This window comes from Mauremys mutica, chromosome 11 (genome assembly GCF_020497125.1).
Source record: "Mauremys mutica isolate MM-2020 ecotype Southern chromosome 11, ASM2049712v1, whole genome shotgun sequence".
NCBI classification, from domain to species: domain Eukaryota; kingdom Metazoa; phylum Chordata; order Testudines; family Geoemydidae; genus Mauremys; species Mauremys mutica.
The window spans coordinates 77,319,272-77,580,013 of record NC_059082.1 but is presented as its reverse complement, the minus strand read 5'-3'; the positions used below and the strand labels follow the sequence as shown (position 1 = coordinate 77,580,013).

The 260,742-nt window shown below is 49.1% G+C and overlaps 3 protein-coding genes across 7 annotated transcripts; 2 read left to right on the top strand and 1 right to left on the bottom strand.

The window, feature by feature from the left end:
• Nucleotides 1-13,383: 13,383 nt before the first annotated feature.
• Nucleotides 13,384-39,916, bottom strand: FSCN1 (fascin actin-bundling protein 1). Its single transcript, XM_044980291.1, has 5 exons — nucleotides 38,899-39,916; nucleotides 20,394-20,550; nucleotides 18,244-18,365; nucleotides 17,675-17,842; nucleotides 13,384-16,168 (listed from the first exon to the last, which is right to left on the bottom strand). Exons 1-5 carry the CDS (start codon nucleotides 39,719-39,721, stop codon nucleotides 15,966-15,968), a joined length of 1,473 nt encoding a protein of 490 aa, XP_044836226.1. The 5' UTR covers nucleotides 39,722-39,916; the 3' UTR covers nucleotides 13,384-15,965.
• Nucleotides 39,917-113,721: 73,805 nt separating this feature from the next.
• Nucleotides 113,722-119,747, top strand: ACTB (actin beta). Its single transcript, XM_044981261.1, has 6 exons — nucleotides 113,722-113,855; nucleotides 116,275-116,403; nucleotides 116,762-117,001; nucleotides 117,586-118,024; nucleotides 118,365-118,546; nucleotides 119,057-119,747. Exons 2-6 carry the CDS (start codon nucleotides 116,281-116,283, stop codon nucleotides 119,198-119,200), a joined length of 1,128 nt encoding a protein of 375 aa, XP_044837196.1. The 5' UTR covers nucleotides 113,722-113,855; nucleotides 116,275-116,280; the 3' UTR covers nucleotides 119,201-119,747.
• A 9,574-nt stretch (nucleotides 119,748-129,321) lies between these two features.
• Nucleotides 129,322-260,455, top strand: FBXL18 (F-box and leucine rich repeat protein 18). 5 transcript variants are annotated; one of them, XM_044980669.1, is made up of 6 exons: nucleotides 129,421-129,557; nucleotides 130,821-130,916; nucleotides 131,609-131,809; nucleotides 132,996-134,542; nucleotides 137,738-137,956; nucleotides 152,362-152,735. In XM_044980669.1, exons 2-6 carry the CDS (start codon nucleotides 130,899-130,901, stop codon nucleotides 152,516-152,518), a joined length of 2,142 nt encoding a protein of 713 aa, XP_044836604.1. In that variant the 5' UTR covers nucleotides 129,421-129,557; nucleotides 130,821-130,898; the 3' UTR covers nucleotides 152,519-152,735. The 5 variants fall into 5 exon arrangements, with proteins under 5 accessions (XP_044836606.1, XP_044836605.1, XP_044836602.1 ...); XM_044980671.1 differs by lacking the exons at nucleotides 130,821-130,916; nucleotides 152,362-152,735 and adding an exon at nucleotides 259,965-260,455 and having other exon boundaries at nucleotides 129,322-129,432; XM_044980670.1 differs by lacking the exons at nucleotides 130,821-130,916; nucleotides 152,362-152,735 and adding an exon at nucleotides 157,696-158,984 and having other exon boundaries at nucleotides 129,322-129,432.
• The last annotated feature ends 287 nt before the right edge of the window (nucleotides 260,456-260,742 follow it).

Here is a 260,742-nt window from a genome sequence, read left to right as displayed (position 1 = left end):
TGTGTAGACACATTCTAGCCCAGTGGTTCTCAAACTTTTGTACTGGTGACCCCTTTCACATAGCAAGCCTCGGAGTGCGACCCCTCCCCCATGAATTAGAAATGCTTTATTATATATTTAACACCATTGTAAATGCTGGAGGCGAAGCAGGGTTTGGGGTAAAGGCTGACAGCTCGTGACCCCCCCCCATGCAATAACCTCCCAACCCCCAGTTTGAGAACCCCTGCTCTAGCCTATCTGGATTTTCAGGGCCATATTGACCTGTATGCTCTGGCTGCTTTGTGATGTGAATGTTTTAAAATAGAAACAGGAAATGTCCATATTGGCAGCCCGGAGACAGACTGGGACAGGGAGAGCAGGGAGACGGTTGGAGGCAGGGAACTGGGAGACTTCCCCGACTCTCTTCTTTCAGCCCTTTTGCTGGGCATTTTTCATTTGGCTTCAGCCCCATAAATGTGGGGGGAAGGGTGCCTGAGCCCCAAAAAGCAAGTGAAGAATAGGGAAATGTGAACGCATCCTACTGGGGGGTGTGGAATTTACAAAAAACCACAACCAGCCTCATCGGCAGTGCTAGACTTGGCTCTCAAATCAGGGAAGGAACAGGCACTAATGGCTGTGGGATGAGGGGAGCAGGCACCAGAAAGCATTTACATTGGGACTCCACGTGCTCGTCAAGCCGTGGCTTTCCAAACCCTGCACTGCTGCAGTTCTTGGCACAGACCCTGGGCACAGGGGAGATACAGGTAACATAATCCCTGTACAGACAAGGCAAATGCTGCCTTAGCTCGGTGTAGCTGTCCTCCCCCCTCTCCCCCACCCGAGGTTTTTACCTCTACGGGCCATGCTGAGAGAAAACTGTCCCTTGCCTTGATTTGGCAGGGCTTTTACCACGTCGCTATAGGGGGGTTGTGGTGCAGCGTGCGGGCACATACATTAAAAAGAAATCGACCCCTAGTCGAGACGTGGCCTCGGTGACTAGCGTCAGTAACACGCTCCCTGGTGTCTGGTCTAAGCTACACAATGATCATAGCTGCTCTAAATCAAACCAAGACAACAGGGCCCAGCTGCTCTCTGTTTGTAGTGTTTGTGGATGGGAGCGGGAAGGGTTAGACTGACTTTTTGAGTTGAGGCGTTGTCACTGCACATCCCATCCTCCTATAGAGGGACTTGCTCCTGATGCCAGGTAAGTAGCTTTGTCTGGGTGGGGAGGTGACATTTATTTTCCCCTTCTCTGTTTCCTAGGGAGTGAGTTTTTTTTCCCCTCTCCAGGAGAAGAGAACTGTCCCTGGCCCCGTTAAGCAGACGTGCAGCTTTGTGTGGATAATTAACAGGCAAATCCAGAAAGATTAGCCGGGCGTTTCAAAGGCTCTGTGCCTCCAGCATCCCCCACTCTCCAGCTGTGCTGCTGGCTCTGTGGAAGCTGCAGGTTCAGGGCACTCTAGCATGCGCGCCCTCACAATGAGAGGCTTAGCAGTAATGCAGTAGACAGCTTGGTGCTGCTTGTGCAGAGACCGTGCGCTCTTGTCAGTACATTTAATTCCTCCCTCTCAGCTCAGCTCATTTTCTAGGCGGTAGAGTTAGAGAACCAAGTTTTATATCCACACACACAAACCGAGGTTAAAAAACAACGAAGGTTGCAGAAGACACAAGGTAGGCAAGGCCCGATTAAAGGTGCTTGTGCAGCCTTTATTCAGCACCCTTGTGCATAGCTGCATGATAAGTTTTTAATTCTGTGATCAGCTGCTGTTCCCCCCCCGGACCGATGGGTCTCAGCCAGTAAGCAGCTAATCAGTATTTGGTTTTCTCCTTGCACGGTATTCAAACCCTGCTCTGAAGACAGAATTATTAATTTCCTCATGGGCTCTTCTCTGGCCCACATCACTAGTATCTGAGTCTTCACCAACACTCCTTTCTTAATCTTTACAATGCTCCCGGGAGATGGTGGTGTTGGGATAGGCTAGCCCCCATTTTACAGGTGGGGGAGCTAATGCAGAGTTTAAGGTGAAAAGTATCCACTGATTTTAGGTACCCAGTTTGAGAAGCCTAGGACCTGGTTTTTCAGAGTACTCAGCGTTCTGTCACTCTGCATAGCACAGCTCCCACTGACTTCAGTTGCTGCTCCAAGGACTCTGCACTTCTACAAATCAGGCCCATGGGTCTCAAGCCAGGCCTCCAGAAAATGAGGCATGCACAGCCAGTGACCACCTGTGAAAAGTCTGTTTTAAGGGACTTGTGTAGCCACACATAGAAACTCTGTGGCAGAGACCAGGATAGAATCCAGTTCTCCCGGGCAACTTTCAACCGTCTTAACCATGAGACTTTCCTTTTTCTTCCTGCAATGGCCTGCCTCATCCATTGCTTCCCTGCCAACTTCTGCAGCAAACGAGGCAGCGATCCTATGGACAGTAGCCTAGGTCATCCACAGAGCAGGTCCGTCTTGGGCACTGAATGAGGCAGGGGTCCTGGGGAAAAACTGGGATGTGATTCCGTAATTGAAAACTTGTCATGCATCTGCACAAGGGGGCTGAATTAAGGGTGCCCAGACAACCGTAATTTTGGTATTACCTAATTTTTGAGTGCTTGACTTTGCAACTTGGGTGTTCTTTTAAGATGGGGTTTGTGAGAGACTTGGGAAAAAAAGCAAGCTGAAAAAAATTCCAGCACATGTTGGGACCCGCATGGGTCTTCAGCAGGATTGAAACATCTACCTCCACTGCACCAACCTCTGTGACTTGAGCTAACAGCGTAACCTGATAGCAATAGTAGCTTGTCGTTATCCAGGTGGACCAGAGCGAGGGGGGGATGGGAGACACTGTGCCAGGGGGGTTCGCAGGTATTTGCTGACAGCAGAGAGATGGTGAGGCTCAGGAGTGTGGGATTCCATGCCAGCCTCTGGAGGGGAGTGTGCTGGAAAAGGCACAGACGCTGCTGTCAGTTTCCTCCAAGCTTGACCCCTTTTCCAACCTGTCCCTGTCCTTTCACCCCTGGCTTCTATCCCAGTCCCATTCTCCACTCCACAGGCTCTTCACATGACTCAGTCTCCTTGCCCAGCCAGACCAGACTTCTTGCCCCAATTTGCCCTTCCTCTGCACCCATCTGCCTGTTTTCCTTTCCACACTTGAATTAAACGGCTTCCTCTCCCCTGCCTGGGGGCCAGCAGGGCTCATTGAGGGCACAGGAGAGACAGGCGTTCAGCTCTCAAATCCAGAGGCTGGCCCCACCCCAGTGTGGAGCCGTCATTCCTTCTGAGCCCCTGTAGCCCTGGGCTGGAGCAGGCTTGGTTGCTCTGTGGGGACAGTGCATGTGCAGACCATGAGTATTAGGAGCTGTGAGGAGGGAGCCTGCTCAGTGAGGATGGAATAATTATAGACTGTGGCTGTGACGCTTTAGCAGACCTCTACGAAGCATGAGCAATTTTTCAAAGACTTACAACCAGTCCAAATCTGGGTGGATTTTCCAAAAGGTCAATTTCTGCTCCAAAGGCCACTCACCTGTCAAATTTGAAGTCCTTGCTATAAACGATGGGGGTGCTAGAGCTTTTCAAGAATTTAACATGGGCAAAATGTATTTTTCCCTCGCCTTGTTCTCAGAAACAGCTACATGGTTTTGGCTGAAAGTTTTTTTGTTTTTTTGAAAGAGGCAGACTTGCCGCATGGGAAATTTCAGCCTGAACAGTTCAACTTTGGCAAAGTTACAAGCAACAGAATAAGAAGGGTTGTGCTACCAGCCCCATCTAGAAGTAAGTAAATTCTCGCTTACCTATTGAAGCATCTTCGCTATGAATGGTGCTGGCAATAATGAAGCTGGGCTCTTGGGTGCTTCTAGAGTACCAGTCACTGTAGTAAAGTACATACTCAAGGATCCCTATTACATAAAAGAGACAATCACGGCATTGGGCTTCAAGCATGAGTCCTGATTATTTTCAGAGATGCTGAGCAATTGCAACTCCTGGCGTTAGTTGGGGTTGTGGGCACCTGGTGGTGCTGAGAATCAGTCCCATGAAGCCAACGTTGAGACTCTGGCACAAAGCCATCTGAAATGCTAGTTGAGTCAGTGGCAAAAGTCAGCCCCAGCAGAAGTAGAAGAGAGGTTTATTGTAGCCGCGTTATAGTGCTGGAGAGCAAAATGCCAGTTGTGGATTTGTACAGCACCTTGCACATCAGGGCTCTGATCTTGTCAGGGTTTCCAGGAACTGCTGTAATACCAGTAATAGTGAGGGGATTGTTCAGATAGTACGACAACCGCACACGACTCTTTGGAAGGGCAGGCAGACTGTATTTGCGATTTTCACATGCGGAAAAGCAGTGGCTGCTTTAGCTAAGGCCTGAGATGCCTCAGCAGAGCTGAGTGGAGACCCGGGTGTGGAACGGAAGGAGATGCTTCGCAGAGCTGCCGAGGAAGCTTGTCTGGCTTTAGCACAGAGGGAGCAATCGTACTGTTTACCCATGACTCTCGGGGGTGGGGAGGTGGCTAATGAAAGATTGCAGCAGATGCACACGGTAGGGAAGCTGACCTTCAGGGAACGCGGCCTCGCAAGACACAACAACAGAGCCTGCCTCTTTTCAAAACAGCTGAGCAAACGCCTCAGAAAACACCATCAGGCCTTGGCTCCCAAGCTCAGAGAAAAGCCTACCCTAGTTGAAAGGGAATCTGCAGCGTGAACCACGCCTGTCCCTTCAACCACCCCCCCGGGGCAAGGGAGCATGGCCAGGAGCGGGATGAGGCCTCCTGCAGGAGCCTTACGCGTGGGCGAGTTGCTGCTTTTACTCTAGGGTGCGCTGTGACATGCAGCCCTAATGCTAGTGGTCTTAATGCACCAGGAAGCACCATAGACCCCAGAGCTGGAGAGCGCAAGGGAGTTCTGGCCTTGGTCTATGTCTCCCTGCCTGCTAGCTCCTCTCTGTAACTTGGTGCGTTCAGCAGCAGGGAGCAGGAGTTGGGATTTTTTCAAGATCATTTGTGGCACAAACGCAGCCCCCTCCTTTCACTCTGCTCTTTGCACCACTGCTGACCACAGCCACCTTCCTGACCAGCTGCCCCTCCTTGCTGGTTTAATTACACCAGGGAGAATGAGGGGTCAAGTGAAAGCAGCTGGGCTGGGGCTCAAAGCCCTGAGAAATCTGATGCTGCAGCTAATTGCTATTTAAAGCAATTATTTACCAAAGGAAAAAAAAGTCTTTCTGGTCCAAAGTTGCCTCCAAGGGCTGCTTCTCTGGGCCCCTGAGTGTGCAAAGTACAATAGCTGCCCCAAACCAGGCCTTCAGCTTCCGATCCGTGCGGTTCTGCTGCCGCTTTGCTAGAAGCCTCTCAGCACTGACGGCACAGTAGATGTCAAAGCTTCCCACCTTCTTTCCCTTCGAGTAGCAGCTACTGGGTGTAAGGATGCAACCGCTTAATAGTTACATCTAATGCAGTAGTGCCTCTGGGCCCCGCAGAACAGAGCCCCATTGTGTCAGGTGCTGTACGAACGTTAAGAGACAGCCCCTGCCTGGGGAGTGTACTCAAAATAGATGCTATGGTGATAGGCGCTGAGAGAAGGCAGAGGAAGTTTGCTGCTGCAGCCCACGCTGGATTCCTCCCCAGTGTCACCAAGTCTCTGAACTGCAGGGCACGGAGTGGCACATCCCCTCATGGGGGGGCCGGCCCAGCCTCCCTGCCCTGCAGGCCTGGGGCTGCCAGCCTGTAGCTCTGGAGCCCTCGCTCCATGGCGCAGAGAGATGCCCATGGCCAGGAACCTACAGGGCAGGGGATTTCAGATAGGGGAGGGCCAAGGAGGGAGGAAGCTGGGCTGACCCATTGTTTCCATGGAAGGGGGGGGGGGAGTGTGAGACCTGAGTGGCTGGTCTGGGCTCCCCTCTGGTGAAAATGGTACAGTTCCCTCACCTGAAAGCTCCTGCCTGGCTCCTGGCCCAGGTGCCTTCCTGAGTGGGGAGCAAGGAAGCCTAGAGCTGCAGCAGGCGTGGGGGGTGCCTAGGCCCCAGGAGGACAGCGTGGGGGCAGCAGCAAGGTAGGGAGGGGCCGGCCAGCCGGCAGTCATTGGGGTGGAGGAGGACAGGCGCTTTACCTGTGAGCTCCATTGTGTGTGTATGTGGGGGGACGTGCATTGCTTGAATTGCTCCCCCCGGGTGTTGTTGCATATGCTGCCGTAATTGATTGTAATGGTGTCAAACCTGTTTCTAGGGCCATTTTCTCAGCCAAGGAAACAAACAGCGGTTTTGCAACCTGTAATGGGTTAATGGGGGGAGGGGAGCCATTATTTTGATGGCACAGTGTCCCAGCTTGGAGGCCGAGAGGTGAGATCAGGCCACAGGCAGTTGCCAGCCAACCAGCTGTGGTAGCCGGAGGGCCCTGGGCATGGCAGGGCTGGTGATCTCTGCTGTGTTTGTGGCATGGAGCCTCTCCTTGTCCAAGGACCTTACGCCCGCCTGGCTTTGTGGTTGGGTCATACCTGTACTCTAGTTAACGCTGCCTCTTACTTTGCACTGAGCGCACCTGTTGGCCAGTAAGCCCCTGCTGAAGTGAGAGGTGTTTGGGGGACCTGGTGGTTGAAGGGACTGGGGCCTAGAGATGGAGCCTTGCAGCTCAGAGTCACTGAATGTGACCTACCCCACAATGAGCGTTGCCCATTATGTCTCCGTCATGGCCTCAGCCAAGTTCCCAGTAGGCACCACATGTGGTATTGTGTTTGCGCCCTTGCAACAGAGAGGCCAACCGTGAAATGGGCCATTGACGATGAGCTCATGCCCAGCTCTGGCCCCTCCAGGTCAGAGTGGAGGTTGTTGGTAGGACAGCTTGGGGAAGCTTAACGGCGCCGCTGATGGAAAAAAATCAAGCCCGCAAGGCGCCAGGGCTGCAGCTCCAGCACTAAATGCATCTTAAAGTGTTTCCAAAACCAGAGCCGAGGGAGTGGTACCAGCCAGAGAAAAGTGCTGCCTGAGCAAGGTGGCAAACCTCACAGCCCCTGAAGGTGCAGTGGGATGAACTCTAGAATGTTTTCAGGGCATTTGTCTGGTCCATCCGCTCCTAAACCCTCGTACATCCTTCTCCCTTCCTCAGTGCCTGCCCTTTTCCTTCACACGATGGTCAGGTTCCTGGCTGCCTGCGCCTACTGATTCTTTCTCTTCCCTTGCCCTCTTTCCTCTCTTACCTGAGACTCTGCTGCTCCAGAGATGCCCTGCCATGTGCTGAAACCTTACAACATATATTTGGGGTCCTGTTCCTGGCTTTGCTACTTGTCTGCTGTGCTAGCAAGTCACTTACGTGTCTCAGGTAATACGGCCCTCTTTTGGATGGCACTTTGAGACAGATGAGTGAAATGTGCTATGTAAGATCTAGGTGTTATTAGTATCTCGGTTCCTCCAGTGCTTGCTCAGAATGGGGGCAGAGCAGGGTTCATGGACAGCAGCTGAGCAGTGTTTGATTGATTAACTGAACAGCTCCAAGCTTTCTTTATAAAGGTGGGGCTGAGATTTGGGGCTGTCCTTATGGTGCCTGAATCGGGTCACTGGGCAAACTGGTACTGGTGCCTCGACCCAGCTGTTCCTCTCAGCGCAAACACAGGCAAATGGAAGGAGGAGAGGGTAAGAGAGAGGAGGAAACTCTGTGCTCTTCGGGCGTTGCTTGGCTTCCTGGCCAGGGGAACCAGGTCTGTCTAGTGATCTAGCTGAGCCCGTGCTGCTGGAATTGTGTTTTATTAAAGATGATGTGGCAAAGCAAGAGGCCAGGAAGGAAACAGCCCAGTGAAATGGAGTGTGCGTATCGGCCTGCTGGAACCCTATCCTCTGAGCTGCTCAAGTGCTGGCAGGGGGGGAGGCGCAGGAGGGGGGCCTCTTCCTGATGGGTTGGGAGCTAGTCATGGCCAGGGAGCATTCAGAAACCCTCCCAAGCGCCCCAAGGGGCAGCATCAAAGAGGCAGGTGACCCCAGGGAGGCCAGGCGCAGCCCCATTTGCTGTTCAGGGCAGGGCAGCGAGGTCAGTGCCCCCGAGTTCAGCTTGGCTGCTCTCAGAAAAAGACAGATGACCCTGGTGCAGGGGAGTGCGACTGAAGAGAGCAGGAGCGTCCCTCCCCCGTGTCTCAGCAGGGTCATCTCCAGGGGCTATTCGCTGTTTGGCTCGTCGTGGGGGAGTGAAGCGTATTTCAGGTCTCATTTACGAGGAGACTCGCGGGGTGCTGAAAGTGTTTCTGGAGAACGTGATCCGAGATGCCGTTACTTACACCGAGCATGCGAAGCGGAAGACTGTGACTGCTATGGACGTTGTTTATGCGTTGAAGCGCCAGGGTCGTACTCTGTACGGATTTGGAGGCTAAGCTGTGCTAGTAATTCTTTTCAAAATTTGGGTGGTGCTTGGGCTAATGCTGCATCTTTTGGCTTGGCCCAAGGAGGGCTTGCTTAGACTGAGTCCAGCATTCAATGCATTTCCTGAACTGGAGGTGGGGGGATCATTAAAGGGTACTGGGGGGGTCAAGCCATCAGGGAGGGGAGAAGAGGCAGGTGCCAGAGGTGCTATTTAGGTAGAGCAAGGGGAGGCAGGGAGGCAGTTCCTGGTTCTGTCCCAGGGTGAGGGAGCAGAGGCACACAGAGCTGGCTGGGGAGAGGTTGGCCCCTGATGCTGGCAGTAGAATCCAAGGGCTGAAAGGAGCCCCCCAGCCCGGCAGGGAGCTGCTGCACAGTGGAAGGGTGCGGGGAGGAGGCCCCAGTGCTGCTATTGAGGCAGGGCTGCCCTGTCTGTGCGGGTGGTAACTCCCTCCCAGGTATGCTGGGGAGCAGGGCTGGATGTGGGACAGAGGGTGACGGGCAGCAGGTCTGACAAATCTACTACCCCCACCTCCACAGCACTAGCAGAGCTGGCACCCCGGGGGGGGGGTCACCTTAACAGAGGTAATGCTTTGGTTTTGTAATGACAATGGCCTGTGCTGGAACCCAGCTTTGGTTGGTTCCTTTCACTACTTTCTGTCAGCGGGGGAAGCTGTGGGGTTTTGACATTAAAAATCACTGAAAATATTTTGTTTAAAGCAGGTGACGGGGGAGGGGCAATATTTGCAGTGAGGTTTATTTAGTGTCCCCTAAAAGAGTTTGGCAGCTGAACTGCGTTAGGGAGCACTAATGCAGTCAGACTGTTGTGACATTGCACTGGCTTCTACTCTAGAAGACTCTTAATACATTGCACTATTCTAGCATGTGTCATCTAGCCTCTGTGGGCTTATCAGCCCTGCTTTATAGATGGGGAAATGGAGGCACAGAGGTTAAGTGCACTGAAAACTCTGTGGCGGAGCCAGGAACAGAACCCAGGAGCAGAGCTGTGCCAATAACTGATCGTTTGCTTACAGGCCAGACTGGAGGGGGGAAAAAAAAAAGAATTGGTTTGGATCAACGCCACCTGAAATTTTTTTCAAATTTTCTGGCAAAAAGTTAAAGGCAAACACAACCTTCTGAGTCAAAGTTAGTTCAAAGTTTTTGTTTAAAAAAAATGGAATGAAATTTGAAACTGAAAAGTAGCTTCAAACTGAAATATTTTGAAAAGGTTGAAAGAAGACATTTAGATTTTTTTCCCCAGTATTTTGTTGTTTTGGTTGATAGGAATTTGCAGTGGGGGAAAAAAAGGTGGCTGAAAAATTTCACCCAGCTCTCCCCAAGAGTACTGATGTCATATCCCCCCCCCACTCTAACCACTAGTCCAAACTCCCTGCACCCACTGATGCACTTTTAAAAAATTATATATATAATTTGGCTTCTCTGATCTGGTAGTGTCCCATCCCATCCCATCCGGTCACAGAAGTGCTGAGGCTTCGTGGTCTCTTTGTAACAGAAGAACAGCCTTTGATCTGCTGCACAGCAAGGGGCCAGCACAGGGACCCTACTGACCCTCCTCAAAGGAAAACTAGCTGCCTGCTTCTCCCCATCCCCACACACTGGCAGGGCTACGCTCATCACCATAGAGACAGAAGGAATCTGCCACAGGGGATGTGGCTGGCCTCAGTGGAAGGCTGCACTGTGAACTGCTGGCTAATTGCTGAGTGGGACATGCTCAAACCCAGGCCTGAGTGGAGGCTGCAGTGGCCCAGCTGTTCTGCTTTCCCTTTGCATGGTGCATGACCTGCTGCAGGGCTGGAGCCAGCCCTCCTCTTTCTGCCTGGCCTCAGAGGTTCCCCAGGTGCTACCACCCTTACCTTTGAGAGCCTTAGGCCTCTGTTTCCATGGCAGCAGGACCTGCTGTGTAGAGCAGCTCTTTGCATCCTCCTTATGGCTGAGGGACTCTTTTTCTGCCCCTATCACTGAGCCAAGGAGCAGCCTTCCTGCCTCCCCAGCTGAGGCATTGAAGCTGAGATGCTATCCAACCAGTTCACACGTGCTCATGCCCACTCCGTGTTTATCTGTGCAGAGTCCTCTTGTTCCCAGGTGCATGGGGAGGGGGGAAGCTGCTTTCAGGAGTGCTGCAGGGGGAGACCACAGCTGAGCAGGGAGAAAAGTTTCAGGCCCTGAAACCCTACACCTACCTGCCAGCACTACTGCCTCAGGCTTTTCTCTCTGCAACGTCAGGCCCAAGCCGCAGAACGTAGCTTTTTAAAGCAACACTAGGGAACACCTATTTCCAGACTCTTTAACTGTCAGCCACTCTAAGTCTGCCTCTCCTGCCCTGGGAGCTGAGCACCAGTGTGCTCCCACTGGCCTCCTGGAGCTTATCGCTGCAGCTCAAAGGAACAGGGAAATACCTGGCTGAGCACAGCCTCACCCCTCTCCCCAGTCCCAGGGTGGGTGGGGGTCCATGGTACCAGAACAGGATCCTTTTGTGCAGAAGTCTCCACTGAGCAGGGCCAGCTTGGTGGCTGGTGCCCTGCATGGGGCAGCCCAGGGGTGAATAACTGACAGCTTCTGGCAGGAGCCAGTCACTCTAGTACGGCTATTGCTGCTTAGGACAAACCCAAGTCTCTGCTGTAAGTTGCCTGTATCTTAGTGGCAGGAGGCGTGAGAGGAAGAGTCAAAGGCTGCAGACTGGTGGGGGGAGATGAAGGGGGTGTGTGTACATACACAGGTTAAAAGCCATTTGAGTTGAGGCTTTTCCCCCCGAGGGCAGTGAGTGCTGACAGACAAAGGACCAATAGCATGAGGCCTAAGTAACAGGTACACAAGTGAGGTGCTGTGCCACAGCATGGGGGGGGTACTTGCTCCAGCCCCCCCTAAGCTATGTGGCTCTATGATCTAACCAGGCATGGGCAGGCCAGGAAGGTGTTTTGAACTCAAGCCCTCATTTGAATGGAGCTTTGCAGAGGTGAACAACAGCAGCACGAGGCTCTGCTCTGGCCAAGCATCTGCCGCTGCAGCTGCTCTAACAAGAGATTAGTCCCTCCAGGCTGCCAGCAGACACAGGATACTGCAGGATTAGAGCATGGAATGAAACCCCACCCCTCTTGTTTCACCCTTCCCTGACTGCTCTTACTGTAGTCTTGGTTCTTCACTTGACCTGGTGTCAAAAAGAAAAGCAGCCCCAGCAAGCAGCAGGGTCTCCAGCTTAAGGGGGAAGTCAGTGCACTGTCAGGAGTCCTGCAAACAGCCCTGCAACTTTGCAATAGTAGGTAGCACTGGGCCCCTGGTATGAAAGCTTCCCGCAAGTACCAGCTGTTAAAGAAAAGAGCTCCCTTGGCAAGCCCTTGAGAGGACCTTCTCTCTTCTGCAAAGGGAGAGCAGGGCTTGAATGGAGTAGTGCTACTACAGAACCATGAACCTTTAACATGAGCATTTTGTCCCCAGCTGGGTGTGTGCTCATCTCCTTAGCAGACAGTGCCTCATGAGCAGATAACTCATTCAGAACTGCAGAGCCAGGAGTTCACTGGACATGAGCCAAGTTTCAGATGCTTCCTTTAATCCCCTTTGCAGAGCTGCCAGAATCAGCTATTGGGGTGGGGGTGAGGATGTGGTTTTTCATTATGGATGGATGCTGGCCTTGAGCTACTGCTGTTGAGCATCTCCCCCCCCCATTAGGCATTAAGGGCAGGAAGCATAGCTGCAGGGATGGGAGTTGGCAGGCACCACCTGTCCATGCTGGGTAGAATGGTGGCCTTCCTGATGCTACATGCGGCTGAGTTGACACTTGTCTAGTGTCAATAGTAGTAGGAGCTGGTTTCAGAGCAGCAGCCATGCTAGTCTGTATCTGCAAAAAGATCAGGAGTACTTGTGGCACCTTAGACCAACAAATGTATTTGCACATAAGCTTTCATGGGCTACAGCCCACTTCATCAGATGCATGTAGTGGAAAATACAGTAGGAAGATATATGCACAGAACATGAAACAATGGGTGTTACCATACACACTGTAAGGAGAGCAATCAGTTAAGGTGAGCTATCAGCAGGAGAGAAAAAGGGGCCATTTTCATTACCACTACAAACAGTTCATTGCCAGCAATTGACAAGGAGATATAAGGAACTGTGGGGGGGAAGGGGGGCGGAAGAGAAGAGGGGGGGAAGGACTAAGCGTGGAGAAATAGTTTTCCTTTGTGTAATGGCCTATGCACTCCCAGTCTTCATTCAAGCCTGGTTTGATGGTGTCCAATTTGCAAATTAAGTAGGAGCATTTCCTTTCAGGTGACTTAGGCCTGGGCTGCACTAGCGGGGAGTGGTTTGAACTAAGATTCGCATAGCTGAAGTTGAGGTATCTTAGTCTGACTTACCTGGCCATCCTCATGGTGGTGAGTCGACTGCTGCAGCTCCCCCACTGACTCTGCTTGACACCCGTACTCCACCTCAGCAGGAGTACGGGTGTCAATTCACAGATCCATTCGTCTCATTGGCATGAGACACAATAAATCAATCCCGATGCATTGAACACTACCCGCCAGATTCGGCAGGTAGTACCTTACATAGTGGCCTTCCTACTCCTCTCCAGCCCCTAGTCTGCTTGCACAGGGAGTATAACTAAAACAAGGCTATGTTCTCCCCCACATGCACCCTATATTAGCTTCACAGTGCTTGAAAGTCACTTCTGGACTCCCAAATCCAAAAATTGAGGGTCTCAAGAAGGCTGGACAAAGCACAAGGATACAGTGGGGTTGAGTCTAGGCAGTTACTGGGATAATGCACAAGTAGAATCTAGCTCTGAGTCTCTGAGCTTCAAGGTCCTTCATATCCATATCTGTTCAGCTTTAGACCTGGTAGTTAAGTTTTAGTAAGTTTGCTATAGATTTTCACCCTCACCCTCCAGCAGCACATGGGAGGTGTTAGTGGTACAGGCCAGTCAAAACATTCTCTGAATCCTGCTTTTTCCTTATGCCAACCTCTCCCTCTGCCCTAAATGGTGGCAACGCCAGCTACCAGAGCCCAGCCCAACAGCATGTTGCAGAGAAACCACCATAGAATTGCAGGCACATAAATGAATCACACACCAGTTTCCTCATTTCCAAATGCAGGTTTTTATTTGTCTTTCTCCACTTGAAGCTATTTAAGTTATACAAATGGCACTTACCAAAAAAATAAAAAAAAACCATTAACAAAATTTCAGAGTGAGATGTTTTCAAAGCCACGACACCCGATAAAGGAGACTGAAAAATTCTTGACCTATTGTCACATGGAAGAAGCCAGAGCAGGAGTTACATGGTTCAAATTGCAGCTACGAGTGGGAAGAGGGCCACAGTGGATGCAAAAGCCAGCAAGCAGTATGTGCCAAGTCACAGGATTGTTCAGGATTTCAGCAGGCCACTTGTTTCTTTAGAGGCATCTTTGTCCCTAGAGTTGATTGTGGTTTAAAACACTTAAAAGACTGATAGACCATCACCCCTGAATTTGAAAGAAGGCAGATGAACCCAGAGGTAGAGTCCTGACATCACAATAGGAGCAGAGATGATAGGGAGCCCATTTCATCCCCACTCAGATTAGGGGTGCCAGTTGCTCTCTATTCAGAAAGTTTAGCACCAAGCTCCTATGGCAAGAACCCACATAATGGCAACATGGCTTTAAGGCTTATGAACCCCTCCCCCTACCTTGCCTTTGGCCACTGGTAGCAGCCATTTGTTTTGGCACAGATGTGAAGCCACAAGCACCATGCATGGTTTATAGCTTAGCAAGGCATGGAGATGTGGACTGACCCATGGGAGCCAGCTACTGGAACACAACCTATGCCTGTGATGCAGCACCTTATCTCTGGAATACATCCACCTACCTGTCCTCCCACCCCCAAAATCGGTACAGGCTCAAACTGGGACATCGGGTTGACCAAGTACAGATAGGCTATTTGGGTGGTCACAGGGAGTAGAACTCCACCCTTGGGAAGGCCTCAAAGGGCAAAGTGCCTACTGATACCCTGAAGAGAGGGCTAGCATCACCTATTACAAATGCACACATTGTTATAACTAATGCAGACAACAGCTGATAATAGTGCTATGGAGAGCATATATAAATAGACATTAAAATACTGTTTTGGTCCTTTCCGCTTCCAGTAATGTTGCTAAGTTTTCATGCCATCAATGCAGAGTTGGCACTTGGGTCAGACACTGACTAGTTGTTCTCCTCTCTGCCACCCCAGTGGGGAGAGGACATGAGAAATAGGCATTTTACACTTTGCCACCTCACCATTCTGTGGTGAGGATGAAGATTCCAGTAGGGTATGAGATAAGAACTGAACAAATACCACTGTGCAAAAGATGCTAATAAGTTTTCCATTCTAAACTGAGATCTATTTTTGCTTCCAGCCACTGTCCAGGGAATGAGAAATGTCAGCCCGTTTATACTGCTCCTCTCCTCCCAATTCTCCTGTAGCCCAGAAGACTTGGTTGTTGGGCAAAAAACCCACTGAGATACAGCAGCTGGTGGGGCACAGTCCTGCTGTGTGCCAGGCTCACTCAACTCCTCCTGAAGACACTGGGAGAGGAGGGTGTTCAGAGCCCTTGTAAGACCCAACCCTGGCTAACCAATAGGCAGGTATGCCCACCCTGTTCAAATTCCACTACTCCTTTTAAACAGCCACCGGGAAATCAAATTCCCAGCCTGGCTGGCAGGGAGAAGTTTTTTGGAGAGGAAATCTTCCCCAGTTGGGCACAGAGAGGCAAATCAGAGGGTTGCTACTAATTTCGCTCAATGGGTCCACCCACAGCATCTGTTGATATTCAAAAAAAGCCTGTCCTCTTCCAAAAGTCTAGGATTAGCACTAAGGCAGCTTCATTAGCCTGTCAGCTGAATATCTCAGTAAGATGGGCTAGAACCTGCTCGGGAGTCTGAAGCCTTTAGACTGACTGGCCTTAGAGTTTCTAGGTGAACCCCCTGCACGTCTTTCCAGTTCTGAGAGTTAAGCTTGCTAGTCCTGCAGCCGAGTTCTGTTTTGCTGGCTGAAACCAGCCCCTTGATGGGCTGGGTATGATATGCTAGAACACCTCTTCTGCCCCCCCACTAGGGACTGAAGGTATTTATCCATAAGCCAAGTGGGGAGAAGGAGAGAGTTTCTTCCCCAGTGCTGGGAAACTATGGAGAGCACGTTTAATCAGAGACAGGGATTTAACATAACCCATCTCACCTCCCTTGGTCTGAGCAAATACCAGGAGTGGGGGACGCTGGCACTCAGATTCTCCAGCTTTGTTCAAGCTAGCCCTTGCTTGACAGCAGCACAGGCATTGGCAGTGGAGATTGAGATATGGTGCCAGCACTCCAATATGGCACAAGAGAGCAGAGGTGATCTTATTCCCTTTAGTTTTAGAGGAAGAGGACAAAGGTGATGCTCAGAGCCAGGGTGGAGGATGGCAACTACAATTTCCAAGCCCAACATAAACCCAAGGAAAGACACCACTAGCTCTATAAACACAGGTTGCATTTTCCCTAGGTCATTATCCAGTTTTAAGAGATAAGGAAGACCAACCTCCAACAAATTGCATTGGATTCTATGGCAGGAGGGAGCAGCAAGCCAGTCTGAAAATCCTTTTACAGAGAGAGAAACCAAACAAAAAAAAAAACCAAAAAAATTGGCAAGGGGGAGAGCTAAAGTGCATTTTAATATTCCCAGAGGGTGGAGGGGTCGATTGCATCAGTGGAAGCCTTGAGGACACCAGCATGGTCACCCTTCAGGTATTTGCCGTTGGTTTTGATAGCCACTTTGTTATAGTCGCAGAACTCGAAGAAGAAGTCCACAGGCGTATTGCTGCTGCTGGTGACAGAGGACTCGCTTCCCACCATCCAGTATTTCCCAGTGGAATCTGCAGACAGGGTGTGAGGAAGGGGAGAAAAGCAGTGTCCTGAATGGAGGATATTTGGACTAGATGCCAGAGGCTAGAAAACACTGGCAGCCCCCCGCCCAGACTTGTTGGCTATAGTGCAGAGCCCATGATGCAAGTTTCCCCTTACTGCCAGCTACTAAGCTGAACTGAAGAAGGCAAAAAGAAGCGTTGTGAAATCCCAGTTAGGAGAGGTGGTGCCATTACAATCCCCATGAGTTGTGAGCCATAGTACCGGAGTGTGTGAGAGAGAGAGAGCAATGAGCTCAATAGAATCAAGCATTGAAGGGGAAGTATATGGCACAATTAATTGTTATAATATCCAAAGACCTTTGGACATTTGAAAGGAGAGCCAGTTTTGCAGCCTGAGCTGTTCAGTTTGCCTATGGGAAGACTGGAGAGGGCCATTCAAGGCCAGTCCACTCGTTTCAAAGTTTCCTGTGCCTCCTAAATGAACTTGGGTTCTGACAGCTTAGGGAGCCTGGAGTCCATGTGTCATAGCAATCACAGGGGGAAGGAGTAGCACCTATGCAACCCAACACTCAGTCTTGCTCTTAGGGACGCCAGACCAAGTTCAATGGCAGTGATAGGCTCACTCCCCATCCACTGACAAATGCTAAATTATGGTCCAAGATATCTGGTTGTTGGCAGCCTCCAGGACGCCAAGGGCTGAAGAGGTGCAGAGAGTCGTCCCTCTGCAACAGGACTGAGGATTCACAGTACAATAGCAAGGAGGTTTAGGTTTCATTGATATGCCAGCATTGCCTCGGATTGGGTTTGTTAGGCATGAAACCTGAATGAGGCAGAGGGCAGAAAGGAGGCCACTCCAGCCAAGTGGTAAGCCAATGGCCACACTCGAGAGCAGTGGCTCTCAGCCCTTCTAGACGACTGTACCCTTTTCAGGAACCTGATTTGTCTTGCGTACCCCAATGTTACATCTCAAAAACCTACTTGCTTACAAGACAAAAATACAAAACAAGTGTCACAGCTGAAAAGTTACCTGTCTCATTTTTAACCATACAATTATAAAATTGACTGAGCTATAGATTTTGTATTACATTTCAGTGTATATATAGCAAGAAACAATTCTCTATGAAATTTTAGTCTGTACTGATTTTGCTAGTGCTTTTTATGTAGCCTGTTGTAAAACTAGGCAAGTATTTAGATGAGTTGATGCACCCCCTGGAAGACCTCTGTATCCCCAAGGGTACGTGTACCCTGGTTGAGAACCACTGGGCTACCTTCTAGGGCAGATCAGACAAAGCCTCCCAGTCATTCCACTCTATGGAAGGGTGCCATACAGCCTTGCTCTGTGGTGTAGGAGATTAGAGTCATGTAGCCCTTAGGGGAGTATCACTGCTAATGATGCATAAAGGAGATCATTTGGTCACGTTACTGTATGAACAGCTGGGCTACTCATACAAATGCAGCCACAGGGGAAGATGTGGGTAGGTGGAACCCCCAAGGCTGCATACCAGCAGGACTGACCTTTGATATTGTAGGCACCATCATTGAACTCCAGTTGAAAGACATCGTAGGAGGAACGATTGCAGTCCAGGGTCCCTGTCACCTTGCGGCAGCCAATGAAGCCGTGTTCCCCACGAAGGACAATGATTGGCCTGTTAATCAGCTTCATCAGAAAGTGTTCTGTCTCACCTACCCAGCCAAAAGGAGAGAAGGGAGGTTAGGTGTCCAGCTTGTTACAACAGATCCAGATTCCCTGGGGGATAAGTACAAGAGATGTGCCATGGAGATCCCCCAAGGTGTCCCAAGCTATCCTCTCAGGGTTCTAGATTTGACTTGGGGTGGGTGAAAACAGCCAAGGGGATTCAAGTCAAACCCATCAACCTCCTCCAGTCTGGTCCATCAGAGCCGGGGAGAGGAGACTGTTCCCTTGCTCTTTGCCACCTTCACTCTGACACAGGCCAGGGGGTGGCAGAGCCATAGCCCAATCAGTGAGGTCAGAGCTTTATAGCTCCCCCAGTGTCATCCGAAGCCTTCCCCACCCTTACTTGCCCAGAAATCACTGGGCTATAGAGGCCAAGGCATCCCCTCACCTGCTGCCTCAACAGTGGCTGCAAGCTGTCCATTCTTCTTCGCCGTGACATACTTGCCATTCGCAGCCTTCAGGGTGATGCGCTTGTCGCACCATTCGATGTCGAAGTAGCAGCTGGCGTTCCTGCCACAGCAAAGAAACAGCAGACAAGCCATTGGGAAGGGAAGAGCTGTACTGGGGACCATTCTCCTCCAACAGTGAGGCCCATGGAGAAGAGCTCATTCTGCAAAGGTTTATGCAGCCAGCCAGGCCAGCTGATGTTTGAGATCCTGCAGAGGAGGGTTTGGTGGATTTATCTCAGCATCTCTTTTCTAAGGAGTTTTAGTGTTAACAAAATTCACCGTCTACTGGGCAAGTTTCAGGCTACAATTTAGGTCTGAACTGCCAGCAGTTAGTGGAGCAGACTATATTCTTGGCAATAATCTTTGGGCTAGGTTCCCCTTTGTTCAGCTGATAGTTGTGCCTGCCGTCCCCGAGGTTAAACTCCTAGGGCTGAACTTGTGTCCATGGTCTTCTTTAGGATATGTCAAGGCTTTTGCCCCACGTAAAGAGAAGTGATACAGGTTTTACCCGAGATAGGCCCAAGGAAGACATTCTGGGGTGGAGGAGAGGGAGGTCGTTGAGATCTACTTTAGAACTCCAGTCTAGATTTGAGAATCTGGAGTCTCGTTTCTCCATCAGGCCAGACTTGGGATATCCATTCATTGCGAGTTTCACAAGGACTATCCCCATATGCAGTTAAAGTCTGAGATCCAAGGGGATTCTTTGAGGCAGTGCCTAAGGACAAACGTGGCAATCTCCGTGCTAGGAGGGGTTTGGAGAGTGCTCAGTTACAGAAACAGGCTCACTTGGCACAGAGGTTTTGGGCAGAGGGACTGAAGAGTCACCTGGAGTCAAATGGACCCTCTTGCTAGGCTTTGCTTTGGGTGTGACAAGTTTCACAGCTCAGTGGAACCACATCCATCTGGTACTGGTTACACATGGCAAGGAGACTCTTAGGTAGGAATTCCATTGAGGAGGCAGGGACTCTGGACTGTATGCTTTCAGGGCAGTTGCTGTCATTCCCAAGTGATCAGAGTCCACCCAGCTTTGTGCATTGTTTTAACCAGTCTGGTTTGACTGGATAAAATAGTGAGAAGTCTCACTTGGTGCAACACCACTCAGCGTAGGCAAGGGAGGATCAGAAATAAATAGCGTCTCATTTTGCTTTGCCCGGCCTGCTGTCCCAAAGACACCAAGTAAGACAGCAGGAAGCACAGGATTCTGCAGCACCTTCATATATGGATGAAGCTTGCTGCATCTATTGTACTTCGGAGAAGCTGATGGGAGTCTTGGGGCAAAAGAAAAGAAAAGAAATTTGGTGTTGGGATCTCTGGTTGGAAAGATGGATCGCCTGATCTTGGAGGGCCGTACTCAAGGCACTGGAACAGGGCCCATGCAGATAGTTACTCTAACAGCCTTATAGTTCTCTTGTGTAGATAGTATTAAAGGGGATGGGTGGGTTCTAATCAAGGCTTTTTCATGAAGTTATTACACCCATTTCTGGCACAGCCTAATTTACATCAGAGGGTTCAGATAGGAACTGCAAAAAGATTATTCCTACTTGCTGCTAAAGGGCCTTCTGAAGTTTGGCAAGTTGGCTGCTCCAGATACCCAGTGGTCCCTAGCCAAGTGAGGCAGCGTAACAATTCACAACAGCTACTGTTTGCCCCCTCCCCCCGAAGAGGCCATTTAGCCCAAGGGGATGAGTGCTTGCAGAGGGCTGGGGCCTTATTACCAGGCATGGCATCACTACCCTTCTAGGGCCATGCATAGGAATGCCGCACACCTCCACTGAGCAGCAGATCTTGCCTGTATATCTACAGAGTGCATTTGTAGTTGGAAGTGAAGACATTGGCCTTTCAGCCTCCTGCGGGGAGGGACAACCTTGGTGGTGGACCAGTTGCTTTCAGTCAGACCCTGGACTCAGAGGCATTTCTACCCCAGTACTCGGGTATCAGAGCCACCTTAGAATAGCTGACATTCAGAGGGTAGAATAATTTTGTTCTACATGCAGATGAGACCCCTGGATACTCTGGCTCCAAAGACAACCACCAAGCAGAATGCCCTGCCCACAACAAACACTGGTCAGGAGATGCTCTAGAGACTTACTTTGTCGAGGCAGTAGACTGTATCCCACCATTGGAGGTGAGGGTCCAGTATTTCCCAGTATAGGTCCTGAAGGCACACTTCTTGGTGTCCTTGTTAATCTCCAGCTGGAAGGTTTCTTGGTCACTCTCCTCATCCTGATTGGCTGAAAGGTCCATCCCTATAGGAGAAAGTCAGGAAACTCATCTGGTGGCAAGAAGCCCCATCCTCATGATACTGGCCCCCCCAAACCAACCTAGTCCAGCTCAGACTGGACAGAGGCACAGAGAGTATTAGAGAACAGCCCCTAATACAGCCAACTTCCAACATGTTTGTTAGGGACCCCGTGAGTTAACTGAATCAGCAGCACAATAGCAACAGCAAGGTAGAAAGTGGGGCAAGTTTTGCAGAAAGATTCTGTGACTGTTTGCTTACTCTTAGTGAATCCCCCTTAGCCTCTGCACGGGGTACTAGTGCAGCTTTCTGCAAAAGCACCTATGCAAGCATCCAGGGAACAGTTTCCCTGACATTTAAGATTTTAATCTGGATGCTCAAGCAGTTGGAACAGAACATTTCAGCTAAATCTGCAATAATCACCACAAACAGCTAAGAGCGCTACTCAGCCCTATTCCTGATCAGCCCATCCAATGAAAATGAGAACGAGAGGAAGTTACAATTGGCTACTAGATGTTTTCATGTGCAAGAGATGCTAAACTATTCAATCTACACTAGTAAAACTTGTCTGCCAGCATGCGACTTTCCACCACATCTGTAGACTTTATGGCGTGCTTAAAACCAGGGCATGGGCTTGCAGGTGTTAATTGTCAAAGCCGCTTCTGCGTTTCCTAGTCATGCTGCAGCACTGGGAATCAGAGGCTGCAATATGGCTGAAACAATTTGTACCTCATTGGCTGTACAAAGGAAGAGAATTCAGGGTATGCCATATTGTGTCAGGTACCTGCACCCCAGAGCACTACAGATGCCTCTCTCCTCTTCCATGTCAGCCGGAAGAGATCAACAAGGATGTCAACTGGCCTAGACTAGGCTAGCATCCTGCACAGATCAAAGGCACTCCGTATTAAAACTGGAATCCTAGCACCTTAAAGACTCCCCCCTCCCCCGGGCCACTTTCACCCTAGAGCCTGCTTCTCTCCCTCCCATCCCAACACTGCCTGGCTCACGCACGCCTGCAGCTCCTTGTAGTTCCAACTGTCCTGTCTGGCTTATCATGGCACTCAGGCTAGTCTCCTTGCTGCTGCTCCTGTGCAAAACTGCACGGCTTTCCCTCCTGTATACTGCTACCTCAACACAGCTGTCATGGCACCCTAAGCCAGTCTGGCCCTGAGAGATACCGAGAGGCCACACTTGCATCTGACCACAGGCATTTATCGTCAAGAAAATGTGCTTAGTCAATACATGCTTGGGCCAAGTATCCCTGCAGGGAAAGGGAAACTCACCAAGCTTGGCAGCTTCTTCCTAAAAATACTTCTGGGATGTGAGTCACAAGCAGCATTTTGGAGCCAAGAAAGGCCCAGAGTAAGATTCCAGTGTCAGACTTCAGAGATCTTAGCAACCTACTACTTTTGCTTCTATTCCTGGAGCCTGCTGTTCTCCATGGGGCTTTGGAATCAGAACTGTGGGGGTAACTCTGCTGAAATGAACGCTAGGAATGGAGGGAACCATCTGGCTGCCCCAGATGGGAAGGGTTTTTCCAGGGAGAGTATGGAAATGGCGGGTTATTGAGAACAAGTTACTTGCCCATTAGCAAGAATGAAGTGCTGAATTTGACATGGATTCTGGAGCTGAATTAAAGTGGGAGCATTCAACATAATTTCTCTGTGGCATGTGTTTTAAAGGGCCATTGTCTACCAAAAGGACATTGCCATTAAATTCTGTTCACAGCATCCTTCAGTGGGATAAAATTGAATATTTTGTGAAGGGCTTCCCCCCCCCCCTTGATGTTGAGGATCCTCCCCCAGTATAAAACCGGCTTGTCACCTCTTCACTATTAACAGTAGTAGCAAAGCTGAGACTCACTTGCAGAGCTGGAAGGGAGAGACAGCAAAACCGCCTATACCAAGTGCCTTCAAACGCACAGGCCAACAACTAGTTTTCCCTCTAATCTTTCATCTCTTACAATCTTGAGGGTTACGCCTAGTAGTTGGCGCAGAATTTTCAGAGAGTCATTCAGATTGGCCACCACGTCCCTTTAATTAGGGCATTAAACTGCAAAAACAAAAAAGTCACTAGATTGGAAATGCAGCTTTGGGCCTATCTATAGAAGGGAACAGGCCTAGACAGAGGCAGGCTAGTTAGACATCGGTTATCTGGTCAGACATCAGGGTGAAGACTGGCCCGTTGTGAGAAGTTGATAGGGGCAGTGTTAGAGATGGGGGGGCGGGGGGGCTGGCTTCAAAAAGTTATAGATCCATCTCTAAACCTTCACATGCATTTAATAGCCAATACTGAGGCCACCTAGGTCTGGCCTATACTTTATTAGCTGGAAGGATAAGCAATTCAGCTTTGTTTACCTAGCTTTATCCATAATTGTATCTACCATGTCTAAACTGGCTTCTTGTCAGTACCACCAGTACTTCTCTTTTCATCCAGGCACCTGTCACTCACGCAGCTGCCCTCTTTGGTCAGTCCTAGTGCAAAATACTGCTGGTGCCCATCTTCACGTGTACCAGGCATTTTGGGGCCATTTGAGCCTGTCTTCTTCCCCCAGGAGAGATTAGACTTACCTCCCCATCCTCCGGCCCTGCTTCTAAGCTCAGTTCTGCACAGCTCAACATGTTGTGGGTCTCAGTGCACCTTTGCAGTTCCCTGGGTTCTGGAGCCACCTGGGAACCAGTCCAGTCCCTGGCTTAAGCTAACCAGCCTTGTGAGGCAGTTTTTGCAGCTCAGAATAGCCAGAGCACAGCAGTGCTCCAGCCACGTCTCCTTTGCCAGGGCTGAGAGCTGCTTCAGCAGCAATGCACTGTCCGAGAAGCCTCTAATGCTGGGGAAATCCTATGGGGTTAGATCCAGCTGGTTAGAATGCCTTTAACCTGGCTGAGCTGAGGTAAAGGGGCCAGAATCGGGGCCTTCACTCTGCTCAGGTCAGCCCTGTTGGTGAGCCTGCTATCAGAACCAGTTCCCCGCCCCCCAAAAGCGCCCCAGGAGAATTTTTACTGTTGTGCTTGTGCCTCTCCAACATGGCCTTAACTGAACAATTTGCTCATTCACCATGATTTTGGAATAGCCACATCCAGTCCTGCATGCTGCAGAACTCAATGCAAGACAAGCAGACAGCATATGCCAGGCATTCAGCATTGGCGTGTTGGAACACAACGGTTCCAAAAGGCAGCTGTGTGGCAATGTTTGGGACTGATGCATGTTAGTTATTTATGGTGCTGGCTGCAGTGACCTGTGTTTTGTCACCTGATTAGCTGAGACAGGTTTGAAAGCCAGGTGGGAACATCTCAGGTGCGTCAGCTACAGAGAATGAAGAGCTTGACCAGGTTACGGGATAGCATCTTCTGCTAGAGCCACCAAAGGCCCTGTCTACAAGGATGGTTTTAGGGAAGTCTCTGATCTGCAGCTCAATAGGCTGATCTGTGTAGATGGAAGGGGGGGCAGAATATTTCCCACAAGTTCTCTGTGCAGACACAGCCAGGAAGTCTCAGTCCAGCCCATTACATCCGATAGCTTATGGGAGGAGAGGGGCAGGGTCCTGACAGTAAGAGTTTTGGGTAAGGACTCTCAATCCCCAGCTTGTAGGCCTAACTTTGGAAGGGGCATCGAGCTTGCTACCCACCATGCTGCTACCCCCTTTGCCTGCAATTTCCCATGCCTGCCATTTGGCGTTTGCTCCTCTGTGCTCAGCGGTAGAAGCAGCAGCTGGGGCTCAACTCACATCTGGAAGTCTATTGAATAAGCCTTTACACAATGGCCATACACTGAGGAACACAGTCAGAGGCTGGCTCGGGCTGGTGTTCCCCTTGTAGGGAAGGAGGGGCAGAAAATAAGGCCTCAGAACCAATGAATGAATGTGACTGCATAAGATCTGAGTAACAGGAAAAGCTTGGCCCAGGCCAAGTCTTTTAAGACAATATCCTTTAGTTCTGACAGCTTGCAGTTTGGGGGAGGGGAGGGGGGGTTGCCGCCTTCACCCTGAGATCTCCCCTCCCCAAGCAAAGTGTGAAGGAAGCACAGAATGTTGCTTGGGTAAACAGGCAGAGGTGATGGACATTAAGGTGGCAGCTGGCAGGGAAAGCCACAGAAAGAGGAAGGAGTTTTGGTTTCCTGCTAAGTTTCACAGAATCTCAGTTCCATTTGATTAAAAATGGAAACATTTAAGATTTTAGTTTCTTTCATCCCTGCTCTCCCCACTAGAAAGGGACGTTTCCTCTCCCAAATCCAGTATTCAGTTATGAATAGAATTGTTTGGAATTTAAATTGTTTACAAGGAAGACTGAATACAACTACTGGGGAATTTTTCATTCAAAGATGTTTTGACCAAAACCCTTTGGTTGGTTCTGCTGGCAGGGATGATCCTATTCCAGCAAGGATTTGGGGTCCCTGTGTCTGTTTGACAAGCACTATCAGGCCAGGCATAGGGCAGCAGGTGGAGTAGTCAGAGGAAACTGCATAGAAGCACCTGATCTCTCACTAGGTCTAGCCCGATGTTCTAGCACTCCAAATTTGACCAGTTCTTCCTAGTCTAACAAGGTTCAAGACTAGTAGAACCACATGCTTCCAAACAAGGTGTCAACCTAGCTTAATTGGGGGGGAAGGGGAGGAGGTTGGGTATATCTAGTACTCCCTCAGACTCCATGGAATGGAGGAGTTGGGGGGGAAGCCAGCAGGAATTGCTCTCCCCTATTCTTTCCTTATGGACCACACTAAGTAGAATGCTGTGGACCAGGGGTTCTCAGGCTTTCCTTTGGGGCCGCCCCACCCAACATGCTATAAAAACTCCACAGCCCCCCTGTTCCACAACTGGTTTTCTGCATATAGAAGCCAGGGCCGGCATTAGAGGGTAGCAAGCAGGGCAACTACCTGGGGCCCCATGCAACAGGAGCCCCCGGAAGCTACACTGCTCAAGCTTCAGCCCTGGGTGCCGGGGCTCGAGGCCCCAGGCTTCAGCCCCATGCAGTGGGGCTTTGACTTTCTGCCCTGGGCCCCTGAGAGTCTAATGCTGGCCCTGCTTGGCAGACTGGACCCCCTTGAAACCTGTTCACACACCCAGGAAGCTCCAAAACCCTGGTTGAGAACCACTGCTGTAGACTATTTACCATTGGGAATGATAAACTGGAGATAAATCTGTTGATAGTCTGTGGGTTGCTCAGCTTCTAGAAAACTCACTGTCTGAACTGCCAACAGAAAAACCCACTTGATTATTGACAAAGGTGATTTAGAAATTCCTTGTAATCTGTTTTCTAGACCAGAACTATAAAATACTGCAGTGTTTTATCCAACTGCAGTTAGGTTATATTGTAATTTTTAACCCCAAAATTGGATTAGGTGCTACCTGCAGCAACTTGTATTCCAGCTTGGGACTTGGCTACATTTTGCCGAGCCCATAGTGGTTTCAGGCCCCTCAGACCTGCTGAATCAAAGCTCCTCTTGGTTAAGTTATACATGTTCTGTCAACTGTGGATTTCACCTATACATTGCATCACCCCAGAACCAGCGCTGAGGTCCTTTTAAGAGGACACTTTCCATGGTGAAAGCTGAGCACTCCAAATTTGCTCAGATTGAAGTTAGTCAGAAGGGTCAGAGTGATTCACCCAATAACGTAAAGAGTGGAAGTGTTTTATGACAGTCATTCAGCAGTGCACATGGACATGGACATGTTTGCCTAGCTAGTTGTAGAGTCTTGTGGATACACAATCCAATGCATATGCTAAATTCAGGGCTCCAAGGAATAAGCACCAGAGTTTAGGAGTTAATGGGCCAGCATATCCCAATTCCCAGTCACTCACTTGCTCCACAACCTTTGCCATCATTTGCCCCTCCAGAAGCAGGCAGCATACTTCACCAGGGGTTTGTGGGAGCACGGAGTAGTCCCTACACTGAGAGCAAAGGACATTAAAAACATGAGCAATGGCTTCACCAGCCCCACAATAGCTAAAAACAAAACAAACACAAAAACACCCAACAAGCTGAGCTTGTGCAGTGCAGCTGGGTTAGTCCCAGTCACACCAATTTGCCAGTAATTGGTGCTGCTCTGTAAATGTTAAGGGGCCATAAATAGGATGGTCACTGACGTCTCCTGAAGGTGGTTAGAGATTATGTCTATCTAGATAATCAGTGTTAGGAGAGTGCCCCCATGGCTCAGTGCTTTGAGCCTCCAACCCATTTCTCTCCCCTTCCCTGCTCCGACCTGGCAGGGCTAGTCTGTGGCTTCCATCATGTAAGCCAGTTTCCCCACCTAGACAGCAGGGGATCACCCGTCCATTTCCAAACAGACCTTGAGTACAAGTGCCAGGCTCCCCTCTCACATGCAGAATTCAGCTTGAATGGCTAGTGAGCTGCAGGAACAAGGACGGCAGCAGGAAGTAGTGTCCCAACTCCTGAACTAGATATGGCAATCCAATCCACGCCCCACTTCACACCTGCAGTAAGGTCAGCAGCAGCTGGCGACTACAAGACATCTTGCATTTGAAAGGCTAGAGAAGGGCACCTTCTTTAGAGAGCAGCCAGCATGAACACTTACAGCTTCTAAACAGGCACGAGCTTGCCTCTGAGCAGTGGAGCAGAGTACCCTGGGACAGTGCAGTGGTGGGGTCAACAGAGCCCCTCAGTCTCTTCTGCTCCCCAATGCTAGGTACATTTACACTGCAGCTGGAGGGGTCGTTCCCAGCTCAGGCAGACACTCCTCCACTAGCTTCGATCCAGCTAGCCTGCCCAATAGCACTGGTGCCACAGCAGCACCAGTAGTAACTTGGACTAGCTGAGCAAGTACAATCCCATCTGAGATCTAGGTGGGACAGGCAGCCTTTAAAAGCACATTAGCTCAGAGCTACCATGGGGATATCTACACCGGTTGGAAGTTACACCTCCAGTAGGAATGTACCCTTGGAGTCAACTCTGCATCCTCCTACCTTGCTGCTAGGGTTCTAGGCTTTGAAGGGGGCTATTGCCAGCTGGGGCAGAGAAGGAAAGGGAGCTGGTAAGAGCTGCCAGCGCAGGACAGACAGAATATGGCTGCCCAAAAGCCTCTCACATTTATTTTAGCAAGAAGCTGAAGGGGGACAGTATTCAGTGCACCGCATCTCTAGGTGCAGATACAGCTCCTTGAACTGCCAACTATAGCCTTGGTTTCTGATATGAAATGTTAGCATACATCACTGTGCTCCCAGGGAGTTCTGTTCTTGGCTACCCTTAATCTGAAACAAGTCATCGGGAGGGATGCTTTGCTCTGTATGAGGAAGCCAGTGCTGGGTTGTAGAGGGCAAAAAGCAGACATGCCATGCCAGGAGCTAGATTCTACCTTCCCAGGGTGCCTCCTTCTCCTTCCCACTTCTGTCCCTAAAAGTGGGGAGACTAGTAGTACTCTGTTCACTCAGGTATGGAGGGCAGTTCCACATGCCACTTCTTTAGATCTCTTCTCTTTCCCATCAGAGAACTAGGCCAGGCCTGTCTGGCTCCAGCTGTGCTACACCCATTAACCGGGGTTTTGCAGAATGTGGTCTCCATGTGACCCAGCCCTCCACATCAGGGTTTTAATTTGAAATTATGAGCCACTGTTCCCTGCAGATGCAGTCTCTGCTTAGGAGGAGGAGGGATGGGGGAACTGGAATGTAGGGGAAGCCAGCTGGTCCCATTTTCAGAGCCAACAGCTAGAAAGCTGCCATGAAATGGTACTGAATAGTAACCAGCTTCCCATATGCTATGGCTCAGCAGGAACCACCTGCTGGGGTACTTGGAATGTATCAAGAGTTAGCTAAGAAACAATTAGTAGCAGGAGAAGTCTAGTCTCCCACCTGGGGGCATGAGATGAAGTGGGAGTGATAAAGCAAATCTAGATAGAGAGAACTGCACTATTGTCTTTCTTCATTTTGTTAGTCTATAAGGTGCCACAGGATTCTTTGCTGCTTCTACAGAACCAGACTAACGCGGCTACCCCTCTGATACTTTCTTCATTTGCAGACCCTAAAATAAAATTCCAAATGGAGGTGTAGACCCCATTGGAAATCTTAGTCTGTGGATCACAAGGAGCTGCAGACCACAGGTTGAGAGCTAGTTGATCTAGTGCTAGACAAAGCACTGGCTGCCCAAAACCGATCCTCTTCCCCACTACCATTCAAGGGTCAGCTGTGCTCTCGATAGTCCCTTGAGACTCTCCAAGGGATACAGCGGGCACAAGTACCAGATGTGACACACTGGATCGTAGGCCATAGGTGGTCTCACTCACAGGGAAATAGATCAGGCATGGGAGAGGAGAGAAGGTTCCCTGAAGCCCCCTCCCCAAATGTCAGGCTGGAGTTGGGTTATATCGACTCAGCAGAAAGGAATGCAATTACACTCCAGCATAACAATGCTTCAAAGGGCTGTAACTGAAACAGAACAGGAGGTCTGGAGGGTCACAGCCATGCAAAATTAGGGAAATGTTGCATGGTAAAATATCCTGAGTACCAAACAGGCTATTGTCCTCTCAGCCAGCTGCTAAGCTGTGGGTAAGAAAACTCAACAAAAAGCCTCCTTTTCTGCATTAAGGATTGGCTAACTCTAGGGATAAAATCATTCACTTTGGCCAGCTGGACCTTCTCCACTGATCAAGGCTAGATAGGTTCATCCCCACCTCCCAGAGGCTCTGGAGCATAAGGAGAAGCTGCGAGTTCTTCCCCACAGCAGCTTCTCCCCCACACTGAGTGATTCCAGGGACATATGGCTGAGTCAGCGGTTACTAGTTAGAGGATTTTACTGTCAGAGGCTGTGCTGCAGGCAATTATAGTAACATTAGAAGCCTTGGGGCTCACATTCTAGTAATTCCCATCTCCCTGTCCATTGCTCTGGATAATGTATGCAGACAGCTTATAAATACCCCAGCCCTCCTGCATCACACACCACTTGGTGTCTAGCCCGTTGCTTTCGACTTCTCACACCAATCAGCAAGTTCCATGTTGCTATGGCTGCTTTCTGGACAATGGCTTTATGCACCCATATTAAGCATTGGGGGGGAAGACAGTGGACAGACAGGAAGCTAGAGCAAGCTGTTGCTTTCTGAGCCAGGTGTGATTAGGGGTGATGGTGAAAGATCAGAAGCCCAGCCACCAGGTTGTGTTGCCTAGTCGCCTCCCAACCCTTACCCCTCCAGAGAGGGTCTACGCCTGATAAGATGAAACGTCCGACATCCAAGCTGAGAGGCGGGCTTGCTGCTCACACCTTGAATTTGGCACTTTGCCTGATTCTAAAGCCAGAAGCACTCATTATATTTAAAGTTTTCGGTTATTTCAGAGCGCTCTGCAAATACCGTTACCGTCAAACTTTAATTACTGCTCTTGGTAGATTTCCAGTCTGAAATCAGCACTACTCCTCCCGACCTCGACAGAGCTGCTAATTAATGTTAGAGGCACAGAGGGAAATAGGACCAAGAACTAATCTTCAGGGAACTCCAGAGTGGATAGAAAGCCACTTCAGGAGGAAGTCTGAGTGGTTGGCGAGGCTCTTGCTTTTGGCCAGATGGATGCAGTAGTCCTGTGGTAGAGGCTACACTAGGCGTAAAGGAGAAGCCCTCATCGACAGAAAGGATGTAACTGACTATTGAATATGGTCAGACAAACCTGGAGAAAAATCCACCCACGATATGGAATGAGGAGAGCGGAGGCAAGGGAAGTTGGACTGTGGCAGGTTTCATAGTTAAGAATCTGGGGGCGGAAGTTGTCCAAAGCAATAGGAAGAGCAGTGGCAAAGGGAACAGGAACGAGAGGGGAGGGAAAGTCACTCCCTAGGGCAGTCTTTAGATGGAGAAGACGCCTCCTCACATTTGGCAAAGAAAGAAGTCTGGGAGGGCAAGAGGATTGCCAGCATCTTTGGAAACCAGGTGATGGGAGGAATTAAGTCTTTGCAGCTCTGGTGAGAGCTCCCAGACTTACCTTGCTGTAGGGGGATTAACATTGAGACATTTTGGAGCTAGAGGGAGAAGAGTGGTCTGTATTTTGTTGCTCTATTAAAATAAAGTTTTAAATGAGGAGAATTCATGCCAGTAGGGAGCATCTCTAAATTACAGCTCTCGTCCCCACCAAGGCATCTTGGTACAAGCATTCTTATGAGTTGGCTCCATTAACAATGAGCTGTATGTTCAATGGTCCCCTGCTTCAGGAATATTACATAACAAAAGAATCTTTCAGCCCCAGCCCCTCTTTGGATAAGCTCCCCCCAGGGAAGACAGCTGTGGAAACTGACAGGAAGAAAAGCCAGAGTTGGATCAGGAGAGGGATTCCTAATTCCCTAGCTGGAAAGCTTTCCAACTGCTGCCAGCACAACGGGCTGGGAGATTAACCTCTCAGTACCACAGGGAGGCACAGACTCTGCATGAAATAGGCTTGTACATTCAGAGTACAACAAGTCTTCCAACACCATTAGTCAGTGGTGAAGTATTCTAGCAGCAACACCCTTTCCTCTGCCCTGAGCCTACTACACATGGGGTGGTAAGTGACGGATTCAGTCTGTAGCTGCTGGAAAAATTCAGGACCATACATAAAGTCATCCCTAGACGAGATGAGGTAGATTACCTCTGAGGGATCCACTGAAGGCACCCATTTCACTGCTCTGGAAGTAGATTCCAGCTGTAGACCCTTATAGTGAGGCGCAAAAGGTAAACAGCATTCAGGCATGAGTCCCCTATATATAGACTGAAGCAACCTCAATTTCTGTAGCTTGTATTAGGGCAAGTTATTACAGGATGGCAACAAGAGGAAAGCTGAAATGTGTGTAAGGAGACCGCATGCAGAACAAAGGGACAATTACATGTGCACACCTGCCTTTTCAGTTCATGCCCATGGCTCAGACTCCAGCGACAGGCAGAAGCTTTAGTATGCTGGGAATTGGTACACAGCAGGCAATATTAGTTACTGCCCAGTGCTTGGAGACTTAAAGCTATAGATGCAAGTGCTAAGCTGCATCTTTTACTTCAAAATTCTCATGTATGTACTGAAGTTAGAGCTCTATGGTATATGTAACAAGTCACGTGACATTAACCCACTACAGAATCTGCAACTGCTGGTTATCTGTAGCACAATACACCTCTAAGCCCAACTAAGATGGAGGCCTCTGTACTAAGCACCATGCTCCGGAAGAGCTTGAAGCTTGCCTACATAGAGTTGCAAGGGTTTAAAACTAATGGGGTTATTTTAAGCTCTTGCTACAGCTTTTTGCACTGCTTACTGATTTAAAACCAGGCTTGTTTAATTAGATTAGGAACTAGTTTGAATTTAAACAAGTCACATAACTAAAATGAAGGTGTCCACACAGGGTTTTTACCTAAAATCACTTCAGTTTTACAAGCAGGCAAGACAGAGGGGGTGTGTTCTCAATCTTAACAATGGAGGGACTGAAGTAGAGCAGGAACTCGGTATAGCAGAGCCAGGAACTGCATTCACATCTCCCAAATCCTAGTCCAGTGTCTTAACCACAAGGCCATCAACCCTCCCTGAAGGGTTATTCATAGACTAAGTCTCTTCAGCATGTTAAACCCCCTCAGAGAAAGCAGCAGGTCTCTCTTTGTGGCGCTGTATGGTTACCAGCTGGTTTTCAGATGTTGCAGGTGCTTCAGTTCCAACTGGAGAATAAGCCACCTCAATAATGTTACAGTGCTAAGCAGGTCTGACCCATGGAGTTAGGTTTCATGTGACCATCTTGGGGCCAAATATGGCTAAAATTAAAACTACTTCATATATGGCCTGAAAGTCTTGAGGTAGAGATCAGAGGTGGAATGCTGGGACACGTGTGCCCTGCAGGAGCAGCAGGTCCAGCAGCATGAAGTGGGTCCTTCCAGGAGGGTAGGCACCACATTCCATTCAGATTCACCACTCAAAGGGTCAAGCCCGTTGAGTGTTGGCACATGGGGGCAAACATGAAGCCAGATGTCCCTTCATGCTATTAATGCAGATAATAGATGCATAGTTCCAATGCCCTGGCCTGCGCATAGAGGCTAGCCTAGTTGTTTGTGCACTCTAACCTTGAGGAGACCAAAACCACTTCCAGCATGAACATGTGCTACTTAACAGTGGCCACAATGTGTGCATGGCATTTATGCAGTGCTTTCCATATGCCAATTTCAGGGCACTTATGAACCCAGAGTAAGCTTCAGAAGGCATCAGTGAGGAGGAAATTGACTCAAGTTAGCGCACACACACACATCCACCCACCCAGGCTCATACTAGGGGATTAAAAATAGCAGCAAAGACATTCCCATTCAGGCTGGAGTCCAGGCTCTGAAACCCAGCAAGAGGGTTAGTTCTCCAAGCCCAGGCCCAAATGTCTACATTGCTATTTTTATTCCCATAGCACAAACCCAGTCAGTTGACCTAGACTCTGAGACTCTCTGCCATGGGCTTTGGTTTTTTGTGCTCTGTAGCTGCACCTTCGTGACAGAGCAGCAGACTGAACCTAGGTTTCTTGATTCCTATGCTGCAGCAATGAAGGGATGACTTTAAGGAGGTAGCCAGCAAGTCATTCTCCAAGCTATTAAAGGCCAGATCAAAAGAAATCCCGCAAGGGAGGGTTACAGCTGAAAGATGCATCCAAACCTGCCACCCAACACCCAAGTTGAAGGGCCCAGTTTGTGGCCAAAGGGCTCCTGTTTGAATTGAACAACTTGCTATGTTGTGGCGATTCTAGAGAGCTCCCATGTTGTGGCATTTTACCCAGCAACACAATTTCTGTGTTGAGGTCTGCATGACAGACCTTCTGTACTGCTACCTGCATGCTAGGGTAGGACTACGTGCTCCAGTGCTATTTAACCCAGATACACCACCTATTTCCCACCTGTGCCCAATTGCTTTAGGGAGTCATTGCCGTGGGTCTGCCAGCAGAACTACAAGCTCAGAAGCATACAAGAAAGAGCTGCCAATGCAGATGGAGGGAATTTGGCTAGACATGAACTCAGGATCCCAGAAATAGAACCAGTGTCTCACCTGGGCCAAGATCCAGGGCACTTGTGGGTTTGAAGGCATTTTAAGTTGGGTTCAACTTCCCTTTCATCTGAACTTCATTCCAGCTACACTCCTCACTTTCTGGCTGTAGGTACAGAAGCTCAGTTTAGAGGACTGGCCTGCACTCCCCATTGCTTAGCTCGGACACACGGAACCTGGTTGCTTAGTTGTTCTTGCAAGGGGACCATCCCCTCATACCTGCAGCACTGCCCCAGGCTACTTTTCAATAAAGCTTCTCTGGGTATCACACCTCAAGTCTCACACTTGGACTCCTAGTTAGGGAGAAAATCCTGTTTGTTGGGGTCAAGTCCGGACACAACCACTGGTAAACAGACAAAGCTACGCAGGCTCTGCAGGCAGAGCAGCGGCTAACGCAGCACCTGAAGAGGCAGGCAGTGGCCATTCTCCTAGAATTGTGCTCTGGTTAGAGTCCTGGATGCAGCAGCAATAAGGACTTTACTACTGCATGGATTTCCAATCCCTTCATGGCCCCCATTAGGCAGATTGGGATCTCCATATTAATGGCTGAACCAGTCATTTAACCTCTGGGTCCAGGAAAAGCTGGGAACAGAGATCAAGAGTCACCACCCTACTCCCCTGCTCTGAGCATTAGGCAGTACTGCCTCTGGCTCTCTGGCCAGGTGACTCCCAGAAGTAGGTTAAGATTAAGAGGGAAGGACAGTAGGAGCCCCATTTACATTTGGCATTTAGCTACCAGAGATCAGGCATTAAGCACACCTCTCTCTGCAGTCACCTATCCCCAGTGTACTGTGAAGGCCAGGAGTCAGAAATCCCTATGGAATTCCCCTTCCCCCCAAGCAGCAGAGCTATAGATATCACTTACACCGGTTGCTTATGCAGGCTAGCTTTGATCACTTTGCTCATTTCCTTCCTACCCTCCCCCACATGCTTCCTGCTTCTGGCACACAGCCTGTAAACTCGCTTGATGTTCCCTCAAGTCAAGCCATGGTAGAAAGTAGTTATGCTCTGACAACACTAGTAAACATATGGAGGGGATAGGGTGACCAGACTTTAAAAAGTGGCTGATTTTTCACACTTGCCTTTTTTTTTGGGGGGGGGGGGGGGAGGGAGAGAGAAGAGAGAAATAGTTATTCTTATATATGCATCAGGGCATCTGGTCACCTTAGGAGAGGGAGATCACCCACCCACTTAGGGAAGAGCTCCATCACTCCCCTATCCAATAATTAAACAGGGAAGGGGAGTCCTGTCTGAAGGAGCCTCCCACCAACAGAAGAAAAGAACATCTGGTAAAAGCTCAGCAGCAGTGGGGAGTGCTCCCGCCCCAGGGAACCTGACTCCCACACAGGAGGCTGTTACAGCAGACCCAACATCTCCAATCCCAGAAAGAGGGGGTTTGTTTCTGCTTATCTTATTTCTAACCTGAAATTACAGGCTGACCTTGATATTTGCATATGTGAGCACCCTATTAACATAACCCCACTCTCCCATTCCCTAGAAAGTACAATCTGTCTCCTAGATAAACCAGCTCCTTTTGTAGTCTTGGCAGGCTTCCCAGCTAACTGAGCATTTCTTTCCAAGTAGGCTAGTTGATTACACCTTTGGCTGATCTCATCTGCTCCCTAGGCAGACTCTGGGTTTCTAAAATAGCCTGCAAGCAGCTACCTGGGCATAATCTCTCTGGAGGCTTCGTAAATCAGAGAAGGAAGCAGACAAATCTAGATCATCCTCAAAAGAATTATACAGTCACTTCTTTTCCATGCTGCCTGCCTGATAGACCTGTTTGACTTAAGTTTCCAGCTGATCCAGCCATGACATCTTCAGCATCTAGGGCACATTCCTAAATCCTGACCTAAAAGAGGAGATTACCCTGTTCTGTGGCTCTCCAGGCAAGCCCCGAGGAAGTTTTAAATTTATCTCCAGGAAGGATCTGAAGCACCCAAAGAAGTGGTGAATCAGAGCTGCCTTCCAGTCATCAGGCTGAACTCCTGCCATCCCGCTTCCTGTCACACATCCCCACCCCTGGCAGACTTTTCCTTAGGTTAGTGAGGCATGAATCCCTGATGTTCTGGGCTTCATTCCAGGAGGGACTCAGTGGGGAGGGAGGGAGGGGGGGTGAAGAGCTCCTCCCATTTCCAAGTGTTCTCTACCTGAATACAGTGGCAACCAAAGCCAAGTGATCTCTGCTGACTAGGCACTTGGAATCAATGAACACAGGCTTAACAACTATCCCTGGGGCTGCATGTGCTCCAACTTCAGGAAAACAGACAAGCCTAGGCAGTAGCTATTATAGCTCTAGCTGCAAAAGTTATCTGAACCCAGGAGCTCCTCTGGACTTCCTGTGGGAGAGTCTTTCCTTCCCTCCAGATACCCAGACACAAGGATCCTTTTCTCAGAGGCCCGGTAAGTCTATCCACTGTGCATCTAGCTTCTAGTTAGGCCAGGCAGAGCCCAGTTAGTGGAGAGGTAGCACTAACAAGGGGCAGATGCTAGCTAATCTGTGTTCACACCAAACTCAGGGTTTTGGAGGAAGGGGGGAAAACAAAGGGTTTTCTCAACTGAGTTTGCCACCCATGTTCTTTGCAACCTCACTGATGGTGGCAGGAGACAAGTCAGACCAACATACTGCTGCCCTCCCCAGTGCAAGGGGAAGGAGAGCATGACCCCAATGAGTCAGTTCAAAATACAGACTTTTCAGGGCCAGTATCAAGTGTTCATTTAGGATGTGACTCCCTTAGTCTGTTAGCCAGGTCACTCAGAGCATCACCAATCTCCAGAGCATCCTCTCCTCTGCAGTATCAGACACTAGGGACAGGCTTATCAGCCCAGTAAGGGAAAGGGCTGCCTGGAAAGCCTCCCCTGGACATGTGTTTTTAGGTTTGTTTCTAATTAACCTTGGAACAGAGTGGTTCTACTGCAGGGGGAGGGAGAAACCAGCAAGGGACTGAAAGAACAAGCAAGTTGTGCCCCAGCTGAACCAAAAGAGAAGCAGCAGCTCCACAACTGTTCATTGCTGCTGCTGGCTAGGATTAACCAAGCAGAAACTGCTTCCCTGCCTGAAACATACTTAAAGGAGGGATCATATTGCAGCTAAATTGCTCCATTGCTACCCATGACAGTCCTGAGAGGTGTGCTATTTCTTTCCCCTTTAAGGAAGAGACTGAATGAAGCTAAAGCAAGAACCCAGACTGGAGTCCATCTGGGCCCATGAAGTAAATCCCTTCCCCCATCCCAAAAGTTTGCACTTTGGCTTTTAACATAAGTTTTCTGGCACATCATGGGAAAAGTCTCAGGGGAGCAAGGAACCCAAATTAACAGTGATAGTGTTTGGTCCTCCTGCTCCTGGGTCTTCCCACCCACCCTCTTCAAATTAAGGATCAGGCTGAGTAGAATGCCTCAGACTCACTAGTCCGGGTCATTTGACCAGTTCCCACCATGGGTGATGGAGCCCACAGCCCCTTTCACTTCTTCCAAAGTGGATGGAAGTATTTTGAGGGAGGGAACATGAAAACAGATTTCCCCCCCTCCCCCAAGACTCCTCAAGACAGCTCAGCCACATTGCTTGGGCTTCTCCACTCCTAGCCACATTCCACACCCTGAAAATGAGCAGTGTTCTTTCCACCAGTGCTGCAGGAGCCTTCCTCCACTTCCTTGGCTTGTAGGGAGGCATTCCCTCCGCAGCCTGCCTATCTGACCACTGCTGAATGCCTCCCCACCCCCACAGATACCACCCCTCCCGCCATCTGCTTTTCCAATCCCGCATACTCCAGCATGACAAAAGACTGGAGCAGCAGCTCCCCCTCCCCCAATGAGCTCAGCAATAGCTATTCTTTCTGAACCACAAGCCCGCCCTTGTTCTCCTACCAGCCTCCCCATCTCCCCCCCCTCCATTGACTGGACAAATATTAAATATCAACTGTTCCTTTGGCTGATATTTTTGGGAGTTGGGTTGGATGTGGTTAAGTCAGTGAATTCCCTGTAGCGGCCTGCGGAGTGAAGACAGAGCAGGCAGCCATCCAACCATTACAGACACTTCAAGACAGGGGAGGTAGGAATCCTTGTGGTTGCACATCCATTTTGGTGACTGTTCATAGAAGGGCTTAGACCAAATTCATTCCACAGCCTTCACACACACGGCAAGCCAAGCAGTTACCATGTATATCTGACCTGTATCACAAAGCCAGGCAGTTTGTAATGGACTGGCTCCCACCTACACAACTGAAGTATCTTAAGATAGCTTTGATTTCACACTGGGGGGGCCGCACCATTCTGTAGCTCTCGCTCTATGTTACCAGCCTCAAGCAACTGGTGGTTACACTTGTGGGTGCAGAAGGTGCAAGAGAGGCGTTTAATGCCAGTCCTAACAGCCCGCTGAACTCCCAGTTAACAGTGAGCACCCATGGAGTGCTATGGTCAAAGATACGACCATGAAATCCACACGGTTCTTTCCCCATCACACACAAAGCTGGTCCTCTGCACCACTGGAGAAAAACCTGGCTTCCAAAGGGAGCGGGAGCTCAGCAGGCCAAGGCAATGCTCCCTTTGTGTGAGCTGAATGTAGGTCATGTTTTCCCTGCACAACCCCAAATCAGCCGCTAAACACCCGAGTTTCAGCTAAAGCCGTTACATAAGCCTGCCAAGTTCTGCCCTGCAGCGAGCAGCCTGGATGCACAAGCCAACACGCGCCGGAGGGACACGGCTGTAGCCCAGCGTAAGCAGCAAAGCGGGCCTAGGCCAGCATGCACAAGCGTGCAGGGGAGCTGCTCGCCCCCGAACGGTAGGTCTGGGGCCGCCTAGCATGGCTTGTGCCTGCACAGAGCCCCGGGCTAGAGGCTGCCCGTGCAATCCTGCCCAGCTTCAGGAGTAAGCGGGGGAGGGGAGGTCTGGAGCAGCCCACTGGGTTAATCACAGCCGCTTTTCTGAAGCGGGGGAGAGGGGGCAAAGGGGAGGATTGGGGACAGGGCGTTTCGTTGCTGGTTTAAGTAGCTGCCTCGGATGGGTTAGATCCGTTGCAGCAGCTGGTCTGGCGGTCGGGCAGCCAGCAGCTCCAGTACAAGGCAGGCAGCGAGGAGCAGGATGAAGCACCGGTGCCAGTTCCTACCGCCAGCCACGAGGCGCACGCAAGGAGCTGGCACAAGGTGCATCCCGGGGAGGCGGAGAGCCACTGACCCAAGCCGCAAACCCCGAGTAGGCTGGGAACCGCTTCCAAGCCAGGGGGTGGGGCAGCCCCCGCCCCAGCACCTGCACCCATGGGCACATGCCCGTCCCAAGCGAGGTCCCCCAAGGTACAGAGGCCTGGCTGCGCAGCGCGACCCCCAGCCCCGCCGAGGCGGGCAGCTCGGGGGCAGGGAGCTCGCCCGAGGATGCTGCCGGCAGGGAGGGCAGCGGGGGGGGGGGGCGCTTACCTTGCCTGGTGGACACGTTCCTCTCGTTGCCGGCTCTCAGGACCACCTGGGGGCAGCTCTGCTCCAGCACGAAGAGCTCGTCCTTGCCCACCTTGGTGCTCTTGCCGGCCTTGAGGGTGCCGCTGGGCCCGGAGGGGGCCAGGTAGCGTCCCTCGCCGTCCCGGAAGGCCACCTTGCCGGACCTGAACTCCAGCGTGTAGCCGGTGCCCTTCTCGGGCTTCTCCACCAGCCGGCCGTCGTGGCGGAGGAAGCGGTGGTCGCAGGTCTGGACGCTGTAGCGCTGGTCCTGGAAGACCAGGGTGATGAGGGAGTCCACCCCCCAGGGCACGTCGCGGTCCACCGCCATCTCCTCCTGCTTGGCGCTCAGGTGGGCGTAGCGCTTCCTGGTGAGGCTGTAGATGTTCACCTGCGGGTGCATGGCGATGTGCACGCTCCACTTCTCGGCCGCCGACACGGCCTGGGCGAAGCAGGAGATGCGGTCCTCGGTGCCGCCGAAGTAGCGCTTGTGGGGCTCGGACTGCAGCGACCAGCGCCCGTCGTCGTGGGCCAGGATGACGAAGCGGCAGTCGGCGGCCGGCTGCTCCCGATCGCAGCTCACGTTGCCGTCCTTGTCGGCCGCCAGGTAGCGGCCCAGGTGGCTCTTCAGGAAGACCACGTTGGTGTCGTCGCCGTCCTGCTCCAGCGTCCAGATCTGCTTCTTCTTCATGCTGGGCGCCGAGGCGTTCACCTTGAAGCCGAAGGCCTCCGCGGTCAGGTACTTGTTGCCGCAGTTGATGAGCCCGAACTGGATCTGGAGCGGCGCCGAGGTCCCGTTGGCGGTCATGCTGGCGCAGCGACGGGGGGTGGTGGGGGGGAGCGGAGCCGCTGGGGCTGCAGGAGCCGGCTGGGCTGCAGCGAGAGAGAGCGAGCGACAACAGGGGGCGGCGGTGGCTGCTCGCCTGGGTTTTCTCCACGCCTCCCCCCGGCCTTTGTTCGGCTGGACCGCGCGTCCCCCCCGGCCCCCCTCTGCCTCTGCACAAAGCCCGATTCACAGGCAGCGCCCCCAGCTGCAGCCTATATAGAGGGGCGGATGTCGGGGCTGTGCTTGCGGCCACGCCTCCAATTGAGACACCGGGGAGAGGGGTGGGGGAGCGAGGGTTTTGCAGCCACTAAAAAGAGGGGGGAGGTATGTTCCTTGCAGCACCCTAAGTAAACGCACTGCAGGGAATGAACCCCCTCCTCCCCCCGGGAAACCAGCCTCCCCTCCCCCCGGGCGTTTTCCTCCAAACAAGCTCTTTAATTAACAAAAATACCAAATCTGTAATGTGCCTGGGTTGGGCTTTTTAATTATGGAGCTAGGATTAGTTGCTTGATGCAGATGGATATAAAATAGTAAAAATAGCCAAGCCAAAGGCAAAGCAGATCTATTGGATGCAAATAGGCGGCCAAGGAAAATGAGCCATGGATTTAATAGACCTTCAGGTCTCTTCGGGGTCTTCTGATATTTCTAGTGTTGCATTGAAACTGTAATCAAGCCCAAGCACTTGTTCATTTCTTCGATGTTTGGTGGTGGGGGAGTTGGTGGGTGGTTGTTAATAAAGTGAAAATGTCATCCCCCCATAAGCAATATTTAAGGTGCCCTGATCCTTCACATATGAATGCTCTATGCTGCCTGCACACCGAAGGCCCGGTCCTGATCTCACTTACACCAACTTTAAACCAGGGCCGTTCCAGTGGTTCACTGGAATTTCTTTGGGTTCTGAGCCCAGCATAATTCAGCACTCTATTTTCCACCAGTGCCTGGGCTCTGGGGATGCTGATGTTTGCCATTACTTCAAGAGAGATTTCTGGGGTCCATAGCTTGGAGAAAAATAAATACCACTCTGCCCAAGGATGAAGTTTACCACACATCCAAACAAAAACTATCAGCCTCAAAGAGTTTCAGCTTGTGGAGTTACCATGAATTTTTCCATTAGGCGTGGAGGGTGTGAGTTGCCTCTCTTGCCTTTGGGTTTGGCCCACAGAACCAACCATCTTCCCAGACCAGCTTGGATCTTGGAGGCTGCGCCACAGGCCAGCGGCTCTACACCAGCTCTGAACTCCCCTGTTTTGCCAGTCCAAGTGCCACAGATTCTCTGGGATCCTCCACAGGGAGGTTCATGCTAAAAGCAGGCAAAACTTCCCGTTCCTACGTGCAGGCTCCCATCTGCATCCTGAGGTGGAGGCAACCAGGGGGCCTTGGGAGAGTCATCAGAAGCCAGACTTCCCCAAATCTGAATGCACATTTCCAGGGAATGGGGGGAATTGAGTGGGAGGGTGTTGTGACTTTCCTGGCATCAGGAGTCCCTTGCTAGAATCCCCTGAGTTCCCTGGTGGCTCAGTGACACCTCAAAGCCCTCCTCCCTCCATGAATAAATGTTATAGCTCCACCCGGGGCATTCTGCTCATCACACCCTAGATCTAACCTAGGTGTGATTATGGCCGTAATCCTCCAAACGCTTGCTCAGGCCAATAGTCCCACTTATCTACCTTTGCCCCCCAACCCAAGCTATGCATCCTCACCTGTGTTTCCGGGGACTGATGCTCAGATATACTAAAGGCCCTTTGTGCTGCTCTGGCAGTGGAAAAAGGACCACAAAATGGGCATAAATGGCCCCTGAGAACACTTCTTGTGCAGGGGGACTTCCTGGCTGGTGCGGAGCCGGCATAAGGACTCTTCCCTGGCCCAGCTCCTAGCCCCTGGGGTGAGGCATGTCCAGGATGCATTGCACTGTGGCTATCCTCTGTTTCCCAGGCCCTGGAGGGGACCTTAAGGCTGTTCTAGCATGGGGGTGGGGTGGGGAATGAACAGATGTTGCCTGTCTCTCTGCGGTCAGACAACGACACAGACACTATGTGGCCCCAGAATACAAGAGGTGCAAAGGTCGCCTAAAGCCACCTATCCACTCCCTTCCCCCCACCTCCACATACCCATTGTTGCTGCCCTAAGCTCCAAGTCAGGGCCATTGGGTCAAATGCTGCTCTTGGGCGGGCTGCCCGTAGGGCACAGATCCTTCCAGTCAGTGCGGTGACCCAGCGGGTTCTGTTGGGGCAGGATGGTGCCAACTTACTAGTTATTCCAGATTTACCCTCCAAGTATCTCCAAGCAGAGATTGGCCCAAAATATAGATATATTTTTAATTTGGGTTCAAATAAGTGTTCTGAACCCATTAAAAAAATCCACCCACTGAGTAATAGCCAGTTTCATTTTATTTAGTGAACACCCTCCCCCCTTGTCTTAAAGTGGTAAAAATCTACGTGTCTTCTCACCAATCTGTTGTTTCTCACTGTCATTTGGACCCAGTGCTGGTCTATCAGTACAGGTCTAGGCCCGTAGCTGTTGGGAGCTGAGCTCTGAATGGCTCCGCTCGGCATGGACTGCTGGCTCCACGTGGAGTGCAGCAAAGCAAGGCCTTGCAGGCCGCAGACTAGTGTAGCTCGGTGTTAAAACTGAAAGCGACAGTGTCCAGTTAAAAATCATGGGCCAGACCATCCCTTCTGCCCTTTGATGATGGGAGATGAAAACCCATTCCTTCGGCCCAAACAATGGCAGAGGCCCCTCCCTCTGACACTGAGAAAATCACCATGTGCGTGTTGGCCCAGACCCTCCAAGGTACTTAGGCTCCTAACTTCCACTGATTTCAGGCAAAGTTAGGAGCTTATATACCTTTAAGAATCTGGGCTTCTGTGACTTGGGAGGCAGGGGAGTGCACAGTAGGTGGGAAGAGATGTGGGCCAAGGGATCCTCCTCTAAACCTGCCAGAATCTGGTACGGGCTCCTGCTCTGTGCTCTCAACCCCCTTGGCACAGGCAAGGAACCAATGAGAGTGTGTCTTCCGAGGGGAGTTGTGCTGCAGGGGGCACACAAAGGCACTGGGCCTCTATGTGTGTATTGGAGGTACCCCCTCAACTGAAGACATTGGCAGGTCAGAGGGGGGGGCCGAGCTGCCCACCACACAGGAGGCAATGCCCTACCCCTCATGAGGAGATGATTCTGAGGTAACTCGCTTTTCCCAGCCCTCCCATGGGTTTTCCTGCAAGAGCTTGGGCTTTAGAAAGAATTCCCTACAGGTGTCATTAATTGCTAGAGCTTTTCAAAGCATGGCTGGGTCACTTTATAAGCAGTTTGCTTAAAGCTGCTGTGTGAATCATGCTCCCAGAGTTTCCAGTGTGAATAAACTCCAGACCAGAAAGGTGTTTCATGAGTATTATGCAAAAACATTTGTTTTGCCTGGAATCAGTGCAGGAAACAACCGCTTGTCTCATGTTTACATGACTAAGAATTGTTGTTAATTACTGGTCCCCAATTCATTCAGAAAGTTCAGGAACTGTAGCCAACCCTGCAGCGAGCCTGGGATGGACTTTGAGGAAGTAACATCACCAGAAACCAGGTGAGTTTTGCATGGGGTCTGTTTTGTCTACAACATTGTGCACGGCTTGGTTGTTAACTCCAGGAATTATTTACATGGCTAGAATTATAAAAGTCTAATGTACTAGCCACTGTATATGCACATTGTTTATTTTTTGCATGTCACTCACCTTGGACAATTAAACTAGACTAGTCAGTTTAATTTTCTAGTTTCTGATCAGTGACATGGTTCTCAGTGGGTATCGAACTTGTGACCTTTGGCACCAAAAACTACAGGCCTCTTTCATTGTAGCTAAAGGAGATTCTTTTAACTGTAAGTAGCAGGCTTTTTTTCCCTCGCCAGGGCCAGCCAGTACAGGGAGACATGATCCGATTCACTAAGCTAGTCTGTTATCTATGCTGATGTCCCAATCCTCGTCAGCCATTTGTATCACTCATTCAATCCATGTGACTTAAATATATTTATATTAACATTAGTGCATAGCAATGTTCCCCCAGGAAGGGGCAAGCTCTGGGATGTGCACACGGGAGGGGACTGGAAGAGCCTTTTGCATGAGGAAGCAGTTGGCCCTCTTCTCCCATCCATGCTCTAGAGAGAAGTCACCAGAGCACAATCTCTCCTGGTGTCAGCATTCCAGCGTGTTGCCATGGTGCCAATGTGGGTGTGGAGTTAACTCAGCAGATACAAACCTAGGGCCTGCTCCTGTTCCCATCGAAGTGACTGACAAGACTCCGGGACCAGGCCACCAAGCAGTTTTCCCATCCCTATATGTCCCTTCTAGTGATCACTGCAGGCACGTGCTGTGGTCACTGTAAGAATTATACTGTATCCAATGTCAGCACTTTGATCGGCCGAGCAGGGCACTGAGAAAGCGAGAACCAGCCCAGTCCTTCTCTTCAGGCTGCAGGGAACCATACGGTCAAAAGCATTTGAAGCCCAATTTTGTCACCCTTCCTCCTTTAACTGTCCCAGAAAATCTCTTTCCTCCCTGGAATTTCCAAGGTGTAGTCTCTGTCCAGAGAAGGTTTGGGGAACTTTCTACTCGAGGTTTTTCTCTATATTTGGATCAGTTTGGAATATATTTTGCTGTATATAAAATGTCAGACATCAACCATGTTGATGGATTGTCATTCAAGTTAATAATGTTGCCCCACAATTGTATTTTTGTGAGCATGCTGTTCCTTTAACGCTGCTCTGTGTTGCAGGGCTCTGCTGCTCTGTGAAATGAAAGTTAGAGGGCGAAACCTGATAGAAAAGCCTGCAGCGCCAGGCATTAAGGGTCTTATCCTGCTCACAAAGGCAGTTTTGCTACTGGCCTCTATGGGTATGTCTACACTGCAGTTAAAAACCCGAGGCTGGCCTGTGCCAGCTGACCTGAGTGAGGCTTGGGCTAAGGGGCTGTTTAACTGCAGTGTAGACATTTATGCCCTCCCACCTCGCAGGGTCCTAGAGCCTGGTCTCCAGCCGGAGCCCAAAAGAGCTACGCTGCCATTAACAGCCCCTTATCCTGAGCCCCATGAGCCGGAGCCAGCTGACCCAGGCCAGCCACAGGTGTCTAACTGCAGTGTAGACATACCCCATTGGGCCAGTACTGGGCTCAGTATGTCTTCACTTTACAGTTTAGGGGCTAGAGATCCTGAATGCTGCTGAGCACCTCCTCAGTGCTAAGCACTTTCAATTCCCAGCAAAGCCAGTGGTAGCAACTAAGAGTGCTTCTCACCTTGCAGGATCTGGCCTGTCCTTTGATCCAGTCACTTCCCTATTCCATTTTACCTTCTGATGTGCCTCTGCTAGGTTTTTCTTTAACAAATGCGTTCCTGTCTCAGGCGCTCCTGTTAAAGTCTCCTGTGTCTTCACGTCCGTATTTCAGTGTAATGCGTGGGGAAACGGCTTCCTTGAGGTAGTCTGTTGGTGTCCCAGGTGCTGGACTAGCGGGCTCCTCTATTGCATTTCAACATTTTTTTTATTTCCTGTGAACTTCCATAGTAACATCTGGATAGTAAGTGCTGTGAGCCTCTGAGCCTCATCCCGGAGCCCCCGGATCCAATAACACTGCAGAAGCAAACCGCCCCCAAATGATTGTCCTGTAGCCTCCAGTCAAAAAGTGACGTGTTGCCAACCTTCTAACAAGGGCTCCCTGGAAAACGCTCTGCCTCCTTCAGTGTCACGTGTTATATGCCTGGGGTAAAATATTCTCCCTGCTCCTGGCAACCGCTGCATCATCTCCATACTCCCTTCCCCTTCTCCCACAAATCTATTTACTCTATATTTCTCCGGGGGTTGTGAGAACTCTGTGGCACATCCCACGGGAGCACCTCCAGGCCCTAGTGACCACGAACAGAGGTCCCCCTTGCTGCTGTCATTCCAGGCTCCCAGCAATAGTGCGCTTGCTCGGACAATGCCTCGACATTTGGACAAGCAGAAGTGGCCCAGTGTTTCAGGGAGGGTTAGAAGCAGTTTTGTGCCCCCTGCCCATCTAGATGATGCCAGTTCCTCTCCCTGGTCTGGAGCCCACTGTGCCCAGGGCTGGCCTAAGAATTGTGGTGTGGGGTCAGTGAGACGATTCCTCGGGGGTACACTGACCCATTTGATGTTCAGAGCATGTGTCCAGGGAGATCTTTAGCCTCCCACACTCCCCGACAGGTTGGTCTGTTTACATCAGTTGCATTTTCAAGGCTCTTTGCAAGAACCCGAAAAAAGCTGCTGTTACCAAGTGTTACCAACCCCATCCAGCTCACTGGTAGCAGCTGCATTTCCTCCATCTCACGTAGTATTTCTGCCTTTCTTCTGCAGAGCAATGCAGAGCAAGGGTTTTCTGTCATGCTACATTCCTGTGTAGCTGCTCACACAACTGTGTGAGGTTGCTTTGAAAGCTGACAGGTTTGGGGGGGAGGCGAGGAGCTGCAAGGTGTGAAGCTAATGCAATTTGAAACTCACAGAATTGCTGATTGCAAGGTCAGAGCCAGGGAGAGGACAGCAGGTGCCCTAGATTCTTCGGTCCAGTCCAGCACTAATGCTTCCCCCTGCCTCAGGCACAAAATGAGGCTCCCCTCCCATCCAGCCTGAGAACTGGGGGATACTGGGACTGAGTCTGACCAGGACTCCAGGGCCAAGTGTGCCAACTCTAATGAGACTAATCAATTAAGGTGGGCTAGAAATGGGCCATCCTGATTATCACTACAGAAGTTTTTTTTTCTCCTGCTGATAATAGCCCACCTTAATTGATTAGTCTTGTTATAGTTGGTATGGTAACACCCATTGTTTCATGTTCTCTGTGTATATATATATCTTCCTGCTGTATTTTCCACTCCATGCATCCGATGAAGTGGGTTTTAGCCCACAAAAGCTTATACCCAAATACACTTGTTAGTCTCTAAGGTGCCACAAGTACTCCTGTTCTTTTTGCTGATACAGACTAACAGGGCTACCACTCTGAAACGTTTCACAAAGCAGTCACTCCATCAGTCCTCATCCTCATAGGAAACCTGCACAGCACCCTCAAAAGATGAGCCTGGAAGCTTAAATTCATAACTTTACAAGACACTAAAAAGCATGGTCTTAATAAAGACACTGGATTTATGGCTTATAACAACAATCTGTAACCTATGAACCACCCCTTTTCTGTCCTATGCCTGAAAAGGTGTTAACGGGCCACTTCACCTCGAATGGTCTGGTGCAGTATGTGTTAACTACTCATGCTAAACAATCTGTTCCATCTTGTAGTAGCTGTGACACTGAGTACCTTTTGAAAGCTTGTCTCTCTCACCAACAGAAGTTGGTCCAAGAAAAGATATTACCTCACCTGCCTTGTCTCTCAGAGAAGATGTTTTTTAGGGGGATCTTTTTAATAGGCTCATTTCAAAGGCTATGAAATAAAGGAAAATGTGTTTCCTATCATGACCATCTCAATGATCAGTTAACATTGTATACAAGCAGAGAAGGGGAAGCGGTTAGCATATTTCCTTTAATTAACCTTGACAAAGGACAGTTTTAGCCACACCTGGAGGAAGTGTGTATGTACATATGGGAGACAGCAGCAGACAGAATACACATGGTTGGGGGTGGGTGGGTGAGTCTTCTTAGTCTTTAAGGTGCCACCCGACTCCTCATGCCATCTTTCAAACTATCCAATGAGAAATGGAGTAGCCAGGAGATCAATCTGTCTTACCAGGGAAGGGAGGGTGGGGGAGCTGGTATGTTTTTTGAGCTTTTCTTAAGAAAGAAGGGGGTGGAAGAGGGCTTCCTTATGGTCTCCTGTAGTGACTCAGATGGTCTAGTACTGATCTCATCCCAGTGCAATGGTGTTGGCTTCAGTGGTCAGTTATTCCTGTTCTACGCATGTGTTAGTCAGATCAGAAACAGCCCCACTGGTCTTGTCCACATTAAGAACAAACCAGAATTATTATGACCACATTTGAACACTTGTTACTATCAGGCTTCTAGGGCAGTGTTGACAGGGATATTTTTTCCTTGATTCCCAGTTTGCCAATTTTTAAACACCGACCAACGGTAATGTTTTACAGAAAGTGATAATACCTAGCTCTTATTTAGTGCTTTTCAGCCAGAGATTTCAAGGATTTTGATGATCATTATCCCCATTTTAAAGATGGGGAAACTCAGTCTCAGAGGCAAAATGGCTGGCCCAGGGTCATTTTGCAAGTCTGCGGCCATGCTGGGAATATAACCTATTTCTCCTCAGTTTCAGTCCTGTGCTGTAGCTCCTAGGCCATACTGACTCTCCATCCAGTCTCATGACACCCATGGGAGGTAGGGAAGTATTATTATCCCCCCTTTATAGATGAAAAAACTGAGGCACAGGTGCTTAAATGACTTACCCAAAGTCAGTGGCAGCTCTGATTGCCAGCTCAATCTGCTGGGCCACTGGAAACTGTGGGCTTGTCTTCATTAGGGATTATTGCTGCAGTGTAAGAAATGAGACCAAGGTAGATTTGCACTGGTACGGAGCATCTACACTCGGGGTTTGCACTAATGGGAATCCATCAGTGCCAGGTTCCCTAATGCAGTCTAGCGCTACAACTGCTCTGTGGCACACTCCTCTGCTGGCCACCCTAGAGACTTGCAATGCTTTCTTACCCCTGGTCTACACTAGGGGGCAAGTGGGGGGGGAAATCGATCTACGAGAATACGTTGACTTCAGCTACGCTATCTTAGATTGAATTAAAATTACTTACTTTGTGTCCTCGCAGCGCTGGATCGACGGCCCCATCGACTTTGCTTCTGCCTCTCGCACTGCTGGAGTTCAGCAGCGACAGGAGAGTGTTCGGGGATCAATTTATCACATCTACACTACATGCGATAAATCGATCCCCAATAGATCGATCGCTACCCGCCAATCCGGCGGGTAGTGTAGACGTACTCTTAGTCCCAGTTCTGCAGCCCATCGTTGCACTGCCTCATGCAAAATAACCAAGCTCCCACATCTCAGCCCATGGCTTCACTGATAGCCTTGGATGACCTCCTCTCACCCTCCTCCAGAGCATTTGCCAGGCAGTCGAGTTGGCCTTTCTGCCTAGTGCTTTGTGGGAATTTTTAACATACCAGTTCCCAAGATGCACTGAAGCTATTTGATTGATAATTGGCAGTTGCCCTGGTCTAATTATGACTGTATTAGCTGGAATAAAAAAGACATAAGCAGAAACACAAAAACCCAACAAAAGCTGACCTATTAATATGGGGGTGGAGCAGCAAGGCCTTTGAGATGCAAATTCTACCCCAGAGGGTTTTTCTTCTCTGAAGGTTTTTCTGTGGTGTAACCTCCAGGGCTGTTTAGGTTCTCACTGCACCAGCCAGCACACCATGATCAGGCAGCATGGGGAGGATGCAGAAGAATTCAGCCTGCCCTTATCCTTCTGCAGGGGTTAGGCCTGTCAGGCACTGGGTTCTGTTGCTGGCTTGGCCACAGGCTTCCTGTGTGACTTGCAAAGGCTGGTCTGCGCATAGGTTTTGTACCACTATCGCTATGTCAGTCGGGGGGTGATTCTGTACAAATATAGTTAGGTTCCTTGTCTCAGCTGCAGGGTGAGCTGCACCCCATCAGACCTTGGGCTTTTACCTTTCTTCCAGGGTGGAATTTAATAGTTCCCACTCTCAGAGCAGGCCCTGGTATTGCAAGGGTGCTTCCGAGTAGATCCGACTGAGTTTGGGTCCTGCAGTTTTTCCCCTCAGGATTCTGTGACCGGAGGGGAGTACAGTGACCAAACAGTCTTCTTAGAACCAAGGCATTGCTTATTTTAGCAATGGGAACACAGCAATTCGAGGGAAAGGATTTGAAACCAACAAAGGCCCCCCCCCTCACATCTTTCTTCCTCAAAGCCCTACCATCCTGTGATGGTGACCTAGCTTCTCCAGTCACCCCTACCAGGTTCCTGTGTCCTCCCCGCCCCAAATAACTGCTTTCTAGCTAAAAGTCACCCCCATCTCCATCTAAAGAGGGTCTATTTGATCCTGCCATAGCTCTTTTTTTTCTGTGTTTGAGGGCCTTTTCCAGTCCTGGTCCAAACCAGTTTTGTTGATTGGCTGGAGAGGAAGCAAAATCATCAAAACTAATAGCTCTGGCATTGTCCCTTAACAGCTCTTAAGTGTTCGCTGAGAGGTGGCTATCTGAAGCCATTCCTTTTTCATCATGCCTGAGAGCTCTCTGTTGAATTAATCCAATATATTCATACAGTAAACACCCAAATAACCCAGCCAACGTAGTCGTCATAAATTATCACAGGGCAGCTCCACATCTATCATACTGGTACAACACATCAGTGTCTTATACTGATCTAGTGTGTTCCCCTTCCAGGGCCGGCTCCAGGCACCAGCATTCCAAGCTGGTGCTTGGGGCGGCAATCTGCAAGGGGCGGCAGTCCCTGTTTTGCCCCCAAGCAGCAGCAATTCGGCGGCAGCGTCTATGTTTAGCTGTCCGCGGCGGCTTCAGCTAAACATAGACGCTGCTGCCGAATTGCCGCCACCACCGCGGAAACGTGCCTGCTGCCCTAAGGGCACACGGACTGCCCCCGCCATCCACGGCAGCAATTCGGCGCGCTTCTTCGGGGGGTGAAAACTGTAGAGCCGGCCCTGTCCCCTTCCCATAATGAAATAAGCTAGACAAGTATCACTGCATCCACACCGGGCGGGGGGGGGGGATAGGGGGTTGTTTGTCGTGCTTAACTGTACCACTACAGTTAAAGTGGCTGAGGGAGTGAAGCAGCTCTCCCAAGAAAGGCAGGGAGGTAGCGGGCAGGGTATTGCTGGCTGTTTGGTGGTGGTTTCATCCTGCCAAGCTGCCCACATGGAAAAGAATGACAGTTCTTGGGCCTGTGATGTGACTGCTTCGCCCTGCCCTACAGTTAAAGTGGTACAACCCTTTTGTGTAGACAAGCCCCAAGTGATCTACAAAAGAACAACACAGTTGCCCGCAAAGGAAATAAAAGGGCTTTGTGCCCCTCTGCGCGTCTCTCCGACATATAAACGTGACCTGAATGGTTTAGCGGGGGAGAGGAGGAGGAGGAGGGTTATGTTTTTGGTCAAGTTTCTTCTCCAGCTTGTTTTGTATATTAGAGGTTGTGGTCAGGTCTGCCCATTTTCTTGGAAGATGCTATGGCTGTCTGGAGAACAGGCAGGGTTAGGAGATTCCATGCGAGTGACATCTGATTAACGGAGATGGGGAGTGACCTTTAGTCAGTCTGCTTACAAGGCTTTTCTTTAACACTTATTAACTCCAAAGGGGTAGGAAACAATTGAAGAACAATCTTCACTGAGGATCCCGCAGCCCCATTCCTTCAGTTAAAGCACTAAGAAAGCTGTCCACACACAGCTGGGACATCCCAGGAGTCCTTCCGTAAAGCCTGGGAACATCAGACAAGGACACACCTGATAGTTCAAAGGAACAAATTATTGGGAGAGGGGGAGAACTTTCAGGCCTTTTAAAAATGATACACCCGTTGTGTTCGCTGCAGGCTCTCTCCATGCAGTATCCCTGACTCCAAAACGAGGGCAATGACACTTCCGCAGGTTAGCGTTTGCCTGGTGCTTTGGGATCCTCTGCTGGAAAGGGCTACAGAAATATGTTGCTAGGCCGAGCTGCATGCAACGAGCAGGAAACCTGCTGCCCTTGTCCTGAAGAAGCCTCCCCTGTTTACCTTGTTGCCCCTCTCTTCTCCTTTCCTCTCCCAGGGCAGGCTGAGGGAGTGAAGCAGCTCTCCCAAGAAAGGCAGGGAGGTAGCGGGCAGGGTATTGCTGGCTGTTTGGTGGTTTCATCCTGCCAAGCTGCCCACATGGAAAAGAATGACAGTTCTCGGGCCTGTGATATGGCTCCTTTGCTCTACCCTGCTGGTCCCAAACAGCCCTAACTGCAGGAAGCACATCTCAGCCTAAGGGGATCCGACCCTCTGGTCTTTCTGGCTGCTGGTGGAGAGAGCCAGAGGTTCCCTATCTGGCCATCTGTGGTTGCTGTATTGGGCCATTGGGGCCATTAGTATTTGGTGCAGTGGAGCAGCCTGAGAATATGAGGACGGGTTCAAAGGTGGCTTAGTCACATTCTCCCCCTCCTCATGAAATGTGCGGTGGGCTCCTGCGTGCAGTGTGTAATCCTGCCTGCGCACTAACGAGAGGGTCTCCTTGCCTGGTAGAGTGAACATCCCATCGCCTGCTGTGAGTTCTTTTACTGCTCAGCCTCCCTGGCCAGGGCGATTAGTGGGTGCAGGGGAACAACAGGCTTGGGTGGAAATGAAAATCCAGAATCCACAATTAGTTCTCTGCATTTGTCAGGAGGTGAGAGCAGCTGGTTCAGCCCCTAGGGCCATGACCTTCCTGGGCAAGGACATGGCTGGCCGTGAATCCCAGCCTGGGCAGACACCAGTGCTGGCTGGTGGATTGAGGAATGTGGCTATTCCAGCATTGTGCCAGGTTCCTCTGCTGGAGCTGGGCCTCCCAGCATGCTGGTCAATGGAGCCTGGCAGTGGAGGAGAGTGGGTTTTGCATTTGTATCAATCTCTGCCAGTCAGTGAAGGAGCAGAAGGGAGAGAGGTCCAGGCAGGTGCCATACAAGGAAATGTATTTTCACTCCTTCCCTCCTCCCTCAACTCTAGAATCCCTCAGCACCCTGGGGGTCCCTTTGCACCCCACTGTATGTGCTTCATTGTCCAGTCCCCCGCGCAATGCATTATAGTCATGACCCTTCCAGGCAAGGAGGAGTGGATTGGACTTCCACAGAAGCCTTGCAACACTCAGTTCTCCATAGGGGTCACTGTTGCGCATCACATGGCAACTTCCTCCCCACCAGGACCTGAAGATATTCCACCCGCCCAGCTCAGGGAGCCCGAGAGTGGCTGTGGGACTGGTGCCCGTGCAGTGGCTGGCGTTCCTATTAGACCGCTAGCTTTTTGCATTGCCTCTCCATGTCCACAGCCAGCTGGCTGTTTACACAGCTCCTGTCTTTGTGGCACGTTCGATACTGCCTCCATGGCCGAAGCAGCTAGCAGATCAGAGCCCCTCCTGCAGCACTGGGCTAGCACAGCCGCTCGGCTCTACCACACCCGGGGAGATGAACAAAAGGGGGAACCAGAGCTATAAAATATACATGGCTTTTTAGAAAGGGCTGCGCTGAAGGAAAAGGCAGCAGGTGGCTGAGATGAGAGAGCAACCAGCCCTTCTGCAGAGCAGTGTGCTTCGGCTCGCTTCGCTCCCACCCACCGCTGTGTCCCAAATATACCACACTCCCCTCAGAAGAACAGGGGATAATAATCTTAGCTGTCAGCCAAAAGCAGAAGCTAGAAACCTAACCCTTCACGTTCCAGATGGATTCAGATTCCAATCCCAGGCTTTGAACCGGCACCGGTGCCCTTGGTTCTGGGTCAGAGCTAATACTGGGTGGGAACGGTTTCCTTCTTCCTTTTGGAGTGAGCCTGAAATATTCCTAGAACTGGTGCAGTGTTGACCCAAAGTGTCAGAAATCTCCCCAGAACAGCTGATCTAATGAGACTGCAGCCTTATTGAATCCAACCCCCCCGCCTGAACCCTATCCCCAGTTCCCCCTTGAACCCAAACCCTCACATAAATCTAATAGGCAGCAAAACCCCACCATCTTGTCCTCTCAGTCTAGCTAATGTGTGGGAGTGTGTGTGGCACCAAAGGTGGCCAACGTTTCCATCACAAACCTTGGTATCTGGGAGTGACCCATCCACAGAACTTCAGTCTGAGCTAAAAGTTGGCGTGCGAAGCCTGAACAAGGAAGGAAGAAGTTACTTTAAAATGACTGATCCAATTTAAACATATACGAAGGCCAAATAAAACCCCAGCCTTGGAAATGCTGTGGTTTCACTGCTCTGTGTTCTTATAACTCAAAACCAGCTTTGATTTAAAACATGACACTTCCAGGACAGTGTGAGCCAAGCAGAGTGCTCCTTCCAGCTGAGAGAAGTTTATCAACGCTCCTACTGGCTCGGGCAAGGTGGAGCTGCTGTAGAGCTCCTGGCAGTGCAGCTGCTTGGGTCCTGATTCTGTCGTCGTGATGCAGGATGCACACAGAATATACCAAACTCTGTCCTTATTCACCTCCGTGTAACCCTGGAGTTCTTCTGCTCAGGCGTGTATAGAGTTTCTAGTGCGTCACGCCAATGCACTGAGAACCGAGTTTGGGCCAGAGAATCCAGCTGTTGGATGGTGGAATATGCTGTAGTGTCTGACCGATGCAGCAGGCCTCATATGGACCAGTTGGTCTGACATGCTGCCCTGTGTTTACAGATGGTCCAAAGAGATGTACCTAAGGCGTATGATTTCCCAGGGGGTGGTGTAGACTACAAATGTGTCCCAGTAGTCAAGGATTACACTGCTAACTTCCCACTTTGCTCATTGTATTATAGGATTATCCAAGAGATGGGTGTCACAGTTCAGGGCAAATGCACCAGTATTCCCCCTCTGTGGTCCAGTTAGGGCACCCTTTCTTAGGATCCCAGCTCCCCAGCTGTCACCTTTCTTGGGTGGATACCTGCATCTCTCTCCCCCCTGATCGGGGTATTTCCAGGTTGCTCGGTTCCCTACCTATACTGTGAATTCCCAGCAAGTCAAACTGCCTCCCCACTCCTGCTTGACCTTCCTTCCTCGGAGGCTATAAGCGGCATAATTGCCCACAGGTGAAAGTGACCACACAGCTCTTTCCAAGCAAGCACCTTTTTTCTTAAGGTGAAAGCATTAGAGAGAACACATTAAACCGAACAAAAGCACCTGCATGTATGCTAATAAGCTTACCAGAGATCACCCCAACTCCAGGAAGTGTCCTGGCAGGTGATCAGTCCTTCACACCCCTCCCAGGCGTTTTCCCAGGTTACAAGTTCATAACACCACGTTTGGCTGAGAACAAGAACCCCCCAGGAAGCTGTGAGGTGCTCCTTTCTACAGTTTGGGCCTTTGATCCTGGGAACAGGTAATTTGTAGACAAAGGCACCTTCTCAGGGTGAAGCGCCAAGGCTGAGTTCTTGCATAACTGGAGGGGTTACATCTGCTTACACCTGCCTTAGAGATTTCCTGAGAGATCCACTTACCTTCAAAAGTTCACATTGTTTCAACTAGGCCTTTGATGCTCATAACACTTTCCAGGGTTTATATTAGCCATGTCTCCCCCCTAGAGCCATTACATACAATCCCACAACAATGCCGTAGCTGTCACAATAGGGGTCAGATTCTCAGTAACAGCCATGTAAATCTGGAGTGACTCCACTAACTTTGGAGGATGAACTGCAGCTTTACACTGGCACAAATGAGATGAGAATCAGGTCCAAAAGCCCCTTAAGGAACCTGGCTCATTGATCTCACCTTCCCAGTACAAAGGTGTAAGGAGGGGTGCTTAGAATGAGGCCGTGCTGGGAAAGGACCAATCAGTCTCTGTTTGCAGTGGCTCATGTGACAGTTCTAGTCAGACTGTCACATCGCTCCCATCAAATGGACAAATCCGCAAGGTGAGCAGCTCAGAAGATGATTCCCTTGCAATAACTTCAGAGGGAAACATTCTCCAAGGTCACCTGTCAGTGTCAAATCCTAACTGCAGGGCCTGCTTTCAGTGCAGGCTTCGGCTCAGGCTTCATCAAACCCCTCCTGGTACCACCAGTGCAGTACAGCCGGAACAATGGCCACAGCTTCAAATGGAAATGTCCAGTGCTCGCGAATTTCTTCCAGGCCTGGGAGCAAAATATGGCTGGGGAAAAGCAAACTAAAGGAATCCACCCGTCAGCCAGTGGGGATGTGCTGCTCAAATAACAGCCTCAGGGAAGAGTGGGCCCTGCAGTGGATCCACGCTGTCTGGTTAGGAGCTGTAACGAATATGCTAGTGCTTAGCTCAAGACTCGCGGGTGAGGTAGTCTGGTTACAAATGAAGGACCCATCAGTATTCAGTACACTGGAAACTCTTTTCTTGGCCCGAGATGAGGATTCTGGTACTGAGCTAGCACTACTGCCTACCTGGGAAATGTCTCTGTTCCCAGTGGGCAAAAACCTGAAGCCTATAAACAATCAAAATTCTCACAGGGCCAGATCCCAAACCCATTTAGGTCAGCTGGAGCTTCGCATGAGGAGTAGGCCCCATATAGTTACTATACATTCCATAACAGGCCTTGCACCTATATGTAAAGTATAGGGGCCAATGAGAATATTTCAAAAGTAGCCATGGCAGGGGTTCAGTTGTGTATCTACCCTGTGCGCTTGGCGCAGGTGCCACTAACAAGGTAGCAGGGAATCAAGCCCAGAGAGACAAGCCGTGAAGAGGAAGAAATTGTCCTGGCAGCGGTCTCCCCACACACCTCTCTCCAAACTAACCTGGCCCATGCCAGTCAGCAGTGACAGACAGAGCTGGTGATGTGGCTTTCGACGGCATCCCCTTTCAGATCTGAATCTTGGATTAAATGGCGGCCAGTTTTAGCTGCCTGGAGTTTCATTTCCTTCTGCCACCTATGAGCTGCAGCGGGGCCAAATGCACGTAACAGTCTGTGATCCCTCAGGATTATGCATGAACAGGAGCGCACGGGCCATGTGGCTATGCAGAAGCTGAGTGAGGCATGCTTAGCACTGACCCTGCTGGCTCAGCAGGAGGGAGTCTGCCTTTCTGGCACATCTGGTCCATGTGCTGGCTGTGAACCAAGAGTGTCCCCACTCAGGTCTGCGCTAGGAACACAAACCTAGTGGGTCCAGCCACTGGGTGGGAGACTCCACTGAGTGGTTACGTATGCGCTTGTGTCTGGCCACCTGCTGGCAGACACAGCCATATGTTCTGGTGACACTGCTGACTGTGAGAGCTAAACTGGAGCATTGACTCGCCCCGGAGATCTGGAGACATGCAGATCCACCCAGGGCACACTGGATGTGGTGCAAAAATCAGAGGAAGGCACTTACTGCTGTGGCTACCTGTCCCCATCTGTCTGCTAGTGCAGCACCAGGCTACCACACACAGGTGTGATGGTGAAAATCCTAATTGTGATATGAAATCCTATGACCATAGGAACTCCCCTCCCAGATTGGGCCAGACATCCAGTATCCTGTCTCTGACAGTGGTCAGAACCAGATGCTTCAGAGGAATGTGCAAGGTGGCCTGTAGCGAACAGTTATGGAATAACCTGCCTATAGAGCTAGATTCTTCCTATCCCCCTTAGGTAGTGGTCATCTTATACCATAAAGGGGCTCTATCTCTTAAACTACATTGTGGCTGTGGATAGTCTCACTCTCATTATTACGTCTAATCCCTTTTGGAATTTTTGGCCTCAGTGATATCCTCTGGCAGTGAGTCCTGCAGGTTAATGGGGTGTATTTCTTTTTACCAGTTTTCACTTTGGTGCAATGTCCCCTTCTTCTTGTGTGCTGGAATAGGCTGGCTGGCCCTTGAAGGGAGGGCTCAGATCAACCTGTGATGGATGAGCTACCCCTGCCTAATCCTAGGCAGCGGGAGAAGAGTTGGTTGATTTCAGAAAGGGCTGGCAGAGCTCGGGTGGGGAAAATTGTGCTAGGAGAGGGCTGTAAATGCTCTTGTGGCAGGTGTGGGAAAAGGCTAATCTCCCCCTCTTCTTCCCCATGGCAGGTGGGCTGTACACTAGACCTAAGGAGACCATGTGGGGGATGGACTCCAGGGAAGAAGTCCTGATGGTCAGTGGCTTGGCAGAAGCTGAGACTTGAGGAAGAAAATCAGCTCTCTGAGTGAGGGGGGAGGGCAGCCCAGGCCAGGCCAGGCCAGCCCAGCTGGGGTACAATACCCTTTTTGGTTTATGCTACTCGATGGGGTCTCCCTGAGGGAAGGTCAGCCTGTTGCAGGACTAGCCTCACGCCTAAGACGGAAACTGAGGTGGTACTACTGTTGCACTAGGTTGCAGGAGGGCCTGGGGTGGGGGCATGCTGCCATGTGTTGTTTCTTATCATGCTGTCATGTCGCCTCTCTAAACTGAAAGGTGCTGATCCTTTCAGGCTCTCGCGCCATACAGGCTCCTACAGCTACCTGGAAAAATTCGGATCCAAACAAACCTACACAATTTGCTACTTTGTCAAGCTAGACGGTGCTGGTTTCACTCTGAAGTTCCAACACAACCCAGACAGGGTTTGGAAACCTGTCTGGTCTCTTGCCCACCTGGCTCCTTGGTAGCGCACCTGCCGGACTGCCTTGGAGCTGGGGCGAAGCTTCAAGGGTATGTGACTCAGGACAGCCTGCCAGGTGGATTGTCCCAGGGCTGGGGTTCCACTTCCTCTTGGGGAGAACTTCAACATTTTTTTGGGGGGGGGAGGGGGTGTTTCAAAAGAGGCTGAAACCAAACTTAGAAATATCAAAGTCCTCTGCAAAATGAAACTCCCTTTCTCAGCCCTTTGAAAATGGCCCCTCTGACTACTTCTTCAAGTGATGGTCCCTAGTGCGTTCCACTGAGGGTTTACACATGCGCACCTTGTGTTGGGAGCCGGAGATCTTGACAACAGTGTCTGTTGATCTGTGGAGGCACCCTGACTTGTCTTGTCTGGGGTGATAAACGGCGGGGCAGGGGTTTCCCATTCCTTCTCACCGCCGCGTGGTCCAGGTCAGAACTTTCAGCGTCCTCGTCTCTGACACCCCTTTAAATACGTAATTGTAAATAGCGCTAGAATTTTAGAGGGTCTCTAGCTGTTTTATCGTAGTTTCAGTGATTAACATAGATCGTTTGGGGGCTTTTCTCTTTGAAAATGCCCTCACGTACTGTGTGTGTGTGTGTGTGTGTCTTCATGAAGAAACAGCAAGGTTCAAATCCTGCCCTAAACTCTGTGATGCTGTTCATCTGGATTGGGGAATGGGGATGGGGGGAGAAGTAGAAGGGGCCTGTGCAGGGTGCATAATCCCCATTCACCTCTGTGTGATGGAGAACTCAGTTCTGTGGTAGCTTCCTGCTCACCAGCATGCAGAGAAGGAGAGGGCCAGGGCCAGAGCCCCAATGCTTCGATTCCCTTCTCTTCCCCCGGCTCTCCAGTTGAGAAGGTAAACTAGGGGCACAGGGCAGCCTCACTGGGTTGGCTTCATGGTGTGTGTGTGTGTGGGGGGAAGGACTGCTCCCCTCCACACCTCCTCTGGGCTTGTGCTCGGTGCTTGATCAGATTACAAGGCACCACATTTTAACACCATGTATAATTAACCTGTGAAACTCTCTGATGCAGGATGTAATGAAAACAAGTGCCTCGGAAATGTTGGCGAGTGGATAGACATTTATAAGAGTACAAATAATTAGTTAGGATACAGTTAAAAAGGCTGTTAACCCTCATGCTGCAGGGCATCTAGCAATCCCTAGCTGGGGTTGGGAAGAAATGTTCCTCCATGGCAGAGAGATGTATAGCCAAATTCAGGAGCATTATGGGTTTTGCTGCCGCTTTTGAAGCCCCGGGTACTGGCCCAAGTCTGATGTGGATACTTGACTAGAAAGATCACTGGTGTATTCTAGGGATGGGTTGGTACCTAGACTTGGATTTGCCTGTAATCCAGCCCTGGTCTGTTCTGGCAAGGCAGTGACACGGCGAGCCTGATTCTAACCGGAGATTGTCAGAGGAGAGAGGCTTGTTTGCTTTGCTGCTGAAAGGCGCCTGAGCGAGAACACAAGTTGGAGTGTCTTCCCCAAACAATGCCCTATTCAGCTCTTCTCCAGCTCCATGGCAGCAGCCTCGCAAGCTAAAAAAACCGCGCAGCTGCTCCAGCGACCGCAGGGCCTTCCAGATGCTGCGTTGCTCAGGGCAGGAGACAACAGCACAGATGGGCGTAGGAGCCTGTGGCTGCGGCACCTGCCAAGTCCCTCCACCACTTCAGGGCTCCTCCTCTCCATAAAATTCCTCTAGTTCTAACACCTTCCTCAGTCTCACTGCTGGTGTCTGATCCCAGGAGCTGGCTTGGGTAACAGGGGCAGATGCTCCTGGGCTGAAAGCACCGTCATGTGTAATTCGATTGCAGTATCTGTCAGTGAGCCAAAGGCCAAGGCAAAGTGTCCACTGATGTTCCAGCTGGGTGCAGTGAGCCTGGCCGAGTTGCTCTTGGATCCCAAATGGGATAAGGAGAAAGGTCTGGCTGAGTGGGACAAACAGAGCAGACATCTGACGAGACAGCCTGGCCGAGCCCCAGCCACTACGAGCTAGAATGGGGCAGTAACCAGGGAGTGGATTTCAGTATGACCAGCAGCTTCTCCACCCATTTTAAAAATGTCCCTTAAAGAACCAACTAGCTGGACTCTGCCCTGGAGAGGGGGGAAAAAGCCCTTTGCTCCAAAGCTGCTCTAGCAGTTGGTACAGCCCATGGAGCTGCACCAGGCTTTCTCCACAAGCTGCGGAAAGGATGGGGGAATCCATGACGGATCCACTGATGCCTCCCCAGCCTGCCTGGCCCACACGCTCTCCCTGCATGCAGGCCCAGCAGGGTTCTGGGAACTCACAAAATACTCTGCTGCAAGGCGTGTGGAATCCTGCTCCCACCCTGTGTCTGGCACCCCTGCATTAGTTCCTCTGCCTGGGGGAGGGGTAGACAGGATTGGGCCAAAAGCATGGAGTCTCTGGCTCGTCTCAAGTCCAGGAGAGACTTCGCTGTTGCTGATCTAGTTTCGCTGGGAGGTGGCCTGATACTAAGGTGATGGACGACAGGCTAAAGCCCTCAGAGAAATCTAGCTCCATGCATATTCGTTCCTGGGCTGTTACTTTATGAGAGGCTTAGCACTGAAAGTTGACTTGCTTCATCAAAAGGGGAACGTCAGGGGCTGCAGCTCCTCATTTATCCACGTGCTGGGGAGGGCAACCCACAGCCACCTCCTGATGCCAGCAGGTGGGCCCACTATGCCATGCACTGTGCAGCCAGCTAGAGAAACCCAGCCAGGTGTTAGTCGGCGTGCCGAAGAGCCCTGTCCTCCATAACCTAGAAGCTGCACCCCATGGTGGCAGAGGGTGTGTCCATCCATCAGCCTGAACCCTGCCCTGGGGCCCAGCACCCCCCTGCCCTTGCAGCTCTGCCCCTTACTTTCATGCCTATGTCTGATTCTAGAATGCTGGCGACAAGGGGAGATTTCCTACTTCATTGGCATGCAGATCCCTGCAGTACCTGGCTCCCCTTTATCTCAGGTTCCAGATGGATGGCTCCATTGTCACCAGTGAAAAGAGTCCATTGGTCAGAATTCAAAACACCTCCCCCGCCCCTTCCTCCATCCCAACCCAGCCCTCTGGACTCACTTCCAGCACAGAATCACAACTCTGCTAAGCCATGTCAATAGCCAAACTGGGCGGGGCAGGGAAGGGTGCGGGGGGGGGGGGACGACTCTCTGGTTCATTTCTCCTTCCTTTTTTATTTTTCTCTCCCCGTTGCTTTGTTGCAGTGGCATGTTTCTGGATGTGAAAGCGTGTGTCTGCATTGAGCACGTACCAGAAAACCACACACATGTACATAGACAAAGACCCCCTACAGAGAACATGTGTACACACATGCGCAGCATACACACGTACACTGAGAGAGATGTGACTCTTATACAAATACTTCCAAACCAAAACGGTGCACGTACTTCTGCAGGGATAAATGTAGGCAGAAAGATCAAAATACATATCCAGGTATACACAGGAGCACACGCCTGCTCAGACACAGATGTGGTTATTTATTTTTATTGAAAATGCACCCAGCCAAGGCAGAGACTCCTGCCATACACACACAGGCAGCCGTACAAGTGCACACACAGATAAACACCCACCAAGGGGTGCTTATGGGGAGAGGAAGGATGGTCTCACAGTCAAAGCACAGGAGCCAGGAGCTCTTGGTTCTGTTCCTGGCTCTGCATGGTGTCCGACACCATCAGGTGGTCCAGAGACATCTACATGGAACACATCACAGGACACCACCGGTACCAGCTTGAGTAATCGAGATCGCCAACCAGGGAAATAACCCACTTCCTTCCCTTATGAACCAAGGGACGCACCCCACCTAGGTACTTATTCACTACACTGATGTTGACTTGAACTCTTAATACATTCCATGGGTGGCGTACCCGAGCCTGCTTATCTACTGACGCTTTAAAAACGCCCCATCCCAATCTGGGTCTCGTTGGTTATGTGTTTATCTCGTGAACCTTGTAACTGATACCTGTAATCCCTCATAACTCGAGCCTGACCCCAGATGTACGGAACCTTCCCTCTGAACTTGTGTATATTTAATTTTAAACATTAACTTTAATAAAATTAATTTTTTAAGTCCTTCTCAATCACTTAACGACTCTGTGTCTCGTCTTCCCCAGCTGCACTAAAGCCGGTATGTTACGTGAATCCTGGCCATAAGCAGATAGGATGGGCTGGATACTGGGAGAGGATTTCTATGATAAATACAGTGTTAGCTGCAATGCAAGCCCAGCTGCTGCCATATAACAAAGGGCTTTTATAGTCAAATGCGAAGAGAGGTGAATTATGTCCTGAAGTGACTTGATATCCCCCGAAGAATTTCTGGCTGTTAATGTGCAGTGGTATTTTCATCATGTAAGCCTGTAAAACTCCCTGGTAGCAGCAATTGCCTTTCCAAGGAGCAGCTGTGTCACTACTGCCCTTGGTTGCCTCAGGCCCTGCTGGCTCCTTGTGCCTGGGAACTCAGCACATCTTTAGAGAGTGGTGTCAAAGGAAATAGGGCTGCCTCTCCCACAGGATACTCCAGTGCTTCCACTAACACTGCATTTCCTCTGCACGCACAGCCCCCGCCTTGCTTCTGTGCCTAGCCGGCAGGCAGACCGCTCAGGGCAGTCACGGATGTGCTGCTCCGTCACATGCAAAAACAGCCATGTGCACGTCCTAAGACCCTCGCTGGAGAGTCTGGTCTGAGCATCAATCAGTTGCTCCTTTGACTGTTGTGTACGTAATGTAGTAATCTACATTTCTACAGGGCCTTTTCTCCACTAGGATCTCAAAACTATATGGGGGCAGCGTGGTCTGGTGGCTAGGAGTTAGGAGAGTTGGGTTCTGGTTTTGGCTCTCCCACTGAGTTGCTGTGTAACCTTAGGTAAGTCATTTAACCTCTCCGGGACTCAGTTTTGCCCTCTGTCAAAAGGGCTGAGGCTGCATGCTCTCGTGAAGCCCGATGAGGTCTATGGATGGAAGCACAAAGAAGGAAAGAGCAGATAGGAGTTATCACTTGAGTATCAGGCAGTTTGTTGGGCTGGGTCTTTTGGATGAACCTTAAAATCCAAGGCCGAAGTTTTCAAAAGTGGGTGTCTAGAATTAGGCGGTGCTAGGCTTCCCAAGTACCCAGCGCTGGGAGGCACCACACTACCCCGTGCCCTTAGTGGGAAGAGGCCTTGTCTGTGCCTGCAGGGGGTCAGCTCCCTGACTCCACCAACCACAGGCCACACAAGCACTCCCCTCTCAGTCCATGAGGCCCTGTTGTGCATCTAGGTAAGCAACCGGCTCTCTTCTGAGCGTCCACCCAGGGCATATCCAGCCCCTGTTTCACCGGACACCCTCACCGTTCCCAAAAGAACAGTGCGCCACAGCTTACCAGTTACTCCTCAGGATCCCTGCTCCGCTCAGCCCACTGCACTTGGATTTGGTTATAGTGAAAACAAGAGCAGAGATTCAAATAATAGCAAGTAGGTCGAGGTATCGGAACCAGTAAGTTAAGATTTTGTGGTAGACATAACATGGCTTCTAGAGTCTAGGCTTAACTGGCAAGATGCTCCATGTCCATAAAGATTAGTTCACCCAAGGTCTTTCTCCTAGAGTTTAACCACCAGACCAGCATTGCTCCTCCAGCCATAAGACAAGCAGGCCGGTTGCCTGTCCCCATGGTCAGTAGGTCTCAACCAGGGCCCCAGGGCCCCCTGGGGAGTTGCGAGCAGGTCGGGGGGGGGCTGTCAAGCAGGGCCAGCATTAGACTTGCTGGGGTCCAGGGCAGGAAGCCGAAGCCCCACCACATGGGACTGAAGCCCGGGGCCCTGTGCCCCGCCACACAGGGTTGAAGCTGAAGCCTGAGCAACTTAGCTTCGGGGGGGCCCCGTGGCGTGGGGCCCAGGCAATTGTGCTGCTTGATCCCCCTCCCTGTAATGCTGGCCCTGGCTTTTATCAGGGCCGCCCAGAGGGGGGGCAATTTGCCCCAGGCCCCGAGCCCCACGGGGGCCCCCACCAGAGTTTTTTGGGGCCCCTGGAGCGGGGTCCTTCACTCGCTCCGGGGGGCCCGGAAAACTCTTGCGGGGCCGGGCGCAGGATCTTCTTCCGCTCCCGGTCTTCGCCGGCGGGGGGGGGGGTCCTTCCGCTCCGGGGCGGAAGGACCCCCCCGCCGGCGAATTACCGCCGAAGACGGAGCGGGACCCGCCGCCGAAGTTCAGCTCAGTCTTCGGCGGTAATTCGGCGGCGGGGGGCCCTTCCGTTCTGGGACCCGCCGCCAAAGTGCCCCGCAGAACCACGGCGGGGGCCCCCCCGCTGCAGAATTACCGCCGAAGACCCGGCTGCACTTCGGCGGCGGGTCCGGCTTCGGCGGTAATTCGGTGGCGGGGGGCCCTTCCGTTCTGGGACCCGCCGCCGAAGTGCCCCGCAGAACCACGGCGGGGGCCCCCCCCGCCGCAGAATTACCACCGAAGACCAGGCTGCACTTCGGCGGCGGGTCCGGCTTCGGCGGTAATTCGGCGGCGGGGGGGAGGGGCCGCCGCGGGTCTTCGGGGCACTTCGGCGGCGGGTCCCGGAATGGAAGGGCCCCCCGCCGCCGAAGACCCCCGGACCCCCGGAATCCTCTGGGCGGCCCTGGCTTTTATATGTAGAAAAACCATTGTTGCAGCACAGGTGGGTTGTGCAATTTTTATAGCCTGTTGTGGGGGGTGGGAAGCGGTCTCAGAAAGAAAAAGGTTGAGAACCCCTGCCTTAGGTGAAGGATACTCTGCGTTCACTGGCATGCTCCTGATACACCGGACTAATTCTTTGATCCTAGTCCTAAACAATACATCCCCTCCCCCCTGCTGCGTGTTCCTTCCTGTAGATTTTGTGATCTCTTGTGGACTTCGCAATCTTGATTAGCTGGCGGCTCCCTATGGAAAAAGACTTGATGGTAAGACTCACAATACACAATGGTTAGCCAGGGAGATAAGTGTCTCCTACCCCCTGCCTGAACAGAACCCTTTATTATCTTCTGGTGACTCCTCTTAACTTACCTACCTTAAGAACATAGTTATTAGCAGGGATGGGGATAAGTAACTCCTTAGATATCTATACATACACCTTGCAATGATTAGGATGAGGAGTGTGTTATTGGCTGTTGGTAGAGACCTCACACCCACCCTTTAGCACACTGTATGGAGACATCAGACCCAGGGGATGCCTGTAAGCCCCCATACACCTCTGCTGGTTGGCACCAACATATCCCTGGGTCACAGGTATCTAAAGCCATATTTAGTCACTAAGCACGCCACGTTTGCTTTTTCCAAAGGGCAATGACCAGGACCAGCTCTACAGTTTTCGCCACCCCAAGCAGCGCACCGAATTGCTGCTGCGGACGGTGGGGGCAGTCCGTGTGCCCTTAGGACGGCAGGCATGTTTCTGCGGCAGCGGCAATTTGGCGGCAGTTTCTATGTTTAGCTGAAGCCGCCGCGGACAGCTAAATATAGAAGCTGCAGCCGAATTGCCGCCACCGCAGAAATGCACGTGCTGCCCTAAGGGCACACGGACTGCCCCTGCCATCCGCAGCGGCAATTCGGCGCGCTGCTTGGGGGCAAAACACCAGGGACTGCCGCCCCTTGAAGATTGCCACCCCAAGCACTAGCTTGGAATGCTGGTGCCTGGAGCCGGCCCTGGCAGTAACAGCTGCCCTGGCCCTGCAGCTGTGCCACCCACACGAGGGTCTGCACAGGTGCCACTGGGATGACAGTATCTGAAAACTCACCTCTAGCACAGAACCGGCCCGTGGACAATGGGTGGTCCAGTGAGAGTCACGTACACCTCCCAAGAAAAACAGCCCTGCTGCAGCCCTGTTGCTTTGCCAGGCCTGCCACCTGAACCTTCAGTAGCTTTCCAGCACTGTTCACTGTTACCTGTTAGTCATTTAGATGACAGTTAATGAGCTTGAGGGGCGTATGCTCCTTAACCCACAGGCAGGAAGATGAGGTGAGCAGAGCTCTAGGCTGAGTCACATGCACCCTTTGCTGCACCTTTCTTTGCAGAGGTTGCAGTCTTCACATGTAGGAAGGAGCGCTGTAGAATGAGGATGATTCATGCGGCGTACTGCAAGATCTAGGAAATGTGTGTGTCTGTAGCTCTCTATATCTTGATCTCTGTATCTACTGAGCACTTACAAAAATCAGCCGTAAAACACTCAACTAATCTCAATCTGAATGACAGTGGCACTATCACCCCATATCCTTCCTCTCCCTCATCAGCTGGGGTCCCAGAGAGCTTCAGCTGAAGAATCACTCTCCTTAGCTGTCCCATTCCCACCTCCAAGGACTGCCAAAGTCTCCGAGGCAGGAGGGAGTAGTCAGGACCTGCTATTTCTAATGTAAAGAACAAGGAGGAAAAACTGTTTGAAATGACTGTGTGAGGCTGTCTTAGTGTGATGTGCAAAGGGCGTGTGTGTGTGTGTGTGTGTGTGTGTGTGTGTGTATATTAGCTTTGCTGTTCACCTTTATGACCAGGAACCCAGAACATATTGGAGAGTGAACGGGAATTAGTTATTAGATCAGGTAAATACATTTCCTTCTATGTATTATGGCACTCCGAAGGGTGTTTTATTTCCCCTTTGCTGTGACTTGTTGATTACCTAAGATCTTCCTTTTATCTGCCCCTGAGATGCTGGGTGTAAAAATATCAGTAGTGGAAAACCCGCTGGAAATAGCCAGGATATCACAGTCCACCTTCCCTTGCCTTGGAGAAGATCTGGAAGCCCAAGAAGTGGGTCTCCCAACTACAGCGCCAACATTTGGATCCAGACCCAAACTTCCCAAAGCTCTGGGTGTTTGCTTAGGCCTTTCCCTGCCATGGAGTGAGCAACCCGGGTTAGACAGAACCATCCTGGTAAGCAAGGATGGGCAACGAGTCCCCTCCCCTGAGCCTTCCTACCTAATCCAATCTCCGAGGGGAGAGATCAAAGGTGTGCAGCTAAGAGAGGAGGAAGGTGGTTTGCCAGGCTGCAGAATTCCATGATAAATGGTAAAATGCGGTAATGGTCCTCCAAGGGTCAGTGGCAGCACAACACAAAATGCTCCCCGTGCTGGCCAGCTCACAGCAGCACTGGTGACCGGTGGGGAATCCACCCAGCAGGAGGAGAAGCATCAAACTCAGGTCTGCCAGGGAGGCTGGGCTAAGGAGGAGGATGAGCATGGCAGGCCAGAATGAAGGGGGATGCTACCACTCCTGCTTTGTGTCCTCGTCCCAGGCAGGAGTGTATCGTTTTGGGATATGCCCTGGTGGGCCACAGATGAAGCAAAGGAGACCTGGGGCACCATTGGAACCAGAAGATGATGAGAAGATTCCCCACCAGCTGCTCCCCCCAGAGACACCAGCGTCTGCTTCGCGCTTCCAGATCGTGAGTGACTCACAAACAATGAACAGTGAACACCATTTGAGTGAGGTCCGTGACCCTGCTAACCTCCTCTTCCCCCACCCGCTTTGCCTTCTGGGCTCGGGTGACATATGGCCCATTACCAGCCGCTGGGTTATTTAGGCTAATCCATCATTTTCTGCCACCCGCCTGGGATCCTTTGTGGACAAGGTCATTCCTGATGGGCCTTGCTCACATCAACCTTAAAACCAGGAGTCACCGCAGGTCTAGCCCATCTGCCTGTTCTGCTCCCCTGGCTGCATTAAGTGGCTGGCTGGTGGTCCTGAGGGACAGCCCCAGTGTGTGAAAATAGCCTCTTTGGGGGCTGATTAAAAGCATGTTCTCCTGCCCTGGGGCAGCTAGAGATATTGGCTGGGATGGAGCCAGGGACATTCAGGGCTTGATCCACAAAGGTATTTAGGCTCCTAACTTCCACTGGAATCAATCTGGGCCTTAGGGCCGGATCCAAAGCTCTTGGAAGTCAATGGAAAGAGTCCTATTGACTTCAGTGGAGATTAGATCAAGCGCTTACTAGTCGGCACCCCCTTACCTCATATCTGCTGCTTCTCCTACCTTCCTCCTTTCCTCCCTTGGCTTGTAGGCCAATGGCGACCAACAGGACTCTACTCCTAGGCCTAGCACAGGGTCCTTTGCTGCTCCATGCAGAAGGATAGTCCTACTAGACACCTGCAACGTTTTCACCGTGGAAGTACCTCTGGGCTCTAGCTGTTGTGCTAGGAGCTGTGAGGATCAGAACAGGCATTCCATGAGATGCCCTGGGCACAACATCAATAGCGTCTGGCTCTGATTTGGATCCAGGCTTTTGGGTGAAAGGTTCAGTATGACCAAGAGACCATTTGTGCATCTTCGAACAGACTGATCCGTGGTTCATGAGGTTGCATCAAAAGCATTTTCCATCTTGCATCGTAGAACAGGTTCTGTGAAGCAGGTGCCCCAACTCCCATTTAACATGTGGCGAAACTGAGGCATGGATTGGTTCAGTGACTTGCTCAAGGTCAAATAGGAAGCTTATGCCAGAGGTGCAGGAACAGAACCTGCGAGTCCTGACTCCCAGGCTGCTCTCACCACTAGACCGCCCTGCCTGTTAAAGCCATCCCATTTAGAAAAGAGACCATGTGTCCGACACACACCTGTCTTTCCCCCTTTGCTTCCCATGCCAGGATCTTGCCTCCCTTCTCCCAGGGCGACCCAGTCATGCCGCAGGAAACAAGTTGACATTCACTGTTAGGCGTCGGTGATTTGCTTTGTGGTGTCTTGGCTCCTCCAGAGACAGGAAAGGAGTCAGCATTCCTCATGCCAAAACGAAGAGGTAGCGGCCATGGCCCGCCCTCGCCAGAGCTTCAGGGAAGGAACAGCTGATAGACGGAACGGAAGCCCCAAAGGCAGACAGACACACTGAGGGCCTGATTCTGCATCCCAGAAATGGACTGACTGACTACACTGCCCCCTTTCCCTCATGCAAACGGGTCCCCGACACAGGCATTTGAAGAATTAACTTTGGCAACACATTCTTAGCTTGTCAGGCCAATAATGTTATTGAAACGGACTGTGACTAGAGAGAAACAGAGGGAGGCCGAGAGTGTGATGGCTCCATTTTCCACTGCACTCAGCAGGGGGAAATTCTTCCAACCCACCCGCTCGCCGCAGAGGCTTTTGTGCCCAGAACACGTGTGGCAGGGACCAAAGTGCTTGTTCTGCTGCTGAATCGCCCTGACTTCTGCTTTCTTATGCTGACTTCTCGTGTGGGCCAAGAATGGCCTGTGCTCATAACGCGCCAAATCCTCTGAGCATGAAGCTGCTGCTTAGACGCTCGAGCCAGGTGGAGCGGTAAATCTTCAATGAGGATGCATACCTCCTGTCCGAAGAGTGGCGCCCACAGCCATATGCACGGTGCGTCCCATTGGCAGGGGCAGAGCTCAAGAGGGCAGCGCTGCAGGGGACGCCGGGCTGGAAGGCTGGGGCTGAGCATGGCACAGACTTGGTGGGCGAGACACTGGGCCAGCAGCTGCAGAGGGGATGGCTCCACGGGGGGCCGTGGTGACACCAGTGATCTCCCCAGCAGCCCCCGTGCTGGGCTTGCCGGCTGCCGAGCCTGGGCATCACTCCACTCTGGGAGCATGACTCCGTTTTGTTCCCTTGCTCCAGGCAGGAGTTTTGTTGGCAATGAAATGTTGGGCCGGAGCCTGCAGTGGCACCATGCATTGTGCGTACCGTGTGAAAAATGTCCGGGGCCAAGGCATGCAAACAGAGCCAGACGTCTCGCACTGACTGTGTGCAACGCAAGGTCTATCTGGTGTGTCTGTGCGCGCGTGTGTACGGGTGCCTTTTCTAGGTGTCGGCTCGGGTTGGCGTGTGCAAGTGTGCAGTCTTGCTTGTCTCCCCTTCTCTGTGTGTCAGATCCCCGTGTCCATGTCTCTGTGTCTCCCACGGCTGGCTACGTTTCCCGGTGAGGTGTGCATGGCCGTCTGGGGGTTCGCATGTTAGCAGGGGGGAGAGGAACATGCTCGGGCTCCTCTTTGTTACAAACAGTATGGATCCTTCTGAAGAGACAGACACCCCTCTCCACCAACCAAAGCCCGAGCCCTGGACCCTGGCACCAATGAACGCTGCAGCGAGGGCCCCGTGTGAAGGGGAGGGCAGGAGAAGTCTCCAGCAGGAGTTGCATCATTTTGGGGAGAGCTGCGGTAATCGGCAACGTCTGGTGGAAGGGAACGCAGCTGGATTCGATTCCCCCTTCTCCTGCTGGGAGGGCCTAGTGCTCAGAGCAGGGTCTAAATTCAGGGCCCGCACTCCTCCCCCACCTCCTGCGAGATGCAGGGCGATTTAAGAAGCCTGGAGAAACGCTAAGACCAGCCAATTTCATGCTCCACCGGCTCCTCGCTGCTGCTTGTCAAAGAGAATCTCTCCCCCTCCGGTCTGACAGCATCTGGCATTCATTATCCAAATCAACCCCAGCCTGTCAGCAGGGGATGGAGACCTCCAAAGCATCTCAGCCTCTCCCAGCTCCTGCAAGCAGAGGGAGGGGGCATGCTCTGGTCATCTCAGCTCTCTGAAGCAGTCGCTCATGTATTGGGGGGTGGGGGGGAGGGGATGAGGATGGGATAGAGCACCCACCCCTTCCCTTCGGGGTCATTGTCCCACCTCATCTGGCTCTGCTCCCACTCTTTTTTTTAGCTTTGCCACACCCAAGTATAATCACCAAGAGCTGCAGTCCTTCCCCTCCAGCCCCTAACAAGAAGAGCATCATTTGCAGGAGGACCAGAGTTGGGTTGCGTGACCCCTGAGGGCTAATCCTCTGATGTGCTGAGCATCCTCCCCGCCCATTGGGGTCAATAGCTCTCAGCACCTTCCAGGAGCAGGCCTCTTTGACCGATTGTCCTGCTACAGGAGCCCTATACAGCAGGAGGAGAAAAGGAGCCCAGGTTTTTTGTTAGGTGAGTCAGTGGGGGATGGAAGAGCAATAGAAAAAACCTCCTCAGCACCCTGTCTCTCTGCCATAGATGCTCACGCTTAACCCATCCCTAGTTGGAGTAGCTGGCCTGTGGCATAGCCAGCAGGTCACATGTGCAGCTGTGAAACTCTGGCAGCCAGACAGCTGGGAATCCCCTGGAGTCCGGGTACTCGCAGCTGGTGTTTGCGAGCCGGCAGCCGCTGAATTACAGAGGGGAGAGGCAGGAAATCACCCAGCAATGTGGGGTTTTGTAAACATTTTATGATAGTCAATTGTCCTAAAGAACAAAGGAAAACCAGCTCTGTGGTCCCTTGAGACTAGCCACCTGCGAAAGGGCGCTGGTCCTGCAAGCGCAGGTATGGCTCATCACAGCTGGTGTAGGGGTTCAGTCCTTCAAAGCTGGCGTTTCTAGGGCCTGTGGCCGTATGACTGATCCTGTGAGCAAGTTTCAGAGGGGTCGCCGTGTTTGTCTGTATCAGCAAAAAGAACGAGGAGTCCTTGTGACACCTTAGAGACTAACCCATTTAATTGGGCATAAGCTTTCGTGGGCTACAGCCCACTTCATCAGATGCATGGAGTGGAAAATACAGCAGAAGAGAGAGAGATACAGAGAACATGAAAAGATGGGGGTTGCCATACCAACTCTAACGAGACAAATCAATTAAGGTGGGCTATTTTTTTTCTCCTGCTGATAATAGCCCACCTTAATTGATTTGTCTCGTTAGAGTTGGTATGGGGGAGGGATAGCTCAGTGGTTTGAGCACTGGCCTGCTAAACCCAGGGTTGTGAGTTCAATCCTTGAGGAGGCCACTTAGGGATCTGGGGCAAAAATTGGTCCTGCTAGTGAAGGCAGGGGGCTGGACTTGATGACCTTTCAAGGTCCCTTCCAGTTCTAGGAGATTGGTATATCTCCAATTATTACCTTAACACCATGTTGTGTGTGTGTGTGTGTGTGTGTGTATAATATATAAAATCTTCCTACTGTATTTTCCACTCCGTGCATCTGATGAAGTGGGTTTTAGCCCACAAAAGCTTATGCCCAAATACATTTGTTAGTCTCTAAGGTGCCCAAGTACTCCCCATTCTTCATATGAGCAAGGTTGACCATAAAAGGTAGGGCCTGGTGGTTGCTCTCCCAGTGACCAGGAGGCGAACAGGGAATTGTTTTGCTAGGGGTACTGGATGGGGTTGTTCCTGTGGGAGGCAGCTCAGTGGGAGTGGCTTTCTGAAATGCTACGGGCCCCTCAAACTGTCCCTGAAGGAGAGGGGTGCGGTCGTCCTGTGTCAGCTCACCTAGACATGCCCCTCATGCAAATGAAGAGCCCACGCCTGCAAAGACCTGAGAAGCTCCTGAGTGCTCCCACCTACCCTACTGATTTAACCAGGAGGGGAGGATGCTCAGGGAGAGGCCCCCTGTGAGGCTGAGGAGCAACCAGAGATGGACCAAGTGGCTGTGTGGGGATCCTGATAAGCATCAGTTCAGGAGTCAGGTTCAAGGCCACTTCAGCACTGGGGTTTGAGTTCAGCTTTGATGTTGCTAAGATGCAGCCAGCCCTTCTCATGAAATGGGGTGTGTGGCGGGGAGCCAGTGACTCTCCAGATTTCCACTCTCTTGAGTTGTGGCGACCTCACGAGCTCAGCTTGTCCTGTAAGACTTCCATCATCTCCAGCCAAACTCCTGAGGTTGCCGCCTCAGTCAAACTTGGTCCCAAAAGACCAGATCTGGGGCTTCACATCCAAAATCCCTACCCAAAGGAGCTCAAATGGCAGATATGGTTTGGCACCATCTCTAGTGACAGTAATTTGTAAACACCTGGATAGCGCGGATGGATCCATAGGCAGTGTCCTTCCCGCTCTGGTCTGCTTTAGCTTCTGAAGTGCTAGAGAGGCTGACGTCTCATGTCTACCTGAAGTGCTCAGTACTAGCTGCAGAAGCCGGGTCCTTCCATTTATAGCAGAGAAACCTGAGCATGAAACTCTTGGGTATGTGTCAGATCTCAGGGAGAGCACAGCCTGGGGTTCCTTGGGGGTCCCAGGCCAGCAGCGGGTGCTGAGTGGGGCTGGCGGCCGGGACCCCGGCTAGGAATGGGGCAGCAGCCAGAACCCCAGAGCAGTGGTGGGCTGAGCTGCTCAGCCCGCCACCACGTGCCATCAAAAATCGGCTTGCGTGCCACCTTTGGCACGTGTGCTGTAGGTTGCCAACCCCTGGTTTAGCCTTATGTACAAATGAACTCTGCTTCGGCTCATCCCAGATAACTGCTTGGATCCTGGGTGGTGGGGGCGGCTTGCATGGTGCTGACACCAGCGTGTCTGTCATGATGGCTTGAGCTCTGCTTCCCACTCAGAGGTGGTGAGGGACAGGCCGGACCTGTCCCAGTTAATGCTCTATTGCACCCTCTGGGGGTACACACGGCAGTAGCGTGCATGCACAGGCCGCTCTGCCTGACTGTCCTAGCGCTCTGGGCTCTCACTGGCTCCTGGGGGATATTACGTTTGCACTCCCTCATGTTGCTGCTGAATGAACCGTGGGAAGCTGGAAGTGAAAAATGTAAACAAAGGATGAACAGGCTGGGTCTGTCAGCTCCTCTGAGTTACGCAGCTCTCCTTGCCTGACACCCCCTTGTGTAACAGGGCGCAGCCGGTGACGCCGTAGCACAGCTTGTTTTGAAAGCTTCTCCTAAGAATTTATGTTGAGAAGAACCGTTTTCTTGTCCCCTCTCCCCCAGTTCCAGCCGAGCCATGTGAAGTGGGGCTTTTAGTACAAATCTGGCAGAACCAGGTGATGTGCAGTGGGGGTGGCGCTGTGTTGGTCCCGGGATAGAAGAGAGACAAGGTGGGTGAGGTAATGTCTTTTACTGGGCCAACGTCTTTTGGTGAGAGAGACGAGCTTTCAGGAAGAAGAACTCTGCAGGCTCCAAAGGTTCTCTCCCTCTCACTAATAGAAGTTGGCCCAATCAACGATATTACCTCACCCACCTTATCTCTCTAAGAACCAGCTGAGGCAGAATTCCTGTCACGTTCTCATGTTGGCCAATGTTTTGGTGAACCTGAGCCAGGATTAGAGGAAACCCAGATTCCAGCAAACCTCAGGCTGACAAATCCCCATTGACTGGCTTTGTGTATTGCGACAGCCATGGCTGCAGTATGGCTGGGCAATGTGTGTATTGTCTTAGCTTGCTAACAAAACCTACTTGAGGGCCTCTGTTTTTGTGCCTGCTGTTTTGGGGACACACAAAAACTGCCTGGCCCAATCCAGGCCACTTAGATAACTTTTTACACCTGCCAATCAGGTGTTTGTACTTAAACAGCTAAGTGGTTTAAAAGATGTAGGTGTAAAATTGTGCCTGCAAATTTCAAGGGCAAAAACGGACGCCAGCATTTGACCACCTGGGCCTACAATTTTCTCTCTCGCTCTCACAGCCACCCTTCTATTTTCTAGCAGTGACCTTACGGCTATAGACTGAGGTTGGTGTGGGACCAAACTGACCATAAAAAATAAGGGATGGTGTTGAACCAGTATTGCGTGGGAGAGGCCAGGCTGAAGGGGAGCTTTCTTCCTCTGCAGGATCCACTATCTCAGGATAGAACCATTCACTTGTACGTGGCTGGCTCAAATCTGGGAGCAGAAGCCATTGCAGCTATTTGGTAGCCTACATGGAATGACTTGGTAGGTCTCAATTCTTAGAGGGCGAATACCCGTATCATAGAAAGCACAGCTGGCACTAATTACCACAGTGACTGGCACTCTCAGCAGGACTGACTGGGCAGTTGGAGGAAGGCTCCTCAGCTCAGGCCTGAGGCACAGTGGCTGTATGGGGTCAGGAAAGCGTGTTGTTCTCTGGCCAGTTCGATGGGTAAATAGTCAAAGTCTTTAAGATGCTCAAACCTGCACTTAGATTCACCCTCCTGACCCAAATTCTGCTGATAAGCACGGCAGCCAGTCTGGTGGAACTCCAGTGAAGGCGGGAGTTACTCCAGCCTCCCGCCATGGCAAAGGAGAGGGGAGGCTGCCCTCCCTAGATGTGGAATCCTACCCTGGCTGTACCCTGGGCCGGAGCTCTACTGAAATCCTCTTGCAGGCTCTTCTGGGTTGATGCTACACTGGGATGAACTGGCCTCTACACCTCTGAGCCTGCCTACCCTGGGAGCCTCAGCAACGCCTGGCAGTGGTAGCGGGAAAGCACCAGCCCCACCATGGACTGGTGTGCATCAGTTAAAGTCAGGGAAGCCTGAAGGCTGGTGGGATAGAAAAGGAATGAGAATGGGGAGAGGGGAGGAGGGACCATGGCCAGGGAGGGGGAAAGAGGAGCTGTAGCACCTCCAGGGAGGGGCTCTGAGGCCAGGACTGAATGGAAAGGGGAGTTTCCCTTGCTCCACATTCTCAGTTCAAGCCCTGGGCCAGGCTTGGCACAAGCCTCCAGCACATAAAAGCGGAGTGACAGGCGCTGTGAAATCAGCCGTAACTGGAGCTGGGGGGGGTGCCTCTCCCCTCCCCCAGCCCCTCTGTGCTGGCCTGGCTTTTCACCATAGGGGCTGTCAACCAGGCTGTACCGCTGGGCAACTGGCTATTGAAAGACACAATGGCCTGGGGGGGGAGGGGGCTGTTTCTCTGCGAGCGTACGCGGCATAATGTAGGGGCGGTGCTGCCGGGGTTGGGACCGAGGCCGGCCCCCGGGATAGAAAGAATGTGGGAAAGGTGGGGCGGCTGCTGAAACCGAAACCCAGCTCGGAGAGGCCCTGAGTCTCGGCATCCGGCTCAGGAGGCTGTTGCGGCTGGGGGAGGCCCCAGCACATGCTCTGCACCAGGCTGAGTGTCCAAAGAGCCCAGCTTGGTGGCCTGGAGGGGCGAAGAAGGAGGGGTGTGGGGGGGGGGATTGTTCCATCAGGCTCATGAGAATCCACAGCGCTAGGCGCTGGTGGTGCAGCAAACCATTAGCACTCACACGGAAGGGCTCCCTTCCAGCCACAGAGTAGCTGATGGCTGCTCCAGGGACACCTAGGCTGGGAATTTCAGGCCATTGGCAAGGGCAGTCAAACCCTGACTTCCATTCTGCAGCACGCTGGCCACCAGGCTGGTTCTTCTGACTCCAGCGAGGCGCAATGAGTATCCTGGGGCAAATAGCCGGCCCGCCCCCTTCCTCAGAGCCCTGCTGGGAGGGCTGCAGGCTCACAGGTAGAGAATGAGCTGAGCATATGTTCTCCAGGTGAATCCTGGCTCCGATCACTGGAGCTGAGGGGGACTGAGGCAGCTCGAACCCCAGCGCTCCTGTTCGTCGCCCCGGCTTGACAGGTGGCCCTGGAATAGGGCATCCCCGTAGGAGATAACCATGGCACAGCTTGTGGCAGGCCCAAGGGGAAGGCAGCAGGAGTGGCTTGCTCCTGGGGAGGGCATGACCAGTCGTGTTGTGTACCTCACCCTAGCTGCTGTGGTGCATCCATCTCCTTCCATCTCCTCTCTGTGCTCCGTGGCGCCTCCTGCAGTTTCGGCTACCAGACAGCTGGCACCCCATAAAGCCCTGCCAGGTTGTGTGTGTATCCCTGGGCTGCAGCTCGCTGCGGACGTGGCCGTTGGCCAGTCGCATGTGATGGATGGCTGCCTACGGGCTGGCCAGGTGCCAACCTAACAGCAGCTGCTGAGCTGCCCCGTGGAGATGTTCTCTTTGGACATGCGGCCAGGCAAAGTGAGGAGATGGCACCAAACACCCACGCAGGGCTGAGCTCCATCCACTCTGAGCAAACAACATGCAGCATCAGGAACCGGCTGCACCGAGGTAGGAGGGCAAACGCAGCTCATAACCATTGAGGCCCTGCTCTCCTCTACTCAGCGTATTGATCTGGTGCCCTTTAGCCACTGGTAGATAACCTTCCGCTCCAGAACTCTGACCCCTTGTCCTACAAGCTTAGCAGTCCTTGCCGGTGAGCCTTTAAAGCATGTCCCTGCTCGCATGCTCACTCCGCTGTGCTGTTGGCCCACCTCTTCCCGCCCTCTGGTTTACCAGCTGAGCTCAGGGGGGCTGTGCAGATACCAAGGGCTTCGTTCTCTGCTGGCACAACTCCACCAAAGTCACTGGCCAGCAGAGAAATTGGCCCCTGTGGTTCCGCTGTGTGCTTATTTCCTCCCCTGTTACACTGCTGGGATTCCCAGGATGTAATACTGGGGAATATTTTACACTCCAGGGGAAAACGTGGTCTTTATAGATCGGGTAGAAACCATGTAGCCTCACTTGCTGCGGTGCCCAGACCAAAGGCACCATTGGCTGGGCTGGGCTGGCTCAGATTTCCGTCATTTGCTGCTTTGGCTCTCAGGGCGTGTCGCAGGTGCTTGGCTTCAGCCCCACCGTAGTTCAGGCATGGCCAATGCCTGCAGTTTGTTTCAGGTCTGCCTGTCAAAATGTTCACCCAGGCGCCTTCTCAGGGGAGCCATGCCGGGAGAGGCCCGGCAGTGATAGGTGTCACCTTCTCACTGGTGGTCCCCAAGAGGGGAGCAGCTCTGAAAGCCGGCCTGGGCTCTGTGGGAGCCTCGCCTGCAGAGACGTCCCCAGCCAGCTCCAGCCCCCTTGGTGGATCAAGGGCAGCACCATCCCTTCCAGGCTTCGCTGCAGCCAGGGAGCCTGGCTTCCCCCGCAGGACCCAGGGGATGAATTGGATGTGTTATCTGGCAACACACCGGCTCCCCTGGGCAATAAACTAAACCCTCAGGATCCCAGCTCTAGTCCTGGCAGAGGAGCATTTGGCAGGACAGTCTTGTCTGCAGTGTGCATCTCAACACTGCCACCTAGCAGCGTGATCCTGCATTGCAGCTAATCGGTGGGGGCATTTTCTCTGCAGAGGGAAGGCTGAAATTTGAGCGGATAGCCGCCACTAGCACAACACCCATTTGGGGCCCCATCCTAGGCCCCAGCAAAGCTCCCAGTGACTTGAACGGTGCAAGGTCGGGGCCGTCCCGAGAATCTTGGGGATGTTCCAGGCTGCGTAAGGCGTGTGACTGACTGCCCAGCTTGGAGGGCCGACCCGTAGGCAGCTTTGCAGAACTCACCCCCCGTGTGTGTTAATTCAGATGAAGCGCCCTTAGATGCAGGCGATGCACTGTATGTAATACAGCACTTTACCTTGCTGCTGTGGCGTGCCGGGCTGTGCTCAGCCCACAAACAGTGAAGGCAGGATCCCTTGGATCCAGGCATGCGTCAATGCAGGCAGCCCTGCACTGCCCACCCTGCCACCCCTGGTGCAGGTAGCATGCAAGGAATGGGTGGGTCCCCATTGCACGGGGCACCATGGGAATTCTGCAAGCTCAGGAGCAGCCTGAGATGGGGGGTTCTAATTTATGCCGGGGCCATTTCAGCCCTGGTAGCAGGCCGGAACAGAAGTGGCTTAAAAAACCCTTTGCTATCCCCTCCCCAAAGGTTGGGCTACCTCTCTAGCAGAATCCTCGCCTGTGTGCGTTAGTAACGCTAGAGAGCACGGTGTGGTATTCACACCAGCAGAGCTCAGAGGGCCTGATTGCAACCTCACCATGGACAAGTGAACATGAAACTGCTTTGATCCTGCCCCTCTCCCCCACCTTTGCTAAGCGGCAGCTCCTCTTAGACTGTACGTTCTTAGGGGAAGGGACAGTGTCGTCTTGTGTGTGTTTGTAAAGCGCCAGACACAACGGCCCCAAGGCTGAGCCGGGCGCCTGGGTGCTGCCACAACGTAGATGATGATAGCAGTGAGAGATTATCAATGAAGAGAGTTTCCATCACTGGTTATTCTCCCCCTCTTCCCCCATAATTGCAGTGACTTTAGAAGATGGAAAACGAAAAATGATTCCTTCCTAACAGTTGTTTTCCACCACTGCTGTTGTTGGGTGGCCCCTGGGGGCTGCTGTGCACCACGGTAGGTTTGAGGGCTGTGTGGCTATAGATCACCAAATCATTCACTTGTCTCCCTCCACTGCTGGAATCTGCTGCAGCTCCCCTCCAGCCATGTTCTGAGAAGTGCCGACATCACCTCAGAGTGGCAGGAAGTGCCCTCGGCCGGGCTAATCTTTGGCATTGGAACATTAGCGCTCCAGAAGTGATACGCCTGGCGCTGGAGGGAGTGGGTTTGACCCCATGGACTGGGTATAGTAGGCAGCACTACATTGGGAGTCTCCAAGGGCTGAGGGCAGATGCCCTCCCTGACTTGCACAGCAGCAGTGAAATGACGGAGCCTCTTGGCTAGCGGGATACAGAGTGCTGTCAAATTCCCTCAGGCTGCAGCGCAGAAGTCCGTTCACCCAGGCTGATTGGTTTTGTTGATGGACACGCAAACACATTCTATCCTTGGCGTCGTCCTGGCGGGAAGAGTGGGCAAGCAGATGTTGTGCATCGGCTAGTGAATTTTCACGGCGCTCTTGCAGGGCTCCAGTGGGGGGGTGAAATCGCAGGAAACAGGACAGATGAGGCAGGTCCCCCCCTCCCTTCCCAGCCTTGCCCTCCAACAGGGCTAGATGAAGGAAGTGTCCACTAGACCAGGGAGCAGAGAGAACAAAGAGGATGAGGCCTTGCTCTGGATAGCCAGGCTTGGCAAGCAGGGGATTCAGGAAGCGACCGAGGCAGTCGGGCTCTCCTGGCTTTTGCAGCCAGGCGTTTTCCAGGCTCTGGAGGAAGCAGGGCGCTCTGCTCAGCTTCCTCGCCCCAGCGACCCCCGGACACGCTTGCTCAGGAATTGCTGTTACCTTGGGACTGTAGGTCGGATCCCAGCTAAGGGTGAAATCCTGCCCGTACTGGCAGCAGCGGCCCGGGGGCAGCGGGGGAAAGGGAACACTAGTTACAGGGCAGGACGGCTCAGGCTGCAGTGTGGGGCGGGGTGCAGCTCTTAGCACGCACAGCAGAGCGGGGAGGAAGCAGGAGACTGCAGCTGCATTCAGGAGACACCCAGGGCCAAGTGCAAAGCTAGGTGAGACATGGCACCTTCCTTCCCCCTGCACAGTGGTTGCCCCTTTGGCTCTAAGTGCCTGGGCCTTTGGCCAGGCCTCTGGCAGGAGGGGGCATCTCCTTTGTGCCATGTGACGCAGTAGCAGTCCCCTCACCCAGGTCCCTCCAGCACGTGGTAGGAATGGGCAGAATCCTGCCCTGCTATTGCACAAGGAGAGAAGAGAATCCCTGTGGCCCCTCTCGCCTGCAGAGCTGCTCAGAGCAGGATTGATGCGATCTGCAGCTCTCTGCTCTCCTGCACCATCGCATTGTCACCTTGGGCAATAATCCCCCTCCTCCCCCCCCCAATCTCCAGCTGGCTCTGATAAGCTTTGTTGGGCAGCCCTGATGAATAATATTAGCATTTAAATGACTTACACATTAGTGCCTCACTCAGCAAATGGGGCAAGGAGGTTGCACCTTTATGGTTCTTATTGTTTTCCAGGAGACAGTTTCCCCATGGGGTTCTCTTAAGATGACAATGGCAAATTGGCTTATATGCCCCCTTTGTCTCCCCAAAGGCTAGAATGAGCAGGGGAGCCAATGTCGGGAATGCAAAATGTCTGAAGATGGGACCATTTCCTTCACCACCAAAAACAAATCAAAACAGAAGCCCCCTGAGGTTTCTATTCAGCAACGAACAGACTAATACCAGAGCTGCTCAGCCAGAGATCTCTAAGTGCTTTATAAATGGGCTGGTTTCCTTATCCCTGTTTCACAGATGGGGAAACTGGAACATTGAGTCTTGTCTCAGGTCACCCAGCCAATCCTTGGCAGAGCCAAGAGTAGAATCCAGACCTCTTGATTTGCAGTCCAGTGCTCTGCCCATTGGACGACACTGCCCCTTGGTGAATTGGATCTCCCCCCCACCCCCCGTTCCCTTCCAGGTCAGGAGACTGCTCCTCTTTCATGTCTGTCCCCCCGCCCGAGGGGTAGGGATAGGGAGTTCATGTAGCTGTCTGCCAGCAAACGGCTCTGCTAGCTCTGGTTCGCTCAAGGTTCCTTGCACTGGTGAAAGATCCGGGAGCACCCCTGTGATCTGTGCCCTGCTCACTCAGCCTGAGCCCCAGTCATGGTGATCAGATGCCCAAATCCGCATGGTTCCTGACTTGTTTCTGACCGTCTGACAGACAGCCTGTGTGTAACTGGTCGCTTGTCCCTCGTCCAATATCCACTGCCCAAGTGCCATCAAAAAATCTGTCCTTACAAGTAGCATGCTCTGGCCCGGAGCTGCCAAGCCTCAGCAGAAGTCCCATCACCCAAGTCTTGAGCAAAGTCCTTTTGTATCATCAGCTGTGAGGAAACTCGCAGCAACAGGGCGGGGCTGCCCCATCACAGGGTTGCCAAGGAACCCAAAGGGACGTGGTTTATTTATTAGGTTTCCTTGCCCACTCCCCCCACCCCCCAGGCCCTGGCAACAACACACAGGCTGGGCTGGGCCCTTTTCCGATTCATTCCTGCTGCAATGTGTCATCAGAGGTGGCTGGCTGGCTGGCTGGCTGGCTGGCTGCCTGGGAGGACTTGCCTGGTGCCGGGGCGGCTGCTGCATGGCAGCGTTGAGTGCGTGTGCAGTGTTTTTACAGCTGAGTGGAAATATGGGCAGACATTGGGCGAGTCAACACCACCACGTGTACAGCTTCCTTCCAGCGCCGCCCGGTGTGCACGGGAGCAGAGTCCCCATCTCGGCTAGAGCGCTCGTGTCCAAGGGTCACCAGGTCTCCCTGGAGGTACATCAGCGTCCCTCTGTCCCTGCCTCTCTGAAGCACATGTTTGCTGGGATGCCCATGAGGGATGGCCCCGGCCGGAGCTGAGCCCCTTTGAACTTTGAGGTAGTTCACTTCTGCACGTGGAGGAGCCAGATCATAGAATATCAGGGTGGGAAGGGACCTCAGGAGGTCATCTACTCCAACCCCCTGCTCAAAGCAGGACCAATCCCCAACTAAATCCAAACTTCCTAACAAGTCTCTGTCTCAATGATCCACCGAATCGAACCCCTTGATCTTGGGCGGGGTCAGGCTGAAGTGGAGTAACTGATTCAAAAAATCTCTATCCCTGTGTCTGTCTGTCCATCCAGAGCGAGCTGCAGCTGGTTGCCCATCTGGAAGTGACCACTGAGTTCAGCGTAGCAGCATGCGGCTTGAGAAACAGCTTAAGGATTTGGGGGAGGAAGGGGGCTGGCGGGGGGTCAGGAGCAATGTGAGGATGGTTGGGAACACCCAGCTACAACCATACAGCCCCAGTGAGGTGACAGGGCTATAAACAAGGGCAGCATCTTGAGAGAAAGCAGCTGTGGCCCGAACCTGCCGGCTGCTCCTCCCACTGGCAAGTTGAGATGTAGAACTAGAGATCTCGCTTCATCCCAATGTCCTTGCTCTCCCCTTCCCCCCAAGCTGGCTCGGGGACCACCCTTCCCCCGTGAAGGGGGATGGTCTCCTGCTAGGCAGCTTGTGGAACAAAGTAGGTTTGCCTGTGATCATTCAGTGTTTGAGAAAATGTGCTCAGGACAATTAACGGCCACAATAGATTTGGACCAAGTGGGGGGCTGGCTTGCTGCCCCCCACCTCCCATAAGCATCCAGGCCTTTGATGCTCTGAGCTGCAATCAGAGCAATTTCCTAGGTCTTTTATCGCTGTGGTGAATCATTTATTGGGGCTGGGCAGCCTTTTTACAAAACCAGCCCCACTAAAATGCAGTGATTACTAAATCCAGCTAAATACTGCACCGGGCCTATGAGCCAGAGCCCTTTGCAGTGGTTGAACAGTCTCTCCCCAGAGCTGGGTGTTGCACAAGTGGGGTTGAGGATACAGGGTGAGTAATCACGGAGGCTCTAGGGTGACCAGAAGTCCTGATTTTGTAGGGACAGTCCCAATTTTTGGGTCTTTTTCTTATATAGGCTCCTATTACCCGCCCCGCCCCCCCGTCCCGATTTTTCACACTCGCTGTCTGGTCACTCTGCACGGAGCCCCTACCTATAACTTAGGCCTGTTCCCGAAAAGGGTTCGACTGGAGAGGTGCTTGTTAAGGGAAGCGGTCAGAGCTAGTGAATTGGGCACTGGACGCGGTCAGGAGACCTGGGGTGAAATCCTGGCTCCATTGACATCAATGGCAAATCTCCCGTTGACTTCAGTGGGGCCAGGGTGCCCCCCCTTAAATTCTATTCCCGACCTGCTGGCTATCACTTCACACCTCTCTGCCTCTGTTTTCCCTCCCGCGCTTCGCCTACCTAGGCCTATTTCGACTGGAAGCCCTTACTGTGGGTACCCCACCTGGCACACGGGTTCCTACCTTCAGTAGGGGCCTCCGAGTGCTATTCTAATAGAAAGAGAAGAAGAATTCCAGAGCCGGGCTATCCGCCATGGGTGGTGAGCGGGGAAGGGGACTTGAAGGCGATGCAATGATTTGGGTGTAAGGAGCAAGGCACAGGAATTGTACCTCCCTCTGTAAGCCAGCCAGACCCCAGCGATCAGCTCTGTGGCTCTAACCAGGCAGCGATTCCGCGGGCGCAGAATGCGTTTCCCCCGCGCTCTCTGGAGGTTTTCTCGGAGCTTCCATAGCCGGGTTTGCTGAATCTGCTCTGCAGGCCTGCCTCTTGCTGCCCCACAGCTGTGGGAGCGCTGCTCGCCCCTCCCCCGCAGGAGGAATTCCACAAAGAAGTCACTGCCGGTAAGTAACGTACTGGGGGGATTTACACAGCAGATACTGTGCAGCGATGGAGGATTTACGGCTGCTCCTGTTCTCTCAACTGCCAAGCCTGCCTCTGAGCCTGTAACCGTTCTCAGCTGGTCCCGTCCCTCCCTGGGATTAGACAGCGAAAGGCAAGACTGCTCGTTACAAATGGACAGCGAGCATGCTGGGTACGTCTGAGGCGCACTAACACACGGGGCCCATTCATTCCCCAGCTGCGGAGTTGTAGGTCCCAGGCCCAGCACTCCAGAAAGCTGCCCTGCCACCGAACCCTGCTACGCTCGCTCCTGATGCAGTTAAAACATGCTGCCGTCTGGGTCTGGTAGAGCGGCTAGGTCTCTGTTTCCTGTTCCAGGGCAACCTTCCCTCTCTCACGCCCTCCACCCCCATCATTTCTCTCTCTCTCTCCTGACAAAGCAAAGGGGCTGCCCAGAGACAGTCAGCAGAAGGGGGAAAGTCCCAGATTCCTGGCTGACTTCAAAGGGCCCCAGGGACTAGATCATGCAGAATCACTGAGTTACCGCCCGGGGTTCACTCCAGTGTTAATTGCCGAGTAATCAGCTGGAGCAGGACCCAGGGAAGCATTACTGGCAGGGTTGAGTGCAGATGGCTGGTGCCTGTGGTTGCCCATCTGCTGGTGTTACAGGATTATCAGTCACTGTCGGCAGCCTGGGGCCTCGGGGCCTGCGCCTTGTTTGGAAGATGTGAGCCTAGGCTGGACTGTGGGCAGCGTGGGGCCTCCAGGCTTCTCCTCCTCCGGCCTGTTGCAAATTCAGACCAATAGCAGCAGCAGATGTGGTTGCCTGGCTTTATTTTTCTGCCTCTCTCTCTATCCCAGCGTCTCACGTAATACCCCCGCGACGTCTGTCTAGGGAGCTTGTGCTTTCGTCGGTACCCGTGACAAAGCAGGGGATACGCGCTGCAGGCTCTCTGCTTGGCTTGAGCGAAGGAAGCGGTCCTGAAGCCATGCCAAAGTTCACGAGGAAGTCAAGGCTGTTCCTGGAGCGGGCGGCACCTCCGCCTCCCTCCTCCTGGCTTTCCCGACTAGTTTCCACGCTTTAGGAAGTCCCGTTATGAGTGAGGGCTCGGGCCTTTGCTCCTGTGACGTAATCCCAGGCAAGGTGGTTCACATGGGAATGATCACACAGCAGCTGTAGTCAGGAGCGGCACTACGACCTAGCACAATGCACTGTCAGAGCGCTTCCCAGACGTGATCTAATTAGTCCTGGGAGCTAGCTAACTGTTATCCCCATTGTACTAATGGGGAAACTGAGGCACGGAGGTGTGAGGGACTTGCCCAAGGTCACTGGGAGCTAGGCTCAGCTCTGGTGGAGCCGTAGTGTAGACAAGGCTCCATCATCTTGACCGCTGGGTCATTGAGTGGGGATTAGACAACGTGCCCATGAAACTGCCTGAGCTCAGCTGAGTCTGGTCTACTGTGAACGGGCTGTGAAGGGTCTGGAGAGCAGCCCAGCTCGAACGACCCCTGCTTCAGGCTGGTAGCACGCCCCATCCCCTTGGCCTGCGTCAGGCCGGTAGCACGCCCCATCCCCTTGGCCTGCGTCAGGCCGGTAGCACGCCCCATCCCCTTGGCCTGCGTCAGGCCGGTAGCACGTCCCATCCCCTTGGGCCTGAGTCAGGCTGGTGCAGACGTGGAGTTTGTCCTTTTCCTAGTCAGGTGCTGTGGTGGCTAATTTGGCCTTTCTTGCAATTGCCACTTCAAGGGTGCAGAATTGCTGGGGGACAGGTGCCCTCCTACTCCTGCCCAGCAGTGGCGTACTCCCCGTGCCAGAGCTCCTGCCGAGGCAATAGTGCCGGGGGGCTATTCCCCTGGCGTGGGGTTTAAACCTGCCCTGCAGCCTGTTGGGCCAGCCTAGCTCGTCCAAGTACCCATAAGGCAATGATGCATCAGGCCCTAGGCACCAGAAAAACCCTAGTGTAGACCAGAGCTGGCACCAGGCATACGCAGACTAAGCAATTGTTTAGGAGCAGCTTAAAGGGAGCCCCTATCAATTATTAGTATGTGTCGTGTCGGGGGTGGGGGGGCTTATTCCTGCTTAGGGCCCGCAGTGGGCTAGCACCGGCACTGGTGTAGACAAGGTCCTGGTATGAGTGTGGTTGGAGGTACCTGGCGACACATCCTGCTCAGTCACTAGAAACCCACAAGAAGATATTTGCATGTTCTGGGAGGAGTTAAATAAGCCCAGGGCCCATATAAGGAAGCAGTATCTCAGGGCTCCTGGGCTCCACACCCAGCTCCCTCCAACACTGACTCACGGTGTGACCTTGGGGGAGTCACTTGACTTCACCCCTGCATCCCTGCCCTCCCTCACAGGGGCAGTGTGAGGATTCAGTCAGTCATATTCAGTTAAAAAAAAAGAGAAGGCTTTGAAGCCGGAAAGTGCTATGTAAGGGCAAAGTGTTATCAGCCTAAGGGAGTCAGCCCTATCTGATCTCCCAGGGCTGAAGCAATTGCATAGCACTTGCCTGGAAAGAGCTGCAAAAGCACACTGTGTTTGGATGGTGGCGTGTGGGTTGGGGAAGGTAAAATACTCTGTGCTTTTGATTTGTGTCAAGAACGGCTACGAATTACGCCCCCCCCCCGCCCCCCTGCATCCTTCGGCAATACAGGGCCTGATCCTTCAGTGCCCAGCACCTTGTGCCATCGGTTACTCCCCCGCAAAGTGTAAACACCACCAGCTGTGTAAGTGAGCAATGGCTTCTGAGCTGGCAGCGTTTTATAACCCCTTGGCACAGCTGTAAATGACCATGCAAGGCAATGTGGAATCAAGCTTTCCAGCAGTGCCCGCTGCTTGCTCGGTGAAGGGCTGCGCAGTGCTGGGAACGGGGAGTGCTGCAGGCAAGTGCTAAGCGTGAATTGTTATGAGTCATGCCCCCAAGCTGCAGTGAGTGCTTCCCCCTAGATTGGGCCCTGAGCTTCCCCAGAGCCTGTGTGCATCTGGGGCACTGGTTTGAGCCCGTCTCTAACTAGCACACATGCTCCTCCAGAAGCATGCAAAGCGGCAAGCGCGTCGCTGAAGCTGGACTCATAGCAGCAGGCACCTCACCCCTCCTTGCAATAATTCTCATGCTCTCCCAAATCTCTGGCTGCTGCAGCATCCCAAGCAAAGAGAGGCGACGAACTGGACATAAATGCTGCGCGGCGAGGACAGAGGCATTTCGAAAGAGGCAGGGCCACACCTCTCCATCCTTCGCCCTCCTCCCCCTCGAAAGGGGAAGTTCAGAGAGGAAATTGCTGCTGACTGAGCTGTGAGAGCTCTGGTCGACTTTGGATGACTAAGTTTGGCAGTGCTACCTGCGGGCTGCTTTTCCTTTTATGGAGGATTTGAGAGAGCCAGTGGAGAGAGGCTCCTAGAGAATCAGTAGGGATCCACCCTGACTTTCTGATACAGGAACTGGCCTGCATGGGCTCCCTGCTCCTGTGCTGGGGGGTGGAGGGGCAAGGAGGGGTGTGGTTCCCCCTTTGCATGAATCGCCATGTGTGTAGGCTAGACGGCTGTTTGTGTGAAGACGTGTCACCGTACAGCACATGTGTGTGTGGGTCTGTGCGCACCCCGTCTGAGTGTCCATGTTTGCTGGGGGTGGGGGGGTGAAGCATGACTACATGTCTTGAGTGTGCTTTGCAGCAAAGAATCCTGTGGCACCTTATAGACTAACAGACATTTTGCAGCATGAGCTTTCGTGCCATCTTACATCCGAAGAAGTGGGTATTCACCCACGAAAGCTCATGCTGCAAAACGTCTGTTAGTCTATAAGGTGCCACAGGATTCTTTGCTGCTTCTACAGAACCAGACTAACACGGCTACCCCTCTGATACTTGTCTTGAGTGAGTGTAGCTCTGGTGTGTGAGTATAAAGGGGTGTGCAAGGGCATGTCCGCCGGGGGGGTGGGGGTGTCCTTAGGCGTACATGTTTGAAGTGAGTTGTGTGCGTGGGATGAGTGTGGGGTGGAGTGTGTGTGTTTCTGGGTGCAAATGGGGCATTTTGGAATGAGCATGTGCATGTGGGGGTGTCCCCAGCACACTGTGTGTGCCCGTGGGGGGAGGGGCCCAGAGTCCAGGCTTCAGCCCTAGCCTGAACGGCTACAGCAGTGGTTCTCAACCAGGGTACGTGTACCCCTGGGGGTACGCTGAGGTCTTCCAGGGGTACAGCAACTCATCTAGCTATTCGCCTAGTTTTACAATAGGCTCCATAAAAAGCACTAGCGAAGTCAGTACAAATTACATTTCATACTGACAATGACTCGTTTATACTGCTCTACCTACTGTACAACGTATAAGTACCATATTTATATTCCAGTTGATTTATTTCAGAATTATATGGTAAAAAAGAGAAAGTCAGCCATTGTTCAGTACTAATGTGGCTGTGACACTTTTGTGTTTTGATGTCTGATTTTGTAAGCAAGTAGTTTTTAAGTGAGGTGAAACTTGGGGGTACGCAAGACAAATCAGACTCCTGACAGGGGAGGACTAACCTGGAAAGCTTGAGAGCCTCTGCTGTACCCTGCATGTAAACAGCCCCACAGCCTGAGTCCCAGAAGCTGAGTCAGCTGACACAGGCCAGCTGCAGGTATTTAATTGCAGTGTAGATCTACTCATGTGCTTGTGTGCACCTTTTGTCCGGGAGTAGATGTGTATTCCCATGGGAAGAAATGCTACAGGTAACACATCTCACCTACCTTTACCATGCACACTGCATTTGTAAAAGCCGGATACTGTGGGATGCTGAGTGGCCTCAAACCCCATTGATTCCTGGATCAGGTCTTAAATGAAGAAGGCAAGTGGGACTGGACTTTAAAAGTTCCTCTTAAATATTTTTTAAATTATGTGTCTTTTCATGGAGGTTTTCATTGCTGTGTACAAGAATCACTAGTGTCCTGCAGTGCCTTGGTTTCCCCTTCTCTAAAAGGAGTGCCACACCATAGTACCCTAACTCACCTGGGTGCTTGGGAGACTTTGGTGGCAAAGTCAGTCAGAGGTGGTGTTGTTAGTCCTTATCATTGTCTACAGAGCCTTATTGTTTGTTTGCCGTGGTGCTGTAGCTGTGTTGCTCCCAGGATATTAGAGAGACAAGGTGGGTGAGGTCATGCTTTTTAATCATTAATGTCAGTGGGGGGGTTTTGAGACACAATGTGCTAGAAGAGTCCATCCCTGGCCCAAAAACCTATTACTCTGAGACAAGCCTGAACCAGACCCCCCAGATCTGAACATCCTGACTTATGGGGAGGTTTGGACCCATATCTGACTGCTGCGGTCCAAGCCCAGTGCTCATGTCATCCCTTCTCTATGCTGCCAGGAAGATTTGTTCTAACGATGGCAGCCCTGGAGAGGAGGTAGAATGAGAGGAGCCAGAGGAGTGAGGGGCTAGGAATGATGAAACTGCACTTCTCCTAGTGCTGGGCCTGAGCGTGGGGTGGTGGCGGGAGATTTCACCCCCTGGCTCCTTCGTGCTGGATCTCAGGAAAGCCGGAGGGGTTTTCCTCCTTCCAGAGACGAGCTCCTTTTCACCCCGTCTCTCAGACCTAGCAGGAGGGAGGGAACGGCCCCCGGTCTCTCTGGCTGCCCTGGCCCGGCTCACGGGTCCCAGCGAGAGTGCCCGGGGGAGAAAAAAGCAAACATTCCAGAAATGGAGACTGGGGGGAAAGCGAGCATGAGCTGGGGGTGTTGGCAGGGGGGAGATAGCGCTGCAGGGAGAGCACAGGAGAGGGGGCAGCTCAGCTCTGGGAAGTCCCAGGGAGATCAGAAAGGAAAGAGAAAGAGAAATCAAAGATGCATGTTTTCACCGGGCCTCGCGGGGCACCTGAAACCCAGCCCCAGCCCAGGGTGCTGCTACCCTGCTCTCCCTTGCCTGCCTCTGTCCTGCATTCCTCGCATTCCCCTCCCCTCCTCTCCTCCCCCCCCTGCCGGGGGAAGCTCTCACAAATGCATCCATTTATGGCCAGGAGGTTAGGTCAAGTGGGCAGGGTTAAAGGAAAGCAGGGATCCTAGGGGAGTGGGGAGCTGGTGGGGGGGGGGAGAGCTGCTTTACAGCACCAGAAACTGGACGGGGAGGGAGGAGAGCAGGGTTGCTGGGCAGCAGGGGAGGCAGAGAGACTGGGAGAAGAGGGAGGAAAACAATTAGCTACTCGAGGGCACACAAGAACCCTCCCCCTTCCCCCCAGTGATTTGAATACAAGGGGATGACCCAGAGCCAGGACTTGCCAGCCTGGGTGTTTATCACCAGCAATAAAAGCCCGGATTAGCTGCCCAGCCAAGGGACAGCTCGAAGTCCCCCTCCCCGCCTGCGGGTCATGTGAATACGCCACATGCAAATCTACAGGCACCACCCAAAACCCAGCTCGGGCCTTGCCTGCCCTGTGATCCCAGCTGCTGCACCCGTGCAAAACCCTTGTGTAGACACGACTTACACCTGCGCTGCGTGACTTGCCCTGGTGAGCTGCCCCAGTGCACAGGGTGGCTACACTAGGTGCAGCTAACATGCTGGCTAAGCTACAGATCCTCAAAGGTGTTTAGGCACCTGTCTCCCATTGCCATCAATAAAAGCCTCATGTAGACAAAACCTGGCAGGCAGCAGCTTGCGGGAGGGGAGGGGGCCCCTTAATGCCTCAGTCTTAACGCCTTAGGGAAGGCTGGCACTGTGGTTTCTGCCTCTATTCCTTGAAGGCTGGAGGCTAAGCTGGCTGCGGACAGTGCTAGATACCCTGCCCCGACAGAGAGCACTAGCCGCCTCCTCTGGGACCCTATTTGTGCCTGGAGAAGCACATGAGCGTCATGACTAGGACCAGAGCAGTGCGGAAAGACAGGCAAATCCCCCTGCCTGCTGGAGGCGCCCATGCTAGCTGGCCTAGCCAGACGTGGTGCTTGAGCTGATGCTGAGGAACCAGCTGCCCAGGAAATGGATTCTGGGCTTTATGCAGTTTACCACCACCCATTTCAAGCCAGTTCCTCTAACGCTCGAGTAGGGTCAGTGCCCCAAAGCCACAGAGAAGCAGTAGCTTCCTGCCCACAGGGTTTGCAATCTGCAGGAGCTCAGACGCCCGGCAGTGACCATCCCAGTGGCTCCCATTAACTTGGGGGGCCGGGTGGGGGAGAGACGGTGCACTGATGTAAGGGAGGGTCACATTTGACCCCACGGCTCTGGCATGGGTGCAGGGAAGATGTGCACCGGATAAGATGAATCAAAGCTGGCTTCCCATGATGAAATGTCCTGATTAATTTGAATCATTATAAAAATGATTCATCCGGTAGCACCCAGCCTTTGCGAGGATTCAGCCGTTGCTCAGGGGCCCTGATTTTGCCTTGAGTTATACATACCCCGGGGTATCGCTAAAGGGAGCTGGCCTGAAATAATCCCAATAATGTAGACCATGGGCAGATTAACAGGGTTCAGAAATGACTTCAATGGACTGAATTTGGCCCCCGGTTCTTATCCTTGCTGCTCTCTGCGGTGTGTTTAATAATCTACAGATGCTCCAATACATGGTGTGTGGGGAGGGGAGCGGCAATGGGCTAGCTGAGGCCTTGTCCACGTGGCAGCTGCCCCAGTGCAAACCCCTCAAGTGGACCCTACTGACAGCAGGGCAGCTCCACTGCAAACTGTGCTGCGCTGGCGCAAGCCGTGTCTATATAAGGGTGTTGTGCTAGTGGTGAAAATCCCAGGGCCCGGTTCTCCTCTCCCTCACACGGCTGTACGATGGGAGCACAAGCCGAGGAGCTACTTGGCCAGCCAAGGCACCAAAGCGCATTCACGTCAGCCAGGGTATTTCAGTGCCCTTCAGCGCTTCGGTTTCATTTCTCCAGAATAACACACGTTCAACACGTCACTTAAGTCCCTCTGCCTCGGTCTTCTGCAGGGGCCTTACAGGATTACACTCCACCGGCCGTCTGCCTGGGATGCAGGTCAGCCTCCCTGCCCCCTCGTCTTCCCAGCCTGCTCCCTGCAGCATAACACCATGGCCGGAGAGTCACACATAAACTAGGGTCTTTCCCCTGCGTCAGGGACTCCCCCAGGAGCCTTCCTACAAACCTGCCGCTCTCCAGCCCAGCTGAGCTACTTGCTGGGTTTTATTTCCTGACCTCATAGAGTTTAAGGCCAGAAGAGACCATTAGATTATCTAGCTCAGAGGTGGGCAAACTATGGCCTGTGGGCCACATCCGGCCCACGGAACCGTCCTGCCTGGCCCCTGAGCTCCCGGATGGGGAGGCTAACCCCCGGCCCCTCCCCTGCTGTTCCCCCTCCCCCGCAGCCTGACCTCACTTCACCTCGCCTTGTCGCCAATGCTATGGGCAGCGTGGCTGGCTCCGGGGCAGTCAGGGGATAGGGAGTGGGAGGGGGTGTTGGATGGGGGTGGGAACCCGGGGGGCTGGTTAGGGGTGGGGGATCCCAGAAGGGGGGAGTTAGGAGACAAGGAGCAGGGGGGGTTGGATGGACTGGTTGTGAGGGGGCAGTCAGGGAGCAAATAGGGGGTCGGGGCCAGGCTGTTCGGGGAGGCACAGCCTTCACTACCTGGCCCTCCATATAGTTTCGCAACCCCGATGTGGCCCTCAGGCCAAAAAGTTTGCCCACTCCTGATCTAGCTCAACCTCCGGTATATCACAGGCCATTAAACTTCACCCAGCTAACCCTATATGGAGCCAATGACTTTAGTCAGACTGAAGCATTTCAGTCCTCAGGAGACTAAACTGGTGCATGCCCCAGGCAAAGAACAGGAGAGACATGGAACTGATTGGGCGAGGTATGCCCAAGGCGATCCCAGCAGGGCATCCACACTCCATGCTGCGGAAGAATATGAAACCCCTCTCATGTCCCTGCCAGTCAGACCTGGGGGAAAATTCCTTCCTGGTCCCAAATCTGGCGATCAGTTTGCCCCTGAGCATGTGAGCAAGCCTCACCAAGCAAGCATCTAAGAAAAGGTATTCTCTGTAGCATCTCAGAGCACTGGTCCAACCTGTCTCGCACCCTCTCTCCAGTGGTGACCAATCTCGGATGTCTCAGAGGAAGGTAATAAAACAAAAATCAAAACCAAACCAAGCAACTAAATCCATCTGGCCTATTGTGCATCAAGGGAACGGCTTAGGGGGCTGGAGCACATGACTTATGAGGAGAGGCTGAGGGAACTGAGATTGTTTAGCCTGCAGAAGAGAAGAATGAGGGGGGATTTGATAGCTGCTTTCAACTACTTGAAAAGGGGTTCCAAAGAGGATGGATCTAGACTGTTCTCAGTGGTAGAAGATGACAGAACAAGGAGTAATGGTCTCAAGTTGCAGAGGGGGAGGTTTAGGTTGGACATTAGGAAAAACTTTTTCACTAGTAGGGTGGTGAAGAACTGGAATGGGTTACCTAGGGAGGTGGTGGAATCTCCTTCCTTAGAGGTTTTTAAGGTCAGGCTTGACAAAGCCCTGGCTGGGATGATTTAGTTGGGTTTGGTCCTGCTTTGAGCAGGGGGTTGGACTAGATGACCTCCTGAGGTCCCTTCCAACCCTGAGATTCTATGATTCTATGATTCCTTGCTGATACCCTGAAGCATGAAATTTGATTATTGTCATTGGGTTACTGCAGAGCTGCGAGGGTTATGAGCAATCTGTTTTCCCTATTGCCCAGAAAGAGGATAAACGGAAGGGGGGGGGCGCTCCCTAAATTCCCAGATTTCAAAGCCAGGAGGGTCTATCGCAACCCCCGCAACCCAGCCCCCTGTGCACACAGGTCAGAGACTTTCTCCCAGAAACTGGATTAAATTGTAATATTTTAGAAAGCTATTTAATCTCACATGACAGACCAAGTGAGGGTGAGCCCACCACCTCCTCTGGCAAGCTGTTCCAATGTTTAATTACCCGCATGGCTAGGACACTGCGTTTCAACTCCCAGCCATTGGTTCTTCTTATGCTGTTGTCAGCCAGGCTGAAAACCTCTCACCCTCCGATCTCTTTTCCATGGGTTAGGGCCTGTTCACCTCTCAACCTTCTCATCGAGAAGCTCCTGAAGCCTCACATCATAAACCTTGTTTTCCAGCCCGTGGACTATTTTTCTGGCCCTCTTCTGAACTCTCTCCAGTGTGGGGAGGCCAGAACTGGACACAATCTTCTTAGAAGTGGTCACTTCTCTGTTCCTGCTTGATGTTCAAACAGCAACTGCATTAGCCATTTTTGCCAGTGTTGAACAGAGAGCTCACGTTAAAGTGACCTCTGACCCCCCAAGGTCCTTCCATGGTGTAACCAGGTGGTTCACATCATTCTGTAACAATAACCTGTCTCTTCATTATTCATTACTCCACCAGCCTTTGTGTCATCTGCAAATTTTAGCAGCAAAGAAGCCGTGGTTCTCAGCCTGGGCAAGTGGCCCAGTCACCACACAGCTGCGGTCTATGTGACATCCTCACGGCCATACAGGTCGTATTGGATGCAGCCAACAATGGTAAATAGGTTGAAAACCACTTGTAGATCATTGATAAAAGTATTAATTAGGGTTGGACCAAGAACCAGTCCCTGGGGGACCCCATTAGAAACCACCTCACTCATTGATACCTCACTGTAAACAACTTCATTTTGAGATCTGTCAGTGAGCCATCTTTAATCCAGATAACGTGTTTTTTAATCAAACCTTTATTGGTACTAAGTCAGATGCCTTGGAGACCTCCAGATGAATTATATCAACATAGTTGTCTTTATCAACCAGATCTGTCAAAAACACACAACCAGGTTTTTCTGACAAAACCATGAGAACCAGGGGGTCTTCAAGCTATCACTTGATCCCTCATTTCACTCCATCATCTGGGAGGCAGCTGGTCAGACACAGATGAGCACTCTGCCCAACTCCCACCCTGTGACGGGAGTAACTCCATTGAAGTCAACGACCTTACACTAGGGTGAGTGAGAGGAGAATCAGACTCCCGGAGGAGATAAAGCCTGAGCCACAGACTTTGGTCCTGAACTTTCACATGGTTTGGGGGTCGCCCAAACCATGTGAAACTTTCACATGGTTTCTGATTCAGGCCCCTCCCTCGCTAAACCATCCTCTTAAAGTCCTCTTAATAAACACTTGATACAGAAGCAACCGCTGCACTAGATTCTCACAGTTGGACTGTGCTGAGTGACTCTGATGCTTTGTTGATAGGTTTCAGACGGTAGCCGTGTTAGTCTGTATCAGCTTTGGACTCCCAAGGCTTCTCTAGACCCCGTAGATCAAGATACTGAAGTAAATGAGGAAAAGGTTCATTAATCCCAGTAATTAGTGTGTGCTAATTACAGACCAGCCTCATGAGAATCAATTATTCACTGGGTGTCCTTAATCAGGGTGTGTCCCTCTCATAAGACACTGCACTGCTCCTCCTTCAAGAAGGTGAAGGTTTCCGATGCAGGGGATTATGGGCAAGGCATAACCATGTTTACAGAAAGGGCACCAAGCAATCACTAGGCACCTTAATTAGCACAGGGCTCTGTACAGCTGCTGATGTGAGTGTTTTGCCTGAGGGCAGGGCTTGGTTATCCATAGGTCTAGAAAGAGGGAGTCAGGGAAAGACCGAGCCTGAGCAAATGGTGCTATAATGAAACTGACAGAGGAATAATATGACCCAGACTTCTCAACCTCAGAGCGACTCCTGGGAGCAGCCAATTGAAAACTAAGCCAATTGAAAATTAAGACAAAGTAGCTATTCGTCATTTTCAACTACATGACTGTCTTCCTTGGAGAGGGTGGGGCAAAAGGATCTCTTTTGTTCTTGCACATGAAACTAGTCCATTAGCGGCTCCATGCATTTCCATTGCTCGATCATAACTGGTAGTCTGTGGACCACATTTTCAGCCCTGGTCTTTCATGTGCCATTGGTTTGTCTTCAAAAAAGGGCTGCATGCTCATTTTGCAGGTGCAAAGATTGATCTGCCCATGTGCATCAGCTGCCCGCGTTACAAGTGCAAACACAGGGTTGCATGATCAAACGTCAGTGCTAAACTGGAAAATGTGGTTCTCCTGCCTCCCAGAAGGAGGAGTGGGGGCAAACAGCCTAGTTAGTTTTAAGATGCAGGTTAATGAGTCTATAAATGGGATTGTATGACAGGGTAGCCTGCGATAGCAGGGGAGTGGAATTGATGACCCTGTAGGTCCTGTCCAGTCCTCTAAGTCCAGCTTTCCCTAGCATTTCTTGCTAGTGAAAACTAGACAGGAAAAGTGCCAGGCACACTGTGTCCCTAGCAAACTAACACAACAGTTACAAATCACAGGAATGGCCCTTCATCATTAAGGACTTTGACAAGGGTCCAAGCCTTTGGTTTCATGTCACCAAGACTGGCCTTTTTGTAATTTACTAGTGATGGAAATAGCACTGTATTCCTGATACTGTTGATGTCAGGTTGATCAAAGCTCTGTTTTCCAGTGTATATGGTCCCTTGCTGTGCCTGATCCACAGAGATTTGTCCCCCACAGCTGTCAATAAGGGGAGTTAGTCTTTTAGCTCAAGCTGTAAAAGTTCATGCCTTTAACTCTGGAGGTCCTGAGTTCAGTTCCCACCGATGGGCAGATGATGGTGGTTACACTCATCCCAATGTGCTGGTGCACAGCTCTGGTGTATTAATAGTAGTGTAATGATTTGTTCAGGACTAGTGCTAGTCCTCATTCTGGTGTCTCCATGGCCATCGCTCTGGTGTATAAATGGAGCTAACATCAGCATATCAGTTCTCTCAGATGTATCAAAGGAGCCAAGTCTGGTGTATTAATGGGCTTAACCAGAGCACCGATGACGCTCATTTGGGTCTATCAATGGCAATCTCATCTGTCCCATTGTGTGAAATATCTTGCTGAGGAAAATAGGTCCTGGAAAGGAATGTTGAAGAATGGTTCAGTTCCTTAGGCTGGAGATTTATAATGGAGCTTAGTGTATTGTAATTGAAAGCCATGGTACAGTAGCTTTACATACAAATGGGTGAAACAGTTCAGATGAAATAAGAATTGGTCTGAACCTTCACCCAAAGCTCAAACTGAACCTGGGCTGAACATTTTTTCTGGTGGTGGAAAAAGTTTGCACAATGTTTATTTCATGCTTACTTTTCAGTGTTATGCCTCACTGAACTGGAGGTGCCCAAATACCTCCAGAAAGGCTGCACATGAGAGGGAGCATTTTCTTATGGGCAAGAGAGCACAGTCTAGTAGCTAGAAATAAGGCAGAGTCGGGAGGAGACCTGGGTTCTAGTCCGTTGTGACATGCTGTGTGACACTGGGCAAATCCCTTAACCCCCCTGTACCTCATCTGTAAAAGGGGTATAATACTTACCTATTGTACAGATACTAGGAACTTTGGCCTAGATCTCAAAAGTATACACATGCCTAAGTCCCACTGATTTTAGTGGGAGTTAGGCACATGCATAGCTTTGAACATCTGGCCCTTTGTGCTATGCACCAGAACTTCCTAGCGAAAGTAACAAGGACAGAACTCAGATCCTAAAAGCACAGGCCACTACCACAGGTGCTACAGGGGAAACTCAGCTGTTGCGAGTATGACACACAAGTGAGCAGCTCTAATGCCAGCCAGTGATCTGATACACCAGTTAAGTGTGGTTGCTGAGGTCGGTGATGATAATACATAATAATTCGCATCCCAATCAGAACCAGGAAGTACAGGAAGCCTCACGAGAAAGCTTGCTCTGGTAACTTTTGCAGCCCAATTTTGCAGGCCCAAGAGGTTTGTCCAGCATGGATAAAATATGGCTCGGCACCATCAATTTTGGGTGCCTCTCCAGCTTGGGCCACTGAGTCCCTGGGTTCACCCACCAATAGTTTATACCAGAGAGAGGTTAAGGGAGCTTTGCTTTATAACAAAGGTGCTCTCTCTGATGAAGGAATCTGTTCAACCCAGAAAGTATTTCCTATTATTTAGGAGTGAAAATAATTCGTAAAGAACTAGACAAAATTCACAGAAGAGGATATCAGGTGTGATTAAATCAATTCAACATCAACCTCAGAGTCATTTTTGTATTGATCTTCAGTGATAAAATGCTCCCACGTCCATTCAACGAGATGCTCCATTTAAGATTCACCTTTCATATTCCTAGACCGGGTAGGGTCCCCAGAATACAGAATGAAATTGACTGGAAAGTCCTCGTCCCTGGGCTGCTGTTTGGAATACAGTCGTTTTCATGTCCATTATCATGACAGATTTAATGAGTTCTAGAGGGAGGCATCTGTCTGCCATAGGCCGTTTAGTTGAGAGTTTTTAAAATAATCTCAGCTTTATTGTCATTTTTCATTTCTTGTTACCTTTTTTTATCCTGGCTTTCCCGTTTCTCCCTCTAGCAAGGGGATTAATTATATTTGTAGCCGTAAGTAGGCAGATCCTGTCCAATCAATTTTAATTTTCAGTCACTTCCCTCAATCACTTCCCTCAATACCTCTCTATCCTACCCCAGCTGTGCATGCATTTGAGCCAGTACAGTGCAAAAACGAACTAAATAAAAAAATCCAAAAATATTTGGCAAAGAAGTCGACTTTGATCATTTTCATGCTCCCTTGTATGTTTGCTTTACTCATATGTTCAAGAGAATGAGTTTACTGCAAGAATGTCCACAGAAACGACACATTTTAAGACAATATTGGAAAATGGTCACAAAATGCAAATTTCAACTTTGGGATCACAGGTATTTGCACTGGACCGCTGAATCTAAGAGTTATAGTAATCCAATCAGGGACCAGAAGCAATACAGTCTGACCTATGTATCCAGTCACAAGAGATTAATCTCTGAATATCCAATACTCATAGTGAACAGCTCGCTAACCATCTATTGACCAATAATTATTCGGTGACACTATCCACTTAGTTTTGAAAAATGAGGAAGTGCAAGAAATTTGTGTACAGAAAAAGAGACCGAAGATGACAAGTAAACAACCCTTTGTGATTTGTTCATCCAGCCCTAGTTTGGATCCTCCACTTATTGTTGTAACAGCTACATTGTGGCTGGATGCAAAGGCTCGTGGGAAATCCAGATCTAGGTCTTCTCCTTCCATGGAGTCCTCTCTTTCAGCTTCTCCTTATTCCAACTGAGTTACAGACTGCGGGAGCCCTATGCTTCTCAGACACTGATGCAGATTTTGTTACTTAACACTTTTTCTCTGTTATAAGCAGAATCCTCCATGGCCCTTTTTGTGTGCCCATATGAATTGGGCTCAGACTAGAAAAACTGAGCATCCTGTTCTCTCCTAAAAAACCCTGCCACACCTGGCTCCTACCTACCTCTGAGTAGTTATTACTGGTTAATGGTAATAATTCATGAAGACAGGGGATTAGGCTATATAGGTGAGGGGGTGCAAAATGGCGGACATTGGTTTTACTAGCTGGCTGTTTTCCAGCCTTTAGATTTTCATGCTCTTACATTTTGACTGTTGTTGCGGTTTTGGATTATACCATGTGGTTCTCAACCTCGGGACGGGGAGCTGTGAACAGGTTTGAGGAGCTCACAATCACTTTCCCTTTCTTTATGGGAGGTGCACCCTGAAACCTAGTGGAGAGGGGTGGTCCCAAACCTGTGCTCAGTTGTAACATAGGGTCACAATATGGAAAAGAGTGGGGAGCACTGAATTGTACTAATTATTGAGTAGATAACGTTACTCTGAAAATAAAAACTGGCCTGACAACCAGTCACCCAAGCCAATAGCACCCAGTGTTTTTCTGTTGTCCCCTTCCTTTCCCTTCCTCCACCAAACTGACTAACCTAGGAGAGAAATTGCCCCACCCCCTGCTCCGCCATCTCCCCCAGAGTAATGGTAAAACCATGAGGGCAGAAGGAACGAGCTCATATTGTTCATGCAACAAAGTGGGGGGCAGGGGGAATCCACCAGCCAATCCTGAGAGGGGAAAAGGAGGAAGAGGTGTATTTTTAATGTCGATTCCTGGCAAATGTGCAGGCTTGTCAAGCAAGAAAGGGAGGGGGGAGCTTCAGCCGCTCTCTGGTTTCCTGTTTCCGTTAACCCATTCGCTGAGAGACGCTCAACGTCAGACCCTATTGGCCAAGCAGGGCTGTAACCAGGTTTTGCCATTTAAGGCTTATTTCCCGGACCGGTTAGGAAACAGGCTCTTGGCTGCGCTGACAGAGCTGCTGGTTAGGTTTGTCAATTGGTGACAGCTCACATCAGTTTAGTCTCATGCTCATAATGCTGCAACTCTAGGTCAAAGCAAAAGGACCCCTGGTCTCTGTTAAACACTGTTGGACGCTGTCCGTAATACATTATAATGGAGGAGTTGCTATCTGATTCATTTGGCGACAGACACAGTTTAAAAAAAAAAGGTGGAGGGGTTGGAATTTATTTTCTCTTGCGATGGGCTGCCACCCACCCATGCTGGAGTGGACCTGAGACACATTTCCACAGCCTGCCAAAACACAACAGAACAAAGCTTTGCTCTGCCTCAACATTCCCGAATCCAGGCACCGGGGCTGTGATACAAGCTGGCCGTGGCAGAGTCGAGCCACCCACCCGAAGAGGTTAAGCTCTGATGCTCTTCCTGTAGCTCTTGTCAATTGCCTTTGCACTTAATCCCTTGCAAATATTCAGTAGCTGGGTCTGAATTAGGCCTGGGTAATTGGCTGCTGCCGAGGCAGGCATGGCTAAGGTTGGGAAGGAGGTGGGAGAGGAAACAGCAGAGTTATCTCTGGGAACCACCATCAAAACAAGGCCAAGGCACCTGCTCTATTCCCTGCCCTTCTGACGGGACTGGCCGCATCTAGTTATACTAATATTCCAGGCAGTAACTAGGCTGCTGTGGTCCATTGAGAATAAGGGACTGGGGTGGACCTTAAAAATAGACGGACAATAGCCAGCTTGTCTTGTTTACCCCTTGGTCACACCCTGTGTCGCCTTTACAAACTGTTGGGAAGCCTCAGAGGCACCAAAGCCGATGGTCCTGTGGTGCAGTGCGTCCCTTCATGCCTTCCAGCTGAGGGGATCTGGCCTCTTTCTGACTCCTCCTCCTACCTGTCGTTTTCTAGAGCTGTCTCTCTGTCTTGGCCTTAATACTGGCTGAGGCCATCACAGTGGCCTGAGGCCACCTCTTTCTGTTAGCTACTGCCCCTAACGTGGGGTTAGCTAACCAACCCATGGAAGCTCTGGCTCGGGGCCCTTGTCCGTAGGGAGGCCGTGCTGAGCATGGGAGCCCTAATGCACAAGGCGGAATGGAGGAGGGTTAATGGCTGCAGCAAAAGCCACTGCGGGTATGTGGGATAACTGGAAGGCAGGTGAAGCGATACAGGGACCACAGAGTGCGCACCCGGGGGTTGTGAATGTGCTACCCCAAGTCACCTTGAACCTTCATCCATCAGCAACGCAGTGTTCCTTCCACAGAACAGGCAGGATGTGTGAGAGCCACAGTCCATCGGAGAGACATGGGGCGTGAGTGCCCCAGCTCGCAGCAGACTCCCCACGGCAATGGCTTAGGGAGTCCCCAGCCCACGGCCTCCAAGGAGCTGCTCACTCACTGCTTAGTGTCTTCCTCCTGCTGAGAACTAGGTAGGTTTTTTCCCCTTTGTATTGAACAAGTCAAGGAAAAAGACTGTTCAGTGAGTGCGCGTAGTGTCCTCAGCAGCAGACGGTGCATTGGGACCACACCATGCAGACAACATCTGCCGGTTTTACCCAGGGCTTTGTTGAACTCGGCTGGGCAGACACACACGCGCATAGGTCCCCAGTAGCTGGAATCATTGGCTGTTACTACCCTAGGATGGTGGCTGTAGTGTCAATGGGACTGAGGGATTCTGACCAGTATGTTTCCCCTCTCTGCTCAGATCCTGCCCAATTATTATTTACATGATGTCTGGCCTTCTAGAGCTGCACAGCTTCCTCCACCACCGGGGCTGTGTTGCTGACTTCAGCAATCCGGACCCTAGCTGCAGAACAAAGGAAGAGGCCTGGAGCGCCGAGAGGGCGCCAAGAGGAGGGAGCATCATCTGGGCACACAAATGCCTCCTCTGCACTTTCTCTGGGGACATGAGTCCTGCAACAAAACTAAGGCTGAGGAAGTGGCTGCATTAACCATCCAAACGCTCAATATTCCGCACTGTGACGTGTACGCGCCGGCGTGAAATAACTAGAAAGCAGCACCCGTCCTTGGAGAGTCACAGCCCCGGCCACTGGAGAGGAGGGACGAGGGACTGCAAAAGGGAGGCGAAAGAACTGGCGCTTTTAGACAGGAGGAGCGATGGGCAGGGGCGGGGAGATGAGGGCAGAGCCGGGAGGCAGGAGCAGGACAGTCTGGAGCCGTTGTGCATTTAATCTCGGAGCGTGCCCGTTGGGGCTGGGTTCTTTTGTCGCTGACATTCAACATGAAAATCAAAGGTGCAACCCCGCCAGGCAGATCCAAGCTGTATTTCTCCCCTCCCCTCTCGCTCCCCTGGCTCCAGGGTATTAGTTCGGCTCTAGCCCAGGTCTGAAAGGAGCGCGTCTCGAGCTGTGCAGAGGCCTGTGTGGAAGGAGCTGGTGATCTCAGTCCCATTCGGAGTGGCTATTGACACTCACAAGTGCCTCTTGCAGGTGGTCTGGGCAGAAAAGGTTGAGGGCTGAATGCCCTGCAGTGACTGAATGCTCCTTTCCCTCCTAGGAGTCCTTTCCAGGTCAGGGCTGAGTGACATTAGCAGGGCAGCCTGGGGGAAGCTTGCCCAGCGGCTGTCCATGCTATGCATAAGGGGGCCTCTCTGTCCACTGCTGTCAGGATGGCAGTTTTGGGCTCCAGTTTTCAAAAGGTGGCCTCCATTTGGATGAGAGCCCTCCCTGTGCAGAAGGCCAGCACAAGGCCAATGCCCAGCGGATTAGCTAGCTCCACATTGAAAGCAGCTTCTTCTGCCAGATACAAAAGCAAGCCGCTCTGATACCACGGAGGGGCTCACATGCCCCCGGCCGGTGCAAGGATATTTTGCGCCCTAGGCAAAACTTCTACCTTGTGCGCCCCGCCCCCCCGCCCCGGGGCATCGCTGCTTATAAACTTTCAAAAATGAATCCTGCATCATGTGGCATTGTTCATTAGAATTAATACAAGGGGGGCAGAGGAGATGATCTGATCACAAGGGTCCCTTCTGGCCCGGGGGAACCTATGAGCAAGGAGGAGGCTGAGAATGCCCCCAGCTCGCAGGGTCTCTAAACGTTCCCAGGCTCTGAGTACTTCGCCCTCCAGGGGGGACCCAGGGGCGAGAAGGGCAGAGCCGGGCTCTCCCAGGGAGCAGGTGAGGATCTCCCTGGGGTTCAGGGCCAGCTCCCTGCATTGGCACAGTGCCACCCGGGGGGGTCGGTGTTTGGAAGCGGCACCTGCACCAGCCCTTTCCCCTCCGTCGCGCTTCAGGGTTTAGTTTCACTTTCCCTGGCCCCAGGAGGTGGCTGCACCTGGCCCCAGGTGCGGCGCATTGGAGGAAGAAGCTCACCTGAGCTCAGGACCACGTCCTGCCTCCCCCAACGGCTCCGTCCCTCAGCCGCGCTGGCGCCGCGCCCGGCCGGCTGTCTCCTCCTCGCTCCGCCACAGGCTCCCACTGACCGTCCTGTGCGAAGTCCCTCGCTGCGGGGGCGGGTTTGTTGTGGAGGCCTCGCTCCCCGCCCTGCCCCATTCAGCTGACTCCCGTGACGCTGGACACTGCTTGTTGGTGCCCCCAAATCTTGGCGCCCTAGGCGGCCACCTAGTTGGCCTAGTGGTTACACCAGCCCCGTACATGCCTCTCTAGGTCTATGTACACTGCAGTAAACTATAGCGAGATGGTGTTTTATTGCAGTGTAGACACACCCTGAGATGAGCCAGGCAAACAGCACTGGAGATTGAAGCCCTCCCGGGCATAAGTAGGACTTAACTGGCGCTGGCCCTCTCCCCAGGGGTGAAGTTCACCCTATATACAGACACGAAGTACATCTTTGGATCATTCTCTCCTGGACCACAAATGATGGGACTTTATCACACATGTGGGCCGGGGGCATAACTGACAAACACTGACCTCATCCCCTGTGTGTACAGATTATAACATCTGTGCACGCAGGTATTGGTGCAGAAAACTGTGCACCATAGTGTGGTTGTGCAAAGTTGTCTTTGCACAAATGGAGACTGGGTCGAGTGCCTGTCTTAGGGCAGAATGACTCTAAAACTCACTAGATAAATGTATCTGAACCTCTACAATTTAAAATCAAGTGGTGAATCTGTTGGGAAAGCTTGTGCTTTCTCCTTCTGTGTGTGTGCGTGTGTGTATGTATGTGTGTATAAATATAAAGACTCTTATTTATAACTGCTTGTTATCTGAGTATGAGGGCCTCTTTACTAATCCCAAAATGAAAAAATTAGACCCATATCTGGTGGAGAACAGGACGTAATATGCTAATGGATCCAGGGAGTGTCGATTAACACAAGATGTTAACTGGTTTTGTTTAGCTTTCTACTAAGATCTTATCTTCTGCCGGAAAGAATGCATGGAATAAGCCAAAGTGGGGTCTAAACAAAGTGGAAGATAGGAACTTCTGGGGACATGATCTGTGATGATGATCTGCGGTTGTTTTGGTTTAGCAACCCAATATTGATGTCTAGACACACACAATCTGTAACAGGACAGATTTATTTAATCCCAGAATTTGTTTGCTAGATGGACCATTAGATTGTCTTGGACGGCATTCAAACACACAGCAGGCCCACCATGCTCCCACTGAAATCCATGGGAGATTTGCGGTTGACTTCAATTGGAGAAGCATTGGGCTCTTCTTTGGAGCAGCGTTGCCTAGAGAGAGATCAGGCCTGATTCTGTTCTCACTAGTGTAGCTCCACTGATTTCAGTGAGTTACACCAGATGTAAACTGGTTTAAGAAAAATGCCCATGTACCTGACATTGGGTGAAGGTCCCACTGCTCTCCTAGAGTGAGTCATAGTGTGTGTACTGCTTATGGGAAACAAGTTACTGGCATTAAGGGGTGTTAGGTGGAGTTCAGTATCATTGGTTCCAGTAAAGAGACTAGTTGGTGCACACTGAATTGTCCCAAATTATTTCTTTCAAAAGAGAGACACTAGGGGACTGAATGGAGGACTGGGACACAACACCACCTACATTCCATTCCTCTGCCACTGACTTTGCGGACTCAGACATGTCACTTGGGGGGGGGCGGGATTTTCAAAGGCACAAGGAGAGTTAGGCACTTAACTCCCATTGACTGTTAAGTGTGAGTTGGGAACCTGCCTGCCCTTTGTGCCTTTGTTATCCTCCCCTCTTTAACCCCTCTGTGCCTCGATTTCCCCATCTGTAAAATGGGGATAAAAACAATGCCCTGCTCCACAGGGGCTGTGGCTGAATGGATAGATTTTCATGGCAGTTGAGAACTTGCAGCGCCCCTGTGTTCAGCACCTCTGGAAATCACACCCCGTAGTCAGGTGCCTCAGTATAGATTGAGATGCCTATCCGTGGGCACTCAGATTTGAAAAGGTGGGTAGTAGTCACTTGCCCAAAGACGATGGCAGGGCCAGGAAGAGAGCCCAGTTATCCCGAGTCCCCGTCCTTTGTACAAACCACTAAGCCATCCTTCCTTCCCCTAGCCTGAGTTAATTAGAGATTAAAACCACCACATCAAAATCACAATAGTGCTTAGCAGTTATACAGCCTTGTGTATGTTCAGGGCACTTCACAACTCTCAGAACACCTGGAGATGTACGTTTTCAAATGCTGGCTTCAACCCCTCTGCACCTCCGTTTCCCCATCTACAAAATGAAGATAATGCTCTGTCCCTAAGCCTGCCAGCAGTCCTGTGAGGTCATCGTGTCATCTTGGCAAAGGGCTTTAAGATCCTTGGAGGGAAGGTGCTAAAACCCTTGTTATTGTCAGCAAGTTGAGAGGAGATTAGACTGAATCCCATTTTGAATATTCCAATATCTGTTTCATTTCCCATGTACACTGATAGCCAGCAGAGAATTCCATCGAGCATTATAATGCTTTTTACAACAGCATTTGCAAAGTAATTAGAAAAAAGATGTAAAAGATACTGCATGGGATGAAAGAATCAATGTTCATCTCTTTGTGGTACGTTTTATGGGCCATGTAACAAATCCATGGAGAACATACTGTATGAGAAAGTTTCCAAGCAACTATGATACTGCTGTGGCAGATTGTTGTTTTACCCTGACTGGGGAGACGCAGGGTTTGAGTTTCAGGCTGCATCACTGGGGTGATGAATAGTTCCAGGGAGCTGACACATTTCAAAAGAAGCCAGGGTGCCTGCTATTTAGCATTACCCTCTTGTTCTCTCATTCCCCCTATTTTCTAGATGGAGGGATGTCACCTGAAACTCGGGCTCAGGCTAGTGTGAGGGGACATTTACCAGCATCATTATACTGGACTCGGAGGGCCCAGCTCAGTGGGTCTCACCCAGGGGTCTGCGGCCCCCTGGGGGGCGGTGAGCAGGTTTCAGGGGCTTTGCCAAGCATGGCTGGCGTTAGACTCACTAGGGCCCAAGGCAGAAAGCTGAAGCCCCACCGTGCAGGAGTGCAGCCCGGGGCCCTGAGCTCCAGCACCCGGGGCTGAAGCTGAAGCCTGAGCAACTTAGCTTCGTGGTGCCCCTTGTGGTGTGGGGCCCTGGGCAATTGCCCTGCTTCCTACCCCTTAACGCTGGCTCTCACTTTTATATGGGTTGGAGTGGGGGGAACAGTAAATAATGGCATCCCCGAGATCTAACTGTGTTAGGATGAGAAACTCTGTAAGCAAAACATACACACATTTAACCCCCCTCCTTTTTTCTAAAAAGATACCGAGAAAACATGTATGCGACGGGGACGCCTCTCCTATGAGAATGCTGCTCTCCTGAGGTGGGTGAATGGCTGTCACACTTGGCCAAACATTTGTTGGTCCCCATCCTTACTAATGAGCTGGAAATAAGGGGTAAACAGTGCAGTGATGAAATTCACAGCTGGAGAGGAGCTACAAACCCCAGAGAGGACAGAGAAGCTGGGCCAAGGGGCCTAGAGAGATTCGAAAGGAGGGCAGCAAGTGATAACATGAGAGTCAACTGGGGAAAATACAAGCTATTACATCCAGAGGGGTTAACACAAATGCAGAGGATCTGCTCTCATACTGGTGCAAATCAGGAGTGACTGCACTGGAGTCAAGGGTATTTCACTGGTGTGAAACTGGTTTAAGAGAAAGAAGAGTCAGGCTCGTCTCTTCCATGGGAAAAAGAAACCAGTGAGGCCTTACTGCTGAAAGAAACACAGGATGGAGGATGGTGAGTTAGACATGAGTTTTCAAATGTGTTATTGAAGCCAAAAGGCCATAGCCATTTTTGGCTGTAGATGGAGCATATGCCTGATGCAATTTTAGTCTGCCCATGCAGACGCATCAGGTCACAGAAGGGATAGTCCCCCCTGCATAGAGTTCTGCAAGGGTAGCTGCATACACCTCATTACCACAAAGGCGCTGATCAATTGGAGTGACTTCTCAGGGGATCCTAGTGAGGCATTGATGTTTGAATATATAAAGCGATATACCTCAGGGCAACTATCATAGTCTACAAATACTAGAAGGGGAGGAGTTGTCTGGGGTGGCACAGGGGATACAATTAAATTAATAAGGAAAAATTTGACTGTCCCTACAAAGCTTCAGGCTAGAGAGACTTCATAGCTCTTGTGGGTGCGATGGACACCCTACTGCCTGGGACATTTAAAATAAGTGGGACAAAACTCTCAGAGATACACTGTAGGGAACAATCCCACATTGGCCTGACCAGAGGAAGGGTAGCTGGAGTGACCAAATCACTCCCATCTCTAATGTCTATGGACCAAACCCTGAGGTCCTTGCTGAGACGCCTATTGAAGATGATGGAAGTTTTGCGGGACTGAGGACTAGTAAAAGTGGAGTAAGGGACTCAGGATCTGGGCCTGCAAATCTATGAACTAAGATGTCATGGGCTGGGCCTTCCCTTCCGCCCCACAAGCACAAGAGGAGGGAAAAACCAGTGCTAGAAAAAAAGCTCTCTGAGGGGATTTTATTAAAAACCCACTTGTTAATTTCAAAAGTTTCCAGGGGTTGCTTAGCATCTTTTGGCTCAGTGTCACCATCTCTCTTCCTCATTGTGGCTAGAGGGTGGAAAGTGAGAGAGCAAATGAGCGTCGGTGTAGGGAAGGGGCGGAGGAGAGGACTCCAGAATGCCTCTCCTTGGAAGGGGCAGGGGTCCTTCTCATGTCACCCGCTGTCAGTAACCCCCTGCAATGGTTTGGGAAGGGAAGAGTCTGAAGACATCCTTGCATGAGACACATCTTCGTTTGGATTCCTCCTCCGAGATTCTTCTATTGGGCATGGGAGGAGGGGTTGGAGCTCACCCTCAGGGATGTTTCTCTCACATAATAAACCGGAATGTTCCATGGAGGCACTGACTGGCGGGGAGGAGGGAGAGAAAGCGATCAGGAGGTTGTGAAAAGGCGAATGGCCAGAGCACATGATGAGGGGAAGAAAGCTCCGATTATGGGAATGGAAGGGACAAGCTGAAAACAAAGTTGATGCAGTGTCCTATGAGTGAGGCTGCCCGGGGGTGAAATTTCTTTTAAAAAAGAGCAAGAGATGGAGATGAAGGCAGAGCCGGGGAATATAGTTCCTGAGAACGAGGCCCCAGCCGTATCAACCACAGCAGGGCACAGAGCATCCTCCTACAGATGATTTCACCATGAGCCAGGGAGATCCAACACCGCAGAGCAGGCCAAGGGGAAGGCAAGGAAAAGTGAACTGAAACAAAGAAAACCCCCAAAGCCTACATTGACAGTTTCACAATGCCTGCTCATGGGAGGAACTTGTGCCTTCAACTGCCGTTGGCTTTGACAGACCTCATTGTAAACCCTGTTCTGGTATTTAACCTGTATCTTGCTTGGCTTCTCACAGCAGCACATAGAATCATAGAATCATAGAATACCAAGGTTGGAAGGGACCTCAGGAGGTATCTAGTCTAACCCCCTGCTCAAAGGGACTGGCTAGATATAGACAGGTTGGTCCCCTATCCCGAAGAATAACAAAATCCCAAAGTGAATGTGAGTAGGAGACACCCCTCGTTGCATTTTCAGACAAGATCCTGCCTTTTTCTATGGCCCACATCCAATTTCAGATTGTGGCGCGCTCTCTGCTATATCCCTAAACTCACCCTTGAAAATGTTCCCCCCGCGCCCCTCTTTGTGTTACTTCCTTGCAGGTGCAGATAGGGATGGGCAATCTAGTCCAGGTGCAATCCGAACCATCCATGGAGCTTTGCCATGGAGGTGGGCATGAGGTTCAGATCAGAATGGGAGCCTTTGACACCCACTACTCACTCACCTGGCCCAGGTGTAAATGATGATGCAATGGAGACCCAGGCCCTAAGACTCTGCTCTGACCTGCTGTGTCCATCACATTCCGTTTGCCTGGTCTTTTCTGTTCAGGTTCCTGTGCCACTCCCATCGCCATGGTAGATGAGCACCTTACATGTGCCACCAAAAGATATCGGGTTCGTTTCTGTGCTAGCTGATATTAACCTGGAGTCTCTTGCCAGTCCCTTCCTCTGCGTTTTGCTCTGGGAGAAAACATTAGGCAGTACTCCTGGTAGAAGTCAGTCTGGGGTGTGGAGAGGACCTCCCTATCTGTCTGTGATCAGCAGCCTCAATAAAGAATCCGCTTTATATTCAGGAGACTTGGACTCTAGCTTTTCTCTATCTCAAAGGAAATGATGGAAGCCATGCTGCTAACTACTTATTATGGGCCCGCTCCTGCGGTCCTTGTGCAGGCAAAATTCCCATTGCATGAAAAGGATTTAACGTTCAGGGGTTTTGTTATTGTTTTCCAGGAGTTTCCAAATTGCTTTATGATTTGCTCCAATATTCCTGGATGTTAGCTGATTCTATCTGGCAGGTATTTTCCCTTCCTTCTAAATGATCCAACCTACATCTGCCATCCCCCATCACACCTCGCCCTCTCTGCATGAGTCCCCAAAGACAGGGGAGCTTGGTGACTCCTTTGCTCAGTCCCTTTGCAGGGCTGCTGAATCGCATCTGGCCTGCTGATTGATACGCTTCTTATCTCAGGAGTCTTTCACTTGCCTCTTACGAATCCTGATGTTTCTAGTGCCTCCATTAACGTTTATCTGCCTGAGCCCCCTGCTCCTTTCATCCTTTGTTGCTGAGAACTGCGACAAAGCAGATGTTGACCATATCAACCTCCTTCACAGTCCCTATTATGGGAGCTCTCTGTTCCCTTCCCCCAACAAATGGTAGTGCTTGTTCTGGTCCCTTATCAACTCTCCCATGTAACCTTTCCCCTCACCTCATTTTACTCCTTGGCAGCCATCATTCATCCAGGACTTGGAACATCTCCTATTTGACATATAGTTCTCACCACGCAGCCTTTTCAAAGAAGTGTATTAATTAATTATTCCCCTAGGAGGTAGGGAATTAACCAATTACTGATGAGGAAGCTGAGCCACAGACAGGTTAAGGGACTTGCCTAAGGTCACAGAGAAAGTCAATGGCAGAGTCAGGATTTGCGCTCAGGAGTGCCTGGTCCCTAGATTCCTATGCTCAGCCCCCTCTTTCCACTCTCCACCCCTCCTTAAGGAAAACCCTGAGGTTTTGAAGTAACCTTTATTTCATTCCTTATAGCTGGACATTTTTGGCAGGGTGCTTTTTGCACTCACTAGCCTGTATTCTGTATGTTCGTAAGAGGAGATCTAGGGTAGATTTGTAAGAACATTATCAGTGTAAGCTGAGTGCCTCTTTGCATGTGTATTTGATCACAGTATCGTTTAAGAGCCCATCCATAGTGCATACACTAGTGGTCTATTGTGTCCTATGGGTTTCCCTTCACAGCGTAATTAACAGAGCACATTCATGGTGCACTATGCGTGGGATGTGGGCGTCAGGTTCATGTGGCATACTCATGTTCCTTTAGGCAGGTTCTTGATACCATACGGGTTCTCCTGGACAGGGCGCACGTTGTGTGTATCTTCAGAGCCTAACAAAGCTAGAACAGACCTAGGGGAACCCCCTCATGCTAAGAGCACAGTAATGACACAAAGGGCCAGATTCTGCTCTCAGTGACAACCGCGTAAATCTGGAGGCGCGCCATTGACTGCACTGGAATTACTCTGGATTTGCACCAGTGAAGCCGAGGGCAGAGTCTGGTCCAACCTTTCTATGTGGCAACGTGACCCAAGCCAGCACAGAGTTTGAAACAGAGCATCCACCACATGGCGGAGCAGGATGGTCCTTTCACAGCTATGACACGAAGATTCCCTCCTCTCAGCCCCCACCTTCCTCCTACCCAGGATGGCTACTGGTGGCAGCAGCAGCAGTTCTCCTGGAGTTACCTGGGGCAGACACAGCTCTTTCCGCTCCTGCCTTAAGAAAAGAGCTCCCTCAAAACAAGGGGCTTCCAAGCACTGAGAGGCACATTGTCCATTTACCAGGAACCTGAGCTTGCTTAATATATTCTCCTGGCTGTCGTGCCCTTGACACATGACTAGAAATCGCTTATGGCTTGAGTTCACCAGCCATACAATCCTGCAGTGGATCAGCGTGTCCTCACCCTGATCCTCCCACCGTTAGGAAGCCATTGGTCCCCCTGGCTGTTCTCTGGGCACCTCAGCATTAAGCCACAGGAAGAAGAAAGGAACCAAGGCCTGATGCCACCAGCCCTTCCCAACTCCTCTGAGAATCCTGCAGGATTCTGGCCCCATACCGGGCTATCGCTGGGCACAGACCCTCTGCACAGGGGTGAATTCAAAAAAATAGAACATAGGAGAGCAACATAGGAAATGATAGGATGGGAACAAGATCCTGGCCCGATCCATAAATGGGTTGTTACAGTCGTTATATCCTATAGTATCCCCCCTCCCTAGGCAACTGCAGAGCTCTGTTTTGAAGCTCTTTGCACAGCTTCCCCTGCTGTTTTCTTCCTTCCTTTGTTCCATATAGCACAGATGCCATGATACATCTTACCTGGGGAGATAATGTATTTACCCCTCCCCCCCCTAAAAAAATCCCCACCACCAACAAAAAAAACAACCAAGAAAACAACCAACCTCAGCAGGCAGGATCAAAGTTAAATGGCTGGAACAGTGATTCCCTTCAGGCATCCTGTTAGCTGAATGAAGGTCCAGTCCTGCACACCTTTACTCCGGTTGTCTTTATTCACCTGAGCAGCCTCCTTGACTTTCCTGTGACTAAGGGCTTTCAAGGAACAGGCTGTAAAACTGTCACAGCAGCCCTTCCCATGCCGTGGTACCCCATCACCCTGTTGTCCTCCGCACCTGAGCGTCACCTACCCATATGATCAGGGCCAGTTGGAGGTGTCTGATAAATAACACACATTGTTAGCATTTTCCAGGGGATTTTGTGTTTTAAACCCCTGGGATTAAATCTGAAAGGACCTACATTTAAGTAACAGTAAGTCTGTGCTGCCAACTGCAACAGATTGTGAGTTGAGGCTGACACTTTACTTACACTACTGTTTAATTAACTTGGTTAATTACTTAAAGTTTGTACAGTGCTTTGAAGATGCAAAGTGCTATGTAATTGCTGGGCATTGTTACCGTTATGATGGCCTAACCTTTATTTTGAAATGATGTTTTATTATAATAATGAAACCCAGAATTGCAGAAATACAATGCAGTGAGGAACGTTCACACAAAAACAACACACACAAGGGCACATTTAGCTCGGCACCAAACAGCTAAATGGAAAAGGAACAAGAACTCCCAAGTTCCAGCTAAGTCTGATCCTACAATGACCTGTGTGCAGATGAGTGGCTGCAGGCCTCCATCTGCAGAGAGCTCAGGCCAGGCCAAGACAACAACCACTAAGCACTACTCAGGCCAGGTCTACACTATACACGCCCTGAGCAACACAGTCATACCGACCTATCCCCAGTCTAGACACTATGCTGATGGTGGGCTTCTCCCATTGACATAAGCTACTGTCTCTTGCAGCCGTGGATTAATTACACAGACTGGAGAAGCTCTCTTGTCAACATAGTACCATCTTCACTGAACCACTACATTGGTGCAGCCTCACTGGTGCAGATTTGGAAGTGTAGAACTGGCCCCAGTGGGTGGGATTCACAAAGGTATTTAGGTGCCTAACTCCAACTGGGACACACAGAGCAGGCAGATCAGGTGCTGGTACCGTATCACACATTTGCAGCAATCTTAATACCAATATCATTCACAGTGTTTGTAAGTGACCATAATATTCCTTGGGTGAGTGAGTTAAAGGGCCGCCTTTACCAATGATGGCGGCAAGAGCAGCTCCATTGTGCCCACTGCCTTGTGGGGTGAATTTGACCCTTAAATTCAATTTTAAATTGGAATCTGTTCTGCATGATTATTAGTTGCCTGGTGCCAAAGGCACATTAACAGTCCAGCATATGGACAGTAGGGTCTGATTTTCCTTTGCTCTATGACCTCTTGGAGCTTCCTTCCCAACATAAATGGGCCATAAAGTCAGCAGTGGCTTCCCTAGCTGATATAACCAGCCATATGCCATGCCTTTTCACAGCCTGGGGTGTAGGGGATATTCCAGGGGCACAGTCGGGGGCAGGAACTTTGCTGCTGCCTGAGGCTACTCTAATTTAGACTGGGGGGGCAGGAAGGCCCCTTAGACAGCTCCAGAGTAAGCCGCCTTTGCCTTTAACCCCTTCCTGCACTGAGGGGGACCTCAGCCAGGCCAGAGAAGTGGCTCGAAGGATCCTGTCCAGAAGACCTTGCAGTCTAAGGGCCCATTTGCAGCCGAGTGGCATGTGGCCCCAGTGAAGGCCAGGCATTTCTTCCAGTAGCCAGCCCTCTGCAGCATTTGTAGGATCAGGCTCTAGATAACCCCTTTTCCACTGGCATGCCGAGGCAGGGAGGTTATTTGAAGGGGACGCCTCCGGGGCACCGGGCGCCACGCGACCGAGCCTGCCACGCTCCGTCGAGGGTGGCCAATAATCGGTAGCACGCAGGTAGGGTGGGAGGCGGTAAGACCCCCCCAGGCCTGGCGAGCCACAGTGGCCTGGGCCACCAGACCCACACGGAGCCCAAGAGGCTGGTGCATGGGCAGAACAACAAGGCAGCCTTTGCATGCACGTTTCGTTATGAATCAACCCTGCATTGCTATGGCACTGAGCGTGGGCTCACGCCTGCCAAGGAGCAGACAGGGTACTGCACCCACAGGCAGGAGCAGCCCTCCCCCACCCCCCAACCCTCCTGCTTCTCGCTCGCTCGCTCTTTTTTTTTTTGCAAGAGGCAAAAAAAAAAAAAAAAAAAAACTGCTGCAATGTGCAAAGCGGCTCGGGAGAGGCAGCGGCCGGGCCAATCAGAAGGGCCGGCTCCGAAAGTTGCCTTTTATGGCTCGGGCTCCACCGCGCTGGCCCCATAAAACCCGGCTCGCGAGGCGGGTTGGAGTAGCTGTGAGCTCCTTCTGCACGCGCCACGTTCCCCCCCAGCCGGCCGAGCCGCTTCTTTCTGTCCAGGGTCTAAACTTGCAACTTCCTCCAGGTAAGTGATGGGGGGCAGGAGCCGCTTTCCTGCGGGGGGGGGGAGAGAGGACGGGCTGGATTTCTATGGGCCCCTTTCTTAACTAGAGGCGAGTGACTTGATTTCACTACCCCCACCCCAGCGCCAAGACCCCAAAGAGGGGCTGAATTCTGATGGCTTCCAGTTAAAAGCTGCTGCTGCCTAATACTGCACCCTCCCCGCCGAGGGAAAGCCCTTGCAATGAACTGTCCGGCTGTTGTGCGGTTGCTTTTTTGGGGGGCAAGATTTATTTGGGGGCTGCTCCTCTTCTAGGGAGAGTCTCGCTCTTTCTGTGCAACGCTAAAGTGCACGAACCAAACGGTGACTGGCTGAGCACGAGGGGCATGAGCTGTTTCTTCTAGCTTCCTTGTCCACGAGCGTAGCTGGAGGTGGCTGTGCAAGCTCCCCAGGCAATCCGTGGGGGTTGCATCCACGGGTTCCGGTGCATGGTTGTGATCGGGGCTTGGGGAGGGGTGGGTGCGGTGGAGTTTGCCTCAAGTTAATCTGAGTTTGTGGGTGCAGAGAGGGTCTGGTCTGGTCGGTTGCAGTGTCGCTGAGACCGCTCTGGGGCTGTAATCTGGCTCGCTGGTCTCGGTGCCTAAGAGGATTTGTTGTTGGAATAGAGGTTGAATGGGAGGGAAGGAGGGAGGGGGAGTCTAAAGCGAATCACCCACCAAAGAGGAGGGAAGTGGTGGGTTTGGTGGGCCAGGGGCCCTGCTAGAAAGAGGGGCTTGGGAGAGTGCCCCCCCCTCCTTTTTTGGAAGAAATCTGGGGGAAAAGGGGGCATCTGTTCGCTGCTGCCCTTAAGATCTGGCTAGGGTGTGACTCCAGAGCTGCTGCTTCCGGTGGCAGAAAGCCGGTACTTGTATTGTATCAGCTCAGCACATGCTGGGGAAGGGTGGAGGAGGCAGAGGGAGGATCCTCCATGCACAGGACGGGGAGGGGGAAAGGCATGAATCAGTCTCCCGGCCCAGAGGCTGTAGGAGGGTGGGAGGGTCTCTTTGTCTTGCTGAAGGCATATGGGATCCCTCTGAGAGCTGGCTGCCTCTTCTCGCCTCCCCTCCCATCCTATGGGGTGGTTACACTGGAGGCCCCCATACAGCCACTTAAAGGAACCCTGGAGGCTCCCTTTTGGTAAGGGGCTGAAGGGGTGGGTGGATCCAGGAAGACTGATCTGAAATCTGATTCTGCTGCGAGCATTGTCTCTAGTGTCTGGGGTGGGGTCCCCGCAGGTCTAGCTGGTTAGTGTCTCGGGGGCACAGATCCAGGGCTATTCTGCCTGAGGATAGGGGGAAGAGATGGTCTTTTTATTGCAGGTTTGGTTTTAAAATGCTTTTTTTTTAAAACAAAAACCAGGGACTCATCAGCCATGCTTCTAACCAACAGTGGGGTGAAGGAGCAAGGTTCCCAGAGACCCTTGCTAGGTTGGTACAAAAGGTGGGGGCAGGCACAGGTGGGGAGAATCTGACTCTTCAGTTAACCGGTGGATCTGCTGCTCTAAACCTGGCACTTTGGTCTCAGTGATTAGAGTTCTCCTTGTGTGACAATTGCATAATAGTATTGTGTTAATCCTGTGCTAGCTTCTGCTGTCACTCAGGGTTTTGAGGCTAGCTGGTGGGGAATCTGCAATTGAACTCGGCCAGTTAATTAAATGTGTATAAAGCAGGCTTCTTTCTTATGAAACCCTTTACTGCTTTCCGGGTTAGGTCAGTGGGAGATGAATGCATCTGTGAAAGCTAATGCAATTGCTTGCATGACAGGTCTAACTAGTCATAGAGCCTGAATGCTCAACAGGGTGGGATCCAGGGACAGGCTGCTTCTCTGAAGCAGGGTGTGGGTAACTTCCCCTTTTCAAACTGTGTCAGTTGTCCATTACCCAGTGCTTCAGACACCCTAGTGCTGGTACCAGGCACACTCCCTCTTGCAGGGAGTGGCCACAGCCATATGCTTCATTTGAAAAGGGAGGGGAGTGGCTTGTCTCCTTAATCAGTCCTCCAAAAGCTGGCTCCACGTCCACGCCCCACTACTGGCTTCTTGCAAAGCTTGCTCTAACCATTGCCTTTTATGGTAATAATGTGAGACTAGAGCAGGGACTTCCTTTGTCCCAAATCGGTGCAAAGGCAAAATATGCAGTGCCCTGCACCCTCTAGTGGTTGAAAGGGAGAAGTGGGCTCACAAACAGGAAGCTAGAAAGGAAATGGGTGGGGAAGGCCCTTGCCTCTTCAGGCTCAGAAGCAAATGGCTTAACCTTGCCACATGGGGTTTTCCTCCCAAACTATGATCCACTCACAGCTATTACAAGTTTTTCCAGTAATGCTGGAGCATGGAGACGTCCTACTAAAGTGAAACATCTGTTGCCCAGCGAATCAAGCTTGATGATGTTGTCTCCATTACTTTACAGTTCGCCATGGATGATGATATTGCTGCGCTCGTTGTTGACAATGGCTCCGGTATGTGCAAAGCCGGTTTTGCTGGGGATGATGCCCCTCGTGCTGTCTTTCCATCCATCGTCGGTCGCCCCAGACATCAGGTATGTAATGGAATAGCATCTTGCCTGTATTGTCAGATGAATCCTAGTGATCAGAAGAAAACGCTGCATAGCATATAGGATCTCTATCCTGTCTGTGTACACGTGTGGCTGTGCAGGAGTGAAAAGAAATGAGCTAGTTTAGTTCATCTTCCTGTCAGCCAGTAAAACTCCTCATCTCTACTGGGATGGGGAAGTTCTGTACCTATGGCCTGGCTTCCTAGGTCCTATAACCCCCATAATACCTCAGCAAAACTCTAAAGAGCACACTAGCTGCCATGGCTGAGGAATGGGGCCTTTTGGTGTCTGCAGAGTTAGTGGCTCAAGTTTGACTAATCAGCTCTGACTTTTCTCTCTACAGGGTGTGATGGTTGGTATGGGCCAGAAAGACAGCTACGTTGGTGATGAAGCCCAAAGTAAAAGAGGTATCCTGACCCTGAAATACCCCATCGAACACGGTATTGTCACCAACTGGGATGACATGGAGAAGATCTGGCACCACACCTTCTACAATGAACTCAGAGTTGCCCCTGAGGAGCACCCTGTGCTGCTTACAGAGGCTCCCCTGAACCCCAAGGCCAACAGAGAAAAGATGACACAGGTGTGTAAGGTGGCCTTGGTCCCCATTCTCCATTTGGCTCCAGCTGACTGAGAGCTGCTGACCAGCATTCCTCCCTTGCGTGCCTTCATCTTTTTTCCTTTGCCATTCTCTACAGGGTTTCCTTTCCTGACCTGAGTCTTCTCTTTGCTGGATCTTGACAGGTTTTATTTGCTCTTCCTAAGCTGGTTTCCTCTTGCTGACTTTATACTAGCAACTCATTTAACTGCTGTTTCTAACGAGACACTAACCCATTCACCTGCCCTGAGTGACTTCTGTAACATAGCTTTCTAGAGCTTGTGAGAAAGCTAAGATGTGGGTAGCCACAGTTGCTGTGTCGCAGCTGGGTTAGACCATGCTCTCCATTCCTCGTTCCAAGGTTTGAGCTTGGGTTGGTGGGTTTGCTGTGAGCTCAGAGCTGGTTAGTATGGTCTCCTGTTCCAGAAGATCAAATCCTGAGTTTGCAGATGCTACACTCTGCAGCATAAGGACATTTGCATGACTTGCCGCAAACTGTCTCTTGTGAGTGCTGAGTGAGCCTCTTGGTCGCATCCTGTCAACTTAACCTTTTTCTCTTGTGTCCACAGATCATGTTTGAGACCTTCAACACCCCAGCGATGTACGTAGCCATTCAGGCTGTGTTGTCCCTGTACGCCTCTGGTCGTACCACTGGTATTGTGATGGACTCTGGTGATGGTGTCACCCACACTGTGCCCATCTATGAAGGTTATGCCCTCCCCCACGCCATCCTCCGTCTGGATCTGGCTGGCCGTGATCTGACGGACTACCTCATGAAGATCCTGACAGAGAGAGGCTACAGCTTCACCACCACAGCCGAAAGGGAAATCGTGCGTGACATCAAGGAAAAGCTGTGTTATGTTGCTCTGGACTTCGAACAGGAGATGGCCACCGCTGCCTCCAGCTCTTCCCTGGAGAAGAGCTACGAACTCCCTGATGGTCAGGTGATCACCATTGGCAATGAGAGGTTCAGGTGCCCAGAAGCCCTCTTCCAGCCATCTTTCTTGGGTAAGTCACCATCCTGTAGGAGATGGTTGGTGCAATTTCCTCTTTGCTTTTCCCACCAAGCTTTAGTGGTGAAGTCCTCTCCTCCCCCTGAGGTGACTCCAAATGGCGCACAGCTTCCCACACAATCAGTCTAGAGTAACTTAAGTGTTGTGAAGCCAAGCAAGAGATCTCCTCTTCTTGCTGAAGGCTGGAAGGAGCACTTGTCTCTGTGCAGTGCTGGATTCTGCATGATGCATGCATTTGGCATTCTTAGTGTGATTTAGGGCACACTAGCTTTATTTTAGGTTGTGATCCTCTAGTTGGTATCTTACTGACCTTATGACTGGCTCCTTCCTGCTAGGTATGGAATCCTGTGGCATCCATGAAACTACCTTCAACTCCATCATGAAGTGTGATGTGGATATCCGTAAAGACCTGTACGCCAACACTGTGCTGTCTGGTGGCACCACCATGTACCCAGGCATTGCTGACAGAATGCAGAAGGAGATCACAGCCCTGGCACCCAGCACAATGAAAATTAAGGTAATGTTGGAGATCCCAGAACTTATGCTCTCTGCTCGTGTTCTAGCAGTGGGTGGGGTTGTCCTGATCAGAGCTAGGTCCCTGGGATGAAAAGCTACAAGAGCTCAAATCCTGGAAACACTGGGTAATATTGTTTTGATGACAGTACCACCATGTGAAGTCTTCCTTGGCCTGAAGCACTGGCACTAATGGGCTGATGAAGAATGCTGTTCCTAAATTGGGAACATACATGGGATGTTGCCACTCAACCATGTTCTGATTAAATGCCATGTGATGGTGGCTAAAAGTGAATACTGACTGTTGGCCTTCTAATGTGGCAAATCTAGTGGCTTGCAACAGGCCTGGTCTTAACCTTTCATGTTACTAAATAGTTTTTCATTTAAGTTGCAAAAGAGCTCCAGAAGGGTTGTGCCCTGTTGGATCTAGCACAAACTGTGATCCAGCTACTTGTAGCATCAGTGGTGTTGGTTGGCAGTTGCTACAAGCATGTAACTCTCTTGTCTCTTACAGATCATTGCCCCTCCTGAGCGCAAGTACTCTGTCTGGATTGGTGGCTCCATCCTTGCCTCACTGTCCACCTTCCAGCAGATGTGGATCAGCAAGCAGGAGTATGACGAATCCGGACCCTCCATTGTCCACCGCAAATGCTTTTAAACCGGACTGTTACCACATCCCACCTTTGATAAAACCCATAATTGCGCATAAAACAAGATGAGATTGGCATGGCTTTATTTGTTTTTTTTGGCGCTTGACTCAGGATTTAAAAACTGGAATGGTGAAGGTGACAGCAGCAGTCTTAACATGATGGCGCGAACGTCCCCAAAGTTCTACAATGCATCAGGACTTTGATTGTACATTTGTTTTTTTAATAGTCATTCCAAATATTGCATAATGCATTGTTACAGGAAGTTACTCGCCTCTGTAGAGGCAGCAGCCCAGCTCGAAGGAGCAGAGTAATGCTTGTCAGTAAATTATGTAACCCAACAAGTGTCTTTGTATCTGCCGCCTTAAAACAAAACACACTTGGTCCTTTCTTTGGTTTTTGTCAAGCAAATGGGCTGTTCCCCAATTATAGATGTGAATGAAGGCTTTACAGTGCCCCTTGAGCGTCCAATGAGAAGTGGTGCCAGTATGTGGGGGAGGGGAGGGGCTACCTGTACACTGACTTAAGACCAGTTCAAATAAAAGTGCACACAATAGACTTGGCTGGTGTTGACTCTTTCTCACTTCACCGCACACACGGATCACATCCGGCTACTGGCTTTGGTGGGGAGGATGGGTGGGAAGGTAGGCTCCAGATGTGCAGAGCCTACAGCAAGAACAAGTCTCTCCTGGAACCTTCTCAGCTTCATTCCTTGGATCCCACCAAAGGTCAGGCCTGAGCCATTCCTGTAATGCCTCCCAGGTGTCAGCTGTGCTAAAGCAGGCAGACTCAGCAGTGGGGACAAGTTTGTGTCCTTAAACTGCCCCCATCCACCCCCCTTTCTGCTTCCACCACTTCTATCTGTGTGCTCCTAGAGGAATCAAAGCAGAGATGGCCAGATTGCTGTCAGAGTGAAATTAAAGCAATCCTACCCCGGCACATGGAGGGAGGAAGGAAGAAGGGTGACCAACCGGATGCCTGCTATAGCCACAAAGAAGCAGAGGAGTATGGGTGCAGCTCTGATTCGGTAGCTGAAGCACTGAATCTCTCCTGCTGCCCAGTCAGATCTGTAAAGGGGCTAGATCCAGAATCCCTTTCCCTAGACATGTGCAGCCTGAACTTCCCTTGTGGAGGTTAAAGGGCTGCTTAAACCCAGCAGTCAAGAGTGGACAAGACCTGACTACACTTATCTCCACATGTGACACCACCCCCCCCACCCCCCAACCTGGCATAGGGCACCCACAGCTCCCAACTGCAGGTTGCTGAGCAGCTCTGACAATCCAGCAGGGAGGTAATGGCATAAGCAGGGTCATGCCAGAAGTGGGGGTTGGAGGGAGAGTTGCTGCTGCAGCTCTCCACCTGCCCTCCACTCTAGTAAGATGTTCCCCTGGGAACTCCGGCTTTGATCTCTCGCAGGGGTGAGCACTGCCTAATGTGCCCCAGGCAGAACTGTGAAGTCTGCTGTCCCAATGCACTTCCTTGTAAGATTAAAAATCCCCATCAGAGTAAGCACATGCTCCTATCAATGCTAAAAATACCCAGAAATCTGGTACCTAGCTCATAATAATGCTTTTTGTTTATAAGCAAAACCACTTGATAGTAGCATGTCGTCAGCAGAGGCATTAATTTGCTGCATACCTCTAAGTAGATACACAAAGCCCCTTCGTGCTCAATCCTAGCTTTAGGGACTCCAGGCTTGCAAACACTAGTTTCCCTTTTGCCTGATGTAACTGCTTCCACTGAAGTCAATAGCAAGTAGGGGCAGTAGGGGTTTTATTTACAGAGCACCCAAACTGGGCTAGGCATGGCCTTGCTATAAAGAGCCACTCCTTTCAAAGGATGGCTTTGAGATGTGGGGAGATATACAGGCCATACAACTGGCTGGTATAGAGACCCCAACTGAGATCAAGCCTCCATAATTTTGGGTAATATGCAACCAACCCCTGCTCCAAAGAACATGTCTGAGCAAGGCAGGCACAGAGGGTGAATTGGCTTACCCCCCAGTTTCTTGAGGTCCATCCTTATGCCCCGCTGTCTAGATTGTGCAGCCTCTCCACTACATACTGTGACATCTGTATTAACTTCTGTTTATTGATTTATTTTTTACGCTATAGGTAGCCTTGAGGGATTCAAAGGAGGATGTTCCAGCACAATGGAACAGCTGTGCGGGGTCAGGCCCTCACCTCTCATCCTGTTGAGAGTGGCTGACTAGAAACAGGCTGAACCAGTCTATAAGGCTTTTATAGTCTGCCTGCCTACCAGCACTAAAGGCCTGCCAATTGATCACCCTTCAAAACAGAATGAAGGCAGGAACCAGTTTGAGACTAAAATTCAATCTTTATCTGCTTTTTCGGCCTTGTCCTGTTGTGCCTAGCTATCATGCCACCTACAGTATAAACCAGCTTGCAGGCCTATGCATTCTGCCTCCAGGAATGGCAGTGTATTAAGGATGGGAGCTCAGCTTACTTTTGAGTCTGCTGGTCTTGGTCTGTCACCCTATTAATATATACTTACTTACAGAAACTCAGTTTCCAAACAGGTGTTCGGGGGCATAGAGGATGATCTAAACCCATGTCTCTTAGCTTGTCCTTAGAGCGTGGTGATGCCATGGAGCTAGTGTCTACGAGTCCAGCTCCCGCTTTCCTTTCTGACCGAAGAAGTTGCTGTTGAAATGGTTGTGATACAAACAGAAGATTATGATGTAAGAGGTGCAGGGGAAAGAAACAGCAGCTATTTATGAAGATCTAAGTGGCCAGGCAACTATCCTCAGCAGTAACAGACACAGGAAGAGCATAGACACATATATCTATGTAACTAAACAGTGGGAATTGTTTCACTAGAGGATGTTTTTTGTGAGGTGGCAGCGCTTGTGTTTCCTGCTTACGAGGGCTTCTCAGTGAGGTCAGGGTTACCAAAGTGGTTTTGGAAATGCTTTTGCAAGGGCTTCTCTGATTGTTTTTCCCTTGCAGCCAGGGGTGAAAGTAACTTAAAGGACTTACCAGTACGCCAGAGTCCTGCACGGGGGTGTGGCCTCAACTGGAAGAGGTGGGGCCTGGCAAGATTTAAAGGCCCTGGGGCACCAGCTGTGGCTGGGAGCCCCAGGGCCTTTAAATCACCCCGGAGCTACCAGCTGCAGAGGTGGCTGGGAGCCCCGGGGCTCGGGCAAATTAAAGGACCTGGGGCTCCGGCCGCCGCAGAGCTCCGGGCCCTTTAAATCCCGGCCAGAGCTCCAGCAGCTGGGCTTGGGCTGGGATTTAAAGGGCCCGGGGATCCCTGCAGCAGCCGGAGCACCAGGCCCTTGAAATGCCCGCCCGAGCCTGGCTGCCAGAGCTCCGGCAGTGCTTTAAAGGGCCCGAGGCTTCCTACGGTGGCAGGAGCACCAGGCCATTTAACTCCCTGCCTGAGCTCGGCTGCCGGAGCTCCAGTGGCGCTTTAAAGGGCCCCAGGCTCCCCGCAGTGGCTGGAGCCCTGGGCCCTTTAAATCACCGCTGCAGAAGCCAGTCCAGTCCGGCACGGCGTACTGGCTATTGCCGGTACACCGTAGTGGACCGTACCCAGGGGCGGCTCTACGAATTCCGCCGCCCCAAGCAGGGCGGCGCGCCACGCTGCTCGCGCAGCCGGGCACCGGTCCTGCGCCTCCGCGGGACCTCCCGCAGACGTCCCGCTGGTCCCGCACCTATGGTGGAGCTTCCGCAGGCATGCCTGCGGGAGGTCCACACGAGCCGTGGGACCAGCGCACCCGCCGCAGTCATGCCTGTGGGAGGTCCGGTCGTCCCGCGGCTCCGTTGGACCTCCCGCAGGCATGACTGCGGAAGGTCCGCCGGACCTGCCTGCCACCCTGCCGGGAAAAGGCTGCCCCACGCGCGCGCTTGGCGCGCTGGGGTCTGGAGCCAGCCCTGACCGTACCGGCTTACTTTCACCTCTGACCGGACCGTACTGGCTTACTTTCATCTCTGCTTGCAGCTACAGTCAACCGACCAGTGAAGTGTACATGCTTCTTACAAGGTTCTTCTGGTATAGCTTATCACCTTGGCTAACCAAGAACTTTATGCGTTATGCCATGTCGAAGCAACATGCATAGATTCTTATTAGGTTCCTTGGCTAAGGCTTGGTAATTGTGTCTCTTAGTGATTACATGCTGGAGAAAAGAATTTTGTGTCACTCTGGGGAAAACATTACTCACTACTCAGGACTCTGAACTCCTGGGGTGTTTTCCTTTAGCAAGCGAGGGGATGTTTTAATACATAGTCATCTCTTCCTAACGCTAATTAGTGTTGAGCTAGATCTGGGAATTTCTAGCCATTTCATAGGTTTGAGGGTAATATATCTTTCCACTGACTCTAGTCCCACTGCATCGCTGGTCACTGGAAGAATGTGTTGTCCTTGATCAAAAGTAGTCATGCCCGGTGCACTGGTTGTGGCAGAGGCCTGGGAGTCAGGAGACCGTGACGCTATACCCTGTGCTACCACTGACTCACTGTGACCATGCGCAAGTTCACAATGGCTGTGCTGCTTTTCTCGGCTGTAGATTAGAGAGACCGATACCCACCGTGGTAGAGTGGCCGTGAGCTCCTTAGAAGAAAGAGGCTATGGAAGGGAGCGTGTTATTTACATCATTGCATGAGTTTGTCAGTGAACCAGGACATGGATTCAGCGCTAAATATAGTACGGTTATTCATCAAATGTATTTGCATTTCAAATAAGGCCCTCAGCTTCCCAGATGGGGGAGTCCCTCTTGTGCCAGTCTCTGCTTTCTCACTTTATACCTAGCCGGGCTTCAGACCCTGGTCACTGGTCAGTGAACAGGTGCTCCGCACATAATGCTGCTGGGACTTCCTCAGCGTACACACAATACAGAATCCGAGTGAATCCCTTTTTTCTTTGGCACTTCGGCCATTGGGTAAGTCGATTTCTCAGCCCTACCTGGTATGTGTGTCAGTATTGTGGGTGCCAGTGACTAGGATCCACCCTTATTTGGATTTTTTAGGGGATTTTTCCATATCCTGCTGGAAGGCCCAAGACTTCCCATTTGTCTTAGCTTCACCTTCTTCAACCGTCTTTGAGACACCATGTCATGGGTTTAACCCTCAGCCTTCTAGACTTGACTTAACTTCCCAGTCAATGCCACGCTTCATTTGAGTGGGAGAAGAAGGCTAATTGGGCCCAGCCTTACCCGGTTTTTCGTCCTTCTCCCCTAAGAGTGCTCAACTTTCACTAGTGATCTAGGTAGACACCAGCTGCAAGATGTGTGCTCTGTAGTCAGCTTGGGACCAAGGAAGTCACCTCACTGATCAGCTTATGGATGCAAGCTATTGAAAAAGATTAGTGATGTCCTTGGTAAAGGAGATTGTTTCTTCTTTTGGGATTTAACGCCTGCATTAATTGATCATCAGCCTCTTTACTTTTCAATGTTTCCCAACCACCGGGAATATTATTGGGTGCCACCAGATGGCGCTGTTACAGATAGCCTTACAAACTCTAGTTCAGTGGTCTCCAAACTTTTTTGATTGCGCACCCCATCAGTAAAAAAATTTTGAACATGCACCCCCTGCCGCGCCGGCTCTACCATTTTTGCCAAAGCAAAACTGATGAAGCAAAAAAAAAAAAAAAAAAAAAGCGCTCCTCCTGCTATGCACCCCCAAGGATCCTCTTGCGCACCCCCACTTTGGAGACCACTGCTCTAGTTAACAGAAAGTAGAGCTAGTTACACTGCAGAAGAAATGCTTATCGTTAGTGGTGGTACAATTCTTTTTAGCAGCTGTGTGTAGCACCAGTGAAGGTGCAGAGCCGCTGGCTACAGGTTATACTCATGCAAACAAACCAAGCTCTCATATGGTGTCAACGCATTACATGCCCCTTTTGGGAAAAGTCTATTGTCAAGCATCAGATAAAGAATGTTTTGACTGGGATTTTGCCATTGAAATGGGTTGTAAATATTCTTTGCTCACAGAGGAAGAGTTCCATGTTCTGAAGCGAGTTTTGTGTCTGTTTTTTTTGCAAAGTGGCTGCTAAACTACCTTATATAGTTGCCAGAGGTGGCATTGTGCTCTGGCTTGCCCCCTACCCCCCCATAACTCCCAGGTAGGCGGCAAACTGGTGGCAAGAGGGATGAGGCCGTGTCACATACTATTAACTATTCCGACTTTCATTGCAACGCATGGACATCACCAGGGAGATTGCTGTAATTACACTGGGAGCCTTAATGGTCCCTACAGCAGCCACATTTACGTTCCCTCCACCTTCACCTTCTGTGCTACACCTTCTGGAGGCACAGCACAGACGCTGCCCTCCAGGTGTTCTATGCCTAGCACGCTGGCCCTGTTGTTTGTTGTTTCTTTTGCCTGTATGTTACATTGGAAATTCAGGTCTTGTCTACCCGTTTTGCCTGAAAAATTCTATGGATGACGAGAAAACAGGCAGGTTAGGGCGACCAGACAGCAAGTGTGAAAAATCGGGATGGGGTAGGGGGTAATAGGAGCCTATATAAGAAAAAGACCCAAAAATCGGGACTGTCCCTATAAAAGGTTAGTGATCTCACCAATACTAAGCAAGTCAGTCCTGATTGAGGGGGGCTGTGTGATTGTTGTTCAGACTTTAAAATATCCTTTTGGTTTGATTCTGATAACTTCTGTTTAACTCCAGCACTTGCCAAATAGTGAGCATGCTACATGTCTTGTTAAAGATGCTACACTCTCTGCCATCAATCAATCAGGGATGGAAAGAGCTCACACTCCATAGCGCTGGGCCCTCCAAGGGACACTGCTAGCAAAACAGGTATGACAAGACATAAGGCTCCTGATATTTTGCAGGTTAAAAATACAGTCACCCCCCACCCAGTCTTTTAATACCCTGTTCATGGCTTCAGAATGAAACAGGGCAACTACTCATTTTTGTCCTTTCTAGGTCATCTTTAAGGAATCCTTGATATGAAAACAAATCTAAAACCATACATGTAGCTACAGAAAATCCATCATTTTGGTGGTTTCTGGACTTGATATTCAGCCATCAGTAGCCAGCAATGCAAATGAGGTAAGTTGCACTCACCGTCTGTTTGAAACTGCAATATAACGTTCCTGAGTGAGTCATCAGCAGTGTGGATTGAACCCTGTACTTCTGAATCTTAAAGCATGAGCTGCTGCACCTTGTGCCTAAAGAGGTGTTTCTGTTAGCTGATGCTATAGAGTATCAGAACAGCCGTACTGGGTCAGACCAATGGTCCATCTAGCCCAGTATCCTGCCTTCTGACAGTGCCAATGCCAGATGCATCAGAGGGAATGAACAGAACAGGGCACTTTTGAGTCATCTATTCCCTATCATCCAATCCCAGATTCTGGCAGTTGGAAGTTTAGGAACGCCTGGAACATGGGCTTGCGTCCCTGATCATTTTGGCTAATAGCTGTTGATAGAGATGAACTTGTCTAATTCTTTTCTGAACCCAGTTATACTCTGGCCTTCAAAGCATCCCCTGGCAATGAGTTCCACAGGTTGGCGGTGCACTGTGTAAAGAAATACTTCCTTATGTTTGTTTTGAACCTGCCGCCTATCAATTTCACTGAGTGACCCCTAGTTCTTGTGTTATGTGAAGAGGTAACTAGCACTTCCCTATTCACTTTCTCCGCACCATTCATGATTTTATAGACCTCTATCATATTCCCCTTCCCCTTAGTCATCTGTTTTCTAAACTGAACAGCCCCAGTCTTTTTAATCTCTCCTCATATGGAAGCTGTTCCATATCCTTAATCATTTTTGCTGCCCTTCTCTGTACCGTTTCCAATTCTAATATATCTTTGTTGAGATGAGGCGACCAGAACTGGGCACAGTCTTCAAGACTTATCAACCTCTGCATGTGGCCAAATCACCACAAGCAGGGGACAAAGTGCCACACCGAGTAGGTGTGGGTTACAAAAGTCGGGTGAGCTCTACCTTAGCTTTCTTTGTCAACACTTGAGATTTGCCTCAGTGCAGCTGCTACGCTAGCGGGGTCAGGGATCATTGCAAATATTGGCAAGGCCTTTGCATTCCCTCCTGAAAATGGATCCTGATGGAAGCCATTGAATGAACAAATTCATTTGGGAAAACAAAACTGCAATGCCCTGCAAAGCTAGATGTATTACTAGTCAAACTTCATTTGAATACACCAATCAGAACAGGAAGCAAGGGCCGACTCATAGGCGGAGCCGGAATTGTGCTGGAGGGATCAGTAACTGCTGCCAAGGGTCATTTTCGATGACTTCTCAAGGGGTTCACTGAAATTTGCAAAGCTGAGTCGTGGTTCTGAATTATGCTAGGAGTTTGTGAGCAACCTCTCGGTCTGTTTGGAGCTAAAGTCTATGATGGAGTATCGCTTGTGGAACAATGTGAAGTGAGCTGCTGCCTTGCTCCAAGCAAACCACATCAGAATGGATCCACTACTGTGGATGGGAGACGTGGGCTTTGGGGCTAGCTTTTCAGTAGCCCAGGCGGTGTTACCTGACACCATTTAAGATATATTTTTTAAAACTGCTCCCCTCGCAATGTTTCTGGGCACAGATACAGTTAAATTTATGTTTATATGATTGTTATTCACTATATATTTGCAGAGTCCCTAATTCAATGAGGCAATGAAGTGACTGCCTCTTAGCGGTCTCACAACACACGTTTCATAATAATAATACATTTAGCTAAATACACAATAAGAAGGTTCTCCGAAATGCATTGACCAATAAGGATGGATTCTTGTCTAGGTTTTACTACTCATAAATTGTTTTAAACAATAAAGAGATAACTAACTAAAGTCAAATTAAATTTAAAGAAACGTAACCCCACAATTAAGCTGTGTGCAGCCTGTATACCCCATTTTCAGCTCATGGAGCAAACCTTGACTAAACAGATGGGTTTAATTTTTCCTATATGTTTATTTTTATTTCACTAGATATCGATTGAATGCATTACCATCCCATAATACTATTATTTTAGTGTATTGCAATAGCACGTAGAGGCCACAGGTGCGATCAGGGCCTCATTGTGTTTGGCATCACACAATGTAAGGCCACCGCCCTGCAGCTTGATCCACACAAACGAAAGAGTCCATCTGCACGATCCGACTGCAGGATTGAGGCTTAATTGATGAATAAATGTCTGAAATGTTGTACTCTGTTTGCAACAGGGTACAATAAATGCTTTCAATGAGGGAGTAGCCTGTGACAGTAGATAGACAGGCCTTAAGGTAAAGTCCTATACAATTTAATAGGGCTGAAACCAAGGGTGGCTCTAGGATTTGCGCCGCCCCAAACAGGGCGGCACGCCGCGGGGGGTGCTCTGGCGGTCGCCGGTCCCGCGGCTCCAGTGGACCTCCTGCAGATGTGCCTGTAGAGGGTCCGCTGGTCCCGCGGCTCCGGTGCACCTCCCGCAGGCACGCCTGCGGATGCTCCACCAAAGCCGTGAGACCAGGAGACCCTCCGCAGGCGTGCCTGCAGGAGGTCCACCGGGGCCGCCTGCCGCCCTCCCGCGGGACGCCGCCCCAAGTGCATGCTTGGCGCGCTGGGGTCTGGAGCCGGCCCTGGCTGAAACCAATAAAAAGCTGCAGAAATTTCACGGGGTTCTATAGAAAGTAATCTGAAACCAGCATTACCAACTCTTATGAGTTTATCACAAATCTCACTGTATTTGCTGCTTGTCTTAAATGTCCCAGCGCTCAGAGTCACGGGATTATGCAACAACCCTGGCTTCCATTTAAAAAAAGAGTAAACTATTAGCTGCGATAAATGCTTGAAAACGTGATTCCCTAATAGCTCAGAAACCAGAAGGCAAGTCAAAAGGCCCCCTCCCCCATGTATAATTTTAATAACATATCCTGCTTTCTAAACCAAGTTTATGGGGTTTTTTTGGCACCTGACTCATTGTTTGGGGTTGGCAACTCTGAAAACCCTATGACTGTAGTATGGAATGAGATCTTTCATTGAGGGAGGTTTTGTTGGCCCAGGCTATCAGGACCTATGGCAGAGAGTCTAGACACGATTTGCTGTGTAATCCCAAACCATGGCTCAAAGAAGGTTTGGAAAAATTGTCATAAGGGATCAGATTGCCCAGTGCCACTCCCTACATGACGGCTAGGAAGGGGGCGAGAGTTACTGCCACACTCAAGATGGCGGCACGAATGGGCGTCAAGGCCACTCTCAAGATGGCGGCAAAAGGACGGCGCTAAGATAATGCCACTCCCAAGATGAAGGCAGGGGGCTGGCCCCGGAGAAAGAGCGGAAGTGAGGTCAGAGGTGCGCCGGAAGTGTGGGGGTGATCCTGAAGCCGGGGAAGCGGCTTGTTTAAGCGGCTCGGGAGGGCGGCCTGGGCTCTGGAGGCAGCTTCTGGGGAACCATGTTCGACCCGGGACAGGTAAAGCTGCGGGAGAGGGGCAGCGGCCCGGCGCCATAGCAACCCCCGCCCGGCGCCATAGCAACCCCCTCCCCTCTCAATCCGACTCCGCCCCCTCCTGCCTTCATCCCTCCCCACCAAAAAATCCTCTTCCCTACGGCCCCTGCTGGCCCAGCTTCCCCCCTTCCATCCCCTCGCTTCCCCGTATCCCCCCCCTCGCAAGGCCCTGCGCTGAGTGGGCCAGGGGGGCTGAGCTCTCCTAGCCCCCACTCTCGGGCGGGGGTGGGAGCGCCGCACTGATGCCCCCTTGCTCTGGCGGGGGCCCTCGGTGGCAGCCCGGCGCCTTTCTCAACGATACATCAAACATCCCCCGTGATTCACTTTGTGGAATCCCCTTCATTGCCGGTTTTTAAGAATCGGCTGAACAAACATCTGTCAGGGATGCTCTAGCTTTATGTGGGTCTGTCTCAGGGCGGGGGGCTGGACTTGGTGAGCTCTTCTCTTGAGATCCCGTGCAGCCCTACATTTCCATGATTCTAGCCTCTCGCGCCCCTGCTCCAGAGTTGTTTTTCTCCCGTTGATGTTGTTTTGGTTTGGTTTTCTTGTGAGACCCAAGGACTGTTGTCATACTTGTTTTTTATTAGAGCAAGTGAAAGCACCATGGAAGGGATCAGAATGTAACAACAAATGGAAAGTAACCTTAGATCAAAGTAGGCTAATTCTTGGGCTTTCTAGGGGATCCTTTCACTTCCATGTCCATGCCCGGCCTGGTTATGGGTTGTTTAGTTAAACTGGAAGGGGGATTGTCTAGGATCTTACTAGTGGATGAATTCTTTCTGTGAGTTAGCAGGAATTTATAAATTATGATCTTTGCTTCGTGCATCTTTTATCCATGAGAACTGCATAATAACTGTTTCTGACATGATCGTTAAAGGAGCGGTTCAGCTGTTTCAGTGCTCTAGCTGTAGTGCAGTGTGTTGGTGGGGTCTGTGCTGGGTATTTGTTGTCTGTACTGGGGGCTTAAAATGTTTTCTCCCTAGTTTAGAAAATGTATGTCTAGACTTTTAAAACAGAGTTTGACCATAGGACCAAACTCATATATCCTATATATTTAGGGTACTGCACTGCTTTCAGTCAGTTCAGCAAACTCAGTTTGAACCCTTTTAAAGACAGGAGAAATCCTGGCCCTCATCAAAATCAGTGGCAAAACTCGCATTGATTTCAATGGGACAGGATTTCCGTGAGGGTCTTTAATAATCTAGTTTTGTTCTTATCTCTGTCTAGGCATGCTGTAAATGCCAGACACTCAGGCCTGGATGGAGAGGGAGAATGTAATATCATTTTGCTACAAAATCATTCCCAATGGCTGCTGCAGTGTTGGTGAGCTCTGGGATTAATAAATAGTCTGTTAGCTGGGAATTCTTGCCACAACATGTGATCTCAAGGGAGGGAGGATAAAAAGAAAAAGCAGAGGTGGAATATGGCTTTGCACTAACCATAGAGGGAATATAGCTCTGCAATTTCTGTAGTTTCAAACGATGTAAACATCTGACATAAAATGTACAAATAAACTGAAGGCAGATGGTGGTGTAAGAGATAAGGCAAAGTAAGAGGTTCTTACGTAGGTCACATGTCTTGAGGGTAGGGGGACTAGAGGTGATAGGTTGCATTTCTGAAGAAGGGGGAAATCAATTTCCCAACTCCAAAGCAGGTCTTTGGCATTACTGGGAATTAACTAGCTTAGTAACAACACCATTGCAATAAACTACAAGAGCAGAATGAGCATAAAGGGGTTTTCTTCTGTTTCTAAATCAGCACTTAGAAGGAGGCTGATGAATTGGCAAAACAAGGAGAAGGCGCTACAGTAGTGGCAAGGCAGGAGTGCAAAATCAGATCTAGAGGAAAGTTTGGCTCTGTAGACAGTAGTAGCCAATGGCTCAATATGTGAGGCTTAATCCATTTCTAACTCGGTTTATTTTATAAATCGTGCTTTTTCCAGGTCTGTCTTTTCTCCTCTGTCTCTCATTAACTCCATAAGGCTTCTGAGCTGATTTGCTGCTCTTTCCTTTCAGGAGACGCTGAGTGCAGGGATTGGGGAGGACAGTAATGGCATCAACCTGATGGAGTTCTCAGATGAGATTCTTTTGCACATCCTGAGCTACGTTCCTTGCACAGACCTTGTTCTGAATGTGAGGAGAACCTGCAGAAAGCTTGCAACTCTTTGTCTTGACAAGAGTTTAACCCACATGGTGCTACTTCATAAAGAATATCAGGTGGGGAGACACTGGTTTTATGTCCAGATGGGGCATGGGGATTGTGGTAAGCTGCCAGAGTGGGCTGCTTCAGAGAGTATGAAGACAGGCTGATTTCTCCAAGTACAAAACAAATCATAAACATAGTTATAGCCTTATAGCCCTGACTTGGAGGGAAAAGGGGTGGGGGGATTTCTCAAGTATTAGGATAGTTGGTATCACTACTCCAGAGACCTAGTGTCACTTAAAGCCAATGTTACAACCACTTCTGGTTTTCCATATGGCTGTTTTTTTAAAAAGAAAAGCTTAACTAGAATGTGCAGTAGAACTATTTCAGAGTGTCAGTTGTATTCCAAATCACTTAACTAGTATTTAAAAAAACAACAACCTAAATTGTATGTAACAGCCTGCAAGTGATATACTAAAGGATTAGTAACAACTTGAAAACAAGTAGCTTTAAAAAAAGTTAAATGTAGCTTTGATCATTTCTGGCTTCCCAGGATGATGATGTTAAGATGTCATTACAATGTTTCTTATTTCTTCAGAATTTGTTTCTCTTCCTGTTAGTGAAACTCCCACATGACCAGGGGGAAATGACTACACAAAGTGCTGTCAAATACACAAAGTAAACTAAAACCGACAAATGAATTTTTCTATCTCTTGGTTATAGAAAACTTAAGTGTTGTAATAATAGTAGGTAGTAAAAACAACTTCCAGGTAGAAGTGTGACTTTTAAGTTGATTGTCTCTCTAAGTGTAGGAAAAGGAGAAAGCATATTTCATCTAATGTGGAATAGGCTGGAAAGTGGGTGAAGCAGAGAGAAGAAGCAGTAGTTCCTCTGTCAACTTGAGCTGTTCCACAGATGCATAATTCTGCAGACATAGGGTCTGAAGCTGAGAAGCGGTGAATGCCTTCAATTCCTGTCAGTCATTGTCACTTAGCATCTGTTAGGGCCAGTCAGTAATGCAGACTCAAACTAGAAACTAAATGAAATGTAATCTTCAAGATCCTAAGTCTGAAGGGTAAAACAAACTACCAGCAGTTACAACAATATGATACTTAGTACTTATATTGTGCATTTCATCCAAGGGTCTCAAAACACTCTAGTAGAGGGTATGTCAGATAGGAAACTGAGGCACAGAGAAGTGAGGCAGTATAATTAAGCATCCTCTTCAATGTTACTGAAGCAGTTTGTGTTTAAATACAGGTCAACAAGGACAAAGTGAAGCAGCTAATGAGGGGGATTGGAAAAGAGATCCACCAGCTGAACATGGCTGGCTGCTACTGGCTCCCCAGTCACACCATTGACCATGTAATACGATGCAAGAACCTGGTGAAGCTGAACTTGTCTGGCTGCCATCTCACCTCCCTCCGCCTCTCCAAGATACTCTCCGCTCTCCAGCACTTGCGCTCACTGGCAATTGATGTAAACCCTGGTTTTGATGCCGGCCAGTTAAGCAGTGAATGTAAAGCCACCCTTAGTCGTGTACTGGAGCTCAAGCAGACCCTTTACACACCGTCATATGGAGTGGTTCCATGCTGCACCAGCCTTGAGAAACTGCTGCTCTATTTTGAGATCCTAGACCGATCCCGAGAAGGCTTAATTTTGTCTGGGCAGCTGATGGTGGGTGAAAGTAACGTCCCCCACTACCAGAACCTTCGTGTCTTTTATGCTAGGTTGGCTCCTGGCTATGTCAATCAGGAGGTGGTGAGGCTGTATCTGGCAGTGCTAAGTGACCGGACCCCAGAGAATCTTCATGCCTTCCTCATTTCTGCCCCTGGCAGTTTTGCAGAGAGTGGAACCACTAAAAACCTTTTGGACTCCATGGCTCGAAATGTATCTTTGGATGCTTTGCAATTGCCCAAATCCTGGATTAATGGCTCTGGCCTCCTTCAGCACTTGAAATTCAACAACCCTTTCTACTTCAGCTTTAGCCGTTGCACCTTATCTGGTGGCCACCTGATCCTGCAGGTTATTAATGGAGGGAAGGACCTCAAAAGCTTGACCAGTTTGAATCTCAGTGGCTGCATTCGCTGTCTGTCTTCTGACTCCTTGTTTCGGAAGGCAGAAGATGATATTGACAGCAGCATTCTGGAGAGTCTGGTTGTTTCCTGCTGCAATCTGAGACATCTGAACCTTTCTGCTGCCCACCATCACAGCTCGGAAAGCCTAGGGAAGCATTTGTGCCAGCTCCTGGCACGGCTAAAGCACCTGCTGTCTTTGGCGCTGCCGGTTTGCTCCATCACAGATGTTTCTACAAATACAGACAAGCCACCTGTGCAGTCTATGACTAATGTGGTGCCCCCAGGCCTTGGAAAGAAAATCCGGATTGGGGTGCCAACATACACCAAGAACTTCTTGGAGCAGTCAAATCAGAAATCTCAATCCTCTGTTTTTTGGACTCTATTGGAGAACCTCCCATTTTTGAAAAACTTGGAGTTAATTGGGTCCAACTTTTCCTCTGCCATGCCCCGGAATGAGCCAGCAATTCGGAACTCACTGCCCCCTTGCAGCCGGGCACGGAGCGTTGGGGATTCAGAGGTGGCTGCCATTGGCCAGTTGACCTTTTTGCAGAACCTCACTTTAGCACAGCTGCCTAGTATCCTGACTGGTTCTGGACTTGTTAGCATTGGATTGCAATGCCAGCATCTGCGGAGTCTCTCATTAGCCAACCTGGGCATGATGGGAAAAGTGGGCTATACATCTGCCCTCATGGACATGCTGAAGCACTGCAAGTGCTTGAGGGATCTCAGGTGAGGGCCTGTTATTGATCTCCATTTTTATTCATGCATATCTAGAAAGGTGTCTATGTGGAGGAGATGGGAATCTTATTGGACCAACGTAAGGAGGACAATATATTAGCTTTCAGGTCCCATGGAAGGTGGCTGTGATGGCCTGAAAATTAGAGGGTTTTCGTCCTGGATAGCAGGATTGTGGAGGTGTGAGTGGAATGTGTGTTCTGTATTGTCTTTGAGAAGCAGAGCTGGTCTGTATACCCTCAAGCCCCTGTGGCCTCCAAGGAAGACATATTCCTAAGACTCTCTTGGCAGTGCAGAGCATTGCAAGTTAACATGTTGGTCTACAAAGAGCTGTCTCCTCTCTCCTGATCTCTTATCGGACCTCTGGTTAGCTCTCTTAACTGGTGTTTGCTCTATGATAATGCAGAACATTTACCCTCCAAAAGCTCTATTCATTGCTGCTTCTGAATTGGCCTTTCTCCATAGAGTCTAAATGCTTTAACTCTCACAAACAAAGGTAGCATGACTCATCCAGATACATAAAGAAACCTCTACTATAGCTAAAGAACCGTGATGGAAATGACCTGGTGTGAATTCTGTAAACATTCTCACAACAGGTTTCTTCATGAGCTATGAAGATGGCACTTAAGTCAATAGAACTGTTTATTTTAAAAAAATCTTTGTGTTGGTGAAAGCTGCTGGATTCAGAGCTCAGACATCTTCTGTCCATAGCAGGTGCAGCATGGGCAGTGGCAGTAGAAGCTAGGAGAGCAACTTAGTCTTTGGCTTTGTCTACACGAGGGACTTTTGTTGCCACAGCTATGTCGGACAGCGGTGTGATCGCTGACCAACGTAGCTATGTCAGCAAAAACCCTAGCGCAGATGCAGCTATACTGGCAAAGCTGTGCTTTTACTGATATCGCTTGTTTCACTTGGGGGTCGGTTTTATGCCAGTACAAAGCACAAATTTGTCGTCATAGCTGTAGCCTCACTAGGGAGTGTTTTGCCAGTCTAGTATACTGGTGGTCCTATGCTGGTAAAGGGCTTCTAAACATCGTCAAAAAGAGCTAGTTACATAGCAAGACTAATCTTTGGAGAAAACAATTTGATGTGCAGTGGTCACTTCTGTTTGGCCAGGCCCAGAGAACTTTGCATCCAGGGACTGTGGTGGCCTGTCCTCAGGAGTGCTCAGTCTGTGGTGGAGAGGGTGTGTACCGTTTCCCACAAAGGAAAAGCCCACGTCTCCCATGGTAGTAGCATAAGAGCACTCTTCTTAAGGTGTCATAACTTTCCAAATGGAGTTGGGGAAGGTTTTATCTGGAGGAGCTGCGCAGCATTTAAAATCTGGCAATAAAGTTGTTCATTGAAAACCGGATTGGGTGTCATTTGGCTAATTCCACCCCCCCCCCCCCAAGAATCTTCTGCAAGCCTAGAAATTAATTTCGGGTGATGTTACAAAGCAGCAGTGTCACCTAGTGAATAAAATAGAGTATTACTAGCGTGCATTTTTCTGCCACTTCCCCTACCCATGTTTGGAAGTTATTAACCCAGAAAATAGGAGCCAGTGTGTCTTTGTGTCAGATTCACATTAGGATGATGACATATTGTGAAAAATCAGGCAGGTTTCTGATTTTCAATTAACGCAGCTGGAAAATTGAGAATAATGCAGGATCTTAAGTGATAACCAAGTATTGCTCACCTCTGTAGTGAATTGCTGGGTAGCTATCAAATAAAAACACCATCCCACAAGCATCTGTACTGCCAGAAAGTTCTGGACTGGCAAAACATGATGCAACAATTATCAGGATGAAGAGTTGCTCAGATATGCCCCCATACCACAAAAGGCTAGATAGAGATTATCCAGTCCAGGGTGGGATTGCCTGCTGGTTGTCATCTAATGGATTACATGTCTCCAAGCTCCTGGCTCTGCTGACTCAATAACTGAGTCTCATACCAGTTTGGAGATCCTTCTGGCAAACCTGGACTGAGTTACCATATCTTCCTGGTGACACTGACCTTTTGCAGTGGAGATACTTTCTGTAAAATGGTTATTTGGACATGCGGAATCTGGTTAGGCGGCAAGTTACAGCATGGAAGCTGATAGCTTCCAGAAACTTCCGTAAGGGAGGGGGAGGTATTTAGTACTTTCCACTGTGAATTTTCAAATTGACACATTCCTTTCTGAAGTGGTCCATGTGCTGCAGACTGACTGTCAGATTCCTTTACTAAATCAAATCCAGACCAGCTCTTCAGCCCATGTGAAATATCGGAGAGGTTGCACAGAATCTTGTGCTGACAGATTTTTCTCTGCGCACCCCCCACCCCCGCCCCCTCTTTCACCATCTCCTCTCCGCTGACCTATCAGGGCTTGAAGATGTTCAGCCTGGTGGCTCAAAAGCACTAGGGCTCCATCAGTGTCCGTTGTGAATCAGTTTTTCATACTTGGTTCACTCTACCTGGAGTCTGACCACCCTCTAGGCAACAAGCTCAATGTGACCAGCCCGCTCAGCATTTGGTCTGCTGGAGCAGCAGGGCCCCATGGTCCATGCCAGCTACTAGCCTTCTGACCAGATGCCAAGTAGCCAAGTCTGGGCCTGCCTTAGGCCACGTCTATACTTACCCGCCGGGTCGACGCGGCGAGTTCGACTTCTCGGAGTTCGAACTATCGCGTCTGATCTAGACGCGATAGTTCGAACTCCGGAAGCGCCGCGGTCGACTCCGGTACTCCACCGCGGCAGGAGGAGTTGCCGGAGTCGACCTTGGAGCCGCGGAGTTTGCTTCCGCGGCGTCTGGACGGTAAGTCATTCGAACTAGGGTAGTTCGAATTCAGCTACGTTATTCACGTAGCTGAATTCGCGTACCCTAGTTCGAACCAGGGGCTGTGTGTAGACCAGGGCTTAGTCTCTGTTTGCTGATGTCATGTAAACTGCTCATTGCTGAAGGGTAGCACTCTGTAAGCACGAGGGCTGAGAATGGAATATGGTGCTCCCACTCAGACATGAGACTATCATGTGTACTGTGTATCTAGATAGTGCTAGACCACTCCTGAGCTCTGAATCCACCAGCTGTTTTCAAGTGGGAGCAACACATGGCTCAATTGGAGACACTCATTGTACCAGTCACAGCCCCAAACGAATGCTGCATCCCCCACTTGTTTTAAAGCAGCAGACTTAAAATTTATCCTCTGACTTGTTTGTGTTTTTCTTGCAGGCTAGAGCAGCCGTACTTCAATGCTAACACCCAGTTCTTCCAGGCACTGAGTCATTGTTCTGCTCTCCAGCGCCTTTGTATCATCTCCCGGAGTGGGACTCTGCAGTTTGATGCAGTGATGTCATTCATGGCCAACTGCCTTGAGGTCGTCATGTGCCACATGTTTATGGGAGAATCTCTCACAGTTTGCAAAACTCTTCAGCAGACCATTTTACAGAGGTGAGTGAGAAAGGGGCTGAGGTGGGATTCTTGGGCTGTTCAGGATTTACCCCCATTGCCTTTCCCTCCAGCGTTTATATGGGCCAGGTGTGGGAGCACTGTGTAGTGTTCTCCTGGCCTTTTAGCGTGCTAAGAAGCTGACAGGTGAAATTTAACTCCTTGGCGCAAAGGGTGACCTCTCATTTTAATAAGAGCCAGTCAATGAGCTACTTGTAGGTATTCTGGAAGGTTTTTTTTTAATCCCCTTGTCCCATCATGATTGATTTGAAGCTTCAATCATACAGTTACATGATAAATCAAGTGACAACTTCATGTAAACAAAAAAACATCTGGCAGCATTTTAAGTACTGAAGATGCCCGACTTTGAGCCTTTCCTCCTTCCTGACAAGTAACTCCAGCTCATTCACGGACCACTAATCCCTTGTTACTGTCGCTTACTGATAGCCCCAGGAGAGCAGTTCAAAGTCTTCTGATTGGCTAAGGGGGATTCTTTTTGGTGGAGCCCTTGCATGTTTGGCAGTTCTTAAAGCAGTCTTGTCTAGCCCCTTGCAGTGTTTTGAAGCTCACATGGTGGGAAGCGTTTGTGTATGAACCGTGAACTCCTTTTGAAAATAAAGCTTTTAATTACACTTGGCATGGTGGCAGCCATCTCACAAAGTAGTTCCCATTCAACAGAGGCGTCACACTATTTTTTTTTCCTTTTCTTAAGGCATTTGGTGTGTTTTCTTAGTCACCTACTGTGGCTTTCCTCTATTACATTTTAATAAAAATTTCAAATCAAATGGCAGTATTATTATTATTGCATCCTAGATGGTAGTTCTACCCCAGCCCTTCCCCAGCTTCAGGCTTGTTTTCTAGGATTAAATCCAGCAGAGGCTATGACTGTATTATCTACCTAGCAAACTATGTACAAGGCTGCTTATTACTGCCTCTAGGAGCATGCTTGTTCCTTTGGGATAGTAGCTATTGGAAAACATACCAACATCTGAGTAAATAAAGTCCCTGTGATGTGTCAACCATTTTTTGTTTTACTGGGCTGTCATCTCCGTAAAAGCATTTCTTTATCAAATTCATTTGTGTGCCATGGGGATCTTTAGAAAGATCCAAAAATCCCCTGTCCGCTTTTCTCCTTCTACATGCCTGTTCGAGATGTCATTGCAGTGCTGGCCAGAATTTTAATATCGTTTTATTATGCAGAGCTATGCTATTCCTCACCCATATTGCAGATCTCCTTCTCCTCCTCTTTTCTGTGCTACATATCACTCTTGTAAATTCTGTGTCTCTTTATATTTTAACCCCCAGTAATTTTCCAAAGAGCAGCTGATGCCTCATGGAAAATGCTGAAAACTGTCTTATATTTAGAAACAATTCTGCCTGTCATATTATTATCCTTCCCTTGTGTTTTATTAATAGGGATGTTTGTATGAAAACAGGATCTTTGGGGTTTTTTTAAAGAGAGCATCTGCTCCTGCTGTTAATTCCCACCTGAAGTCATAATCCTCTGACACTGTAATTGGTGGCTCTGGAAACGATTTTGATGTCACGTAAGATTATGACTTCAGGAAGAGGATAAGCAGCAGGAGCAGATGCTCTCCTAAGCAACAAAGATCCTGTTCTCGTGCAACTGTCTCTAGTAATAAAATACAAGGAAAGAAATACAGAAAATGGATGTGTAAGCAGAACACGAAAGCTTCCATGCCACATCAGCGAGTCTTTAACCATGTGACTTTTCCAGCGTTACCATTTTAGTCCTTGTACAAATATACCTTCAAATGGGGTCAATAATTGACTCTCCTGACTGTGGTTTATCTGCAACTGTGAGGGTAAAAAGATACGCAGTAAAATTGAGAAGAGATTATTTTTGCTAGCTAGTTCATTGCGAGGGCTTCGGGGGAGAATTGTAGTTTGCACAGTGTGGCTCTTTAGTATGCTGGTATTGTACCCCCAAATCCAGCAATCCAATACTACAGAAAACACCCAGCAAATATGAGATTCAAATATCTTTATTCCAGAGTAAGAAAATAGTGATTTTGCTTTGGAAATGATTTATATGGGCTCAGTGTAAGGCCAGAAAACATGAAGGGCTAGTGTGTGTGGGGACGGGGTGGGGAATCTCAAAGCTGAACGTTTTTGTTTTCGTCCCTCCCTCTGAGCCACGTGGGAGTACATCAGGACTTTCTCTGGCACTGCTAGGGACTAGATGATTTGGTTTGGATTCTGGAGGATGGCTAGTTTTGAATGGGGAGGTGTACCTTAAGTGAGATTAATTGTCATTTTAAAGCAGGGGTGGCCAAACCTTTTGGCCTGAGGGCCACATCTTGGTATAGACATTGTATGGTGGGCCATGAATGCTCATGAAATTGGGGGTTGGGGTGCGAGGGGGATAGGGATGAGGGCTCTGGCTGGGGGAGCGGGCTCTGGGGTGGGGCTGGGGATGAAGGATTTGGGGTGCAGGAGGGTTCTCCAGGCTGGGACCGAGGAGTTTGGAGGGCGGGAGGGGGATCGGGGTGGGGCACAGGGGATGTTGAGGGCTCCAGCCGGGGTTGCAGGCTCGGGTGGGGCTGGGGATGAGGGGCTTGGGGTGCAGGAGGGTGCTACAGGCTGGGATCGAGGGGTTCGAAGGGTGGGAGGGGGATCAGGGCTGGGGCAAGGGGCTGGGTTGGGGGGGCTCAGGTGCAGGCTGTAGGCGGTGCTTACCTCAAGGAGCTCCTGGAAGCAGTGGCATCCCCCCCCCCATCCGGCTTCTACACGGCGGTGCGGTCAGGTGGCTCTGTGTGCTGTCCCACCTGCAGGTGCTGCCCCTGCAGCTTCCATTGGCCCCAGTTCCTGGCCAATGGGAGCTGTGGGGGGCGGCGCTTGGGGGCAAGGGCAGCTTGCGGAGCCCTCTGGTTGCCCCTACGCATCAGAGCCGGAGGGGGGATATGCTGCTGCTTCTGGGAGTCATGCGGAAAGCCCCCGACCCTGCTTACTGGCTGGAGCGCCAGAGCAGGGCAACCACCTGACCCTGCTCCCTGGCGGGAGCTCAAGGGCCAGATTAAAAGTTCTGATGGGCCAGATGCGGCCCGTGAGCCGTAGTTAGCCCACCCCTGTTTTAAAGGGATTTGGAGAATTGAAGGGCGACTATTAAAGATGCAGAGGTGCTCTTGCTGGAGCCTTTAGAGTTTGGAGTGTTCAGAAACATGGGCTAGAGCCGTGATATTTGAACGCTGGTCCATGAAGGGACTCATGCTGGTGATCCGGGGAGAGCGGACTGGTAACATGGTGCTGTTTCTCTCTCCAGCTGTTGAGTTATATTAGAGGAAGCTGAAAGTACATTATTTTTCTAATACTAATTTTCCATGTAGGTAATTGGTGCAGCCTTCACAGGGATGTTGATTGACTGTCAGCACGAAGGGAGGTTGCCCATAATCATAAAGAGGAAGGTTGACGTTTAGGAGACACTGTTCGAATGTCCAACGTTTGAGAATCCTTGTCTGGTAGATGGACCACCGGGGGAGCAGAGGCAGGAACTCTGGTGTTCCAATACCAGCTTGGTATTGCCTTGCTTTACGTCCTCAGTTAATTTTCTTAAACTTTCTCCTCATCTGTAAAATGGGGATCATATTTGTGCCTAACTCGCTGATTGACTAGTGGGAGGCCCAGAAGTTTAGCTCCTGTTGGATAGAGATGAAGAGGTTGATAATTGTAGCCTTTTAGTCTTGTGGCTACTATAGGCAAGAAGCTGCATAGGTCCAGCTTTTAATGGAATTCATTTTATGGTAGGGTTCCTGGATTCTGCCACACTGTGCTGTGGGCGGGGGGTTCTCGAACAGGATCATCTCGTTGCCTTAAGCGTAGGCTTTTAACAAATGAATTTTCACATTTAACTCAGTGCAGTACCCTCTCTGCATGCATTGGTGTTAAATTCTATTTTATGTCCCAACATCTTTGATGCGCTAGAGATGTTCATATGAACAGCACAGTTGTAACATAAAAGTTGCAGGAGTGAAGCTGGGTTTCCTGGCAGTTGGGTTTTTTGTCATTAACTGAGAAGTAAGAGGTATTACAGTAATTGGATGCTTATGCTATAATGATCAGTGAAATAGCTAACAATGTCGAAACTTAAATTATTGTCAGTCATAAGAAGATTTGGGCAGTTCGCACCTCTCAGAGCTAGTGTGTCAGGCTGTCTACAGAGTCAAGAAGAGATTGCTGCCTCAGTTTACGTTTGCTTCATGTTTTCAAGGTTTTCTTCCCATCTTAAGGGGTAGAAACCATTTTTATTTTAAACAAAAACTTCAATTTTGGAGCACAGCTCTGTGGTAGGGGGTGCCTTGCATGGCTGTGGAATATATTGCGTCCTGACTCTTGACAACTTTATAACTGGAAGGCTTTGTGTAAATGTTGGCTTGGAGCCAGCTTCAGAAATATAGTTGTCCCAGTTGGTAGCTGAGTATTAATGGTCTCTGTGCGTGTAGTTTATTTCAGTCTCTAATGTAGATGCATATTTGTGAGCTTTTAAACGTTGGTATGTTTGTGGTATTTGGTTCTAGCTTCCCTCGCCTGTTTGCTATACATGTGTTGGCTGTGGTGATCACCTTTTCCTCCAGATGCCTCTGATATAATTTTGTGTCCACTGCACTGGCACACAGTAGAGATTGTAGAACTGATATGGAGCCCTCCCCTGATAGTTCAGCGAACAGGATGACAAGGCCATATTCCCCTCTGAACTGCAGAGGAGACTAATTACTTCACTGTAAGCAAATATGTTTCTTGGCATTTGGGATGGGGGTGGGAGGGTGTTCTGTCATTCACTTTTCATGTTGTCCAAGCACACACGAGTCCCTCTTAGGAAAGGAAGGAATTAGAGCATTAATCTGGGACTTGGGAAACCCAAATTCAGTTCCCTGTGCTGCCACAGACTTCCGATGTGTCCTTGGATAAATCACTTAGTATCTCTGTGTCTCTGTTCCCCATCTGTGAAACTGGGATAGTGGCTTTGCCTTACCTCATGGAAAGTTGTGAGAATAAATATATAAAAAGATTGTGATGGGGCCCAGATTCTTTGGTGATGAGGACCATCTGAGTACCTAGGTAAAAATGGAGCAAATGAGAATACTGCTGGTTCCTTTTTAGATTTGCACATTACCACTACCAGAATACACTTCTGAAATATTTCAGTCCAGATGGGCGTTAAATTTACTTAAGTGGGCGTTCTATTAACACTGCTCCACGTGTTAACTCTAGAACCGTACTGTAAATATTATGTTTCATGAATATGGAGCATGGTGGTTTTAGATTCCAGTCTGACCAATTCTGTTGAGCAAGAAAGTTTCCTCAGGAGGCAAAATTAAATGCTTTCTTCTGGGATTTGTTTTACCAACTCTTGCTGTAGATTTAAAAAATAGTTGTACGTAGCCAATGTATCAAATCTGTTCCAGCCAGACACTTCTATAGCGTTAGGGCATTACTTTCTCCAAGCTGCTTTCCCAGAGTGGATTTCTGAACTGTAGTTCTCATAAATCTCCACTAGATAGAGCTGTGGTATATAGTAGATCTACCACCAATGTTGACTTGTGTGTTGCGGGCCATGTATTTCTTCACCCCAGAAATCTTGCAGAAAAGGATGGAATTCAAATCACTTTTGCATAGTACTTCTACGTGGCACCATTAGCGGGCACGGTACTTCACAAATGCTGAAGAGAAGTTCCTTTTCCTGCAGAGTTTACCAGCAAAAAAATGGACTGCAGAAAGAGGTGTGGTATTAAATGTTTGGCAAATGTCTTACTGGCTCCAGGGACTTTTTTTTCCCCTTCCCAGTTTATTTTTAATCATTTGCAACTGGTAATACTCAGTCTTTAGAATATTAGACCTATAGCACCTATCACTGCAGCAATTTTTAGCCACACTTCAATAGTAAATAGTAGAAATCTCTGAAAAGTCCCTGACAGGACACCATAGAAATAGAATGGAAATGCAACTATAGCTCAGCGATAAGAAGGCCTTTATCAGTGAGGATTTTTGGAATATAACATAACATTGGAGTTATGATATTTATAGTAATGGGATCACAGTTAAGACTGAGATGTCAGATCAGAGTTGGACAGCTTGTGGTTTCAAACTAACTGCAGTGTTTTGAGGAGGTATGTGATGAAGGGTGGTGATTGCACTGCTTGGTACAGTTATTTATCTCGAGAATGCATGATTATAGTACCCTATACTTGCTGCTACTATTGAAGTCTGCTGGCTAGCAAGGGAGTGGCCAGCTACTCTAGCAGCGTTAGTTACAAGGTGATCCAGGGGACTGATGCAGGGTTGGGAGCCAGACACTCCTGTTTTCCAGTCCTGGCCATATAACTGTCTTGCTGTATGGCCTTGGACAAGTCTGCCTCTGGTTTCCCATCTGTATTGGTTACCTGTCTCCATAGGGCTGTTGAAGGTTGTTTATGCAGTGCTTTGTGCCTTTAAAATGGTGTGTTTAGTATTACACCAGTGCTGCAAAGTGACTGACTCCACAGTTCTATTCCTCTAGCCACCACTGTTCCCAGCAGAATCCTTGGAACTGGAGACTGGGGAGAGAGGAGGAAAAGAAGTACCAAGTCATCTTTTCCAGCCCCCTGCCAGTGTAGGGTTCTTCCCAGCATTGTAAATGGAGTGCTGTGTCTAGTTTGAATTGACTTCGGCAATAGGACTCCTACCACTTCCCTGGCGTGGCTATTCCACAGTCTAAGTAGACGTCCCTGTTAGGAAACTTTTCTAGTATTTAGCCTAAGTCTTCCTCTGCTCACTTTCATCCTTTTCTAACCCTAAACTCTTGGATCCTCCTAAATACTTTCTCCTATGGTGATGGTTACACCCTTAAATGTTTATCCAATTCCCCACCCCCTGACTCTCCTTAGTTGTCATTTAGTCTAGCTATGACTATTTAATTCTCCCTTTCCTCAGAAGTCAGTCCCTCCACCCCATTCATCATTGTAGCTGTTCTTCTCTGAAAGTCCCTCCAATTGGTCAACCTCTTCCTAGCGAATGCACTTTTTTGACCCACTGGATTCTTATTCCGCATGATGCTCAGTTCAGATTTTGGTTCAAACTCCATGACTCCTATGGGTGTTACTGACTTGCAGAGCTAAAGCTCAGGGGGAAAAACCCTGTGAGGGTGAGAAGCTAGTGCAAAATTACTAATCTTTGTGAATTCTGCAAAATTCTCCACCATCCTCTTCTACGCGGCCCACCTTGATGTTGTGATTACCTTGACGTTGCAAAGAGCGGGTATTACTGCCTATGGCTTATGCTAGATTTAAAGCAGAGTCTTTGCCTTCTCTTCTCTCCACTTCTTTCTGACCTTGAAAAACGACCTCCTAGTACACTGCTGTTCTTTGTGAACCCAGTGTTGGCACGTTAGCTGCCAAACCCACTTCACTAGCTTAAGCATATTGTGGATTTGGTCCCTGCCTCTGATTGCAAGAAGGCTTAATGTATCGCTAGACTGGTATAGTGAATCATTTGACTCTTGTTCCAGCTTTCATTATCTGTTTGTTTCCTGCTCTTAGAAGCCCCTGAATCATCCTGTCTCAGACTGAATTAATAATAAACTGAATCCATGTCCGCTTACCTTACCCATTGGAGTGCTTGGTGGGATTTGACTGTATTCTGGGCATGGTGTTGCAACCATCATTAGTACTGCCTAGCTTCAACATGGGCCAGTTACGGATACCTCTCTATGGGCAAGCTGATCTGATTTATAGGTGCATCCCTGATGGGATTTTAATATTTTCTTTTTGGGACCACCCATCTATCCCCTTTCTGGCTGCATTCCGGTTGTTAGACTGCACCACTCCTCCTAATTACTTGCATGCATGCTGTGGTGGGTACTCAGTTGAGGACGTGTTAGAGGATTGCATGATCTGGACACAGTCCTCCTCAAATAGATATATAGCCCCGTGTCCTATACAGCATGATCTCTTACTTTCTCCTGGCTCTGCAGTCCTAGTGGAATCTCTGCCCTGGTGCCTCTTTGCGTACATGAACGTGGGTGTGGACAGAAACGTAGCTTCAATGTGTTTCCAAAGTAGAAAATGCACTTACTTGAGCAGCTATTGCAATAATAGCTTAATCTGCAGAAGATGTTAAGAAAAAACTTCCCAATGTGTTTCAGCTTGTTCTGGCAGAGTGCTGCTCTAGGACTTGTGCTGGGTGCTCTGGCATCTTTCCTTTGGGTCTCGTCTCTTAATCTCCAACTGCCCTCTCATGTCTGACTGCTTGGTCTGCAGCTCAGTGGGCATCATAACTTCTACTTCTTCAGTACCCCCAAAATCTCAAAGCACCCTATTGTTATGGAGTTAGTGATGTATCATCCCCATTTTACAGATGGAGAAACTGAGGCACAGAGAGATGAAGTAATTTGCCCACACACTCACAGTGAGTGTGACAGATCTCACTCCCTGTTCATATTTCCTACCCACAACACTATCCTTTCCCTGCTGAGAAATGATATTGTGTCAATGAAACCTAGGGACAATCAGCAGGATAATCTGGCTTGTCATTACTTGACTGGCTTCCAAATAGTCCTGTCCACACCCATTGGTCAGAGTTTGGAGGCTGTAATTAAGAGCTTTAAAATGAGGGAAATGATGGGACTCCTTAGGATGCCATTGGGGACAGCTCGGTCATAGCAGATGTGGGGATGAAGAGACCCTGCTACCAAAAAGCGCTTTCAAAACAGAGCTGTACTGTAAATGTGGCTGGTTTTGCTGAATATGAACAAATTGAGGATATTTTAATGAACCCAAGAATCTTGCTTTCCTGTGAAGCTCTTGACTGCAACTCCTGCTCTGGGGTTATGAGATGGAGTCTGCTCATCATTGATATTCCAAAGGGGTCCACAGCAAGAATGGCACAGGGGAATTGGCCCATTTTACAGTGGCTACAAACCAGCTTTGTACTCCTCTTGGGAGACTCCGTGAAGGACAGGTAGATGTAAATGGTGCTCTCTGCCTCGTGAAAGAAGGCACCTTGGGGATAATTATACCAGCACATTCCAGGGAGCCAGAGCTCTGGCACAGCTGGAAATCAGCCCTATAGAAGTTATTGGGGTAGGGAGGTGTGTGTGCGCATGCGTGCATGCTTGTTTTGGAGATTGTCATAACAGGGTATGACAATTGAAATATCCTAGTGCCAGTGTAATGTGCTGGAAATGACCCAAGCAGCAGAACCTAATGGTGTGATTGGAAGGAGGAGAAAAATGCATATAGGTCATGCCACTTGAGATGACCTGTCTGCCACTCTGGCTCACAATCTTTTTTATACTAAATTAATCCACTGTGAACTGTGTGCCCTGCTGCTCACGTGCTCATTGTAGCTTCTGCCATGGGAAGGGAATTTCAAGCCCTGGCATCGCGCGTAGGCTTCAGCCCTACATTTAAATCTCAAATGTCTCTTCCAGTGAAAACAAAACTGCTGGAGTTTCTGGCTTAAGGCGAAACAATGTGCACATATGCACACACGTGGCTGAAAGAAATTGATATGACCAGATTTAGGGCAAAATTTGAGTTGTACTGAATTCCCCTTTCCTGGTTAATTAGCTGCTTTCTGAAGTAATGCTCCAAAGTTGGAAGTGATGTGTAAGTGCTGTTACAAAATGGTAAGTGGGTGTTAAGGAGTCTAAGATTGTATAATTTACACACTGAGATGCTGGCAGGAGGTAAGCTGGAGCATGGTAGGATTGGAAGACTAGTGCAGAGGTTCTCAAACTGGGGGTTGGGACCCCTCAGGGGGTTGCAAGGTTCTTACATGGGAGGTTGCAAGCTGTCAGCCTCCACCCCAAAGCCCACTTTGCCTCCAGCATTTATAATGGTGTTAAATATATAAAAAAGCATTTTTAATTGATGGGGGGGGGTCGCACTCAGGGGCTTGCTATGTGAAAAGGGTCACCAGTACAAAAGTTTGAGAATCACTGGAATAGTGGATTAATTCTAAATGGAGACCAGATCCAGTTCAACCAAAGGGTACCCTGCTCCCCCCCAAATCATGGCACTCGTGGCTGCCTACCAGTATTTCTTCCTCCCTATTCTCCATGTAGGGTCCCAAAACTCCTAGATGGTATCCTCTTCCCACCTCTCTCCTGTGGATCTACATTTGGTGTCTTTGTGACCCTCCTAGCCCAGGTCCTGAATTTGTGGATTCATGGATCCTGCCTTAATCTTCTAGCAGAGGAGCTGGAGTCGTCCTCCTCTAGTTGCTTTTCCTACTACACAACGAGGGGATGGAGGAGAGGTGTGTAAGTTATACCAGCTTAGCTGCCCTTACACCTACTTACTGGCATGTGTGAAATGATGTGCCAAATTCAGAAGATGCGTAACATACAGAACCTTTGTTATATTCCTGTGGAGGTCTCTGCGGGAGCAGGGATGGGGGAGATTTATTTCAATGCAGGATGTCACCAAGTCCCTTCAAAGCCCCTCCTTATAACGGAGAGAAAATAAGTTGGTACAGTGCCTACCACACTGGGGCCTTTTTCCGAATGACAGTCTCTGGGAGCTACTGCAATGCAAATAACTAAATTGCAGTATTAATAATCTGTGCCCTAGTGTTGCATAATCTTCGCTAAACTTTGCTTGTTCTCAGCTACCCTTTCTATGCAACTTTAGTAGGTGGAGTTTAAGGGGCTCATTCTGTTTCCACTTTAAAAGTACATCTGACAGCACATATATGGGTGTTTGCCATGAGATAATGAATTCAGTCTAGTGACTCTTTTGTCCTGGAAAAAATCAAGGAAATCTGATTGAAGTACAGATTTGCTTTCAACTTTTCCTTCCTTTTTGACTTTGCCCATGACCTACATATTGGATCCTGCCGTGCCAGTTGGAAATAATTGAGATTGTAGTGTAGGTTATTTACCAGACTGTTCCTTTGAAAATACTCGTGCTGTGCCCAGTCTGCACTCGCTCTGACATAATTTTGGGGCAGGCAACAAAGCTCCATTAACCCTTTTTGGCTAACAGCCTTGTGCAATACATTAAGTGTAATTAAAGGACAGGATAGGAAGGCAAGGTCTTGCTTTTGCTAATGCCAGAATGAATTTTAAGTGTGCCCTGCATCACAATCCATGTGTCCATTTTCGAGCTCCAAGGATGACTATAGCCAATTGCACATCCAAATACATACTCTTCAGAAAGCTGCTTTTGCATAAAGAGCCACTGGGGTCTTGTTGGTTTGAGGCTAAGTATACTGGATCAGAGGCTGCTATGGAAAGCTTGTCCTTTTCTTTGTTATCCCAGAGATCCCCCCCCCCCCCGATAAATACTGACGAGCCAGCTAGTCAATTGCATAGAAAACTTACTTCCGTGTAATTAATCATGAGGAGTCTAGTTTGGAGATTGATTTGTAGGAGAAAGCAAGCAACAGTCACAATTGTTGCCTTGTTTTCCTTGGACTAGAACAGGGATTCAAGTCTGGAGCTGCAACTCCTTTGTCTCCCCGGCTCCACATCCCCCCTCCATCCGACAGGTTTTCACTAAACACACCATAGACTTTCAGAGGTAGATCCAGTTTGAAATCCATCCAGGTGTGGTATGAGGGAAGAATCTTCAAGAAGATTACAGCAGCTATGCTGCAACTCGTTAACTCAATGTCTTCCCCTTCTCCCCATCTCCACCCCATGCCTGGGGTCTTTTAGTGCTAGTACTAAGTGCTGTTCACTTAATCTAGCCCACCTGGCCAGGTGTATGAAGAATGGAATTGCCTGCCGGCAGAGGACGGAAGGAACATGCACACAGCATCTGCAGAGAAGTCTGCTTTTGGGAAATGCTAATCCCATTTTAGCATTATGACAGCAGCTCGTTAAAATTTGTTTTGAAATGTGGAGCTAAAGCAGCAGCTTTGCACGCACACACAGCTGAGAATAATGGTAAACCATGTGCGTTTCATTTTCATTTTCAGTTGCGCAAATCGGACATGGAAAGAATTTGCAGGCATAAACTTGCTGTGGTATGCAATTTACAAGTTTGAGAGCAACATACAGTTTTCAGTTAAAAAAAAAAAACAAATCACAAAATTCAAACGCATATTTTGGCTTTTTTTTTTTGCTGCAGATCATGTTCAAAGCTCTTCAAAAATATTTACATAATTCCACCTTCTTGGAAGGCATATTTAATGTGTGTTTTTCCAGTACTCTGAGGCAAATTATGTGTACACTTGGTTAGAGTCCCACTTTTTAAAGTATGTATAAATTCTGTTTGTCGTTTGTGTGGTGTTACAGTAGCATCCAGAGACCTCGACTAAGATTGGGGTTTTGCTATGCAGGATGCCGTGCAAACACGGAAATAGGAGATAGTTTTCTTTGCCATGAAGAGCTTACAACCTAAGGCACCAGTCCTAAAAAGAGATCTGCGTGGGTGGGTGGACCCCTGCACTGAGCCCTAGTACACTCGGGATGGGGATTATTAACGTGGTTCAGCAGGATTGTAGGCCTTAAATGAGTAACGTATGAAGAGCTGGGGGCAGGGGAGGGGAGAATATCCAATATGTTTGCTACATTCTAGTGTTGAAATCATATAAATACCAACTTTATCCAATGGCCTTTGGCCTAGCCATTATTTGCTGGCTAATTTCTTGCAAGCATTGCTGCAGAAATAGGTCCTGAGATGGGAATTGGAGGCAAGAGTGACAGGTTTATGGATCTGTTTCGGGAGACGTTTCTGTGCATAAGGGTTGGCATGGAAGGAAGCACAAATATGTTTGCGGGAGGTGCTCCTTAGATCCATCACCCAGAGAGAAATGCGAGCCTCTCGTGGATCGAACTGCAGCACGATATGTCTGCCAGCATTAATCTTTAATCAGCAATGATTAGACCTCTACCTCGATATAACACTGTCCTCGGGAGCCAAAAAATCTTGCCGCGTTATAGGTGAAACCGCGTTATATCGAACTTGCTTTGATCCACCGGAGTGCGCAGCCCCCCCCCCCTCCCCCACGAGCACTGCTTTACCGTGTTTTATCCGAATTCATGTTATATCGGGTTGCATTACATCAAGGTAGAGGTGTACTCTGAAGTTTCATGTGGGATTCTAGCGCCTGAACTTACGGTAATACCACGATGTGGATAATTATTTTAGTGTGATGGGTATTTTAGTGTGATGGGTGTGAATTGTACCGACACATGAGTAGACAAGAATCTTGGTCTATAGTGGACACTACTACAGTTCAGACACATGATTCACAGGCTGAATGTCAAACTAGGCTCGGCCTTAGTGGGTTTGTTCTAACATGGATCCAGTCTACCCTATAACAGTTAAGGAATAAACTTTGGACACACTGCTCAGGGAGATTGCTATAACCCTGCTAGCAACAACCCATGTGTTTAAATATAGTTGCATAACTATTCTAACAGCAGCAGTGTAGACATTGGCTGGCTGGGCAGAGCCAATCAATACTAAAAGACTTAGCTGTCCTCATTCTGATGGTCTTCTCTTACCCTGTAGTCCCGGCCCCCCCGTGTTCTTCTGTGACTTCTCTGAGTTGCTGTCATGCACAATACTTGCTACCTGGGCCGGCTTTCATTTAAAAAATATTGCATATGGATTTAACTTCTGTTTTTTTTTTCTCCTGCTCCATAATTACAACCCTGCTGCTCCTGTCTCTCCTGTTGTCACATCAGTCTGCTCTCTATCCAAAGGTCTGTGACGCTCAACGTCTGCTGAACGAAGTGGCAAAAAAGTTAGGAGCAGAAGGGGCTGGGGCTAAAAAGATTGGTGTAGAAAGGAGTGGAGGTAAAGGGCTAATAGATTTTAAAAAAAATGTAGTAAACTAAAATTCTAGTGGCAAATGTGGCTATTTGCTTTTGGGTTTACTCAAACCTGGAACTGTGTGTATCTGTCACAGGCTGTTATGTGGCTTTTATTAAAAATGAGACTGTTGCCAATGTATTATTCTAACACTCATAAAGTATCTGCAGTGGTAGAGCTTTCCTTTTTCTCTAACTGCCACGTTTATCCTCAGTATGCTATACAACTGACCCTTCAGTGATAATCCCAGGCCTAATCCTAGGGCAAATCCCAGACAATTTAGTCCTGATTTTGTAAAACCTGCAGTTATTAGTGAGAGTTTAAGTTGCTACCCACCAGCATCTAACCCAGCTAAGGAATGTCTCATGCAAAGTTCTGAGGATCCCTTCCTCCTCTTGCAAGATCTCCATATGCTTCCGAATCTCCATTTTGAGATTGGATCAGGACTCCTTTCAGACTCCTCCTAAATTAGCCACATGGACCCGCTGCAAGGTAATAAAGTCCCACACAGGAGGGAGAACTTGATTTCCTGTCTCAGCAAGACTCCCCTTCCTCCTCTGCTGCCTCCTGCTGTACCCATGTGAGTTTTTTCCCTTGTCGCAGAACTAGCATTTCTTCTTGGCTAATAACTTGTATCTGATTTAGTTTCCAGGCAGACCGCCCTGCATTAAATGTCATCATTTTCCCTCTACTACATGAGGACTTGACGGAGGTCATCAGAGATGTCCCCATGATGCACTTGGATGAAATTACCTTGTTTAAAAGCAGAGTGGCTGAGGAACCTCCAAACCTGTGGTGGTGATTATGCCATAGCACATGTAGAACAGTTGGGATGAACATGTGAAACAGCTTCTTATTGGCCTGGATTCCTTCTTCTTGAGTTTATGGCCGCCTTACGAGATGCTGTACAATCACTTTAAATCAGTGCAATTGAAAAGCAGAAGAGCTGGACAAACTTTGCTGTGGGCAAACACAGACCTTGCACATAAAATACAATATCAAAGCCTTTTGGAACCATATGGAGATTTCCTTGTGGTTTAATAATAAATCCCTCTTTTACTTTATATTAGTAAAAGGTAAGAGAAACTAACTGAAAGAATGCTCCCATTCTTACCCTTCACCCCCTGTTGCCTGATATATTTCTCTAGGGTTCCTGTGTACTTTGGTGGTATGCACTGTTGTTTCCTCAGTGATCATTCTTTGCTTGAGTCTGTTATTATTGGCAAAATAGGAGGCCTGATTCTGTGTGAGTTAGTGTCCCTCAGTTACAATGGGCACAAAGGTGTATTGCTCAAATGAAATGCATTATACCTCTTATTATAAATGTGTGTACATAGTTACACACGTGTGATGAGAAATATTTAAGGGTATTATCTTTTGAGAGAAGTACCTCAGGTTTTTTTTTTGATTTTTTTGCCCCCAAAGTAGCAAATCATGATTGTTAACCTTTCAAGCCCATTGCTACATTCTCCTTGCTGTTAATGTTTGGGCCGTTTGGCTTGCGGGGAAGAATTCCTCATTTGTGTCTTGAGTTTCCTCGCTAGATTTCACAAACTCCATGTTACCAAATCTCCAACCCGAGTCCCATCTACCCTAAAAATAATAAATCAACAGTGGTCTAGACATGTTAGAACACTGTTCCAGCTGGCAGCGTAGGTGGGAGCCTAGTGGACCAGCTCTATCCCCAAATCATGTGCATGAGCATGATTTCAGAGATTTTATGGAGTATTTTCAAAGTGCAACTTCATTAGCCTTGCCTGCTCTACTGAATGTCCTTAGGAATTTGTAGTGGGCTGGGTCACTTTTCAGAGTGCCTTATTGATGTAGCACTTTCTAAAGGGACAAATCGCCGTGCCAAAAGCCAAAGTGTGCGTAGTTAGTACAAATGTTCTAGGTGGTGGTAGGATTTCCCTTGAAGTGGAATATTCCATGGTAAAATATGGGGCTAATCCTTTTCCTTAGAGGTTATCCATTTGAATTTGAACAGTTTCTATCCAGTGGTATGGTAAACAGCTGTGCTGTGACATCACTGCTTGAGAACTCAGTACGTCCATGGGTGACATCACAGAATCAGCTAGTCAGTGTTTCCTACGCAGCAGTGCCATAGTTTCATAAGCAGTGGCTGCTGGGAACAATGTCAAAAACATCATGGTTTCAACGGGTGGATTGGATAGCAGAACACATCTTTACACAGGCTTCAGACACTTTTCTCTAGTCCTCTTCCCACTGCTTAAAAATGTCCAGACCTGTTTATCCTGCCCTACACGTTAAATCATGGGCCAGCCTGATGCAACCCATATGTGTACAAGGAGGACCTAACTATACGTGTGCTCATTGGTACTTTCTCAGCATTAGCCATTTATTAAGAGTGAGGCTGTATATTACCAAATTAACCCATATGAGCACGTTTGTTACTCCTCTTTGCTTTAAGCGCATCGAGTAGTTAATGATTGCCGTCTCTTTCTGCACACTTTCTTTTCAGCAGCCCCTTCACTGAGCGGGACTTCCAGATCGAAGCTCTTTCCCTTTCCCTTCCCACAGGACAGATTGGCTAGCAAGGGTGTGGGAGTGCGAGCTGCTAGTCTTGTAGCTATTAAATAAATAAGCAGATGGGTTTTATGCTTTTACGTGAAGCAGGTGCCCGGTAGCATTTCAGCAGCTTTAGCCAGAGCCCTCACCGCTGGATGAGGTGCTCCAGAACTAAACTAGGTTTCCAAAATATCCCTGACTTGTGGGGGGTTTCTGTTAAGCATAGGTAGGTAGCTGTTACCCCTTCACTAGCGTCCTACCACTGTTTTCTATCTAGTTCTCCAGAATCCCGTCTCTCTCTTCCAACTTCTTCTTGTATCTGTGGCTTGGTGAGCCCCTTTCCTTGTCAGGCTGGGCTCCTTTCTCCCTCACAAATCAAATGTACTTCTTTTGGGGGGGGGCGGGGAGGGTGAAAAATAAATTACTGCTTTGCCCAGGCGAGGCCGCTCTGTGCAGTTGCTGAGCAGATCCCTTCTCCAACACAGATGATTGGGGTTAGGTAATGAGGAGATACTGAAGCATCACTAAAGCTGCATTTCTTTTCCTCCTGAACCCCTAGCAATTTCAGTGTGGAGAAGAGGGAAAGCTGAGTCGTTACAGGTCTGGAGACAGTTCTCTGCTATTCAGTCCATAATGGAACTATCCTAGCCAATAAATAGCGGCCTCAGATAGTGCCTAGTGTGGTGCCTGAATGCTATAGGTAAGAACCCTTTTGCACTTGGGGATTTCTCTTTCTAACAAGCAATGGGGCACTTAAGAGATGGCTCAATGGATTCTAGTTACGAGGAAACTTCCAGCTCCCGTTTTCTTCCTGCTGGAAGGATCTGATTTCTGTGATATCTGCTGAATAGGCAGAAAAAAATCGATTCAGATCTGGCTCTATTGTTCAAAAAGGTGTGTTCTAATAGGTCCATGCGTTTCCTAGTCCTTTCTTTTAAAAACTGTGTTGGTGTGATAAAATGTTTCCTGTAGGTCAATTCCTTTGTAAAGAGATACTGTATTCTTTCCTACCTCTAGGTAAAATGGGAGTGGATCCCTTTATCAAGTATGTATACGATCATTATTGTATTGCCTGTGGCATGGTGCTTAGACATCTGTGTTCACGTGAGCAGGTCTGTGTTCTTAATATGAACCGCAACGTTCAGAATAAGGGCTAGGAAAGGCCAGCCAGTCGCACCTCAGGTCATGCTAAAAGGACCGAAAAGAATCCCCATCTTCAAACGGTGGGACCGTGCTCTGCATCCCTGCTACAGAGCCTCCTGACTGTGAGTGAGAATTTCCGCCGCTTCTGCACTCCAGGCAGGAGTCACCAGATGTTAATAATGTGCTTATTTTCTCTAAGTGCTATTTTGGCATCGGTGTTAATTACAATTTATATTCTGCAACATTTACACTGGGAAAAGAACCCACCCTAATAGTCCCCAATTGGCAGTGCTGGGCTATTAAACAGAGCACCGTATGTTCTGAGCAGAGGAGTAGATGGGATTCAAAGCATAGTCAGCATTAAGGTTCCATGTGCGGTTTTTGGGGAGGACTTTTAGTCGTTGTTCTTGTTCCCAGTTTTTCTTTGATACAAAATGCCCTTTTTTCTTTACTCTCCATCCCCTCCACTCCACAAATCCCTCCCTGCCATCTGTGGAAGTCTGCATGAGATGATCGTCTGACTGACCCCTGAACTGCATCAGGTGCCCTTCCCACAGGGGCTGCTTCTGCAATGCTCCCGGTCCCTGCTGGACAGCGAAGGCGCACCAGTTCTTAGTTCAGAACTCCGACCGCTCTTCTGGCAGTGGGCTCCATTGCTAGCAAACCATTGGGTAGGCCACAAACTCCCGTTCTTTGCAAGTGTTTGGATGGATGCATTTTGACACTAACAGGATCGGATGCTAAAGTTTAATTAAAAGTTACAGTCACAAGATCATTGATGCCAAAACATGTTTAACAAAATGGCTTTCCATTCCTGCTGCCTGGTGGGAGTCTAGGCTCTTTTAAAGTGGTTTTATCTTTTGGTAAGGAGAAGCTGACTGGATCAAATGAGTTGAAAAAAGGCACCTTAAAGGGAATGTAATCCTGTTAGGGTCTCTTCCTCTGCCTTTTGGCAAAGCTCTGATTGGGTTCTCTTTTGGCACCTTGTTTAAAACCCTCCCACCCACTCACGGTACAGCAACAATATGTCACGTCATCAGGTTTCCTGAGTGCTGGGAGTGAGGCTAACCTGTCACCCTGCGGTGTGGCACTTCAGCAGTAAGAAAAGAGATTGAAGAGAATTGAGACAGCTTGATCGGTTGGCTGGAGCATCGGACTGGGAGCTGCTTTTCAGTCTCCTCTCTGCCACTTGCTCATTGTGTGACCTTGGGCAAGTTGTTCAACCTCTCTGGGTCTCAACTCCCCCATCTGGCTCCCAGCTCACATTAGGCTACTGTAAAGCTCTAAAGTGTTGTCCGTCTTGGAGGACAAACAACCGAGGACAGCGCTAATTAGGAGGAGGGGAAAATGGGATGAATTAGAGCAGCTGTCTTGAGTTTCCCAACGTGGCCCAAGGTGGAGCGGAGTCCTGGTGCTGCCAGCTGCAATCCCAATATCAATATCCTGATTGTCTCAGGTGACAGAGTTAAAAACACACTATAAAAAGGGCACTGGGGAGCTTCCCAACAATGGAAACTGCTGTTGAGCATTTCCATTCCCCGTGAAAGGCCACATGAACCATATACTACTTACACGCCCACAGGCGGCGGTCACCTTCCTCAGCTGACTGTTACTGGGACTTACCCTGCTGCTGGCAACGGGCTGCCCCATGACTGCCAGTGACTGTGGGCTAAAGGAATTCTCCATTGCTCTCCTTGTATTGAGAGGAAGGAATGAAAGTCTTGCAGATGAGTGCTACAGTAGGGCTTGCCAAGAGCCCTCAGCTCTTGTTTATTCCAGTGAGAATTGCGGGTGCTCAGCACCTTGTAGGTCCAGCCTTTCACCTTTTGCAGTGGGGTCTCCTAACTCAGAAACAAAATCCCGATACTTAATTTAGCAAAAAATTAATACTCCAGGTGATGCGGTAGCTTGTCTGATCTGCTCATGGGAGACTAGATCCTGGCTGATGCCGTGTCCAGCCAAAGCCTTTCACGCCTACCTGGAGGAGAATAAGCCTGGAAAAGGAGCGACATGAACATGACTTGGTTATTGCAGAGGAAAATCTCTCTCCATTGCAGGGTCCGTAGGCTGCCTCCCTGTTCGATTAGATGCATAGGCAGCCAGGGCTCTCTAGCAGGAGAATCATTTCCATAGAAACCGATTGGGATGTTGTAGAGGGAATAATGATTAATAGCGAAGGGACGTTGCCTCAGGCCCTTTTCATTTTTTCGGGGGCAGCGAGGGACAGACCAGAAGGAAGCAGAGCCCAGGTAGGGGGAGATGCAGTCTCTAACACTAATGAAAAACATCTCTTCCATTAATTTCCAGGCCAGCTCCCCTCTTCTCCCTCCCTCGGCGGCTGCTTTCCAGCATCCTTTGAATTTTCAAAATGGCTAACCTGGTTAGAAGTAATGATAAAAGGATGGATGAGGCCTGGCTATTAACATGGTTGCTGTTAGCAGCAGGATCTCAGCCATAAAACATGAAGCAAGGGAGACATTGACCTTTCTGCTGTTTTGAAATGAATGGAGACATCAATATCTATTGTTTTCAGTGGCATTGACCTCTGACACTCTCACTTCTCCTTCTCCCTCGCTCTTTTATTTCCTCCTGATGCTTGGGGAGAGGGGTCAGTTTGTACCATCTATTGATCCTGATCTTACTTGGTGATAGGGAAATAATTAGAATTGTAAAAGATCTACAACATACTAGCACTATATATACACATACATACATCCATCCTCCCCCCCGCCCCCCCATGGAAATTCAGAACTCCTAGATCTGAAAGAAGGTCGATCAATTTAGGTTTATTTACTAAATGTTTTTTATTTTAGCTTTGTAAATGCTCAAGTGTAGCATTTTATGTTACTGTCACAGGAGTCTGGATGCCTGGTGCCTTGTTTTATTTATTTATTTTTTGTAAGTAGCCCCTCTTATGTGAACAACTTCTACGCACTGAGAATGTGAAATCAGGCATTGCTAATTAGCTGTATGACAATTAAGTAATGTAGCACAAAACCATTAGGACATCGGATTTGTTTTTGAAGTTTCTCCTTTGAAGTGGATGCTGCAACTCTGCCCAAGGCTGCTAGGGAAATGTTTTTTTGTCAGAATTTTCTTTGAAAAATGTCAGTGTCAAGTCCCTGTTCTGTTGAGAATCTCCTATATTCACTCCTATATAAACAGAGGGTGAAACTTTGTTGTCAAAATGTTGAATTTAAAAAAAGACATTTAAGGAGCAGTTGGTCTCTAAGTAACATCCTCTTTTTTGGTATAACTGTTGCCGGAACCGTTGTTTCGGCTTGCTGTATGAGAATTGTGTTACAATGAGTATGTTACACCAATAACACGAAAGCTAGAGGAGGTGGCTCCCAAAATCAAGAATTAGCTTGTGTTGTGCTAAATGACACCAGGAACCCAAGCAGCCTGTTTGCAAATGACTGACAAACTCCTCAGTTTTAACAGCTCCATCTGTGCACTTGTTTCACATTTGTATTTACAGCTCGCTCTTTGGTCATAATAGTGAACCACATTCTCAATGTGCAATTTTTCCATGTACATTTGTGGCATGTAAAAGATTTCAAATAAAGAGTGAAACTGATTTTAAAACAGGTCCAGTTCATTGCCTCCTGCCTTTTTATTGTCTTCAACAACAACGAGAGGGGGGGAAAGAGACATGTTGCTAAGGGGCACACGTTTGTGTTTAAAGTTAAACAGAAGCGCTATGGGTATGTTAAGGACCGTATTGGTACTGGCTACAGCCAAGCATGTTGTGGGTAGGAATGTTCTAAGCTTTCAGTCACAGCTCTGCTAACCCACTTCAGTTTTGACTTGGAACATCCCTACTGTTTGCAGGTAGGGGCTCAGTTATGTAGTTAATGGAGACAGGTGTTGGCTTGTATTTATATAGCACCTTTCCACCCTAGATCACAAAGCACTTGACTAAATAAACTAAGCCTCACAACGCTGCCTGAGATAGGGACTACTCTTGGTATACAGATGAGTAAACTGAGGCATACAGAGGTGAAATGACTAGCCCAAGTTCACTCAGTCTGTGGCAGAGTCAGGAGTAGAACCTAGAGGCTCTCACTCCCAGACCTTTAGACTTACGGCACAAGCCTGGATTTTCAGAATTACCGATGCAAAAATTCACCTAATCACGGTAACTTTGTGCACAAAATGACCAGTTAAACTTGTAACTGCTAACTGGTGTATGCACTATTGCAGGCAGAACAATGGTGACTTCACATGCCCAGTCCTGAAAATCCTCCCCTTGTATCTGTCTAGCACCAAGCTGAAACGGTAACTTGCATATGAACTTTGCCTACTCTAAATTTGAGCCCAAGTTCTCAAGGTGGGTAGGTAGATTAAGTAATGCATTGCAGCCACCTGGTCCCCAGGCCCTGGCCAAGCTGAATAATGTGGCCTTTCAGACCTATGTACTTGTTACCAGAGCTGGAGGGGAGAACCTCTTTGAAAAGATCTGCTTATTAATGTAGTGCCCCTGCAAGCATCCTCGCCAGTCCAGGAAGGAGCTGACCAATCTGCTGCAGCAAAATGTGACCCAGGGGGTATTAGGAGTCAATTTGTGTAGTTGAGTGAAATTACAGCATCCTTATTTCAGAGACTCATTTGATCTGAGATCAATGCAGAGAGAAGGGAATCTAGAATTTAATAAATAAATCCAGGAAATACAACACAGTGGTGAAAGTGTTAAAAATAATCAACTGTCTGAATCACCACTAATCAAACCTTTTTCTGTGACCTCCAGACTGGATGAGGATTAACCTGTATCAGCACCTCTGGGTCCATAACCTCTTCTTTGCCACATCAGATAGAATCCTGATGTCTGGTTTCATGAGGTGCTTGTGTAGGTGGTTGGTGGTGTATGTGCCATCAACTGTCTAAGCCTGATGGAAGGGTATTTTTGGAGTACTGTACCAAGTCCTCCTCATACATGGTAATAGCTGGAGTGGCGGCAGCCTCTGTCTACAATAGAACAACATACAAGCTGTAACCAGGGTGGTAAAAATTCTTGCATCCTGTCTGTACTACAGCTTCTGTTGTTTCTCCAGTAATGACCAACGGCTATGAAGTTTGCTAGAGCAGATGTCTCAGGCCTGGTCCACAATCAGAGTTGTGCCTGTTTCATTAAAGGTGTGATTTTAAACTCTTGAAATGATGTAGCTGCATGTTTGCACATGCTTAAATCATTTAATTTAAATGCACAGAAATTAAGTGATTTGCCTAGCATGAGAGAGGCCCAGCTGGGAGCAGAACTGTATCTGGCTTACTTGAGTTTAAATGTTCCGGGGCAAGCTAAACTGAAATGTAACCCAGTGTGGACACTTGTTTAAAACTGGTATTTCACCAGTTTAACTAAACCGATGTAAATTTGTGTGTAAACAAGCTCACAGAATATTGAGCATCTTGCATCTGGTGGAATAGCACTAGGGAGTGACACAGGCAAGTCTCCTGAAAGTGATTCATAGTTTGTGACCTTTTTCATAGATTCTAAGGACAAAAAGAACATGTTAATTTAGCCTGACCTCCTATGTAACACGGGCCATGGAACTTCCCCAAAATAACTTGCTTGAACTAGAGCGTATCTTTTCCTTTGCTGCTTTGGCAGGTTTGACCTAAAGTACAACCCGTGAGGAGCCTCCTCTACATTTCACTCACAAATGCTTAAGTTATGGTTTTGTTTTATCATTTAACTGTTATCTAAATGTGCTTTTCGGGGGGAGGAAAAGAGATAAGAGAGGAGGCGGCTGAGGAAGGAATGTGCTGTCTGAGTCTATTCCAGAATGCCAAGCGTTATTGCTGAGATTTGCCGCATTGTTTCAGCATTAATAATCTGAGAGGAGGAATTGGGGGAAAATGACTGAAACATTTTAGCCTGCAACTCTAGCATCAGATGTACTGGCAGATGAGGGGGAGTCCCACTAGGATGAAATGTAAAGGAAACACATGCCTAGAGCCAACTAGCTTTCAAATTTTGTACTGGTAATAGTGCCTTTCAGCAGACTATCTAGGAGCACTTTACCAAGATGGGGTGGCATTCCCATTTTCCAGATAGAGAAACATGCACAGAAATTAAGTGACTTTGCCTAGCATGAGAGAGGCCCACCTGGGAGCAGAGCTGTCCTAACTTTTGACTGTCTTTCTACTCTGTCCAGCCACTTCTGTGCTACTAAGTGTCTTAACAGTCCCATGACTTGGGTAAGGGAGATAAAGGGGCTCTGCAGCTACTTTTGGAGAAGAGGGGAACAGGCTAGTTGTATAACAGCGCCCATCAGTCATCCAACTGTTCAGGACATGGAATAAAAAATACTCAGGAGGACTTACCAATTCACCACTTGAGTCTGAAGACAAGTGAAGGCCAGGAGGTCAAACTGACACGAAAAGGTGAACTCGGAGCTAGATTCCAGCACTAGGTGAAGATCATAATGTAACTGGTTCACTGCCCACCTATCTGCCCTAAGAAGCTTGTCAAAGAAAGCTCCCTTTGGGAGTGAGAGAGAAGGAATGTGTGAGTCTCTAGGTACAGCTACTCTCAGCGAAGGCTCCAAGATCTCTCATCGCTCTCTAAATGAAGTAGCAGGAGGACAGGTTTGTATGTTGCAAGCTGTAAGGTGAAGTGGGAGATAGATGTGCCTCTTTCATAAAATTTCCAGACAGGAAAAGTTGTTATGCCTGCCAGGCAGGGACTCACCTTAATTATTCCTTTTTTTTAATTTGAGCTGATGTGCCTCCACACACGCAGATTAACAGCAGCCTGTCCGCATGCTCCACCCCTCCACTTTTCTTTATAATTACTCCTTTGTGTGACATGTAAACAGCTCCAGTCGTGGAGGTCTATCTTATTTAATGGGTCTCACTGGACTGGGACTATTGGCTGGCTCAGAAATAGGCACTGTCCCGAGCAAGATGATAGATTAGGGCCGGCAGTCTCAGACCAAGGGAAAGTCAGGGTATCAGGCGCAAGGAATGGGCCTGCACAAATATTTGCTTACAGAGCTTTGTTTAGAAGGAGACCTGAACATTCAGAAAAGTATCTGCAGACAAGATAATGAATCTAACTATCTAAAAGAAATCACCTGGCAATGAAAGCAGCCTGGGCTGTGCACAAAGAAACTCAGCTTCTTATCAATGGCTGTGCAAGGTAGGGAACAATCCCTCATGGGTGAGAAGATGGAGGAGATGATCCAAGTCTTTTCTATCTCTGCCTTCTGTGCAATCTTCTCCAAGTCTCCATGTTGAATTGGCTTCTTGTGTTGTCATACGCTCTGAGAAACAGACCTGCTATCTCAAGAGTGGAATGAGTCTATGGGGCTTGCATTGGTACAGGGAATGGGTCCTGTAGACTGTGTGTGTTAACTTCCTGTTGTTATTTCAATTTGTGTAGCAATGGTTACCCACCATGACAGATTCAAAACAGTTTTCAAACAGAAAATTAAGGAGGCAACAAAACTAGAAGGTAGAGCTACTGAAACAAATGTCTTGCATCCTGTCTTGAAGGCTGGAGGAAATGGGCTCTGGTGGACCCTCAAGGACAGTGAATTTCTAAGACCGGATTATTTGGCTGAGGGCGCCCATATGCCGTTGATCAGTGGCTCCCAGACTGTGGGTAACAATCCCAAATGGGGTCGTACCACCAGCACATGGGGTCATGGCAATCCCTAGTGTGCGGAGGACCCATTTTGCTCCGCACACCAAGACCTTGCATGTACAGTGTGTGTGAGGTCACAATGCAGGCAGGATGACATTTTGCTCTACTACATGGGGGTCCTCTGCACTGTATGACCTCGCATGCCCCATATGTATGAGGTCACACAGTGCGGAGGGTGCTATTTGGCTCTTCTAAATGGCATACTCCGTGCTATCTGGAGTCCCAGCAGGAAATACTTCATTATAATGGGCTGGTGCTGGCAAAAGGTTTGGGACTTCCTGCCTTAGATGGTCAGTGCAGTCAGTGGAGTTATACCAGGGCTGAATTTGGCCCAAGATGTTTAAACGGGGAACTTGCTCTTAATAAATTGGAGAATTGGTCTGAAATCAACAAGATGAAACTCAATAAGGATGAAAAAAATCAGATGGACAAATACAAATTGGGGAATAACTGGTTAGGCAGCAGTGCTGCAGACAAGGATCTGGGGGTTAGAGTGGATCCCAAACTGCATGAGTTAAAACATGATATAGGAGGAAAACCTGAAAAATATTGAGCATGTTTAGTCTACTGAAGAGAAGGCTCAGGGGGCCGTAAGTCTTCAAATATGTAAAAGGTTGTTATAAAGAGGACAGTGATCAATTGTTCTCCGTGTCCACTGAGGGCAGGATAAGAAATAATCGGCTTAGTTTGCAGCAAGGGAGCTTTAGATTAGATATTAGGAAAAAGAATTCTAGCTCTAAGGATAGTTGAACATCGGAACAGATTACCTGGGGACGTTGTGGAATCCCTGGCATTGGAGGTTTTTATGAACAGGTTAGCCAAACGTGTGCACGTGTCAATCTCGGTCTGCCTCAGTTCTGCATCTGTAAAATGGGGCTAATGAACATAAGAAAATTACGGCCATACGGGGTCAGACCAAAGGTCCATCTAGCCCAGTATCCTGTCTTCCAACAGTGGCTGATGCCAGGTGCCCCAGAGGGAATGAACAGAACAGGTAATCAAGTGATCCATCACCTGTTGCCCATTCCCAGCTTCTGGCAAGCAGAGGCTAGGGACACTATCCCTACCCATCCTGGCTAATAGCCATAGATAGACCTATCCTCCATGAATTTATCTAGTTCTTTTTTGAACCCTGTTATAGTCTTGGCCTTCGTAACATCCTCTGGCAAGGAGTTCCACAGGTTGACTGTGTGTTGTGTGAAAAAATACTTCCTTGTTTGTTTTAAACCTGCTTGTCTATTTAGATTATAAGTTCTTTGAAGCAGGGACTGTCTCCTACTATGAATATGTGTAAGCATCTGAAGAAGAGATATTGGTTAGGATCTTTAGGTGCTATGGTGGTTTTATGCAGATTAACACCGAGTTTGCTGTGTGACAGGCAGCATTAAGATAGTACAAAGAATAGCATTGGAAAAGGATGTGAAGTGGTCAGGTGGTCAGGAGACATGGGAGGAGCTGGCTGGGAGGAAGTAGGAAGAATGGGGAGCAGAGCCCTGCAGAGCCTGACTTGGATACCGAGGGAGAGGGGAAGCCTGGGAAGGGCTCTGAAGAAGAGAGCAGTGGTGAGCTGGAGCCGGTTCCCACCGGTTCGTGGGAACCGGTTGTTAAATTTAGAAGCCCTTTTAGAACCGGGCTTTTAATGTAACAAAAGCCCCAGCAGCTGCCTGCCCTTCCCCCGGCCCCAGCTCACCTCACTCCGCCTCTACCTCCTCCCCTGAACGCTCCCGAGGCTTCTCCTCCCCGTCCCCGGCTTCCCACGAATCAGCTGTTCGCGTGGGAAACCTGGGAGAGCTGAGAAGGAAGCAGCGGCTTCCTGCAGGTGACCAGGGGTGGGGGGGCGAGAAGGGCTCAAGGCCCCACACGTCTCCGGCCTGGCCCCCGACCCCATCCCCGGGCGGCGCAGCTCCGGCCCGGACCCGACTGCGGCCAGCTGGGCGGCGCAGCTCCGGCCCGGTCCCGACCTCGACCGGCTGGGTGGCAGGGCTGCGGCGCTGGCCCGGGCCCGGCCAGCCGGGCGGTGTGGCGCTGCTCCGGCCAGGCCCCAGTCAGCTGGGCGCCCCGACTCCAGCTCCGGTCCCAACCCCAGCCGAGCGGCCCAGCCCGACCCCGGCCCCGCCCCGGCAGCGCGGTAAGGGGGCAGGAAGTATGGAGGGGGTGTGAGATAGAGGGCAGGGGAGTTGGGGGGGTGGATTAGTGTTGAGGCGGTCAGAGGGCAGGGAACAGGGGGATTGAATGGGGGCAAGGGTCCCGGGGGGGCAGTCAGGGGACAGGGAAGGGGGGTGGATGGGGCAGGGGTCCGGGAGGGGGCTATAAAGGAATGTGGGGGGTTGGATGGGGCAGGAGTCCCGGGGGGAGGAGGGGACATGACCCCTTCATGGGGTGAGGAGGAGGGAACTGGTTGTTAATATTTTGGCAGCTCATCACTGCCCATAGGAACCCTAACCCTAGCTCCAACTGCCCTACCCATAGGAATCCTAACCCTAGGGCAGGGCGCCCTACCCATAGGAACCCTAACCCTAGCTCCAACTGCCCTACCCATAGGAATCCTAACCCTAGGGCAGGGCGCCCTACACTTAGGAACCCTAACCCTAGCTCCAAGTGCCCTACACTTAGGAACCCTAACCCTGGATCCAAGTGCCCTACTCATAGAAACCCTAACCTTAGCTCCAAGTGCCCTACCCTTAGGAACCCTAACCCTAGCTCCAAGTGCTCTACCCTTAGGAACCCTAATCCTAGGGCGGGAAGCCCTACCCATAGGAACCCTAACCCTAGCTCCAAGTGCCCTACCCATAGGAACCCTAACTCTAGCTCCAAGCGCCCTACCCATAGGAACCCTAACTCTAGATCCAAGTGCCCTACCCATAGGAACCCTAACCCTAGGGTGGGAAGCCCTAACCATAGGAACACTAACCCTAGTTCCGAGCGCCCTATCCATACGAACCCTAACCCTAGGTTGGAGTTCCCTACAGTTTGGAACCCTAATCATAGGGAGGGACGCGCTACCCATAGGAACCCTAACCCAGCTCCAAGCGCCCACCCCATAGGAACCCTAACTGCAAGTGCCCTACCCTTAGGAACCCTAACCCGAGGGCGGGAAGTCCTACCCATAGGAACCCTAACCCTAGCTCCAAGTGCCCACCCCATAGGAACGCTAACCCTAGCTCCAAGAGCCCTTCCCATAGGAAACCTAACCTGAGCTTGAAGTGCCCTACCCTTAGGAAACCTAACTTTAGGGAGGGAAGCCCAACCGATAGGAACCCTAACCCTAGCTCCAGTTGCCCTACCCTTAGGAACCGTAACCCGAGGGCGGGAAGCCCTATCCATAGGAACCCTAACCCTAGCTTCAAGTGCCCTACCCTTAGGAACCCTAATCCTAGGGCGGGAATCCCTACCCATAGGATCCCTAATCCTAGGTCCAAATGCCCTACCCATAATAACCCTAACCCTAGGATGGGAACCTCTACCCATAGGACTCCTGACCCTAGCTCCAAGTGCTCTACCCTTAGGAACCCTAACCCTTGGGTAGGAAGCGCTACCTGTAGAAACGCTAACCCTAGCTCCAAGTGCCCTACACTTAGGAAACCTAACCATAGGGCGGGAAGCCTAACCCATAGGAACCCTAACCCTAGTTCCAAGCGCCCTACCCGTAGGAACCATAAACCAAGGGCGGGAAGCCCAACCCATGGGAACCCTAACCCTACAGCAGGAAGCCCTACCTATAGGAACCCTAATCCTAGCTCCAAGTACCCTACCCTTAGTAACCCTAACCCTAGGACGGGAACCTCTACCCATAGGAACCCTAACCCTAGCTCCAAGTGCCCTCCCCATAGGAACCCTAACCCTAGGGCGGGAAGCCCTACTCATAGGAACCATAACCCTATCTCCAGGTGCCCTACCCATAGTGACGTGTTCCCATCATCAGGATTGGGAGACTGTTTCAACAGCTGCAGTTTCCGTAGGTTGGAAGAAGATGAAATGAGGTGAATAGGGGAGGCCAGAAAGGAGCAGGAGATGTTGGTTGCAATGGTTGGCACAAGCAGTGGCCAAAGTGTGGAAGGGGTTTTAGCAGTAGAATTAGAGGGACAGCAACCTTGGTCTCAGTAGTCCCGACTCCCTCCAACTCAGGATCTCCTACCGCACATCCGCTCCCCCACCTTTGGCTGAAGGATGAAGATCCTACTGGAGATGTTGACGATCTGCCTGCAGTGCTGTACTTGGCTATCTTCATGCCATATCCTTTTGTCTCTTCCTATTCATCCAATGGATGGACTCAGGCCCCAGCCTTCAAGGACACTAGTGACTGAAATCAAAGGCGAGGTGCAAAGTGCTCTGACACTCAGGTATTTCCATATGATCATCATTCCCTACCCTGTTTCATGCTGGGTTTATTGTTCCAATGGCCTCCAGTTCCTGTTTTGTTTGCTTTCTGGTAAAGCTTCTAGTGAGGAAGGCAGGCCAATGCCCTGAAGACGGGGGATAGGACGATGAGATTGATAGCGCAAGCACAGAACTTATTGATGGATGGAGACGTATTTCCCTTTGAACAGACAAGGCTCTCAGCAGCACTTCCCAGAAGCCCCATTATCACAGAACCAGCACCACTTTCCCCCAAATATATAAGAATTTAAAAAAATATATATTTAAAAAAAACAAAACCTTTTGCTGTCTGCAGAACAACTACCTCGAAAATGATAAAGGACATAAAGGGCATTCATGAAAGGGCTGGATGGTTGTTATTGCAGCAGGGGGAAAAACAACATTATTTCACTGTGCAGATAAAAGGAAACGGAAAAGCGGCATATTTATAGCCAGGGAGCCTGGATTCCTTGTTAAGCCACTGTTATCAAATTAATGTCAAAATGCATCAAAAGGCACGAGTGTTCTGGGCTCCTTATGCAAAGTGCTTGCAAATTGGTTACAAATACATTTGTTTACAGGGTACGAAGCAGGAGCTCGCTAATTAGTCATTGTACCAATTTTTTTTTGGCAATTACACAAATAAGCTGTTTTGAAGTATAAATATAAGATATTTTATGGGCCCCCTTTTTCTTTTTTTTAAACCAAAAAAAGAAAAAGGTTTTTTTGAGGGTTTTAAAGTGAGCTGTGTGGTGCCAGGCGTCCTAGGGTCTGTAGCGCTGGCAATCCGTGAATTGGAAATCAGGGGACTGTTTTGAAGTATTGTAAGCCGGCTAAATGGCTGAAACTGTGTTTCAAGGAGTAAGGATGGTATTCGAAGAGGGCGATGGCTTGGACTCTGGCATAGCTCCAGCTTTGTGTCTGGGCCTCTCGCGGGTCCCTGTGCCTCAGTTAAGAGATGGGAGATTCTGTGCTGGAATGTGCAGGAGTCAGCAGGGATAGATTTGGCCCATTGTGTCCATAAGAGTCGAGGTCACTTTCTCGCCTCTGCTGCAACATGATGTGCTGTGTAGCCACAGGCAGCAGGTCGCAGCAAATGGGAGGTGATGCAGTGCTCAGGGGCAAAGACGTGACCTTCCACATCATGGCAGATATTTTCAAAATACACATTCAGAAGTGGCAGGTGCCATAATGCCCTAGCATTTGTGATGCTGCTGCAGCCTGATCTTCCATCACACCACACACTCGCTCAAGGCTACCCTTCAGCATATGTGCATGTCACCCTGGAGCCATCTCTGCTTCCACTCAGCTGAAGAGAAAGCCCTTTGCTTTGGTAACTGACGTCGTTTCATCAGCTGGGCGTAGCCGTAAGAAAACCAAGGGCCACCATTCACCACAAATCAGTTAAGGTCCCTGTAATGTGGCCTAGGGGATAAGGCACAGGGCTGGGTGGCAGGAGATCTGGGTTTTCTTCTGAGCTCTGCCCATGACCTGCTTGGTGATCTTAAGTAAGTCACCTCTGTTGGCTCATCTGTAAAATTGAAATAATACTTGGAAGTGCAGAGCTTCAAAGGGCATCTGATATAAGCACAGTGTGTTTTTGGTTTTAGTTTCATGTATACATCGTGAACGAAGGATCAGTCTTCACTGCCAAAAGGCCACGCTTTAGCCTCATGTACCCCTAGGATAGCCATAAGAATACAGTATTATTACAGTAAATGGGCACTGTGACCTCTTTTTGTAAGGAATAAGCCCTGGCATAACCACCCTGGAGTCTAGCTAGAACCTAACTAGCGGGACACTGACTGTGCCACCTTTAAATAGGAAACATCCTAGGAGAGAGCGCCTGGCTCGTATGGATCGGAATAGGCAGTGCTGAATTTGTAATGAAAAAGGGTCGGGGCTCTCGCTGTGCGGCGGGAGAGCGGCGGTTGCAGGCCAGGTGCCCAGCTCTGAAGGCGGAGGCACGGCCAGCAGCAGCGCAGAAGTAAGGGTGGCCTGGTAGGGTGTATTGCCACCCTTACTTCTGCGCTGCTGCCGGTGGCGGCGCTGCCTGCAGAGCCGGGCGGCCGGAGAGCTGCAGCTGCTGGCCGTGAGCCCAGAGGTGCCAGGGCTATGAACTGCCAACCCTAATGGTGCCGGGGCAAAAATTAAGCACTGGAAATAGAAGTTTATCCTGATCAGCCAATTCAGGGTGGGGCAGCTGGGCCAGTTTAGGAAAGAACAGGGATGATTTTAGGATAGAATCAGGCTAAAAATCCATCTTTATTCATCCCACCCACCAGCTGAGCTGCACCACAGCCCCCTGGATGGTGGGAAAGGGGTGGGAGAGTCTAAATGAAACCACCCTCCTGGCCAGGGAGGATATAGCTGAAGGCTTTTTAATTTTAAAGGAAAAAGGAAAGAGAGAAGGAAAGGCAAAATATTGCCTCTTTGATTTGTAAAGGCTCAGGATCTCCATTGTCGGAAGGAATGTTAATAGCCCTGCGGTATATTCTCCCTTTGTATCATTTCTGGTAAATTGCCCTTCAGGCTGAAATAGCCTCCCTGACAGCGCTGGCCTCTGTGGCACTGTGCCAGGCAGGATCTCCACTACCTGAGATGCTGGGAACATTTGAGTTTAATGCGGTCATGAAACACTGCTGTGGTTTCCATTCCCTGCAGTAGCCAGGCAGGAAGGCCGATTTCGCCGCTGCTTTCACACACAAAGGCACGAGTTTTCTCCACAGCAGAGTCTACGTAGCATGGACAGGTGTCGCATGCACAGAAGGGGCCTCAGGAATTAGACGGTATCTCGGGCATCTCACTCCCACACCACCATGGGGAACTGCTCTTTGTGGCCGTGTTCTTGGGGTTTTACTTTGGAAGGCATTTGGACTTGTTGCTGCTGAATAGCAGGCATAGAAAAGGTCACTTTATCTCCCTGGCAAACCGGATGCCTGCTCATCATGGGAGTGAAATGCTGCTGGGCTCTTGACGTCACCCTAAAACCAAAACTCTGATCCTGAACCTTAATACCCTAAATCTCAATGCGAGCCCTACATTTCATTGACAACATGTTACAACCACACCTACAGATCGAGCAATATTTGTAACCATTGTTTACGTGTCTCTGGAACCTTCCATCCTAAAGACTCCCAGAGCCTGTCACAGTATATATAGCACACTACTGAAATGCAGCCACCCCTGGGGTGGAGGGCAGCAACCAACTAGCAAACAGAAGGAGCAGAAATGATGGCTCAAGATACTAGTTAAGCCCTTATTGCTGGTTCCAAAATATCACAGAATCTTGGCTATCCACCCAGGACTTTGTTCTTTTACGATCTTGGGTAACATTTTCAAAAGGGCCCTAGTGACTTAAGAGCTTACGTCCTGTTTTCAAAAGTGATTTAGGTGCTTTGGAGCAAAAATCTCTTTGTTTTTTGTAGGTCAGTTTTCCTTGGCAGGACGACTGTTCCTGTTGAGATTTAAACGTGATTTTCTGTCTCTTTCCAGCATCAATTTCCCAATCGCCTAACCCCTGGCCTGGAGATCTGTTATGTGTGACTCTGACTCGCCTTCAGCAAGCTGCGTGCATGTGTTGGCCACCAGCTTTACTTAGGACACTAGGTTGTTATAATCAGAAGGTGCTGCTCATTGTTTTTTGTTGGGTTTTGTTATTGCGTTGAGTTCTCTGCTTTCCCCAGATGTTCACAGAGGAGCCTGTCTGCGAGGCTTTCTGTGGCATGCTGTCACACCAGGGGTTATGACTTTAGGCAGATAGATACATGTGTCCCTTTTCCTGAACAGCAGTTCCTAGGAGTCCACATATTGCCATGTGCCCGTGGCATGTGCCTTAGGGTGAGGGATGTGTATAATAAAGGCCAGCAGAAGTTGGTGGCCAAGTTCAGCTTCCCTCCCATTACAGTGATTCATACGAGGCTGCAGTAATCTAATTAATACAGGGGGAGCTCTATTAGTGACAGTATAAACTGCAAGAGGCGCTAGAGGCACCAGACCCTGGTGATGGAATTAATTCCATGAATCCAGCCCTGTTTGCAATTCTATCAAAAACCCAAAGAGAACATTAAAGTTGCACAATTAAGTACTCGAAAGTCAGAGTATGCCAGAGAAAGTTACACGTGCAACCTTCTCTTGGCATTAAGGTGCAGCCTTTAATTACATGCTCACATACCATTTTAAAAAATAAAATAGGATAATGCAGTTCTTTCTGCAACTTTCGATACACACGTAAGCACCGTCTCCTCGTGTGTATCACTCTGTGTATACCAGACAAATAGAGACTATGAAAGTCTCTCACAAAAATACATAGTGAATAAGGCCAGGGACTCCTGCAGAAGCCTGCTTTATTCCTCTCCGTCTTACAAGCTGCATCTTTCAGAGCAGGAGGAAAAATAGTCTATTGCGTTATGTGAGAGCGAGCATGTGAGCATGTAACTGAAGAAGTGTATGCACAAGAGAGCAGAGTTTTATGTGCATCCCTTAAGTGCTTAATTGTCTAACTTTTTAACTTTCCTTTAACAGCGCTTTTTTTTAAATGGAATTTCCTAAGTTGTTTTTCTTTAAAGGGAAAAAGATCAGTAATCTGGAACTGTTTGGCCAGGCACCACTGGAACGCCCTGGCCGTGGCAGGGTGAGACACTCCATGAGGCAAAGTCTGATTCAATGTAGACTTTGCTCAAAAAGTGTTTCCTTCACTGAGGGCACTTTTTGGGCAGTTGAAAACTCACTGTACCCGCCATACTGTAGTTTCCCAAAGAGTCTCCATTACATGCCAGCTAACGTCCTTCCTGGTTAGACAACATGGAGTTAAGTGCCAATCCTATGCAGACGATGCACAGCTCTGCCGATCCTTCACCACATACAAACACCCCACTACTGTCAAGTTTGCCCAGTGCTTGGATGATATCATGGACGAAGAACAGCAGGTTGACGTTTAACCTGAGCAAGACAGAGATGATGCTGGTGGGGAGAAGAAAGCTTTTTGAAGAGTTTTTGCCACAGCGTGGGTCTTCTTTGTCTGAAGGTACACATCCACACTTGGTCCATTAGATCCATAGCTTAGATTCCTGACACTGTTATCACATTGCAACATCTGCGAGTAATGCTTTCTACCATCTCCAGTTACCTAGGAGAGACTATTCCATCCCAGCAAACGATGACCCCGCCTCAATTATTCTCGCCTCTCAGCTGGACTACAGCAATGCAATATACCTGGGCATTAAATCTTCAGCACTTAGAAAATGCCGGAGCGTGTCTGCTCAGCAACCCAGGCTACCACAAACATCACATCTGTCCTCCACTCCCTACACTGGCTTCTCATAGAAGAGCGAATCAAGTTTGAGTGTCTCAGTCCTTATCTAAGTGCTCAGCGGCCTGGGACCAGGGTATCTAAAAGATCAGCTGAAGCTCTGGGATGAAGGCTGTTGTTGACAGTTCTGCTCCTCCGGCACAATAAGGGTAAAGCTCGTCTGCGCAGGAGACAGAACATCCTTGGGAGTCAGCCCAAGACTGGTCAATTAACTCCCCCAGGAACTAAGGACCCTCACAGACAGGGCCGGCTTCAGGCACCAGCGAAGGAAGCAGGTGCTTGGGGCGGCCAATGGAAAGGGGCGGCACGTCCGGGTCTTCGGCAGCAATTCAGCGGCAGGTCCCTCAGTCCCTCTCGGCTTTATCTTTCTTTCTTTTTTTTTCTCGCTTCACCGCTTGGGGCGGCAAAAAAGCTGGAGCCGGCCCTGCTCAAAGACCTCCCCACTGTCCGCTCCAAATGCCAGATGTATCCTTTGACCTTGGCTTCTCTGACGTACGTGTGTCTATATTATAATAAATTTCAAAACAAAACTCTCCACTGCGCACAGTTCTCCCTCTGGGGAGAGGCGGAGAGAACAGACCCATGACAGCTGTTGGTCACGTTGCTTAATGCACTACTGCAAGGCCCTCGGATACTATGGTGATGAGCGCAGTATAAGAACCTGAATAGAATAGAAATAATGGCAGTGAGGATAAAAGTAGAGGCAAGGGAGGAGCATTTTAATTCTTGTTTTCTGATGAAATGTGAAGATCATTGAGCTGGAGAAGCAGAAGGCTGTTCCAGAGGGCCGGAGCTGCAGACGATAAAGCTATAGCTCCGGGACTGACTGTAATAGGACAGAGGGGAGGCTGGTGCTAGATTTTTCTTTCACAATGTTAATGAATGGAACAAAAGTTGAAGACATTCTTGGAATGATTAAAGTCATAATTGGTTGAGTCAAGATAACGGGATGGCAGTGACTCAGAACTGCCATTTGAACTGAAGCCCTTTAAACTACTATTCCGAAAATGCTTATGCAACTGAAATATCGGTTAGTCTAAAGCAAGTCACTGCCCATTGTGCTAATGGCCGATCCGCACATTGTGGCTGTTCAGAGCTTGGCTTACTGCATAATCCTTGTCACAATCCACTAGAACTTCACACCCTGTAAGACATGCAAAGAGCAACTTCCAGCTGACAGTCTCAGCATGGCTCCTGGTGGCAGGTCTAGAGGACGGCTTTGCTGCAGCTCACCCATTTAAGCTGCAGCCTGTGGTTCGAGTTAGACCTGCAGTAACATGCCCAGGATGCACACAAGGGGTCCAGACATAAGAAGTCTAAGACCTGATTGTTACAGTACAAGAGGGCGTCAGGAGTGCTAGGTGCTGTTCCCAGATGTGCCGCTGTCTGGCTGTCAGACCACTGGCAAGTCAGTTAACCTTGCTGTGCCTGTTTCCCCACTGTAAAGTGGGAATAATTATGCTAAAAGGAGAGGAAAGAGGGTGTTGTGAGTGTTAGTAGACTGGGTTCATTTCCCAGCTCTGTCACCGTTTTCCTGTGTGGCCTTGGGCACATCTCTTAATCGCTCCGTGCCTCGGTTTCCCAGCTGTAAAATGGTGATACTGATACTTGCTTTTGCCTACCCTTTGTCTGTCTCATCTCTTTAGCTGCAAGCTCTTTGGGGCAGGGACCTGCTATATGTTTATACAGTTCCTAGCACAAAGGGGCCCTGAGCTCCGTTGGGGCCTCTACGTGCTGCAGTCGTACAAAATAATAAACACCTACGTAGCTGGGCTGTTGGGAGGGTTTCTAAAATGCATGGAGAGTCTCAAATTGAAGGCTAAAGTGTGGTTGTTGCCTGGGAAACTCATGAGGCTGGATTTATTGATCCAAACTAATCCCTGATGACTTCAAAGGAGTTACGGCAAACGGCTCTTTTCCAAGCTGAGGGAATTTGCTTAGGTATCGTTTAATAGTTACGTGCCAAAGCTGGAGTCGAAGGTATAGGGTATGGAGGTGTTTATACACGTGTGGGAGGGCAAGGGAGAGATGAAACGCCAGCACAATAGAGAGAGGTGGCAGCTAGATCCTGGACACAGCAGTGGTATGAGTGTAGTGCAGAGAAGCGTCTGGATTAAGTCCCCCAAACCGAGTGCCGGGAGACTCCCACCTTCCCTGCAACAGCGCGGTCACTTCCCAAGGCTCAGATCACCAGCCGCTGGGCAGGGGGCATTCCATTACAAGCTCTATTAAAGCAACAATTAGTGTTAGCTGAGTGTCACAGGTGGTGTGGCGCTTAACAGATGCCGAGCATCCGGTGTCGATCTGATAAGGAAATGAGCGTGATCATGGTTAATATTAAACAGGTATCCTCTTCCTCCTGAAGATGTGCGGAAAAGCCCAGAGCTCACAGGTATTAGAGGGACATCCCAGAGCTTTGCACCGCACCAACCCCCTGAATTCAGCAGCATGTGCGCACCACAGTGAAGTGGGCAGGGCTAAGCGCAGTGTGTGGTGTGTACCTGGACTCCAACGATAAATCCCTCCGGTTTAAGCTTCCTGGGATGTATTGTTCCGGGGATACGGGGAAGGTGCCTTTGTTTTCTTTTCGGCGGTTTATAGCAGCTCAGCTCAGGGGCAGCATCTGTTTCCTTTTCCAGCCAGGTCCTTGCTCTTTCCTACTTTTACAGGTGGGTTGACTAAGTAACGAGGAAGTTAAATGACTTGCCTGAGGTCCCGGTGACTCAAGGCCCTTTCTGATTCCAAGGCCTGAGCGGAACTCACTAGAGAACACAGTTTCCCACTACTCTACCTGCCTTTCCAGCGCCCAGGTGGTAACTTGCAGCTGGGCACGGTAACTTGGGTAACGGGCTGAGTCCGCCAGTGGCCTTTCTGTGCTGATGCAATGAAGAACTAAAGGTTTTATCCAAGCCGGGCTTTTCTGGCCCAAAGTTTCCTGCTGTTGTTCCCAGGGCTGCAGCTGCAGCATGAGATGTCCAGCTGGAGCCAAGCAGCCTAGCTCGTGGCTTGCAGGCAAGACCTCTGTTTTATAGATGAGGTGGTACCGGTCTGTTCCCTTGTATTCAGACTGGCTGGAGCAGAGAAGGGAGAATCCCTCCCAGGGAAACTGAGGCACGGAACAGTTAAGCAACTTGCTTAACAGTGCAGTCAAGGTGCTTAACTGCAGAAGAGCAGGAAATAGAACGCAGACCTCCTGCTTCCCCATCCTGCGCTTTAACCACTCGACCCGGCTTCCTCTGTGTCAACCTGTCCCCAGCGTGAGCCCTCCTGTCACGAACTCTTTGACGGATGCACTTCTCTGTTCCTCTGGAAGCAGCAGTGAGCGCCTGGAGGTGTGAGGATCCAGATGGCAGAAGGAGGGAATTTCACCACCCTTTATCGCCTTTAATAATTTCATACAAGCTGTACCATGTACTTCAGTGGCCTGGAAGGCCCACAGTCCCCGGAGGAAACGTCTGTCTCTGTGAATCGGACCTTGTCATCTCACCTATATCGCATGCTTGGTAGGGTCCAGATCTGCAGACTTTGGCCATCCAAGCAGGACCCATCACGACGGAGAAGAGTTGTCACTGTGCAAGGCTGCCTTGTTCCTTATAGTCCAGTAGCTCGGGGCCCCATTCTGCTAGGCACTCTAGAATCACCCAGTCAGAGACAATCCCTGCCCCAGGGAGCTTACCGTACAAACTGCTTGGCCAGCCAAAGGGTAGCGTTAGATCCTCATTTTACAGGTGAAGGATCTGAGGTAGAGAGAGACGAAGTGACTTGCTCGAGGTCACACGTGGAGTCTCTGACAGCGGGAAGCTGAACCCAGATCAGAGTCCCAGCCCAGTGCTGTAACCACAGGACCAGGTCTGCCGTGGAGCAGGGGCCAGTGCCAGGAAGAGCTTGAAGACCCAGTCATGCCCCCTGAAAATGCAAAGCATTCGGATCCGTTTGTCTTAGGCACTTCCCAGAGCAAAAGCCTTTCCCAGCCTTTGATCAGCCACTCTTCACTGCAAAGAGAGGGCCTGAGGCTGGGCCCATTGACATCAGTACAAACCTCCCCTTGCCTTCAAAGGGAGCGGGGTTGAACTGGGCCCGTTGTGTATCTTGCAAAGCCTTTTTGCTCCGTTCTCTGACCCGAGCTCTTCGACAGTGACTAAAAGGGAGAAAACAGGGGGAGCCACATCCAGGCAGCTGATGCTGAACAGACTCAATAACCCGCCACGTTTCAAACCAGGCCAGGCTGTCGCGGCAACTGTCTCCCTCGCAGCCCTGCCAAGTTCCACCACCAAGCTCCAGCCTGGCTCAGAAACAAACCCACCTGCTCTTCAGTTTGTTTTGTGAAATAAACACAGTTGAACGAGCAAAAGGCCCGTTCCTGGGAGGGAACAATAAGGCCGAAGATGCATCCTGGCAAGACGAGCTGGAATGTTTGGCTTCACAGATGCAACGAAGCTTTTTAACTCTTTGCTGGTTCCCCTCACCTCTCTCAAGCGCTTCCAGGCTCTGAGCCTGTTAGAGACACAAGTGAGCTGAATTTGGGGGTCTCAGCTCAGCGCTCAGGGCTGACTCTCCCCAAGATTGAGGCCACAAAGCAAACTGAGCCACGCACTAAGCAGGCTGTAATCTATGCTGCACGGTTACTTGGTTAGGAATCGCATTTGAGTCAGGCCTGGGAGTGCCACACAACGTAGGAATCCCCTCCCCACCTCTCCAAAACCTCTTGGAGGAGAAGAAAGGCCAGGCATAGCCACCATGGTTCAATCCAAACTTCAGCCTTTGCTTGGGTGAGTTTCCCAGCCCTTCTGTTTTGTTTTAAATGCAGCACAAGGCCCCAAACAGTCCAGGAAGTCCTTCACATACAGTATTTTATTGGCATGTGGAAATAGTTCTGGCTGGTTTTAAGTCTGGCTGATTTTTAATCTCCACCCCTCTGCTACTCCCAGAAAAGAGTCAACAACTGTGATCAGACAAGGGAGGCCCAAACTTAACCACACTTCTCTTTTTCCTTGTTCCGAGAAGTCCCAGCTGTTATTTTTTGGACGAGAGTTGGATTGTAGTTTCAATGCCTATTTCATATACAATGTTCTTTTTGTTTGTCCTTTTCTCTGGAAGTTTCATCCGAGGCCTCCTGAGTGCCTGCATCAGCAGAGGACCCAGGAGTTACCTCTCTTAAATGCCACCTTTCCCTGCTCTGTCTGAGTTTTTGCATAGAGCCCCTTGGGGCAGGAAGAGAGGGGGAGTGTTGGTTTCGAAGCCTGGCCAATGCAGGATGAGGCTTATGGTGTCAATAGGGGTTCGTAGGAATGAAAGCTCTGGCAATAAACAGAGGCAACTCCCCTTCATGTCAATGGAAGTTGGGCCAGCTAATGCCAAAGCTGGAGGTGGAAAGGAACAGAGCGAAAACCGCATGGACTTCCTTCACCTGTAGGGCTAGAACTCAAAGAATGAGGGGGAGCGACGAGCGAACCGTCCTGTCAAGGCCCTGGAGTTTCCAGTAACCGTGGCTATCGAATGGGATGGAGACTCAGTTTCCTGAGGAATCTGGCACAGGCAGCAGAAACAGACAAACAAATTTGCTTTAGGTAGTCCCAGGGCCACCCAGAGGATTCAGGGGGCCTGGGGCAAAGTCGGGGAGCTGCGGCTCTTGTACTCACCCAGCGTCGGTCTGGGACTTCGGTGGCATTTCAGCGGCGGGGGGGAGGGGCTTAAGTCGCTCCGCGTCTTCGGCGGCACTGAAGGAACCCCTGCCGCTGAAATGCCGCCGAAGACCCGGACCACCGCCGGGCCAGGACTCGTGGGGCCCCTGTGGGACCCGGGGCAAATTGCCCCACTTCCACCCTCCCCCCCATCCCCCCCCGGGGTGGCCCTGGGTAGTCCAGCCTCACGGAAAGACCTGTTGCATTTAAGCTGAGACACCAGTATGCACGTGGTCTCCATGCAGCCCCCCGAGTCTCTACCTCACCGCTCCATAATTCTGTTTGTGCCTTAAGAGGATAAACACATGCAAGAAAGAAACTGCTGGACCCTGCCTTCAGAATACGTGGGCCTGGTTTGGGGTAGGGTGTGTGTGTGTCTGCAGAGTTCTGATTACATCTTTAAAGGGGACACTGGCAAATCCTGCAGGCCAAGAATGTCACATTCCTTCCTTATTTATTAGCCGGTAAGTGCTGACACTCAACATTCTTTTAAAGCCTGTTCCATGTGAGAATGTGCAGCTTCTAATTGCAATGGGATGGAGGGGGGCTAGTTATATTGATTCTTCCAGCACTGCATAATTAGACATGAAAATTAGCATTTACTTCAGCTTGAAACAGCTTGTGCGTACACACCGCCGTGGCAGGGGAGGCCAGTTTGTGCAAGAAGCAGAAGAGAAGGGCCCAGCCCTAAGCCGCAGATGTGGGTACGCTGTACATGGTGGGAAGAGTGGTAGGAATCCGATGGAGCCTGATCTTGCAAGTGGCCCCTGATCATAACAGATCAGTCCTTTCACCCCAAACGCTGGGGAAGTTAGAAAGCCAGATCCGCATGCGGATTTTTGGAGTGTGGACCCAGACTCTCATCCACAAAGTCACCCTGGGGTCGAGTCCTCTCCCGGGGTGAGCTCATGCCCAGTGCCGACAATGAAAGACTGGGTGCTGCACTGTTAGGGGTGAACCATGACACTGAGATCCCAGCTGTCGGTTGCTGCTGGATCTGTCCTAGATGAACGTAGCAGATCTTGCTCCCAATGTAGACCAGCCCTAGGAAACGATTCAGTGGCTTTTACTCATCAGAGGTTTGTAAGTCAGCTCGCTAGAAGGGGCCGATGCTGAGGGCACAAAGAAATGCCCTTGGCTTTTGGATGAAAACTTAGGAAGACTCTTCCTTCTGAGTTGCTCATAAAAAGAGCCCTCCCCTCTCACTGAACTCAGCAGGAGCAGAGGATGTTTAATACCATCCAGGACTGGGAGTCAGGACGCCTGGGTTCTGATCCTAATTTGAGGCATGAGACTGAGCAAGTCACTTAGCCTTTCCGTGCCTCAGTTTCCCCAGCTGTAAAATGGAGTTAACACTTCCCTGCCTCACCAGGTTGTTGTGAATCTTCACTCACTGGTGCTTTTATAGAGCTCTGAGGCCCTCTCAAGGAAGGTGCTATAAAAGGGGAAGGTATTATTATTTCATGCACCGAATCTAGCTTTGTTTCACTTAACAATGATTATTTTGCACTTGTATAGCATCTTTTGGCCAAGGAGCTAGAGCTCACACCGTACCATGTCCCTTTGAGGTTGGGATTCTTACCCGGCCCTACAGTAGCCAGCAGAGAGACAGCAATCAGTGGCAGAGAGCCCTGAAGTCCCAGCTTCAACCACTAGACTGCACTTAAACGTTTTTCAGCTGCACTGGGAAATTAAGAACTGGCACTGCAGGGTTTGCAGCAGTGTGCGTGAGTATGAAGGCTCCAGGCATACGTGAGCTGGGATATCTCACTCCCCCACATGCCTTGAGGAGAGTTACCACCTGGATCAAGACTCACGTTTAATATAATTTAACATTTTGTACCACAATCCAGGCTCACAGGCTCAATGGCGCCCTGCCCCCATCCAGAAATACACACACACAAACTCCACAAATTTCCCCCATCCAGAAACTTCATGTCCATGTACAGCACGATACAAAGCCCATTAAAATCAATGGAGAAAACACCCTTCGGCTTTAGTAGGGTTTGGATCAGGCCCATGTTGCTCCAGAAGGTGCATTGCTCTAGTGTCGTACACAGCGAATAGATGTTGCCTCTTTTTCTGCACTAGTAACTGGACCCTATTAGTGACCTTGTTCACCATGATCAAACGTAGTGTGTGCTCCTGGTATAATTGTTCCTGTGACTTTTGAAGCGTGACTGGCAAATGGAGGAAAAGAATGTATTTTGAACGAGAGCTTCTTATTATTCAGGAAATCAACACAGCAGGGGGAAAAAAAAGTTCCTTTTGTGTAATGCAACATCTGTCAGAAAATAGTCATGAAGATTTCTTATTCTTTTCTTATTTTCTCCCTATTTAGTGTATCCTACGTGCATATTAACCCACAATAGCCTCTAGCACTCTGCTCATTTACGAACCAGTCTGCTTAAAGTCACTGCAGTCGTCCAGAAATGCCATTTCAGCGTATATTCAGGGCCAGCGCTTCCATTTAGGCGACCTAGGCGGTCGCCTAGGGCACCAGGATTTTGGGGGGCGGCATTTTGCTGCCCTTGGCGGCAATTCGGCGGCGGGGGGTCCTTCCGCGCTCCGGGTCTTCGGCGGCAATTCTGCGGCGGGTCCTTCAGTCGCTCCGGGACCCGCCGCCAAAGTGCCCCGAAGACCAGGAGTGCAGAAGGACCCCCCCACCGCAGAATTGCCGCCAACAACCGGGAGCACGGAAGGACCCCCGCCTAGGGCGCCAAAAACCCTGGCACCACTCCTGTGTATATTATGTGCCCTCTGCCCCTGGAGGGCATGAGTCTGTGACAGCTCCCAGTTAGGGGCTTCGGCCCACATCCTCAGGTATTTAGGCCTCAAATGTCTATTGACAGCAGTGGGAGTTAGGTTGATCGGGTCCTTAGTTCTTTAGCTCCGTCGGTACAGGTTCCTGCTTTTCGTTCAGGAGATCTGTGGCTCAACCCCCCGATTGATCAGGATAACAGTTGTTGCACCGGCCCTTCATAACAATAGTGCCACCTTGTCTTGTGGGATAGCAGATGGTATCAGAAAAAACCCTTGGACACCTCGGCTGTTAATTTGCTGTGCACAGTGGCCTCTCAAAAGTAGCAAGGATAGCACTCCAAACCTCGACTCAAAACAAAAAAAGCACAATCCCCTATCACTGGAGCTAAAAGAGAATATTCACGCATGTTTAGGGGTATAGGAACAATGCCACACAATTGAGCAGTTCTGAGTCCATTCAGCAGAGGGCAGTGTTGCTCAGACCTACCAGCCCACACATTACAGTGTTCAGTGATTGCTGTAGATCACAACAGAACAGCAGCACATAAAAATGAGACAGTTTATTTATTCGGTGTTCAGGAGGGTGAAGAAAAATGATACACAACTGAAAACCAGGCGCATTCTCCATGCAGGGACGGTTTATGCTACAGCCCAGCAGCTTTCTAAACTTACAGCAGGCAGTACCTAGCCTCAGCTGGCACCAGTTTGGGTAAAGTTGCGTCCCAGGTCTGCGTATTACAAGGGATCCAGTTTCACTCTGCAGGAGGAGTCCGCTGTAATCAGAAAATGTAGCTTTGCCAACCCCAAGCATTCAATAATCATGAGTCAGGACCCAAAAGCGTGAGATTGTCTTAAAAATTGAGATTTTAAAAAAATAATAATACATTTTAGATTATTTTTATTTGCCTTGTAGTTTTTGAGCGTTTTGAGTTTTTGAGCAGCCATGTTTCTAAGCTTTTCTCTGCAGCCAGGAGCGCTAGAAACTAACTTTTTTTTTTTAATTGACAAAAGCTGATAGTCTCACATAATCACCTGACTCCAGGAGCTGGAGCTTTAAGAAAAGCACCAAATTTGGTGAGATTGGTGATTCAATGTTGCTGACTCACAATTGTATGTTTAAAAGCAAGGGTTTGTTTTAGATCTTCTCAGGTAGCAATATTTCCCCCTTAAATTACAAAGGAGACCAAACTGTCGGGGGCTCCTTAACTGCTCTGGCCAAACACAAACAAAGTAAGAGCTCCCTTGTTATTACAAAGGGCTTTTCTGCTCTGGGAGTGGGAGGAGCAAAGCCTCCAGTTTCTTCTAAATATGAGCTGGTTCAGCAACCCCATCCTTAAAGGGACCACAGCCACAGTATTCTATCTCGTACTAGTCCAAAATTATGTCAATTCTCCAGATAACAGGTAATAAAATATACAGCCGCATCCTCTTTGTTTGTGAATTGGTCCCATGTGTCAAGCAAAAATGTGTGTCTTCCGTTTGAAATAACTGTTTTGAAACTTCTTATTTCAGTTCATTAAGCAGACAAGTTTATATTTTTGCCTTTTATTTTGACTGTAGGAAACAGAATCTAGTCCACTGGATTTAGTAGCAACAGATGACTCCAATGCGAATTAATTCTATTTAGCTTTTGTGTGCGTTTCTGTGAGTTATTACAGAGAGCAGGGTGAACACCTTATTTTAACAACTACGTGAATATTCCGTCAAAACAAAACTTGAATTTGCTTTGCTTGAGCTCTCATCCCTTTCATGTTCCTTTCTGCAAATCTTCCAGTGAACGAATTGAGCGGCAGGAATGTTTGCAGGAAGCAGACAATTTTAAGGAGAGGAGATATTCGAGAATATTCATGGAGGGTGAATGTGTGATCAGGAATGTTTGAACCAGAAATGTGATGATTCTGAGAGTTACGGTCAGCCAATCAGATAACAAAAAATGTCTAATTTATTACAGATTGTTACACTAGCACAATGGGATCCAACCTGATGTGGTCTATAGGTGTTACCACAATAAATGTTAAATAATAATTATAACAATACTATATATCCAATCCAAGCTAACCAAAACAGCTTGATTTTTTTAATTTCAGGTACTGAGTGCTTTCCATAAGCATCTCCTCAATGATCTACCAACCAAAAATGATTTGTCTGAATTATTTAGTTAATGATTCTCAGTACCAAATAAATATGGGATAATTGTAACCAGCTCACGGACAGTTCACTAACAGAGAGAGGCTAAATTCATAGTGAATAATTGATTCACTATGAATTATTCGCTCAGCTCTGTTACTGAAGAACAGCATCTTCCCAGCCTTTGGCTGCCAAATGGTCTGTTTCTCACAATGACTTAACTGAAGCTGAATCAGCTGTTTTCATGAAAGGCTCATGCTGGGTCTTAGAGACACAGGGGTTTTGCTGCTCTCCGTTGGTGGGGTGCAACCCCATTTCCAGGTCCTGACCTACTGGTTGAGCAGAGCTCCTCTACAGCCTTCAGGGTCCTAAAGCCCGTTATCGCTTTCTGTTAATGGGATACTGGCAAATATTTCAGGCCCAAGAATGTAGCTTCTGTGTAAAGTTTTTATAAGACCTGGTACTAATAGGAATGTGTTTGTGGAATTTAAGGGGAGGGGGGAATTAACTTGATTTAACTCCCCCCTCTGTTGGGACTACAGCTCAAACATTGCAGCTTTGCATAGTCCTTGAGGTCCAGAAACTAAAACTAGTGTCTTTCATTGCTGTTTGCATATCATTCAGGATGGACAGACCCCATGAGCGAGTCAAAGTAAATCAGGCGTAAAAAAATTATTTCAGTCTTAATCATACACTTCTGTTATTAATGCAGAGAAGGAAACATATTTTCCACCATTTTTCTAAGCCGACGCCCTCCCTTTAAAACAAAGGAGGATTCAAATGTGGACAGAAAGTTGATTTTTTTAACATGTAGGTTGTGAGTTCTGACCTGTAGAGTCAATAGGGCCTGTTCCTTCTCCCGCCGACCTAGTGCTGTGCACACGACCACTTATGTCAGCTCAGCTTATGTCACTCAGGGGTGTTTTTTTCACCCACTTAGCTGTTATTGGGGCATTTAGTAGACTGGATGAGGTACACCACATGTTGCAATAGGCATATGTAGGACCCCCTGGATCTTGAAAAGTGTGTTGTGGGAGGTATGGATGATTATAGCAGTGGAGATGTGTCTGTAGGTTTTGCATCTGTTGTTATGGCAGGGTCTGGTGATGCTTTCTGTGGTGTGTCCTGGTCTGTGGGGAGCTTGCTTCTGATCATGAGCATGGTGAATTTCAGGAGTTGTTTGAAGGCCAGAAGAGGGGGTTGGAGAAAGATCTGACCTTACCTGCTTCGTCTCTCAAAGAATCTCAGCACACTTTCCCCGAAATGTCTTGGGGTTGAGTGAAATGCATGAGAACTTTCCACCTCTGTGCTGCCCTACGCAGATTTGTCGACTGTAGATCTTGTCTGTTGACTCTACACCCAGTGAGCGCACATAGTTAATTACCCTCAAAGGCAGAGTAAAGTACCCCCCGACCTCTTCTTACAGGCTGCAAAGTTTGCTTGGTATGGCAGATCCTAGCTAACTCACTAACCTCCAGTTGCATCGAAAGGGGACTCAGGAGAGAGATCAAAATTAAAAAAGCATCATTAACATGCAAGCCATACTTTCTATACCAACAGTACTGCAAGCCTGCCTTTTTCTTTTTAATTTTTCTTTCTTTTGTGTGTGTGAGAGAAATCTACAGAAAAAGAGAACAAGATAATGAGTCTAATCCTGATCTGTCGCAATGGTGTGAACGAGGAGAAAGCCAAAGAGGTCAGTGAAGTTGCTCTGGATTTACGCCATCGTAACTGAGATCAGAATCTGGCCCAACATGTAAAATTCTTTGTTTCTGATGGGCCGACGGAAGAGTGAAGTGGTCGTTAGAGGAGGACATTATGTGCCTTTATCGGCATTCCATGATCGAACAGCTGAGGCCTCGTCTAAATGTAGAGTTGCACCAGTTTAAGTAGAGGTGTGATTTAAATTGTTTGAGTTAAACTGGTGCAAACCCAGTGTGTCAATATTCGTAAAGTGATATAAACCACCCAAATAGTGTGTCCTCACAAGTTTGGCATCTGTTTAGCTAAACCGGTTTTTAAACTGGTGCAGCTTTTGTGTGTAGACAAGGCCTAAATAGGACTTTCCAGCTGGTGCAAAATTAAATTTTTTTTTTTGGTGGTGTTTCATGTGCATTTCTGTTTCTTACCCTAATTCAATTAATTTCACATCACTTCACAGACAAAATGGTTGATTCCTCTTTTATGCAACACCCACCCATTTTGGCACATTTTCAGTGCAAATCTGCTTGCACTCCGGAAAATGCCATAGCTCAGCGATGTATTTTTGTGAAAATTGGTCTGTTTCTGAGTTGTTTGTGGTGCCCTTTTCTGTTTCACTAAAAATCTTCACCCCTCTCCAGTACCAGAACGAGGGGGAATCAAGCCCTGGTCTACACTTAACATTTAGATTGACATAGCTGTGTTGCTCAGGGGTAGCTCCTGATGTATACGCGGCTGGGTTGGCAGAAGAATGCTTCCCTCGACCTAGCTACTGAGGGAGGTGGATTACCTACAGTGACAGAAAAAAACCCTTCCATTGCTGTAGGAAGCATCTTCACTCTGTAGTGGCCCTGGTGGCATAGCTACCGCACCATTGCTGTGCCCATTGCCTAGACATGGCCCTAGTTTCATGCACGGTGGTTGTCTCCCCAGAGCACTGCTTTCCTTGGAAACTTGTGTTCCCCAAAGCCCGTTAAAAGGATGATCCCAGGGGATGGGGATTAAAGAGACTTTCGGAGAGCTGAGAATTTCTTTCTGTAACAAGAAGAAAATAAAAAATTGTTTTCTTTCCCAAATGGCAACATCCACCCTAGTCTGAGTCACAGAGAGAGACAGAACATAGCAACACAAGCCCTGTTGTTATTCTTCTCATGTAGCAGGAAGAATTTTCTGAGAGCACCATAAACTACATCACATGGCGAGAGCCTGGGTGAGCTCTAATTGCTTCTATTTGCATAATGAGGCTGGGCTCAGCATCCTGCTGATATTTGAAAGAAGAAAATCAAAATCAGCTCTAGATAAACAACTCCCCCCCCCCCCATTTGATCGTTCTCTCCCTTAATGCTGAATACAATTTTTCAGCTCCTCTTTCTTCCTGAGGACACTGCAAAGTCTTGGTAAGGCTCTTCTGCCTGTTCAACAGAGCACCACCAAGCCACTGACTCAGAAGGGGCCCCTCCCGCCTCAGTGTTTCAAGAGGGATTACTTGGGGATAATCACAGGTGCCAGCGCCCAGGAACAATGGTGAAACCTTTGCGCCCCGTCTGAGCAGCAGGGGAGACGATCACGCTGGCTTCAGGAAGTTGTTAATAATTTTAAAAATCCGAATTTGACCCTAAACATTGCGGAAAGAAGGCTCCGAAGGAGCAGCATTCTCAGCTGGGAGCCGGGAAGGATTCGAACCTGGCTCGAAAGCAGCACCACTGTCCTCAGGGAGGGGGCCAGGCTCCTCTGGTTTTACCCATTGGCCCCAGCACACTGGAAGGAAGCAGTGTCAGAAATGATGGGGGCAGGGGAAGGGAAGGGAGCCACAAGCCCAGCTTTCGGACCTTGTGCTCAAAGTCGCCTGGTTTTTTCCTGTTCTGTTTTTCAGGGCCTGATCCAACTCCTAGTGAAATGGAAAGACCCCCGTTGATTTCACTGGGAGTTGAATCAAGCCACCTGTGCTGAGAACAGGCTATGGCTGTGCCCCTGCACTGTGCTTTTCTGCTTTCCAGGATGGAGGATTGGCAAACACAGTAACATGTACACACACTGATTAATTCACTGCCGAAATCTGATTAGCAGGTTTCAGGCCTCTAATGTAAGCACCACTTGTGTCAGCATGTAGCTCTTTCAGTATCTGGAAAAGACCCCAGCCTACAGCCAGGGGAAAAGTGCTTGTTTGTTTTTACAACCTGTTACAACCCTACAATCTTGCAACCTTTAATTTACATGATCAGGAATGTTAGCATTTTCCCTTCAGAGCGATCCAGCCTTGGCCACAAGGGCAGTCACTAGGAGTGACTCGACAGGACAGCGCTACACTTTGTATGGAGGTGGCTGAATTTTGAGGCAGCTACAGAATGTTTTTGTTGCTGTGACAGGGGTATAGTTTGAATCAGGGCTGGACCTGTATGAAATCCCTGACCTTCATGCAGAAGTGGGGTGTCCATTTACACACACGTGTACTGGATAGACAGATCGGGGATGTTGGATCTGCAGGAGTGTTGTAAGCAAGACACGAGAAATAATCCTTCTGTACTCGGCACTGATAAGGCCTCAGTTAGAATACTATATCCAGTTCTGGGCACCACACTTCGGGAAAGATGTTGCTGTCCTCTGGCCTTTCTCCAATTTGTCCACAACAATGATTAAAAGTCTAGAAAACATGGCCTAGGAGGAAAAATTGAAAAATTTGGGTTTGTTTAGTTTGGAGAAGAGAAAATGGGGGGAAGGGGAGAGACATAATAACAGTCTTCAAGCATGTTATAAACAGGAGGGTGATAATTTGTTCTCCCTAACCATGGAGGACAGGACAAGAAGCGAGGGTTTAAACAGCAGCAAGGGAGATTTAAGTTAGACACTAGGAAAAACTTCCTGTCAGGGTGGTTAAGCACTGGAACAAATTCCCTAGGGAGGCTGTGAAATCTCCGTCATCGGTGGTTTTGAAGAACAGGTTAGACAGACACCTGTCAGGGATGGTCTCTAGACTATACTTAGCCCTGCCTCAGTGCAGGGGACTGGATTAGATGACCTCTCAAGGTCCCTTCCAGTCCGATATTTCTACGATTTGGAAAACTGTCACAGTGTAAGTGAGAGCTGTCAGGAAAGAGGATCCCTGGTAGATGTTCTCTCCCTCTGGGAGGTGAGATCATTTTGATGCCTATGGGCTACTCTGGGGCATAGGATATCCCAGCATTGTCAGACGGGAGCAGCCTCCCAATACTGCCACAGCTCAAGCTGGATCCAGAGGCGCTGTGCTGGGAGTCCAGGGAGCACAGGGCACCAGCTTCACCATTAGTAAACCAACTGGCCAGCCATGATTCACACAACTGGCCAGTCTGTTCCAATGGAAGCCTTAGCTACCTTTGCCTAGACATGGGATGGACCAGAGGACATAGCACGCCACACAGCCAGCGAATGCCCATGTGCCAGTGGAAAGGCAAATGGCCACATGATTTCCCTGTAGATTCAGAGTTCTTCATGGTGCTAAATGGCCAAGTCCCCGAAGGGGCACCTGTGATGGGGTGTTCACTCCACACCAGAGTGGAAGGGGTTAATGTAGGCCAGCTGGGCCAATTAAGCTAATAGAGTGAGTTCTGAGAAGAAAACCCTAATTAGAGAAACAGGCTCACCTGTGCAGGAACTGACGGGGCCTGTATAAAGCCAGGTAAGTGGCTGCAGTGTAGGAAGGCTGCAGGGAGAAAGGCTGCAGTCATTCCCTGAGTGGAGCGAGTTGGAGATTGACCAACCCAGAGAGTGGGGAAGCCACATATGTAGGAAGAAGCCCAGGGTAACAGCAGCAGAGAGGCAGGGCTGTACAGGGACCGTAGCTGTTTGTTATAGGGTCCCTGGGCTGGAACCTGGTGTAGAGGGTGGGCCCGGGTTCCCCAATCAGCCACTAGGGCATTGGAGATATCAGCCAGACAGCTGCTCTGGAAAGACTGTGAATTCGCCAGACGTGACCTGGCCGGAGGGCGAAGCCATGAAGAGGAGACTGCAGATCTGGGAGAGAGCAGGGCTGCAGAGTAAGACAAGGCAAGAGAAGATACAGCCAGAGGGTGTCTAATCCCCAGGACGGCCAGCAGGAGGCGCTGCCAGCAGTGAGTGAATCCCGTGACAGTACCTAAATGGTCATATGTATATATTCAATGTTGCTCACTAAAACTGTCCCAAGAGATACACACTCTGTTGTGAGGGTTCCTTGGTGAAGAATTATGTGTCTGAATATATTGCGTGTATTGGAGACGGTGTGTCCAATGGTTAGAATATGGGACTCGGGTTGTATCCCTGGCCCTTCTATAGACACACTGTGACCTTGGCCAACTCCCTGGATCTGCGGATGGTGAACCTTATTGCACTGATGTTTGTGCATTATTACCTGGATACACAGTGTAAGATAGCTGAGGCCCGTAATGAGCAGTCACAATTCCCTTTCACTAACAAGGGTTATGTTTCCTAAAGCCAGGCAGTCTTGGGGGCTATTTCAGTAGGGCATGTAGCTTATTCGAGCTGTCTGGGGCTGCCGTCCCCCAAGCCTGACTCCTAGCACTCAGCACTTTAACAGGTACACACTATTTGGCCCAAGGATGTTTGCCGGGGGCTGGAGGGAGGAAGTGAATGTAGATCTGCTGATGCCAAACTGTGAACGTGGTTCTACATTGTAGTAAACTGGAGCTGCTTCCTTCACTCTGTGGGACTCTGTAATTAGCTTGACAGGTTCTATGATGACATCCAGTGCAGCAGTCGCCATGATGGCTCCTGAATTCACAGGGCCATAAAACCTGGGCATGGGTTAATGACCAGGCCTGGCTGTCCTTCCAGGCATGCCAAGAGCACCAACAGAACTTACAGCCCAAGGCACTGTGAGGTGGGAATGTGCCTGCGCGAATACGCTCTTCTCTGGTGCGACGTCCATAAATCGCTGCTCAGAGAGAGTGCGGAGGTTTGAACACCGAGGAGAGATTCAATAGACAGAAACCTCAACCCTCTTCCACGCTGTCTCTCCCCAGCGTTTTCATGGTGGCTGAGCAAGATTGTGTCCTCGTGTTGGAGCACAAGGGTTAGGTACTTGTGGAGCAGGAGTCCAGCAGATGTCACTAGAGCCTCTGGAATGGATGAGGGCTGGCTGGCTTTGGGGTTGGCTTCCTGACCTCTCCACGTTCACCCAGGGCTTACAGTCAGAACCCTCTGGAACGCAGCTTTGTGCTATGGAAGCAGTGTCTTTTATCAGGCCTGTGGCTTTAACGGGTGTTTTGTTGACACCTTAATTGTCGTTGTAGGTGAATGGGATCCCCTTTTATCTGGAAATTCGTTCAGCTGACTAGAACACCAGGGCCCACCCTGCAGGCACAGGCTGCAATGGCAAAGCAGCTTTTCCCCGGGCATGGCTGGTGCAGAGCTCTCCCGGGTACTCGCTGGGCGAGATGCCTGCCGCATGGGGTTCAGTAATCCTCGCAGGCCGCCCGGACCGGGCCGGCTGGAAGGAGGCGGTGATGTTCCCCTTATGGCAGCCATGGTCTCTGCTGTTGTGCCACAGACGCATCCCGCTGGTTTTGCTCTTTGCTGTCTTGGTGACAGTGGAGGAGTTTGCCAGTGTTTCCGCTATGGACACGGTCCCAGGTTACCAGAGTCCAGCTGCGCCCAGGGGCAGTATGCTGGCTTTGTACAACACTTCTCTCCATATCCTCACAACCGTCTCCACGTTCTCCATGGGGTCAGGAGGAGGCCACTCAAGTCTCTGACACAGCCACCTTCCTTCTGGGTGAGGAAGCCTGGATTAAGATTCCTCCAGAGACCATCAGTACCCTTCCCTGATCGGCTGGACTTTCTGCTGAGTGACAGGGTGACAGTCCCTCCCCTCATCCTGGTGATAGTGGGCGTGGGGGAGGAGCATAGATATACCTAGGCTGGGAAGCAAGAGGCTGAGGGTAGGTATGAAAACTGCATTCCCTCAAATGGCCCTACTGCTTAGTCCAGCCCTACTTGACTATTCTGAGAAGTATGGAACATGTTTGCCAACTTCAGAGGGTGTATTTATGCTCTGACTCAGCCCAAGGAAAGTAAGAGAATTTCACTAAAGTTGGATCTCTGTCCTTGCCACACCCCAGGGACTGTAAAGTAATGTACCAGTTTCTATGCACATGCCCCACTGCTCTCTGAGGCGAGGCAGTGTGTCATAGACACTAATGGAGATTCTTCTTTAGCTCAAGAGGAGGAGCTGTGATTTCAGAGCAGGCGGCCCTGGGTGAATTTCTTGTGTGACCATGGCATGCATCATGGTCCAAGATGGGCTCGAGCATGGATTTGTGGCAGTGTCATGAATGCTGCCATACCACAGTTCAATGGGGTAGACTATGGCTGTATCGTTGTGGCTATGTGACTATGGCTGTGGGTTTAAATTGGACCCACAAAGTGCAGGTCTGCTTTGAAAAGTGACTGCAAAAATATCACCTTCTAACCCAGCAGCTCTGCGCTTCATGTGTATCAAAGTCCTGCGTGCTTATCTTGGTTAGTCCTACAGAGCCAACGCAACTAAGGCCAGGTCTACACTAAGAAAGCTTTGCCTGTTTAGCTATACTGGTTTAGCTGAACTAACAAACCCTCCTAGAGTAGACACACCTTCGATCGCCAAGAGTGCATTTGCCAGATACAGCTTATGCTGGTTCGGCAAGCAAAATAAACTATGCCAGCAAAAGCACATTATGCCAGTAGATCTGCATCTACACTATGGGTTTTGCCGGTGTAGAAATGCCACCATAAAGTCACACTCCTAACCAACATTGCCATAGTGACAAAAGTTTTTAGTGTAGGCCTGGCCTGAGAGGTGACCTTCCTTCTAGTCCTACCAGGACCTCATCAACAGAATTGTTTACTAAATCCCGGTAATGATAATGGGCTTGCATGAGTGTCAGTGAGGCTGTAATTTGCCCTGCAGAACTTTTGGATATGTCTTTGCTACAGCGGCACTGCTACAGCACTGCAGCTGTAGCACCATAGTGGAGATGCTTCCTGCATCATTGGAAGGGGGTTTTCCATCGATGTAGTTGGTCCACCTCTCCGAGCAGTGGTAGTTAAGTCAACGGAAGAATCCTTCTGTTGACCTAGCCGTGTCTACACCGGGGTGAGGTCGACCTAATACGTTGCATAGGGTGCAACATTTTTCACACTTCTGAGCAACCCAGCTAGGTAGATCTAAGTTGTAGGTGCAGACCAGGCTGAAATCTCAGTTGTGGTGATGCGCAAGAGGGAAAGAACCCGGCTTGGCTCTCAGATCCAAGTCTGTATTCAGTTCTTAGGTACTCTGGTGGTGTGCTGCATAGAAAGCCTTCAGATACATAGACAGGGCCTGATCCACCTCCCAGTGAAATCAGTGGGAGTCTTTCCATTGACTTGATTGCAAGCGGGATATGGCCTGGAGTTTACAGTTCTGGCAGTTTTGGGGGGAGGAAAAAACATTCCTTCACCTATAAACGGAGCACATTTGGCCTGGCAATCACTGAGGCACAATAAGCCTGGGACCTGACCATGTCACTTGTACAGAGTCATCTCTCACTGCACTTGTGTGATGTGACTGCAGTAAAGAGCAGGATCCGGTGGCCCAGAATCCCTGGGTGGTTTCCATTGCTAATGAAAGGGTCTCGGAAGTGTATGGTGACCAAAGCTGTGTCTGAGTCCTGGCGCCTGGGTGTGTAGTGAAGGGGCTTTACTAAACTTTGGCATTCGATTGCAGGTAGTAGATACTATGAGAGAACATGTGATTTCCAGTCCTCTAGGGACTAGAATGATCAGCTCTTTGCTCCTGCGCCCCCAGGCTGATACTCTCTGGACGCTTCACGACCCTTCTGGGAAGAAGTGCCGACTCCAGGGGTTCCCCTAAGCGAGAGCCTTCTGCAAACAGCCTTACTTTCTTTTTACAGAGAGCGAAACCTCCAGTGTTAAAGTGAAACAGGCCCGGGGGGCTGTGTACTGACGTGACTGCTGACTGGCTGCCGTCCTGCTCAGGGATCACTGCACGGAACCCAGTGCTAACCAGCCCTGTGGTTTCTGGGGGATGCACAGGCTGAGGACTCAGGAGGACCAGGGCTCAGTTCTTGGCTTCACCAAGAGGGGGGTCTCACACTTTGTTGCTTCAGTAGGCGGAGCTCACTGCACTCCCCAGGGACTCCTGGCCTCCCTTCATTCCCCCTACAAGTGCCCTGGGTGCCACCCTTCCATCCCCCTCTATTTCCGGGACACTTTGCAACTTCCCCCTCACACTCTCCCATATGACAGGGGCTCTGTGTACCCTCCCCCACCACCAGTGTCCCCCAGGACTTGTGCTTGCCCCCATACTAGGATTCCCCATTCGTCTCTCCCATGCCAGGGGGTTCTGTGTGCCCCGCTGCCGCCACCACATTATTTCTCTTCTTTTGGCGCAGGAGATAATTGATGCAGTGTTCAGAAGTTAGTGCATTACGTTCCGATAACCAGAGAAATGCCATCAAGCTTGCCCTGTGTGATCTTGGGCAAATCAATCTCTCTGTGCCTCCATTCCCTGCCTGTAAGGTGGGGTTGATAACACCACAGGGGTGTGGAGAGGGTAGATTTGTTAAGGTTTGCAAGGCAGGCTGGTACAGAGAGCTATGAAGTATTTAGAGAGGACAGATGCAGACTGCCCTCACCTCCTTTGCCCTTCAGGGTTTCCCTAGGAGCTCTTGATACAAAGTTCTACTCACATCTCCCTATCTAGCCTTTCAGGCACAAGTTGGGAAAGTCTCGCAAAATAAAAATGTTAATTTCTCCTCTTGTTTCTGCTCGGTTATGATCCTACAGGGAGAGGCCATGAGCTGAGAGGTTTCTCACCACCTTGGAGAGGACATTTTTCTGGGGGATTGTTGGAATCAATTCTTTGCTGGTGGGTTTTAAGTGGGACATAGAATCATAGACACTGTGGGTGAGATTTTCAAAAACCCCTAAGGGGGTTCAGCACTGAACCTCATCTAACTCACTGTAAGGATATTGAAAGTCCCACCCTGAGCAGGAAAAGACGTATTTTGGTCTAGATGTGAGTGTGAAACAAAACTTCAGATCCAAACACCCCTGAACTTTGGGATGTAAAATCCAAATGCAGTCCCCAAATTCACCATAGAAGGGGAGGGGCATGATCTCATTACAATGAGCTGAACCAAAACCTGGATATCAGCATCCCTAAAATAGAGATCCAAACCTGAATCTAATTTAGTCATCTACTCACCACTCCCTGCTGCAAAGCCATCTCCATCCGTTGCCAGGTCATGGTGGGATGGTGGCATGTCCTTGGAAATATGGGGGAGAAAATGATGATTGGACAGATTATTTCACACACATTCTGATGGGCAGATCCTCGGCTGCTGTAGGTTGCCATTGCTTTATCGGCTTGAATGGAGTGATGCTGATTTGCACCAGCTGAGGACTGGACCCTTATTAGAACATAGGTTCTCAACCTGAGAGTCAAGAATATGTTGGGAGGGAGGGGGGCATAACCAGCCTCACTTTCTGCCTGGCTAGATGGGATGGGCCCCCAAAACAAAGGCAGGGCGAGGCAGTTCCGTTGTAACACAGGGTGGAAAAGATCAAGAACCGCTGGCCTAGAAAAACGGCTTGACACTGGCCAGGCTGGGCTTGGCCACCACAATTCATGGTAAAGGGTTAAATCCGGTGCCCGAGGTGCAATCAGAGAACCTGAAACTTTCTAGTCCTTTTCCTCTATAAAGCCTGGTAAATGAGGCCCTAATCGTCATGTTATTGGGAATAATGGGATCCCTGGTGGCTGGTTATGTTAATTGCAGGTGAGTGTTCATTAGGGGAACCCCAGGGTTAAATCCAAATTGTGCTGCCCCAAAGGAAGGGGCTCCTTTTAATGCCATCCCAGGAGCACCAATGTTTTCAGCGGCGCCGCTGCGCCGTTTCTCTCACCCTTCCTCTCCCCTGGAGGAAGGAAATCTTAAAGCACCGCACCAGGGTGATCGTGGCTCAGACCTGTTCCCTAGTGGGAATTCCAGGAGACGCAATTACAATCCTTTGGTTGGCTTCTGCTGGTGCGCCAGTAGCATTAAGGACCACTAGCCCATTGTTCTGTCCCCAAACTTAGCTGCCGATTGGAATCAGGAGGCACCTGCTGAAAATGTTCTATTAGGATTAGTCCCCTGGTGAAGTCAGTCGCACCCTTCCCACTGACATCTGTGGGTGCAGGACTGACCCCTTGTTAGAGAATAGATTCTGACTATGGCGTAAATGGCATGAGACAGGCCTGAGCTGTTCAGTTGGAGTCTGGGTTTTAGTTCAGGCTCATCAATAGCAAAAACCCTTTGTTGACGCAGAGAATCCTGCCCCTCTGTGCAGTGGTTATCGGGGAATGTGGAAATGTGGCTGGACTTGACTGGAACTAGCTCCATTAGGGAAGAGACTCTCGGAGCTGTATTTTGAGTCAGGCTGTCTGTGCACGTGTGGACAGACCCTAGGAGCATGGAGAAATATTCAAAGAGCCCTGGTGTCTCTGTCATAGGGACTGTTCCTATGAGCCCCAAAAGCTGGGCTGTTTCTCCTGCACCCAGCTTTGGTCTATATGATCTGCAGCAGGAAGGTGATTAATCTGCTTTAAGTATCTGTGGCAGAAAAGGCACAGTGCAAGGGAGGCATGCCTGGTACCTCCCCAGATACCTTGTCAGGGTGGTTCTGCTGGTTCATGCTACCTAGCTGTACCTTGTCACACCCCATCCTGGCTTTTCCACCCATTGTCTGTCCTGACGTCTCCTCCACCTTTGGAACAAACAATATAGCTGCCACTAGCATTCTCCAAACCCAACCTGCTCAGCCCTGTGTCAAGTCTGGGTCCCCACTTTGCTTCCTTTGCGATGTGGGATGGGTTCTGGTGTGGGGGATGGAAACTGTGTGTCACTTCTTGCATAAGTAGCTTGTCATTTCTGGCATCAGTAGCCTGGGCATTAGGACCCTGAATCTTTTTCTGCACCAAAGGCTCTCAGTTCTCAACTAAGATGAAGCATGAAGCTTGTATGTTCAAAGAAACATACAAGGTTAAAAGGACACTGCTGAGACAACTAATCTGTCTGTGTAGATACGCCTTTACTGATGTTGCTAACCGACTTGTGGGAATGCACGCTCTTTGTTTACTGCCTGCATTGCCTCAGACTGGGACTCCAGTCCAGCCTGGTTAGTTTCACTGATGATTCTGATCAGTTTCATTCTATGGTTCTTGTGCACTAGCACAGAGGGAGGACACAAGCAGCCATTCTGGGCACTTGGCTGGAGCTCCCTGGCCAATTGCCAGTACGATGTTGGAGCCTGAGGGGCATCCCTAATTGGCTGGTACAGTGACGTACATCTGTCAGTGAGACATAAATGCCCATCACCATAATAACAGCTTATTGTCCTTGCCCTGCCCTTATGGGGAGGGAGAAGCGGGGGGAGGGGGATGCTTTCCGGGCTTCATTGGCTCCCTGTTTGCATCCCTGCCCCTGCACTGATACCATGTTGTTGTGTTTGGCTTCTAATGTTTGTGCATGGCTTGCTCAACTTAAACACACGTAACCCTGGAAACTCTTCTGTTTTGTACAACCCTTTAAAAATGTGGGGCTTAACCTACCTGACCCATTAAAGCATGTAAAATGTGCTGGTGGATCTTTGTCTTTTACAGCTTGGATGGTTGTAGTATTATTTACTTTTAATTTGGGGGAGTTGTTTGTGGATGGTGGGTGTCAGGTGGTACGACATTCACCCAGGACCAGACCCTGGTCCATTGAAGTCCATGGGAGTTTTGCCCATAGTTAGTGGGATACTCTCCGCAGGGAAGAATTAGCCACCCGTGTGTCACAATGACACAATGTACAATCAAGTAAAATGGCTGCCTTGAAGCTGTACCCGGTGCTCTTGCCTCCATCCATGCAGCAGTTCTCAACCTTTTCATTTGTGGACCCCTAAAATATTTTGAGTGGAGGTGTGGACCCCTTTGGAAATTGTAGACATAGTCTGTGCACCCTTCGGGGTCGCAGATCTTAGGCTGAAAACCACTGTTCCATGGTAACGACAACCTTTTGCGGACCCCTGAGACATAGTCTGTAGACCCCAGGGGTCCACAGACCACAGGTTGAAAACCACTGGGCTAAATTAATCTCTGATGCAACCACACTGAGTTCAGTGGAGTTACACCACTGGGTTAGATTCTCAAGTGGTATAAACTGACTTTGGTGGAGCTATGCTGATTTATCCCAGCTAAGAAGCTGTTTCAGTTTTTCCAGCCCTTCCTCTCTGGGATAGGAGATAATAGGGGAGAAAAAAGACCACATAGAAAATATTCCAGTAGCTCCCTGATTTTAGCAGAGTAGAAAGCCTGTACAGAGCTGCGCTCCGCTATGTAGCCGAAGAATGTGTGCACATTAAATCCACACACTTAACGAAACATGCTGTCTGTAATGGAGCAAAGCACAGAATGGCCACTTATGCTACAAAATAGAACAATAACTGCGGCTCAAAATTACATAAATGCCTTGCCTCTGGTCTTCTGCACATTACAAATAACTCAGCCATTCCGGGGCTAACACTTGCATAAACAGTTACGATCATGTACAGGAGACATTCCAGCGAAATATCCAGGGCTTTGAGACCTGCTTCAAAAGCAGCCAACAAGCCATGAATAGTTCATGTCCTACTCTTCTGATGTTGCAACTCTGCTGCAGCCCAGTTCCCTTCCTTGCTGCTTTGCTCTTTCTTGGGAACAGATTGTTCCAGTGAGGCAGAGTTCCCCAAAATATCCGGGTGCTGACCGCAGACGAAAGGGCAACCTTAAAGCTTAGCTAAAGAATGTGGGTAGCAGGAAAAGGTCCCACCTTTGGAAAGGTAGATCAAGCTCCGCCTGGGGTATTTTTGCTACTTCTAAGATCCTCTCCAATCCGTTACTTTTGCTGCCCCAATCCCCGGCTGCCTTTCCACTAGGTTTGTGAAATCCTATAAGCTCGAATGACATTGAGTGGATCTGGTTTAATGTTCATTTTCAAAAGAGCCGAGATCCCTTCCTCCAAGGAAGTATAAAACCCCTTTCCCACTCCACTCCTCCGGCTAGACCCAGAGCGTGGAGTGAGCACACGCTTTGATCATCTTCCTGGATCGATCGGCCGGGCGTTCTAGACATCTTTTCAATATTTTATAATCCTTCATTCTTCCAGAAGGCAGCGAGGTTAAAAAAAAAAAGAAAAGAAAAGATCTAACTCCACGTCTGGCTCTTGCTGCTGCCTCTCGTTTTTCCTCCACCCTTTCAACTCTCTCTTCCCAATTGTCAGTCCCACTTTCTCCGGGTTAGCTCCACCATGCTGAAGGCTGGCTGAGGTCTGTCAGGCATCTCTTGTTAAGTCTCTCAACCTGTTGACTTCATGGGCTATGGCTTCTTTCCTCACATGCGCTAGTAAATCATAGCATCTGTAACCCTGACATACCAGCCTCAATATTGTGCTAGTTCTTTCCACCCACTCAGTCTATCTCAGAGGTTCTCAAACTGTGGTCCGTGGACCACCTGTGGTCTGCGAGCTCCATCCAGGTGCTCTGCGGCTAGTTCCCTCTATGGTACGCACCTGGGCGGCCACACACAAGAGAGTGAAGGGCCACTCACCTAATTAGTGGAGCCGCGCAGGCATGGCTCCACTAATTAGGTGCCTGGACCCTGGAGAAGATGCACATGTAAGGTGAGGTGGTGGCCTTGTGGGGAATAGGGGGTAGGTGGGAGGGGGCAGTGCAGTGAGAAGAGCGGGTGGGGGGAATTTGGGACGTGCAGGGCTGCAGCGGCCAAAGTGGCAACTTTCCCCAGCTCCAGGACTGCAGCTGCTGGGGAGAGACGGCCCTTCTTCCCAGCCTCAGCTCTGTGGCTGCTATGGTGGGGGAGAGACAGGGGCGGCTCCAGGCCCCAGCACGCCAAGCACGTGCTTGGGGCGGCACACCACCGGGGGCGCTCTGCCAGTCACCAGGAGGGCGGCGGCTCCGGTGGACCTCCTGCAGGCGTCCCTGCGGAGGGTCTGCTGGTCCCGCGGCTTCGGTGGAGCATCCGCAGGCACGCCTGAGGGAGGTCCACCAGAGCCGCGGGACCGGCGACCTGCAGAGCGCCCCCCGCGGCGTGCCGCCGTGCTTGGGGCGGCGAAATTGCTACAGCCGCCCCTGGGGAGAGACACCCCCCACTTCCCAGCTAGGGTGACCAGATGTCCCGATTTTATAGGGACAGTCCTGATATTCATGGCTTTTTCTTATATAGGCTCCTATTACCACCCACCCTCTGTCCTGATTTTTCACATATGCTATCTGGTCACCCTGTTCCCAGCCCCAGCTCAGGGCCTGCCATGGCCGGGGAGAGAGGGCACATCCAACACATTGGAAAGGTAAGACTACTGATATTAAAATATGAGTTGTGTGCTTTTATCTGTAGAACCAAAAACTTTAATTATTACGTCTTTTTATATAGCACTTTTCTCCAAAGCGCTTTTCAATAGTTAGCTACCGGTACAAACAACATTTGGAAAGATCATTAAGTGGTTCGCCGAGACCCTCAGCAATTTTCAATTGGTGCGTGGGAGAAAAAAAGTTTGAGACCACTGGTCTATCTGATCCTGGCTGATCAGGAGAGGGGGCGCTGCGGGTGATGTTTACCATGAATATAAGACCTCAGTCTTGTAATGAGCTCAGTGAAGACAGACCCATGTGGAGCTCTGCTGAAGCGAATGGGATTCTGTGCAGGTCTACCTGTGTGGAGCAGTTTACAGGATCAGCCCTATAGTGAGCCACACCCCAATGCAAGGGAAACACCGTGTATCCCCGTGTTACAAAGGGACATTTACATCATCGCCTGGCTGGGAGAAGGGGCGTGTCTCAGCTCTGTCTTTCCTTCAGCCTGCGGGCCTCCCCAAAGAGTACAGTGATTCACCATCAGCTAGCTCCAGGTCGGATAGGAGATCTGGTGTCTCCCGCCCAGCCCGGTTTGTTCACTCAGCATTCCTGCTCATCCTCATCTCTTTCATAGCTGACGATGTTGAAAATGCAGTACAGTCTCTGGACAAGAATGACGTTGATCTGCTGATGAAATATATCTACCGGGGGGTTGACAGCCCCTCTGACAGCAGCAGTGCCGTGTGATGGCAGTGGCATGAAAAGGCTCTGGCTGCAGCCGGAGGGGTGAGGTCTGTTGTCTGTGTCTGGACTGCCAGAAAAACGGTTGAAGTCCCCAGCGAGTGACAGGCTGAGATCGGGGAGCTCCCCCAGCTCAATCTGGGTGAGGAGCCTGCCTGCAATCAGCTTGGTGCTGCACTCGCTGGAATGGAAGCCTCATCACTCAGGCTGTTTGGAAAGAGGGGCAGGATGGTCCAGTGGGTAGGGAATTGAACCTGGGTTTCCAGTGCTCTGCCACAGGCTTCCTGTGTGATGTGGGGCAAGTCACTTAGCCTCTCAGTGACTCAGTTCCCCACCTGTACAATGGGGATAATAGCACCTCATGCGGGGCAGGGTTGTGAGGATAAATACACTCAGCTGCCATGGTAATGAGGGCCACATAAGTACCACAGATTGGACAGGACAAAACACTAATTAGTATGTACAGTAGGGAGCAGAGAGATAGACTAGTTGGCTGAGAAGGCTGTTGCTAATTTCTGTGAGCTACTCGCTATATTACCAGCTGAAGCACCTCTAGTTAGGCAAATAACTCTTGCAGCACCTTTCCTCTCAGCACAGATTGGGGCATCCCGAAGATGCACCTTAGGTCCTGCCAAGTAACTGATTTTATTTAAAAAATAATTCCTTGTACACAGTAATAGAAAAACATTGCGTTGTCATAGATCCGGGTCTAAGTAGGGAATTTGCAGCTCTTATTGTGCTATGCACCATGGTGACATGCTTGGAACTCCATTATGACAGTAGAGAAAGAATCCTGATCCTCTTCCTCCAAAAGCACAGACCGCAGCTACTTAAACTAATGGAGAATCTCCATTAGCTGTTAGCAGTACAGGGTCTTTGACACACAGTTGGGCAATCCCAAATCTACCCAGTGGAGGGCAGCAGTGCTCAAATACACATGCCAGTTTTTCACAGGTTGGGGTGTGTGTGTTGGAGATCCCACTCTGTACCCAACCCATACAGACTTATGGGTCTGTTACAACTCCCACCTTGACAGCCTGGCTCATGAGCTCAAACTATAGAGACTCATGTTAATAGCTCTGTAGATCCTTGGTGTGTTGGCCAAGAGGGTGGCTGTCACAGGTGCTCACTAGGATATGGCTTGTTGCACTTACGTGTTGGCCCTTTGGGGTGCATCTTATGTTCCAAGGGACCTCTATCAAAGAAGAGATTGGCTGGAGAAGAGAGGTGAAGGGGAAGCTCTTTACAAGTTTCCTCCTTCTCCTGGCCCTCTCTGAATTCAACTTACATTTCTTTAAAAATGTGACCTTGAAGAACTCCGGGTAAGCTCCAAAGCTTGTCTTTCTCTCCAACAGAAGTTGGTGCAATAAAATATATTACCTCACCCACCTTCTCTCTAATACCCTGAGACCAACAGGGCTACAACACTGTAGAACCCCAAACGTGTCAGCTGTTTCTTTTGTCCTGTTTCACACATGATGTTGATTTGTGCTGTGTTCTTCCCTTCCTGGGCTGCTTTGGGATGTAGCTATGCCCAGCAGAAGGAAAACAGAGGGCTTTCCATGAGCCCCAGCAGGGCTGACGGGAGCAGAAAACTTGTTTTGACTGGTTACTTATCAAGCAGACGTGAAGGGATCTACAGGTACTTGCGACAGCAAATTGTTCTGTACAAAAATGTGGGTTGTTTTTTTTCTCTCGGTGAAAGGAGGAGGGCGGAAAAAAACCTCTCAACTTTAGACTGTTCCATAATGGGAGTGCATTAGAAAAAAAAAATTCCACTGCAGCTATTAAGGAGGAAGAAAGGGAACAAGATGGGAGGATAAGGTTCAAAACCAGATTTGCCTGCAGCCAGGAGATTGCTGATTCCTGCAGAGAGACTGTGTGTGTGTGTGTGTGTGTGTGTGTGTGTTGGCTTTCGATCAGAATGATTAAAGGGCTGAGGTCTCTTTAAGATCAAGCCAAGTAACCTGTGGCTCTGCTGGTCTTCACCGGGGGAGGAGGGAACTGTTTACTGAAGAGCTTCGGCAAGGCGCTGCCAGGAGCGAGGGAGGCCAGGTGCTTTATTGCAACAGCCTGGCCAGGAGGCGTTGGGTTTCAAGGCACAGCCTGCGCCGGAGCGCGCCGCTTTGCAAGGGAACAAAAACGCCTTGGAGCCGCGGCACCAAAATAAGGCTCCGCTTTTCGGTGCCTGTGTGTTGCCGCGGTGGGTGCCTGGCTCTCTGCGGGGTGGGGTGGTGCCGCTTCCCCCCCCCCCCCCGCTCGGGCTGACAAGGGGGGACGCGGGGGGCAGAGCGCGTCGCTTTGCCAAGGGCGCCGCGGCGGGGACTGCGCCGCTGGCTCCCGAATTGCGACTGCAGCGGGCGGCGTGTGCCCGTGTCCTTGCTCGCAGGGAAAGGCGCCTTTTAAGCTTTCCTGGGCGAGCCAGCGAGTGCGGGTGCGCAGGGTTGATAGGAAGCAAAAGCCGAAGCTGAATGCGGGTCTCTCAGGTCCCTGGGGGTTTTCCTTGACTTAAAACACACACACACACACACAAGGGCCGTTGGGTTTGTTGCGTGTGTAGCCCGCCCTCCTGCCTCTATTCATGTTGCTGGTCTCTGGGGATTGGGCTGAGGGTTGTTTTGGTTTTTAATGGTTGGGGGGGGGGGGGGGTTGTAGCACTTTCCCATCAGCAAGAATTTGTGTCTACGTGGAGAGCAGCCCGCTCGTTGCTTCTGTGTTGCGTTGTTACGCGCAGGAGTCGTTCTCCGTGGCCCCCGGGTGCGTTATGAGTGCGCGTGGGGTTCCCTGGGGCTCCGTTACATGGACCCCGGGTTGGTGTGTTCAGTCTGGTCTCGGGGTAACGGTTTTACACCGGCTCGTTCCGCAGAGCTGCGGGCTGGCTGCAAAACGGTGCAAAACGTTCATTTCAATGCACAACATGCCGCAGACGGCTCCATGGGCGGGATTAATTTGCATTTAATAAACACCCTTCCCCCCCCCAAAATAAAAACAACAACGAAGTTTTGGGAGGGTTTAAAAAAATCACTCCTGGGCAAATTGTTTTTTGGTTTTTTTTGGGAAGGGAGGCAGCTGCCATGAAAATGTTCGGGAGATGATTTTGGAAGTAGAGGCGGAGCAGTTGCATCGCACTATACAGCCGGGCTTGCATTTAAAAAACGCTTGGGAAAGAAAAACTGGGCAGGCGTTTTTTTTTAAATTTGTTTTTCTTCGCTGGAATATTTTGTGAAGGACGAAGCCGTGATTGGAGAGAGGGGATCTGTGGGGGTGGGGGGAGAGAGGAGATTCAGGCTGGGTTAAGGAGCCCTTGACTGGGCTGGAAACATCATAGTCACAGTCGGATACCAAGCAAGCTGCTCTGGGGGGGAGAGGGGTTAATGGATATTTGTACCCATATGGTGTGTGTTACAAGCTCCTTTCTAGTTGTGAAGATTAATTTAAAACCTCCTCTCCCTGCCCTCCCTTCATTGACAAATGAACATCTGGGCTGAATGTTGCCCAGCTCTTTATCAAAGCATGTTTTCATAAACATTGTCTGCATTTATGAAGGGGGACCCTCCTTTCTCTTACCGCTCCTTCCCTGTTTGAATGCGCTTTGCAATTCTATTGAAACACTAATCATCCAATAAACAATATTTATGCTAGGTGGTTGGATTCTCCCCCCCCCCTCTTTCCGAGGTGGGTTTTTTTTTATGATATTTTCTTTTCTGTATGGAAGTTGAGGCAAGGGGAATAATTTTTTTTTTAATTAATTATTGAAGATCAGCACAAATTATTTTGTTTTTCTGTTTGCTGCATTTTTTCTGATGCAGAGTGTAAAAAGCAGACTCAAATTTTGGTCTTCTGCAAAGCAACAGAGTCACCCAATTTTTCTTAAATGTCAATCATTTCCCTCCGGGTAGCATCAGTGTGATTTGAAATAGATTCACGCAAATCATCTAGGATGACAAATAAAGTAGCAAAAGCCCTAACCCTTGCCCCTCAGAAGGGGGGTGAAGTTATTTTTTTCAGTGCATTCCAGTCTGTGTGTCAAATGGATTTAAACTCGGGAAGGTTGTGGTAGTACAGAACTCCAGGGTTCACAGAGAGCTCCAAGAGCCCCATTCCCACTGGCTACAACAGAGATTTAATTTCCAAAAGATCCCTGGTTAGTTTAGGCCTCCGATTTAAGATGTCCTATTTAACAAAGCTTAAGATACATACAAAATATTTCCATTATTTAAAATAAAACCCATTGGAAAGTGGTTAGGATAATGATTTTTAAACAAACCATCCCCCACCCCCTACACTTTCCTGCAGTGTTTGCAACTTCTAGTAACAGTGCAAAGAGCCTGAAAGTGAAATTGTCAAGGAACTGGCTTTAAACAAAAGTGAAACTAACCAGTTTCCAGTATTTTCCCAGTCCAAAGGGAGGGAAGCTGTAAATGTCACAAGCAGAAGAAAAGTGAACTAGATTTCAAAAATCATGTCAGATGCACTAATGGAAGGTGTTAGTAACAGGGCAGGATTTTTAAATAGGATTCCTTTTAAATGCATTTAACATACAAAAGGGACAAACCAAAGAGCCGGACAGGCGCGGATTCATGTTTGGTGCAGACATCACCACCCCAGCATTGGTCTGGATCAACACAGAGCCTTGGGACCATTCTCTGGAACAGTTTCAAGAGGGATGCCTGCAGAACGGGCCCTGAGTGCTGTAAATCCAGTTTGTTAGAAGAGTTCAGAGTCCTTTCTTGCAATTCTTTGCGTTTCCCATGTAAGATTAGATTTAGAAGAATTTTTGAAAGTCTTTTAACTATCTGGATGCTTAATAGCATTTGCCTTGCCTGCTATGTAAGAGGAGAGGAATGGTGCTTGAGGCTTGTGTCTGAGTAATGGAAAAGCACATCATGTTTCCTTTCCAAACAGGCATAAAAATGCCTGTTAGGCGAGTTAATCTCCATGGCCAGTGGTTCATATGGTCTGGGGTTCACCAAAATTAGGCCTTGTCCCATCGCTCCGGTCAGGGAGAAAGCTGGGAAGAGGGACACAATAAGCCTTAAGGAGGCATGTTTAAAGCAAGAGTACGTTCCTTCTCTGATGATATTCTTACTCAGTAGGATTCTATTAAAGTTCCTGTGGCGGGGAGGAGAAATTACAATGCAAACAAACAAAAAAGAAATTTAAGAGGGGTGGGAAGGCAAATGTGAAATTCAGCTGAACTTGAGTAGCCAGTAGACAATTCTTTGGCATGTCTTAACTAAACACCCAATATTTATACCATTTTAAAGTTGGGGAAAGCAAATCTATGTCTGTCTTGGACTTTCTCCCTCCCTTTTGGCATACATTTAAGCCTAGGTTATTTACCCCTGGAGAAATATGAATTAAAGTGTGAGATTTCGTGCCTTTTAAGACATCAAGGAGATGCCATGTTTATACTGTGTCTGTGTGCGTGGTGTTACTGTGATATTAATTAAAAATGTTGTCTTACATGAGATAAAAAAACCACTTTTCACAGTGTTTTTTGTTCCTCTGTGACTCTCAAAATACAGGGACTAATGTGAGTTTTTTAATAAATTCTTCCATCAGTGGCTGCAGTGCACAGACAAACACACGTGTGAAACTCCTCTGGTGACTCGAGGGGTTTCAGACCCATAGGGAGGCACTGACCTGTTAAAAGAAATAACCAGGGCGTACCAGTTCTCATTTATTTTAAAAGCTGGAGAGGAACCAAACTGATCAGTTGCAGAGATAATTGCAGGAAGTGGAGTGTAAGAATGAGATTTAAACAAGAAAACACTCCAGGTGCACAGAGGGATGATTCCTCCAAGAGGAATTGCACAATGCTCTCCATGCTCCTCAAGGACATCACCATGGCTTCCCTAGAGAACACAGATTATAGGGGAGATAGGAGAGCAGCTCTGATCTGTTGCTCCTCTTCTGGACACGTGTACTAGTGGAAATAGCTAGTTGGATGCTTTGGGGAAATTAGGCTTTTGTCTACTAGCCACTGGAGTAGCTACATCAGTGCAGATCCTTAGTGTGAATGTGATTTAGTGGAACTGCTTATTTTGGTTTGAAGTCGACATAGCTGCACCAATGTAAATCTCCCTGCACTGGAGTAAACCATGTCTACACTTAGGATTGCACCAGGACAGTTATACAGGGGGCGAAAATCCCAGTGCAGATAAGGCTTTGTATAAGAGCTTCCTGCCCATTTTTTTGGGCATGGCTGTATTGAATACTTTGGGCCACTGATCTTAGCACGTAAAGCCCCAAAGCGACTCTTCTTGGTGCTTTTCCCTGAAATTGATCACACTCTCCCTAGTATGAAACTAAGCAGGAACTGCAGGAGACTGAGGACTTTGTGGAGGAGGAAATGGGCACTGGCAACACCAAAAATGTCTAATACTTAGGAACCCCAGCATAGCACAGAGCTGAAGGACATAGCAGTGTGGTTCCAGGGATCAGGTGAAATATTTCTAGCTAAATATCCATTAGAGGGAGGAGGAGGAGGGAGCCTCTTGAGGGAGCTGTATGCTAACACCGTCAGCTTTAAAGCCCCTCAGACCCAGGAGCTTTGGAAAAGGGCTCAGGTTTTTTATGTCTCTCGCTGTGCCCTGCAGAGATGAGTGGTCATTCAGCTCTATGCAGGAACTGGCTTTTGTTGGCGATAGAGAAGAGCAGCGGATGCAAAGAACTTTTGTCGCAAAGATACGGCTCAGCCACCAGTTCAGGAGGTTATTAAAAGCAGCTTCTAACAAAGTAAAGTCCCCGGTTAAGATCAAAACCCAGGCCTGTTTGGGTCTTCCAAAACCGTGGGTGCCTTACTCCAGGTGACTGCGTTCTCGCGTGTTCCCATGTCAGAGGCAACAAGAAAGCAACTTTTAAGAATGTTATTTCTGTAACTCCTGGAGTTTGTCACGTAAAAGCTGGTGGTGAGGCAGTACAGCGGGCTCGATCCAAAGCCAGCGAAAGCAACGGCAAGGCTCCAAGTTACTGCAGTGGGCTTTGGCTCAATCCCAATGGGGATTGGAAATTCTTTCCAAAGAGGGGCAGTTGCTTTCTACCAGGTAATGTTTATTAGGCCGTTTTGGCTCTGGTTTCAGAAGGCTGATGGGCTTTTCCATAGTAGGAGGGATTTCTTTTAAAGGTAAAGCTGGCCTTGCACCTGTTGCACCTCAGCAGAGATCTTCTGAGCTTAAAACTCATCTGGGAAAAGAGGTGGAAACAGATCTCCAGAACCACCCCAATTCCGGGATTCACTCATGTGAATGAGAGAGAAAACGGAGAGGGAGCATGTGGTTCTTCCCACTGCTATGCTGCGCCTGCTGCCCTCATTCCCCCAGTTGTCTGTTACACCCACCTCTTGTGTTTTGTCTTCAAGTAAACCATAAGCTCTTTGGGGGCAGGGACCGTGTCTGCCTCTGGGTTTGTGCAGAGCCTGCACAATGGGGAAGCTGATCCTGACTGGCGCCTGCGGAGCTGCTGCAATACAAATTGTCAGACTAAGTCTCCTTATACATCCATGGCGGGCCACTGCCCTGGTCTCTTGGGATTGCCGGCCGCTGGGGGAGATGGACAGAGAAGTAAGAGCCTGGCTTCGAAGACGTGTAGCCTCCTGTATCCATGTGATTAGAGTTCAGTAAGCCAGACCAGAACCCCAGGAGACTTGTCTATTTCATTCCATCTGCAGATCTTCAGCCCGTTGTCGAGCTGAGTGCAAATGAAAGGACTCCTCAGGTCCCAGCCTGCTGGCCTAGGAAGAGCCCTGAGAGCCCTGCAGCCTTAGGAAGGCAATTCTCTCCTTTTTTTTTAAATTTCTAGGGGAATTCAGTTCATTCTAGCGCTTATGAAAGAGAGTGGGTAACTCTGCAGGCTTCCTCCACACAGCTGGACTCATGTCCTGACCTGCAGCCTCCCTGCTGCTCCAAATTCTGGTCCCTTGACAGCTCTGCCAGTTCATGCAATTCCTGACCTGCCCTGTTGCAGGCACCCAGGAGAGCAGCCCTTCTTTAAGCAGAGATGGCTCAATGATGGGTTTGGAGAGAGGTATCCACTGGAGACTGAGATACGGTCACCTGCTTATTTCATACCTGGGCCACTGAGTCACTGTCAGAAGGTCACCACCTACCTGCTCTGCATTTGAACTGGTGATACAGAGGTGGGGAGACTCCCCTGCATCTATTGCCAGATCCCTGGCCCCATCTGGTCCTTCATCGTGGCCTGACCCTGCCTTCCTGTTACACACTCAGTCCCCTTCCCAGCGAGTGTAAACGTTCTGAGTACTTCCAGCTCCCAGTGATATCAGTAGGAACTGGGGGTGCTAAGGTCCTTTGGAAATCAGGCCTAGAGATGGATTTAGGGACCTCACTTCAGGCAGCTACAGCTGGAAAATTGGGCCTTTTTCCTCTTTCTTTTAAAAGCTTAACCTTTATTTAACTCCAATGACTGACTAACACTTGGGGTAAAGGAAGCCCATCAGCAAACACAGGAAGATACGTGATGGCTGAATCGAAGAAGATCAGAAAACAAACCCTTCTATTTTTTTTTTAAAGAAGTTTCATTCTTCTGTCTCCATCTTAAAGAAGCCTAAAAGGGCGCAGGGCCATTTTTTTTCCCTTCCCCCTTTCCCTCTCCCCCTTCCAGGCTCTGGGATCCCACTCCTCTTCGGCATTCAGCTGGGTCTGTGCCTTCTCTCTGTTTACTCAGCCCCACCGTTCTGTTCCGGGCGAGCCGGGGAAGGGAGGGTTTTCTGTTGCTTTGTGGTGCTGTGTTTGTTCCAGCTACGCTAGTCTTGGTTAAAGGGCGGTTCGGGGGCTGATACGCGATCTGCCTCCCGCGCTCCGTGCGTGCATTCTTTTCGCATGACATCCTTCCCCCATCATTTTGTATCTGAGCGCGTTAGGGCTGTGCCAGGCCATTTTCCTCCCTCTTTTCACTCCCTGCACCCTGATTGATTCTGCTGTTCAGACAATCAAACGCCAACATGAAACCGTGGGGTGGGGGAGGGGAAGGAAGACGGTTGGAAAAGAGTGGTGTTAAAATAAATTGACCCTTTAATCTAGAGGTCATCAGCAACCCCTTGCGTCGCTCCCCAGATGAAAAATCACATCTGTGGGGTTAGAGCGGCAAACTGCAGGCCGGAGTCAAAGGTTGGTTAGATTTATGGGTTTTAATATTTGCACTATTGATTGCCAGGCTGTCTCAGGGGTTGTTGCAACAAGCACAATTACTGCACTTTTGACAGAGGTGGTGATTTTGAAGACGTTGGCGGGGGGGTGGGAGGGTAGTCCTGGGAAAGCGGTTTAGAAGCAATAATAAACCCTGGCACACCGCGTCTGGAATTCTTTCCCCCCTTCCATTCTCTAGCTTTCTCTCCTATCCTGTCCTTTCTTGGCCTCATGCAGATTGGACGTTACACATGAATCATGACCTGAAATGCCCATGTAAGTCCAGTCCTGCCCCAGCTCCTCCTTCCTATCACCCTGGGGACGCACCTCAGACCCAACTGCTAGCAGCAAATATCTCCAAAGGCTGGTGGTGGGACACTAGATGGGGAGGGCTCTGAGTTACTACAGAGAATTCTTTACCAGGTGTCTGGCTGGTGGGTCTTGCCCACATGCTCAATGTCTAACTGATCGCCATATTTGGGGCCGGGAAGGAATTTCCCCCAGGGTCAGATTGGCAGAGACCCGGGGTGGTTCACCTTCCTCTGCAGCATTAGGCATGGATCACTTGCTGGTTTGAACTAGAGCAAATGGTGGATTCTCTGAGACTTGAGGTCTTTAAATCATGGTTTGAGGGCTTCAGTAACTCAGCCAGAGGTTATGGGTCTGTTACAGGAGTGGGTGGCTGAAGTTCTGTGGCCTGTGATGTGAAGGATGTCAGACTAGATCATGATGGTCCCATCTGGCCTTACGTTCTATGAGTATCAGACATAAGGCTAGAGACCACTTGATTCTAGGATCCTATTTCTCCCATCACAAGATACAGGTAACTTCCATTGCAGTGAATTCAATGGGATTTACTCATGTCTTCAGAGGTGAAAGGTGAACTTCCATTTCTGGACATGCATTGTGCTAAGAGGTGATGAGTCCGAGTGCAACAAGTTCCCCTCCAGCAGTGCCCTCTGTGCATTGGCAGAGGTCTGTGTAAATGCTTGTATTCGCTCAGCGTTTAGGACAGACTGAATCTCTTTTGCGTCTGTACCACACTAGCCCTTAACATCGGGAAGCTCCTAAAATAGCACAAGAGGTTGGGTTTTCTAGAGTGATTTCAGCAAAGATTTGGTAACTGGAGCCTTCTCTGGGTTCAGATTCCAGCCAAACCACTGGCTGAGCATGTAGCTTTGAAGGAGAAAAGTCTCTCGTGCAGTTGGAGAACAAACTCAAAGCAAGAACCGTGCTGGAATTCCCTCAATTGTCTGACCTGAGCTTCCCTTAGGAAATAAAAGGCAAACCAAGCACGCTGATATTTTTCATTTGAAATGTGCTGGTATGTGAAGAGCATTGGGGGTGGGGGCGCATCTTGTTTAAAAGCATCTCCTTTGGCGGGTGTAATATTACGAAATGCAATGTCAGCAATCCCTGGGCATGGCCCCTTCGCCTGGCGGTAGCCTAGTGGTGGTCCTCTCAACTCCCTGGTGGGAATTAATCCAGGCTCGATGCATGACCCTAATCTGCGTGCCAGAGGGGACTCAGACCAGTTTAGAAAGAAGCAGAGCACTCAAGCCTGGCTTGGGGGGAGAGGGAGTGTCTATGGTTGCACAATAAAAACCCCTGCAGTTTATGGAGGGGCAGCATTGACTAGTGCAGGAGAGAGACCTGGCTAGTCAGTGTTGGCAGGAAATGTGATGGGTGAGAGGGGTCAGGGAAATGGAGGAAGTTTGGGGCTCCCACAGAGACCCTTGTAGGAAAGGACAGAACACCGGGAGTCCGTGGGGACTGACCAGTGATGGTGCCGTTTGTAAGTCCTGAGCCCAGCATGGGCACATGGGGATTCCAAAGCAGGGGGAGTGCTGTGCCCCCCCCCCTTCTCCATGCCCCTCTGATCTCCAGCGCTCACCTTCAGTACGCAGTGACAAGCTGGCTTTGGGTTTGTCCTCCATGTAGGCTGGCATTGTCAAGTCCCTGGACTGACTGGTCACGGTGGGGAGTGAACCACCATCTTTTAGCAATGCAGAGGCTCCTAGCCAGACTCCCTGTCGTTGGGAGCCACTCAGCCAGCTTGGAGCTGCCTCTGGGGTTTACTTCACAGTATCTTTCTTTTCTCCTTCCTTTTATATAAACAGACTCTGCAGTCGGGCTAAGGCAGACTCTCAGCTGCTGAGAGGATTTGGGATGGTGGTGCCTTTTGTCTGCATTAACCTGAATTTTCTCTTGGCTTCTTTGAAGGGGACAGTGGAGACTTTCATCCACTTCCCAAAGACTTTGTGGGATGACTCCTTTAGGGATTGAAATCCTTGTGTCCATCTCTTCCAAAACCAATGGGTAAAGTTCTGTCCATTGATATCCCGGCCCCTGATGATAAATGGCTGTCCCTCTTGTTGAGAGACCTGGCATAGAATCCGGGACAGAGAGATGGTCATCCTGAACCAGTGGCTCATCTAACCCATCCATCCCCAGCAGTGGCCAGCACCAGATGCTTCAGAGAAAGGTGCAAAGAAAGCTCAGAGGAGGCTGTTATGGGATAATCTCCTCCCGGCCTCTGGTAGTTAGAGGTTGGCTCGTGTCCTGAAGCATGTTGGTTTTATCCCTTCCATGGTTCGTGGGTTTTGAAGGGGTTTTTAATCCTTGCTCTTCTACCGCTGCCTGTTCTCACAAAAGCTGAGGGTTCTCTTTAGCCTATTGCAAATTCTTTGTGGGAATCAAGATTCTTGCCAATGCCATTTAAGAAGAACAGTGAAGAGTGGAGAAACTCCACCAACATTGTGAATGTGGAGTATGCACAGAATACATTGTCTCAAGGTTGTCACTGTACACTAGCCTGTAACTCCGGCGGAGGAGATAGTATATTGACTGTGCCACACAGCTACTTTTAGCTCACAAATAGCATCAAAAACAACTGTTTGAGTTGTCTGACTCTTTCTATCTCAGGGCTCTGTCCTGCTGCTCATCATGGTAGTATCGGAATGCCTCCCGGCATTAGGGCTTGTCTTCACGGACAGCGCTACAGTGGCTCCCCAAGAGGCAGTAGCTATGTTGATGGGAAAAGTTGTCTACACGGGGGCAGGGGGTTAGGTCACTCCAAGGTACGGATCTTTTACACCCCTGAGCGACACAGTTATACCAATATAGGTCTGTGGTGGAGACTTGGCCTTGGATTGGCAATAGCGAAGTCCCTGGGGGCTCCAACAGAGACCCTTGTAGGAAAGGACAGAAGTCCCATGGGGGACTTCATGGCCTCTCCTGCTCTTTTCTTGGGTCTCTGCTTGTGGTGGGCAGGCGAGGTGGGTGAAGAGGGGGAAGTTGTTGCAGTGAATGTCTTTGTCTCTTGCTTTTGTACTTTGGGTGGAGGCTGCTGCTTCACCCTCCCTCCTCCACCCCCTCCAAGGGTGCATTGTTTTCCTTATTACTAGAGTATTGTGACCGGGAGCTGAACACTCCTGAAGTCAAGGAAGGTTTGGAGCCAGGGTTTGGATTTTGGCCCATCTCGTAATTAATTAAGGCTAAGACCAGACCCCCAAAGGTATATAGATGTCTAACTTCCATTGATTTCAGTGAAACTTCTTTGAGGATCTGGGCCTAAGTCTCTCTATGGGACAGCAGTAGGGATAGAAATGCATCTGCTAATACGCTATCAGGAGCCACAACCTGTCTTTTCTTCCTTAGCCTTTGTGTCCCAAGGCAGGCCTGGTTATAGTGAGGAGTGCTGAGTGACCAGGGAATCTATCCAGCCCCCCTTTGAAACACACAGGCTTTCTAAGAACCGAGGAAGAAGGCAAAAAAGTGTATGCAAAGGGCACATCACCTGGGGAAGTTTATACTCAGCTTCTCGGAAATATGCCAAGTGTAGTGGGAGTAAAGCAGTGTGTGCAGCCTGGCTCATTGAGGATGGGGGAGGGCGGGGTTCAGGGACTAATTGTTTCCCTCTCCCCTGCCCCAGGGAACATTTTCAAAACGGCTGCAGGGCTCCAAAGGCAAAGACAGTGCTCTGGAGAAGGATGTGGCTGAGGCTCCTAGAGAAGCCATCTCTGGCAGGGGTTGTGTAGCGTCATTGAGTAGGGGGTGACTCTATCCGAGGCTGAGAGTTCACCCCAGCCCTCCCTTCAGTTCGCTGCTGGGGTTTCTCCAGCTTGTCACTGTCAACCAGATACCGTGTGTTCCTTAGGACCCAGCGTGGGTCAGAGATGTACCGAGCAGCTGAGTGGCCAGAGTAGTCAAAGCATGGATTGCGTAGTGCAGTGGCTCTCAAACTTTTGTACTGGTGACCCCTTTCACATAGCAAGCCTCTGAGTGCGACCCCCCCCCTTTATAAATTAAGAAAACATTGTTATACATTTTTAACACCATTATAACTATTTGATCTTTTTTGTTAATTATTTTATCGTTGTTTTATCTATTCTCTGCAAGTTATGATTTTAATTATTGCTGTTTGATAGTATGTACATACAGAGTAATAAAAAGTATCACCTCCTCCTGAAAAAAATACTGGAGGCAAAGTGGGGTTTGGGGTGGAGGCTGACAGCTCATGACCCCCCATGTAATAACCTCGTCACCCCTTGAGGGTCCTGACCCCCAGTTTGAGAACCCCTGACGTAGAGTGATGGGTGACACAGGCCATCAGACCCAGAGAAGAGCCCCTGTGGTTTTGAATCCCCTATGCCAGCGTTTCACTAAAAAGGGATGTTTGGACCCAGAGGAATCCTCTGAGGCGCTCTAGGGAGGAGGGCAGGGCATCTGGATCCAGTTTACTGGGGTATCTATGGAAAGGCCATTCTGGGGGTGGGGAGTTCGCCTTCCATGCCTTGCAGGGAGAAGCTGTAAAATGTAGGTACTTTTGCTGGTGTGTTTTGTATTGTGTAATTACCCTGGTGAACTGAGGGCTTTATTTCTGCACTGGCTCGTCAATTAAGATACCAGGCTTTAGGCCGCAAAGAGTTTCTCCTTCTTGACACCAAACCTGAGCCTTTCTGTGGCTTTACAGAAAGGACTGTGGGTCTCAGCCCTCCCACACTTGAGTACAAAATTGGTGAGATGGTCAGAACTGTCTTTCCCCTGGATTGGAAGTAGAATCAAACCCCTTAACCTACTTTGTCTGGGTGTAGGTGACTGTATTTTTACAGCTCCAATGTTTAGACCATCAGACAGGATTTTAAGCAACCTAAAACCTCTTTCATTCCTGACTTTGACTGTGCCTCCACTTGGTATAAAAATGGCTTCAGAGTTTTTAAAACAATCTCTTTCTGTGTGCTCGCTTCTTCCCATTTGAAACCCAGGTCTGTGCTTCCCTTTCTTTGCTGAAGGAACTTAGGAAGATTTTTGGAAGACTCTGCTAGTGACGGCCTATGAGAATATAACCTGAGCTACAGCTCTCCTACCATTTGGCTTTGCCAAGCTCCTCCAGCACAGCAAGCGAATCCAGGACTGGATCATTCTAACCGTAACAAGCAAGCCGGCAAGAATGCTTCTTAAAACTCCAATACGGCCCTTGTACATCACACAGAAGCAGGAGAGGGCAGCAACATTTATTTTTTCGCCTTTGCCGACCACCGTTGAGCAAAGATTTGTCAGCGACCTCTGTTCAGAAAACAGTTTTAGCCTTTTTTGTTCACTTCTCTTGGTTTTAACAAGGCTTCCAAATTCGTGCGTAGCCAACTCCTCGCTGGAGCTGCCAGGAAATGCAGCCAGAAACAAGTATGTGCTGATTCTACCCACAGCAAAACAATCTTTTTTTTTTGGTTGGTTGATTAGTTGGAAGAGGTTTTAAGTTGCCCCAAACCCACCCATAAGCACCTCTGTTACTTTTTGATCTTGGTGGTATTCAGTTCTGTGGGGTGCTGAGCGCTCCAGCCCTGTCTAGCACAACATGTAAGCGCATGCGTAACTTTAAGCACATGTGAAGCCCTATTGATGTCCATGGGGTATAAGAACTTTTCTGGGTTGGAGCCGGAGTGCACAGGTCCTTGCAGGATCAAATCCGTAGCGACTGATTCACTACGGCTCTAAGTTCTCTGCCTCGTTCCCTGGATGATTCGGAGACGTTTCTGGCCACCTATCACTGTACCATTTTAAGCACTAAGATGGGGTCACATGCTCTGCCCCCAGCTAAATTCTCTCATGCTAGGAATGACTCTTCATTGTAGTAGAATCCCTTCTTGCAAGAGGCATGAATCCTAGTTTTACCATGAGATCCAAGCAAGGGGTCAGGCATGGTTGCACTGCCCCTGGAGCAGCCCAGGAGGGAGCCCTGACTTGCTGTGTTTCTCCTGGTCTTCCCACAGCGGCAGGGAGAGAGTAAACTGTGCTGGGTCTATAGCTGGTGCACCATAGGCACATGCTGGGGGGGAGCCACTTCCTGCCCCCTCCCACCCATGTGCATGGGGCCAAAGGGGAAGTGCAGGATTTCCAGCACCAGCTTCCCCTTGGCTGCTGCTCCCCCGATGCAGGAACCCCATGGGCCTCGTGGCATGGTGTAGCCAAGCTACAACTTTGCCAAAGATTAGAGTGTTAATACTGAGTGTGTTACTGGGCCTTCCTGCACACGCCCATGTAATGGTGAGGGCTGCTCCTCGTTCCTTCCAGCTCTCTGTGGTAGGAGAGCTTTGAGTGTGCTGCTCCAGGAGCTGCTGGTGCTGCTCTGTGTGTCCGTGTCCATGTCCCCTCTACTGCCTGCTGAAGTACTACGGGAGAGCTGCTCAGGACGCACCCGTGGAAACACAGTTAGGGGGCGTGGTAGGCAGTGGTGCACGGCTGTGTTGTGAAAATATTGCTGTGTAGACCCCGCGCAGCCACGTTTGTTTCAGCCGGGTCAGGTGAGTGTCATGTATTGGTTACAGAAAGGCGTGTAGCATGGGGAAGGGCCTTACTCCCCCATTTTGCTTGGCCTTGGGACGAGCCATGTGTTAACCTTGGTGCTTCCACCCTGCAAAAGCCCTTGGCTGTGGCATAGAGGCACCATTCATGTTCCTGAACTGTAAGCTTTCCAGGGACTGTCTCTTTATTGTAAGTGTAAGTCCAGCATCATGGGGCCCTGCTCCAGGACTGGAGTCCCTAAGTGTTACTGCAGTAAAGGTTGTTGTTTATTGCTTTCAAGGCAAGGTCCCTCAGCAGATCCCTCTGCCCCTCATATGGTAGGAATTGCAATATGGATAGGGCCTCAGTGGAGAGCGAATGTATGGGAGAGGAAGAGCAACCGAAGATTAGGAACTCTGCCAATTGTTTAGCCCTCTCCTTGTAACTACTGGGAGATGAGGAGGCTGAAGGCTTATTGCTGATGAATGCAAAGTAGCAATTTCTAGTCATCTGCCTCGGAAGAGTCAAGTACAAGCAAATATTAGGGTTGTGTGTATTGCTCGTATGTAAACATAGATGCTAATTAGGTGCAGCCTTTGGGCTGCTGTCAAGTTGCCAAGGCCACTCTGGGTTCCTCTGATTTAGGGGGTGCTCGCAATATTTCCCTCTTCCCTTCAATTAGACCAAACCCACATGCTGGCTGGAGTCGGGTTTGTAAATTTCAATTTCTACTGGAGCAGCAGAAGCTCTGACTGTGGCTTTGTAACAACTGCTCTGAAAACAGACTCCCTAAACTTTAATCGGCCGCCCTCCCAATAACCCCCTTGCTGTCCCCGAGAATTGAAGCACGTTTTCTTTATCTGCTCCTAAGCAGGATTTATTATCCCCAGGACTTCCTGTGCTTTCTTTCAACATGCTCCGTTTCTTTTCGAGAACAATAAATCAAAACTGTTTGTTTCATTTTCCTGCCATGGCCTCTCTCTGCAGTAATTGCACTCGTGTGACAGCACTGGGACAGCCTGGCTCTCTGCAGAGCTTCAGTCTACTGGCACGTGGGGGATCTCTCCCTGACTGTGTTGGGTGGGGGGGGAGTGAAAAATTCAACTCCCTTACCCCCCAACCAATTTTCCATCCAAATTGATCCCTTGTTTACCATAGAAATAAACCTGAGTCAAGTATTGAAATTTCAGCAGATCTCACCTATGGGTTGCCACCCAACTGTGTTTTCATTGGGTGGCTGGGTTTAAGGCTGGGCTTTGACCAGATCCTGGATGTCTTTGTTGGGGGTCTAAGGAACCTCTAAGCCCCATAAAGGGTGAGCAGTGGACACAGACTGGAACCACTCCTGTGCAAACAAGTGCCCTGCACTGGCTGGCTGGATCGCTGATGCCCGGGGTGTGGGCTTTGCCACCCAAAACCGAACCCAAGACAGTTCACCAAACAGCCCTGGCCTGGCCCCCGGAGAAAAGAGCTACAAGAGGAAAATGAGAAAACACGCTAAGTGTCACATGCTGAACACTTCTGATTTACAAACCCGCCGAGCAGCCAGAATGAGCCTGGCTTTGTTTGGGGAATGGGGGGATTCTTTCTTTTGAAACGGAGAAGCCATTTAAGTGTCTTTCAACGTGAAGAGAAAGTGAGGCACTGTACAGAATACACTGGGATAGGGTCCTTGCCGCATGGAACTTGGCTTAAACAAGACGGCACAATGGACACAAATGGCTCTTCGGCCAGAGGGAGGCGATGCAGGTTACTTGGTGCCATAAGTTTGTTTGGTGCTTCCTAAACAGAATGAAGAGCTGGCCCCTGCCCCAAGCAGCCTGCAGGCCAAGTGCTTTGAATGTAGCCGAGTTAATGCTGGGGTGAGAAGGGTGGATGTGCGGAAGAGACCACGGCAACCCTGCCGCAACTGGGCTGAGAGGGAACTCCCAAAGCCAGAGGAAGCATGAAAGGAAGGAGGAGGATCCAGAGGGTGTGGTGAAGCAGGAAGAGGGCAGGGAGGAGGACTGGGAAAAAGGATGTATAAATGAGGCCAGGGCTAGGTCTACACTACACACTCACTTTGGGGTAACAACATCTCTTGGGTGTGAAAAATCCCACCCCAAGCGACGTGGTTACACCGACCATAACGTGCTGTGTAGGCAGTGGAGTTGTTATGCCGATGTGAGCACGCTCTCCCGTCAGCTTAGAGAGTCTTCACCAGAATCGCTACAGTGGCGCAGCTGCATCGGAGCATCTGCACCGATGCAAGTTTGTAGTGTAGATCTGTCCTGAGCTGGCCTGTGAATGACTGTGAAGGAGCAGTTGTCTGCTGATCTGCTGAGTGATCTGCTCTTACTATGCTCAGGAAAACCCACTCATGACTCATGGAAAATACTTCATGTGTAGAGACAACTTTGCCTGTCACATTTTCCATCTTTTGTTCTTTATAATTTTTCTTTTATTCTAGGGATGTTAGACTGAAAACTTCCAGGATCCTTGACCTTCAGAGCCTACTTACTCATTCTCCACCTGAAGGCATTGCTCTGTCTGGAATGTTTGCTATGGAAATTATGATGCCACTAATGGAGGATTACACTTTTGGATGGGGAATAAGCTGATTGGACTTTTAGAGGCTGCGCCTGAATTCATCCCTGAAACTGCAGAGGGAATCTGGCATGTTTCTGTCTTGCCTGTGCAGCTTTTCATATCCTAGTATCAGCACGTACAACAACTTGCATTATGCATACACAAGTGCATTGGTGTCCGTGTGCCTGGCTGTGGTTTGTATGGGCTAGGGTGAGTTTTCACGTGACCCCAAGCGTGGCTATGCAAAATCGGAGTGCAAAATTGCATTTGCAATTCTAGCAGCTCAAAAGAGGCCCCTTTGGAAATATTACTCAGACTAATGCGCTGTTAGCCTGTTTTCATGCAAATATCCCTGCTTACATAAATGAGTGAAGAAAAATACAGAACATATGGTCTAGATGCATCTCAACAGAATGTTTTTTCCAAGCTTCCCATGAGTAGGCCTGCCCCGTGTTTTGAAATACGTTCTGTTGTCAAATTGCCATCCAAAAATTAGAGATGGGTCAGAACCGAAGCTCTGGATCTCAGCAGCCTGGAGCTTTGGGGAAGCTTGAATCTGAAATTCCTGATTGCCCCCAATCTCTGCAGTGGGTTAAATCAGACCCCTGAGTTTGGACAGTCTCAGATTTCAGAGCAGTTTGGATCCAGATCTGAATTCTGCAGCTTGGGCTCATCTGTACTGGAAAATACAGAAAGCGTTGAAAGATTTTCTTCATTGCTACGGGGAGCTGCTGAATTCTGCCCATGAGTTCAGCCGCTGTGCACATGGAACATCAGGATGAATGGACAGTTTGGGGTTCTTTAAGCAACTGGTCTGGGGGAAGCATCCATCTGTAAGAAGCCCTTGGTTCCCAGTTCTCCTGTTTGATTTCCATGTGCCCTTCTCCTGCCCTAATTTTGCACCTCCTAAGGTTGGGAGGTGTCTCCAACTCTGCAGCTGATACTTAGCCTTTTTTTTAGCTTCCTTGTGATGGGATCCCTCCGGGGCGCAGCCTGGGACTGTGGGACCACTGTGCACCCTTAACTTCCCAGTCTGGACTGTCTCTCACAATGCTTTGCTAGGGACCAGTAGAAAACCCCTCTAGGCATTATCACTCAGCCAACCACATGTGGAGCCCCACACCCACCTAGATTGCATGTAATGCTCCCAGAGCCACTCATGAATCACACAGAGAAAGGCACCAGAGCCAGATCCTCCTAGCTCCCAGCACCATACCCCAGGAATATACCGTCTTGCACTGCGTAAGATGAGCAATGCAAACTTATTTATTGGTTCACCACTTCATCAATGGAAAGTGAATATCATAGAATATCAGGGTTGGAAGGGACCTCAGGAGGTCATCTAGTCCAACCCCCTGCTCAAAGCAGGACCAATCCCCAGACAGATTTTGCCCCAGATCCCTAAATGGCCCCCTCAAGGATTGAACTCACAACCCTGGGTTTAGTAGGCCAATGAGCTATCTTTGCAAAACCTGAGCAGATTTGCCACACACTTCAAGCAAACTCACTGGTAAAGATAAACAGTTAAATTAATTGACTACAAACAATAGATATTAAGTGATAGGCAAAAAGTCAGTTAGTTACCAAAATAAAGTAAAATATAAGCAGGCAGGCTAAACTCTCAACCCTATTAGGCTGGGCAACATCTAGATTAAGCAGTTTTTCTCACCCCACTGGATATTGCAGTTCATAGTACACAGATTTCACCCTTGAAATCTGGGCCAGTCCCCTCAGTTGGAGTCATCAGAGTGTCCTTGTTGCTTGCAGCGTAGGTGTGTGAAGGGAAAAGGCCAAGCATGTGGCCACTATCTGTTTTATACCCTCCGTCCATGTGCTTGGAAAACACAAGTCCGGGCATTTCTGGGTGCATTACTGAGTCTCCAGGCAAGGTTGAGCAGTTCCCCTGGTGTGGCCTCATGCAGGTGAGTCATTGCATCATAGCTCCCTTGCTGAACAATAACAATAACAAGGAGTCTGGTGGCACCTTAAAGACTAACAGATTTATTTGGGCATAAGCTTTTGTGGGTAACAAACCTCACTTCTTCAGATCCATGCTTCCTTGTTGTTTTTGTGGATACAAACTAACACGGCTACCCCTGATACTTGCTGGACAATGGTTGTTGATGGGTTGATTGACACGCCGCCTGGGTGTTGGCTACTTTCCTTGCTGTTGCCTCTGGGGAGCTAATATCTGGCTGATTCCCCAACTTCAAGCTTGTTTTAATGACCGCCATACAACACAATTCTCATAACTTCATGTGCATTAATGATACATATCTATGGATAGAGAAATGACTTTCAGCAGATCAGACCCTTTCCCCTGATACCTTACAAGGCATGCTTTGTATGCAAGATCACGATTATATGAAAATGTGGAATATGGAGGTTCCAGGACACTTCCCCAAGGTATAGAATGTCACATTCCTAATGTCCAGAAACTCTCCTGAGCCTTCAGAGCTCTTGATTTGTTTTGAGACTTCCAAGTTTAGATGATGCTACTCAGGGGTCTGTGTCAAGAGTGACCCAGGCTAGGTTGTCTCCTATTCTGCTCATGGGGCAGGTACCTGTGTTTGGCTGGGGAATCCCACCATTGCAGTGGTAAGTTAGAACCCTCTGAAAATGGCACCAGGTTTTGTGGCTGTTGGAGGATGGGGAGAGGAGGAGGCACTGGTAACATCAGGGTCTCGTTTCCTTCCAGACTCTCATTTTCTTTTCCCTTGGGAGGTACTTGGGAGATTCACCGTGGGCCTGTTTGCATGCAGAATCCCTGGGACAATCTGAACCCCTTGCATGAGAACACCATCTATGGTCAAAGTTTGCCCGCTGGGACTGGAAAGGCAAATGCCAAGACCACGATTAAACTGTCTAATTCTAGAGGCTCACTGAGACTGCTTTATATTTAACTGTTCTGGTTTTTCTTGGGATCATTTACAGATAAGTGGCAATCATCTTCCCCCCCCCCCTCTGCCCCACCCCACCCCCGCTATTTTCCACTAAATTTTATCTTGTCATTTCCCTCCCCCCCAACCCCCTTCTCACGCCGTCCTCTCAGTGGTTTTTTGGAGTGACGACTTTATGGCTTCGTTTGGAAGGGAGGATGGAAAGTTATTTTCAACCCCCAAATTAGAAACAGAACGATATTTCATGTTGCATTTTGGAAGGGATGGCGTGTGTCATGCTTCAGCAATGAAGGGCCCTCACCGAGGAGGAGCAAGCATTTTTAAAAAAAGTCTATCTTGACTCCTGAGACCTGGCTTCCGTCCCCTGGCTCTGGAAGGGATCTGATCCTGGGAAGTGCTGAGCACCCACAAGCTTTCTGGCATCTGTGCTGAGAACGTTTGCAGGGAGTGCCTAGCACCTTGAGGAATTGAGCCCTACCTGACCTCTGAGCCCTTTCCCTCTCCCTGCCGCAAATGAAAGTGCCTGCAACAGAGCCCCGAAGCTCTCCCACTCTCCTTAAGCTGCAAGCTCATCACTGTAGCAACCGTCACTGCTCCAAATTGAAATGGGGAGACAGGCACTGCTGCAGGCGGCAGCCCGCTTCTGTCATTTACAAACGTGCCATCACGAGGGGGACTGAGCAAATTAAAGCAATTCAGAAGCTTCAAGGCAAGCGACCACTATTTCATTCCAGCACCACAGGCTGCTTTGCTGTAGAGCTCTGTGCACCCATGTCCTGTGTGTGTTCATTCCAGTGTGCAGGTGCATTTTGGTCCTGTAGGGTGACACCGCCTTTGTTTGATTGGATTATTCAGTGGGCAGAGAGAGAAGGAACAGAATTGATCTTGGCCAAATAGGAACCTGTCCACGTATATTTGACAGTGTTGTTTTGGATGAAAATGGGCTGATTGTCAAACTTTTTATTTATTTATTTTTTTGCAACACCTTTTTGTTTCTAAAAAACTTGAAAAAGTGGGGGAGGAGGGAAAGGAAATGCTGGGGTGGGGATTGTTTTTGTGTTTTAAGAAGTGCAGGCATGAAAAGAACTTCCCTTTGAAATGGAATTTTTCAAAATGCAACACATTTTTTTCCCCCACTTCAATGTATTTAATTAAAAGTGAGAAATTTCAAATGAAATGAACCTTGTACATCTTTTCTCAATCTTCCATGGTAAAAATCAACCCTGTTTCAACTAGCTCTGCTTCCAAACGTCATTTTCCCCTTGCACCCTTTCAGCAGTGGAGAGGATCCCCAGAGATGCTGGAAAGGCAGAGAGGACAGTAGAAACAGCAGCCCTACAAGTGCTCTTGTGTAACGGCGCTTCTCCTTCTCCGCATGCGTGCACGCTTCAGAGCCTGAGCCGCAGAGACCAAGATGTGGCCCCCGATGGCCGCTGCAAAGGAGCTGTGCTATAGCTTCCACTTCAGTGGTGCACTGACACCATTAAAGCTGGTGGTTTTGGGCTGTGGGCCGTTTCAGTCTCTTGGCCATCTCTTCCCTCCATCTGACAGCCACACTGCCTGCTCAAAAGGCCTGTGTTCTCTTGTGCGACTTGCGGGTACTCCCTCCACTCCTGGGTCTCAAACCCTGGCTCTGAATGGTGAGCAGATGATCATGGGCAGCTTTTCATCTGACGCAATGCTTTCTGCCTTCAAACACGTGCCCTCCTCCCAGAGCGCGGGTGACATTTGCGCTTCTGATCTGGTAATGCCCTGAGCAACCTTGAGAGGCTACTTGGCCAAGATGGCCATAGAAGAAACGCTACTACAGACAACATGTATCTTCCAACAAAGGGGTGGAAGCTTTGCTCATGGGAGGCATGAGAAGAAATGATTCTGTTGGAAGAGGGGATTCCAACGCCAATCCATTCATTATTCCCTGTGTGGGCATGTAGCTGTAGTGGCGTTGCTAGTACTTGCTCTCAGAACAGCTACAATGCAGCCTTTCCTTTAGCATGACCACCCAGCCTGTCTGTTAATAATGTCCCTTATGTAGTGCTTAATGTCCCATTATCTGTACCCAATAAGGAGTGGCCAGGGAGTGTCGGATCAGGTTATAAAGTCTGTTTCTAAGCAACTGTATAAAGGTCAGATGCTGATAAAATTGTAGCTGTGTGTGTAGGGGTGTCCCATTAGGGGAAAAAAACAGGTCTCATTTTCCTGCAGCTGTGTTCTAGATGGTCACTCTGCTGCCTTGCTCGCCCCAAGCAGAACGCTTTGTGTATATTGACTGTATTTGCAGCTCCCAGCAGCATTCTCCCTACTCTGTCCAGGTCTCCACTACAGACCTATATTGGTATAACTGTGTCAGTCAGGGGTGTGAAACCCCTGAGCAACACCGTTATACCGACCTAACCCGCTGTGTAGACACTGCTATGCTGACAGGAGGGCTTCTCCAGTCAACAGAGCTATCGCCTCTCGGGGAGCTGGATTAACTATGTAGACAGGAGAAGCTCCCCATCTTCACTTAAGCACTACAGCGGGCCTGCTCTCAGTTGCAGCGATGACTCTCAGTCAGCGTAGTACCGCCATGCGTGCCTCACGGCAGCGGGGCTTCCTGGAGCAGTATGTGCTCCGCCACCGATTGTCAGGGTTCCCTGGGTCAGTCGGAAAGCTGCACTCCTCTTGGGCACCCTCTTGTAAGTACTTTCCTTAGCATTTGCTTCCTTCACTAGTTGAGGCTCAGTCTGGCCGTTGAAGGATTTCCGCAGTAAGGGCCTGTCTTCACAGCTAATGAAGGTGTGTGGTGGGTTTTGGTTTTTTTTGCCTCAGAGTAACTGACACACCTCCACTATCCTGAGGTGAAAACAGGGCAGATTAGGCACTCTGGTTTTATCGTGAGGTTAAACTCCCCGAAGTCAAACCCTGGAGGGGGATAAGGCTGTTTACCTTGTACTAAAACTAGAGTGCCTGGCCTTCGTGGTGTTTCTGTACCTTGGGAGAGCTTGTGTGTAAGTTACCATGAGGTAAAAAACTACACCTTTTTATCAATGCAGATAGGCCCTCAGAGATGGGGAAAGCACCATCTGGTGATCTAGTCTGTTCCCAGTCTCTACCAGTGCAGGACTGGTCCCCGCAGTACGTTCTCAAAACCTCTTTCCGACCATCACCATGGTACAGCACATTTTTCAGGACACTTCTTCCCATCTAGCCAGAAAGTGGTTCGATGTTGGCCCTGATCCCCCGAAACCTGGTTGTGACCCCTCTGCCCCAGTCAAGAGCTCATGCTACAGTATTTTCCTCAGTGCATTTCTGGCTGTGCCATCCCGCCCACTGGCTTGTTATGCTAGGGACGTTTATGAGCGTTAGGCTGCTGTCTTTATTTACCTGGCTACATTAAAAGGGACCACCGGATGGTTAAAACACAAAGAATTCTCCTTGCTGGTGGTATGAATAATATCTGGCGTGTTTAAAAAGGACAGTTTCAAAAATCCAAATTGCTTCTTGCTATTGGTGCTATTCTTTAGCTCCCACTTCCTTCCCCCCCAGTCTCCACTAGCAAACCTGGGCTTGTCATTTTCACTTTTGTCCCAAGTCCATTTCACTTCCTGGCTGTCATACGCTAGTGCTCAGATAACACTTGATCCTACGCACAGTGAAATCAGTTGCAGAGTTCCCATTGACTTTAATCATAGCATATCAGGGTGGGAAGGGACCTCAGGAGGTCACCTAGTCCAACCCCCTGCTCAAAGCGGGACCAATCCCCAACTAAATGGCCCAGGATCAGGGCCTTACTGAGGTGAAAGGTGTCATATGTCTACAGGACTAGCCGGTGCTGGAATGCTTAGCCTACAGACACTGCACGGGGAATGTTGAAATCCAACCAAAATCAGTTTTTTTTAAAAAGCCATGAAACAGACTCTATTAATAGTAACTGTGTGATGAAATGTTTCTTAACACAATCTACAGGCTGAGTTCACACCACGTGCCAGGTGACAGCTTTTCTTTTTTTAAACCAGTCTAAAACCCAACTCCGTTATAAGCTATTCTGGAGATCTGCAATCGGATAGGAGAGCCAAAGGGCAGCTCAAAGTCTCTGTCAGGGTGAAGTTCTGTATAAAACTATGCTCAGGAAAGCTGTCCCTTCTGCTAGCCCTACCACCCCCAAACAGGGGCGGCTGTAGAAATCAGGCTGCCCCAAGCAGCGCGGTGCGCTGCGCCGCCCTTCCCCGGTCCCGCGGCGGGCCCCCTCTTCCCGTGGCTCCGGTTGAGCTCCCGCAGGCATGCCTGCGGCAGGTCCACCGGAGCCCGGGACGAGCGGACCTGCCGCAGGCATGACTGCGGGAGCTCAACCGGAGCCGCGGGAAGAGGGGACCCGCCGCAGTCATGCCTGCGGCAGGTCCACCGGAGCCAAATGCCGCCCCCCCGGGAAACAGCCGCCCCACGTGCCTGCTTGGCGCGCTGGGGTCTAGAGCCGCCCCTGCCCCCAAAGTCTTTCCCCTCCAGGCTTTGTCCAAGAGTCGGAGCGCATGTGCTCTCCTGCCATGTCCAACGATAACAAGAACCAAAATGCCAAAGCTTACATTTTTGCACGTATATCCCAGTGGACGGCCTGTTGGAGAGCAGGAAGTCGGTGTCCTGAGAGTCAGACATTCTGAGGATATTGAAAAGGTCCAGCATTGCAGCTTGTGGGGAAACAAAGTACCATGTAATGGTTGGAGGGAACAGGCAGAGGGGTGCTGCTTCCAGAAACGGCATGTTTGTCCTCTCCTAGCTCCTTTCTGCAGCACCTTCTGGTGTGGTGCATAACTAAGGCCTGATCTGTACACCATTATATAGGTATAAGCACCATCACTGTCCATGCTCCTGGGGTTGTACTGCTCTGACCATACTGGTACAGTTAATGCGATACACTGTTCTAGCATAGGCACGGCCCGACTCTCTCCCACACATTCCCATGTCTGCAAGTCCAGCTGATAAATGTTAACAAACCCCACGTCTGCAGAGTTAAAATGCTGGCGTCTCCGCTCTAAAGGTTAAGCAAACTTGCCGTATACAAAGTACCATCGCATGCTTCCCAGCCTCCCTGAATATTTCATGCCCCAGGTGAGCATGTCTCTGCCTGTAGCTGGTGAACGGGCTGCCAGTAAAACATTCCTTCCCGTGAATATCCCAAGGGGGGAGCCCAGACAGCACGGCCTGTTTTTGTTGTTTTTTTTATTCTCCATTTCATGAGTAACACTTTGTATGGAGGCTCCAAAAATAAACCTATAGTTTAGATTTAATAAGACACTTATTGTATGTTAAATACCAATGGCTGATAGGAAACATGTGTACTGAGGATTAACAGCTGTGTAAAAGATAAAGGGCAGAGTTAAACCTCAGAACAGCATGTTTCAAATAATCCATTGCTATTGCAATATGGTGCAATAACGATTGTAATAAACAGAACTGAACTCATTGGTAAAGACAGATACTGTATGTTCCAGATCACCCGGTTATTAACCTCTCTTGGTGACGTCCTGCTATGAAAGACAGCACTATCCAGGGTAAAGGAGCTGGACTGTCACTCAGGAAAAGATCGGTCCTTTTTGGTCTAATATTTTGAATGTATTTCTCTCCCCCCATACAAAAGAATGAACATATCAGAACACCAAAGGTAAGTTCTCTTTATTCAGAGAGGATGCTTATGGCACTGGATCTAAATATGGGGGCTGGGGATTCAAATTCCAGCTCTGCCACAGACCTGGGCAAATCAGTTTAATTTATTTGTGCCTCCGTTCCCTCTTTTGTAAAATGGGGATCAGATTCCCTTTCTCTTACCCTGTCTTGCCTGTTGAAGCTGTAAGGACTTCAGGGGAGAGAGAGACTTACTGTGTGTCTAGCACTGTGGGGGCCCTGATTCCCGTTGGGGCTTGTTGGCACTACTCTGGTGCACACAAGTACACACACACACACCATTGGGCCCTAAGCCTACAAGCTGACCTGTGCAGGTGGACCTCTGTGAGTGGCCAGGGAGTCTTTTCCCCTTCCTGGAGGTGTTGTCTTTGTACGTAGGGAAGCCCCGAGGTGCTGGGCTGAATGCTGATCCAGTCTAGCGCTGGAGGTGGAAATAGCCTGCCCGAGTGAGCCGTGTGGCATACAACACGCTGCAATCTAGTAGCCAAAGCCCTGTTTTCAGTCCCTCCAAGTACAGCCTGAGGTGACGTTTCTCACGTTTGTTCAAAACCAATTGGTGAATTGTGTGGGGCGGGCGGGAGGGGAATGTGAAGACCCCAGAGCTATTGGAGAGTGTAATAACTGCCCTACCTCCCCCAAATAGCAGCAACACGCCCTCGCCGTGTGCTGTGTTCCTTCCTCCTGCCCCAGCCAATGTCCCCTTCCATTTTAACTCCCTATCGAATGACTTTATTTTAAACACGGGTTTCCCCCTTTCCCAGTCCATCTCCCCACCATGTAAATAAGAGTCCTGGGCTCTAAATCAGCTTTACCATGTTCAGAGAGCTGGTCACCCAGAGCCTGACCCTGTTCCCAGTGACCACAGGGCGGGATCATCCGCTCCCTCCAGGTGCAGAGTGTGGGTAAGACTTCCCTTCCTCACAGGGACTTGGGAGGCTTGGTTTATTAATGTTGGGTACCATGCTTAGAGATCCTTGGCTGGAAGATGCTAGAGCAGGACAAAGGGGAGAAGGGCTGTGGCATTGGATCGCATTGTGACATCCTAATGCTGGTACTCTGACATCGCCGTGATAAATGGGAGACTGATTCCAGTACTAGCCGTAATGAAAGATGGGCTGTGGGAGGAGAGCAGTGACAGATCCAAACGCAAGATCTCTGCAGTGCTGAGAATTGGAGGCAAACAAAGCAGCTTCTCCTGCTCTCACCTCCCTCTTCCTTCTCCCCACTGATCCCTATGTGCCTTCGAGTTCCAGACGCTCACCACTGTCTCGCTCAGCTGTGCCATTGGCCGGTACCACCAATCTGCTGTCGGGAGGGTGTCCCAGTCTCTTAGTGTATGTCTACACTGCACTTAGGAGTGAGCCTCCCAGCCCGGGAGACAGACCTGGGCTAGCTCTGCTCAAGCTAGCATGCTAAAAATAGTGTGGACGCTGCAACACGGGCGGGAGTTCAGACTAACTGCCTGAGTCCAAGCCCACCCGACCCCTCCTGGTCCAAGCTCAGGTGGCTAGCCCCTGCCAGCACCACAGCTATTTTTAGCACACTCGTGTGAGTCCGTCTGTTTGGGCCAGGAGGCTCACTTCCAGCTGCAGTGTAGACATACTCTTCAGCTTTCCCTAACACTAAGTAAGGAGACCCCCTTTTTCCTAGCGAAGGCAAGGCTGTGCTTCAGTTCTAGGAGAAATCTGCCCCTTTGGAACAACAAACTCTGCTCCTTTCTCTGATCAGTTTCCCCAGATCCCAGTGTTCTCACGTGTAGCCGATGTTTGGCGTTATCTAGGAAAACCTCTCCAGACTCTGTTTGAAATCTGAATGGCTTCTGAGTTGTGATTGGTCGTATAATCCACGTGATATCGTTTCTATTCCTGATTGGATGAGCCTGACTTTTACAACTGGATTTCTGCTGTGAATGGTTGGGCAAAGTGAACACCCCTGTCTGAGATAGAAGGTGCTAGCTTCAAACTGGTTCTTGTGACCATTCATACTGGTGTCATGAGCCTTGATCAGATACACTGACGTCCTAATGGTCCTGGTCCACACTGGGCAGGGGGGTCGATGTAAGATACACAACTTCAACTACAGGAATAGCGTAGCTGAAGTCGACGTATCTTATTTTGACTTACCTCCGGTCCTTATGGCGCGGGATCGACGGCTGTGGCTCCCCCCATCGACTCCGCTACCTCCGCTTGCCCTGGTGGAGTTCCGGAGTCGATGGGAGCATGTTCGGGGATTGATATATTGCGTCTAGATGAGACACAATATATCAATCCCTGATAAATCTATTGCTACCCGCCAATCCGGCGGGTAGTCTGGATGTACCCAAAGTAGATGAGGATGTAGTCATAGAGCCAGCCACCAGAGGGGTTATGCTATCATCCACTAGGCCAGTGCATTACACTAGTGATCTTGCACCAATGTTCTCTGAAAGCAAATCCACAAGGGGTTCAAAGGCAGCCAGAATGAATTCAGTTAACAGTCAAATGAATATTCCCAGAAAACATTGCCATCTCCAGGCAAGATACAGTGACTCTGACTCTACTTTATCCTTTTGCCCCAGTGAACTCAGGCGAGCTAGACTCCCAGTGCTTGCAGGCTACTGTCTGTGGTTGTATTGACTGTCCCCTTGTTCTTTGAAGCAAGCCTGAAATTCTTGTGCCTCTGCCTTCTCACACAGTGGTATTGGGCTGCCTAACAATCCGATGATCGCGCTGCAAATCTATTGGAGCCCATGGCATAGGACTGCCCTATCCTCACGGATCCGACCCCCTGACTGACCGCTGTGCCAGGTATTGCTGTATGCAGTCTCCGTGTTACTCTCCTGCCCATTACTGACATGGCGATGGAACAGCCCGATTCCCTTATTAGCACTTAGCAATCATGCTGCCCCATGGGTCACACCACCAGCCTGCTGCCAGCGTTCTCCTGTCAAAGAAATCAGCAGAACAAAATGTGTCCTTGCTTTGCCAATATTTTAAACCTCTCTCTTTTCTGTGTGCAAATAATGAATGGGGATAGGTGGTTACCAAGGTGTAAATCAGCCTCTGATTTTGGAAGCTCTTGCAAGTCTGTAGCATCATCAGAACCTAGCCTCTGATTTACAGCCTAGCAATCATCTCTTCACTTGCCGTTCTCCAAAACATGCTGGCTGCCTTTTGCATTCCTTTCCATGCCGTGGGGTTGTAGCCATTTTGTGTTGTGTTCTCTTGTGTGCAGCAGCAGTTTCCATTGCTTATTTTGAATTATGGCGTGTGTCTGCCATGGTTAGGCGGGCTTTGTTAGACTGTTTATCGCTGTAAATTTGGAATTCAGCCTCCAAGGTCTCCCCCTGAAATAGATTGTAATCTCATGGGGTCTTCTACCTGCTTAAAGGAAAGGAATAGGATTGGATTTTTTTATAACACTTCCCATAACTAAAGTATCCCTAGGTCCCTGATACTACAGAGTTAGGTTCTAGCAGCGTAATAGGAAACACCATGGCGGCAGCAGTATGTGATCACGCTGTCTTAGCCAATGGAGAGAGGAAATGCTGGGCCGAATGCTGGGCCCAGGGTTATACCCAGATCCTTTCCAAATAGGCTGCAGGGACCTTCCAGCCTGCACAGACCGTGGCCACTTCAGCGCTGATAAGTGTATTGGCTTGTTGGGCAAAGGCTGCCGACGCATCATGTCAGAAATGCGTCTCGGCTGCCTGAGCCTGGCTGCGGGAGGAGCGATGACATTGCTTTCTGCCTGCTTTAAAAAGAGATGAGAGCACAAAACTCAGCCTGGACTAAGCAAAGGCCACTCCCGGGGCATCTTGAGGCCAAATTCAGGCCGGATGTAATGACAAGGTAAGTCCCACGCTGGGTGTGAGTGACAAAGCCAAACAAGAATAACTTGCGTGCTGAGGGTGTGGAAGAGGGAGTGTAGCAGGGAGAGCAACTAGCAGAAGGCTGTCAAATAAAGTAGGCTCCCCACTTCAGCCCTCCCCCGCATCCCCACCCAGTGGCATCTGCTCCATTCCCAGGAAAATCCAGGTCTCACACAAACCGGATTAACTGTAGGAGCTGTGACTCTGACTCTAATGGCTCACACTCATTGAATGCCAATCCATGGGCATTCCCTGCTCGCACATGGCTTAATGCCTTGTGTAATTTGCATTTCTGCTGGGTTCAGTCCAGCCGGTTTAGTTTTCAAGTGTGAACAGATTATTTACCACCACCACCACCACCACCATTATGGGTGCTGATTGGAAACTGTTGCCACCCCCAAAAGATTCAGAAACTTAAAATGTAGGCCAATATATCCCACAGCTGCCAACTTTTGACGCGGTAAATAAGCACCCTGACTTTCACAAAAAGCCAAAAATCAAGCTAATCCCATTTCAAAACATGCCAGTCCCTAAGAACCCCAACACTCTGTGTGACTAGATCCCCCCGGGCGTGCAGCCTGGGACTGCGGTGGGCCCGCTGTGCAGTCCTGACACGCGCCCCCCTTGCCCCTGCTTGCCGGGAGCCGATCCAAAAAAAGAAGTAACAAGCTACAAGCCAAAAACTAGCCAATAAGCATCTCACAAGCCAATTCAGCTAAAAACAAGCCCAGTTTCTGCGTTTTTTTTTTTCTCACGGGTTTGGCACGTCTGCTGTATCCTGAGCCTGGTATGTAGCTCCCAAAGGTCTTGCCTGCTCTCTTCCTGTTAGCCCCCTTGCCATTCCCAATCCTCTTCCAGGTCCAGCTCTTTTTTCAATGCTTATTAGCAAAAAATGTCAAAGGAAATGGTTAATTTCATAAAGGTTTGTTTAAAGATAAGGGAACTCCTGATGGAGGGGCAGAGGATTTATTCATCTTGATATTAAAGGGAAAATGAGCTGGGTAAATGGAATTAGGGTTTTGATGTGCTAATTGGAAAGTTTGGGTCAGTAAGTTGAACGTTCCTGTGGCTAGAGGGTCACTATCAAAGCGAAACTCCCCATTGAAAAAGGTAGCTTGTTTGTGTGTGTGTGTGTGTGTGTGTGTGTGTGTGTGTGTGTGTGTGTTTGTTTCCTTTATAAATTAAAAGGGTGAAATTTGTTGCCCTTATGTAAGAGGATGAGACTACAGTGTCATCATGGTCCTTCTGGCCATAAAATCTGTGAATGAAATAACAAACAAAGGGAGCAACATCTGGCTATGTAATCCCCAGTGCAAAAAAAGTTACACACACCTGAGAATTCTAGGCTTTGCCATGAATGTTTCTGTACACTTCAGTGAAAACAGGGGCTTCCTGTGTTTGGATTCTAAATATCCCTTTGCTGTCTTTATAGCTCAGACTATTCAGCACTGTCTTAATGCATGAAAAACTGAATCGTTTGGGGTTTTTTCACTGTCCAAGTAGAGTGACGGGCAGGAAAAAGTAGAAATGATGACAGGTCAACTGTCTTTCAGATCTCTTTGGTTGCAATAATCTAATGTGTTTGTAAGAAAACATCCGGGACCTGATTCTTCTCCTATTGAAGTTACTTTGAGTTCTGCTGTTGACTTTGTTAGCCCATGATCTGTAACCTAAAGAGTGTCGCTTTATAGTAAAAAGCTATGGACAATGTTGTAAGCTTTGTGGAACTCTGATATCTCTTCCATCTTTCCAATGCTTAAATTCCCCTTGCAGATGAATTAATAAGGTTACACTCTGGCAGGGAACAGCTACCTCTGACATGCATTTGAGGCCAGATCTACACTACCACTTACTTCGGTACAACTTACATCACTCAGGGGTGTGAATAAACACACCCAGCAACACAAGTTACATCGACCTACGCGCTCGTGTGGACAGTGTTATGTCAGTGGGAGAGCTTCTCCTGCTGCCATAGCTACTGCTTCTCCTGCTGCCATAGCTACCACCTCTTTTGGAGGTTGATTTATTATGCCGATGGGAGAGCTCTCCTGTCCGTATAGAGTGTCTTCACCAGTGGCGTTGCAGCAGCACAGCTGTATCAGTGCAGCTGCGCTGACGTAGCATTTCTAGTGTAGACCAGCCTTAGGGAAGATTTCACCAGCAGAGAGGCTGAAATTCACTTAACTGAGGGCCCTGAGGCCAGGAAATTTAATGCCAGGTGGTCAATAGTCCTGTTCCTGGGGGAGCTCCTGCTCCTTTCATGGTGCAAATTGATAATTTAGGTGACAAATGGGGAACAAACAAACCCTTCATCTCTTTAATTGCATCTCAGAACAGCTCTTGTTCATAGAATTTGGAAGCAAAGGAGCTGGACCAAAAGTTGTAACAGCCTCTTTCCTCGCCCCTCTTTTTGTTCAGCCTGGAGTGAGTATTTGAAATGTACCTTAAATAACTAACTGTGATGGAAAGAGACAGGATTGTCTACCATGCTTCCTCCTTGGGAGGTCACTTTGGAGATGCACTTTTCACAGACTCATGCTCATAAGTTGTGAGTTTGGCTTCTGATTTTTGTTTTAGCTGATAAACACGGATAACACACCCCTATAAAATTGAAAGCAAATAAACACTAGAAAAACACTAGGAATGGTTACTTGTATCTAAGGGCTTGTCTAAGGAGTGTGTGTGTGATTTCTAAAGCGCTCTAGCGTGTTGCGCATAAATTGGTCCGTGTACATCCTGCTGGTAGGCACTAAAGGTTCCCTAGTGTAGCGGTGTTTGGAAACAGTACTGGGTTACAGTGCACTAGCGGACATAACAAGGAGATTAATGTACAAATATACATTACTCATTACAGTACATACAAAGAGCCCCCAGCCCCCTCCCCCCCCGATTTTGAAACTCAAATATTGCTAACAATAACCACCTCCCAAAACGAAACTAATCGGTCTTAAAAAAACAGAATCTCTATATTGAGCTGGCTGGAGGGGTGGGGGAGGGTGTCTCCCAGCTCTTTACCAGACTTTATCAAATGCTCCCATGAAACTGCACTTTGTAGTGAACAACAGTTTCTTGCCTCTCTGTAGGATGCAAACTGAAGCCAGGTCTACATTACAACCTTTTGCCAGCAGAGTTATATCAGTCGGGTGTGATGAGTTGTGATCCTTGACTGCCCCAGCTGTGCCAGCAAAACTCCTAGTGTGGGTGCAATTCTACTGGCAACATTGTGCTCTTCCTGGTGGAGCTCATTTTGGGGCACTCCTACTGGTGCAGTGTTGTTCATTTTGTTTGGGGGAAAGGGTTGTGGGGGAACTGGAATAAACTATCCCAGCAAAGCAGTTTTGCCAGTGTAGCTGCATCCACACAAGGAGTGTTTTGCCAGGATAGTATACCGGGTCTATAGCTATATCGGCAAAGTGCTTCTAGCAGAGACCTGGCCTGAATCTCTGTTCTTAATGGGCGTCTTGCCGTACCAAACAGCCAAGTGCCATTACTGTCCCACCGGCCTGGTCTTGATGGGCAAAAAACTTGACTGAGCTAATACACCCCATCTCAACGTGGCTGAAACGCCCCATCAGAAAGCAGGCTAGCGCCTTTGAAGCTGTGTGAACTGGATGTGTTTTAGACTATGTCTACACTAGCACTTTTGTCAGTAAAACTTATGTCGCTCAGCGGTGTGAAAAATACACTCCTCCGGCCAATGACAGGTTACACGGACAGAAGCACCGGTGTGGACAGTGCTACGTCGGCGGGAGACGCTCTCCCGCCAGCATAGCCGCTGCCGCTCATTAGGGATGGGTTAATTATACCGATGGGAGAGCTCTCTCTGGCTGGCATGGACAGACTACATGGGAGACCGGCCAGCGGGCGCAACTGCAACTGTACAGCTGTGCCACTATAAGGGCTCTAGTGTAGACATACCCTGACTCCTGTCTACGGCAGAGCCAGCTAGCACTGCTTCTGACATGTTCATCTTCATCTTGATGGGACTTTTCAACCACAATAAGCTAGCTCACCCTTTTTGCCTTTCAGGATATACCTGTTATCTGGGATCTAGTTCAGATTTAGTAAAATCCTTAGGTTCACTAGAATCACAGAAGACCAGCTCTTCACCTCACTTTCCTCTCGCTTGCTTGTCGAGGCTTACAGAGGAGAATAATCTCCTCTCTATTCTGGACTGGAATGTGCTGGTCTGAGGGCCTAGCCCGCCACGTTGGCTTGTTGCAGGGTTGTTTGCCTGGGTGTTCGGTGGAGGGACCGGAATACTTATTGGAACATGCAACTGGAATTTGCAAGCAAAAGCTAGGAAATCCCTTCATCCTCTCTCCCGTGACTGTGTCCACAAAGGACCCAGGTCCTCCCCTGAACCCTAATCACCTGCCAAACCAACTGCCCCGGAGCAAAACCCTCTGTGTAACTTCTCTCTGAATCTTCCAGCTCTTCCTCTTACAAAGGGACTAAATCTTCAGTCTCGCTCCTTGGAGTTTCACTTGCAGACAAGTCCTAAGTTATGAAAGTTATTCCAAAATAAGGTGAGTGTGTGGGGGGTGAATTTAAAGCAGAATAATTACTCCAGAATAGCTATTCCACCTTACATTCATGTGTAGACAAGCCCAAGAAGAAAGGATGTGAGATGGTACTGAGGCGTTCATCTAAACAGCACAACAAAGTGGTTTCTGGCTGTGCTGGAAACTATTTACCCTGATGGCTGCTGTCTAAAAATGCCTGTAATAGTTTCGAAAATTGCATGAATCTCCTGTGTGTGCCAAGAAGCTGATACTTCTCCCTCTCTCTGGCAATAGGATGCTACACATCGTGTAGTGCTAGCTATGGAATTTGGAATGGAAACAAGGTGTTTCTAGTAGAAATATATTTCCTATTCTGTAGTAATGTATCTAAGTTAAGTAACTAACATGCAGTTATTCCAGGTGCCCACGCACCTATCTTCCATGACATCTGGAATTTCAGAAGAGCTATCAGAGTGCATTCCAAAAATAGGTTAAGATTACTACCCCTAGTATACAAATAGGGAAACTGAGGCACAGACCGATTCCATGACTTGCTGAAGGCTACATGGTCATTAGCGGAGTTGGAAGTAGACCCAGGCTTCCCAGACAAATCACTAATCCACACTGCCTTCAGTCAGACAAGCACTGTGGGTACGGCTACAACACATAAAGCTGCTTTGTTTCTAGAAAGACTGATTTGTAACATTTGTCCGACAAGCCCAGACCCGTTAGGTCAGGCACGGCGGGAACCTTTGTTAGCCAATCACATTTCTCTTTGCATCTCACCACTCTATAGAGTAAATCCAAATCTGCCAGCTTTATCCTCCCACCCCACTGTGCACACACACCCCCCTTCCCGCCAATACGCTTGAAATCCTGTCCCTACACGCTCTGCAAATGTTGCCCGGAAGGTTGCACTCTGCCTCATGCCACTTTAACTTCTTATGCCAAGAGGAAGAATCATTGTTTGCGTAGCTGTGCCTCAAAATTAACTGCAGAAAATTTCTGTGGAAGCTGAAAATGGTATCTCGTGTCTCCCCTGTCTCTGAAGTGCTCTGCTGGCTGGTTTTACTGCTGTCAAATAGATTTTTCTTTTCTTCTAAAGGCTGTCAGCAAAGGGATAGATCTGAAAATAAAAAATGGCAAGCTCCGTGCAAGAGCCTCGGCAACTGGCTTCCATTATGGCACAGGGTTGATTTCCCTCTATATCCCCCTTTTCCTTCTAGACTTCAACTTCTTAAAGGGGCAGAGCGGGGAAGACATACAGGCCCTTGTGGAGTATGGGGAGGGAAGAAACCTCTTCTATGCCATCTGGAATTCTAGTCCATCTCTGTTAACAAAGAAATGCGTCCAGCTTTCTAAAAAAAAAGTCCTCACAAACACACACCTCTTAATTCACATGCTGAAACAGCATTACTGCTGCTTCTGAATGTCTGTCTGTTGAGTAACAATGCAGAGTCACACCTGATGGTGAATCGGGGCTGTTAGCCAAACATTAACAAGCATTGAAATGCATTCTTTTTTTTTCCCCTTCGCTGATCACTCAAACTATAATAGATGCCCTATGATTGGAGGAATTTATTACCAAAATGTAAAATAAAAATAAAAATTCTTTTAATTGAAGGAGGAAATTGCACACATTCTAATCAGCATGAAATTTGACATACACGAAGGTTTTAGCATCAAGGGAACAGGCTCTTTCAACTCTGCAGCCTTGAAAGTAAAACCAACGTGGAATAATTTTCTGTCTATATAGGGCCAATTCCTGCTCTCTCTCAGCAGTACCAATGGAGTTACTCCTTTTTGTGCTAGTTTTAAGAGAGATCAGAAATTGGCCCATAGTATCTAGACATGGAAAATCCCCACTAGGCCATTGGACCAGATTCTGATCTCGTTCATACCAGTATAAAGCCAGGGTAATTATACTGACTTCAGTGTAGTTACTCCAGACGCAGCTTTGTAAGACAATGCCTATGCTGGGGGGAAGATGTGCTCTTAGAATGAGATCGCTCCCGTAAAATTCTAGTGGAGACAGGACAAATTGTACTTGACCTTAATGTAACTAGTTGAGATTAACTTTAGGCTCCCCTCACAAAAGGAAATCATGCATCTTATATGGAGATGATAGGGATGGGGGACTTTGTTCCGGGAAGCCATGACTCTGAAAGTCTTGAGGGGTCCTGGTGGATAATCAACTAAACCTGAGCACCTAGTGCGGTGGCCAAAGGGGCCATTGCAATCCTTGGATGTATAAATGGAGAAACAGCAGGTAGGAGTAGAGTGGTTATTTTATCTCTGTTTGGCAATGGTGTGACTGCTATTGGAGTATTGTGTCAGGTTCTGGTGTCAACAATTCAGGAAGGATGCTGATAAATTGGAAAGGCTTCTGGGAGAGCCATGATAATGATTAGACAATTGGAAAACATGCCTTAAATCTATGTCAATCTATTTATCTTAACAAAGGGAAAGTTAAGGGTTGCTTGATCACAGTTTAAGTATTTGCATGTGGAACAAACATGTGATAATGGGCTCTTCAATCTAGCTGGCAAAGATATAAAATCCAAAGGAAGTCTCAGCTGGACAAATTCAGACTCGAAATAAAGTACACATTTTTAACAGTGAGGGCAATTAACAATTGGAACAATTTAACAAGAACCGCGGTGGATTCTCTATCACCGGAGATTTATAAATCAAGGTTTTGATGTTATTCTAAAAGATCTGCTCCAGTTCAAACAGGAATTAATTCAGGGAAGCCCTATGGTCTGTGGTATAATACAGGAAATTAGAATAGATGATCACATTGGTCCCTCCTGGTCTTAGAATCTATGGATGTCTTAGCCCAGGATTGTGATTTGACTAGCACATTGGTTCATCAACACTGGCTCAAAAGCCAGACAGTGATGTATACCCAAATCTCAGGGCAGCGCTGGAATGAAATGCCTAGTGGTGTTGTAAAAGGGAAATTTATGATCCCACGGCAGGGGTCCTTCTCTAATGAAATGTTAGCTATGGAGATGAAGGGGAATGACTCAAACCACTGCCAAAAAAAGCACTGTTGGGAGGTTTGGGGGGTTTTGTGTACCTGAAGGAAAGGGACACCCTATAAGAAGGAGAGGGTTGTGGGTCAGGAAGGAAAAATGGTTATAATGAAGATGTAGATCCTAGAGGCTCAGAAATGTTGAAAGTGAGGAGATAGCCATGTTTAAACATGGCCGCTGCTAGCGGGGTTCTAACATGACCTTGCAAATGAGTGTTGCTGGGGATGTCTTTCCTGAAAACAGCGTTAGCCATGTTGGGTCAGAGTTACAGAAGAGCTCAGCAGGTTGCGTGCGTGGTAGGTGCCAAGTCCTTTGAGGATCTGGCCCAGTTGTGGGGTGGTGCTGAGCACTCCAAGTCTAACCCCAAGTTCTTCTGAAAACTTGGCCCACTGTGCACCACAGCCCTGTATCTCCTGGCCTTCCAACGTCTTAAAACCATGGCTTAAATTCAATAACAGATAACTAAGGGGGTTGCAATTCCTCTGTAGCCAGAGCTGCAGTGTCTGCAACCTGCCACTTCAGACACTGCTCGTGATGTCCTAAGCTGCTTCGGTGTATCAAAGCTGGAGTTTCTCCTTTTGTAGCGTTAGGAACACTTATAAGTGTATGGTAAAGTATAGCCCACCACAGATGAGTCTGAACTGAGAAGCTTAGAAGTTCCACGCTGGATCCAAAGTGCAGGGAGTGGACATGTGGGGCTTTGTGGGAGCCCATCTCTAATTCTGAGACCACCTCCTCTAATGGATCTAATCTATCCCTCCTTCTTATAGGCAACAATTCACCCCTGATGGCCAAACAAAAGACTTGCAGACTCTCCCCAGGAGTCCAGTTGCCCCACCCCTTCCCCCCTCCAAATTATTTTAAAGATCTAAGAATATCAAGTTTCGATGGGCTGGGCAGAAATTTGGATCCTAAAATGGGACTGGTTTCAGCAGAAGGCTTAACTCCCAACTGCTGGAAGTTTGGGAGCATGATTTCTGTTAATGGCTAGAACATAATGTGATACAAACCAGAATGTCAAAGGGTGACCCAGGCCTGTAGTGATTCACAACAGAGCAACTGCCAGGCTGATATGAGCCAGGGGCAACCAGCAGTAGGCACCACTGGGCCCTGTGCAGGAGAAGCAGGGTCACACAGGACCAAACTCTACTACCCAGTTTTCCAAGTGAATGGCCTCAGATCAGCTCCAGTTTCACGCAACGACTCTCCTTCACGTCACCTCCCATTCTTCCTGACTGACCTCTGGAAGCTTCACCACTCACAGGCAAAGCCCTCAATGCCGGGAAGGAGAGCCGTAATTAACGCAGCCCATGCAAGAAGGAAGCCCCACCTTGGGCCACGGTGGGATGGGGCTTCGAAGAAGACAATTGCTCCCAAAACAATGGAGGAGGCAGGTTTGTGGCTTCGAGCACGTACAGCCGAAAGAATGGCAGACGTGAGTTGGGCCTCTGGCCAGAGATTCTGATCTGGAGGGAGAAGAACCTTTTAAATAGTGCCATAAGAGAAGGGAGAAATTATGCATCAAATTCTGTGAATATTTCAAGTCAGAGTCAGACGATTCACTGGTGCCAGAAGGAGGCCATCTCAAATGTGGGGGAGGGGGAGAGCGTATCCTCCCGTCCCTTTTGCTGGCAGCCTGCACAACAGGATTGCAGCCAATCTTCTCCTGGTTCCCTCTGGCACCCACCAATAAGGCCCAGGGGTCTGAGAAAATGACCAATCCATGTCCCAGATTGGGCTAGCCAATCCTCTGTCCCCGCGAAGCAATGGAAGAGTTCCAAGAGGATACACCATCCTGGGACAGAGCAAAATGAGTGCAGAGAGCAGCTCTGACTGTGGGGAGGCAGGGTAGAAGGGCACTGGTGGAACAGCTGCCTGTAGAATAAAGTTTTGGTAACTGTCTTCCAACTTTGGCGGTTCCCACGGTACTTCGGAGTCCGTTGCCACCTTCCAACATGACGGTGACGAGGCTCCGCTATGGTAACTCCTCTGGCTTGCTGCACTTGTGCTGTAAGTTCTTTGGCTACAAATGTACGCGGCGAATACAAAAACATCTGAAGCATGCTGCACATGACTCCTGTGGCTGCACTGCTTTCAACTGGAAGCTTCAGTGGCCCGGGGTTGCGCTGAAACCACAGATTTGTTCATTTGCTTGGTAAATGCCACAAGACAATCTGTTCCTAAAGCACCACAAGTAAATAATTCTTGGGCCCTAACATCCTGTTTTATCCACCGCTCACTAATGAGAGAGCTGTGAACATAGCATCTTATTTTTAAAGACAAATAGGGGGTAGGGAGAAGGCTCTTACGTTCTTGGCATGCAACTGGCCCACCCTCCCCCTTATTTAAATTCATTGTGCTGATCTGAGCTGCAGTTTAATGTAGAAGAAACAGGGGCTGCTACATGCTTTGCAAATCAAAGAAAGCAGAGTGACACAAGGGCATCGCTGGAAGCAGGAGCAGGGCCGCAGAGTATCTCCTCTGATGCAGAACACACCCTCTGCTCCCTGCGTATGTATCATGCTGGGAGCAGTCTGCTTGTGTAACTGCTCCCTCCGACTTCAAGTCCTGGTCCTGCTGGCCCTAAATGAACATGTCAGAGCAGCTAACCTAACTGCCCAAGGTTTAAAAGTGTGTGACCAGGGCCGGCGCTTCCATTAGGCGACCCTAGGCGGTCGCCTAAGGTGCCAGGATTCGGGGGGCGGCATTTTGTGCGCTCCCCATGGGGCGCACGGGAGCTTCCAGTTCCGCTCCCGTCACGCCGCCAAAGAAGGACCTTCTGCCGACGTGCCGCGGAAAACAGCGGCAGGCAATTGAGCAGCTCAATGACTGCCGCTGTCGCCTGCGGCATTTCGGCGGCGGGTCCTTCTTTGGTGGCGCGACGGGAGTGGAACCGGAAGCTCCTGTGCGCCCTGTGGGGAGCACACAAAATGCCGCCCCCCAAATTCTGCCTAGGGCGCCAGAAACCCTGGCGCCGCTCCTGTGTGTGATCCTGACGCTGGAGAAAGAGAGCTGCTATGGGAGTCTGCCTAGTGGTTAGAGAAGAGGCTCCGGACTTGAGGCCCCTCTGTTCAATTCCTGGCGTAGCAATGTGAGTCGGGGTATGACTGGGCAATACACTGTCTCACTCCCTAGTCTGTAAACGGAGATCTTGCTAAGGAACTGATCCTGCTGCCCTTATGCGGGAGTAGCCCCGGTATGTTAAATGACTCCTCACATGAGTAAGGGCTGTGGGATGAGGCTCAACACTTGTAGAAGTCTGTAATTCAGAAGGCTGCATCAGATGCTCTCATGCTACATAGAAAGCTTGCACCACTTACCCTGATAATAAAGTTCTGAGGATCCGCCACTCAGCTCCAGACAGGACTAGGCACAAGGGCTCTCTCATCTGAGGGAAGGCGAGCACTTTTAGACATACACTTGTGTCATGGTTAGAGGTCTCTGTCCCCTCTCAGGTGTCTCTGTGCCTCCCCCCCCCAGGTCTCACACATCCTGTCTTTGCCCCCATGAGGTAGAATTCTGCATATCACCCTTCTTACCCAGCACGTCTAACTGAGGTCAGATGCCTGTGGCTCTTCCCCTGAGGAACCTGCATGAGCAGTGGTGAATAGAATGATCACACAGCCTTCTTAAACAAAAGTAGTGCTTGTTTAACAGTAGAAACTAAGCACTTGAAGGAAAAAGGATTTTAAAACAAGTCTACACACGTCTGTCTTACCATCCCCTGCCGGTAAGCTAGGCAGGCCTAACTTCAGACCTCCCCCGCAGGTATCTGTGTCAGGCTGAGTTCTGTTGTTTTGAAAGCAAGGTCCTTTTTTAAACTGCTTCAGTCCTTTTATTCTTCTGGTTCCCAGGCGTGGCCCGTAATGACATTGTCTCTTAACAACCCTCAAGTGGTTGCAGAGAAATAGCTTCTCTAAAGCCATTTTGATTCCTTCCTGCTAGTCTTCTTTCCAGCCCTAATTAATCTAAGCCAACATATTCATACAGTAAACATCCTAATAACCAGCTCAACATAGTGTTCCTAAATGATTACAGAGCAGTTCCACATCTGGCACCCCTGCTCTTTGCAGGCTGTGGTGTTTGGCACCATTGCAGGTGTTGAACTGGCCACTGGCAATATGACCCCATTGGTGATTGTGATGATGACGTGCCTCTTGTTAGACAGCAAACTTGATTCTGATTTCACTTTCACCTGAGTGAATCAAGAATAAGCTTGGGGTGAGTTCTGGTCACTCCCTCTCAAAAGAGATACATTAGAATTGGAAAAGATACAGAGAAGGGCAACAAAAATGATTAAGGGTATGGAACAGCTTCCATATGAGGTGAGATTAAAGGACTGGGACAGTTCATCTTAGAAAATAGATGGCTAATGGAGGAGGGAGGGAGGGAGTGTCTCTAAAATCGTGACTGGTGGGAGAAGGTGAATAAGGAAGTGTTCAATACCCCTTCACACAACAAAATGACCAGGGGTCACCCAATGAAATGAATGGTCAGCAGGTTTAAAACAAACATAAGGAAGTAATTCTTCACACAGTGCACAGTCAACCTGTGGAACTCATTGCCTGGGGATGTTGTGAAAGACCAACTGTATAACAGGGTTCAAAAAAGAATGAGAAGAGCTCATGGAGGATAGGTCCATCAATAGCTATTAGCCAAGATGATCAGAGATGCAACCCCATGTTCTGGGTGTTCCTAAACCTCTGACTGCCAGAAGTTGGGACTGGATGACAGTGGATCACTCAAAATTACCCTGTTCTGTTCATTCCCTCTGAAGCATCTGGCACTGGCCACTGTCAGAAGACAGAACACTGGGCTAGCTGGCCCATTGGTATGGTCATTCTTACATTATCTTATCTTATGTATATTTAGCCATATTAAAACAAATATTGTTTCCTTGAGCCCAGTTTACCAGATCACTCTGTATCAGTGACCTGTCCTCTTCATTATTTACCACTCCCCCAATGTCTGTGTCATCTGCAAACTTTAGCAGTGATGGTTTTATGTTTTCTTCCAGGTCATTGGTACAAATGTTAAATAGCGTAGGGACAAGAACTGATCCCTGCAGGACTCCACTGGAAACAGACTCGGTCGATAATGCTTCCCCATTTACAGTTACATTGTGAGACCTATCAGTTAGCCAGTTTTCATCCATGTAATGTGTGCCATGGTAATTTTATATCGTTGTCATTGTTTCGTCAGAATGTTATGTGGTACCAAGTCAAATGCCTTCCAGAAGTCTATGTGTACTACATCAGCACTCTGACTGTTAGCAACCAAACGTGCAATCTCATCAAAAAAAGAGAGCAAGTAATTTGGACAGGATCTATTTTCCAGAAGCCCATGTTGATTTGCATTAGTTACATTACCCTCCTTTAGATCTTTATTAATCAAGTCCCGTATTAGATGCTCCATTATCTTACCTGGAATTGATGTCAGGCTGACAGGTCTATAAGTACCCGAGTCATCCCATTTACCCTTTTTAAAAATTGGCACAACATTCGCCTTCTTCTGGAACTTCCCCAGTGTGCCAAGACGTATTGAAAATCAACACTGATGGTCCAGTTTGCTCCTCCCCCATGGCACTCTCCTTTCTCCTCCCACTACCCCACTCATTGTGTGGCCTTCTGGGCCCCATCCAGTGTGTCTGCTTGAGATTATAGTAAAGCAATAACATCAGATATGCTAATGCTCTACTTACACATCCTCATCCATCACTGAGTTTAGACATGCTTTATATTACATAACAGAGTTGCACATTTCCATTAACATCAATCTCCTAAGCAATGTAATACACAGATGTGTGGAGATTACCTTAAAGGGATCTTATCGAGGGCTGGAGGCCCCACATCTAACCTCCCTTTCAAACATGTACAGCATATTACCACTGCAAGTGTGCTTTGTTTTCGAGCCTGGAGAGCATACTGGGGAAGGGAGGGTGAGGGTCATTCTGTATATTAATAATTTAGGAACAAATCAGTGCACTTATTGTAAATCCAAAATGTAAGCCAAGCCAAGCTGTGTGCATGTTGTCTGTGACCGTGCCACACCCACACAGCTGTTTATATGCAGATGGCCCAAATCTTTAAATAAATAAAATAAAATAAAGCAGTGATGCACAGTTAGGCAGTATTTTCTTCAAAACAAAACACTGGCTTTTTAAAAACATGTGCACTAGAAAAAATAAATGGCTCAGACGAATGATACATCCACAACCAAACCCATCTGAGATATGATGATTATGGCTTGTTACCAGTATTTCATTTTCTCTTATGTGGGATGGCTTTCATTCATTGATTAGGGCCCTATGTTAAAGTAGTACATTTGTTACTAAAACAATAGTTTACAAGGCCAGACGGGACCACTGTAAGTGTCTAGTCTGATCTCCTGTATTAGACTGGCCACAGGACTTCCTTGAATTAATAGTGTGTATTTTTAAAAAGCAACAATCACTAGGCTGAATAAACAACACTCGTATAGTATTTAAATTTAAAGGCGAATAGATGCAGGCAGCCTTTCTCACTTGGGAGATCTGAGTGCAATTCCCAGATCTGCCACAAATGTTGCATGTAACTTTGGGCAAGTAATTTAATCTTCGTGCTTCAGTTCCACTTGTGTAGAAACTGGAATAAAACTTGCCTACTCCCAAGGGGTATTAGGATAATTTTATTAATATCTGCTCTGTTGCTTATCCTAAGTATTCAAAAATCCCAAGTTAGACCGCAAAAAATCATGCGACTCTTTTTAAAAAAAAGTGTCGTTCTCTTTCTTTGCCTTCTGCAATCTGACCTTTAGGTTACACTCAAGTCACACTTTCAAGCTTTTTCTCTGCAACCAGAATGGTTAGAAATTTGTTTTTTAAAAAAGACGGAGAGTCGCATGTAATCACGTGATTAAGAGTTGGCAACCCGGCTGCATTGACATTAGTGATGGGTGCCATAAGAAGATAGATAACAGATGCTGGTACCATAAATGTCTTCATACTTAAAGCTCCAAGTAACTTGAAAACTTAGTAACAGCTAACGGATTCTGATCTGTCTCTAGAGGGGTCTTAATTATATTGATACATGTAGCCGGATGAGGCAGAGGGTGAAAACACAAGATACTTTGAAAACGCAGTCTCTGGGTAAAGCATAAAGAGTGACTCTGCTAAGGCCAATGGAAGCTGCCTGAGGGCTGGGTGCTTTGCTATGTTTTCCTATAGGGCTCTTCAGAGAAGTAAACAGGACTTTGGGCTTAATAAGCCATTTGTAAAGCTCTCTAGATAAACAACAGCGTGTGTGTCAGGCTGAAGCTGGCTTCTAAAGGCTCCCTGTCACTGGGTGGGACCTCAGCACAGAAATATTTTTAAGATAAACAAGGGAAAATGAGTTCTGGAGAAGGCTGAGACTGCCTGCAGTCACCCAGCTAGAAGCTGATCCTAGAAATATTTTGTAGCAGGAAACTTGCTTTTAATGTACCGAGGCTGAAAAGTGTGTTTTAAAAGAAATGTTTTTAGACTTTTTTAAATGTAGCAATCAGTGGGCAGCAGGACATGTTACTAACCCAACAGCCAGGGGCTTTTGGAGTTCTTAGGAAAGCCGTTTCAGAGTGCCGGTAAGGGGGAGAGGGCCTGATCCGATCGCCCTTGCTCATGGGAATCATCCCATTGGGACTTCAGTTGGACCATTTGCATGGAACTGCAGGATTCGGACGCTAATTACTGCTGATTCCACTAAATGGTGGGAGATCTGTAGCAATTATGACATGGTGGCCTGGTCTCTTGATGGACAGACAAAGGGTGCCAAGAAAATATTTTACTGTGTGAATCTTTGGGAAAACAAACAAAGAAGTGTGCTGTACACAGCGATTAAACCCAATCATTGTCATAGCAAAAGCAAGGGGCACCGTGGAGACACGCTGGATTCTCTTCAAGTGGGTTCCATAACAGTGCTGCTAATATGCTTTGAAAGTCGTTACACATACAGGCAGAGCCGGGGACGGGCGTGGAGAGGAGACAGAGGAAGAAATGAAGGCTAAGTTCAAGGAATTCTCAAGGGCATATCACAAAAACAATCGCCTAAGCAAAAAATACAAGACAAGATTGTAGGCCTCTGAGGACAGTAGGAAGAACAACCCATCATTATCTTTTAAAACCTCTTAAACTGAAACAGAGTGAAAGGTTATTGTAGGCTCGCTGCAAACTGAAGCAGGGGTGAATTTGCTGGGGGGTGAGAGCGGGGAGGTGCTGAATAAAGGTTGTTTTTTTTTTAAATGCATTAATATTAGACAAGGATGACCAGTACCAAATAAACAACAGTACCAAATAAACGTCAGTACCAGGCATGGAAGGAGCTAAAGAAGATATAATAACTAACATTGCTTTTGTCTAACTAAACAATTACCTGGCCCAGGAAGGCATTTAACCAGCTTTGTTGTAAACTCCTGGGCAATGTCTTCACTGCGGAGTTAACTCAGGTGATCAGCATTAGGGTGAGCCTAGCCCAGGGGTCGGCAACCTTTCAGAAGTGCTGTGCCAAGTCTTCATTTATTCACTCTGATTTAAGGTTTCACGTGCCAGTTATACATTTTAACATTTTTAGAAGGTCTCTTTCTATAAGACTATAATATATAACTAAACTATTGTTGTATGTAAAGTAAATAAGGTTTTTAAAATGTTTAAGAAGCTTCATTTAAAATTAAATTAAAATGCAGAGCCCCCCTGGGCCGGTGGCCAGGACCCAGGCAGTGTGAGTGCCACTGAAAATCAGCTTGCGTGCCGCCTTTGGCACACATGCCATACGTTGCCTACCCCTGGCCTAGCCTGTGTGAGCAATGCCATTGCAATGTCATGCCTGAGTCCTCACTTGTGCCACACTCCCTGCTGTGTGCATTGCTAAGACTTCTGGGGGCACGTCTCATGGTTCTATGCGTTGCAGTAAGCTGAGCCAGTCTGAATCTTTCCCTGGGAATTATGGAAGAACTTGTCTGTCCTTCAGGGAGACAGGGAATTGTGGGAAGGCATTGGAGGACTATCCATGCCTGTGTGATTTATTCTCACTGCGAAGTGGGTGAGTTACCAGCCTGGGTTGAAAGCAGCATCCAGCTCTGATGAGAGGGTTTTGTGTGTGGCTGGGAGAGGGTTAGGGTTTGCAGTGAAGACGTACCCTTCGAGTGCAAGCACGTTTAGGGGCAGGGCCTGTTTTTTGTTTGTCTGTTCTGTGTTTTGTACAGCACCTAGCAGAGCCCTGCAAGTGTTGGGTCCAGGTTAGGTTGGGTGGGAAAACAACTGGACCTTCTTGGACTGAGGTTTCTCCTAGGGTTGACAATTTTGGTTGGATCTATTCCTGGAGGTTTCATCACATGCCATAATCTTTCATTCAAGATGCCTCTTCAATTCCTGGAGACTCCAGAACACTCCTGGAGGGTTGGCAATGCTAGTTTCTCCTCCTGCTTATGGGGTCAGCGCGGCGACAGCTGTATGCCCTAGCTTGCTGCGCTGTGGGCGCTGTGGAGTGAGTGGGCCGAGCAAACGTTTCCCCCACTGCCCTAAATCTGATTAATTAATTAATTTATTTCTGGTAGCAGCCATACTGGGCCATGCATTTTCTAAACAGAAAAAATTATATGACCCATATCCTGGTAAGCTCACAATCTGAAGTGTCCATAAAATAAAATGTCTAATAATACTCTACACTTTCATCAGTACCTCTCCCCTCTCCATTCCCCCCAGGACTATTCACCTTGGAAGAGTCCACCGTGTTCTGTTGTTCCCACCAGAATAATTATTGGAACAGACTTGCCTGATTGGGGCCTAAACTGGAATATGTCCAAAAAGGATTTTTTGCATCCTGCTCCAAGTCACCTTAAAAATAAGTGAGCAATTGATTCTAACTAGTTTCAAACAGCTCTAGTTTCGTTAGATTTTTTTCTGCTTTGTGTCTGGCTTGGCAATGCAGGAACGTTGTGAACATACAATGAGATGAGGAAAGTCTGCGCTGAACTGTTACCAGTTCTCTTTCCCTTAGTCCTTGCCCCAGCCATAAAGCAAATAACAACCCAACCTACAAAAATCTTCTCTCTCTTTTTTTCTTTCCCCACCCCCAACAAATTTAATTAAGTCATTCAGATTCCTTTGAAAGAAAATGTCATCTGTTGACACAATTACATTTTAACTAACCAAAGCTGTTACAGTTCCTATATATATTGGAGTCAGGCTGTCGTTATTAGTTCTAAGTAACTAATTTATTCCCATTATTGTGTTCAAATTACAGGATATTACCCCCTGGGGAAATAATCTTGTTATTTGAAATGTAAAAAAGAATGTGAATGGACAACAATGGATTTCTAAATGAACAACCTGTACAAAACCTAAGTGAAGCATAGCTCACGTGGTCTGGGGAAAATATTAAGTCCCTTCTTAATATTTGTTTCCCCATTCCCAACAGAAGGAAATCAAACTCCTAACCTTCAAAATCTCTCATGGATATTTATGGGGGAAATCTAAGTAAATATGCTGGAGTTGGGTTCCTAAGGTCGAATATGAGGGAAGAAATATTTTTCCCATTTCTTTTTCATGCAGACTTGCAAGGGAAGCACTACCTGAAAAGAGAAGGATGGGGAATCCAAACTCACCCTAACCTTTTAGATACATATGCAACTGTCCGATTTCTGCATAACCCTGGCATGCGTTTATTTCCCGGGCAAAGGGCTGTAATGGTTTCTTTTCTGAAATGTTGTTCACTTGATCCAAATCTCCTTCAGAGAAGCCAAATAACAGCTTGTCTCAGAGACACCCAAACATACGCAACTAATTTGGACCACACAAAAAAAAGAAAAGAAAGAAAGAAAGAAAACAGAAAATCAGATACACTTGTAACCTGATTACAACCGCCAGCTATGTGTGCAAAATCACAATGCAGCTCTATAATTAAATCTTTCCTTCCCCCTCCCGCGGAGCTCTTTCTTCTAACAGGCATGGTACAAAAACAGTTGTTATGACATCAAATTCCAGCTCTCTACAAGAAGGGCCTTTTTGTCTATAGCTGCTCTCCTTGTCTTTAAGGAAATAATAATTAAAAGGCAAATGCTGGTGTCTGAAAAGCATTGCCAAGCAGAGACTCAGGCTCGCTGAACTGTTCTCCAACACCCTCCCACCCCCACCCCTCCTTATGGTCTATGCTAATCAAACCTTGCAACTCTGATCCTAGTTTATAAATGCAAGTGTCTGGATTGAAGCCAATCAATAACAATGATTGATGTTATGGATGGCAATCACTAACAATCAAAAAAGGGAAAACACCAGCTGATAAACATTAACTCCAGACAGGGACTTCACGCTATTAAACACAGAACTGCCAGACTGGATCAGACCCGTGGATCTAGTCCAGTAGCCTGTTTCCTGCAGAGGCCAGAGCCAAGATGCCCATCCATCATAGCCGGAGGAGGAAGCTGGATAGGGGCACTGCTCTGCGACCGAGGGGCCTATCTCCAGTCCCTTAACAAGTCATGCCTCTGGGCAGAGTTCCTCTAAGTGTTGTCCACTGACTTCTGGGATGCCTTTGAAGGGCAGTGGACACTGTCTGGGGTTCTCTGTTGTGTGCTACCCCTCTGGTTCCCTCATTCTCCACCTTTGACCTCACTCCCATTCATGTTTTTCTTCCATTGTCTCACTTATTCAACTGCAACCTGAGCTAGTGGCTCCTTCTCATTAGTTGAGGAGGCCTTTAGTTTTGGGAAGGCCTAGATCTACGGTTGCCAACCATCCAGGAATTAAAGATTAATTAAAGAGTATGTCATGCGATGCAACCTCCAGGAATACGTCCAACCAAAATTGGCAACCCTACCTAGACCCGCCTGTCCCAGTCCTGCAAATAGTAAAGTGGCTAGCAGCAGATGCTTCAGAGGGAGGTGCAAGAAACCCCATCATGGGCAGGTGTGGGATAATCTTTCCCCTGTGGAAACCGCCCCCTAACTCATAAGAGCTAGAGACTGGTTTAAGCCTTGAAACATGAGGTTTTAGATAATCCTTCCCAATTCTTAAAACAGGAAATATTAAAAAAGAAAAAAAATCTGTGCAGGTATCCAGGATTTAATAGTTATCTGTGCAGCTGGTGGCCACAGTGCCCCTTTGCTTGAATTAGACTCCTAGGTGATTGTTGTTCTATTTATCATGAGGACGCGATTTTAAAAAATCAAGAGCGAAACGAACGTTGCAGGAAATTGGATGGGGACCCTGGCTTTAACTTTGTTCTGCGCAGAAAAATGTATATGCCTGAGATAAAAGGAAGGTGGGGGGAAGGGCAGGGAAGGTAGGCATTCGAGACTGATCTCTCGCCATAGGATTTTCTCGCTCTGAGTTTGTGTTTAGAGACTGAGACACATGCAGAAGAGGATTGGAGAGATGAAAAAGAAGAGAGAATTATTTCAAAGAATTAGCCATGGGAAATTATGCCTTTTTTTCCCCCTGGTTCCTGCATAAAAGCAAATGCAGGAGAATAATAAAAAGCTAGAAGGGGGCGGAGGGGGGGAGGAACGGATGAAACAGAGCATCTTCCTGCAAACTCCGAAATCCCTCAAGAAGACAATGAAATAGTTTGTGTCCCCCCCATCATTTAATGCAAGAACCCTTTGCAAGCCAACACAAGCTGTTGCAGAAAGAACTACCTTTATGTCCTTGAAGGATCAGAGGAGATGGAGGCTCCCATGGAAATGGAGATTATGCCTGATAGTCTATTTTTCCAGAGAGTTTCTCCTGCATTTCAAGAAAGCCTTTGAATAGGGTCACCTCCTTACATCCAGATTCGTAGACCTGCAGATGAATTGTCAGTAAGAGATGCACTGAGCCATGAACTGGGGCAGGTGTCTGCATGTTCTCCTAAGCAGCAGTGCCACTTATTAGTTACTATTCTTATTGTATTGCAAGCACGGCTGCCTTCTTCGCCCACTGACGGCTGGACTGGCAAAGCAACTAGTTTAACTTAAGTGAAAAAAGACCGTTAGCCACTGGCTAACAAATGAGCTGGATACTGTATGAAAAGAGAGGGAAAATAAATAAAGCATTGTCATGAGGAACCGGTGCTGGAACAATACAGACTGAGGGCGTAGACAGTGCGCCTTGTTTGTTTATACAGCCGTGGTGACAATTTCAGTAGTAGAATTCATTGGGCCAAGGCTCCCAGTGTAGTCCTGATTCACAGAGAGGAGGAAGCATTAGTCAAAAGCAGCTTTGAGCAGGGAGGACATGATGTGTTACTAGGTGAGAAGAGGGTTTTTCTTGCAATAAGCAGCTGCAGCGTGCACACATTTTTCAAGGCACAGATCCATCCGTGGGGAGGGGGTTAGCTGAAATTTCAGGTTGGTCTCTCTTGCACATGTTGGAAACTGGATGCATGTGAGCACCCCTCCCCAACAGATAAGCAATTATCCAACACAAGGGGAGCTCCCCCACCAGGAACTACCACATGCCTCGCTGAAGATTTGTTTTGCAATATAGTGGCTGGGAGATATTTATTTGAAACTTTTCTAATAGCTATTTTTACTATTGTGGTACCCTCTTTCTGATGGCAATATGCCTGCGATGTGTCACCAATAATCACAAGGCCCGCTTGGTGGTCTGTTTTGAGGTATCTTCTTTGAAATAATGTATCTTTTGTTCAGGCGGGATGATTTGAGCGCCTTTTCACCCCAAATCCCTCTTCTCCACAACAGAGACCCGTCCCCTGACATCTGTGAAGTGCCAGGTCTCTCTGTTATCTAAAATCTTGATTAGTTAAAGTTACTCGGAGATTTCCCCAGGATGGCTGAATAATCAAGGCTGCACTCTACATCTGGTTATCACTACACTCTTGGTGACTGTAAAGACACCCCAGAAATGCCATGTGGCCACTGGCTGGGCCCCATCTGCAGTAATCAACATTGCAATTTACCACACCAAGGGTGCCAAGGGTCTGGGGGTATGGGTTGTGTGGAGTAGCTGGAGCATCCCTCCAGCCAGGTTATCCCTTAACACTCTCTGTATTCAAAAACCTGGAGTTAGGCTGAAGGGGCTGTTGGTGGCTATTCAGTAGGGGGTGCTATCGGCTTACTGGCCTTTTCCATCCTGCACATCACCTCCATCCCTTCAGCATGATCTTATCATGCAGTTTCAACTGCCTTCTACCATACATAGTGAGGGGGAGGAGAAGGCCCCTTAATGGTGGCAGTTGTTTGGGAACATTTGGCAAAGAGTTAAAGGAAGGCAAATAAATTTTGGAACAATGTATGCAAAAGGGAACTATAAATAGAGAAACAGGAAAGCATCCCTCTGCAGCAGACCACCTAGAGCCAGAATAGGAGTTCTGCTGCTTGCTTCCCTGTCCTTTAAAATATGAAGTGTAGAGATGAGCTGTTTAAGGGATTTAGTGGGGAAACTTCTGAAATCTCAACTAAGGTGACTGGTTATAGAAATTACTTCTGGAGCAGCCTAGAAAGAAGCAGAAGAGCATCTGCTTTGATTAGGATTGTTCTTGTAATAAAACTCGTCCATTCATTACTGAACCTATCAGGATGTGCTATGCTCCAGACAAACATTCATGGTAATCTGTTAGTGGCTTTGATTTTTCAGACTGGTTAGTTGGCACGATCAGCATTTAACAAGCGGTTTTCAAGCCAGGATAGCATACTTGCTTTCCCCCATTAGGACAAAGTTTCCTTGCAGGCAAGAGTTTTCTACTGAGCCCCTTGTTCCTTTCCTTTGGCAGATGCAGAATTTGATTTTCTTGGAATTTCTACAAGCCCAGCATAACGACTCTTAAAGCTGTGTAGGGAGCTGGAAAGGCACCTACATAGCCTGGACACCCACATGTAGAAATCCGACTTGACATACAGAATAGCCTCCACTGGTGCATGATTTATTGATTACATCTTGTCATGACAGGCCCAGAGCTAGTAAATTTATATTGTGTGTGCAGGCTTTGAAATACACAGAGTAGAATGGAAATTCCGATTCTATTAAAAATAAAGCTATAGATGCTTTGTTTTAATGGCCATTAGCAGCTGTTAAAAGCTTAAGCTATTTTATATTATTAATACGCTGTGCTTATATAGTGCCTTTTATCTAGAGATTCAAAGTACATTTACAAGTATTAAATCAATAATCACAATGCTCCTGGGAAGGTAGGCAGTATTATTCCTATTTTAAGATGGCGAAACTGAGGCACAATGGGCTTGCTCTTTCAAACACTACAGAGCGCAAAGGTTATTCCCCAGAGTAGTAGCATTGAAGGCAATGTTTGCCTGTTTGTCCCCAGGGAGGGTAAGTTACACCAGGTCACACAGCAACTCAGTGGCAGCGCTGGGGGCTGGAACCACTAGGCCAAGCTTGCTCCCTATCACACTGAACTCCAGTCACCGGTTTGTTAGTCAGCCCTTATCCAAGGAGTCTCAGGGTCAGTGACTTGCTTATTCATATGGATATTATCTAATTGGCTTCCCTCTGCCAAGAAGATAGCCATTAGGCTGTTCTGAAGCCCAGTCTGGATGCTCTGTAGGTACCTAGAGCTGGCTCTGAACCTTCTCGGAGTTTCTCTCCGGCACAGAAGCAAAACATGTAGTGTGTGCAGCCAAAGGATGTTGAAACTGGTGACTTGAATTCACCCACTCCCCCGGGCACTTCCAATATGTTTTATTTATGACCATATGTGAACTGTTCCATGGACCATTCTGGTTTAACCCTTTCTTTCGGGCTTTTGCTCTAGGCTTTGGGTTTACATGGCAGCCTTGGCCAAACGGAGGGAGGGAAGGAGTGTGTGTGTGTGTGTGGGTGGGTGGGTGTTTTTAAGGGACCAAAATTCAAGTGCCCCAAAGTTACTGATCAGGCTTCAGAGAGTACATTTTCAGGTAAACAGGCATTAATTCACTTCCCTGAGTCTTCCACGATGCTCTTTATTTTGAGACATACTATCTTTGATTTGCTGTAAAAATGTGCATGCTGGAATTTAACCTTGGGCAGAAACTGTGTGTGTGTATATATATATATATTTTTTTAGGAAGGCTGCTTTCTCAGGGTGCTGTTGCAAATCTGGATTTTCCAGTTCATAGAGTGTTTGGTTTGTTTAAATAGCACCAGATAGGAGAAGTGAATTTTAAGAAGGCTAAGCAAAGACACAGAACTCAGTGCAGCTAACTTCTAAGCTTCTTTCTCTGTGTTCCTTGCTGATTAAATGCTGTATGATCTCCCAAGCACCGCTCTTAATGTCTCCTTTAACACGCCCTGCTAAGGTTCCCCACTATCCAAATGGCAAGAGCAGTTGTGAATATTTTTTTTTCCATTTTAAAATCAGGTTTGTATGCATATTAAAATACCTGCAGCTGTTGTGGGGTTGGGGATGGGGGGAAAAGGAGTTTAAAGCAAACTAGATAGATTTTGTATAAAATCTTTATGTAACACTACCCCCTCCCCTCCCAGGAACATACATACTCTTGGCTTAACTGACAGGCAGTTCAAGAAAAAAATATCTAATTCACTGTGATGACATAAAAATCTTGCCATTCAGGAGTGAGAATTCCCATTTGCCTGGACATACAATTGTGTTAAACTATCATATTGAGCCCTATCATAACCCTGAGTTCTATGGAGACTGAAAATTTGGATTCTAAATGTTTTACATTTCTCTGCTAAAAGAAAGTGTTTCCCAGTGACAGGCGTAATTGCATTCTCCTTGTATTAGACTGGTTTTAAAAATAGATGAGCTATGTCAATAGCCTAAGACTCCAAGCAGTAATTTTAGTCTTGGAATTCACAGTTGGCTAATAGTCTATATTTTTTTTCTGACATTAGGTGAACATTTTATTTTTGTTTGGAAAATAACAAATATAAGATATACTGTCTGCCTCCTATGTGTACTGTGTAGGAAAAGACGCTTCTCCATTACAGGCTTTTTACCCCTTGTATTTTACACTGTGATATCCTCCACTGTAACAAAACACTGTATTGTTTCAGAAGATGATGCCAGACTCAAGTTCAAATGTTGAACCCAAATTGGAAACTCTAAACGTCAGCAGCATATCTGCAAAAGTGCCCGATCAAACACCCACAGAGCAGAGCAGAAAAGGCAGAGAGACCTAAATGACTAGGCCAAGCTGGGTGAGGTAGAATCTTTTACTGGACCAGCGTGTGTTGGTGAAAGAGACAAGCTTTCCAGCTTCTTCAGGGGTGGGATAGGTGATCAGACTGTCACAGCACCAGGTGGAAGAGATTGTTTATCAGGAGTAGTTAACACATACTGCAAGAGACCATTCAAGGTTAAGCGGCCAGTTAACACCTCTGCCAAAAAAAAGGGGGTGAGTGGGTTACAGATTGTTTGTAATAAGCCATAAATCCAGTGTCTTTAAATCCATGAGTTTTAGAGTCTGTCTAGCATAATTATGAATTTAAGCTCCCAGGCTTGTCTTTTGAAGGTGCTGTCCAGGTTCGTTTGAGGATGAGGACTGATTGGTCAGATACTGAGCGATCACTTTGTGAAAAGTTTTCACCCCTAAGTGATATGGAGGCAGGGGCGGCTCCAGGCACCAGCATGCCAAGCGCGTGCTTGGGGCGGCAAGCTGCAGGGGGCGCTCTGCCGGTCGCCACGAGGGCAGCAGGCAGGCTGCCTTCGGCGGCATGCCTGTGGAGGGTGCCACCGAATTCGCGGGACCGGGCACCTCCTGCAGGCAAGCCTCCGAAGGCAGCCTGCCTGCCGTGCTTGGGGCAGCAAAATGCCTACAGCCGCCCCTGTATGGAGGGCTTTTTTAAATCATTTTTTTGTGTGTGAGATCACTGGAGAGTGTAGTGATTGTCTGGGTACAGTTTTTAAACTTGATATCCAGTGTAAATGTAGTTGGGAGATTATAGATTTAAAGGACAACTCTGACATACACAAAAAGTGTGCTTATTAGAAGGCTGATACTTTATCTGTTGGGCAGAGATTGTGTGGCCATGGATTATGGCCCCAGCAACTTTCAATAAAAACACAACAGTATCTGCCCATGAAAGTGCCCTTTATTCTCTATATAAACATAGGTACCTATAAAAAGACACCTGGATAGGTGAGCTCACTTCTGACCTTTCTCATCACTAGAGAGAATGACATAAAGTGTTCCCTCCCATGGTACACGTGTAAATGGTAAGCTCTCACATCTTAGCCAGCATGAACTCTGAGATAATGGTAGAGCTCAGCCATCATGTATGATTAGTATTGATAAAGAACACTAGGTGTGGATGAATGTGTCCTTACACAGTGCAGTTAGGGTGACCAGATGTCCCGATTTTATAGGGACAGTCCTGATTTTTGGGTCTTTTTCTTATATAGGCTCTTATTACCCCCACCGCCTGTCCTGATTTTTCACATTTGCTGTCTGGTCACCCTAAGTGCAGTGGTGCTGGAACAATTTTTTGTAGTGTGCAGTGATGAAAGGCAGGAACTGTGTATTTGGGTTGTTATTGCTACTTCAAGTCAGCACCTCTAGTTCCAGCACCTATGACACCGTGTTCTTTGTATATTAAACAGTTTTACTTTTAGTGATGCTTAACACATTTTATATAGTTAAAAATCTATTTTAAGTGTTCCAACCAAAGCCATTAAAAATTAGTTTGACAGGATAGGATTTAAACTAACATACATATTACAAATAGTAAAGGTTTTTCTACGGGTGCCCGAGGGAACACCTGTGTGTGTGGTGGCGGCGGGGGTGTGTGTGGTATTTTAAAGCAAATATTAAAAGCAAACTCAGATTTGCAAACTGGCCATGTTGATAGAATTGTTAGATGTTGATGAAGGAACCTGGAACGGTTGATCTAAGCCATAAACCAACACTTTTAAAGGCAAGCTTGTTATGCTCTGCAGACCATTAATGCTCCTTGAATCCTGCCAAAAGGTTCCCATCAACAGGACCTTATGCTGACATGGATGCTGCATAACATCGCTTAATTGAGGCATTGTTGCACCTTGAATTTAGAATAAAGAGTCTAGAGGGAATTTTAAATATGACACCAGCCTCTTTCAAGTTACCCCCTTTCCTTTTTCTAACTGATCACTCTGGTTCCCTAAAAGGGAACTCGTCCTGCTGTTTTGTGAGGTTCCCATCACCTTGAATAGTTTAGTTTTTAATTATTATTATTTTAGGGTTTCTTAATGCACTTGTATTTATTTTTCCAGCCTGCTCTTGCTACCTTTCCATCTGTGCTCATCACAAGCTTTTCCTTCTAATACATACAGCTTGTTCATCCTCGCCTAACGCGGTAGCCACGAGGAGAAAGGTGCTGGGTTTAGTCAGCCAGTATTTATGAAGAAAAAAAGAGCCCTTTGCCATTAATCTTAATATAGCGGGAATATTTTCCTATTAAAAAGACATAAAGCCGATAGATTTCCAAAGTGTCTTGTTAACTACCTGCACACCCACTCCTGCCTCACTGGAGTGCATTTTAAGTTTTGCTATAAATTTTTCACCCGTTGTCAGCAGGGTGGTTAGCGGGTTTCTTCTTACAAATTAGGAAGTGGCCTCTCCTGGGAGATATATATATATATATGTATATGTGTGTGTGTGTGTTGGGGGGCTCTGCGGGTGAAGCCAGCTTGGCTGGGGTTTGAACGTGGTGCTTCTGTGCAAGCCAGCTGCCCAACAACAGACATCTGAAGGGCAATCAGCAGTAGGGACACGTCTCCCATCTCCCAAATTACACCTATTAATACATTTCCGGAAGGGCCTTACCATTCTCGCTCCCTTTTCAAATCAGCATCGACTTTGCAGCTTTATTCACACCTTTTGGGGTGATTTGTTATGGGAGGGAACAATTGCTTTGCTGGATTAATTTCTACAAGGTGGGGGGAGGGGTTGTAAGATTTTAATTCCCCGTCTGGGTTTTCTGTTTCCTTGAGGAGGGCAGGCACCGCTCTCCTTTCCTTCTAAAGGGGCGGAAAGGTAAGGCACTTCCCTGCATGCTGCAGTTTCAGGTAATTGCTCTTTCTGAAAGCTGCCATTCTGCTGCTTAAAGTCGGCTTCCATCCACGGGCCAGGCTCCGCTTGGTGTATATTTGTCATGCCTCTTAGGCCTTTTGTTTCCATTTTGTAGAGTTTGTTTATAAGTTGTGTAATCAACCGGTGCATTAGGGGAGCTTCCACAGGAGCCCAGCTCCAGCACCCTTCCTCCACCCCGCTCCCTACTGGTCTTGACAGCCCGAGGCTTGTGCAATCCCTTCATCTTTTCAGGAATAACCATTTTTGAGTGACGGTCAAAGCCAGGACAAGATAGCCTAGGTTATGCTCCCTCTATATTTGTGTCGGGTTTTCTATATTAAGTCACCGACTCTACACTTTAAATATAGCTTGGCAGTTCAAAACACTCTGGAAAGGTGGAGTAAGCACGTTAAAAATGCGTCGTGAAATGCATGCACAGCATCCGACACTTCTGGAAATGGGATTGCAGAGACTTGGTTAGAAGAAGAAGAGGGACTCGGTGCTAGATAAATACATGCAGCTGATGGCAGATGCGGTGACAGTACGTTCTGTTCCCAGCAAAAGGTAGAGATCTCGGCGGAAAAGAGGATATGGATGGGGACAGGGGGTAGAAAGATATAGCTGGGAAAGGGCAAAATAAATGCCAGCAAGGTTAGCTTCTGCGGGTTTCAGAGGCCAAGGAGGTCATTTTAAAAAATGGGGTTATCTTGAAATACAACCGAACCCACCCCCAGCTGTTAGGGCTGCCGTGGCAATGTTCAAAAACTATCCTGGGACAGCTAGGGAGAACGAGGGCCCACATGAATAGTCTATCCAGGGTGATCTCATCAGCTGGCAATTAAGTTTCCTAAAACTTGTAAGTGAATGACCCCAGTGGTATTGTCTGGGACACAATCCTCCCATTCCCCAAACCTGGGCAGAGAGCAGCCCGACAGCGTGGCTTGATTTTCAGCCATGCATGGAAGGAGGTGTTAGAAACCCACAGAGGTTTGGTGGAAGCACCTGGCCGTTCTGCAACGTACGCGAGCGATCATTAAAGGTGTGTGAAGTATATGTCTGCCTAACCACCCATCCCTGGGTTTTCTGATCGACACACACTGTCCTCCCTAGACAGCTCTCGCCAGAGGAGATTTCCCAGACACAGTCCGGAATTTCTAATCAGACACGGGGCAGCTATTGCAGATCTATCCCCCCCCCCGGTAAGTGATGGAGTCCTATTAACACTTGCCCAGTTGCTGGCCACTGCGCGAGCCAGCGGAGGAGCAAACAAACAGAAGGTGGAGGTGGTGGAAGTGTATGTACCCAGGCACCGAATCCCATGTAAACAGACGAACCGTCTTTGAGTTTTTTTGGTATGTGAAAGCCAAGGCCCTCCCCACATTTAGGTGCTACTTAAGAAATCATGTGGCAGGTAACAAAAACCTTCCCATCTTACATTTATCTTTTTTTTTTTCTCCAGGATTTTTTTTGTTTTTTGCCACGTGTTCTGCTAAAGCCTGCCAGGGGTAAACGAGAGAAATACATTTGTGAACAACTGCTCTCCTGGCAAATCAAACTCATCCTGTCAAGGACTGGCCGACTCAGTCATGCAGTGTCCCCTTATCTTGTGTTCTCCCCTCCTCCGCCACAACTTGGGGGCTGACAAAGTAAACGAGGCTGGAGAAGAGGAGGGAGCAGGGTAACTCTTCAGAGGCTCTACTCCTACACTTTAATTTTGGGCAGGGGGGAGAGGTGGAGAAGAGACCCATTAGCAAACAGAAGATTTATGGCTGGAAATTTCAGAGAGCTCATTTCATTCCTTTCCAATCCAAACGCAGAACTGTGTTCACAAGCCAGCTAGACACTGGACTGCAAAAAATGTTGCACAGAAAAAAGGGAATTGCACAAGATATCCATTATCTTTTATATATAATCTGATGCTAGGCACCACTGTACCATTAAATTCTTCTATCTGCAAGTATTTACTGCTGAGATCTGCTTACTAGCCACCCTAAATTTAGCTCGGGAATGACTGTTAGACTTGCTAGAAACATGAGGTTCTGTTTTTTTGCTGAGTTACATTTTGTTTCATGGAAGGCTTTAGTTGAGGGGGACAGGGGAAAAATATTTCCTCTTATTCAGACACCAGTCTTTATAGCAAAACCTATCGAGATCCCAGTTAATTAGCAATTCCGAAGAATAAATGCCGATCATTTACCAAAGGCGCCGAGCAACAATGAACCAAACTCAGTTTAGAA

Coding starts and splice junctions, on each gene's coding strand:
- FSCN1 (XM_044980291.1), bottom strand. CDS start 39,721: ATGACCGCCAACGGGACCTCGGCGCCGCTCCAGATCCAGTTCGGGCTC. Junction 18,366..20,393: donor CAGTCTACTGCCTCGACAAA/GTAAGTCTCTAG, acceptor TTGCTGTGGCAG/GAACGCCAGCTGCTACTTCG. Junction 17,843..18,243: donor AGCCACTGTTGAGGCAGCAG/GTGAGGGGATGC, acceptor TTGGCTGGGTAG/GTGAGACAGAACACTTTCTG.
- ACTB (XM_044981261.1), top strand. CDS start 116,281: ATGGATGATGATATTGCTGCGCTCGTTGTTGACAATGGCTCCGGTATG. Junction 116,404..116,761: donor TCGGTCGCCCCAGACATCAG/GTATGTAATGGA, acceptor TTCTCTCTACAG/GGTGTGATGGTTGGTATGGG. Junction 118,547..119,056: donor CCAGCACAATGAAAATTAAG/GTAATGTTGGAG, acceptor TGTCTCTTACAG/ATCATTGCCCCTCCTGAGCG.
- FBXL18 (XM_044980667.1), top strand. CDS start 129,391: ATGAAGGCAGGGGGCTGGCCCCGGAGAAAGAGCGGAAGTGAG. Junction 129,433..131,608: donor GGAGAAAGAGCGGAAGTGAG/GTCAGAGGTGCG, acceptor CTTTCCTTTCAG/GAGACGCTGAGTGCAGGGAT. Junction 137,957..152,361: donor CAGCAGACCATTTTACAGAG/GTGAGTGAGAAA, acceptor TATCTGATTTAG/TTTCCAGGCAGACCGCCCTG.